Source organism: Stegostoma tigrinum, chromosome 20 (assembly GCF_030684315.1).
Source record: "Stegostoma tigrinum isolate sSteTig4 chromosome 20, sSteTig4.hap1, whole genome shotgun sequence".
Lineage (NCBI taxonomy): Eukaryota > Metazoa > Chordata > Chondrichthyes > Orectolobiformes > Stegostomatidae > Stegostoma > Stegostoma tigrinum.
Window position 1 is genome coordinate 44731763 of NC_081373.1, and position 288358 is coordinate 45020120.

At 43.2% G+C, this 288358-nt stretch overlaps 5 protein-coding genes, 1 long non-coding RNA gene and 1 pseudogene across 13 annotated transcripts; 2 read left to right on the forward strand and 5 right to left on the reverse strand.

The window, feature by feature from the left end:
- The first annotated feature begins 17160 nt into the window (after positions 1-17160).
- Positions 17161-79543, forward strand: LOC125461668 (pantothenate kinase 1). 4 transcript variants are annotated; one of them, XM_048550613.2, is made up of 7 exons: positions 17161-17415; positions 54268-54620; positions 56152-56405; positions 62334-62510; positions 68626-68749; positions 73277-73402; positions 76783-79543. In XM_048550613.2, the coding sequence occupies exons 1-7, from the start codon at positions 17259-17261 to the stop codon at positions 76840-76842; spliced, it is 1251 nt and encodes a 416-aa protein (XP_048406570.1). In that variant the 5' UTR covers positions 17161-17258; the 3' UTR covers positions 76843-79543. The 4 variants fall into 4 exon arrangements, with proteins under 4 accessions (XP_048406570.1, XP_048406571.1, XP_048406574.1 ...); XM_048550617.1 differs by lacking the exon at positions 17161-17415 and adding an exon at positions 18237-18435; XM_048550615.1 differs by lacking the exon at positions 17161-17415 and adding an exon at positions 18442-18682.
- Positions 45309-151044, reverse strand: LOC125461669 (uncharacterized). 2 transcript variants are annotated; one of them, XR_009446983.1, is made up of 3 exons: positions 150717-151044; positions 78589-78691; positions 45309-45888 (listed from the first exon to the last, which is right to left on the reverse strand). It is a non-coding gene; the product is annotated as an uncharacterized LOC125461669 (long non-coding RNA). The 2 variants fall into 2 exon arrangements; XR_007249529.1 differs by lacking the exon at positions 78589-78691 and adding an exon at positions 117673-117907.
- On the forward strand, positions 94694-154835 carry LOC125461667 (monocarboxylate transporter 12-like). The gene is made up of 7 exons (XM_048550611.1): positions 94694-94889; positions 122530-122787; positions 134184-134287; positions 140668-140811; positions 145524-146148; positions 148821-149080; positions 151843-154835. Exons 1-7 carry the CDS (start codon positions 94753-94755, stop codon positions 152037-152039), a joined length of 1725 nt encoding a protein of 574 aa, XP_048406568.1. The 5' UTR covers positions 94694-94752; the 3' UTR covers positions 152040-154835.
- Positions 154836-175315: 20480 nt separating this feature from the next.
- On the reverse strand, positions 175316-181161 carry LOC125462054 (interferon-induced protein with tetratricopeptide repeats 5-like; annotated as a pseudogene).
- Positions 181162-195851: 14690 nt separating this feature from the next.
- On the reverse strand, positions 195852-201513 carry LOC125461848 (interferon-induced protein with tetratricopeptide repeats 5-like). The gene is made up of 2 exons (XM_048551132.2): positions 201164-201513; positions 195852-197679 (listed from the first exon to the last, which is right to left on the reverse strand). The coding sequence occupies exons 1-2, from the start codon at positions 201166-201168 to the stop codon at positions 196212-196214; spliced, it is 1473 nt and encodes a 490-aa protein (XP_048407089.1). The 5' UTR covers positions 201169-201513; the 3' UTR covers positions 195852-196211.
- Positions 201514-223222: 21709 nt separating this feature from the next.
- On the reverse strand, positions 223223-228138 carry LOC125461917 (interferon-induced protein with tetratricopeptide repeats 5-like). Its single transcript, XM_048551288.2, has 2 exons — positions 227925-228138; positions 223223-226325 (listed from the first exon to the last, which is right to left on the reverse strand). The coding sequence occupies exons 1-2, from the start codon at positions 227927-227929 to the stop codon at positions 224915-224917; spliced, it is 1416 nt and encodes a 471-aa protein (XP_048407245.1). The 5' UTR covers positions 227930-228138; the 3' UTR covers positions 223223-224914.
- A 25439-nt stretch (positions 228139-253577) lies between these two features.
- On the reverse strand, positions 253578-286853 carry LOC125461906 (interferon-induced protein with tetratricopeptide repeats 5-like). 4 transcript variants are annotated; one of them, XM_059652926.1, is made up of 3 exons: positions 286733-286853; positions 270995-271085; positions 253578-255783 (listed from the first exon to the last, which is right to left on the reverse strand). In XM_059652926.1, the coding sequence occupies exons 2-3, from the start codon at positions 270997-270999 to the stop codon at positions 254301-254303; spliced, it is 1488 nt and encodes a 495-aa protein (XP_059508909.1). In that variant the 5' UTR covers positions 271000-271085; positions 286733-286853; the 3' UTR covers positions 253578-254300. The 4 variants fall into 4 exon arrangements, with proteins under 4 accessions (XP_059508909.1, XP_048407219.1, XP_059508908.1 ...); XM_048551262.2 differs by lacking the exon at positions 286733-286853 and adding an exon at positions 281344-281384; XM_059652925.1 differs by lacking the exon at positions 270995-271085.
- Between the last annotated feature and the right edge of the window lie 1505 nt (positions 286854-288358).

Below are 288358 nucleotides of genomic sequence, written 5' to 3' on the forward strand. Positions count from 1 at the left end.
GACTTGTGCTCCAGAGCTTGCCACTCCCCTAGCCAAGCTGTTCCAGTATAGTTACAACATTGGCAACTACCCAGGTAAAAATTGCGCAGGTATGTCCTTACGTAAAATGCAGGAAAAAGCCTACCCAACTTATTACCACCAAATTAGCCTACTCTCAATTATCAACAGTGCTATCAAGCAGCACCTGCTCAGCAATAACATGCTCAATGATGTCCAGGTTGGGTTCTGCCTGGGTTACTCAGCTCCTGACCTCATTGCAGCCTTGGTTCAAACATGGACAAAAGAGCTGAATTCCAGAGGTGGGGTTAGAGTGGCATCCCTGGATATCAAGGCTGCATTTGACCAAGTGTAGCATCAATGACTGCTGGCAAAGCTGGAATCAATATGTATCAGGGAGCAAACTCTCTGCTGGTTGGAGTCATACCTGGCAGATATGAAGATGGCTGTGGATTGTTAGACATCAGTCATCTCAGCTCCAGGGCATCTCTACAAGAGTTCCTCAAGTTAGTGTCCTACATCCAATTATCTTCAAATGTTTCACCATTGACCTTCCCTCCACCATAAGGTCAGAGGTGGGGATGTTTACTGATGGTTTCATAATATTCAGCATGATTTGTGACTCCTCAGATACTGAAGTAGTTCATGTCTCAATGCAATGAGATCTGGGCAATATCAGGCTTACATTGAAAAGAGGCAAGTAACATTTATGCCACAAAAATGCCAGGCAATGGTGATCTCTACAAGATGGAATCTAATTACAATGCCTTGGCATTACCATCACTGAATAACCCACTACCAATATCTATAAGAGCAGGTCAGAGGCTAAAAATCTTACAGTGAGTAACTCACTCTTAACTTCCCAAAGCATGTCTACATCAACAAGGCACGGTCAGGAGTTGATGGAATACTCCCCACTTGCCTGGATGAGCGCAGCTCTAACAGTTCTTAAGGAGCTTGACAACATCCACAACAATCTCCTTCGTGGTCCCCAGCATCACAGATGTCAGTTTTCATCCAATTCATTCACTCCACGCGACATCAAGAAACAGTTGGAAGCACTGGATACTGCAAAGACCATGCACCCTAGTAGTAATGAAGACTTGTGCTCCAGAGCTTGCCACTCCCCCAGCCAAGCTAGGGCAAAGCGGTCCACATCCACAAACATTCTGTCCCTACCAAAGCTCAGTAACAGCATGGTGTACCATCCACAAGATGCACTGCGGAAATTTGCCAGAGATCCTCAATCAACACTTTCCAAACCCATAACCACAGCCATCTAGAATGACAAGGGCAGCATGTATATGGAACCACCACCATCTGCACACTCACTCTAAGTTATTCACCACACTGACTTAAAAATATATTGCCGTTCCTTCATTGTCATTGGGCCTAAATCCTGGAATTCCTTCCCTAATGGCATTCCCAAAAGAAAAGAACCTGGAAAACTTGTGAATGACACCTACTGGTACGACTTATACAGTTTTAGATTTATACAGCAGGGAAACAGACCCTTCAGTTCAACTTGTCTGTGCTGACCAAGTTTTCCGAAAATAAATGGTCCCATTTGCTTGCATTTGGCCCATATCCCTCTAAACCTTTCATATTCATGTACACTGACCAAATTCTTTTAAGTTTTGTAACTGTTCCCACATCTACCACTTTCTCTGACAGTTCATTCCACACATAAACTACCCTCAGTGTGATAATGCTACCACTCATGTCCCTTCTAAATCTTTCTCCTTTAACCTTAAAAACATGTCTCCTAGTTTTGAGTTCCCCCATTCTAAGGAACACACCTTTACTACTCACCTAATCTTTACCCCCCACCATGATTTTATAAACCTCTATAAGGTCACCCCTCAATCTCTAATGCTCCAGTGTAAAAAGTCCCAGCTATCTAGCCTCTCCCTATAACTCAAAACCTCCAGTCCCGGCACATCCTCCTTTCTGAACCATCTTCAATTTAACAATATCCTTCCTATAGCAGGACAACCAGAACTGTACACAGTATTCCAGAAGCGGCTTCAACAATGTCCTATACAACCTCAACATGACGTCCTAACTCCTATATTCAATGGTTTGAACAATGGAGGCAAGAGTGCCAAACACCTTTTTAAACTTCCTGTCTACCTGTGCTGCAACTTTCAAAGACGTTCCACCCTCGAGAGCCAATCTGATTAGCTGGTAGCTCTGTACTACTGACAGGTTTGAGCAGGGCCCACACCTGGTAGTACCTGAATAAGAGGAGGCATTGGAAGTCGGACTTGACATACGTCTGTGTATTGGAGGGCTTTGGCTGACATCCTCAGTGAGCTGGGCAAGGGAGGTCAAGTGGGAGTGTTAGGGTGTGGGTCTATGGCAAACCCATTCAAAACCCTTTTGGTAATACCTAGAGGGTCTCATCAGTGGTGGCAAATAAATTGAGGGAAGCAAGTTCAAATGGTTGCTGCTGAACCATTTCTCTGCAAACAGTCTTCTGAAGTTAATAAATGTTCATTAGTTTGTTCTAGCATGGTCCCCAGTCCTCGTCTGTCAATGGGATACAGAGACAGGTTGTGATATTTATATAGCTAAGGTATGACCTTCGTGATGGGTGAGGGGCATGACTTAGATGGGTACAAAGGATACCCTTCCAGTCTACAGCAGTTCTCTTCCTTTTCACTCAATGCTGCCTCGCCCAGTAAAAGCTATTGTGGCAGGGGTGAGTTGAAGAATATGAATAGCTATTAGCTGGCCACTCTAGGGCCTCAGCAGGCCCAAGCATACCATCCTCTGAAAATTGGGAGACTGTCAACTTGGGGACAGGCAGGAAGATGGTAGATGAGTCACATTTCCCATTTTATGAGATCCCTGTCGTTCAAACATGCTGATTCATAATCACACCCTGATGGAGCTTAGGATCTCATGAAGTAGCCTCACTTATTGTGTCTTGTTTAAGTAAAATGGACTTGTAAGCAATGAAAACTCTTGGGATTTCCAAATCTTCTCATTAGAAATGCATTGTGTACTTATCTTATTAGTGTGAAATATATAGCAAAGATTAATGTTATTTTTGCATTTCAAGGTCACTTCTTAACTTTGTGCCTTTGAATGCTGTAATTTATGGAAAATATGGAAATATGGAAATTCCTCTGGATCTTCCTTTGGAATTTTATGTTGTGGTGGAGGAGGAAGAGAATAGGACAAATTTGAGGAAGGTTGCTCCAAGGGATCTGTGCCTTAATCATCAACATGGAAATCCAGACCATGCACAGTTATCTTGGGATGTTCATGAATAACTGTCTTCACAAGCTTCAGCTTGACAGACAGAGCAATCTTGAGTTATGCCATCTGCTGGAATGTGAGCTGCAGCCAACTCAACCGACAGAAATAACGCTTACAGTGGCAATAATACACAACACAGTACTGAACCTTCACATTTGTAACAATTTCCAAGCTAACTTGAGTGAATGAGTGTCCCCAGTCAATCCATCAAGTAGGTCAATCATGGATTAATTCAGGGAAACAGCTTCATTGCAATACCAGTCGCACTACATTTGTGTTTTGTGACATGAATAGACTGTCTAGAGTAGCAACTGACCACACTCAACGCCATCGGACAAGATGAGAAATATTTGGATTTTATACATCAGAAGTTGATTACACAAGAACAATCTGTATAGTCTATCAGTTCCAAACATGAAAGTGAGATCTGAGAAAATCATTACCTAAAATGATCAAACAGTAACTTTCAAAATTTTGAAAATTGTTTTGGATCCTTATTTTTGTCTTGCTGTGTAATATGTACTTTTAAGTATAACGAAGAGATTTAAAGTATGCATTATGACACAGGGATAGCAGGCTAAACCAAATCAGCTTACCCTCACTGGATTCACAACAGAGTGAAATTAAAACATTCAATGATCCTTCAAAGTGCCCATTCATTCCTAATCAAATTTTATGAATAATAGATCTTGGCATCAAGTTTCTAACTGATTCAAAAATTAATAATTTATGATTAATATCTAACATTATCAGAAAACAGATAAATAACAAGGTAACACAGTGTGGAGGTGGAGGAGCACAGCGGGCCAGGCAGCATCTGAGGAGCAGGAAAGTTGACGTTTTGGGTCGGAATCCTTCTTCAGAAATGAAGTAGGGCCCTGGCCCAGAAGGTCACGTTTCCTGCTCCTCTAATTCTGCCTGACCTGCTGTGCTCCTCCAGCTGCATGCTGTGTTATTTCTGACTCCAGATTCGGCAGTTCTTACTGTCTCTAAATAACAAGGTAATCTGATTAATAACTCTGATCTAAAGCCTAATCATTGATCACAACCCCACTCATGCAGAGAGACTGTCAGACAGATTCAGTTGAGTGATAAATTGAAAAAGCAAATAAAAGAATTGTAATTTGCCATTTCACTGAACAGTTTCCAACAACTTATAACAGGTCTTCATAAAATCCTTGGACATTAGGTTGTTCACAGGCAAATTGAACTTTGAATTCTAAAGTCATTGATTGATGCAAATGCTTCAACAGACTTCTAAAAATGTTTAATTATTTCTTACAGACATGGATTGATTTCTCAAAACATTCAACTATTCAATAACTGAAGAGAAATGAGAGAGAGAGACAGAGAGAGAGTGAGAGTGAGTGAGAGAGAGGGAGAGGGAGAGAGAGAAAGAAGAGGAGAGAGAAGAGCAGCACAGTCAGTGGAAACTTCCACAAATCATTCTGTGTCCTGGCAAAACACAATCAGAGCTGATTCTCCATTGATTGACCAATTGAACATCCTAACATAGCAACAGATCAGTGCAGATTCATTTACAATATCTTTAGATCGGTAATTAAGTTGTATTATTTTTCTGGGTGCCAGTTCCCATCAGAAAATAGCAGTGTTTGTTTTTTTTTAAACAAGTTGTTGCTCAAAGTTTAAATCTCAATCTAACTTCAGCTTACAATTCCAAACCAAAAAAAATGAAAGAAACAAAATAAAGCTGGTGACAGTCTCTGTTGTATGAAATATTAAGCATTTTTCTTTGACCTGTTTTTTGATTGGATAGAAATAAGAGCACAGTGGCAATAGATATTCAGAATACGTTATGAAATATAACTAAGAAGTAGTGAGTTTCCATTTGGAAGCTTTCTTTGCAGCTGAGGGAGTGGGGCTGTTGTGTGACGATGCCAGTGATCTGCTCCATTGTGTTTCTAGTCACAGTAGCTCTCACAGTAGGAGCACTGTCCATGCATGATGAGGTGGTAGAGAGTGTGTCATTCGCCACCTGAAGAGTAGTAGTCCCTGTTGTTCAGCTGTTGTGATTTGACTTGGTGTTTCGTGGATAGCTGGAACGGTGTTCTAGTGCAGGACAAATTCATCGTGACTGCTGTTAGGATAAGGAAATTCAGAAACAGGATGCTGTGTGCAAATGTGCATGCTCAGGATGCCTTTGCTTGCAGTTTATCTCCCTGTTAATGTGTGGGGCTTACAGAGCCACATGCAAACCTCTGATAGCCTCCTGCACCATTGAAAATTTTGTTGATCCAATAAGGCCATAGACCTATGTTTACTGCTTCTTTCTGCTTAACAAGAATGCACTGAAGTTCCCTTTCAGTGTGCAGAGATCCTTAGGGATCCTTGGGGACAATCTGATATATGGTGAACTTAGGACATTTGGCAGTGTTGCAAGTTCCAGCCTGGAAGGATTTCCTGGTGTAGAAATTGAAGACACTGTGATATTTACAAGCAATTACAATATTGACATTGTTCTGCTCTGTGAATGCAGATCTGGTTGGTACAGTCCCAAGATGGCAGCAACAGAGTAGGCACCGTCAGGGCTCATCTACTCTGTCTGTTTCTCTTTTTTTTCTTACCTGGTTCTTCTTTATATCTCTTTTAAAAGTTGTTTTTGTGTTTTTTTTGAAATGAAATTCACCTTGGAGTGGCAGTGACATTGCAGAGCAGCTGAGGGCCAGAGCTGTGTGGGCTGGAGACACAAGCAGAGCAGTGATTCTGCACTGTAGGGATCCTATGATCTATGACTATGAAATCATACTACCAATGTGGCCAATGTGCCCCAAGTGGAGTGGAACAGCAGTGGGCTGGAGGCTGAAATGGTGCAGGGATGGCCAGCGGGAGGTAGTGGACTGGGGACTTGCAAGCTCGGTCAGACCACATGTGGAAGCCCCCTGCATTGGCTTACTACTGGCCCTTTACAGAAAGACTGTAATATTTATCTTTTTTTAACTTTAGGTTCTTATTTTTCCTAATTTAAACTATGAATAACTGTAAGATAATGTAATTTATTTTGTCTCTCTATTTTGTATCCAAGATTTCATAGTCATAGATCATAGGATCCCTACTGTGCAGAATCAGGCCCTTTGGCCCAACAAGTCCACACCAGCCCATGGAACATCCCTCCCAGACCCATCCCCCTATAACCCACCTAATCTGCAGACCCCTGAACACTAGGGGCAATTTACCTTAGCCAATCCACCTACCTTGCTCATCTTTGGACTATGGGAGGAGCATAGAACAATACAGCGCAGAACAGGCCCTTTGGCCCTCGACGTTGTGCCGACCTGTGAACTAATCTAAGCCCCTCCCCCTACATTATCCCGTCATCATCCATATGCTTATCCAAGGACTATTTAAATGCCCTTAATGTGGCTGAGTTCACTACATTGGCAGGCAGGGCATTCCACGCCCTTATCATTCTCTAAGTTAAAGAACCTGCCTCTGACATCTGTCTTAAGCCTATCACCCCTCACTTTGTAGCTATGCCCCCTTGTACAAGCTGCATCATCAGCCTAGGAAAAAGACTCCCAGTGTCCACCTGATCTAATCCTCTGATCATCTTGTATCTCTCTATTAAATCCCCTCTTAGCCTCCTTCTCTCCAATGAGAACAGACCCAAGTCCCTCAGCCTGTCTTCATAGGGCCTGCGCTCCAGACCAGGCAACATCCTGGTAAATCTCCTCTGCACCTTTTCCAATGCTTCCGCATCCTTCCTGTAATGGGGCAACCAGAATTGCACGCAATATTCCAAATGAGGCCACACTGTACAGTTGCAGCATGACATTACGGCTCCGGAACTCAATCCCTCTACCAAAAAAACCTAATACACCGTAAGCCTTCTTAACAGCACTATCAACCTGGGTGGCACCTCTCAGGGATCTTTGTACATGGACACCAAGATCCTTCTGCACATCTACACCACCAAGAATCTTTCCATTGACCCATTATTCTGCCTTCCTATTATTCCTCCCAAAGTGAATCACTTCACATTTATCCACATTGAACTCCATTTGCCACCTTTCAGCCCAATTCTACAGATTATCCAAGTCTTCCTGCAACCTGCAACATTCTTCCACACTGTCCATCACTCCACCGACTTTAGTGTCATCTGCAATCTTACTAACCCATCCACCTATGCCTGCGTCCAAGTCATTTATTAAAATGACAAACAACAGTGGTCCCAAAACAGATGCTTGAGGCACACAACTAGTAACTGGACTCCAGGCTGAATATTTTCCATCAATCACCGCTTGTTGCCTTCTTACAGAAAGCCAGTTTCTAATCCAAACTGCTAAATCTCCCTCAATCCCATGCCTCTGTATTTTTTCCAATAGCTTACCATGTGGAACCTTATCAAAGGCTTTATTGAAGTCCATGTACACCACGTCAACTGCCCTACCCACATCCACATGCTTGGTCAACTTCTCAAAAAACTCAATGAGGCTTGTGAGATGTGACCTGCCCTTGACGAATCCATGCTGACTGTCTCCAATCAAACTGTTGCTTGCTAGATGATTATAAATCCTATCTCTTATAATCCTGTCTCTTATAATTCTTGGTAGTGTGGATGTGCAGGAAACCGGAGTACCCAGAGGAAACCCTCAGACAGGGGGAGGCTGTGCAAACTCCACACAGACAGTTGCCTGAAGGTGGAATTGAACTTGGGTCCCTGGTGCTGTGAGACTGCGGTGCTAACCACTCAGCCACCGTGTCACCCACATTTGTACCCAGCTACTTGGTACCTAAGATGGCACCATGTAGGGTGTCATTGTAAACTTTTCACCGGACTGCTGTACTTCTGCTCTTGAATGCATGTGAAAATAAAGCCATTCTAATCCTAATTCAAACAACTCCATGGTCCCTTCCTTGGTGAAGCACAGCCGTTAAAGACATTGCTCCTGGATCCTTGTTCAGGTAAATGTGCTCTCTGAAGGCCTTAAGTAGAAATAGCATTTCTCTTTCTCCTCTCTGCTTCTTCTGCTCTGACTCCATGTCACGGTACCAACCAAGATAAACCATAATTATAATGAGAGACAGTTTCCTGCTCAGCAACATTTCAAATCTGCCACTCCCTTGTAACAAAAGGAAATTGAGTTCACTTCCTCAAATGACACACTATACACCTGTTCAATAGGACTTATGCGAAAACATCCCACTGGTTGGAGTCTTACCTAGAACATAGGAAGATGGTTGTGATGGTTGGGGGTCAGCTATCTCAATCTCCAGGACATCTCTGCAGGAGCTCCTCAGGGTAGTGTCCTAAGCTCACCCATTTTCATATGTTTCATCAATGACCTTCCCTTCATCATAAGGTCAGGAACTGAGATGTTCACTGATGATCATTGAAAGTTCGCGTCATTTGCAAATTCTTGGATACTGAAGCAATCTGTGCCCATTTGCAGCAAATGGAAATTACCCATGTTTGACTGATCAATGGTAATTACCAGTTATATCACACATGAGCTGAGCAGTGACCATATCCAATGGAAGACAATCAGATAATCACCCTTTGATCTTGAAATAGTGGATAACGAATCAAACTCAAAGTTATCGTGGCATATCATGTGCTTATAATCCTTGGACAATGACTTGTCTATATCTCATAGAACTTCATATAGCTCTTCATTCTTTGATTGGGTATGAATATCAGTACCTTCAGACAAAGCCTCTGCATTTATGCTCATCTATAGGTTGCATATTTCTGGGGTCTGACGTGAGCTAGACCAGAAAGACAGATTTCATCTTATCTATAGATACTTCCAAAAGGTTTTCCTTTGACTCAAATGTTATAAATAAATATGTACAGCACAAGGGGAGTAGAGGGACTGGGTTTGGATCCAATACTACCATGCCCATTGAAGGTAAAAGTTGCGCTCAATAATTTTGTCGATTTGACGTAAAACCAGAACTCTGCTTTTGTCATAACAACAACTTCAGAATATCCAACAACTCCTGTGTCAGCTGGCATGAATGGTGGGGACAGCAATTTGCCAGCATTTAGCAAAACCTTATTAATTAATAGATCACATGGAAAAATCGTACATCATAATTACACCCACATAGAGCATTTAAACTGAGACATACAGCAACAGGAATTACTTAAAACATAAAAGAAGCTTAGCTCAGGGTTATAATTAACTGGATTTTTTCTAGATTTAGCTATGTACTTCACAAATACAATTGTACTTACTCAGACAGCTTTTTGATTTTTTTACCAATGTACCAGGATATTACACTTGCTGACATGAGTAACTAAATGACTCTTTACTAAAACAGCTATAAATCTACTGCTACATGAAACACATAACGATGCACAATTAATTTGTTTTCTAAATGAGCCACTTAGCCAAGTTATTATAGGATGCATTGTTCTTCCATTGGTATTAAACAACCCATACTATTTCCAGTAGAGAACTATCTTACAGACAGCGTGTACTTTAATGAGTTATGTGTCTATGCATGGAATAGTGTCAAATGCAATAGTATTCAACTTTGCTGTCCTCTCTTTCCCAGCCTTAGTTGAGTGGCAGTGTGCACTCTTATGCATGCAGAGCAACTGAAAGACGACATTGTTCCGAAATTTATGTATTTTTGGCTAAGTGCAAGTTATGTGGATTTTTCTGAAGGCTTTCTTGTTGCAAGGCATAGCTGGATTTTGCAATGCATCTTATCAAACTTGCCTCATTAACTACTGATCCCACCTCAATGGCATCTCGCACATCTGAATCCTTCTCTATTTTACCACATGCCATTCCTGGACCAACTAACCATAGCAATTATCTTCTAAAAGACCAGCATCCCTCGCACTCGCACCATTTTTGAATGATCTGTGCACCCTGAGAAACATTGGCTCATATGTGCATCCAATATTTGCACGTTAGTCACTGCTTATCTACCATTGCACATTCTATACCTGTCTTTAGATCTTTCCTGCCTAAACACCATCTCTAGGTCACTGCTTCTCTGTAACTTATCATTGTCTTGTAAGAGAACGTCACATACTGTCATCCGCAAACATGGGCAGCTTTGAAGAGGTATCATCAAACTCTCAAACCCATTATTAATGCAGTCTGTCAAAAATACACTCGTAATTGGGACACGATTAGATTTCCTGTCTGCTGACAGAGATTCACCAAATGAATCTATTGGGTTTTGTTCGCTTGAATTGGTTTATGTTCATGTGATTAGAGGTTCATTAAAATTGATTACTGAGCCAAAACCACAAATCTTCAAAGTTTCTAGAAAGACCTATAGGAATATGTAGGGTAGCACAAGAGCATTTGAAAGTTTCCCAGGTGAAAATTAAAGACTGGGTGATAAATTTTCAGCAACTACAGGGTTTCAAGTATGAGGTGATACAGTTGACTGTTATTGGCCTTTTCAAGGTGAACCTCTGAAAGTGAAGCTCAATGATCCAAACAAAGGAGGGACAATAAAGTGACCTATCTGATAAATACACCTAATTGTAGGAAGAAGAATTGGTTATGTTACAGAAACATGCTGAAAGGCTATCATCATGGGGAAGAGGAAAAGGATGTGCAACTGTTTCAAGTGGTAAGAGTCATGGAAGAGGACAGAAATTACAAGAGTAAGGTAGAAGGAGAAGGAGGCTCTCAAAGTGAACCTCATATAATTCAATAAGCAAATACAGAAATCATGGGACAGTTAGACATTGTGGTCTCATATTTAGAGAAAGGACAATGTTAGGATGTTTCAAACTTCTGAGAAAATATGAGATAATCCTGGCTGTACTACATTAGCTTGATATGATGTGGGCATATGGGAGTCAGGATGAAAAGAAATTCGTTGAGTCTGGAAAACAAGTTCAGGTGAACATAGAAACAGATTACATGCTGGAAAACTACTTGTATGAACCTAGTCAAAATAGCCAGAATTCAGTCATAGTATTGGCTCCAAAACTGATTGTGTCAACTAGACTTTGTATTGATTAGTGAGGTGAATGCCGTTACAAAGATAGATTCATTGACAATTCCATGGTTGAAAGACTGCATTGATAGGATTGCAGTGCCCCATTCGCTTCTAAGCTTGATCTATTAATGGGGTACTGGCAAATGCCTTTAACGTTGAGGCTGAACAAACATCTGCTTTTGTTACACCAAATGGATTATGCCAATGTTGAATCATGTCATATAGGTTACAGAACACGCAACTACATTTCAGAGGCTTTTGAATCAAATCGTAGTTTATCTAGACAATGTTGTAGTAGACAGTGACATATGTGAATGCATAAGAAGAAATTCACTCAATTCCTCAATTCACTCACAAATAAACTTCCAAATTGTGGCTGTCCATTCTTCGGTCATTGGTTTACCACAACATTTGTGGAACTCCTGGCTTACCGGATGCACCCTCACCTCCACTTTTGATACACCCTCCCCCAATAAATCTATTTCCCTGCTGGACACCTCACCACCATTCTCTTAAATCCATGAGATGTAATATGGAGAGAATCTGCCAAATAATTGGTTAAGCAATTCAGCACCGGAGCTGGACCATATAAAACACCAACAGGAGCCGCTGTCAGGTCCTAAAGCCGTCCATTGTTCTAGGATCAAACTGAATGTAAAGGTCGCCCTGATTTATTTTCTACAAATGATCTTCTTGAATGTTGCTCCCTTGTCTGTCACACCTTCTGCTCCAAAAATAAATGTGTAGTGTTCTTGCCACTGATACGAAAACCATTTGATCACATCTGCCTCTGCCATTCTTCTACTAACCCACTGCAACCCTGAACTGACACTGATTTCAGTTTCCTGTCATCCCTCAAACTCTCTCTGAACCTTCTGCTCCTTGACCCTGCTCCCATTTTACCACTGAACCCCCAATGCCGCCTCTTGGCCCATGTTAATCAATATTGTTAGTGGTCCTCTCTTTTCAACTATTGTCCCTCTCACCTTTAAATCTGAAATCTTCACACCCCTCCTCAAAGAAAATGCCCAACTCTTTTCCTCCTACTCTAGAATCTTCAAACACTCTTTCTTGAAGTTCGTGAACATGTTATGACCTTCCAAATCCATGTCCATCTTTGCTGAAACTCTAGATGAAATTTCAATTAATACAGTGGGAATATTAAGTTGGGTGGGGGTGTTGCACCAAAATGTCAAGCTCATGACGATGGATTAAAAATAAGAAATTAAGCTGGCAGTGGTGGGTTGGGCCTCACCATGTCCTGTGGCCATTTCCTCCTTGTATTATCTTCACATGTCATGAATATTCATTAGATTAAGTCTTTTAGAAATAAAGTCCTATATTCAAGGTTAAGCCAAGGGCACACAACAACTACATGGCATCAGGTTCACAGTTGTTTAAAGGTGGTGTGCATTAGTTGGCTTTGTCTAGTCATGTCTGAGGTGAGTAATTCTCTTTGTTGAAGCTGGCAGTACAAGAGAGAGGAGCAAGAGAATGGAAGCTTGGGAGAGGCAGTGGAAATCAGAGGTGAAGGCAGTGAGGGATTCAGGTGTGATCCGTATGTGAAGGAACAGAGGAAGGCTCTGAGGGAAGAGGGTGGAGTTCAACCATGCAAATTTGCAGTGGGGAGGCCCTGGCATCTCGGGTGTGGTGAGAGAGTTTAGGGCTTGCCAGTGAGGAGGAAGAAAACAAAGGGCTTAAAGCGTCAAGTTGGTACTGTCCACATGTGGGTCAAATTCAAGGTGATGGCTGGCAAAGGGAATGTTTACAGTCACTGACTGGACTGACTAGTTTTTAAAGGCCAGGGTTATCCTCTTCCAAACAAGAGTATAAGTCTGTAGTTCTCTGGTCCTCTGGCACCATCCCTGTTTATAAGGAAGATCAGAAAATTGTGGACAGCAGCTCTGAAATATCTACCTTTATTTGTTTCAGCAACCTAACCTACCTGGGTAAAGAGATCGACCTCTCCATGTAGCACCCATATTTCTGTTACCTTCTGTTTATTTTTATGCCATTCAGTATTGCAAAAGCCTCCTGTTCATAACAACTTTGGTAAAGTTCTCAGCTGGTACTGTTGGTAAGCAGCATTCCCTACCTTGGTAGTTGATCAATCCTGATGTACAGCCTCACTGCTATCATTTCAAACAAAAAAAGTATTGATGAAAGATTTGTGTCGTAGAAACTTCAAAGCAGTCTGTGCAAAACGGGGATAGTAGGCCCCAAAGTGAACAGCCTATCATATCAAGGCAGTCATCACTCCATTATTTTTGTCAGTATTACAGTGACAATAACAACTTGCATTCAAGTAGCACCTTTACTGTAACATTCCAAGGTTTTTCACAGCAGCTTAGTCAGAGTCAATTTGACATTAGGCCACAAAAGGAGATATGAGAATGGAGCACCAAAAACTTTGTCAAAGAGTTGGGTGAGAAAGAACACCTTAAAGGAGGAACAAGGGAAATAGAAGATGGGTAAGTTTCTGGAAGGAATTTTAGAGCTTGTCTTAGCTGAAAGCTTGGCTGCTTTTCGTAAGGGAAACTAAACCATGGATACACAAGGTGTAAAAAGTTGAGATCTTGCAGCGTTGTAAGGTTGAAAGAGATTACAGAGATTGGGAGGGTTGAGTAAAGGTGAGGAACATAAACACAAGGGCTGAATAACAAATTTGTTTCAGCTTAGTGATAATGACAGAATAGGATTTAATGTGTTAAGATAATAAGCAATGGGATTTTGAGTGAGCTCATATTTGATCATGTTTAGAAATGTTCAAAATGATGAGGGGAAGAAAGTAAATTTTCCCTGTTGATAGAGGGGTAAATAACTAGAGGCAGTAATTTAAGGTGATTCCCAAATAAAAAAAAAATGGCAACATCATGAGGAAAAGTCTTTTTGGGACAGCTGGTCATTAGGATGCAGGATGTTTTACTTGAGACTATGGTGGAGGTAGATAAAATTAATGCTTCTGGAAGAGAATTGGACACCAGAATCATTGGTGGTTTCAATCACATGGGCTACTTAACCTGGATGGTTTCAAGTTTCTTGACTGTTATTCAAGCTATACTCATGCAGGAAAGTGGGGAATATTCAAACATACTTCAGTCTTCTGCTTTGTAAATGTCTGATAGGCTCTGGGGAGTCACTGCTGCAGGATTCTGAGTCTGGGGTCTAGGCCTGAAACATCAGCTTTTGTGGTCCTAAGATGCTGCTTGGCCTGCTGTGTTCATCCAGCTCCACACTTCATTATCTCGGATTCTGAGTCTCTGACTGTTTTTGTAGCCACAGTATTTCTAAGGCTAGTCTAGTTCAGTTTCTGGTCAATGGTAACCTACGGGATGTTGTTAGTAGTTAGTTCCATAATGGTAGTCTCATTGAATGTCGAGGGATGATGGTAAGCCTCTCTCCTGTTGGAGATGGTATTTGTGTGGTAAAAATGTCACTTGGAACCCATTAGCCCAAAACTGGATGTTGTCCAGGCCTTTTCTCATTTGGATATGGACTGTTTCAGTATTTGAGAAGTTGTGAATGTTGCTGAACATTGTGTAATTATCAGCAAATATCCCAATTTCTGACCTCGTGATAGAGGGTGTCAATGAAAATCCACAGGATATTGAGAGTGGGATATTAAGTGATATTATTGCAATTGCATGTCAAGGGACAGTGGTTCGATTGTCTCTTATCGAAGACTATCATTGCCTGGCACTGATGTGACACAAATGTTATTTTAGTGTAATTCTCACTGGATTTGGATGAATTGGGGTATTTTAGGGGTAATTATAGTTAGGGTTGTGTGTACAGAGGTAATTTAGAGAAAGTTACCATCGTAGTTAGGTGTACATAGGTTTTTTAGGAGTACGTTCCCCTCCAAGACACTGACTATCCTGATTTGAAATTATATCTTTGCTTCTTCACTGTCGCTAGGTAAAGGTCCTGGAATACCCTCCCTAATGGCATTGTGGGTCAACCCATTGCAGGTGGACTGCAGCAGTTGAAGAAAGCAGCTCATCACCATCTGCTCAGTGGCAGCAAGTGGGCAATAAATGCTGACCAACCAACGACACTCATGTCCCACAAATGAATAAAAGAAAATCATTGGCGTTGGATGAACAGGGATATTTTGGGAGTCATTATCACTGTTGTCGGGTGAACAGGGATATTTAGGAAGTAAATATAGAAGTAATTGTGTGAGCAAGTATATGGGAGTATTTGTAGGGGCAACTGTGTGAACAGCAGTGTTTAGAGCTATTTGTGTGAATGGAGCGTTTTAGGGTTAATTATGGGGGTGATTGTGTAAACAAGAGTTGTGTAAACAGCATCGCTACATGCAGGGCAGTTCATTTCTTATTAACTTGATTGAATTTTTTGAGGAGGTGACAAAGGTGATCAATGACAGCAGAGCAGTGAATGTTGTCAAGGTGGATTTTATTAAGGCTTCTCACAAGGTCTCTCAGGGTAGGCCCATCCAGAAGATTAAGATGCCTGGGATCCATGGTGACTCGGCCACATGGATTCAGAATTGGATTGTCCACAGAAGGCAGAATGTAAAGTTGGAAGGCTGTTTGTCAGGCTGGTGCTCCATGACTAGTGGCGTTCCACAGGATCCATACTGGGAACTCTGCTGTTTGTGATTTATATAAATGACTTGGATGAAAATGCAGATGGGTGGATTAGTAAATTTGCAGATGATATAAATATCAGTGGAGTTGTGGATAGTGTAGAAGGTTGTCAGGGTTGTCAAAGGATACAGCAGTATATAGATCCGTCGCAGAGATGGGTGGACAAATGGCAGGTGGAGATTAATCCACGTAAATGTGAGATGCTGCACTTAGGGAGATCAAATGTCAAGGAAAAGTATAAGGTTAATGGCAGGACCCTGAACAGCATTAATGTACAGAGGGAGCTAGGAGTTCAAGTCCATAACTCCTTGAAAGTCGCCACGCAAGTAGATAGGGTGGTGAAGAAGGCGTATGGCATGCTTGCCTTTATTGCTCAGGCATTGAGTACAAGAGTCAGGGTGTCATGTTGCAGCTTTATAAGACTTTGGTTAGACCATGCTTAGAGTACAGCATTCAATTTTGCTCACCACATGACAGGAAGGATGTGGAGGCTTTGGAGAGGCTGCAGAAGTGGTTTACCAGGATGCTTCCTACATTAGAGGATATAAGCTGTAAGAAGAGGCTAGAAAAACTTGGGATGTTTTCTCTGGAGCAGTAGATGCTGGGGGGAGACTTGATAGAAGTCTATAACATCATGAGATTCATTGATAGGGTTGATAGTAGGAATCTTTTTCCCAGTGTTGCAATTTCTAAAACTAGGCAGCATGCATTTAAGGTGAGGGGGAAAGTTCAAAGATGTGAGGGCAAGTCTTTTATGCACAGAGAATGGTAGAAGTATGTAACACGCTGCCAGAGTGGTGGTGGAAGCAGATATGATTGCGGTGTTTAAGAGATTTTTAGGTAAGCACATGAATATGCAAGGAATGGAGGGAAATGGACCAAAGGCAGACAGAAAGGATTAGTTTAATTTGGCACATGTTCAGCACAACATTGTGGGCCGAAAGACCCGTTCCTGTGCCGTGCAGTTCCATGTTCCAAGGATGTTACAGAAATAATTGTGTGAACAGGGGCATTTGAGGAGAAATGATGTGAACAGAGGTATTTTTAAGGTAAATATATGAATGGGCATTTTAGGGGCAATTATGAGGATAACTATGCTGAAGGGTGTATTTTAGGGGTAATTGTGTGAACACAGGCTTTGGACAGGTAATTATGGGTGATTGTGTGACCAGAGGTTTATAGATGTAATTATGAAGTAATTGTGCGAGCAGGGGCATTTTAGAGGTAACTATGGGGTAATTACGTGAGCAGGGGCATTTCAGGGATAACTATGAGGGTAATTCTGTGAACGGCCCTGCAGGCTGGATTTTGAGATCGCAGTGCGCAGGCGCGTGACGTCATCCGGAGCCGGGATGACCGCCAGTGACCCTGGAGCGCGAGCTGTCGCTGCTGCCGAAGGCTCGAGCTGAGGCCGGATTCCGGGCACTGACCACAGGCCGGAGCATGGACACCCCGAGGCCGGCACATAGCATCGCCAACGGGTTGCAGAATGGCTTTCACCCGGGGCCCAGCCGCCGCAGCCCGGAACAAGAGAACGAATCCCCCGCCAAAAAATGCCGCATCCGCAGGAGGATAGACTCGGGGAGAAAAAACAGACCCCGTAAGTGGGAGTGGTAATGGGAGGGTACGGAGGGGTGGTAAACGTGAGGGGGGAGGGTTTGGGGTGGGGGTCGGGTTGGGTTGGGGGGGGTGGTAAACTTGAGGGGGTTTGGGGTGGGAGGGCGGGCCAGGAGAGTGGGGGTCGGGTTGGGTTTGGGGCGGGGTGTGTGTGGCGAAATGGAATGTGGATTGGGAGGGTTAATGTCATTGGGGTTGTGTGAACAGTGCTGTTATGGGGATAATTATCATTGGGATTAGTTAAATAAAAGTATTTGGTGGGTCCTCACAAAGGGCTTGGTGTACAGAGGGGGGGGGGGGGTTAGGGATTTTTGTTGTTGGATTGGATGGTCAGGAAAACTTGCGAGGAGGTGGAAGAATATAAATTGCAGAGGGAGGGACTGGAGGCTGCCGGATTAGCGGACAGTAATCCGATGGAGATATGGGACTGGGGAATGAGGTGCGAAGGAGATCGGTGGGTGTGGATGGACAGGAGTGGCTGGGGTCTGAGAATAGAAGATGGAGAGATGCAGTAGGGGTTGAGAGGGAAAGATAGAGACTGAGGAGAGGCAGGAGTACAGTGGGAGATGGGACAGTTGTGGGGGGCTTTTGCGGGTTGTTTTGTACCTCTGTGCAGAGAATGTGAGATGATACAGATTTATCACATCGAACATTTGGTTTGTTCACTTGAATATCACATTACCGAAGATGACTGGCGTAAATGAGTTCGAAAAATTCTGCGGGTATTTACTGATGGTCATCTGTAGTATCTATACACTGTAGTTTCTGTGTTGGCAGTGGTTAAGCATGGTGCTGTAGTCCGTCTCCGGTGAATGGTGTCGTTATGTTATTGCTGCGATCCTTGAACGTCGTGTCTTCCTGCAGCGCTGATTTGTCTGATTGGGTAGCGTCTCCTCAGGAGGTTCTGGTTCGTTATTAGTAATCACTTGTGACTTCGCAAGCCGACCGTCATGACCAATAAAACCACTACATGTAAAGTACTCCCACTGACACAAGGGAAAAGGTAACGTGAATCTTGCCAAAGTCCGGCAGAAAGTTTTCTAGTCGCTTTACATTTACAGATATTCTGCATGTATGAACAGCTTTTGTTTAGTCGTTCAGTTTGCACGTTTGAGCTGAGTTTACATTGCAGCATATTTGAGTTTTGAGGCTTTTAAAAAAAAGTTGCTAGAGAGCTTGCGATCTGCTAACAATTATAATTGCAATGAAGCTGAAAGAAGATATGAAACGGAAAGAAGCTAAAAAGCCGTGTAAGTAACTTACTCAACTTCAGAGACTAGTACTAAACCTTAACTTGCAAAAGGATAAATTCTTAAGGGAAGGGAATACAGGATTATGGAAAAAGGACAGGAAATGGGTTGGTTTGCTCTTCTAAAGAGTTGGTGTATGAATGATGGGCCAAATGTCATTCTTCTGTGCTGTATTGTTGAGTTTGTCTCTCACCTTGACAATTAAATTCCAGCAGGTGACTTATTATTATACAGAAGCCTGCATCCAGGAGACATTTGTTCAATATTGGGATACTCAACGGAAGGTCAATGTGTGCAGTAAACATCAGTACTCACAAATTGACCGTGGATGTTTTGTCCATTGCCTTTAAACATGACTATATAAAATTATGGATTATCAGCAATGAACCAAAGGGTTCTTTGCGCAATCACCAATTTGGATGATTTTTTTTAGAATGGATGTCAAAATCAAAGAATTGGAAAACAGAATTCGTCAAATCAGTCTGCTTCTATAAAACAGAAAGATAGAGACAATGGAGAAGCTGCAAACAGGGTTTACAAAGATGCTATCAGAACTGAGATTGCAACTATGTGGGTGAACTGGGATACCTTTCTCTAGATAATAGGAGGCTGAGGGACATTATGGTGGAAGACTTTTTAAAATTATGGAAAAGATTGACCAGCTAGACAAAGTGTAGATATTTTCACTTGTATGGAGACCCATGACAACAAGGAACAGTTGATGTGAGTAATGTTGTTTTAGGGAAAATTTAACAAAAAGAAAATAAAATGTTTGAGTGGAACAGATGGGCCGAGTGACCTGTTTTTGTTCTTCCAGTCTTGTCTAAATGGACACCGTTCCTTACACACCTCTGATTTCTTTGAGGCCACGACGTGCCAAGAAGTAAGCCATGTATTGTGTTAATGCTGTAGAAGGCATTTACAAAGTTCTACAGATTTTTATTAAACATTGAAAATGTGAATTCAGGGGAGGTGTTATTGATGGACAAAGGAAGGTGGTGCCCTCTAGTGGTATTATTGCCAGACTGTTGATCCAGAAACCCAGGTCTCCAGAATATTACCTGAATCCTGCAATGGCAGATGGTGGAATTTTCAATTCAACAAATATTTGGAACTAAAAATCTAATGATGATCATGAAACCATTGCTGATCTTTGGCTGAAAACTTATCTGTTTCAGGAACTGTTGTCCTTACCTGGTTTGATTTGCATGTAACTCCAGAACTACAGCAGTATGGTTGACTCTGAGTCATTGTCATACAGGATGGAAACAGACACTTTGATCCAACTAGTCCAGGCTGACCATGTTCCCAAATTAAATTAGTTTCATCTGCTTGTATTTGGCCCATATCCCTCCAGACCTTTCCTATTCATGTACTTATCCAAATGTCTTTTAAACATTGTAACTGTATCTACATCCACTACTTTCTTTGGGGGTTCATTCTACACACTAACCACTCTGTTTGGGGAGAGAGGAAAAAATTGACCCACATGTCTTTTGTTTAAATCTTTCTCCTGTCATCTTAAAAATATGCCCTCTAGTTTTGAGATCTCCCACCTTAGAGAAAAGACCTTAGCTAATAAGCTTATCAGTGCCTGCCATAATTTTATAAGCCTCTATAAGGTCACCCCTCAATATCCTATATTCCAGTGAAAAATGTCCCAGCCTATCCAGTCCATTTTAGAACTCAATCTCTATTGGCGACATCTTGGTAAAGTATTGTGGGCAGCGCGAGATGAGCATTAGATGCTGGCATATCCAGTGACATCCACATGTCATGAATGAATCTAAAGAAATACAGTTTACCTGAAGGATAGGAAGCAATTTGATATTTAATGACTTATGCTTGAGTGGGAGCTGGGGGGGAAGGGTGCTGAGTTCAATGTTTGTGTTGGTTTTTAGTAAGGGGAGGTCGTGCCTGACAAACCTGTTAGAATTCTTTGAAGAGGTAACAGGTATGTTAGACCGGGGAAACCGAGTAGATGTTATCTATCTAGACTTCCAAAAGGCCTTTGATACAGTGCCTCACGGGATACTGCTGAGCAAGGTGAGGGCCCATGGTGTTCGAGGTGAGCTACCGGTTTGGATTGAGGATTGGCTGTCTGACAGAAGGCAGAGAGTTGGGATAAAAGGCTGTTTTTCGGAATGGCAACTGGTGACGAGCGGTGTCCCGCAGCGTTCAGTGTTGGGGCACAGCTGTTCACCTTTATATATAAATGATCTGGATGAAGGGACTGGGGGCATTCTGGCGAAGCTTGCCGATGATAAGAAGATAGGTGGACAAGCAGGTAGTACTGAGGAGGTGGGGAAGCTGCAGGAAGATTTAGACAGTTTAGGAGAGTGGTCCAGGAAATGGCTGACGAAATTCAATGTGAGGTTTTGCACTTTGGAAAAAAGAATACAGGCACGGACTATTTTCTAAATGGTGAGAAAATTCGCAAATCAGAAGTGCAAAGGGATCTGGGAGTGTTGGTCCAGGATTCTCTAAAGGTTAACTTGCAGGTAGAGTCTGTAATTAAGAAAGTGAATGTAATGTCGTTTATCTCGAGGCCCCATTTAGAATAGTGTCCAATTTTGGGCCCCACACCTCAGGAAGGACATACTAGCCCTGGAGCGTGTCCAGCGGAGATTCACACGGATGATCCCTGGAATGGTAGGTTTAACGTATGATGAACGGCTAAGGATCCTGCGATTGTACTCATTAGAGTTTAGAAGGTTGAGGGGAGATCCAGTAGAAACTTACAAGATAATGTATGGCTTAGAAGGGGTGGACGCTAGGAAGTTGTTTCCGTTAGGTGGGGAGACTAGGACCTGTGGGCACAACCTTAAAATTAGAGGGGGTAAATTTAAAACTGAAATGAGACAACATTCTTCAGCCAGAGAGTGGTGGGCTTGTGGAATTCATTGACGCAGAGTGCAGTGGAGGCCGGGACATTGGATGCCTTCAAGGCAGAGATCAACAAATTCTTGATCTCAAAAGGAATCAAGGGCTACGGGGAGAGTGCAGGGAAGTGGTGTTGAAATGCTCATCAGCCATGATTTAAATGGCGGAGTAGACTTGATGGGCCGAATGGCCTTACTTCCACTCCTATGTCTTATGGTTTAAGGGGTTCATTAATTATTTCTAATTTGCATCAGTGTAAGTTGGTCTCATTAGTATATGATTTTAGGGAGTGGAATTAGACGTGGCAGCTCAGAAATTATAAGAATGCAATATAAGTGGGCATGAGTAATGGTAGATTAATTCCAACAAGCATAAAATGCTGCCTGTCAGAAATTTGCTTATACTTTTTAAATTGTACTTAAATAAAGATGAGATTAAAAGTGATCTTGGCATTTGACTCGGCTGTCTAGGCTTGTGACCCTCATTTCAGCCCCTTGCTCTGGCCATAGAGTCATATAGCACAGAAACAGACCCTTTGGTCCAAATGGCCCCTGCTGACCAGACATCCCAAAATGGTAGTCGTGGAAGCAGAGTCATTAGTGACATTTTAAGTGACTGCAGGACATGCACATGGACAGCAGTGAATTGAGGGGAATTTAGATTAGGTTATTTTATTTTTGGATTAGGATTAATCCATGGCACAAATCGCAGGCCGAAGGGCCTGTATTGTGCTGTACTTTTCTATTTTCTCTGTTCTAACAGAAAGGTCGTACATCTGAGCTACCACAAGGTGTACACCTGACTGGAATTTTAAGTCCCCATGAGAACGCCAGTCACTTGAATCACAGTTTGCAACGTTACTGGTATAGTCAAGTGACTGACGTTCTCATGGGGATTTAATAAAATTCCAGTCAGGTGTACATCTTGTGGTAGCTCAGATGTGCAACCTTTCTGTTAGAACATTAGAACATAGAAAAGTATAGCACAGTACAGGCCCTTCGGCCCACAACGTTGTGCCGTGGATTAATCCTAATCCAAACGTAAAATAACCTAACCTACATTCCCCTCAATTCACTGCTGTCCATGTGCATGTCCAGCCGTTACTTAAATGTCACTAATGACGCTGCTTCCGCGACAACCAATGGCAAAGTATTCCATGCGCTCACAACTCTCTGGGTAAAGAACCTCCCTCTGACATCTCCTCCATACCTTCCTCCTAACACCTTAAAACTATGACCCCTCGTGGCGTCAGTCCTGCCCTGGGGAAAAATCTCTGGCAATCGACTATCCATACCGCTCATTATCTTGTACACCTTAAACACTTATGGACTCTTCCTTTGCAAAATAAGTAAAGGCATTAACTTCGTCTACTTTTTAAAACAAGTGTATATTTTCGTTTGATGGGTGATTCAAAAACTTGCCAATTTTAAAATTTGTGTAAATGGTTCTGTGACTAATGGCTTATGAAAATAACACATAAAACTTGCATGTTATGTAGAGACTCTCCAAAACACTTCACTAGCAATTAAGCACTCAAACTCTCATCACTATTGTGTAAGAAATATGGCAACTAATTTTGTGCATAGCAAGGTCTCAAACGGTTAAGGGATAATGACTAGTATGCTGAAGCTGGAGCTAAGAAGCTCCTAAGCAAAGAAATCAAAACTCTATAGACCTGCCACATGCAGTGGTGAATGGTGTTAGACAATTAACAACTAACTGGAAGAGGTTCCACAAATACCCCCGTTGTCAGTGGTGGTGGAGCCTAGCATATCCTTGCTAAAAGTAAGACTGGTGAATTTGCTTTAATTTTCAGCCAGAATACATATTTGCTGCATCCTGAGATTTCCAACATCTCTGCCGGTAATTAATCAATTTGATTCACTCAAGATATTAAGGAGTGGTTGAAGACACTGAATGCTCCAAAGTCTGTGGGACCTTCCAATGTTTTGCAGTGATACTGAATACTCATTCTCTGGAACTAGCTACGCTGCTAGCCAGACTCTTCTAGTGCAGTTACAACACTTGCGCCTACTCATCACTACTGAAAATTTGCATGGGATTGTGCTATCCACAAATAGCATAAAGTCATTGATTCGATTTCAGATATCCTCAGTGCTTTGGCCAAAATGGAGATGAGGTAATTTTGAGAAGTGAGAGTGATTTATGAACATCAATGCGGCATCAAACAGCGTTAGCAAAATTTAAAGCCAGTGGGATTTTGTAGGGTGAGGGCAAAACTCCACTGGTTAGAATAGTTTTTGCACATGGGCCGACGTTGCAGATCATTCTTCTCAGCACCAGCATATTGCTGCAGGAGCTCCTCCTGATTAGGCCCTCAGCTCAGCCACCTTCAGTTACTTTCCCGTGAAGTCAGAAGCAGAGATGTTCATGAATGATTGAGTGTTCAGCACCACTCATGACTACTTAAATGCTAGCGGTGTCAGTGTCCATGTACAACAAGATCCAGACAACATTCGGGTTGGAATGATAAGTTTCATGTAACAACATTTGAGCCAAAATAAGCATCAGCCAATGACCATTTTACACGAGAGAAACTTAACCATCTTCCCTTGACTTTCAATAACATTACTATCACTGCATCTCCTAGTGTGAACATTCTGGAAGTTATCATTGACTGAAAACTTATCTGCAGCACCCATATAAAAACAGAACAGGCTGGGAATTCTATGGTGTGTACCTCTTCTTCGGATCTCAAAACTTGTCAGTGAGTATCTGCAAGACTCAGTGTGATGTAATAAGCACTGCTTGCCTGGATAAGTGCAGTTCCAACAACTTTCCAGCTCAGTCGGTTGGCATCCATCCAGTATCTTTAATATTAATTTCCTCCAACGTAGTGTCATGACAGCAGTGTATACCATCTTCAAGATGTTTTGCAGCAACTTGCCAAGATGTTTTGAAAGCGTTGTCTAAATCAGTGATTTCAACCACCTAGAAGTGCAAGAACCGCAGAGGAGCAAGATCACCATGACCTGCAAGTTCCCTTCAAGCCATTTGACTTGGAATGAATATCGATCTTTTAATGTTGCTTGTTGAAAGTCCTGGACCTTCTTTTGCATGTACTAATGCCATGTGAACTGCAGTCATTCAAGATGGTTTGCCATCACTTTGTCAAGAGAAATTGGCGATGGATGGCAAATGCTGGCGTTTGTGCATTTGTACTGGCTTTGCCATGAGGCTCACATTCCCTAAAACAAATTTAGTGAGGAAAGAATTGGTGGTAGAAGCAGGTCTCAACTTTCAAGGGGAATTTAATCTCTTCTCGAAAAATAACACATTTTATCATTGAGTAAGGATTGGGAATAATATGTAGCTTTATTGGGCAGCCGTGAGAAGCACAGCAGGCCAAATGACCCACTTCTGTGCTGTTTGATTTTACGATGAGCCTTTCTGAAATTTCCTTGACTCACTTTAAGCAGTTCATTGTTTCTTGCCTACTCAGTTATCCTAACAGATTCTAATATGTTCCTGTAATAAATGTTGAATTGAGGCCTGTTCCTGTATTCTCCTTCTCACCGCTAAAAAATAGACCATCATTTATAGTTTCTCAATTCATAGGTGTAGTTTGTAAATCTAGAGTTAAAAGTTGTGACGCATCCATTTTTGGTTTTTTTTTGTATCTTGGGTTAGAAATAGAATCCTGGAAAGCAAATTGTTCTTGAGCTTCATAGTCTGCAATTTATAGTTTTAAAAAGTCTTATTTAATGTACAATCATTCCTCCGTATCCACGAGGGTTCCATTTCTGAATTCACAAGTGCAGAGCTAAATGACATGGTAAAAATAGGGTTAGGTTCACAGACCTCAAGATTATGGCTTTTTGTCTTTGTATTTTTTTTAGGTTAACGTAATATTACTGACATTGACTGTACAGTATTCTGTTTAAATATTAACATTGAGGTTGAGCTCAGGACCTACAGCACAAGCTGACAAACATAGAACACATCATCATCCATATGCTTATCCAAGGTCTGTGTAAATACCCCTAATGTGCCACTTTGCAAATTATTCAACACATTTGCCGTTTCACTTGGCTTCATCACCGCCTTCTTGCACTTATGCACGCTAACACTGTCACTGCTTGGGAACCATCACAGTAGCACACAGGGCACAAGATGAGAGTGAGATGTGCACAACCAACTTCAAGACAAAGCAAGGAAAGGCAGATGCTGACAGTATCTGAGCACAGGTTAGAGGGAAGGGATGAATAAGCAGATACCCACATTTATATTCGCTTCAGAGCATCTCCTGTTGAGGTGGTACATGAGTCCACCGCTAGTTGATCAGAATGTTTTCAGGGTTGCTGCAAAAATGGTTGAAGATATGATTTTCTCTTTTGCCTATGGATGTTAATTATTTGGTTACTTTTTTTAGTGTCGATAGGCAAATGCTTCAACTGATTTCACAGATACAGAGGAATGACTGTAGTTCATTCTAGTCTTTGACGTTACTTAATTTCTTTTGTACGTTGTGTCCCCCTCCTCTTCTAGTGTGACACTGTGCAGTAATCATTTAACAAGTCTGTCTTTTTGGTTTAATTGCTCCACCTATATCTACTCTGGTTCCCTAGTCAGTTTATTTCTCAGTTTAAGTTTTGTCTTTATGTTTAAGCATCTATTTGGAACTTTTCCTGATCCTTGTGTGACTGAATTTCCAATTTGATAATTCTGATTTTTTTTTGCAACTAGTCCAATATGATATTGGAATTCTGATTTGATACTCGTCAATAAACGTAGAATTGCCTTTTCCTTTGCTTTTCTAACATTGTTCTAGAAAGGTCTCTTAAATTAAAAAAATTTGTTGCCTCTACACTTAAGTGGCTTTGCTTGATTTGGTTTATGTGAAAGTTAATGATCCGCGCTCGCTCTCGCTCTCCACTACCCCACCCCCCAATTTGTAACCTAGTTGTTTCCCAGATCTCTGTATTTATGAAGCTACTGGGAGGCCTGTAGGCAACTCCCACCAGAGTCACAGCACAGAAAAAGACCCTTTGGTCCAACTTGTCCAATCCGACCAAGCATTCTATGTTAATCATGTCCCATTTGCCAACATTTGATCCAATTCCCTGTTATCGCTTCCTATTCATAAACCCATCCAGATGCTTTTTAAATGTTGTAATTGTACCAGACTCCACCTCCACCTCAGGCATCCCATTCGATATGCACACCATGCTCTACATGACAACGTTGCCCTTTGGGTTCCTTTTAAATCTTTCTCCTCACCTTCAACCAATGCTGTCAAGTTTTGGACTCGCCTACCCTGGGGAAAAGACTTGGCAATTCACCCTATCCATGCCTGTCATGATTTCATAAACGTCTGTAAGGTCACCCCTTTAACCTTCAATGCTCCAAGGAAAATAGGTCTAGCGTATTTAGCCTCTCCCTATAGCTCAAACCCTCCAACCCTGGCAACATCCTTGTAAATCTTTTCTGAACCCTTTCAAGTTTCGTAATATCTTTACTATAGCAGTTGAGACCAGAATTGAACGCAGTATTCCCAAAGCACCGAACTAGTGTCCTGTGCAGCTGCAACATGACATCGCAGCTCCTATACGCAATGCATTGAACTTTGATTTTTTTTGTTGTTTAATTCTAATTTGTGATTCAGTTGTTTAATCACTCTCCACTGAAGTACATTCTTTCTGCCACTGTCAAACTAGATTATAAAACTTTCCCATCCCCGTTTGCCTGTTCTTTCTGAAGATCTTTTTATTAATTTAGCGTCCAGTTATTAGCTCTAGTTATATCTCTGCAGCTACTACGCAAGATCCTTAAGCTCAATTTCTGTTATTGGCTTTCTAAAAATTCTTAAGCTATGCACATTTTTGTACAGGTTTTATTATTTGGCTAATTGTCTCCAATTTGCCCATATATCCTACTTGTGTATTTTCACCCTTCAAGTTTACACAAGTTTTTGCTGGTACCCTAGACAGGTAATGTAGGATTTTAAAAAGTCTTTATTTTTAAAGCTACTTCTGTTTCTGCATTGGCGCTTATCCCTCTTTGTACTCTGATCTTTGCTATCGTCAATTTATACCCGTATCATGAAGTTACTGTTAATGCTGCCTGAACACACACTTCAGTCTTTACAGGTTAAAGTCCTTTCCAATGCTTTTGCACTGTTCTTTTTCCTGGGATTGTTGCCCCAGAGTGATGGGATCTTTCAGATCCCTACTGATAATTGGGCAGCCTGTTAGCACTACTGCCTCACAGCACCAGGGACCTGGGTTCGATTCCAACCTCGGACGACTGTCTGTATGGAGTTTGCACTTTCTCCGCATGTCTGGTTTCCTCCCACAATCCAAAAATGTGCAGATTAGGTGGATTGGCCAGACTAAATTGCCCATACTGTCCAGGGATGTGTATGTGAGGTACACTAGCCACAGGAAGTGCAGAGTTACAAGGATAGGATAGGGGGTGGGTTGCTCTTTGGAGGGTCAGTGTGTCCATGTTGGGCTGAATGGCCTGGTTCCGTACTGGGGATTCTATGAACTAGATATCAGGCTGACTAACCTTTTTTGGATGATTTCACAAGAACGTTAGAAATAGAAACAGGAGTAGGCTGCTTGGGCCTGGTCCGCTGTCAGTAACATGATGTGGCCTGAACTCCATTTTCCGGCTTGCCTTAAATAACTTCTGACTTCCCTGTGAACCAAAAATTTGTCTAAGTCAGCCTCGGATATGTTCAATGATCCATCCTCCACCATTTGCTGTGAATGAGAACTCCAAATGCACCTAATGCTCTGAGAAAAAGAATTCCTCGTCATCTGTCCTCAACGGAATAGTCTTCTTTTCAAAACACACCTTCCTGCCCATTTCTAGATTCTACACGAGGGAAATATCTTTTCAGCAGCTATTCCAAAATTTCCTTCAATGCAATACTTTGTCATTAAGATCGCTGTTCTAATCTCTCTTGAATGTAGGTCAACCTGCTTTTAAACTTTGCTTGCACGGCAGCCACTTCATCTCAGGAGTCAGCATAGTCAGTCTTTTTTTAATAGTTTTCAATGCAAGTATGTGTATCCTTTACTTGCCTGCCAACATAGCTGCAGCCATAGTAAGAGATTTCCTTATTCTCACTACCACCACACAACGTCTTCCTCCCCCACCCCTGCTTTGCCGGCAATATTCAGTTTGTCTTTCAATTTGCCGTGTAATTCAGAAATTTGTGATCAGTGCCATATGTTTTTAGTCATCTGTTTAAAAGACAGTACCTCTGAGAGTATTGTACTCCATTGTGGATTGTTATCTAGCATAGACCTTTTGTATAGGACTTAAACTTACAACCAACCAATGGCGTGCTTCCAGCGTGTTAAGATTAAAATATAGGTGGAACGGCATTCCTTGTTAAATGTAGCAGTAAGTCCAAGGTGAATGGTGGTATTTTGTGCCTGGGCAGAGCATTTTCGGATGTAAGTAGAATGGACCTTGAATTGAAGGGAACTAAAGGGATTGTTGTGAAAAGTGGAACTGTGGCTAGATGACAGCAGTTATAGTTCATGTTAGAGACAAAAATAGAGAATGAAAGGTATGACCTTAATAAGCCAAGATGACATCTGGATTTGTTTTGTGGGGTTTTGTGACAGTCTTGAAGGTCAGCAGTTCCAGCTTTTAAGAGTCACTTTGAATTATCTGTGAGAACTGGGGTAAGGTTTAGTTGCTAAACTAAACTAGATACGCTTTGATTGACCTGAAGGTGATTGTATTTGAGAAGATTCTATAGTGTATTCCAAGGTGCAACATCAATGAAATTCTAAAATGAATCAGAATGGAGATGGATGAGTTTTAGTGGGAGATGTGAAAACCATGAATTTGGTGCTGGAAATACACTTTTTCATCAGGGACAAGTAAATGGAGTGAAGTGGGGAAAGGTGATTCTTCATAAGACCAAGGCTTATCTTTTACCCTCTAGAATAATCCTGAATATTGGGGGAATTGGAACGCAAGGCAGTGAACAACCAAGCCAATTTGACCGTGGTGTGTGTGAGAGCTCTGCTTTGTAGATACGAGATGAGAATTGGATTGAAGGTTTAGGAGCTGTGAAAGTATTTGCAGGAAGTGGTACAAGACCAAGAGTTGTTGAGGTGGAGAAGAACTGATAGGAAGTTGGAAATTGAGAGATTGTTTAACAGACAGCTGTTCTATTTTGAGCAGAAGGAAGAAAAGTGACCTGGATGTTATCAATGAAGATAAAATCTTGTGAGACTGAATTTCCAACTTGAGCTGAGGTGTTTTGTGTGGTAGAGTATGATTCACTACGAATAGAGCGGAGAAGAAAATTTAGTTGAAGGCTCAAAATTTCGTGAATTAAGATTAACTGAAGTATAGAGTTTGTATTGGATTAGAGAAACTTCCAGATGGTGCATTTGCATGCACCTGGCTAGGGTGATGGAGGAGAGCTGCTTTTGGAAGCTGAATGTGTGACACAAAGTGCCAAGAAGAGTAAGGGAACAAGTCAAGATGGAGTCAGACAATTAGAACTACATCACTGCCATCATGGTTAGGGCCAAATAGGTATCTGGATGGGGTAGCTTCATCAAGGTGGAGGTATTGGCATCTTTGCTTCAAGTTGTGATAAGTTTCAGAATGGTGATAACTTAGAGTTAACAGATGGCTGATAATTTTCTTTATTGGCCTACATTCCTGAGGGAAACACATTTCATTTGCTTTTCCGGAAGAGTAAGTAGACAAACCCAGTTTTTATGTGTGGATTCCTTGATCTTGGCAAATTCTGAAGCCACTTGAGGAAGTTTTTCTTTTGTGTGAGCTTATTTTATTTTATTCCGTGCCTGAAATGTATTTTGTTACTGATGAGCCTGACATTTTGTTCTTAAGAATTCTGACAGAACTGGTTAAGGAGAATTTAAATTTACAGACGAATGTTGAGATTGCTGAAGGAAGACACAAGGTTTTCTACTTCCTTTTATATATTAGAGCAATGAAATATCATCCACCTCTACCTACTCATCTCTCCTGTTGATGCACTATTTGGTTCTAGTCTAAAATAGGTTAAGCATCAGAGTAAAGTTGACTCTAATATAATTTACTTTTAATCTCCATTTTAGTCTATTTCTTTAATCAGATGGTGGCACAAGTTCAAATGCACAGTGTTTGCTTTTATTTAGTATGCATCACCTATCAGCTGTGGCCATCTACAATTTTTTGTACATGCTCTTAAACAGATTCTCAGTTGCTATTTCAGACCAGTCGAAGTTCAGTGTTCTTGAAATAATAATCTGCATCACATCTCAAACATTTACATTTTAACTGATCAAGCACAATCTGTTTGTGCAAGATCTCTAGTCTAAACATCATATGAGCCCTATGCAGCAGTTGATGCAAACTGCGTACTGCCTTGTTTGGTTTACATATGTAGCAAGGTAAATTGACTACATGCCAAATTATCACTATTTACTTGTTCCGTCTCCCGTTTTGGTCAGGTTGTCTTCTATTAACTCCATTTTCAAATCAAAAGATCTAGGCCAAAATCAACAACCGTTAGTCCCAGCTCTGAGAAATGGCGAGAGTTGTTTTGTCGAGAGCAGTCAGGGGCTAGCAGGTCCCATGAAGCTGTGCCCCAGCAATGCTGCCTGCCAGTTCCACACTGTGCCTGACATCATGCTGTATGTTATGGCAAGTCCTTTGTGCTGCTGTTCCATAGTGCACTTCTGCTCATTCAGTCACTCGGGCTCTCTGGTGACATCCTGCTTTTTTTGTGTCTGTTCCAGTCGATTGAGGATGAACTGGCTGGTGTTGATAAAACGTTCCACACAGTTCACAAAGCAGGTTTCAGTTCTGCTGTCGAGCCGTGGGCCTGGTTTATCCATACATTTTTCCTGCCAAGGAAGAGGAAAATCAATCTTCAACAGGGCAGGAGTGATGTGGGACCTGATCAAATTTGTCATGTCAAAGGAATTGGAGGGAAGTGGGGAACATTTATGGCCACTGGTGATTACTTTCAAATAGAGACAGAATAAACATGCTCATTACAGTTTCATTAAATATTTATAAAGGAGGCATTGCAAAATCTTCAATTTTTACACAACCAAGTAATTGGAAGTGGTACAAAGCATCTGATTCCTTGAAAGTGCTTCCCATTTAAAGAGCAGAGCTGACCTTCTACCTCAACCCTTTAAGATGATCAGAGGATTAGATAGGGTGGACAGTGAGAGTCTTTTTCTGAGGATGCTGACATCAGCTTGTATGAGGGGGCATTGCTGCAAATTGAAGGTTGATAGATTTAAGACAGATGTCAGAGGCAGGTTCTTTAGTCAGAGGGGTAAGGGCGTGGAAACGCCTCCCTGCCAATGTAGTTAACTCAGCCACATTAGGGGCATTTAAACAGTCCTTAGATAAGCAGATGGATGATGATGAGATCGTGTAGGGGGATGGGCTTAGATTAGTTCACAGGTCGGTGCAACATTGAGCCGAACGGCCTGTTCTGAGCTGTATTGCTCTATGTTCTATAGTCTTGCCACTTTTAATAGAGCTTTGATCTGCTTGAGTGCTTTCAATGAACTGAAGAGTGCATTGTTTTGAATATGAGAGGTGCTAAATTACAGCAAATCACAAACTGACTAAATGTGGACATCTGGTTCAGCAGTAGTGAATATTTGTCTGTGGAAACATTGCAATTGATGTACCCTTAGCCTCCATAACAAAAGTCTGAGACTAATAGGCTAATGTGACTAACTGACTAATTCAAACTAAAATTATGGTTTTGTGCACCATAATCTAAGCTTACGTTGTTCAAATTAATCATTTGGCATGCAAATGCAATAAAGCCACAATATTTGCTATGGCTTTGCATGCACTGCAGCCCTCGTTTTTATTTCAGTGCTCCTTAAGTTAATGTCAATCATTTCCATGATCAGCTTGCCCTGCTGCAATTTAGAGTGGGCACAAGGCCCAATTTGAGATGAAACTTGACTCCTTGGATTCTGATGCACGCTACTTGTCTTTCTAATGTGCAGGTCCAATAGCAAGCCTAAAAGAATTTCACTCTGTCTCTGTCAACTTTTAACAATGCTCTCTATTTTGCACAGCAAGCAATGAAGTTTGTTTTATACTTAATCCTTGTCTGAAACCGAGATCAAGAAAATACAGACATTGTTTATAATCATGCTTTTGGATGCATTCACCTGTGCTGTTATAGTTTTGTTGTAAGTCACTGTAATAAGAAAAAAATTCACAAACCCACTTGTGTTCTCGCATGCATCAAAGAAGACTTGGGCGGTGGTGTTGATGCAAAGTTATAATCCAACTTTTTCAGTGCCACAAGAATCCCAGAAAATTAAGGGTGAGGCATAACTCATACTTTATAAAATTCATTCATAAGTTGTGGACGTGATTAGGCCAGCATTTTTATTGCTCATGCCTAAGTGTTCAGAAGGCATTTAAGAGTTAGGAATCAATAGTTTAAGCTCTCAGCTCTTGAGTCACAAGTAGGTCAGCCTGGGTAAGGACATTTTTGAACCAGATGAGTTTTTCTGACGATTGACACCAGGTTTGTGGGTGTTATTAGATCCTTAATTCCAGATTTTTATTGGATTCAAGTTCTGCATGGTAGATAATGGAATTTGAACCCAGCTCATCGGCATATTATCTGATCTCTAGATTAATAGTCTAATAATACCACTAGCCTCCATTATGGCATAATGTCCATGTTGCACTGGAAAATGTATCCAGTGTTGCAGAGATATAATTTTTCCAGGAAATTCCAGGCTGATTGCCTTCAAGATTAAGGGAGTGTGGTCATTATGATAGACTTTGCCTGAGTGAGGCAGGTGTCAAGTGAGTGCATCTGAAAATTTTGGTTCAAGGTGGGAATTTAGTTGTTAAATCTCAAATTCAGTTTTGGATTAAGAATCAGATTCTGGCCTAGAATTAACAGACTTTAAGTTAAGAATCTTAGTTAAGCAAGTATCTGCTGATAGTGGCAGTTATTGATCAGTCACTTGATACTCTTAGCCGTGGAAGCTAATCTATATCAGGGTTCTACAAGAAATGTTATTCAAATATGCACAGTCAGTGAGTAAGTACAGTGAATGCAAAGGAGCTTATGCCTGAATGAGAGAGTGGCTAAGTGAGTACCTGGAAATTTGGTACATGATGGGGAAAGAGCTGCTTTAAGGTTGACTGTAATTAGTAAAAGGCGCTGTGGGGGGAGTTTGAAGATGCTTTTTCTACTGTTTAGTCAGCCTTCGGCATTTGACTTCTACCTTTATTCAGAAGTACAAGTAAATCATGAAACGGTGGTATTAAGAGCTAAGTTTTATCAGTGTTATTTTGTCAGGTTAATGGCACTGCTAAACTGTTTTGAAAGTGTTCTGAAGAATTGTATAACTAAGGCTGCGGAAAATGCCTTAAACACTCTTCAGCAAGGAAGAAACTCTGGAGGAAGTGGGGAGCATAGGCTCGTGAAGCACAATGATATGGTGGATAGAAGGATTTTCTGATGAGAGGTTGAGTAGAATTTTTTTGTACTTGTTGGAGTTTAGTGGAGTGGGAGGAGATCTTGTAAAGCATACAAGATTTTTAGTGGGCTTGACAAGGTAGATGCAGAAAGGTTATTTTACCTTGGGGGAGAGTGCCCATTTAGGACAGAAATTCGGAGAATTCTTTTGAAGGTACTGAATATGTGGAATTTTTATTTTTAACCAGAGTTTTGTTGAGGCTAGGTCTTTAGGTCAAGGCCGAGATAGGCAGTTTTCTAATAGAGAATCAAGGATTGTGGGAATTAGACAGGAATGGTAGGACTTAAGCGTGGGAATAGGCTAGTTAAGGCATTTGGGACATGCTTTAATCAGTCATGGCAGAGAGTACAAGAACAAAGATGTTATCGTGGAGTTGTCCAGAGCATTGGTCAGGCCACAACTGGAGACTCTGAGCAGCCCTGTTCATACCAGTGCAGGAAGGATATGAGCACTATAGTGGGCACATAGGAGCCTTACCAGGATGTTTGCCTGGGATGAAGAAATTGAACTATAAGGAGAGACTAGATAAGCTTGAATTGTTCTCTTTAGAGCAGAGAAGACTGATGGGGAACATGATTGAGGGGTATGAATAGGGTGAATAGAGAACAGCTGTTCCCCATGGTTGAGGTGTTAATCATGAGAGGGCATACCTTTTAAGCTAAGGGACAGGAGATTGAGGGGAGTTTGGGGAAAAAAAATGTTTTCAATTCTGCGGGTGGTGAGAGTCTGGAATGCACTGCCTGGAAAGGTAATGGAGGCTGCAAACCTTACAACCTTTAAAAGGTATTTGGATGAGTACTTCAAATATTATGACAGGTCAAGGATATGGGACAAATGCAGGAAATTGGAGTTAGCGCACTTTTATTGGTAGTTATGTTGGTGCAGACTCAGTGGGCCAAAGGGTGTTTTCTGCTTGTATCAATCTAATAATTAGATCAGCTACTGAATTTTGGAGTGGACTTGATAGATCAAATGACCTATTCTGTGTTACAATTGATAATTGATTAGCAATTGTGAAGCATGCAGATTGAAGTTGGCAGCGCAGGCGATGTGCTATGATTGCAGAATGTGGAAGTTTCTGGATGCTGGTGCAATCCAGGCAAACACATTTGCAGGAACAAAAACAGAAGTTGCAGGAAAAGCTCGGCAGGTCTGTCAGCATCTGTGAAGAAAAAAGTTCAGTGTTAATGTTTCGGGTCCAGTGACCCTCCGAACACTTTTTTGCAGTTTGTGCTTGTGGCTGCAGAAGCTTTTGAACTGCAGTCATCATAGCATATCAGAGAGAGGTGAAGTTGCCTGGGCACTTATTCCAGGAGGTGGTGTCTCTCCTTAGTACATGGTTTGAAAAATAGCCAGGACCAGGGTGGTGTGTGACTGTAGATGATGCAAGTAAGGGGATCCAGAGGGCAGGAGTCTGTCTTTGCCTCTGTCCAGCAGGACTGAGGTTTTCTTAGCTTGTTTTGATGAGAGTAAGGGCTGTCAGGGTCTATGAGCTAACTGATCATGGTACAGGAAGCCATTCATAAGTGAGGAGTAAGAAGAGATATGGTGATAGGAGAACAGTATAGTAAGGGATATTGATATTGTTCTCTGCAGCCAAGAGTATAAATTCAGACAATGTTGTCTGCCCAGTGTCAGGATTTGTGATAGATAGTTTCCCTATTGAGGAGAATAACTTGCAGTGGAAAAGGGAGGATCCAGTTGGTGGATCACACTGCTGCCAATGACATACGTAGAATTAGGAGGGAGGTTCAGCTGAGAAGGTAGGTGCTAAATTGAAAGCCGACCTCCAAGGTGCTAATCTTTGGATTGTTGCCTGAGCCACGTGCAAATTGGCACTGGATGAATAAAATTAGTGAAATGACTATATGACTTAAAAGATTGGTTTAGGAGAAGTGGGTTCTGGTTTATGGGGCATTGATGCCAGTACTTGGAGAACTGAGATCTTCATTGATGGCATGATCTACACCTGAACCATGCTGAGACTGGTGGGCTTATGGGTGACCATAAGTAGGGAACTAGAGAAGGCTTTTAATTACATGGGGTTACAGTTACAAGTAATTGCAACCAATCAGCCTATAGACTCTAAGTGAGGGGAAAAAAAAATACTGGTGAAAAATACAGATGGAGAGAGTGGCAGGAACAGGCAGATTTGGTGGATTGTAGTGTAACCTAAAAGAGTACACCAGTAGTTAAGATGATGGCGCACATTGAAGTGAACACTTATCATCTGATAGTCAGTTCAGAGACTTAAAGGATGAAGAGGTTTGGTTTCTCTAGATTCTTCAGTATCTGACATTCAGAAAGGATAGGAAGCTACAGTAAAGCAGAGGGGTAGCACACTTTATCAAATGTGGTATTGGTGCAATTGTTAGAGATGACCTTGGGTCAGGAAGTTTGGAATATCGGGGGAAAGTAGTCACATATGAGAGTGATTCCATGCCTCTTATAATAACCACAATGTAAGGGAAATTATACAAGCAATAATATTGCTGTTTGTGATAAAGGGACTGCAATAGTCATGGGTGATTTTACTCATCAGTCTGAACTGGATAAATCTGTTTGGTGATTGTAGACTTAATGAGAACTTTGAATACCTTTTAAAGTTTCTTTGGAGTAGCATATTCTGGAACAGACTGAAGAGCAGGGTATATTAGACTTAGTATTGTGACGTAAATAAAAACATGGGGAAATCGGAGCGGGATTAGGCAATTCAGCCCTTTGAGCTTGCCCTGCTATTTAACATGATTATGGCTGATCTTATGTTAATAACCTAGGTGTAGAAGCACTTCCAGATAGTAGTGATCATAAAGTGATTGAACTTTACATCCAAATTTGAAAGGGAAAATGGGTCCAAGATTAGTATTTTAAACTTAAATCAAGGCAATTATATGGGCATAAAAGCTGAGCTAACTAAAGTAAACTGGGATATTTAGCTATGAGATCAGCAGAGACATAGTGGCAGACATTGGAAGGGATAGTTCTGAATATTAAAGTAAGCACATTCCTGTTAAGAATAAAAACTCCAAAGGGAGAACCCGCCCTTCGTGGTTAACTGAAGAAGCTAAGGATGGCATCAAACCTGAGGAAACAAATATATAATTTCACAAGTTCAGCTGACTGGTCAGAATGTAAAGAACGACTGAGAGTTTAATTGGGGCAAATAAGTTAGATCATGAGAAGAAGCTAACTAGAATTATAAAAAAAACAAATGGTAGGAGCTTCCGAAGCTATTCACGAAGGAAACAAGTAAGTAGAGTATTAGCCCTCTGAAGGGCGAGAATGGGGAATTAATTTTTAGTAAAAAGGAAACTGTATGAAATGACTAAATAGTTTGTTTCTGGATTCTGTATTAAGGATACAGAACATCACAGTAATATGAATTTTGAGGTTATGAGAAGACAGTGACTTAATGAAATTACCGCAAGGGAAGATGTTGGAATTGATCACAAAAGAGGTTACAACTGGGCACTTGGGAAAATCTCAAGCCTTTCACAAAGAGTCAGTATGGTGTTTTGCAAAGGAAATTCTTCAACCAATGGGGAGCCAGTTGATATAACGTATTGGGATTGCCTGAAGGCATTAGACGAGATTCTACGAAAGGGCAATTAGGAACTGCTGGTAAAGGGGTAACATGCTAGTATGAATAGAAGTTTGACTGGCTAGCAGAAAGCAGTATGCATGGATGGGTTTTTCAGATTGACAAGATGTAACCAGTGGAGTCCCACAAAAATCTCTGGGGCCTGAACCTCTTCCATCTTCTATCAGTGACTGAGATGTGGTTAAAGACAGAGTGACTCCATTTGTAGATTACTAAAAGGTAGGATTGCATGCAAATTCAGTGAGTGTGTGGAAATCTGGCAGTTAGAGTACGATGTTAGATACGAAGTTGGCCACTTTGGCAGGAAGAATCAAAGAGCAGGGTATTACTTAAACAGAGGATGACTGCAGCATTCATTAGTTGCAGAGGGATCTAGAAGTTTTAGCGCATGATACATTGTTATACTTGCACAGGCTTGCAATCAGAAAGGCTAATGTAATGCTAGCCTTTATTGCAAAAGGAATTCAATATTAAGTTAACAATAGTCTATTTCAGTTATGACATGGCGTTGTTGACACCACAGTGTTCAGTTTTTCTTTGGTTTCCTTATTTAAGTAAAGGTGTAAATGATTTGGAGGTGGATCAGAGGAGGTTGACTAGACTTCTACCTGATCTGAATGGTTTGTCGATTGAGTAAAGATTTGACAGGCTGGGCTTTTCACTGGAGTTCAGAAGAGCAAGTGGTAGTTCATTTGAAGTTTATAAGATAGTCAATGGTCTTGACAAGTATATCTAAAATTAGGGATCTCCTGTTTATGATGTAAGATGAAGAAATTTTTTGAGCATTAAGAGTTTGAGGAATGCTCCACTTGGGGGTGGATCATTGAATACTTTTTAAGGTGGAGATTGATTCACTTGCTTGTCAAGAATCTAAGATGATCGAGGTAGATGGGACAGTAAAATTTGGAGCAGAATAGATAACCAATGATATCATCAAATGCTGTAAGGCTTGAAGGGCCAAGTAGCCCACTTCTCCTAACTAGTGTGTTCATGAAAGCCTTCTTTAATGATTCGTTTCCTTGGCAGAATTTCCAGGAAACTGAGAATTTGGAGATATTTAAAGGTGGTGTGATTAATTTTAAAACTTCCTCTGTGCACCTCAGGTTTGATGTAGCTGATTTGAAACTCTCATTTCAACATTAGACTTGTTTATTTTCAGTTCATAATGGTAATGCTGGAAACAGTCGAATCACTCTGGCTTGTTGCTTGTACAGCTGACTACCAGTTCATTAGACGTGCCCTGTGCATCAGCAATAAGAGTGCTGCTCGAAAAATAGCAATATTTACAAAATTCAAAATTTGCAAATCTGGTGATTTATTCCTCTCTCTGTGACCAGTTAAATTATTTTAAAATGCAATATAATCAATTTCCTTATTCAGTGAATATGGAGGTTTAAAAATGGCTGATTTTAGAGCATTTTGTTTCTTTCTAGTGCTCACTATTGGGTCAGATGTATAAGGGCAGGTCATTGCAGAGATTTAATTTACTAAGAGTGCTGGTTTTGACCCAAAATGAATGGTGAAAAGACTAGATGTGCTATAGTTTTTAGCAATGTTACCAGTGAGCTACTGAACAAATGAACTGTATACAGTAATACTGATTACATAACTCCACTTGAAATGCTGCTTGTTATTTAACTACTGTTTTAGATGCAGTGTAATGTAGCTTTTGTTTGCTGGTGTTTGACAAGGCAGCACTATTCAACAGTATCGTCATTGAGTCTTCCATGGAAGAACGTGTTACCCATTCATATGCCAACGGTGTAGCCATCAAGTCTCGCATGCAAATTCAGTCTTATAAGTCAGGCAATTGTCCTTTTTGTGATGGGGAACTGGCACTAAAGTGATCTGAATAAGTGATGCATTAACTTAGTTTCAGATGGGTTCTTGTTGTTTGGAAGGTATGTAGCACTTTTTAGTGCTGGCTACTGCAAGCTAAACATTCAAGAAGCTTGACCATATTCAGGGAAAAGCTGCCCCTTGATTGACATCAAATCCACACATTCAATCCCTCCACATTCTGGCGCAGTATCAGCGGCGAGTACAGATTCACTGCAGAAATTCATCAAGCCTCCTTAAACAGCACCCTCCAAATCCGTGACCTCGATCATATAGAAAGACAACTTGTTGCCTGTCTCTGAGAGCCCTCAGTATATACATAGACAAAGGTTCAGCAGTAACACTTGGAGAGCTATAAACCTCAATTAACTTATTAAGTGCTTTAATAAATATCACATGCTTTTAGTAACTGGAGATAACTCAATTACTGTCCCGGATTCTATAAGTAACCCCAAACTTATTACCTGGGAGACGTGGCAGCTGGCCAGGTTGGAACTCTTTTCAACGAGTTTATCAGGCCACCTGACATTGGGTACAGTACCTCATGCAGAGTTATTCTTTGAAGTCCTGCTGAAAATCAAGGATTTTCTTGGCTTGCTGTATACACCGGTGTCTCTGACAAGTCTGTTCCTTATTTTGAATTATCCATGAAACATCAGTGTTTCGTCTCAATTTGGTAGAGACAGCAGTTACTGACTTCCTGCAATCTTAACTCTTAGCAGATCGAATAATTCTACTTCCATTCCCACATCAGTCTGTTGTCGAGCCTCTTAGCAGTTCATGCTATCTGTACCCTTGTCCAACAAACTGTAGCAGATATGTGGGATCACAAATATCCACAAGTTCCTCTCCAAATCACTTTTCATTCTATCTTAGAAATATATTACTGTTTATTCACTGTTACTGGATCAAAATCCTGGTTTTGACTATAATTTCTTGATATGACCATCTGAGAAAATGGTTAATTAAAGCATGGGAGCCACTTTGTCTCTCCTCACTTGGGAGTTTAATGTTTTGGGGTATCCTGTCTTGAACTGTAAAAGGAAAAAAAAATTGGGTAATCTTGACAGGGTCTGGACATAACCTATATATATTTAGAGCAAAATGGTTTGACATTGTAGACACATTATTTTGAACTATTCATCTGAGAATAATACATACAGTTCTAAATCTAGAAACAAACAGAATACTGAAGAAACTCAGCAGGTCTTGCAGTATTTATGGAGAGAGATAATCCGAGTTAATGTTTCAAGTCTAGTATGACTTCTTCATAACTTGGAGCTCTGAAGTCTGAGTCAGTTCTGCAGGAGGGTTATAAGGAATTGAAATGTTACTCTTTTTTTTTCTCCACAGATATTGATAAACCTGTTCAGTTTCTCCAGCATTCTGTTTGATTTCCAGCATGCGTAAAATTTGCCTACATCGAGAAACCTGGCTCCAAAAATCATCTCTGGAATTGAGAAAATCTATCCAAAGCTTGTTCACATTAGCTTTCCTAGAAGTATAATCGGTGCTACCAACTGAAGTGAAGCTTTGCATCTCTCTCTCTTCACTCCTCATTGGCTGAAGGTTGCAAACCATGACTTTTCACTATCTTGATCCTGAACAATCTTTTCTTATGATATAAGATTGCAATGTGGCAAGAACAACAGATTGTAAAAACAGATTGTTAAAGTACAGTACTGAGGAATATCTGCCCTGTTGGTTAGATACAAGAGATATTTTGACATTATTCTTGAAGAGGAGATGGCAGATACTGCTTGACAGCTTTCCATTATGTTGCTGAAAATATACCTGGCTGTGCTCCGGGAATGGCATTCTTTGAATCAAAATTGGTTCCCTGGCGTAATGGTGGTAATAGTAAAGCAGGGGGTTTTCTAGGCCGTCAGGCTGCAGGTCGTCTGAGTACAGTTTTGCTGCATCATGGATACCCAGCTTTGTGTTCTGTTCGAAGTCTCTCCCATTTTGCATGATGGTTGTGCTATCCAACATGGAGGGTATCCTCATCAAGAATCTGGGACTTCATCGCCATTAGGACTGTATGGTGGTTGCTCCTCTCATTATCAGCGATTGATACATCTGTAGCAGATAACCTTGTCCACCCCATTCTAAGTGGGTTGTTCCCTCTTGTTTCCCTTACTAGCCACAGACTCCATTTAGGAGCTGTATCCTTTTTCGGGCTCAGCCAGCTTAGTTAGCAGCGTTGCTACTGAGTCATTCTTGATGAACGCTGAAGTTGTTCATCCAATGTGCACTCCCTTGATTCCCTATGCTTCCTCTGAGTGGTATTCAACCAATCATTCTCTGAAGGAAGACTCTGCTTCTGCCATCTATTGGGAAAAGATTTCCAAAAAAAGACCCCTACTTCTAGATTCTCTCGTTAAAAAGAAGCACCCTGTCCGTTTCTACCTGATTAAGGTTCATCTGGATCTTCTACACTTAAATCCAAACACCTCTTGCTGTCATAAACTTCAGTCGATACAGGTCCAATCCTCCTTTCCTCCTGTCTCTCATTCCAGATAGTAATCTAGTAAGCTCTCTGAACTACTTCCTACTTACTTGCATTGCTCACTTAAAAGTGAGTAATATGGTATACGATACTTCGAATGCAGTCTCACCAATGCGCTCTGTATCTGAAGCATAACCTACTTTAACTCCATTACCCATACGGTGCGTGAATTGCATTCTATTAATTTCCTAATTATTTGCTGTACCTTTTTAATATTAACCTTTTTGTGGGTTATACATAAGGACACCCAGATCCCTCTGCTGTTCATCCTGATTTATGCAGAACCACTTCCTTCTGTTTGTCATTGATACTTCACTGACCACTGTGACTGGATCTTCCGCACCATGCTGCAGACTGCTGTCTAGCCCCGGGCAGATGTCTTGAACTCTGGCAGCAGGCAGATAAGACACTCTCTCTTTTCTGCAGACAACGGTGTCAGTTTCCTTTATTGTAAAGTCTCCTGCTATCGTTGCATTCCTCCTTCCTAACTCCCCTCCCCCTTGAATGACTTTTTGCACTACAGTGCCAAGATCAGTTTACCCTGCTGCCTTTGCTCTCATACAGACAAGTTTAAGAATCCTCAAACATTTTTCAAAAGACAACAGTGAGCCATATTGATTTTACAATAATTGACTATAGTTTCATGGTCATTTTTAGACCAGCTTTTAATTCCAGATTTATTCGTTGAATTCAGAGTTCATATCTGAAGTGGGATTTGCACCACAGTCCCTAGAGCATTAGACTGGCCCTCTGGGTTACTTGTTTAGTGGCATTACCACTAAGTCACCACACCACCAATGGTCTTCATATTTTAATTGACCTTGAGTCTTGCAATTAATTTCTGGCACATGCAATTGTTTGTATTAATCAGATCTGAATTCTAATTTTAAAAATAGCTGTGCCAGCTTAGTGTTTTGATAGGGTTGCAACCAGTATTGCATTGCTTGTTTGCTGGTTAAAATGTTTGAAGTCACCATAATGCTAAAGTCAAGTTAGCACTTCAGCTAGGTCTTCTGATTCGAAAAGCTGATGACGTTGGTTCCGAACCTTCTAGGAAAGCTTTTTTGATTAAGCCAACAGATCTTCCAAATTGTCAGAAGCAGCCGGTGAGGTCACGAGAAATAAAATTCTTAGTCTCCAGCTCTTCTCGTATTTTCCTAGCAGTGGGAAGTAAAATCATTTTAATCAGACACTATCCAGACAAAGAAGGCTGTGAGAGTTAACACATCAGAGTACAAACTGCTGGTGTAGGACAGTATGGTGATGGTAGCTCTGATAGGCATGCTGAGACATCACTAAATGTCTACATATAAACATTGGTGGTTTCCTAATGGTAACAACGGACGCAGGTGCGGACTGAGCAATTTGTATGAAAACTGAGGGCTTGAGGCTTTCATTTCAAACTTTCATTTTGTATCATGTTGATCGATGATACAGCTTTTATAATGCATACTGATTGGCAATAAAGCAGCATAGTAACATTTCGTTTATGTTGGTGTCTGGGGCTGCAGTTTTAGTTTTCCCACTACATTTCCGCATAGCTTGTGCTTTTTAGGTCAGTATTTCCCAATCTTCCATAGATTACTGCAACATTACACTTTATTTCCCTGTTTAAGTTGTTCAACAATATTACAAACTTCAGAATAACTGCAAACTCCCACACAACTGCAAAGGACCTATATTATTTGCACTGAGAGAACATTAACAAATTCAGGGATGCCCACCCGTAAGAAACACAGATTTGTGCACTGTCACAACAGCTAAGTTGTAAAATTAGGTTTTGTTCATTAACTCATTTTGCTGTTGAGCTATGCCACGCCCTGCCATTGATGGTCCCTGCCTCTAGCAAGAAAGCTTTTTCTAAGGTAATGAGTTGAGCAAGTATGAGAATCTTTGAGCCTAAAAACCATCATCCAAAGGTTAACCAGTTCCGAAAGCAGCAAACTAATTAAAATGTGCTTCCTCAAAAGGTCATAAATAGTTCATATGCCGAAATCTAAATGGCACAGAGCAAACCTGAAGTCTGTAAATGAGCGGTCCAATTATCTCTGTTATAGCAAGAGTGCAGGTGGTTTTCCTTATGGCTAGCCTCAAAATCAGCTGTACATCAAGCAAAGAGCTATAAGAGTATTTGAATGTTGCAGATTGGGGTATTGCAAAGTTTGGGACTAAGTACTGAAAGATGCGTTAAGCTTGGAGCAGATGCTGCACAGTTACAGTAGGGAAAGGTCCCCATCTAAGACCCTTAACACATTGTGGCATTAGAAACTGTGTGAACTTCTTGTTCTGCAAGTTTGACATTGTAACATTTACCCTAATTGCTTAGAAATGTAGTGAATAATAGTATTGAAAGAAATTGCTTTGGCTTGCGCTTTATATAATGTCAGCTTTGACTGTTCAGTGTGCTTTCCAAATAAATTTCTAAAAAGGTGTTAGTTAGCTGACTTAGTTGGATGCAGTGCGAGACCAATAATGTGGGGTCAGTTCCTGCACCGGTTGAGGTTATTGCAAAGGTCTTTCTCGACCTTTTTCCTTTTCCTGACACTTGGTAACCCTTGGGTTAAACCACTACTTCATTTCTGTCTCTACTGGGAGAGCAGCCCTACAGTCTGGTAAGACTGGTGAGCTTATTTTTTATAATTTTGGAAAAATATTCTATATCTCGTCATTAAATGGAGTTTAAAATCATCTTGTTTTTTAATCCATTTCTGGTTGAAGTTGGACTATGAAGTAGACGAGTATTGATTTCAAAGCCTTTTAAAGCACAGTGCCCAAGGTGTTTATCCCAAGTCGTGTGGTTGGTAATAGACTGTACTCTGAATCACAAGCATTACCAAAATAAATTGCATTGATGGGTTTTTCTTCAGAAAGATCATGAAACCACACCTCTGTCTGGATGTAAAAGATCTAGATATCATTCAAAGAAAAAATTGGACTTCTTCCAATATTTCTCTGACAACCAGTACCACCACAAGCAGGTTAACTAGTTTGTTTCATTGTTTCTGGTGTCTTACCTGCTGAATGAATGATTACGTTATTTGCCTCTGGAAGTTGGTGCAATGCAGAGCAATTCATTGCAGGGAAACACAACGGGAAGTCTGAGAATTGATGCAATCTTTTATTTGAAAAGAATTCAAGATACAAGCTAGGACATCTTCCAGACAATGCAGAATGGAAAATAACTAGTAGTGTTACAAATGATGAGAGTAAAAGAATATTCTACATGAAATCTGAATAAAATATGATAAATGGAAAGACATGGCTATGCATCAGGAAACACTTTGAATATTTAAAGACTACATGTAGAGGATGCAGAAAATAATTTTAACAAAATAACACTTCAGTATTTAGAAACATGATTATAGGGTTCCAATGAGTTATTTAAAATGTCCTGATCAGGACCTCCCACAGTCTTCCATGATATTGGTTGTTCAGTTTGGTTCACTGATTCCATCTCTCAATGTTTCCCTGCCCAGAATTGATGATGTTCAGTGTGGTCTACTGCTTCCTGTTGTTGACCAACTTTGAAAGGTTTGTTTCTAAATTGGTTAGCTGTTTGAGCAAATGAATGTGGTTCTCTTTACTTGAGTATTTTCTGAACATTCCATTGCACATTACTGCACAATCTTGCACTGTAATGTTATAGGTTCTGTGCTGTGTTGGATTGGTGTTCCATGTTCCAAATTTTCTGTCAGTTTGGACCAGCGTTGTTACATTCCTGCATTTCCACAATCACTGTTTGAAGGGACATAGGATACAAGTGGTGTTATGAGTCCCAAAATTCCTGTCAAGCACAATTCTCCACAGTAGTGTGGGTTGCATGGTAATATTGGTTGCCTGTCTGGTCACAGGGTCAGGATGTCACTGGCTGCAGGGCACTCTGTAGCGAGAGAGTGAATAGACAGTTTATGGTACATATTTGTAACAACATCATTGGTAGAAAAAGGGATAAGGTCCTGCAAGCAAAACTTAAGGAGGTTAGAAGTAAATTTAAAAAGTAGGACGGACAAGCTAGTAATTTCAGCATTACTTCCAGTGCTGCGTAACGTCATGGTGGCTCATTGGCACTGCTGTCTCACAATGCTAGGGACCGAGGTTCAATTCCACCACCAGGTGATTGTCTGTGTGGAGTTTGCTCATTCTCCCCATCGGGTGCTCTGGTTTCTTCCCACAGTCCAAAGTTGTGCAAGTTAGGTAGGTTAGGTAATTTAGCATAGCCATAGATCCCAGAGATGTTCAGGCTGGTGGATTAGTCACGGGAAATGCAAGATTTGGGGGGTGTGGGTGCATGGGTGTGGGGCAGATCTGGGTGCGATCCTCTTCTGGAGAGGGGGTGGGCGGTTAGTGTGTACTCGAGAGGCCTTGCAGCCTGCTTTCATGCTGTAGGGGATGTATGACTTTATGATGTGCTAGTGAATATGGAAATAGGAGAATAGGCCATACGAATGTGTGGCTGGAGTGCTGGTGGAGGAGGAGGAAGGCTTTGGATTTTCCAGACATTAGGACTGTTTTCGAGGGGCTGTGGATCTTGTACAAGGCAGATGGATGGCACCTGAATTGAAATGAGGCCATCATACTTGCGGGCATGTTTGCTACTCCTGTTGGGCAGTCTTTAACCAAATTGCAACGCGAGGGGTTGGGTCTTGAGAGGATACTTAGCAGAGGAAGATGAATGAGGCCAGAAGGCATTGAAATTCAAGGTTACTTGAGGCAGAAGGGAGTTTGGCAAGGTTGGATAATGTTTATTTGAATCCAAGGAGTCTGACAAACAGGCATGGTTGAAAGAGGGGCAGCTCTATATTCCAAGGTATAGGTTCTTAAATGAGAGAGGGAAGGAGGTAAAAGAGGAGGCAAAACTGATTAGGCAAGCAATAACAGGTAAGGAAGCTGACATCTTAGACTCCTTAAATGAAGCCATTTGGGTAGAATGTGAAACCTAAAAAGAAACAGTCTCATTACTAGGTGTGCACTATATTCCTCCTAACAGTTTGACAGCTATAGAAGTACAGATATGTAGGCAAATTTCAGAGAATTGTAAAGGGGATTTTAATTGACATTCTCAACTTCCTCATCATCAGCTGGGCTTGTCAAAGTGTGAAAGGCTTAGAGGAGCAGAATTTTTAAAATGTGTCCGAGAAGTGTTTAAACCAACACGTAAAAATAAAAAAAATTACGAGAGGTGGGTGCTCTTGGACTTAAGGTCATAAAGCTAGATAAGTGGTTGAAATTACAGTGGGATATCGTATTGCAGACAGTGATCATAACTCAGTTTCAAAATTGTTATGGAAAAGATCAGGATAGGCCTGAAATCGAAGTTCTAAATCGAAGGCTGATTTTGATTTTCTTTCAAATAATATCAAACGATTAAGCCAGAATGGACTGGGAGCAGGTATTTTTAGGTAAATCTGTTTCAGAACAATGGGATGCAGTCAAGAAGGAAATAGGGAGAGTACATGGTCAACATCTTCCAATGATGATAAAGCTTGGGACCAACATGCCCAGTAAACCCTGGATATCAAGGGATTTATATGATTGGATAGAGAGAAAAAAGTAGTCTCTTAGTAATACTGAGGGGTCAGAACAAAAGCCCTGGAAGAGTAGAGAATAGGCAAGAAGAAACTGAATGAAATTAGGATGGCAAACAGAGACTATGATAGAATAATGGCAAGTAAAATAAAGAAAAATTCTATGTTGGTTTATAAACTCATAAAGGGAAAAGGAATAACTATGGAAAGAGTAAGGTCAATTAAAGACAACCATGGTAATTGTGTGGAACCAGCAGATGTAAGTAAGTTTCTAAATGAATACTTTGTGTCGGTGTTTGCTAGTGAGTGGGATGATGTGTTTGTAGAAATTGGGGAGAACTGTGGTGTACTTAAGAAATTCAGCATATACAAAAGCGGGGTTTGTTTTAACAGTCTGGCATGCTTAAAAAGTAGGTAGGTCTTGGACGAGGCGCAGTGTATGTGAGGTGCGGGAGAAATGGGGGTGCTGAAAAAAATTTTCAATTCCTTTCTGCCCACCAGACAGGTGCTAGAGTTAGGCCAGTGTGGTACTGTTGTTCAAGAAGAGAGAAAAGGCTAAATCAGGAAACTACAGGCCAGTTAATCTAACTTCACTGGGGATTTAATTGGAAGCAATTTTGAGATACAGAATTAATTTGCATTTGGAAAGGCAGGGATTAATCAAGAACAGTCATAATGATTTTGTCTGACCAACTGATTTCAGTTTTTTCAGACGTGACCAGGTGCATATGTAAGGGCAATGCCTTCGATGTAATCTATTTGAACTTTAGCTAGGCTTTTTTTTTTTATCAGGCCCTGCATGGGAGAGTGGTAGGCAAGGTTAGAAACAACAGGATCCAAGGAAACTTAGCTAATTGAATCCAGGATTAGCAGGATGTCAGGAGGGAGCGGGTGATGGCCGGGGATTGTTTGTGTCTGGAAGCCTTTATTCAGTGGGCTTCCATGGGATCTGTGTGGGGGCCTTTGTGTGTGGCATGCATAAAGAAATTAGACTTGAACGTAGGAAGATTGAATAAGTTAATGGACAATATAAAAATTGATTGGGTTGGTAAGTAGTGGGGTGCCTTAGATTACTGGAGGATTTAGATAGACTGGTCAGATGGATAATTGGTAAGTGGAATTCAGTCTGGATAATTGAGGTGATAACACTTGGTCATGACAACTGGGGCAAGGGAATGCATGATGATTAGTAGGACCCTGGGAAACACAGAGGATCCTTTAGTGTTCGTATCTACCTGACCCTCCTGGTAATGGGACAGGTGAAATTGTCAAGATGACACATGGGATGTTTCCCTTTATTAGCCAAAGCATAGAGTTTGAGTGGGCGGGCAATGGTGGAACTGTATAAATTGTTTGTTAGGCCACAGCCGGAGTATTGTGTGCAGTTCTGAAGTCCACGTTCTAGGAGGAATGTGATTGCACTGGAGAGTGCACAGAGAACATTTACCATGATATTACCTGGTTATGAACAGGAATTGGGTAGACTGGAGTTGTTTTCCTTGGAGCAGGGGAGACTGAGGGAGACATGATTCAGATGTACAAAATTATATAGGGCACAGATAGGGTGCGAAAGAAGGAAATCTGTGCAGATTTGGGGGCCGTTTCGTAGAACATGTGCGATCTGTATGCGATAATCGACAACATCTCCAGTGCCACAGTGAAGCCATGCAAAGTGGAGAAACAACACTTCATTCCACCTTGGGAGCCTACAGCCCAATGATCTGAACATAGAATCCACCAGTTTTAAAATCTCCCCAGCCCGGAGCCCTATCCCACACCCAATCCCCCTCCTTATTCTCACTTCTTTGACATGACACAACTTGTCCGTCATCTTTCCTTGTATCCTCTCCACCCTTCCCACTGACCAATCACTACTTCCCCCACCTACATCCACCTATCATCACCATCCAACCTACTTTCCCCTTGCCCCACCCCTCCTCCCTGTATTTATTTCCCAGCTCTCTTCTTCTCTCCCCCCCCCCCCACAGTTCTGAAGAAGGGTCCTGACCTGAAATGTCAACTTTCCTACTCCTCTGATGCTGCCTGATCTGTGTTCCTCACATCAAGAGTCAATAATTCAAACAGGGGAGGCAATGGCCTAGCGGTATTGTCACTGGACCGTTAATCCAGAGACCCGGATAATGTTCTGGGGACCCAGGTTCGAATCCTGCCACAGCAGATGGAAATTGAAAAATTGAATTGAATAAAATATCTGGAATTAAGAATCTAATGATGACCATGAACCCATTGTCAATTGTCAGAAAAGCCCATCTGGTTCATTAATGTCGTTTAGGGAAGGAAACTGCCATGCTTACCTGGTCTGGCCTACTTGTGACTCTAGATCCACAGCAATGTGGTTGACTCTAAACTGCCCTCTGGACAATTAGGGATTGGCAGTAAATGCTGCCTCGTCAGCAATGCCCTCATCTCATGAATGAATTTAAGAAAATGGCATAACTTCCTTTCAGGATTGACTCCTAAGTTTAAAGGTGAATTAAAACATAAAATCCATTTACAGTCTTACTCCTAACCGCTGACAGTGTCTGTTGGAAGTTTGAGACTTTCCAAGGACGTTCACTTTGGTTGTTCTGCCTTTAAAAATTTAATGTGGTTGCATGTATCTTTAGATGTATGATTGAATCCCTTGACAGCAATATGTGGTGTTGTCCAAAAAACCTTTGTTCTTGATGTTCCAGATAAGAATGCATTGACCTTAGTGAGTTCATGGTCTGAATGTCCACCAGCCAACTGTGCTGTGATTCACAATATAAACAAATCACTCCCTGAAAGTGATAGCTTTTGTGCAAGTAAAAGTTATTGACATAGAACAACTCTCCACTCAAAGTACAGAGGTTCACTTAACTGAATTTGGTTCTTTACAGGCTGTTTATACTAAATTTATACCATTAGTGTAAATTAGATACACTTAAAGACATTAAGAAGTTGTCTTTTTAAGATCATCATATTTCTATTTGCTCCAGAACTAACTAGGACTCTGGATTTAGGCTGCAGCCAAAAGAAAATTGGCTCGCATTATTACAGGTCATCACATTCAAAGTGTGAAATCCCCAGGGCAACTGTATCCAGGAAGATTCAACAATAGCTGGTGTCACTTCAATGCACAGTCAAGTCGACATACTATTTAGACAGCAGACTTCAAGAGGTGGTCATCCTGCAAGCGTATACAGGCAGAGAGGGGATCAGTGACTACCAGACAGACGAGGACCAACAAGTAGGCAGTGTAGGATTTTTCTGAATGTGTCTAGTTTTCCGATTGGTATTTACCAATGTGTGTAGTTCGTGTGGGGATTGCAGCCAGACCCAGGTCCAGTGCATCTAAGGTAGCTCAGCTGTATAGGAGAGCTGTTGTTTTTATTCATTCATGGGATCTTGGTGTCACTAAGTGAGCCAGCATTTACTCTGCACCCCTAATTGCCCCTCAAAAGCAGGTAGTGACCTGCCTTCAGGAGCTGCTGCAATCCAATCTTGTAAGCACACCCGCAATGCTGCTAGGGCGGAGGGGTGGCATTCCAGGATTTTGGAGCAGCAGTGTATTTCCAAGTCAAGTTGGAGTTGCTTGGAGGGGAACTTGGACATATTGGTGATCCCATGTGGAAGCCCTTGACATTCTAGGTGGTAGTGGTTGTGGGTTTGGGAGGTGATGTCTAAGAAACCTTGATGAATTTCTGCAGAGTACACATCTGTTGCTGAGCATTGGTGGAGGGAGTGAATATTTGTGATTATGGCGCCTGCCAAATTGCCTGCTTAGACTTCATGATGTCAATCTTCTTGAGAATTAGAGCTGCACTCAATCAGGCAAATTGAGTATTCCAACATACTCCTGACCAATAGATTGTGGACAGACTTTGGGGAGTCAGGTAGTGAGTTATTTGCTGCAGAAGTCTGAGCTGCTGACCTGCTCTTGTATTAATATGGCTAGTTTCTGGTTAGTAGTAAACCCTGCAATGTTAGTGGGGATCCAGTAATGATAGGGTCATTGGACTATAAGATTCTGTCTTGTTGGAGGTGACACTCTGGCAAGAATGTCACTTGCCACACTTCAGCATAAACCTGGATATTGTCCAGATTTCCAACATTTGGTCATGGATTGTTTCAGTATTTGAGGAGTTGTGGATGTTCCTGAACATTGTGTAATTATTAACAAATACCCCTACTTGTGACCTTATGATGGAGGGTAGGTGTTTGGAGAAATGGAAGATAGTTGGTGTAGGATGCTACACCGTGAGGAACTCCTGCAGAGAGGCCTTAAAGCTGAAATGACTATCTTTATATAACCACAGCCATCTTTCTTTTTTGGTGCCAGCTGTGCACACAATTCCAAGCAACTGAGGAATTCTTCTCCCCACATCACCTCCCCCTCCAGTCACTCTGCCTGACCTCCCCTCTCCTCTGAAATTCAGCTGTTGTATCCCTGGTTGAACCCAGGCTGTCACGAGTTGTGTGGCACTGGCAGACCCCAAATTGAGTGTCAGTGAGCTGGTTCTGCTAAGCAAATGTTGCTTGTTACCTTGACACCTTTTTTTTCACTTTCTTGATGATCAAGAGCAGACTAGGACAGTAATTGGCCTGGTTGGATTTGTTCTGCTTTTTGTGTACAGACATTGTATAGGCAATTTGCCACCTTGTCACATAGATGCCAGTGCTGTAATTGTACTTGAACAGCTAAGCTATTGTGGCTAGTTTTGCAGTATACATTTTCATTACTATTTCCAGAATGTTGTCAGGGCCCATAGCATTTGCAGTATCTCATGCCTTCAACCATTTCTTGATATTACAAGAAGTGAATTGAATTAGCTGAGGATGGCACTTGTGTTACTGGGGACCATGGGAGGGGATCATATGAGATCATTCGCTCAGCCCTTCTGGCTGAAGAAGGATGCAAATGCATCAGGTTTGCCTTTTTGCACTGATTTGCTTAGCTCCCCCATTAATGAGGATGGACATGTTTGTAGAGCCCCCTCCAGTGTGTTGCCTTGTTTACAATCATTCATGACCTGGATATGGCAGGCCTGCAGAGCCCAACCTGATCTGTTAGTTGGTATTGATAACTCTGCCTGTCACTTGTTGCTTCTGGTGGTTGGTATGTAAGTCGTCCTTAATTTGTAGCTTTAATAGGTTAACAATTCACTTGGTTATGTCCAGTGCTGCAGCTTGCAGGCCCTCCTGCAGTTCCCTTTGGACCAGGGTTGATGTCCTTGCATGAGCATAATGGTAGACTGTGGGGTTTGCTAGACCATAAGGTTCTGGATTAGGTACAACCGTGATGATTGTCTGCAGTGCCTCATAGCTGCCTGGTCTTGATTTCCTCCTGTTGGAAAACTATCACATGTAACCTGCTATTTGTCCCACTCAGCACTATGTAGGATATTCTCAATGTGAAGGAATGATGCATCTCCAAAAGGACGGTACTATTGTCACCTTTGCTAGTACTGGTATGGTTGATGCATCTGTGGCAGGCAGATTGGTGAGAATGAGCTAATTGTTTTGTTCCCTCTTTTGGCTCCTTCACCTGACACAGACCTAGCCTTGCTTCTTTTAGGACTCGACCAGTTGGGCAGTATGGTGCTGCCAAACCATTCTTGGTAGGCATTGGAATCCCCATCCAGAGTACATTCTTTGTGCTCCTGCCATCCTCAGTGCATGCTCCATGTGGTACTCAATTAGGAGGAATACTGATTCATCAGTTGAGGTGAGTGTCAGTATGTGATGATCTGTGCACATGAGGCAACAGATCTTAATGGGGTCCAGGGTCAATGCTGTGTGCTCACATAGCAACTCACTCCTGACTATATGCCACTGTCCTTGCGCCTTTACTATGCCTGACCTGCTGGTGGACCAGGACGTAATGGGACAGGGTAATGATGGTGGTGTCCTCCTCCTCCTCCACCACCTCCAAATTAGTGAGGAATATTTGCATTGTCTCGGGCAGAGTTTGCTGTTTTCATTCCTGTTAAAATAGCTGATGGTACATAATCTGTCCAATTGAAATGCTTTAAGACTTTACAAGCAGTTGATGCAACTCTGGCTTGCTAGGCCATTTCAGAAGTCGATTAAGTGCCAACCACATTGCAAGTTTGGAATTGCATAGCACATAGATGGGATTTCCAGCATTTATACATTGCTTTCATGGTCATTGTTAGATTTAATTCCCAGGTTTCTCTTGAATGCACTGACATTATTTGCCAAAATGGGATTCAAATCTAGAGTCTTGGAACATTAACTGCACCTCTGTTGGTCTAATGACACATTTTACCAAGACCTTGGGAAAACTGTTGTGATTTGGTAGGGTTCAGGATACTGATGGTTTTCTGGCTGCAGTTGTGATTTCAAGATGATATGTTTCCTCTTTATTGTACCAACCTGGGTATAGAGCAATCAGAAAGCTTTCACTGGCTGCTGAGCCATTTGAATGGGGAAGGTTGAACATGCAGAGAACATGGTCCATTTCATACCAATTTAATATGAGTAGAAAGAAGGTTGAGGTAATCCAGGCAAATTTTAAGGAGCAGAGAAGGAGACAAAAATCTTTCTCTACTTGTGACCCTGAAGCTTCAAGCACTGGTTTCTGTTTAATGAAAACGCTACATTTGTTTGCATCAATCAGTTAAAATGTGAAAATTCAAATTCTAAATGTCTTCTGCTGGTCACAGTGTATTTAAACCAATAACATACAGCTACGCTTGTTAAAATAATTTATTTTGTTTTCATCCTAGCATTCCCTTGGTTTGGGATGGATATTGGTGGAACACTTGTCAAACTCGTGTATTTTGAGCCAAAGGATATCACTGCTGAAGAAGAACAGGAGGAAGTGGAGAATCTGAAAAGCATTAGAAAGTACCTTACCTCTAACATAGCTTATGGAAAAACAGGAATTCGGGATGTACACCTGGAGCTGAAGAACTTGACCATGTGTGGACGCAAGGGGATCTTGCATTTTATCCGCTTTCCAACACATTCCATGCCTAAATTCATTCAAATGGGTAGAGATAAAAATTTCTCTAGTTTGCATACTACTATGTGTGCAACAGGAGGTGGTGCCTACAAATTTGAAGATGATTTCAGAATGGTATGTCATAGTTGAGCAACCAAATTCTTCTGAGTAAATGCAACAAATGATTTGTTGAGCAGACTATTAAAGACTCTATTACTGTCACTGGGGTATTAGAAATTATTTGAATTTTTTGAACTCATTCTTGGGCAACTACATTCTAGTATACCTTTCCACAGTGCTAATATTTGTTTTGCATTTGGGCAATAGCGCAACCATAATGTAATCAACTTAAGGTAGAAATTTAACTTTGTTTCCTTAGTTAAATAATCTAGTGTTTTTTCTGTATATATCTGTCAGCATTCCGATACCTCCCTATTAATTGACTACATTAGAGGTTTGGCCCTGTTTTGACTCCCCTGCTGAAAGCATCAATCATGACTTTGCTATTTCTACACTGTTATTGCAGTGCACTCTGAGCTTGTTTCTCACATTCTTATCTCTACCTTAAAATGATCAAAAGCTCTGCAGCCTTTGTGTTAACTTGAAGTTGTGCTTGTTGACTTTATCCTGGTCAAGCAATGTCTTGATCCTAAAACACACTTCCTGCCCTTCAAGTCTTCCCATGGCTTTGACTCTCTCTTTTTGTAATTTCTTACAGCTATCCGCACTCCTCATGCGGGTCGGTTCATCCCAGATTTTAATCTTTGCTTTCTGGTGATTATGCCTCCAGCTGCCTTGGCCCCAAGCTCTAGAATCCCCTCTTTTAATTACTTTAACTCACTTTCCTTGCGAGCTTCAGCATTGTTTTTGTTTTTCTAATGCTTCTGTGAAGAATCTTGGAAGATTTACTTGCATGGAATGTGATTTGTAAATATACGTTGTCATTTAGAATATATTTTCTTTCACTGTTTTCATCCCAATTCCCATTTCTGTATGCTGATTTGCATTTTGGATCAGTGTGCCTGCTGCTAATTACCAGCTGGTTACTGTGCTTTGCATTTTTTTCTAATTTGCCATGTCTCTAATGAGGTATTATTAACAAGCTTGTACATTGTTATCATTAAGCCTTGGTATAAACCATTTATGTCCATGGTGGGGAAAAAAGGACCCAATTTGGATCCTGAGCTACGTTATCTATAAATACCCAACCCAAACTCCTCATTATGTGGTGCCATCACTGTGGTAGGGGTCTGAAATCTGATTGTCAAAGCTTCCTTCTGTATCTTGCAAAATCTTGTTATTGAGCAGTTTTTTTTAAACTGCCTCCAATCTAGAAGTTACAAATTTATTTTGATTTTAAATGTTTTGAAACTGGCTGTAACAGGGAAATAGATGTGTCAATCCAAATGTGAACTGTTACTCTCTTTGTATTACCAACGATAAGATGTGGTTATCCTTTGTAGATTACTTTTCAAGTTAATAAGGATAAAATATGTTGGCCTATCATGCGTTTTGTGTAGAATAATTCCTTTGTTTAAAAAAAATACAATCTAAGTCTAAGGTAATATTTATTACAGTATTGAGGTTTCTACTGTTCTTTGGGCCAAATGACATTCAGATGGGTATTTGTTAATCTGCTGTTTATTTAATTACTCCTGTTTTCCAGATGGCTGACCTACAGCTCCTCAAACTAGATGAGTTGGACTGTTTAATCCAAGGCCTTCTCTACATTGATTCTATTGGGTTCAATGGTCAGTCTGAGTGCTACTATTTTGAAAATCCCACTGACCCTGACCAGTGCCAGAAAAAACCATATTGCCTTGATAACCCTTACCCAATGTTGCTGGTCAACATAGGTTCAGGGGTGAGCATCTTGGCTGTTTATTCCAAAGATAATTACAAAAGAGTAACAGGAACCAGGTAAGCATAACCTTCCCATATTACTATTTGTGTATGTAAACTACACAGATTTATGATTTTATGCATGATAGTGTATTCCCATGGTGTATTTTATATACCGCTTTAAACTGGAATGATTTCTGCTTAATTTGCTGTAACAGTTTTATACTGACTTTCTGAATTGGCAAGAGGCTGGTGCTGAAGGGAATGGGAAAAGAGGAAGTGATCATCGAGATGCATGGTAGACAAAAACAGGGCTGTCTCTTCCTTTTTGATTCAGTTCGTTTAATTTGATTACTTTTCTCCCCACCTCCCTTTTTTTTCTGTTGACAGTGGGCGCAGATAGAGAGAAAAGAGATCTTAAGCGTGGTTGTGATATTCGATCATTCCCAATGTCCACATGCAAAGTTGATTATGCAAGAATCTTGATCATTAGCTTATTCTAGACCAAAACACTCAAGTCAGTCACAGAACCTTACTGTTAACTGGCAAATCACCATTCACCAGTGAACACCTGAGAAATTTTGGATCATAGCTTTATTTTCTGCAGAATGTCAGCAAGCTTGAGTTCAACTCTTACTATTGTGATTCAGGTCCGCAGAATAGCACTGTTTAGTGCTGGGTGCGTTTGCAGTAGGTCCAGAGCAGGGATTCTTTGTTGACATGGTGGCAGCTGCAGAGTTGGAGACTCCTGGTTGTGGGGAAAGTGTGGGTTCAGCATGAGATTTTGTCAGCGAAGTGGGCCCAGCGGCAAAGAGGTGCTGCCTAAAGAGTGACGACTCTTAATGTTGGTGGGTCTGGCGCAGGCAGCGGTGGGGTAGGGAGGGAGGTGGTGGTGTTGCTGGTGAGCTGATTCATCATGGATAATAAAGACACTCTCTTTCAGTTAAATCTTTTTACTCTCTATTCTTAAGATATTCAAAATAGCACCAGATTGTGATGACAGTTGAAGCTTTTCACTATTTTACTGTATTATTTGCTGTTAAATACAAGTGATAATAAATCATTCAATTCAGTGAAAATGAGGCCCTGGCAAATTTGCAAGAGGACACTTGCATTCAGCTCCCAAATGAAAAGACAAAAGTAACGAGACCTGGACAAAGTGTGAAGCTGGATGAACACAGGAGTACAAAAGCTGACATTTCGGGCCTAGACCCTTCATCAGAGAGGGGTATGGGGAGAGGGTTCTGAAATAAATAGGGAGAGAAGGGGAGGCAGACCGAAGATGGATAGAGAAGATAGGTTGGGAGGCCCTGAGGTTGGTCCGGAGGGAGGAGGGTAACTTCTTCAAGTTAGGCATCCCTGGAAGACCTGGACAATATCCAGCCTTAGGCTGATGAGTGGCAAGAACCATTGAACCACACAAGTGCCAGGCATTGGCCATCTCTACCAAGAGTGAATCTAACCAATCACCCTTTGATATTCACCCCATCAATGGATACCCCACTTATTTATCAATACTCTGGGGCATGTCATTGACCAGAGGTTGCTATTGGCTACAAGAACAGGTCTGTGACTAGGAATGTTGCAGTGAGTAACTCGGCACCTGACTTACCAAAGTTTGTCCATCTTCTACAAGATAGAAGTCAGGAGTGATATGGAATTCTGTCCACTCACTTGGATGAGTGCAGCTCCAACAACACTCAAAAAGCTTGACATTATCCAGGGCAAAGCAGCCTGCTTGATGTTTACGGTCACTTTTTGAGTTTGTTCCTTCCCTTTGCAACTTACAAAAGAAATGTATTTGTGGTACTTCATTCCAGATTCCTAACTATTAGAAAAACAGGGTTTTAGTTTACATTGTGCCAGCTTTCACTCACATTAACAATTTACTACGACTTGATGGGCCGAAGGGCCTGTTTCCAAACTGTAGGGATTCTATGATCTATATTCTTTGCTCCAGTGAAACAAAAGCCTAGTTTGTTTCGATTGTTTTCGTTTTTCCTCCTACTCGGCAGCATTTCAATAAATATGCCTCGCACCATCCTCTTGATTGAAGCCTTGTTCTTCGATACTAATGTGTAGTGCTCAATACTATATGTTGCTCTGCAACCAGGAGTGTCTTATTAATGTTGCATGTTGATTTGCCATTACCTGTAGGTTTTAATATGCTGTAGTGTTGATAAACCTAGAATGTACTGCCTTCAGTGTTCTGTGAACCTATTAATAAGTCCCAGTGCTCTTCAAAAACAACTAACCGTTAATATATATTTTAGCAAAAGTTATATCGCCTCAAGGAGCTGAGATTAGCCAACAAAGATATACATCCATATATGTGGTCAGTGGAATACTCACCAGTGCATTTACTGCTTGAATCACTGAGGTCAGGGAATTATGACTTGTGAAGTCTGATGCGCAGCTTGAGTTTGACTTGAACCATTTACCTCGATCATGGTGCAGATATGTGTTTTTGAATTGTGAAATGACGACATTTATCCTGTTGCTGCATGTTAATTAAATTGCTTCATGAATGGCATCAAGACAAGGAAAGTCTCCTGATACTTGCCTAGTCTTTAATGAGGGAATAAGGTCCTGAAATGTTGATATCCTCGGAAATAAATATTTACTAGTGAGTGCACTGCCATGCCATCTAGTGGACAGCATAGGCAGTGCCAAAGCTGTTCGCCTGGCTGGAGGGTTTGAAAAGGTTGTGTGCGCATCTAATTATGCCAAATGCATGCAGCAACGAGAGACCTCTTTCACAACTGGACTCTTAGTCCATAAAATACAGCTCAACCTTTTCAGTCAGTTGTAATTTTCAAGTTGACCATTTCTTCCTGTATTCTCAAAGATCAACGTTGATATGTTGACTTTAGGCATGGATAGTCACATGTTCAGTTGGGTCAGCCAAATATGTAGGGAGGTTATGTCACATTGTCTACTGTACATACCACCTTGTTTTGGATTTCTTTATTTTTGGGTTGTGGAACAAAATGGGAAAAGGATACTGCTTTTTAACCAAGGACTGTATAAGGAGATATTGCTGTCTTAAGACTGAAGTCATTGAACAGTAAAGACACTTGCCTTATTCAAACAGTCAGTGCACACTCTTTGGTCCAATGGTGCTTGTTTGGGACTGTTTCATCAGAGACACTAAAACGAAATAAGAAAAACTGCATATGCTAGAAATCTGAAATAGAAACTACTGGAGAAACTGAACAGTTCTAGCAGTGTCTGTAGAAAGAGAAAGAGTTAATGTTTTGAGTCCAGTGAATCTTCATCGGAACATCTGACATTGAAGCGTTAGCTCTGTTTCACAGTCTACAGATGCTGCCGGACCACCTGGGTTTCTCCAACACTTTGTTATTGCTGAGAGAATCGATTACAGCAGTAAGGAAGGATGACATTTAAAAGGCTTCCATAATGAAGCCATATGGTTAGAACTTGAAAATCAGAAAAGAGTAATCACATTGCAGGGCCTGTACTGTAGACCCTCTAACATCCTGAAAGAAATAGAAGAGCAGGTGTGTAGGCAAATTTCAGAAGTGCAAAGGTTGCGCGGATGGGAGCTTTCAACTTCCCAACATTCACAACTATGACTAGCCCAGTTAAAGGTTTAGAGCAAGCAGATTTCATAATGCGTTTTGGAAAGCTTTTTGAGAAAGTACGTAAAAGGCCTTACCAAAGAGGTGCTAACCCTGGACTTTAAGGTAATGAATAAAGTGGTTCAAGTATTGTTGAAGGCTCATAATGCAGACAGTGACCATAACTCCATTATATTCCACATTGTTATGGAAAAAGCCCAGGATGGACCTGAAATCAAAGGTCTAAGCTGAGAGAAGGCTGGTTTTAATAAGATACAATTTGGCCAGAATGGGCTGGGAGCAGGTATTTTTAGGTAAATCTGTTTCAGAACAAAGGAACACAGTCAAGAAGGAAATAGAGTACTGGCATCAACATTTTCCAAGAAAGGGTGGGGCTGACAGACCTAGTGAACCCTGACTATCCAGGGATAAACAGGATTGGATAAAAAGAAAAGGGGAGTCTTGTAGTAGATAACCAAGGACACAAAACAGCAGAAGTTGTAGAAGAGTCGGGAATGTGCAAGGGGAAACTTCTCCAAAAAAATAAATTGGGACAAAAGAGGGGGACATGAGGAAAATAAAGGCAGGTAAAATAAAGAAAATTCGAAGTCATTTTGCAAGTAAATTTAAGGGTTAAAGAGTAGGGCCTACATAAGAATCGCAGTGGTAATTTGTGTGTGGAGCCAGGAGAGACAGGCTGGATTCTGAATGAGTTTTTTTGTTCCTTTCACTAGTGACTACCAACAATGTTGGTGTGGAAATTCGGGAAAAGGAGTGTGTGATATACTTAGAAATTAGCATAGACAGAGAGAAAGTTCTGAGTGGTCTCATTGGATTAAAAGTAGGTTAAATCTCCGTGGCTGAGAGCAATGTATACTAGACTGTTGAGTGAGACAAAGGAGAAAATGTCAATGACTCTGGTGATAATTTTCAATTCCTTTCTGGCGACAGGAGCAGAACTAGAGGACTGGAGAACAGCCAGTGTGCTGTCATTCCTCAATTAGGAAGAAAAAGGGGAAAAAAAAACTAGAAACTACAAGCCAGTCAGCCTAACCTCTCTGGTAGGGAATCGGTTGGAAGCAATTCCGAGGGACAGAATTATTCTGCACTTGGAGAAGCAGGGATTAGTCGTAAGCATTAGTATGGTTTTGTTACGGGGAGGTCATGGTGAACCAATTTGATTTGAATATTTTGAGAGGTGCTTAAAAAGGTAGATAAGGGCAATGTATTTGACAGTTTACTTTGTCTTCTGAAATCCTTTTAACATGGTTCCTTATGGGACACTGATAGCAATGGGAAGAGCCCATGTGATCTGAGGAAATTTAGCAAATTAGATCCAGGATTGGCTTAGTGACAGGAAGCAGAGGGGTGTTTTGTGATGGGAATCTTGTGTTCAGTGGAGTTCTGTAGGGATTATTGTTGGGATCTTTGCTGTTTGTGGTGTACATCAGCAATTTAGACTTGAATGTAGGAGGGTTAATCAGTGGATGATAGAGTATTGGTGTGGTAGTAAATAGTGAGGAGGATTGCCTTATATTATGGGAGGATATAAACTGGGCTGATCAATCTCGCTCAGTGTGAGTTGATTCATTTGGGCAGGTCAAACAAGACCAGGAATACATGTTAAATGGTAGGACCCTGGTGTGCATGTTACTGGTCCCATAAAGTAACAGGGCAAGAAAATAGGGTCTAAGAAGGCATATGGGGTTCTTGCCTTTATTAGCCAAGGCATAGAGTTTATGAGCAAGGAGGTTGTCCTAGAACTGTTTACTCATTGTGGCCTAACCCTTTTTTTTTAGTGCAATTCTGGAATCCGCACCATAGGAGAGATGTGATTGTACTGGAGAGGGTGCAGAGGAAGTTTACCAGAATGTTGTCTAGGCTAGAGAGTTTTTTTTAAAGTTATGAAGAGAGATTGAATTGACTTGATTTCTTTGGAGCAGAGGAGACTGAGGGGGTACTTGATTGAGATGTATCATATTAAGTGGGAGATGGGCAGGGTAAATGGAAAAGAACAATTCCCTTTGGAAGGATCAATGACAAGGTGGCATCAATTTTAAGATAAGGAGTAGGGGTTTAGAGAAGGTAATAAATATTTTTCACTTGGATAGTCATGGGAATCTGGAACTCACTGCCTGTAAGGGTAGCATAGGCAGAAATCCTAGACTTCTAACAAGTAATTAGCTGTAAAATTGTAATGCCAAGGCATACAAACTTTTGTCCGAGTGCTGGAAAATGAGATTAGAATAGTTAGGTGATTTGTTTTTGACTGGCACAGACACGATGAGCCAAAGGATTTTTTTGTGCTGAAGACCTGTATGGATATTATAATGTGTTAAAGGTGCGAGATAAGCTGTTATTGTTGGTAAATGTAACCTGTACTGATTTAATTCAAATTTAACCTCTTCTTCCCCCTTCCCCTCAGTCTTGGTGGAGGCACTTTCCTTGGCCTGTGTTGTCTCCTAACTGGATGTGAAACCTTTGAAGAAGCTTTAGAAATGGCAGCAAAAGGAGACAGCACTAATGTAGATAAACTCGTTAAGGATATTTATGGAGGAGACTATGAACGGTTTGGCTTAAGTGGATGTGCAGTAGCTTCCAGGTAAGTCCCAAGTGAACAACCTATTTGTAGCCATGGAATAGGATAGTACTGATGGAATCTCATTCTCTGTACCGGAGCATGGGATAATATACTGTATATTACACAATTTGAAGGTGGGTGAATGCTGCTTTCCTGAGAATGTATTCATTTGTATTTATGAAATATTCAAGGAGCATTTATAAGATCTGCTTGTGCAAGCAATTGGAGATCATCATCCTCCTCATTAGAAACTGCTAGGAAGTCTTGCAGCAAGGAGAAAACATTGCAGCCAGTAAACTCTGCCTGCTTGCTCCTCTTCCTCTGTTTTAAAAAAAAATGCAGGTAATTTCTCTGGGCCTTGAAAGATTTCTGTCCGTAGTATTGTTGCGCCTTGACTGACACACTGAATGCTGGCTTAAAATTTGCTGGAGTCAGCCATGTTCGGAGAGTGCTCAGTTATCCTTTGCCAATTAGCTCAAATACATTGCTTTGAAAGTATGAGCTGATAAGAAACTGAGCAGCAATTGGGATGAATTAGACACGAGCACAAGGGAAAAATAGAAAAGAAAATCTTCAAATTTATAATCTCTAACAATTTACCAATACAAGAGTGATCCCATAGTTCAGTTTCATTTGTAAAATTATTGGCCTGACAAGATTGTGTTATACTACAAGTACATAAATCTGGTCACTAATTCCATACAAATGATATCAAGTCTTAGCACAGTATTTCTGTGGATAGCTTAATTGAGTTAATGTTCAATGTATCAACGTGAAGAATCTCATAGGGAGGTTGAGGGTGAGCTGCTGTATCTGCAAAGCGGATGACTGAGTGCAAATCATCTGTTGATTTTTGCCTTGATTTGCAATTCAGTACCTTGCTTCAAGTTGCTGGAGGATTCGCACATTATTAATGGGAAGTCACACTTGCTTTTTTTTTGCTTTTATGGCACGCCTAAGATGAACCTGTTACGAGTGATAAGGAGGCAGGCTGGTGCAAATCTAATTGCTTCAGTACCTAAGCTCCCAGAAACCTGGCGCATACAAAATTGCAAAGAGGCAAAAAAAATTAGAAGTGCATATATTTGATATTGTCCTGCTCAGCATTGCACAAAGTTCACAGCATTGTTTAAGCTATCTCATAGTTTGTTTTTATCATTCTGGACAACCAGATGTTTTCCTTGAGAAGTTTGTATTAACAATCCAACAACTTCCTAGTAGCACTTCCTGATTGATTAACCTGCCTTCACAAGATTTGAACTTGCATTCTCAGCTTTATCAATGGGCATACCAGTACAGTAATCTACCTGTAATACTGTTATACTAATAAAGTAAAACCATGAAAATCAGGTTTTGGTTTTAGCTAGAGTGAAATTCTATTCTCTGCATTATTGTTGAAGCTTCTGAAATTGTCAATTGCTCTCAACAAGCACTAGATATTTCTGCAGTGGTCACTTTCACACACTTTAAGTTGAGGAAGCAAGGCAGTTGGCACGATATTCTGCAGTTCACTGGAAGTCTTGATGCCAAATTATATTGTAGGACATCGGTACAGATTAGTAAAGGATGAGGACCAGTGGTATTTTAGGTATTTTCTAATCAACTGTTCAGATGTTATTGCACACCGCTAAAGCAGGTGGGTCTTGAACCGATGCTTCCTGGCTCAGAGGTAGGAATGCTACCACTGTGCCACAGAACCCGATCAGTGGTATTTTAGATGATGACAAAAGAATTTAAATAACAAAGTTCAGTCCTGTTATTGATGGTTTATTGTAGTCTGAACAGTGAAAAGGAAATGGATGACATTTGTTGATCCTTTAGCGAGACATGTATTCGTGTCAGTAATTATAGATTATGATTAGGTCGTAAATTAGAATGTGGAAAATGGTTACCCAGAAAAAGTTTTGTTTCTGCAGTGTTCAGAATAGTTTTCTTGGTGAATATGCCAGCAAAGAAAATAGCATTACTTCACTTGGTTTTGTTTAATGAAGTGGAGTTAATGTGTACTTAGAAGTGGAATGTATTTTGAGAAAAAGTGACTGCAGTATAACTAGACCCATTGAGACATAAGGTCTCTACAGCATGGAAACAGGCCCTTTGTCTCAACTTGCCCTTACCACCGAGCTTGCGCAATTAAACTAAACATTTGCCTGCATTTGGTCCATATCCCTCCATACCTATCCTATTGGTGTACCTGTCTAAATGTTTAAGTGACAAAATTGTCCTTTCTTCCACCAATATCTCTGGTAACCTATTCCAGATATTCATCACCCTCTGTGTGAAACAGTTGCCCCTCTGGACCCATTTGTATCTCTTTCCTCTCACTTTTAAACCTTTTTACATCTTCTAAATTTAGACTCTCCTATCATGGGGAAAAGCTATTGGCTGACATCTTATTTATGCCTCTGATTTTTATCGACCTCTACGGTCACCACTCTGTCTGCTCCGTTCCGGGGAAAATTCCCAGCCTATTCAAACTCTTCCTATAACTCAAACCTTCCAGCCCTGGTAGCATCCTAGTAAATCTTGCCAGCATTGTTTCTAGTTAAATAATACCCTTTCTCTCGTAGGGTGACCAGAACTGCATGCAGTTCTCCAAATGTGGCGAAACCAACAGCAGTGAGATGTCCTAGCTCCTGTACTCAATGCTGTTACTCATAAAAGCAGGGAGGGAGAGGGGTGAGAGACAGAGCGAGAGAGATAGAAAGCGAGAGAGAGAGTGACAGAGAGCGAGAAGAGGCATAGAGAGACAGAAGAAGAATAAGGTCATGAGGAGGGGGGACAGACAAGCCTGTCTATCTGTGACTCCACTTTCAAGGAGCTGTGAACCTGTACCCTGAGATTTAGTTGTTCTATAACACTTCCCAGAGCCCTGAAGTTGATTCTGACGCCTGGTCCTGATATTATACTCCAAAATGCAACACAATTTATATAAATTAAACTCCATTTGCCATTCCTCAGTGCACTGGCCCAGTTGATCAAGACCTCGCTGCATTCCCAGATAACCACCTTCGCTGTCCACTATACCACCAATCTTGGTGTCATCTGCAAACTTAATAACGATACCTTCTAAATTCTAATCCAAAGCCTTTATATAAATGGCAAATAACTGGGCCCAGCACTAATCCCTGTGGTACTCAGCAGGTCATAGGCCTCCAGTCTGAAAAACAACCCTTTACAACCATCCGAGATTTTGGGTCAAGTGTAGCACTTCCTGCGGTTGCAGGGGAAAGTGCCAGGTGTGGTGGGGTTGGATTTGGGGAGTGTGCCCCCACACCACCTCCCTCACCCTCATTCCAGGCCCCAAGATTACTTTCCACATCAAGCAGATGTTCACCTGCACATCTGCCACTGTGGTATACTGCATCCACTGTACTCGTTGTGGCTCACTCTACATTGGGGAAACCAAGCGGAGGCTTGGGGGCCGCTTTGCAGAACACCCACGCTCGGTTCGCAATAAACGACTGCACCTCCCAGTCGCGAACCATTTTAACTCTCCCTCCCGTTCCTTAGATGACATGTCTATCCTGGGCCTCCTGCAGTGTCATAATGGTGCCACCTGTAGGTTGCAGGAACAGCAACTCATATTCGGCTTGGGAACCCTGCAGCCCAGTGGCATCAATGTGGATTTTCACCAGCTTCAAAATTTCCCGTCCCCCCACTGCATCCCAAAACCAGCCCAGCTTGTCCCGCCTCCCTGACCTGTTCTTCCTCTCACCTATCCCCCCCTGCCCCCTTAACCTGTCCGTCCTCCCCGGACTGACCTATCCCCTCCCTACCTCCTCCTCTCTTCTCCTCTCTCTTCCCCCCCCCCCCCAATAGTCTCCTCTCCACCTATCTTCTCCTCTATCCATCTTCGGTCCGCCTCCCCGTCTTCCTATTTATTTCAGAATTCTCTCCCCATCCCCCTCTTTCTGATGAAGGGTCTAAGCCCAAAACGTCAGCTATTGTGCTCCTGAGATGCTGCTTGGCCTGCTGTGTTCATCCAACTCCACACTTTGTTATCTTCGATTCTCCAGCATCTGCAGTTCCCATTATCTCTGATCCCTTTACAACCACCCTCTGTCTTCTATCATCAAGCCAATTTTGTATCAAATTGGCTAGCTTTCCCTGGATCCAGTGAGACTTAATCTTACTCAACAACCTACCATGTGGTACCTTGTCAAAGGCCTTGCGAAAGTCCATGTGGACAATGTCTACTGAACTGCCCTCATTCACTTTCTTGGTCATCCCTTCAAAAAACTGAATTAAATTCGTGAGATACAATCTTCCATGCATAATACCATACTGCCAATCTCAAATGAGCCCTTGCCTTTTCTAATGCCCTTGGAGGCGATTCTGAGAGACAGGATCTAACAACTTATCCATCACAGATGTTAGGCCCACTGGTCTGTAGTTCCAAGGTATTCCCTCATAGTCTTTCTTAAATAGTAACACAAATTAGCCATCCTTATATCTTCAGACACTTCACCTGTGGCAGTTGATGATACAAATATCGGGGCCTGGAGGGGCCCTGCAATTTCGTCCCTTGCCTCCCACAAAATCCTGGGATAAACTTCATAGGTCCCCAGGATTTATTTACCTTTTAATACATGTTAAGATTTCCAGTACAACCTCATCTGTAATGTGGACTGTCTTCAAGATATCACTGTTTACTTCCCCAAGTTTCCTAGCATCCATGCCTTTCTCAACAGTAAATACTGATGAGAAATATTTATTGAGGATTCCAGTCGTGTCTTGTGGCTCAGCACATAGACGGCCTTGTTGACCTTTAGGTGGCCCAATTCTCTCCCTAGTTAATCTTGCCCTTCATCTACTTGTAGAACCTTCTTTGAATTCTCCTTTTACCTTGGCTTTACCTCTGCCAAAACCAAAAAGGGAGTTGGATTGGAATAATATGGCGAGCTGTATTCCACAGAATTCACTGTTGGAATTATTTACTGAAAATGTGAATTATCTAAACTTTGAAATAGATATTTTGAGATCTGTTGATACTTGCTTTTGAAAGAGGAATGGGGCTTGTGTGAAGAATTGGTGTAAGTTTTTTGCACAATTCCTCCCCAAAAAATACCATCCTCCTAGTCTGGAGTAAATTGTCCACGTGGACTTTCGCAAGGCCTTTGACAAGGTACCACATGGTAGGTTGTTGAGTAAGATTAGGTATAAAAATATTTGGAACTAAAAGATAGGACAAGGGAAGTATAACTTAAATTGTAAGAGAATGAGTGAAGAATTACACAGGTCATTTAAGATGACAGCCAAGTAAAGAAACCGTTAAATGATGCAACTGCGATATTCTGTCTTTTGTCTGGAAAGACATAGGATAAAAAAGTCGAAAGTTCAAGACTAATTGCGATAATGTCGTAGTTTTAAACACCTCATTATAGAAATTGTGGGAAAAGTGCAGTGAAGATTCACTTGGAGTTTCTTCAAGGCTAATGAGAGATTTTGAGAATTTGGTGCTTTTTCATGTAAAATTGAAGAGTTGGACGCCAATCAGCTGGATATCTACAGTATTACAAAAGCAAGAATAAAGGAGGAGTGACATTTCCTGTGGTTGAAATGAAGTGTACAAGTTTAAGAAGATTGTTTCTTAAAAGAAAATGGGAAATTGGAAAACAAATGCATTATAGTGGGATTGAAGGGGCTGATTGGCTTAGCTGCAGATCTTGAAATACCTTTGTTACTGTGGAGGAACATACAAGGTATCAAATCTGTGCTGGTAGCATTCTGTCATGATTTTGAGAATGAATAGTTATTGCATTAGAAAGCAAGTTTTATGACAAACTCCAGCTTGGTATAATTATACTGTTAGATTTGACTAGATCAAATGTAATTGCTTGGAAATTGACTATGTAACAATCAAAATTGAACTCTGCTTTTGCATGATCTGTAAACTCTCTTGTCTAATTATGTTGTTATGCTTGTGAGTAGTAGTTTGCTTTGTCTGTGGATCAACAGATCGATTAACAAATGCTTACGAAGGTTATTTTTAAGTCTTCAAAAGTCATTTTGACAACCTGTTTCATTTATTTTTCTCCCAGAGTTTGAAAAACTTTTCAGATTCTCAGCCGTTATGAATAATCTTAGAATTTCTACTGATGTCTTTAAGAATAGGTTTTTTTAATTTATGCAGCTTCGGTCACATGATGAGTAAGGAGAAGCGAGATTCCATTAGTAAGGAAGACTTGGCCAGAGCAACTCTGGTCACTATTACAAACAACATTGGATCCATCGCTCGAATGTGCGCATTGAATGAGGTAAGCATTTGCTAATGGATAATGCCTCATTGCTCGGTTATAGTATTTGTGTCAATTGCAGTAGATTGAGTTATGAGTATATCAGGGGGCAATGAATTTAAAAAGAAGAAAGTGGTGTCTGAATGCTAGCAGTCTAGAAAGGCCTATTTGTAATTGTTCATTTGTCTGCTATTTTAATATTTTGATAGTGGTGAAGTCTGCGTACTGTCATTCACACTGCTGAATTAAAATAGTTGTAAATTTCAAACTATTTTCATCACTGCTAACTGGATTAAAATTGACTGCTGTTACTTCTTACATCCTATTGAAATTCAGAAATATTGGAATATTTGTTACTTGACACAAGGGCTCTTATTTGTCTAAACATGTCTTTAGATCTGTCAGGAAATCTGAATGAGCCTATGAATTTGCAATTCCATGCCATTGCTTTCCGTTCGGGATATGGTTTTTCTGATTTCAGTCTCAATCCTTGCTTCAACTTCTAAGGGACATCCCACTGAGAGCAAACATGTATGAGTTAAACCATGTAGATGTATGCTGACTGTTTTGGTGGGAGTTAGTGATATGGGTACGAAGTATCAAAGAATTTCACTGCACATTTAAGCAGACCTTGCTAGATCATGAATCTAAATTGGAGATGTGCACGTCAGGGCAAAATCAACTTGTTAATTCTATAGTCGATAGAAAGTAAGAGCAAACAATATACGTTAATACACTTTATTATAGGGATGTTTATCGATCTCTTGGAGTTACCAAATAGTTCAGCATTTTCTCAACACAGAATACCAATGAATTATTGAAAGTAAATAATTCATATATGTAATGGGATAACACCAGAGATTTTGTTCTGAAGCTATAGTCATAGGCTGTTCACATAGGTTGCTAGTGCATTAGTATGTGACAATTTCACACTACACACATTGCAATTTTACTGGACTACAAGCGTAACGTGTGGGATAGATAGGCTCACGTAGTTTGGCTACAAGCTTCACACCTTTTAAAGGATGATGACAGTTGAAGAGTAGTCATGTTGGCCCCTAAATAGCTATAATTATTGAACCCCTTGCAATTTCAGAAGCAGTAAGTGATCACCAATTCCTTACTTAGCATTCTCCTATGGAATACAAATGGCTTGATCTAATCCATGCCAGTTTAAATCAAATGAGTGGTATACTAATGCAATGCTCTTAATACAGAGTTAACTTAACCATTATTTTAATTGCAATGTATACTACTCTACAGCTTGTTGCTTCCTTCAGTTCACCTTTGAGGAAAGTAACACCAACCAGCCTTTGCTAGAAGAGAGGATGAGTAGGGCCAGATCAGATGGGCTATTAGCCTCATTGCATGTTCATCTGAGAATACTCAATAATAAACATTAAAGGTTTAACTTCTACAAGAGAGCAGGGAATTCCTGAAAATCGTATTTGTGCAGAACCGAAGAAGTGTTTTTTTTATTCTGCCAAATAAATTCAGCTGAATTCTCTGGGTCTCTGATACGTTGTCAGACCCTGAATTGTCACTCATGCTTTGGTTTCTGTTTTAAACATCACCACCACTCCACCCACCCTATTCCTCTGTCAGAAAAAGGCCATTCAACCCCTCAAGCCCATTCAAACATTCAGTTAGATCATGGCTCACCTCTACCTCAGCTCCATGTACATGTCTTCCCTCTGAATCCTCTTTGGAGGTTCTGGTGTTGGACTTCGGTGGACATGGTCAAAAATTACATGGCACCACATTCTAGAGTTCAAGTTTATTTGAAGACACAAGCTTTCAGAGTCACTGAAGGAGTGAGACTCTGAAAGCTTGTCTTCAGACAAACCTGTTGTACTATAATTTGTTCTCACGTGATTTATCTCCCAATCATTTAACAGCCTACTTCACAACATTACAGTAAATTCTCCCAGCTTTTGATTTAGCTAAATCTTTTATGTCTGGAACCTGATCATGTTCTTCCGGAAGTCCATCCTGGCAACATCCAGTGATACTCTTGTATTGAGAATAGAAGTACTTTTTCAAATATTTCAATTCGATTAGTCAGGCATGATCTGTGTTTTGCAGATCCGTCTGAATCAGCTTAGAGTCACATAGCCATACAGCATGGAAATGGATCTTTTGGTCCAACTAATCCATACTGACTGTGTTCCCAAACACAACTCTTTCCACCTGCCTGCGTTTGACCCATATTCCCCACCCTCCGAACCTTCCTTTTTCATGTACTTGCACAAATGTCTTTTCAATGTTGCTATGGTATTTGCATCTGGCTCATGCTGTGGCATTCATTCCATTAAACACTAACCGCTCTGTAGAAAAAAAACATTTCCCCTCTTGTCCTTTTTTAAATCTTTCTCCTCGCACCTTAAAAAAATATGCCTCCGAGTTTTGACTTCCCCCTGCCTTAGGAAAAAGACCTTTTACTATTCACCTTAACAATGCCCCCTCAAGATTTTATAGACCACTATAAGATCACTCTTCAACCTCCTATGCTTTAGTGAAAAACGTTCAAGCTTAGTTTTATAACTCCAGCCCTCCATTTCCACCAACATCCTGGTAATCTTTTCTGAATCCTCTCCAATTAAATAATATCCTTCCTATAACAGCTTATTCTTGTAGTGCTGTGGGATTCTTTTGCGGGACTATATTTGTCAGAAATTGTACATTACACAGCAAAGCAAATGAATCTTCCCACTGCCTGATGTGGCACATGGCATATCTCTGACATTCTGCAATATTCATTACCTTGCAAGTTTTTTTAAGTTGCTCCTCTTTGTTTTTCCATAGCGATAACATTGATCCTCCAACATAGCTGACAGACTGGCCCCAATTTTAACTCAGCTGATAAATACTGGGTGGAAAATGAGCTAAATTAAAGGTGATGTCTTATCCAGTCATCCTGTCGTCTTTGTTACTGCTCAGAATATTGACCACCTATGTTGAGCAAGTGACGAGGATGTCTGCAGCAGTTTGGGGCATGATCGTATGCAATTTGTGTTGCTATTTCTCCATCATGACAGAACTGTCAGGAGAGAATATTTGGCTTGGAAGCTAAGTTATGAAGTAAGTTTAAGAGAGATTGATAGATTTCTTGTTGTTGATGACATTGGGAGATAAGGGAATATGAGTTAGAATGACAGAAAAGACTCAAGGGTCTGTTCTTGCATTCTTAATATTTTAATAAAAATTTGAATACCTGAGTTTTACTGCATGAGGAAAAGGTACCATAGAGTACAGTATTCTATAGTCAAGCCTGTGATTATGTTGATCGCTGCTTGCATGGTTGATCTTTTTTTAAAAAAATCCAATTCGAAGATGCTATGAATCAAGTTCAAATCAGTCCTGACATATTCTCAGCACTTTGAGCTTCTTTACAGTGTTGCCTTGTAGCATGGAGATCAAGCAGCATTGTACAGGGCTATCAAAGTGCAGGGACAGTCATCTTGGATGTAGTGATACAAGTCTTCTATTTGTGTTGGCCACAACCGTTTGTTTGTGGAAATGTATATGGACAACCACATCACAACTTGTGAATTATCATTTTAGCCAGGGCCTTTTTTAAAAGTTTAAGCACATTTTTAGAACACACATGCCTGCTTCTATTATAGAATAGGCTTGTTGAAAATGTGTTGCAGCAAACAATTTTTAATATTTGTAAGCTGGTAGTCTGTTGCTTTTAAAGCTTCTGGGATGTGATCTTTTGTCTCTTGGTCAGTATGCTTCCACTTTAAAGTCTTTGGCCTCAGAATTATGCAACATGAAGCGACCTTGTAGATGTTTAACGTGTTTGTTAATTCATTAGCCCAATGTTTTAATGAAGGTGTGAAGCCACTTTAAATCAAACTGTTTAGCATGTATAGTAAAATAACAGATCAAGAAACTTTACACAAATACATCAAATACTCAGGTACTACTCTCTGCACAGTGTACATTAGAGGAGGGGACAATGCACATGTTTTGCACTGTTTTCTGAGTAGATGACAAGAACATGACATTTGTTTTCAGGGAGGGACAGAAGGAAATTATGAGAGAGATAAAGGAAGCTGCCCTAAATTCAGTTTTCCTGTAAGTATTTTGGAAGTAATTCAATAAATTTTCTTAACCTTTTTAAAAACCAAGAGTTAACAAAACTGGAGATTACTTCATTTTTACTCTCTCAAGGATAGGTTTCATCCTTAAGTTACGGTGCAATGTACTGAAGATTGGCTGGTAAGATTCACTAACTTTAGATATGTCCAGGGGCAGGTAATTATCAGTCAGCCATAAGACTGATCCAAGCTATGCTCTTCCAACATTTAGATGTAATTTTCTAGCATGGGTCAGGAACAGAAACCTTGGTGGCTAATCATGACATTTGAGTCCAGCTGTTACACTTTTACCAATCCATCAGTTGAAAACAGACTCTGAGGTGGAGTAAAGGATCTTTCTCGTCTGTTCCGCTCAGTATCTGCAATATAATTTTCCAATAGAAATTGTTCAAAATTGATCCTATTTTTAGACCTAATTTTTTCTGTCTTTGCCTTATTGCAGAGCATCAACAGGGTAGTGTTCGTTGGAAACTTCCTGAGAATCAATATGGTCTCCATGAAATTACTGGCTTATGCAATGGATTATTGGTCCAATGGGCAATTGAAAGCCTTATTCTTGGAACATGAAGTGAGTGTTCTAGAAATAGCTCCAGTTTAGCCGAATTAATAAAAACCAGAGCAAGATTTCAATGTACACAATTTAACCATCTAACTGAATTCATTCAACCAAGTTGAAGTCACTTAACATGGATGATGGAGGGGTAGTATCCTACCTCTGGGCCAAAAAGTCCAGGTTCAAGTGCCATCTGCCAAGGTGGTGTATCATAATCCGTTCAAGCAATTTGTTTTTGACAAGGAATGGAGTCAATGGAATCTCGTACCAAGGAGGGCACCTGGTGTAAATCTATTAGATTAGGTTCGGATTACTCAATTGGGCTGTTATAACACAGTGATATTGGCTCAGACATAGAGACAGAAAGCTGGACTCAAGCCCCACCTGCTATGGAGATGTCTAATAATATCCGTGGACAAGTTGAACAGAAAACTTACTAGAGTGGAGTTGCATTTATCAAATATGCAAATGAACTGTGCATTCTCAAATCCAGTTTTTGTGGAACATGGTAAAATGCAACAAGGTCTTTATGACTTTCTTAAAAACAAAATGATTTCCCAGAATGTGTGCATTGCTGGTTAGACAGCCCCAGTACTATGTGAAAAGTAGTGGTGAGCTAATACCTTGAACCATTGTAGTCCATGTGTTTGGTGTGTGAACACCCACAAGCAGTGCTAGGAAGGAAGTTCCAGGGCTTTGTCTCAGCACCAGTGAAGGAGCAATGAGATTGTTCCAAGTTAAAAGTGTGACTTGAGGCGATCTTGCAGGTGGAGGTCATTGTAATTAGCCAGTTCTTTGTACTGTCAAAATGCCATGGTATTACACCAGTAGATGGTGCCCTAAGTTCACTGTTACGTTACAAATTGAGATCTGTGGAAAGCCACGTAAAAAATTACAAAACTGGATATCAACTATTTGCTACTTCTAGAAAACCAACATAGTGATTTTACACAACCGAGCAACCTAACTACTGTATTATATATGAATGAAAACAAAGGTACAAAAGCAAAAACCCATCTGTTGAAGTAACCTAGCAAATTTGGTGACAGGAGCACATCCTGTTGATAAAAACTTTTGGAAACTGAGAAAAAGCTAAAAATGGGTATATTGAATATGAGGAAGGAGGAAAAAGATGCATTTAGAAATTGCAAATATGAATTCCCTACATATAGGCATACGGAAGAGGAGCAGGAATTTTCCACTTAATCATTTGACCCGGCTCCATCATTCAACAAGATAACTACTAATATGATTACTCTACATTTCTGCCTTCTCCTGATAACCTTTCACCTCCTTGCTTATCAAGAATGTGTTCGTTCTTTTTAGTGTTGAAAGAGAGCTTCAAAGACTCCGTTCTGAGCAATGTCTTAAATGGGTAACCCCTTTCTAAAATCCTTAGTACTAGATTCATTCACAGGAGGAAACATCATTTCCCCGCATGAATCTTGTCTACATCCCTCGGGACCTTGCATGTTTTAATTGCTTCTTGATCTTCTAAACTGAGATTTTAAAGTGTAGTGTACTCAAACTATATTCATAGGTTAACCTGCTTATTCCACATGATAGTCTAATAGGTTTTCTCTCATGTCTCCCAATGCATTTATATCCTTCCCTCTATTTCTAGAGTCAACCTAGAGAACTTTGTCTGGACTACGTCCAATCTCAGTAGTTAACCGCACCTAGGGTACTATGGGCTCTTTTGATCCCCTTTTGTAAGTAAAATATCTCAAATGTGGGCAAGTACTGGGATTGGAGGCAGTCCAGAGAATGTTCGTTAGGTTGATCCTGAATGTGAGATTGAGTAGTTGAACCTGTACTCATTTGGAGTTTAGAAGAGAGATGGGGTAACGTTATTGAATCATAAAATATTCTTTTGGGGGATTGACAATATAGGTACGAAAAAGATATTTCTACTTGTGTGCATGTATAGCACCAGAGGCCATAATTTCAGAGTAAGGAATTGCCTATTTCAATGAATCCCCACAGTGTGGAAACAGGCCGTTTTGGCTCAACAACTGCCCAGACCCATGCCTGACCCTATCCCTGCATTTCCCATGGCTAAGGAACTTAACCCACATCCCTGGACACTGTGGACATTTTAGCATGGCCAGTCCACCTAATGTGCATATCTTTGAACGTTTCAGATAAATAAGGAACTTCTCAGAGGGTTGTGAAACTGCGAATTTTTTCCCACGGAGGAGTGTGGAAAAGGGTCACTAAGTATATTTGAGACTGAGAGAGACAGATTTTTAAACAGTAAGTGAATCAAGGGTTTCAAGGAAAAGGCACATAAGTGGAATTGTGGATTATCAGATTACCCATGGACTCATTGGAGCAGACAATTGGCCAAATGACTCCGTTCCATTGCTACTGCTTCCTCTGCCCTCAGGTCACACTTGCTGAACTATTTCCCTCCCATTTCTTCTTAAGTAAAACTTGTGATGTACCCTTTAACCGTGAACATGCAAGTCAGGGCTGAAATATAGTATAATGTTTCTAATGGATGAGGGAAATAATCTCGGGTAGAGAGCTAGCTGAACACACCAATGATAGCACCACCAGGTGTAGGATCTGAATAGGATGATATATTGGACTATCTGGATTCCTCAGGTGAAACTCCTCTTCCTATCTATCATATTGTCAGTAGTAAGCCCTACCAGATCAAAATGTAGCCCCAGCACCAGCAATCCTTCTGGCACTCACTTCACGTTGTCAAACAAAGAGCAAAGTAGCCTAACAAATGGTCACAACCCACAGGTGCAAGCTTGTTGAGAAATTCTCATTCTGTTTTCTTTGCCAATTTAACAGGTTTTGTCTCAGTGTTCTTTCATAAAAAAGCAGTAATACAACAAAAAAGATACACAGGTCAAGCATAGTAAACTCATGTATGTACCGTAGATATCTTTGTCTCCAGATCTATTTACATAGGTTTTAAATATGAATGCGATACTACGTAAATTTGTGTCTTACTTAATCAAAATAAACCCTGTTGAAGTATAAATCTCACCGTGAAGTGAAATATGGGATTATTGGAATTCTTCTCACCCAACAGATTATAAACATGTGACAACCTCTGGTTTTCACAGAACTGAAAGGGACAGAAGCCCACAAAGGCATTCAGTATGTAATTGCTTGTTGGTGGAATAGTAAATAGTGTTTCTGACGTGAGGAGAGTATCAAATTTCTTTTTTTAAAAAGGTAGGGAAGGAGGGGGGAGAAAGGGAGAAATCAAAAATTATTTCAAATACTTTTGATCTCACTGGCTGATTTATGTTACATCTGTGCTGTCTAAGGTTAATCCACTAATCGTTTTATTGAATAATTGTGCACTTGAAAATATAACTCGAGGAAAAACCACTGACAGTCCTTTCAAATCTGTTCCTTTTCATCTTTAGGGTTATTTTGGAGCTGTTGGTGCATTGCTGGAATTGCTGAAGATGACAGATGCATACTGAGGTGTGGAGTAGGACACAGGAGTTGACAGAGGACATGTATTTTTAAAAGCTACTATCCAGAATTTAGTGCCAGAATGGAACTTGTCTGATGAAACAGTTAACTATTTAGTTTTCATATCAGGTTAAGAATAAATCATTTGCTTTACAGCAGCTACTGTTGTACTGCACTGAGACTCATTTCGAAGGGAAGTTGAGTAATCTATTGTATGTACTGTATATATTTTAAACAATGTGCAAGATAGCCAAAACCAACTGGTTTTATGTATTAATATTTGGAGATAATTTCTGTATAAATGTGTACTGTTCTGAACTTTCTCTCCTGGGATGTACTGCCTTGTGAATGATCATACTGTAATGATTTAAGTATTATTTATAAATCACCTGGAAGTTGTTTTTGCCATTTTTCATTTAAAACTACAAAACTGGAGATGAACCTATTATTTGTGTAGTGTAGATTTTGTTGCCTTTGTCCTAGATATTTATTAAAAAATGACCTTTGAACATGCACAAGTAGTGACCATGGCAGATGTGCTGATTAGACATTCATCTTGAAAGCATATGCTAATATTTTTTAGATGAAAGTGCTTGACTGGTCACAGCAAGAAGCTTCTTTGTGTAAACACTGTCTTGGCAATGCAAGTGAAGGTACCTTTCCACTAATGTGGAAGTTTTGAATAATTTGTTCTTGTATTTTTAAGAAATGCCACTTCTTAAGAACTACTGTACGATGGACAATCCATCAATCTACAAAGCCTTGTACTGTGACAGTTCATTGTCTGGTTATTCAAAACTGTATTTTAAAAAATTGCTATCATTGTACCATGCATTTTGAGATAGATGCCTCTAGTTAATACTAAATATCTGAAGTATGCAGTATATCTTATCACTGAACAAGACCATAAAATAGGAAAATCTAATGTGGGTACATATGTGTTAAGAATTGGCTTTTTCATGGAATATATTTCACATTCCGTTGATATCATGATATTTCTGGCACATTGTAGGTTTGAGGACATTTCTTTAAAAAAAATTGATCACATGAAATGTCCTTCTTTGAGTTCCATGATGGCAGGTGGTTGATTGACTTGACTCTAATATTGTACTGAATTTTAATTGGAATTTTACTTAATATTCCACTGCATAACAGATTTTAACTAAACTCTTCACTTTACGACTTGTGTGTATTGATCTCTTTAGTTTAATCGAAGTCTTGCACTTTAAGTGCTGTTGTAACTAGTCATTCTATCTATATTTTGCTCTGTTTTACATGTATATCCTAAAAGAAGTTGACTAAGAGCACTACAAATCAGCATTGTCACATTTTTAAAAACAAATTGTCAAGATATACTGTGTATCTATATGGCTAGGAGCCACTGTTGTATGCAGTTCATTCTTTGAACGTGTTCCACCTGCTTTTGCCTCCCGGATATTTCACCAGTCCAATTTGCAAACTTTTCTTGACTAGAAGCTTGTAACAATCAACTCAGTCTGGTGCAAGGGGAGTGTGCACCCCATCCTAATTTGACCATTTATGGAAACTGGTTTCATACATTTTAGCAGTGAACTAATTCAGTACACCAGCATTTATCTAGTTGAATTTGAAAGAGTGAGCACTCTGAGAAAAGCTGAAACAGGTTAAGGTTAGTTGCTGATTTATATAATTTTTTGTATTTGTGAAAAAATCACAGTTAGTCATTAAGCTCTAAAGAATGTCATTCAATCTGTGCTTTAATTAATAGATCTTACCTATCCTTAGTTGGCCTATTGGAGATGGTGATGAGCTTCTGCTGCAGGCTCAGTGGTATAGAGATGCCCATGGTGCTGTTAGGTAGGAATTTTGATTCAGCAACTGAAAGGATGGCAAAATATTTCCAGTTAGATTAGAGTAGAATTGGAGGTGATGGCATTCGGTGCTTGTTCTCCTAGATGTAGATAATGTAGCTTGGAAGGCGCTGCAGCAGCGTTAGGTTGCTGCAATACAAACTGTAGATGGTACATGGGAGTGCCACACTGCAGCTCTGGTGGGAGTGACGTTTAAAGTATTGATGGGGTGCCAGTCAACCTGCTAGTGTAGTTTTAGAAGATTTTGAACTTGGGTGTTGGAGCTGCATTCTTCCAGGAAAATTGAAGGTATTCCATCACACTCCTCATTTATGCCTTCTGATGGTGCAGGTATTTTAGGAGTCAGGAGGTGAGTTGCTTATAGAACTCTTCTCTCAATTACAGTATTTGCTGGCTGGCCTGTTATACTTTCTGGTCAATGGTTAACCTCCCAGGGTATTGATGGGTGATGTGATGATGCCAGTTGTCAAATTGATATTGTATATCAAGGGGAACTGGAGATATTATTTGTTGGAGATAATCCTTGTCCAGTGCTTACATTAGTGACTATTATTTACCCACTGATCAGAACAACCTGAGTGTTGTTCAGCTGTCCAAATGATCCATGTGGACATGGACTGCTTCATTATCTGAGGAGTTGGAAATGGAACCAAAGACTGCAATCACCAGACATCATTTGAAATTAACACTAGTTGAAATAGTTTAACACAATGTGATAATGGTTCTTAGCCTGTTATTTGTTGTTCTTAGTCTATTTTATTCTGTATAAAATTGAGTTGTAAAGTGCTTTAATCCAATTGGGGAAGCCATCAAAATGTTTGAATTTTAAAATAAAGATTTGAGGTATGCTGATTTCAAATGGTATTTTATTTTGCCTGAAATATAGTTTATTGTAGACCTCACAAGTTATTCAGACACTGTAGAATAGATTTTAGGAGACTGCGGATTCATTATCAACATACTATGGTGTGTAGGCTGATAGTTTTTGTGTTGAAATGATAACAAAGGATGCAATGACCCACATAGTGCATGAAAGGGTTTTCTGACTAAAATATTGTAAGCATTATTATGGCAACCCTCTGCACCTAGCTACTTGATCAAAATTGGCATTGTTAGATTTTCTCAGGTTGGCAGAGTCCTCTCATCTTTGTGGAAGCAGGAGGTGGTCATTTAGCCCTCAAGCGTATTATGCACACAGATCAAAATTGTTCTGTAACAAAACTTCATAAAGCTGCACTTGCAATGGATCCCTTAATCTTTGGTTAACAAGCATCTGTGAATCTCAGATTTAAAAATAACTGATGCATTGTAGTCTGCTCCCATACAAGCAATTTCAGATTTTTCATTCACAATTGAATAGCCCTTCTCTTGATCCAGGATCCTATAGTAAAATATATTTGCTTGATTTTGTTTTTTTTGCTGTTTGGGAACATGTTATATTTGATAATTCTGCTCATATCAACAGATTATGAAGTGGCCAAACATGATCAGGGAAGAGTAATCAAGTTAATATGTGATCACGTCAGGGTTGGGTTGAGGTTGTTGAGTTTGGTTCATTTACGGTACCTAATGAGTTAGGGCAGATGTTAACCATTTTACGATTTCCTGGATAATGCATGTTTGTTCAGCTTGGTGACTATCTTCACATCACTGAGCTTAATTTGGGTCTCTAACACTAACTTGAGCAGGAGTGCCATGGTAATGCACCACATGACCTCCTTTCAGACAGGGACCGAGTTTTGGTGGTCATGCTGCAACTGAAGATCGCTTGCTCACTTTGTCCGTAGCACAGTCAACATGTATACTTGCATCTAAAATTTACCTTGAAACTGGTCACAACAACTTTCTCCATTGCTATTTCAGCCATTTTTATTTATTTATTTAGAGCTGCATTAAGACGGAGGCAATGTGAGACACCACCTATATGTCAATCAGTAGTAGCAGGTAAAGGGAGAAAACAATTAGTTATCAATATAAGACCAGCCATGTGAAACATGTTGGCTTTTACTTGTTACAATTAATAAAATAGATAGCCATTTCCACCTGGAATTATGTAGAAAAGCACACAATCTCTGAACTATTTACAGATCAATCATGGTTGATACTCTTCTCCAATGGTAGTGCTGGGCAGATAGTTGTAACTTGCAAAGTTTTCTATGTCTTAACGAAATTCCATTTTTAGTTAGCATCTGATTACAGCTGAAACAGAAATGGGCAGCAGATTCTACATATGGATTGAGTTTGGAGGAGGAGAGGATGCAGTAGCAGCCATATTTCAGTCATGTTTTGAAAGATCTGTGTGTATTGAATGAATAGAAGAAGAGTCAGTACAGGGGCTGAAGTTTAGTTGGATTGGAGCAGTCTGATTGTGTTGGCAGTCTGGCTGGGTGGGTAACTCGCTCAGGTGGGGAGCCAACTGGGTGTATGCATTCGTGTGCAGTGAAGGATGGGTTTGAAAATAGTTGTTTCAGTGTATGTTCAGGTCAAGTGGATGCATTAGTTACTTTGGGTGATCAGTGATAGTGCTCAGTTTATTTATGCTGACTAATGAGTTAGGCTAGGTATTAACCAGCAGAGGATTTCCAGGGTAAGCTCCATATATCCGGTCCCAGTCTCTGCACAGCTCAGTTTTGGAGAGGATCCCGGACAGTGAAAATCAGCCCATTGTAAGTTTAAACCTCGGCAGGTGTGCCTGAGCCTGAACTTGCAGAGTCCCAAAGTATGACACAGAAACCAGTCCAGATTTTGCTGCTTTGGACATTTAGGCCATGATTTTTTATTTTTACAACTACTTATTCAGCTTTTTGAAGCGACAGTGAGCATTCACTGGGCACATTGTGACTATCTCAATGTGGTGTTGTTTCTTAGCATGTCGGGGGGTTGAGTGCCTTAGCGTGTGTTATTTTGTTATGCCACCTCATGAAGGAAATTCAAATGAAAGTGGTTGAGCTTCCTTCATGATGCTAATACACAGTCCAAGTTTTGCACGTGTAGAGCAGTGACCGGAATATTGCTGCACACCGCTGGAAATTCTGTTAGGCAGGTTCCTCTTTGTTCCTAGACTGATGTAACATCAAGCTTAGTTTCATAATTGATTATTCAATCACAGAGATATTTGAATACTCTATTTAACTTGTATCTAATATTTTGCAGATAGTTAATTAAAAGTACAGTCAATGAAAGGCATAATACTACATGTAATTAGATCCAAGGTAGGAGATTGTAGTTTCTAGTTTAAATTGATTCTAGTTCATTAAACAGCCAATGCAGATGATGGTGTTATTGCTGAAGTAAGAAGGTACTTTTGACCATCTGCACAGCAGTGTTTGAACAGCTAGATGACATTTATACATGTGTATATTTTTGTTGTCTAGCTCGGAAGGAATTGGATTGTTCGGTGCAGCCATTCTGTGCAACCAGTGAAGATGTAACATGCATTAATTTGTTTTAACCAATTAATTGCTACAACCTAAATATTAATTGAACCAATGGCTGTTGCAGTGAGTCTCTGAGAAACAACTGAATGTTCATGCTGTCCCAAGTTCTCTATGCATTTAACTGCTTTTTGTGCACTGATTCTTCCAAAGTAAAATTAAAGATTAACAGTGTGGAGGCTTGCTGAGAACATAAAATAGGTTAGATGTTAAAATGGTTAAATTAAACTGTCTGCTTAACAGCTTCAGTGATCATCTTCTGGCTTTTGCAAGCTTATTCAAGCCTGGATTGTTTGTCCTGCTTTGCTCTGCAATGTTTTCAAAGAAGGCATTTTTGGACGTGACAGCTTCCAAGCGTTCATGAACTCAGCTATTATGCTACAGAAGGATTTTTCAACGGTGGAAGATTGTAGATATTGACTGTAGTTAAAGCCATCCTGCTGCCAAAACTTTGAAGGGAAGTTATACAAAAATATCATCTCCAGAGTAAAATTGTTTATATGGGCAGATTTAGACAAGACCTTTGCTGTTGCACTGAAGGCAAGCTCTCTTCTGGAGTTAATGGACACAGATTCTTTTAATGAAGCTCGATTATTGTACAAAATAGAACCCTGCACCTAAAGGAATTAAGTCCCAAAATAACTTACTGTAACAATGAGGACATTAACATGGAGTCTATGTGACATAGTAATTCATCCCTGTATGGAGTACCTTATTTATTTTAAATCAAAGATTCTGCCAAAGAAAATGCAGCAAAGACTAACTATTATGTATTTTGTCACAGATGATAATGGTTTATATTCAATAAATGTGGAGCTGGAGATTTTAAAATGTATATTTTAAATTACTGCACTAATGCTTAAAGCTGCTTGTTTCCATTTACGTCACTGTTCTCTCCATAACCACAAGCAGGCTTTCATGAAACCATACACAAGAGAAGTGAAATGTATGGGGATTGTGGTCACAAGAAGCACACACATCATTAACCTTTATTGAGGTTTATAAAATCATGAGGGGCATAGATAAGATCAATGAGATGGGTCTTTTCCGGGGTTTGGGGGGTGTTCAAGACTAGGGGGCATATTTTTAAGGTGCACTTTGTACCCCCACTCTGAGTGGTTTGTGTGTGGAATGAACTGCCAGAGAAAGTGATGGACGCAGGTACAGTTAAAACGTTAAAAAGACAATTGGACACCTACATGAATAGGAAAAGTTTGGAGGGATATTGGCCAACCGCAAGCAGGTGAGACTAGTTGAGTTTGAGATCATGGTCGGCATAGCCTCATTGGACCAAAGGGACTCGTTCTGTGCTAGATGACTCCATGACTAATACACTACCCACCTAATATCGCAGCTGAGTTGCATGGGCTCCTGCCTGAAGCTAAGTTTTTTTTTTCAATCCTTCTAGAGTTCTGTTCCATGGAAGTTAACAGAAGCTGTCATTGGATTTATTCAAGGCTGAGTTAGATTTTATGATAGGTAAATAGCAAAGTGGAGTTGAAACCAGATCAGCCATGGTCCTTATTTAATGGTGCAGAAGGATCGAAGAGTTGGAATGTGTCAGGATGATGGATGAGAACACCTGAAATACTGACTTATATTGAGCCTTAGTCTTTGTTTTACAAAAACACATTCAATGAGCCAAGTCAGACTGATAATTCCGAGAAGATAGGTTATCTGTGTGAACCCCGAGACATTACACAGTGCCGGCTAAGGGAGCTTCAAAGACAGAGACTTCACAGGATGCCTGCATCAGGCAATCTAATTATTTCTCATCAGGAAAACCTACCTCTGAGTTATATTCCATATGAAGAATGAATCAAAATTCATATTTGTGTTTTGTTTGTGAATCATGTAAACATCAAATAGTGGAGGTGATGGCCTCATGGTATTATCGCTGGACTGTTAACCCAGAGACCAAGATAATGTTCTGGGGACCTGGGTTTGAATCCCATCATGGCAGATGGTGGAATTAGAATTCAATAAATAGCTGCAATTAAGAATCTAATGATTGTGAATCTATTGTCAATTGTTGGAAAAACCCATTTGGTTCACTAATGTCCTTCAGGGAAGGAAACTGCCATCCTTACCTGGTCTGACAACATCTGACTCCAGACCCACAGCAATGTGGCTGACTCTTAACTGCCCTCTAAGCAACTAAGGACGGACAATAAAGTGACAGCCTCATCCCGTGAATGAATAGAGAATAAAAAAATTCTAAGTGAGCAAGGGGCATGTGTGTGCAAACATAAAGCTAATCACCTTCATAGGTGACAAGCAGTTGCCATTTCAAAGACTGACCTGGTTCAGTGTTTTCTTATTAGGAACCTGAGGCTACCACTACCTGCTTATGAAGCCTCTGCACCCTTACTGCCACCTCCAGCCTTCTACAGAAGGTTTGATTGTGAATTTAAAAAGGTTTCTTCCCTAGAGTTATAGCATCACATTGAATATGCAATTAGCCACAGTCTGCAGGCTAAGGATGGTGATGTGATGATGCAAGCAGTGCATGTGTAGACAATTCCTGACATCTGTTGTCGCCACCTGATGTTTTTTATATGTTTTTTTTCACAGGCGTGAACATCACTGGCAAGGTCAGCATTTCTTGCCCATGAGAGATAATAGGAACTGCAGCTGCTGGAGAATCCAAGATAACAAGGTATATAGAGCTGGAGGAACACAGCAGGCCAAGCAGCAACAGAGGAGCAGGAAAGCTGCCGTTTCGGGCCTAGACCCTTTCTTGTCCATCTCTAGTTGGCCTTGAATAGGGTGGCTTTCTCAGCCGTTTCTGAGGCAATGAAAACAATTTAAGGAAGTTAACCCATTGTCGTAAGTTCGGAGCCACATAAAGGCCAGACCAGGTAAATATGGCAGGTTTATTTCCTTAAGATAGGTATTTTCAAACAGTGAACAATGGTTTCATGGTCACCATTCCTGAGACTAACTTACTTTCCAGATTTATTAATTGAATTCAAATTCCACCAAATGCTGTAACGAGATTGGAACTTATGTCCCCTGAATGTTAGCTTAGATCTTTAGATTTCTAGCCAAGACTTAAATCACTGTCAACTTTCTGATCTTCACATAGCATCAGTCTTCACAGTGGAAAACAGTAATAGCGTTACAAAATTACTAAATAATCAAGGATCAAAAGGATGAGAGGAAATAAATACAATAATATCACCAAACAAAATGAGGCTAAAGACTGACAAACCCTTTGGACCTGATGGGATGCATCATAGGATGTTAGAAGTAGTAACTACAGAGATTGTAAATTCACTCGTAGCAATCTTCCAAGAATCCTGAGACTCTGGAGAAGTCCCAGAGGTTTGGAAAAACTAGCAGTGTAGCACTCTTATTCAAAAGGTGAAGGAGACAATAAACAGAACTGTAGGCCAGTTATCCTGAAGTATGTTATTGGGGAAGTATTAGGATCGGTTAAAGGATGTAACAATAGAGTTTTTAGAAATACATATAATCAGGCAGACTCAGCATTGTTTCAATTTATAGAATTCTTTGAGGAGGACAGTAAGCAGGACAGATAAAGTAGTAGATAATGTATTTGGAGTTTCAAGCATTTAATAAGATACAACACATTAGGCTACTTAGGATAGGAGTGTAAAGTGTTGAAGGTGGCATGTTTGCATGGATAGAGGATTGACTAACTAATATAAGGCAGTTGGCACAAGGGAAGGGTGCATTTTTAGGACTGTAAGTAGTGGAATGCCGTGGACTGGTGGCGCAGCCACAATTATTTTCAAAAATACATTAATGGCCTGAATGAGGGAAGTGAATATACTATAGCCAGGTTTGCAGATGACACACAAATAGGTGGGGATGGCCTTTGGAGTCTACAGAGGGTATAGTTAGGGCAAGCAGGAAACAATAAAGATTGCAGATGCTAGAAGCCAGAGCCTATAGGTGTGAGGCTGGTAAAGCATAGCAGGTCAGACAGCATCTGAAGGGCAGGTAAGTGAACATTTTGGGCTGAACCCCTTTGTTAGGATGGTGGAGAGGGAGGAGAGCCCATAAATAAATAGAGGGAGGAGGGTGGGGCTGGGGTAAAGGATCAGAAAGATGCTGATAGGTGAATGAAGATAGGGGGTAATTGTGATTAGTCTGTGGGAATGGTGGAGCAGATAGGTGAGTGGGAAGATGGATAGGTTAGGTCAGGTCACAAGGGCAAATACTGGACCTGGGATAAGTCTGGGGGTGGAGGGATTTTGAAGCTGGTGAAGTCAATGTTCAGGCCATTGGGCCATAAGATCTCAAGGCAAAATATCAGGTGTTGTTCCTCCAGTTTACTTATGGCCTCACTGTGACAGTGGAGGAGACCCTAAGGATGGACATGTTACAAGGGGATTGGGAGGGAGAATTAAAATGGATGGTAACCAGAAGATTGGGTTGGTTTGTTGTGTGTCGAGCACAGATGATCAGCGAACTGGTCCCCGAGTCAGCGTTTGGTCTCCCTGATATAGTGGAGACCACATCGGGAGTAATGGATGCAACAGATAAGGTTGGGTGAATTACGGATGAATTTCTGCCAGATTTGGAAGGATTGTTTTGGGGCCTTGGATGGAGGTGAGAGTGGAGGTGTGGGAGCAGGTGTTGCACCTCTTCCAGTTGCAGAGAAAGATATCAGGTGTGGGGGAGGATTTGGTGGGGAGTGTGGAGCTGACAAGAGAGTCACAGAATGAACAGTCCCTGCGGAAAGTGGATAGGGTTGAGGAGGAAAACATCTTTTTGGTGGTGCGGTCTGATTCTAAGTGGCAGAAATGACGGAGGATGATGTGTTGGATTCAAAGTTTGATGGGGTGAGACTTGAGGATTAAGGGGACTCTATCCTTATTACTGTTGAAGGGAGGAGGTTTGAGGGCAGAAGTGCAAGAAATGGAGGAGATGCAGTTGAGGGCATCCTAAATTACAGAAGAGGGGTAATTACTGTCTCTAAGGTAGGAGGATATCTGGGATGTCCTGGATTGGAATGCCTCCTCCTGGGAGCAAATGCGGCAGAGGCAAAGGAATTGGGAGCATGGGATAACATTTTGCAAGAGGGTGGGTGAGAGAAGATGTAGTCAAGGTAGTTGTGGGAGTCAGTGGGTTTGAAATAGATGTCAGTGGTGAGTCATTTTCTGGAATTGGAGACAGGGAGGTCCAGGAAGGGGAGAGAGGTATTAGAAACAGTCCACGTGAATTTGAGGGCAGGGTGGAAGATTTGACAAAGTTGATGAACTGCTCAGGCTTCTCACGGGAGCACGAAGCCGCACCAATGCAGTCATCAATAAAGTGGAGGAAGTGGTGAGGGATAGTGCCAGTGTAGTTGCAGAAGAGGGACTGTTCCACAAATCCTTCAAAGAGGCAGGCATAGCCTGGGCTCATGTAAATACACATGGCCACCTCTTTGGTTTGTAGGAAGTGGGAGGAATCGAAGGAAAAATTGTTGAGGGTAAGAACCAGTTAAGCCAAGTGATCAACAGTGTCAGTGGAGGGGGACTGGTTGGGTCTATGGGAGAGGAAGCCCTCTGTATGGGAGACACAAGTGTACAGGGACTGTGCATTCGCAGTGAAGGTAAGGTGTTGGATGCCAGGGAATTGAAAGTTTTGGAAAAGGTAGAGGGGGTGGGTTGTGTCATGGATTAAAGTAGAGAGTTCCTGGACTAAAGGGGAAAGAATGGATTTGAGGTAGGAGGAGATGAGCTTTGTGGGGCAGGAGCAGGCAGAGATAATGGATTGATCAGGGCAGTCGGGATTATGGATTTTGGGCAGGAGATAAAAATGGGCAGTGAACGGATGGGGATCTATCAGGTTGGAGGCTGTGGATGGGAGATCTCCCGAGGTGATGAGGTTGTTGATGGTCTGGGAGACGATGGCTTGGTGATTAGAGTTGGGGTCATGATCAAGGGAAGAGTAGGAGATATCAGAGGGTTGGCATCTGGCCTCAGCAATGTAGAGTGTGCCATCCTATCAACTTGCACCCTCCCCCCACTCACCCAGCCCCCCACCCCATTGTTGGCAGGTTTAATAGTGAGGTTGAGGTTGGAGTCAAGGGAGCAGAGGGCTGCGCGTTCCGATGGAGAGAGTTTGGACTGAGTAAGAAGGGTGGAGAGATCCAAGTGGTTAAGGTCATGGTGGCAGTTTGAGGTGAAGAGTTTGAAGGAGAATAGGAGGCTGGGAAGGGGTGTGCATGAGGATGGAGTTTGCTGGAGACCGGAGAAGGGGTCATTAGGAGGTGGGTTGGATTCCTGTTTAAATAGGTGCGGAGGCAGCAGAAAAAGAGCTCAACATCCTGGTGCGCGTGGAATTTGTTTATGTGTGGGTGCAGGGGAATGAAGCTGACTCCTTTTCTGAGGACTGACTGTTCAACCTCAGTAAGTGGGGGGTCCAGGGGATGCAGGCCTGCAGCGGACCTCTACTGTTATTTGCCCTCAGACGGGTCCACAACCTCAACAAATGTTTTTTCTCCACCCTAGTGACATCAAAGAGCATAAGTACGCCAAATACTGCCACACTCACCTCTTCAAGTATTCAGCATCCTAACTGGATCTCTGACCTTCAGTTAGGGAATTTGCAGTTATGGAGAAAGGGGAGGAAAGTGGAGTTGAGAATAATCAGATCAGCCATGATCTCATTGAATGATGGAGTGGGCTGAATGGCTTACTTCTGTTTCTAGGACTTATGGTCTTATTGTTGCTGGTGGCCCTTTTGACATTTGGAGCCATCACCCCATCATATTTAACCTTCCCAGGAATATACAAAAACAGCTTGTAAACGTTCAACCTGGTCCATGAGTTGTTCAGCTGATGTGCCAAAGGGGGCCAGCGTGCTGTGAAAGTCACAGCTGGAGAGCAGTCATTAAATATCCCTGCACCACAAGGAAGAATAAGAGACAATCATACTCTCACTCTGAGAGCTGGAAGCTGGTCATCAAGGGAGATAAAAGAAGGTAGAAGAATATCAACTAATCTACAAAGACAAGAATCTCAGCTGATTGCTCAACCACCAATGTCAACACTGCCAGTATGACACAATATTCCACTAGCCACTGATCAATGCAGGGACTGATCTATGTTTCTTTTTAAATGTTGTTTTTCCGTCTCAAAACTGAAGTGGGATCTGATTTAGGTATTCAAGGTTCTCAAAGTTTAACTAAGTTAAATTCTTGCCACGCAACTACAGGGATATATACAGAATAAGGCAGAGATGGTGACACTAAATTAAGCTCTGAAAGGCAAGATCAGTGCACAGCTGAGATGTACTAAGAATCGACTGCTGTAGGAGACGACCAGCAAATATATCAATTGGGTGTGGTTCAGTTTCAGTTCAACTAAAAGGATTTTTTCCATGTTCTTCTGACCTTCTTGTTTTGATATTCATCCCTACATTTTCATCAGCTGATACATTCACAGAGGCGGGAAATTCATTACCAAAGATGTTATTTTAGAGACTAAATTTTGAATGTTTGACCTTAACATTTGATTCCTTTTCCAATCTTGGCAGGCTCTGTGCAGTTGCTCTGTAATATTATCCAGAATCAGTATGTTAATCTCGTAAAAGTTAATAGTTTGTGAGCTTACACAATCAGATACTGCAGTGTGTTCCTCGGACACCCCCATGGTTACAGTGCTCGAAGGAGCATGTATTTCAAATTAGAATGACTGGAATTGAAAACTGAGAAATTAGCTGGTACATACCAAGCACAGGGTACTTGATATCAGCCAGACACTTCTTGAAGCTGTGACCATGATGAATCAATGCACTCTGTAGGCTCAGAACATAATTAACTGGCTGACACTCAACATACAAGAGAAGAAAATAAACTATACCTGACTGAAAAAGAGAGGGGTTAATGCAATCTTATGACCCTTCGAATTTAGTTTGTTTGTTTGATAACTTTACCCTGTACGGGGTCACAGTTAAAGTAAGTGGTGTGTCTTTGTTGTTGTGTATTTTATTTTAACCTGAATTGTGGAATTATTAATCCTGCAATTCCTTTAAAATCAATCTGCTAGAAAACAAAATAACTTATGAAGTGAATTAAAAACTGAGGTCAGCTTCGTCTCCCTGTTAGGACTTGTTATTTTACAAGCCGATCTTTCAGGAAAAGATGTATTTCTACTCGGAACGTTTTGCGAAGTGCCTCACATAGTCAAATTTAAATTACATTAGATGCAGTGTAGTTGTCACGACACTACAATTTTCAAAAATTAATTTATGGTATGTGAATATTGCTGCCTGGGACAGCATTTAAGACTCACACCTTGTTGTACAGTTTGTGTTTACAAAATGCATTTCACATGAATCATTCTGGTGCATACTTCCTGAGGATGTTTCCATGGTTTCCAGCCTTGTCGTGTAAGGCAACAGGACTGATCTTTTTAGTGATAATGGGAACTGCAGATGCTGTAGAATCCAAGATAACAAAGCGTGGAGCTGGATGAACACAGCAGGCCAAGCAGCATCTCAGGAGCACAAAAGCTGACGTTTCGGGCCTAGACCCTGGCTGGACTCGCTTTTCAACCATTCATTATATGCCAGAATGATAGACACATTAAAGCAGATTATAATTTTCCTAGCTCTGCCTTTTCAACAAAATGCACATTCTTTAGTTTAAAAATTGGAATTTTTTTTGTATTAATTTTGGGATATTTGTTGTATTTTAAAATGATATTTGTACTCAATGAATCAGCAACCTGCTGACCATTCACATTTTTAAGTTGCATTCTGTAGTGACCTTTGATCAAGTTAATGCTAAACAACATAATGGTGTTAATTGTGACCTCGCAAGTGGGACCCTTGTGTTGAGCCAAGTTAAAAGTTATCAAAACAATGTATGCTGTGTCTGTTTTCTCAAGATGCAGTAACACATTTTCACTGTTCTATAACTTGATGAGTTTCAGACCTTTGAGTTTAGTTAGTGAAGCATAAACGTGTAGTTTTCCTTTGGAAGCTCGTTGCTGGCCCCTGTTGTTACTCGAGATTGTTGCTGACTTTGCTGTTTTCATCACGATGGATTTAGACACCCGTCCCACTGTAATGTAAGCACACTGAGCTGGGAAATGTGAAAGGCTTGATGCTTAGGAAAGCACTTTCACATTGAGAAATGTTTCCTCTGGGCATGTAATCCCTGAGGTTTAATCCAAGTGATGGCTTTTTTTTTGTAAATGAAACAATATACTTTCCATTTGATTTTTGGGAGCCCTCAGTTTCCATATATTGAGGGCGAGAGAATTTTGTAGCACAGAAGGGTATTCTGATGTTGGAGCTAATACTTATGCTGCAAATATAACTTTCTTCTAAGTGAGTAACATAGCGGAGTTGTTCATCATATTTTTCTGTTGCAGAGAGATGTTTTGCTTAATTATGAGTATGGGACCTAACTAGCTTTGGTGTGCCAGGTGCTGCTTCATGCTGAGTCCAAGATGTTTCCCTCAAAACATTGTACTTACGCCGCACACGTTTACCACAACCCTGAGGGACATCAGTTCTGAGGAAGGGCCATCGGATCCAAAATGTTAACTCTGATTTTTTTCTTTGCAGATGGTACAAGAACTGCTGAGCTTTTCCAGCAATTTCTGCTTTTGATCCTGAGACATTATTTGCCTCCTTCCTGATCTCTGCAAATCATATGATACTGAAATCATTATGTCATTTTACATTCTGCTAATCTCTTTGCTCATACATTTTAAGGTATAAAATATTTCAAGCCATTAATTTAAAATTTAAAAGTTCTTTCTTCTCCAATAATGTATCACAGGTAGGTAGTAAACCTTGTAATTTAGGGGTTTACTCTCTAATAAAGGGTCTAGGCCCGAAACGTCAGCTTTTGTGCTCCTGAAATGCTGCTTGGCCTGCTGTGTTCATCCAGCTTCACACTTTATTATCTTGGATTCTCCAGCATCTGCAGTTCCCATTATCACTTGTAATTTAGTTTTTGTTTTTAATCCTTTTAATAAATTAATTTCAGCCACGAAAAGCCAAGCCTTAGAAGGAATATACTCAGTTAAACAATATTAAAGCACCCTCTCTTTCTGATTGGAAGTGACTGAGTTGTACATGTGTATGTGTCAAAATAAAATTATACGCAGTGAAGGAAATAACTGTAGTCATCCGATTACATTAAACTGTACCTTTTCATTACATAAAAAAGGCAAATGGCTTGACTGTAGTTTTCTTCTTGGAGTTCTCAAATCAAAGTCCACCATGGAGTATCTGAACAACTTTATTCCACAAAGTGCCTCTAATGTAACACAACATTCAAAGGTTTTTCACAGGTAGATTATAAAGCAAAATTTAACACTGAGCCACATGTGGCAAGAGAAATCACCAAGAGCTAGGTCAAAGAGGTTGGTTTCAGCCATTGTCTAAAAAGAGGTAAATGAGCTGGAGAAAAGCAGGGAGGGAATTCCAGATCTTGCAGTCTAAGTAGCTAAAAGCTTTGCCACCAACTGCAAAGCAGTTCACACTCATCCTGTTGGTGGGTTTGGTTGGTATCATCCAACTGTTTGCTATAAAATGCAGGTGTCCACAACGTGTCTCCAAACAGATAGGGTAGAGTAAAAAAAACTAGCTCCATATTTGTCGCTGTGTATTAATGAAAATTAGAAATGTGGAATTACATACAGTGGCATTACAATTAATCTTTAACATTTCAGGATTGAGAACTAAATTAGCATATGTGAAATTGATTGTTTGATTGATTTTTGTCATGTGTACCAAAATACAGTGAAAAGTTTTGTTTACAGGTGGTACAGGCAAATCACAGCAAACAAAGGACATACAGATCAAAAAGACTTAGAGGCATGCAGGTTACATTGCAAGTTACATTATTCTTCCTCAGGTGTCTCAGGAAATTTGGCATGTCCATAAGGTCCCTCACCAACTTCTACAGATGCACGATTGAAACCATACTAGCCGGGTGCATAATGGCCTGGTATAGCAACTGCTCTGCCCAGGACAGTAAGAAACTACAGAAGGCGGTGTGCACAGTTCAGATAATCACGGAAGCCAACCTTCCATCCATGGATAACAAAGTGTGGAGATGGATGAACACAGCAGGCCAAGCAGCATCTCAGGAGCACAAAAGCTGATGTTTCAGGCCTAGACCCCTCATCAGAAAAGGGGGATGGGGAGAGGGTTCTGAATTAAATAGGGACGGAGGGGCAGGTGGACTGAAGATGGATGGAGGAGAAGCTAGGTGGAGCGGAGAGTATAGGTGGGGAGGTAGGGAGGGGATAGGTCAGTTCAGGGATTTAGTTTACCGATTGTGTAGTAATATTTTGATTTGTTTATAAGTTAACCACCCTCCCATCTGAGCTGTGACTTGTCTTCTGTTCTGGACAAGTTGAATGAGTTGGTCACAGTCAAGTTTATTTAGAATCTTCAGTTATCCTTTCAATTAAGTTGTAGCCCCTTTCTAGATCTTTTTGTCCCAATTTCTTTGCATCGGATTTCAAATCCTTCCAGTGCTATTTCAGTTCACTTCCGATGTCAACTGTACTCATTTGCTTTGTATCATCCGAAAAATTGCCAAAGAGCTGGCCAATCCTCATGTTAGATCATTTGTGGAAATATTTACCGAAAAACCTCCCAAGATACACATCCCTCCAGGACCTATTTGTAATAGTCTGCCTGGTTAGTTGTAATCCCTGTTACAGCATGGTCTGGGCTTTAATTGCTCAACTATTCATTTCTTTAAAAAAAGACAGCTGCTTCCTTTATTTCCAATATCAACCATTGCAGAGGAATTGTGTTAAATAGTCATACTGCAATCCAAGTACACTGAAGAAGCCAGTTCTGACGAAGGGTCTCTTGATCCGATCCGTTAACTCTGATTTCTCTCCACAGGTGCTGCCAGACCTGCTGCGCTTTTCCAGTAATTTCTGTTCCTGGAAAATCTCCTCTGCACCCTTTCACGTGCGATCACATCCCTCCCATACTGAGGTGACCAGAGCTGCACACAGTACTCGAGCTATGGCCTAAGCAGAGTACCGTACACATGACCTCCCTGTTCTTGTAACCTCTGCCTGGACTGATATAGATAACACAGTGTGGAGTTGGAAGGAGACAGCAGGCCAAGCAGCATCGGAGGAAGTTGACATTTCGGGTCGGGACCCTGCTCCAGAAGGGTGTTCCTCCAGGTCCACACTATGTCATCTCGGACTCTTAACATCGGCAGTTCTAACTATCCCTGGACTGATGGCCACGTCTCCTGTACGCCTTCCTTATTTGCTCTGTCGCCTTCAGGGAAAGCATTCGTGAATTGGCTTGTGAAGCAATGACACTGCCCCTATCTCTGAGCCAGAAAATCAAGGTTTAAGAGCCACCTTCTGGAGTGCCCGATCACGTTGATTGAAATACCCGTAACAGATAAACCCTGAGTGATTTTGTTGGCTTTACAAGGCTTGTTCCTGGATGGTGCCACATAAAGGCGCGTCCTTTCGTTCCGGATCGCTTAGGGGGAACTGCTCGGTTTGAGGGAGCCCAGCGGTTCCACTTCATTGAGTGTTGAATAAAATGTGTTGTCAAAACAAAACGTGAGTTTGTTTCACATTCACATTTACTTGATAGGAGACACCTTTTAATGTAAAGGCTATTAATGAACTATCTCTCAGGATTACAGTTTTAGAAGGAGGGAATGGATCAGTCAGATGTTGGGGGTGGAGTAGATTCGCAGCTAAATCCTTTGCTGTTCAGAGCTATCGGGGCTGTCCTAAACTGGACGCTCTGCGGTAAGGAAGGAGCTGACAGATCCGCTGGACAGGCTCTTGTGGGGTAAGTCGATTTTGAGCTGCGTGTGCCCCGGATTGCAGTTCTTGATGCAAGCTCACCTTTTATATTTTTTTTACATGAAAACGAATGATTCATTACACGGCACATCTGGGTGAAAGTGGACTTTCTTGGCTGCTTGAACAAGCAAACATTAAAAAAAGAACAATAAGTCCGGGGTCCCTGTTTCTTTTCTTGCAGTGTTTCAAACTGCAATACGTTGCCATGAGTGTCCCCCCAACACGCCCCCCCCCCCACCCCCCACGGCAGGTAAAGGTGTTTTGCTTTCCATTTCTGCTGTCAACTAAGCGCAGGAGCTCTCAGTGAGAGAGTCATTCCAATTGAGGCTAGGGGATGAAATGGAAATAGCGAATTGTCGTTGGAAATAGCTCAGCGCTGCCCCCCAGCCCGGAGCTGGTGTTCTACAACTCCACTCCGACACCGAGTGAGGATAAATCCTTCATCGTTAAGCGTGGAGCCGGCGATGAAAAGATCGCGTAATGTAGCTGTAACGTTTGAGCGTGTCTGGATAACTCGCACCGCTCACTCACCAGCCTTTGTGTGTGTCTTCAGGATTGCATTAGCTCCACTTACATTTGGCTGGCAATGGTCTCGTTTCCTATCAGGTTGTCAAGAACGGGAATCAGCACAAGGCAGACACCAAGAAATCCAACAGGGAGTTCGGGGGCGGGGAATACATTCTAAAACTGACCACAAGAATGTGGGAATGAAGAATCCGACAGGACCGGAAGTATTGGACGGGATGCATGTGAGGGAAGCCTGATAACTGTGTGTGAGAGAGAGGGGAGAGAGTTCTGAGAGAAAAAAGTATGGGAGGAGTCGCAAGTGGAACAGAAAACAGTGGGGAGTAAGGGAGTCTGTTTCTGTGCTTGGATTCCAGATAATACGATGGGAGTGCCATGCGGAGGCACTACATATACTATATGCTCAGATTGATATCAGGGAAAGTATTCTCTGTCACAGTGTGACAACTGCATGGAATAGTCTTTCTGAAAGAGTAGTGAAGACTAAAACCCTGGAATCAGCACGCTGGCACTTTAGTGGAGGGACTACTTCTCTCTGAAGAGAACGGTGAATCCGACAAGTTGTCAAATTGAGATCCTGTCTCCCTGCGCTCCCTGCTTAATTGGAAATATCTGATGTTGCATTTTGTAGAATGGAGAAGTGTCCTCACCTTCGCCTACTTTGTTGTCTGCAGAACTTTTGATGCGCAATTTGATTGCTATTAGATCGCTACATCAGAATATGATTACAGTTCAAAGACACTTAAATTTTGGGTTCTTCTGAGGTTGTGCAAAACAAATGTAAGTCTAACCGGAAATTAGATAAAAAAAACCGAAAGAAGTGCAGATGCTACGAATCAGAAAGAAAAGCAAGAATTGCTGGAAAAGCTCAGCAGGTCTGGCAGCGTCTGTGGAGAGAAATCAGAGTTAATGTTTCAGGTGTAGTGACCCTTCCTCAGAACTGGAAATTGGATGTTGCACTAGGGACATATTGCAATCTCTGGTCGGTGGACTGTAATTATACTGTTTAAAAAGAGCAATTGAAGCTCATTAAACAAACAAGGTGTAAACTTTAATATAACTGTAGCAGCATCAGTGTGTATGGAATTGTTCACGACAGTGTTGCTGTGCATTCTGCCTGATGTACTGCAGAAAGAACCAAATTCTTTTTAAAGGCTTTAGTTATTCTTGTTATTGTAGCCTGAATGCCTGTCTTCTGTTCTTCTTTTAATCATAGAATCCCTACAGTGTGGAAGCAGGCTATTCAGCCCATTGAGTACACACGGACCCTCTGGAGAGTTTCCCATCTAGACCCAACCCCTCAACCTATCACTGTAACCCTGCATTTCCCATGGCTAAGCCACCTAGCCTGTACATCTTTTGACTGTGGGAGGAAACCCACACAGACAAAGGGTGAATGTGCAAACTCCACACAGACAGTCACCTAAGGGTAGAATCAAACCTTGTTCCATGATGCTGTAAGGTAGCACTGAACTACCATGCTCCCCAACAAATAAGGTTGGAAAACTGTAAGTCTGCCAAAGTTAACAAAGTGTGAAGCTGGATGAACACAGCAGGCCAAGCAGCATCTCAGGAGCACAAAAGCTGACGTTTCGGGCCTAGACCCTTCATCAGAGAGGGGGATGGGGAGAGGGTTCTGGAATAAATAGGGAGAGAGGGGGAGGCGGACCGAAGATGGATAGAGGAGAAGATAGGTGGCAAGGAGAGTATAGGTGAGGAGGTAGGGAGGGGATAGGTCAGTCCGGGGTGGACAGACAGGTCAATGGGGAGGGATGAGGTTAGTAGGTAGGAAATGGAGGTGTGGCTTGAGGTGGGAGGAGAGGATAGGTGAGAGGAAGAACAGGTTAGACAGGCAGGGATGAGCTGGGCTGGTTTTGGGATGCAGTGGTGGGGGGTGGTGGGGAGACTTTTAAGCTGGTGAAATCCACATTGATACCATTAGGCTGCAGGCCTCTGTGTTCATCCAGCCCCACACTTTGTTATCTTGGATTCTCCAACATCTGCAGTTCCCATTATCTCTGATCTTCCATCCATGGACTCCATTTACATGGCTCGCTGCTGCAGAATGCCAACATCATCAAAGACCTATTGCACCCTAGTGATAAGCTCCTATAATCTCTTCCATCAGGCAGGAGATACAGAAGCCTAAACGCACGCATGAGCAGGTTCAGGAACTTCTTCCTGGGTGTTTTCAGACTGATGAATGGTTCGCTACCCTCAAATAATGCTGACCTTGCTGACTTTGATCTCGCTTTGTGCACACCCTATACAATGTAACCTGTGTGCCTCTAAGTATTTTTGATCTGTACATCCTGTGCTTATTATGATCTACCTGTACTGGTCGTAAACAAACTTTTCACTGTATTTCAATACATGTGAAAATGAATCAATCAAAAACTTGGGATACATGACTCCTAAGTCATCAGTTCCTCCCAAAACTGGCTACCCTTACCACATCATGTTTTAAATTACTGCATCCCAAATCATTTCTTTCAGGCATTCTGTTTAAATGAGTCAACATTACCTGCTTCAAGAATCTTCAAATCTTTTCCATAAATTTACCGATAGTGTAGTAATATTTTGATTTGTTTATAAGTTAACCACCCTCCCATCTGGCTGTGACTTGTCTTCTGTTCTGGACAAGTTGATTGAGTTTGTCACAGTCAAGTTTATTTAGAATCTTCAATTATCCTATCACCCCTCAAGCGTTTCATGTGAAAACATGCTCAGTTTACGTAACTGTTTCTGAGAATCCAATTTCTTTATTGCTTCGATCGCATATATCCCTTCAATAGCTGCAATATCCTTTTCATAATGCAGTGACCACAATTGTGTTCTAAGTGCAGTCATAGTATTGAATTTGAGGTGGGTTTTCAATGGATTCCAATGTCTGATTATTTTACTTGTGCCTGAAAATTGTTTTGACAGCTTCAGTCTCTCAGTTTTCATGCATATTATTTCCTTTCAATTAAGTTGTAGCCCCTTTCTGGATTTTTTTTTGTCCCAATTTCTTTGCATCGGATTTCAAATCCTTCCAGTGCTATTTCAGTTCACTTCCAATGTCAACTATGTTCATTTGCTTTGTATCATCCGAAAAATTGCCAAAGAGCTGGTCAATCCTCATGTTAGATCATTTGTGGAAATATTTACTAAAATATCTCCCAAGATACACATCCCTCCAGGACCTATTTGTAATAGTCTGCCTGGTTAGTGAGGTGACCAGAGCTGCACACAGTACTCGAGCTATGGCCTAAGCAGAGTACCGTACACATGACCTCCCTGTTCTTGTAACCTCTGCCTGGACTGATAAAGATAACACAGTGTGGAGTTGGATGGACACAGCAGGCCAAGCAGCATCGGAGGAAGTTGACATTTCGGGTCGGGACCCTGCTCCAGAAGGGTGTTCTTCCAGGTCCACACTGTGTCATCTCGGACTCTAACATCGGCACTTCTTACTATCCCTGGACTGATGGCGACATCTCCTGTACGCCTTCCTTATTTGCTCTGTCGCCTTCAGGGAAAGCATTCGTGTATTGGCTTGTGAAGCGATGACACTGCCCCTGTCTCTGAGCCAGAGAGAGTGGGAGGCGGACCGAAGATGGATAGAGGTGAAGATACGTGGAGAGGAGCGTATAGGTGCGGAGGTGGGGAGGGGATAGGTCAGCCCGGGGAGGACGGACAGGTCAAGGGGCAGGATGAGGTTGGTAGGTGGGAAATGGAGGTACAGCTTGAGGTGGGAGGAGGGGATAGGCGAGAGGAAGAATAGGTTAGACAGGCGGGGACGAGCTGGGCTGGTTTGGTGATGCAGTGGGGGAAGGGAGATTTTGAAGCTTGTGAAGTCCACATTGATACCATTGGGCTGCAGGGTTCCCAAGCGGAATATGAGTTGCTGTTCCTGCAACCTTCGGGTGGCATCATTGTGGCACTGCAGGAGGCCCAGAATGGACATGTCATCTGAGGAATGGGAGGTGGAGTTAAAATAGTTCTCGACTGGGAGGTGCAGTTGTTTATTGCAAACCGAGCGTAGGTGTTCTGCAAAGCGGCCCCCAAGCTACCGCTTGGTTTCCCCAATGTAGAGGAAGCCACACCGGGTACAGTGGATACAGTATACTACATTGGCAGATGTGCGGGTGAACATCTGCTTAATGTGGAAAGTCATCTTGGGGCCTGGGATGGGGGTGAGGGAGGAGGTGTGGGTTCAAGTGTAGCACTTCCTGTGGTTGCAGGGGAAGGTGCCAGGTGTGGTGGGGTTGGAGGGGAGTGTGGAGCGGACAAGGGAGTCCCGGAGAGAGTGATCTCCCTGGAAGGCAGACAAAGGTAGGGATGGTTAAATGTCTTTGGTGGTGGGGTCGGATTGTAGATGGCGGAAGTGTCAGAGGATGATGCGTTGTATCCGGAGGTTGGTGGGGTGGTATGTGAGAACGAGGGGGTTTCTCTTTCTCTCTCTGTATCTCCATCAGTCTCTGCAATTCCTCCCCCTGACTCACGATACAGCAGAACAGTTTGAGATACTGCCAAGCGGATGAGGCCACGGAACGACACCACCTACATGCACACCATGAACAAGAAACTGGAGAACCTTGGCATTACCACCAGCAGTAGCCAAGTCTCCCTGGTACCACCTCAGGGAAAATCCATTGTCAGTTTATCCAACCACACCCTTCAACTGGATGAGATCAAAGTACTCAGCTGAGGACTCAATTTCTGCTCCACCACCAAAAAGGACCCCATTGATCTCATGGCAGACACAGAGGAATTTATCGGACAAATGGGACTCCAGGAATTCTTCCAAGATGCCAGCAGTGAGTCCAATGAGATAACCAATGAGCCAAAACAGTCAACAGAGAGATCCGGGGTGGAGCGACTGAAGAGGAAGGAGTCGAATTGGAACTCTCCTGAAGACTGCTGCCTGGGGCTTGACAGATATGCTCAGGCTGCCAGAAAATGCATGGTTGCCAAATTTATCAGCCACACTCACAAGGCAGTGCAAAACATCACTCAGGCACAATGCAACGCCATCCATGCTCTCAAGGCCAATCACAACATTGTCATCAAACCACTAGACAAAGAAGAAGCCATTGTCATATGGAAGAGAATGGTCTACTGCAAGGAACTGCACTGACAACTGAACACCCAGGAACATTACAGACAACTACCTACCGATCTAACAGACTGACGAAGACTTTTGATCCAGTCCTTCAGAGTACCCTCTGCACTCTCATCCCACGTACTTCCAGACTTTTAATGCCTTTCAAAGGTACACAAAGCCAACACACCTGGGTGTCCCATCATATCAGGCAATGAGACCCTGTGGGAGAACCTTTCTGGCTATGTTGAATGCATCATGAAACCCATTGCATAGGGAGCTCCCAGCTTCTGTCACAACGCTACAGACTTCTACCAGTCAAACCAGGAATATTTCTCGGCACAATGGATGTTTCAGCACTCTAGACCAATATCGATGGTGGCCTCGCCACAACAGCTTCAGTACTCAACACCAACAACTGGCAATTTCCAGACACCATCCTGCAGCTCATCCACTTCATCCTCAACCACAGTGTCTTCCCCCCTTCAATAACCAGTTCTTCATCTGGACACAGAGAACAGACATGGGGACCAGATTTGCTCCCCAATATGCCAACATTTCATGCACAAGTTCGAACAAGACCTCTTTGCTGGACAGGACCTCCGAGGGAGAGGAATCACTGAAACAACTACACAGCAACAGCAAACAAGTGTCATCTCAACATTAGACTTAGCATGGACTACTCTTCAGAAATCAGTGTCATTCTTGGACATACACATCTCAATCAAGGACGGGCACCTCAAAACCTCACTCTACCACAAGCCTACGGATAACCTCACAATGCTGCACTTCTCTAGCTTCCACTACAAACATATAAAAAATGCCATCCGCCATCCCTACATATACATCAGATCTGTTCAGGTGAGGAGGAACACTAACAGATTCCTGAAGGTGTTGAAGCATGCCCTCATAATAGCAGGATACGATGCTCAACTCACTAATCGCCAGTTCTGACGTGCCACAGTGAAAATCCATAATGACCTCCCCAGAAGACAGACACTGGATACGTCCGATAGGGTGCCCTTCGCCATCCAGTACTTCCTGGCATCAGAGAAACTACGCCAGGTACTTCACAGGCTTCAGCACATTATCGATGACAATGAGCATCTCGAAAAAAGCCTCCCCACATCTCCACTTCTCGCCTTCAAACAACCACCAAACGTTCAACAGACCACTGTTCACAGCAAATTACCCAGCCTTCAGGAAAACAGTGACCACAAAACGATACAACTCTGTCACGGTAACCTCAGCAAGACATGTCAGTTCATCAACGTGGACACTACCACCCACCATGTACTCAGCAGATATTCATGTGACTCGGCCTGCATTGTCTATCTCATACACTGCAGGCAAAGATGCCCCAAGGCATGGTATATTGGTGAAGCCATGCAGATGCTACAACAACAGATGAGTGGACACCGTGCAATAGTCACCAGACAGGAATGTTCTCTCCCAGTGGGGGAACACTTCAGCGATCAAGGACCTTCAGCCTGGGATCCTGGACTTCAGGATACACAACAACACAGAGTCACCGAGCAGAGGCTGATAGCCAAGTTCAGTCCCCATGAGGCTGGCCTCCATGGGGACCTTGGGCTCACGTCATGCTATGGGTGACCTGACCCCACTATACATTCTCACACACACACACACACACACACACACACACACACACACACACATACACAAATAGTCTCTAAAACAAACACACTCACAAGCACACACTCTCTCTCTCGCACACACACACACACACACACACACACACAGACTCTCTCTCCCTATCACATGCACACACACATTGATTCTCGCTCCCTATCATACATATGCAAACACACACAATCTCACTCCGTGTCTCTCCCACACACACTTGTCCACGTATGCATGCACACGCACGCACACAAACACACACACAGAAACTCTCTCTCCTTATTATATACACTCACACATAGATTCTCTCTCCCTATCATACACATGCACACACACACTCTCTCACTCCGTGTCTCTCCCACACACACTCGTACACGTATGCATCCACAAACACACACACACACACACACACACACAGAAACTCTCTCTCCTTATTATATACACTCACACATAGATTCTCTCTCCCTATCATACACATGCACACACACACTCTCTCACTCCGTGTCTCTCCCACACACACTCGTACACGTATGCATCCACAAACACACACACACACACACACACACACACAGACTCTCTCTTCCTAACTGTCTCTCTCTCTCTCACACACACAGACACACACACACAAACACACACACACAAACACACACACATACACACACACACACACACACACACACACACACACACACACACACACAAACACACACACAGACTCTTTATCCCTAATTGTCTCTCTCTGTCTCACACACACACACACACACGGGGTGAGTTTGAATTTATGATTTGTAATTGCAGATACATTCCATTTTGTTCAAAAAGCACACAACTTGTAGACAGTCAGTCAATGTAGCATTTTATACGTTCCTACTTTGGAAGCAAAACCAGTTCGACTCGAAGTTAAAACACAGACAGATTCTAAACAAGGCTTCACACCTAAAATGCATTGTCTGACGTGAGATGTCACCTCTGGTATATCGAGAAAACCTTTCATTATCTTGGGTCAGTGACTTGAAAGAAATTCTGGGATTTGCATATTGATCAGTTAAAACCTGCAACTCCTTTCTAAATGATTAAAGGTTTAGAAGCCATCTTCGGTTTGTTCAATATATTCGCATCAGTTCTATGAGCCTTTGATCTTTTACTTATAAATTCTGTACGTGATGCCACCTCTCTCACTAGGAACGGGGCTTCAAAGGCATATGTTTTCAAATAAACCTGTTGAACTATAACCTGGTGTTGTGTGGTTTTTGCACTAATTGTTTGGAAGACTTGTCCCTGACCCATCAATAGATTCTGATTTCCCATTGGGGTGAGTTTGTGACAGAAACAAACTTGACACATGAAAATCCAACCCATCTCTCTCAATCATAATTCAGTAATTAAACACTAAGTACGTTGTGTGATGAGCGCTAATCCACACCTTCATTGCCTGTTATCACAACCAAAACATTTAGAGTCATCTATCACCAATGTTTACAAGGAGCTACCTTTCCAGAAGTCCTTGCAATATTTAGGCAGAAACTTTTGGAAAGTCATAGGACTTGAACTTTATCCAAAATTACGGTACAAGATGTAGCTCAATGTCTTCAGGAACACTTTATTTCTCAGCATTTAAACAGTGACTGTTGTGTTTCTCAGCTCTAGAATGTGCATGAGTGAGTCAGATTTTATGTAAGCAATCCTCACTGGGCTGGAGGGAATTCTCCAATTTCCCTGGTTTTCAGATCAGCGTTGAGAGGAAGCAGACTCCAGGTTTCTGCACTTCATAAGAGTGATCCTTTATTACAAATAAATAAATTCTCACCACAGATTAACAATTTTGAACTGTTGAAAATAACTTTACTGCTCAAAGCTCTAACACTCTTATAAACATCCCCTACACACACACTATTTCACACACTCTCTCTCATACACACTTTCCCCTCATTTTTTTCTCCTCCACACTCTTCTTCTCTCTTTCACACACACATACTCTCACATTCTGTCTCTCACACTCTTTCTCTCTTCATCGCTCTGTCTCACACTTTCTCTATGTCTCACACACACTCTCACACACATTCTCTCTTTCTCACTGTCTCACACTCTCTCTCTCACACTCCAGTGGTAACTGTTCACAGGGTTTATTTTGATGACCAGAACATTGTTTGTTGGTTTTCCGTCTCCTGTAACTTTCACTTGTTGCAGGAGGCACAGGGTGACTGGTTTGCACTTATATAGGTCTTTGACTCATCCATAAAATGTTACTGCCTCTAGCAACTGGAAAGTGGAAATAAACTGGTGATTTTCTCGTTTGAGATCTTTTTTACTGCAGGGAAACAAACGGCTCCTTCTCCTCCTATAGGTCCAATAGTTTCTGCCCAAACATTCATACCCACAAACTGTTCAGCTACATGGGAGACAATCACATAATTGCTGGCATACAGACGGCCTGCATCATCTATAATTAGTCACTAGGTCCCGGAACGATCAGCTGCTTGTTGCCAGCCAAAGCTCCATTTGTGTACATCCTTGGCTCCAGTTTGTCCACAACCTAGATTTCTACCACTGCTTGAACAAGCAGCTATTTAAACAGCACTTGCAATGAATGGTGGGTTACTTGTGTTTTTTAAATAAAAGTTCAGTAATCCTTGATTTTAAAATAGTTCTTTTCCCACATTAGTCCACAATCAAAATAGAAAACAGATACATCTTAATGTATCCAGGCTGGATTGATATCAACAGAGGAGGAGAGCTGCAGTTTTCTTGACAAAAGCATTGTTGTTTGGTGTGCTTCAAGAGGAGATTAGCATCTATTTACATGATGGCTCATCACAATCTGTGATTGCGAATGGAATTCCCTCAAAGTAGAAATCCTATCAGACCCTAAACAACAGGATACTGATAGCTAAGCGGTCCTCTCTCATTGTGTATTTGATATTGACTGAAGCAAGAATGACTTTTGACAGATTAGCTTCCCAAAGCTGTGGCTAAATTGACACTTTCAGGTGTCCTAGGCATGATTCAGCAATAATTTGGTGCAAAATCTGGGTAACTAATAGCTTCTTAGTGAACTTTAATTTGACCGGAGTTCGGCTTGTGAAAGCAATGTCAAGGTCCTATTAAAGGAAGGATTAGAGAGAGATGGAGAATTGAGAAGAGAAAAAGAGAGAGAATATTGTCAAAGTCTCTTGCCAAATGTTAAGGGGCAAAGAGAGAGACCATCTTGGAGAGAGGGTGTTAAGATCAGATGTTGTACATATGGAAAATTACAGCGCAGAGCGTGACCCTTTCGCGAGCAGGACATAAGCAATGCGGTGAAAAGTGCTGCTCTGGGGATAGACAATAGGTTGACCATGTTGAGATGGGATGTGAGAAAGTGACAGCAGTTGTGAGAAGAAGTGTAAATTAGGTATTTTACAATATTTTAAGTGTGTTGTCAATGAGTGGATATGGGCACAGCAGGTTTGTCATAGGATCTGGACAAAACCAGTTAGCTTGATTTTTTTCTAAATTGCAGCTATTATCTCTTTAACAATCAATTCTAACACTCACTACAGAGTCAAGCTAAGTGGTTTGTCATTTCCTGTCTTAGCATCCCTGTCATCTTGAAAACAGGAAATATATTTGTTGCCTTTTAGTCTGACTGAACTTTTACCACATAAAGTGAATTTTGAAAAACTAACACCAAAGCATCTACAACCTCCGCGACTTCTCTTAAGTTACTAGGATGAATTCTACGTGGGCCTAGAGATTTTCCCAGACTCAGATAAAGGCTGAGAGAGTGAAACTGTGAATTTGGTTCAAAGTGGGAATTCAACTGGTGCATCTTTTCCCAGTTCAGTTTTGGAGGTAAGGCTAGTTTCAAACAATAGCGCCTAAGATAAAATAGCTTAATAGCTCAAAAATAAGATGGGCGCAATCAGTCTGAGAGCATTATACTTTAGACTCCACTCCCATAACCACCGAGACATTGAGGAGCAAATATGTAGGCAGAATTGAGTATAGGAGTTAGGAAGTCATGTTGCAGTTTTATAAGACTTTGGTTAGGCCACACTTGAGAGTATTACATTCAATTCTGGTCACCACATTACAGGAAGGATGGGGAGGCTTTGGAAAGGGTGCAGAAGAGTTTGCTGCCTGGATTGGAGGGTATGAGCTATAAGGAGGGGCTAGAAAAACCCAGGCTGTTTTCTCTAGAGCAGGGGAGTCTGAGAGGAGATTTGATAGATGCCTATTTAAAATTATGGATGCATAGATAGGGTTGACAGTCAGAATCTTTATTATACTGGAGTTGAAATGTCTGATACTAGGAGGCATACATTTAAGGTAAGGGGGGAGAGTTCAAAGGAGATGTGAGGGGCAAGTTTTTTGCAAGAGAGTGGTAGGTGATTGGAACATGCTGCCAGGGGTGGTGGTGGCGGCAGAGGTAGATACAATTGGGGTGTTTAAGGGACTTTTAGATAAGCGCATGAATAAACGAGGAATGGAGGGATATGGACCAAGGGCAGGCAGAAGGGATTAGTTTAATTTGGTGTCGTGTTCTGCACAATGTTATGGGCTGAAGGGCCTGTTTCTGTGCTGTGCAGTTCCATATTCTATGTTCTCATTAAAAGAGGCAGTTGAATGGTGGTGGCAGCTAGCATTCAGCCCCTGAATTCCTTAGTTTAAATAAGGTGCTAATTACCATACTGAGGAAGTGGCCCTGTGCAGAAACATTAAGAAAGGGATTTTTTGCACCTCACAGTTAGCAAGGAGCGCAGTTCATGTGACTGGAGACATTGTCAAAGAGACTCAAAACCTAAGTGAGCGAAACTGGGAATTTGGTTCAAATTGGGTATTCAATGCATAAGGGAACAGAAGTGCTTTAAGTAGAGTTTACTGCAAGAAGTAAAATCTTTGGAATAAGCAGTAAACTGGAGAAGATAAAAGGCATGGATTGAGAAGCTGACATATAGTGAGATCCATGGCAGAGTGAAGTCACAAACCACCAAGTGATGTGAGTGCAGAAAAAACACACGATTGGTTAGTAGGCTTGGAAAGTTTTTCCAATCTTTTAACGTTTGTATTTAGGTGTCTAATATTTTTCTTCCCACTTTCTTGAAAAACTGTTTAGAACATAGAACATGGAATTGGAATGGGCTTTTTGGCCAACAATGGTGTGCTGGACATGACACCAAATAAAACTCATCCCATGGTCCATATCCCTCCATTCCTTGTATATTCATGTGCTTACCTAAAAGTCTCTTAAAAACCCCTATCGTATCTGCCTCCACCACCAACCCTGGGAGCACGTTCCACATTCCTACCGTTGTCTGTGTGAAAAATCTGCTCCTCACTTCCCCTTTGAACATACCCCCACCTCACCTTAAATGCATGTCCCCTAGTTTTAAACATTGCAACCCTGGGAAAAAGATTCTGACCATCAGCCCGTAGTGTTCAGGGATGTGTAGATTAGGTGGGTTATAGTGGGATGGGTCTGGGTGGGATGCACCAAGGGTCAGTGTGGACTTGTTGGGCCGAAGGGCCTGTTTCCACACTGTAGGGAATCTATGATTCTGTGAACCCTATCTATGCATCTCATAATTTTATAGGCTTCTCCCCTCAGCCTCTGCTACTCCAGAGAAAATAGTCTGAGCTTTTCTATCCTCGCCTTGTAGCTCATACCCTCTAATCTGGGCAGCATCCTGGTAAACCTCTTCTGCACCCTCTCCAAAGCCTCCACATCTTTCCTGGTATGTGGCAACCAGAATTGAATGCAATATTCTAAGCGTGACCGAGCCAAAGCCTTATAAAGCTGCAACGTGACATCCTTATTTTTGTATGCAATTCCCCGACCAGTAAAGGCAAGCATGCCATACGCCTTCTTCACCACCCTGTCTACTTGCATGGCCATTTTCAGGGAGCTATCCACTTGAACTCCAAGATCCCTCTGTACATCAATGCTGTTCAGAGTCCTGCTATTTACTGTATACTTTTCCTTAACCTTTGATCTTCCAAGTGCAGCACTTCACACGTAAATGAATTAAACTCCATCTGCCATTTGTCTGCCCATATCTACAACTGATCTGTATCCTTTGACAACCTGCTACACCATTCACAACTCCACCGATGTTTGTGTCATCTACAAACTTTCTAACCCACCCATCTACATTTTCATCCAAGTCATTAATATATACATCACAAACAGCAGAGGCCCCAGTACAGTTCACCACAAGTCATTGACCTCCAGTTTCCACCACTACCCTCTGCCTTCTGTGGTCAAGTCAATTCTGAATCTACATGGCCAAGTCACCATGGATCCCATGCATATTAATCTTCTGGATGAGCCTGCCATGAGGGACCTTGTCGAAGGCCTTACTAAAATCCACATAAACAACACCCACTGCTCTATGGTCATCAATCACCTTCATCACGTCCTTGGAAAATTCAATCAAGTTAGTAAGACATGATCTGCCCTGCACAAAACATGATGTCTGTCCCTAATTAGGTCATGCGTCTCCAAACATGCGTAAATCCGATCCCTAAAAATTCTTACATATTAAATGTTAAAGTATAAGATTGATACCAGTGTTTCTTTAGTTAATATTAGGACAGTGATGTGCGAAGAGAAGAGAATCTAGAATGACTCTTTCAGAAATTAAGTTGATATGCAAGTGGGAGCAGGATGGATGATGTGTTGCTGCTGCAGCATGTGTAAGCAGCTGGAATCCAGGATAATCCAGCACAAACACATCTGTTGTAAGTGATGCAAATTGAAGAACTTTGGACCTGAGGTGAGATGACGGAATCCAAGGTGCATACTTCTCCACATCTTGCTCCACACTTTTGCATCAAGCATTGGTCATTTGCCTCAGTCAAGGGAACTAAAACAAGCCATTAATGCATTGGTTATTTTGTTTTAGTTTTACAAATCCACATAAACAACACCCTTGGAGTTCAAGTGGATAGCTCCCTGAAAATGGCCATGCAAGTAGAAAGGGTGGTGAAGAAGGCGTATGGCATGCTTGCCTTTACTGGTCGGGGAATTGCATGTTTGGGGACACATGACCTAATTAGGGACAGACATCATGTTTTGTGCAGGGCAGATCATGTCTTACTAACTTGATTGAATTTTCCAAGGACGTGATGAAGGTGATTGATGACCATAGAGCAGTGGGTGTTGTTTATGTGGATTTTAGTAAGGCTTTCGACAAGGTCCCTCGTGGCAGGCTCATCCAGAAGATTAATATGCATGGGATCCATGGTGACTTGGCCATGTAGATTCAGAATTGACTTGACCACAGAAGGCAGAGGGTAGTGGTGGAAACTGGAGGTCGATGACTTGTGGTGAACTGTACTGGGGCCTCTGCTGTTTGTGATGTATATATTAATGACTTGCATGAAAATGTAGATGGGTGGGTTAGTAAGTTTGTAAAACTAAAACAAAATAACCAATGCATTAATGGCTTTTTTATTTCAATGGGAGCCAAAAATTTAAAATTGTGAATTTACAGAATAGAACTACAAATTAGGTGAATACTCAAATACATTCTCCAATTGATATATATCACAGCGGATATGGCAGAACATATAGTTCACTACAAACTACATGCCTTGGCAAATAACAAGGTGTAGAGCTGGATGAACACAGCAGGCCAAGCAGCATCAGAGGAGCAGGAAGACTGGAGTTTCGGGCCTAGACCCTTCTTCAGAAATGGGGCAGGGGAAGGGGGTTCTGAAATAAATAGGGAGAGGGGTGAGGCAGATAGAAGATGGAAAGAGGAGAACATAGGTGGAGAGGAGACAGACAGGTCAAAGAGGCAGGGATGGAGCCAGTAAAGGTGATTGTAGTTGGGGAGGTAGGGAGGGGATAGGTCAGTCCAGGGGGATGGACAGGTCAAGGAGGTGGGATGAGGTTGGTGGAGAGAAGATGGGGGTGGGGCTTGGGGTGGGAGGAGGGGATAGGTGGGAGGAAGGACAGGTTAGGGAGGCAGGGACGAGTTGGGCTGGTTTTGGGATGCAGTAGAGGGAGGGGAGATTTTGAAGCTTGTGAAGTCCACATTGATACCATTGGGCTGCAGGGTTCCCAAGCGGAATATGAGTTACTGTTCCTGCAACCTTCGGGTGGCATCATTGTGGCACTGCAGGAGGCCCAGGATGGGCATGTCATCTGAGGAATGGGAGGTGGAGTTGAAATGGTTCGTGACTGGGAGGTGCAGTTGTTTGGTGTGAACCGAGCATAGGTGTTCTGCAAAGCGGTCCCCAATGCCACCACTTGGTGACTTGGTAAACAGGTTTGACAAGAATCATTCAGCTGGGCTTGTGAGTGAAGACTTGAAGTGACAGATTCTGTGTGTGTGAAGTGCACCCTTGCAGCTGTTAGCTATCATGATTGCTTTAAGCTGTCAAACTAAGTCAGTGGATTGCCAGTGGCAGATACTTAAACAGATATTTCAGAATGCTCAGAAAGCATTTATTCTGGTCAAAAATGGACATGTGGGAATGAGACATGTTTATCACAATCGGTGTTTAATGGCCTCAAGCAAACACAACAAATATGCCTCATTCTCACAAGTCCTTTTTTGACACGTAATACATTCAGCAATTTCAGGTATCTGACTAAATATCTGCCTATGCCATAGCTTAATTTTCCAGCGTCCTTTAGGCCAAGTTTTCTTCGTACCTCTGTAATTGCCCTTATTTAATTTGAGGACATTGGTTAGGGATTCTCACCCTCAAACTGAATTTGAAGGTCTGTCATGTTGTAGTTGCTACCCCTCTTGATGATTCTTACATATGGGATCTCTTCTTATTCCCCTTACTAATACAGATTAATGGCCAAGTGGTATTATCACTAGACTATCAAGAGACCCAAGCAATAATCCGTGTTCAAATCACGTCATGGCAGATGGTGGAATTTGGATTCAATAAATAATCTGGAATTGAAAGGCTAATGAAGATCATGAAAACATTGTCATTTGTTTGGAAATACCGAGGCAGTTAGGGATGGGCAACAAATGCTGAGCTAGCCAATGACACCTGTATCCCATCAATGAGTCATAGACCTGTATAGCATGGAAACAGACTCTTTGGCTCAACTCGTCCATGCTGACCAGATATCCCAAATAAATCTAGTCCCATTTGCCAGCATTTGGCCCATATTCCTCTAAACTCTTTCTATTCATACACCCATCCAGATGCCTTTTAAATGTTATAATTGTACCTGCGTCCACCACTTCCTCTGGCAGCTCATTCCATACATATGCCACACGGTGCATGGAAAAGTTGTCCCCTTAGCTCCTGTTTAAAGTTTTCCCCTCTCACCTTAAACCTATTCCCTCTCGTTTTGGACTCACCCAAATGTGCAAGGAATGGAGTGATATGGACCCTAGCTATTCACCCAATCCGTGCCCCTCATGAGTTTAGAGACCTCTATAAGTTCATCTCTCAGCCTCCAACACTCCAAGAAAAATCGTCCCAGTCTGTTTAGCAACTCCCTATAGCTCAAACCTTCCAACCCTGGCAAGATCCATGTCATTTTTTTCTGAACCCTTTCAAGTTTCACAACATCCATCCTACAGCAGGGTGATCAGAATTGCATGCAGTATTCTAAAAGTGATCCAACCAATGCCCTGTACAGCTGCAACAAGACCTCCAAACTCCTATACTCAATGCACTGACCAATACAGACAAGCACACCAAAGGCCTTCTTCACTATCCTGTCTACCTGCGAATTCACTTTCAAGAAGGTATGAACTTGCATTCCAAGGTCTCTTTGAATTTTTTTTAAAACCCTACCACGTTACCAATTTACTGGATCTGAAATAACATATTCTGGAGTTGTCGCCCTGTAACCACGTCTCTGTAATCATTATCAAGTCATGTTCATTTATTTCTATTTGATCCATCAATTAATCTATTTTGTTTGCAAAGTTGTACGCATTTGGACCAAGAGCCTTCAGTTTTAACTTTTTAACCTTTTTATTCTCTCTAATTCGAATTTCTGCTGCATTTTTTCCACATTATTTCTTACCCCTTTTTTCAAACTGATGATAATTTGCCTCTTCACTATGCTGCCGCTCTACTCACTTGTTTTGTTTTCATACTTCATCTTCCCTTCAACTAAAACACCCTTCCCCCACACTAATTAGTTTAAACCCAGCTATGACCCTAGTTATTTGGTTTTCCAGGATACTGGCCCCAGCATATTCAAATGAAACCCTTCCGAATGGAACAGCTCTCTCTTTCCCCAATGCCCCATGAATTGCAGCCCATTTCTCTTATACCAATCTTGACCCACGCATTTACTCCACTAATTTTATTTACCCTACTTCAGTTTGCACATGGCTTGGGTAGTAACCCAGAGATTATTGACTTTATGGTTCTTCTTTTTGCTTATTTAGTCCCCAGTTGCTGATAATTCCTCAAGGTGTACCTATTTCCTAGCCTTATCCAGGTAGTTGGTACCTACATGGATCATAAAGCATGCTTGTGTTTATATGAGGATCCATCCAGGTGATACCTAGGATTTTCCACACCCAGGATTTATTGGATTTATTGTTGTCACACCTCCAGAGATACGGTGAAAAGTGTTCTTTTGCATGCCATAAAGGCAAATTGTCCCATAGAAAATGCATCAGGCTAGCAGATCAGAGTGCAGAATATAGAATTACAGCCACAGAGAAGGTACAGAGAGAGAAGAGATCAGAATTAACATTTGAGAGATCTGTTCAAAAGTCTGATAAAAGCAAGGAAGAAGCTGTTCTTGAATCTGTTTGTACATGTATTCAAGCTTCTGTATCTTATGCCTGACAGAAAAGGGTGGAAGAGAGTATAACTGGGGAGGGAAGGGTCTTCAATTATGTTCGTTGCTTTCCTAAGGCAGTGGGAAGTATAGGTAGAGTCAATGGATGGAAAGCTGGTTTTCCTGATGGACTGGGCTGTATTCATGACTCTCTGCAGTTTCTCGTGGTCTTGGGCAGAGCAGTTGCTGTAATAGGATGATTTCTGTGATAGGCCTAGTAGACCATTCAGCCCCTTGAGCCTGTTCCACCATTCAATTTGATCGTGGCTGATCTGTGGCCTATCTCCACATACCTGCCTTTGGCCCATATCCCTTCATGCCTATATTTTTTAAGCAACGTCAAATTCACAATTGATCCTGCATCCATTTGCCATTTGTGATCAATTATTGATGACACTAACCTTCTGCCTGCCGGCAGCTTTATGATTGAGTCCCAGGTATCTGGAGCAGTCTGGGGATATGAATGAAAACTGAAAGAACTGCAGATGCTGGATGCAAGTTCTGAGGAAGGATCACTGGACCTGAAATGTTAACCCTGATTTCTCTCTGCAGATGTTGCCAGACCTACTGAGCTTTTCCAACAATTTCTGAGTTTGTTGTTGCTGGGAATATGAATATTTGGACAGAAATTGTTGAGCCTCAGGATAAGAAATGTTTCATTTTCTCTCCAGTAGAAAGCATCATAAGCCTGAAAATCACCAGTTTATTTCCCCTTTCCAGTTGCTGAAGGTGGTGACATTTTATGGATGAGTCAGAGACCTGTATAACTGTGAATCAGTCACCCTGTGCCTTCTGCAAACAGGTGAAAGTTTCGGGAGTCAGAAAACCAACAAGGAATGTTCTGGTCATCTGAGTATACCCTGTGAATGGCAAACACTGGACTACCTTCCCAAGTTTTCCCACTGCTTGATGATTTTTCCTATCTGTGCCTATGTGTGCAGAGTGGGTGTTTACTATGGGATCAGAATTTTGACCAGTAGAGTTATTTCCAAAAGTTCAAAATTGTTACTCTGTAGCGAGAATTTATTTAGTTGTCATTTAATTGTCATTCTTGTGAAGTGCAGAAACCTGGAGTCTGCTACCTCTCAGCCTGAATCTGATGGTCAGCGAAATTAGTTCATTCTTTTCGAAGTCTTTAATTTTGTGATGACTCCGTGAACGGTGGGGCTCTGTTTCCAGCACATTATGCCAATGAGGCATGGCTGTATATAAAACATTGAGCTGTATCTTGTACATTATTTTATTTGAGGTTCCAGTTCATTGGCTTCTGCCTAGATAATACAAGGGCTCCTAAAAATGCTGCTCCTTGAAAACGCTGGTAGTATGTGATGCTAAATATTTTGACTGCATTGTAGCAGGTAGGCAGATTCAGAAAACTACCAGAAGATCTTGATTTCAACACTCTTGTCTACAATTGCCACTTTGCACTCCTGTGTTACTGTACCCTACTTGGCTTGTATCAGTTAGACTGATCTATATTTTCTCTACATGGAATGAATGCCAAGGAGGAAGCAATGATTTTCTATGTGACAACACACTGAATGGTCTAGTGGCAAATCAGGTAGATGGGGAATATATGTCAGCTCCTTTGGCTAACAGAGATGTAAAAGCAATTCTTTGTGGGTCTGCATTTTGGGATATAAGATACTGCAGATCACCAAGTGCAGCCCTCCCCATCCCCAACCAGCCAACTCTGTCTTTCCAGAAAATTCAGATGTGGGAGTGGGGGTGTATGCAGTGTGAATGAGGCAAATTGAATTTCCTTCAGTGGTGCCACTGTGAAGATAAGTATTATGGTAACCATTGTTTAAGTCATTACTGTGAATAGTTAGTCTGCTCATAAATTTAATTTGTAAAAAACGTGGACTAATAATATTTGGCAATTGTGTAGTGTAAACTGGCTGAATCAGGATTTATCAACTGGTTAAAATTTCACGACGAATGGTCTTGGATGATTTCAATATTTGCATTTCCCCTTCTTACTCTTACACATTTTATTATTTTCCCAAAATAGAATTGAAGGAACGTGCTGATACTTATCGACAGCTTTGTGGGAATGTTCGATCCATTTTTGTTACCTTTCAGGTTGGTACATTTGGCCACTACTGAAAGCCAAATGGCCACCTTCCTGACCTCTGAGCCATCCCATCTCCTCTTCATCTTCAGTGACAATCATGCCACTGTTTCTAGCCCTAGTTCTGTCCCTAACTCTCATAGCTCCATCTCCTTTTTAAGGTATACTATCTCCTCCTTTGCCTTGGCATCTATTTTAATCTCCCTAATTGCCTTGAGACGCTCCTTCTGTACTGAAGGTGTTATATAAATGCAAGCTGTTGTGTCTCTCAAATAGCAGGAAGTAATCATTGCTCCTAATTGATGGAGAGATACTTTAAATTACCCATAAATGTGAACAGAAGGCTACACTCTGAGAATAGTTGCAGTGTTTATTTAGAAAAATAACAAGATGATTTTTTTGATCAGCCCTTCGAAACAAAAAAATCCACTCTCCGTTTTTTAATGATTAAGACTGCAATGAATGAAAATAGTATTCACAGGGTGTCTAATGTTGGATTTGACTTGGAATAAAATGCTTGTTTTTGCATTTGACTGCAGTTTCAGAATACTGCTGGGAAAATAACTGTTAGCTTTCTTCAGGAGAAAGGTCAATTGTTATCGCTTGTGTACACTTAGTCCCATTTTGAAGTGGTAGAATTATGAGGAACAGTGATAAACACAAACAAATAGTCTTTTAGGTCCTTCCATTCTCATTACACCATGTTTTAAACTCTTAGTATGTTTTTGAGATAAGATGCAGGGAATTCAGTTCTTTATCTCCTCCAGAAACATGGGTGGTGCTGCTCAATCTTTTAGGATAGTATTAGGAAGGACAGATTCTGTTTTCCCTTATGGGGCTGGCTGGATTTCAGAGACAAGGTTTGTTAGCTCTGGAAATACAAACCCATTTGAAGTTAGCAAGGTTGTTTTAATGGATGATCCTACTAAGTTGCCAACAACGTGTCTGGAAAACTATTTTGGAACAGATGAGCCACTTCAATCTACAACAGACGAGTCCAATGTAGCTTGTGTTTATTTAAGTAACCAATTCCAGAAATCTTCACTGCATTCAAACTCTTTTTCTTAGAAGCTTAATCTTTGCAATGATGTAAAGTGTGGCTCAGTTCATCTAGTTCAGAGGTCATGGATTCAAGTCCCACTCTAAACACCTGGCTTTATAGTCCAGATTTGAAACTTTGGTGCAATACTGACAAAATGCTGCATTGTGTCACCTTTTTGGAAGGGGCCTGCTTTACTTTGTTTGGGTAGACATGAAAATTCCATATTACAGCTTGAAGAAACCCATAGGAGTTTTCCCTGCTCCCCTGGTTGATGGCCTTCTGTCAATCAAGTTCATTTAAATACATTTATCTGGTCTGTTAACTCATTGCTGTTTGTCATACCTTGCTGTATGAAAATTAGAGGGCGCTTTCCTCACAATAAAACAGTGATTACAATTCAAACGTCATCCAGTATTTTTGCACACTGTAAAAGATTTCATAAAAGCTAAGATCTTTCTGCTTTACTGCTTCATCAAACTTGGAAGCACAGATGAAAATCTTATTAATGAGCTGGTCATTAACGAAATCTGGTCTCCAGAAGCCCATTTACTCTGTCTGGAAGCCTTCCTGTTGTTCTGTCATTTCATATCACTGCTGCATGTTACTTCTTACAGACCTGGGGCTACATTGAGTGGAATTGTAACAGACAGCGTATTATCCACCTTGCTTTAAAAGTGCCTCGGTCAAAAATCTGACCACAGCCTTTAGCCACTCTGTTAATGAACGGTTAGCTAGACAATCTGCATCAGCTTGAGAAATATGTTGTTCCGCTATCCACTGACTGAAGTAGGCTAAGTAGCACTTGGAATAGGATAGCCCTCTATCATAACTCCTGTGAGCAGATATTAGCAAGCAGGGCATATGCTGGGTCCATTGTAGGACTGGCCTCTGCCTGCCTTCACTCCTGTTTAATTACATTCTTGAAAAATGTCAAAAGCAATTACCATCTAGTAGAGCAACAATCCATTTGCTGATATTTACTGCATGTGAAGTGAAATCCTGCTTTGTGAAATGCATCATAAATTCAGACGTATGCTGTACGTAGGTTTGCCTAGCCTTTGTTGGACTTATCATTGGAAGTTCCATTACATAGCCTTCAGCCTCCAGCCAGCCCCTCCGAGTTAAAAAGCTGCTTTTTCTTTCTCCAATAGCTACATTTTAAAAGCCACTTTGCTTTAAAGTGCCCCATTTCATTTAACAATCCCATTGTTTTCCTCCTGGTTTAACTGCGTCGGTTCCTCCGAGATTGAAATTTCTGTGGGGTTCAGAACAATCCTGGAGGATTCGCGACATTAACTGACTATGATTTTCCTATTGCTAAACTGAATTCTGCCCCATTTTCCAATGTACCGTAACTGTGGGCAACACTGTCAGCAGGTTCCAACTGGATCACTCACACTATTTAAATACCTGGAGTACAGCCAAACCCATTCTACACAACTGTTCTTTCAAAGAAATTACAAATATTAAACGTGCATTTTTGACAGTTTTCCCCTTCAGTTGATATTTTTGCAAATTGTCCTAATGAGTGCAAGATGAAAAGCTTCAGCAACGTGTCATGTTTCCACAATATATTTTAAAATTTAACATTAAAAAAAGTTCCGAGCTGTAGCTCAGCAGATAGCATTCATACCATGAATTTGAAGATCACGGGCTCAAACCTCATTTGTGTGATGAATCCATAATCCAGGCCGACAGTCCAACAGAGGGTTGAAGGAGTGTTGCACTGTCCTGGATGCTGCAGGGTGGATGAGGCCGTAAACCAAGGCCCTGCTTACCACTACCAGGAGAGCATAATAAATATCGTATCTGAAGGATGGCAGGGGTGTTCTCCTTTGTGCTCTGGTCCATATTTATCCTTTGTTCTACTGCAGCAAAAACAGATGAAGTGACCATTACCTGCTTGCTATTCTGACATTTGCTGTGGGTAAAGGCTACTGCCTTTAAGAACACTTCATCATCTATGATAGATACCATATTACTTCATAGATGATGAAGTACTTAAGGTTGTCCAGAATTGTTTATTTTCTAAAGTGCTGTATAAATGCAAATTTTTGTTTAATTGCAAAACCCTTAGATTAAACTGAGATATGGCGATTTGCCCAAATGTACTTACAGCAACAAGTCATTTTAGATCTACACTAAAAACTAAGTGAAAAAAAATGCATTCAACAATTAAAATAATCACTACCAGAGTTCAAATGAGATTACAAAAAATCCCCTCCAATTTAACATTTTTTCTTATTAATTTTTCTTTAAAGTAACATTGAAAGATAAGGTGTTTTTGTTCCTATCATATCATATTCATGTTGTATTTGCCATAGTCGGAGGAAGTGATGTATTTGTGCGTACATTGTGCAAAGCCTAGTTAGTGTGGCCAATACAAAGTTTGAGACATGCAGGCCTACCAAATCTTGTTTCGGGGTCTGCAGGAATTAAAGACTAGTCTCTTCAAATGCTGCTGCAAGGCAGTCCAGAACATAAATTCTAAAAGGCATAGCGGGCATCAAAGGTAACAGAAAAATTGCTGTTTAACTGAACCCAAGGACAAGATTTGTAAGTTTTAGGGGTTGCTGCAAGAGGGGCTAATATATGTTGATGAACACAGCATAATACATGCAATGGACTTAAGTGAGACTCAGAATATAGGCAGTAAAGTTTTGGATGTGCCAAAATTTGCAGATAGATTGAGGAAAAAGGCAGATCATTTTAAAATTGGAGTGAGACTACTCTGTGGTAAAATAGGGTAGTGGAAGTTTGGAAACTTCTTTCCATGAAGACCATGGATGGTGTGTCATGAAAACTGAGATTGGTAATGTTTTGTCTGCTAATGGCAATAAGGGATAAAAAGCAGACAAGAGGACCTGAGATGCAAATCAGCCAGGATGTCATTGAATGGTGCAACATGTTGACAGGGATTCAATATCCATCTTAGTTTTCCCCCTCTAATCCTGTGTTATAACCTCATCAATGCAATATCCAGGAACAATCGCTCACTATCTAACCTGGAAAAAAGTGCCGAAATATTTGAGATTTTCATTAAGGTTCCAAAGAGAGGATTGAGGGAGAGCATTGTAAGAGATGTAAGATTGTTGGTGAATATGGTGGAATTGCCTCTCCTGGAGTCTGTGCTGCCTCACCAAACAGATTCTGCTGTATGTATTACCAAGAACCAGGAATTTGTAGATATTTGGGAGCAGGCGCCACACAGCCTAACCTGTTGTTGTCCTGGAGACCATGGGGCAATTTGGTTAAGAGCTCGGTTCCTTTCTAAAATATATTGCATTTCCTTAAGGTGATCAGTGAGGTGGTGGTGGCAGCTCCTGGCTGTGGTAGACCTGGAGTCGGAGGCTGATGGCTGCGGTGCAAATGTGGGCCCAGCACAGGACCTGATGGTGGCATCAGCAAGGTGGGCACAGCACCGGAGAGATGGCACCTGAAGAGTGGTGACTCTGATGTTGTTGGTTCTGACACAGGCGGCAGTGAGGCGATGGGGGTGGGTAGAGTTGGAGGAGTGGTTGAGGGGTTGGGTGGTTGGAGGGGGTGGGGGGAGTTTAGGGTTGGGGGCGTTGGAAGGGTTGGGGGTGGTGGGGGTGGTGGGGGAGTTGGGGGAATGGTGGTGGGTTGGAGGGTTGGTGCGGGTGGGTGGGGGCGTGGAGGATGGGTGTTGGGGGAGTGGTGGGGGTGGGGGTGGGTGTGGGGGTGGGGTTGGAGGTTGGGCGAGGGGGATTGGAGGAGTGGTGGAGGTGGGTGGGAGTGGGGTCGGTGGGGGATATTCGGGGAGGAGGTTTGGGGGGCGGTAGGCATGGCGCAGGGTTCAGGACTCATGGTGGAGGCGGTAGCACAAAGATGGACTGCCTTTCAGTGATACCATTTTGCTGTACTTGTTCTTAAACTGTTCAAAATGGCGCCGGATTGTGGCGAGAGTTGACGCTTTTCACTGTATTTTACTGTATTCCTCACTGTAAGATACAAGTGACAATAAACCATTCATTTAAAGGGACTGGCTTGTTTGCAGCCTGCCCAGGGATCATTCAGGAACTTGTGTATGAACAAGGGCCTGACAATGGATTAAATGCCCACTTTGGGACTCATGCGATCCTTCTCACAGATTTGGTGGTTAGTTCAGATTTATTTCGAGTTGCATGTGCGTCTATCATTGGATGTAAATGTAAGAGGTACAGGGAGGAGCACAGTTTTGCTGTGGGGAATTAGACAGTAATATGTGATGCAAGTGTGATAGGCTGCAAGAGGTTGTAGATCTATCTCTGCATTGCTCATTTGGTTAATCTAACAACATTCTTTATCAAGGTGAAGGGTTGGAGCACAACTTTTATGCTGCTGTAAAGTCAATGGTGGATATCTCTTTCAAACAATGATTTAGCTGCATCTGAACTGGGCTGGACTCGTTTTGAAGACAGAATCAAGTCAAATGACTTTCAGTCATCCTGCTGCTTGTTTAAAAAGGCATACAGTTATGCAACATCACCTAAATGTATCTAAATATGTTCAAACATCCTAAATACATGGACCTAGAGGTTCCCTAAGTGAAATTTGATAAGGTGGAGCTATGCACCACAAGATCATAAGTGAGTTGTAACAGGATTCATCCTGTGGTTCCAGTGATCATTTTGAGTCTACATACAGGCGCACACACCACACACACAGGAAACTGTTGTCACATTGTTGATGACATCTTCCCCCATCTCTCAGACCTGACCTGCTTTGAGTGGCGTGGTGGCTTGGTGGTTAGCACCGCTGCTTCACAGCGATGGGGAAGCGGTTCTGATTCCAACCTCAGATGACTGGCTGTGTGGAGTTTGCACATCAACAGACATTTCCATAGAATAAAAGTAGGTTTTTCAGCACATCCCTTTGATACGTTCTCCCCACGTTGGTGTGGGTTTCGTCTGGGTGCTCCAGTTTCATCCAAAACCAAAGTTGCCCAGGCTCGGTGGCTTTCCCATGCAAGGTCTACGGCTATGGGGATAAAGTGAAGTGGGCGCATTGGGTGGGATGCTTTTTGAAGGCTTTTTAGCAGAGTCAATGGCCTGAATGGCCTCTTTGCGCACTGTAGCAGTTTCAGTTTAGAATCTGGTTGATCCACCAGGGGCTATCTAACCTGGTTACTCTTCATTCAGAAGGTTGGAACGTGGCCCATTTCTCATCCTCATGTATTGGTGCCCACCAGTTGGTTGGCAACATTTACAATGCTGACTGCAGAGCTCAGATTGGTGCACTGCACCATTGCCCTGCTGAATTTGTTCTTATTTTGGGCACAAGTCAAGCTCCTCAATGTAAACAATGACCAAAGATCCAAGACAGGGGTGACCTATAAGCCAAAAGCTTCTGAGTGTTGTACCTTTGTGATGGGAGTGCAATTTTGAATTGAATTGTGTTGAATTAGCTTTATTGTCGCATACTGAAATGAGTACATGAAAAGTTGAGACAGTACTACCCTAGGTACAAAGATATCTAGGTACATTTTCTTCAGTTACAAGATTAATCACAATGAACAATATCACCAACACATGGTGCCATCTCAGGTATAGGGCACCTAGGTACAATCTTTAGTTAGGGAAATAGAGAAATGTCGAAAAATTGTTACATTACAACTATACACAGTCTAACTGTAGGTCAGACAAACAAGAAGTTAAAATGTCAAGTATCACAGTCTGTCTCTATGGGCACTCAGCAGCAGATTGGCACAGGGGGTCTCCATGTGGACTGACCACTGACTGCCATCACTGGGCTCCCGGTTGCTCATGCGCCGGCTTTGGAGGCCATGCATGGATGTCCAAGGCCGAGAAAAGAGAGAGAAAGAAAGAAAAAATACACACGGAACGGATGAGCTCCAGGTTGAGCATTCTACTTTGCCAGCATCTTACAGGAAGAAACTTTTTAAGAAGTTGTGTTATATGAGTTCTGCTGACCTAAGTAAGGCCAAGTATAGATTTGAACAAACTGGTTATGTCATTTACCTTTGATCACAAATAACCAATCTGGAGGATAAATCTGGAGGTAGTTAAGTAGAGGAAAGGAGTTGTGAATGAGGCGATGGCTGGAAAGCTACCCCCACTCATGTCTCGTTCATTACTGTACACAAATGCACAATTACCATGGGTGAAGAAAGTTCATTTCTTTGTAAACTCTACTGTTTGTATCTGACTGCCTGCTGGGTCCAGGGCCTGCTTCAGCTTGTTACAAACAATCGCGTTTGTCAAACATTGGGAGGGTGACATTAGCATTTGGAGATGTGAAATCCTGCTTGTGTTGGATTTGTATAAAAATTACAGGAGAAAATAGGAAAATTAAGCAGTTTCTCTCTTAAATTCCTATTTTCTTATGCTCTAACATCGGCCTTTTATCTGGCCTTCTGTAAAGTAACTTTTTAAATCTTTTGCAGCAAGAATTGCAATCAATTTGCCTCACGTTTAATCATGCAGCTACGACTTTTGACCTAACCCATACTGTGTTTAATTTTTTTCAGATGTTTCATGAAAACTGTGTACAAGAGTATATTCCAGACCTTCGTGCACAAAGGTTCTGAACCGATCTCTGCAGTACGGAAGAACAAACTTGACGATCTATTAGAACCAAGTGCAGAGAAAGGCTCAATAGGCAGTGGAACTGATACAATGCCTCGACCCTCAAACGTACCATTAATGGAAGCCCCAGATGGAGGATGGGGCTGGATGGTTGTGATTAGCTGCTTCTTAGTGACTGTCTGCACAAGGGCAGTGTCCAGGTTTGTCAGAAAACCTCTTGGGTTCGCTGTGCTTTTGGTTCAATTAAGACTGAGCTTTGCCCACAATTACAATCCTCTAGACTGATCTGTGACCTACATTTCTGTTCAGTATTGGAAGCGTGACATTAGTTTGAACCCTTTTTAGGTGTACGTTTTAACCATTCTTCCTCTTGTGTGCGTGCTGTTCCTGGCCATATAAGAGTACAGCAGGTGCTGTGCCCTGAGGAATTGATCACTGTTGCATCTGAATGATCAGTGTGAGTTGAATCAACGTCTGCTTCTCTTTCTCCCTCCCTGAAACAGACAGACCTGAATAGTCAGACTCATTGTGGGAAGGGGATAATGGGAACTGCAGATGCTGGAGAATCTGAGATAACAAAGTGTGGAGCTGGATGAACACAGCAGGCCAAGCAGCATCTTAGGAGCACAAAAGCTGACATTTCGAGCCTAGACCCTTCATCAGAAAAGATGAAGCCTTTGCTGATGAAGGGTATAGGCCCAAAATGTCAGCTTTTGTTCTCCTAAGATGCTGCTTGGCCTGCTGTGTTCATCCAGCTCCACACTTTGCTATCATTGTGGGTGGGGCTGTTTTTCGAATGCTTTAACCGAACAGTGTGTGGCAACATAATATTCCTTGAAAACATGCCAAGAAATTCTTGTGTTCTGGAGCTCTGACTTTAATTTGGAGCAGGGCTTCAGAACACTGGGAATAGTGCTAATTATATTTAATGGTATTGTTGTTGATTAGCTGGATTACTCATTTATGTTGAAATTATGTGTTCTTTTGAAACTGCAAACTGTTTGAGGTCAATTTTCTTGTAATGTCATACAGTATTAAAGCGCAGGTCATGCAGTTTAGCCTCAATTCTTGTTCCGAAGAGTCAGAAAAAGGAATAATTAAATTGAAGTTGTGATGTTAATAGGAAATTAGATTCTTGTTTTGCCATGCGATGTTCCATTTCCCCTCTACTTTTCAGAAGCTGGCGATTGTGGAGATGGATCATAGATCACGGGATATTCAGTAGTAACTTAGCCAAATAAAGTGGCCATTATGTTAGAGGCTTAAAGGTAGTTGTTCAGAGCATATTTTGCTAGAGATCTCCTCAATAAAACAGACTAACAGTTTACTAATTTAGGAGCTGAGCCTAATTTGTGTGGAAAGTGGCTCAGATTGATCCAAGGCATTCTTTCCAGATCCTTTAAAGGTACTTCTAATTTTTAGGCCTTTATTAGTCATTGAAACTCTACAGCATGGAAGCAGGCCAATCAGTCCATTAAGTCCCTATAAACCCTCTGAAGAGCATCCCATCCAGACCCAACCCCTCTCCCTATCCCTGGAACCCTGCATTTCCTATGGCTAACCCACCTAGCCCGCACATCCCTGGACACTATGGACAATTTAGCATGGCCAACCCACCTAATCTGCACATCTTTGGACTGTGGGAGGAAACCGGAGCACCTGGAGGAAACCCACGCAGACAGGAGGAGAATGTGCAAGCTCCACGCAGACAGTCGCCTGAGGCTGGAATCGAACCCGGGTCCGCGGTGCTGTGACGCAGCAGTGCTAACCACTGAGCCACTGTGCTGCCCCAGATTAGTTACCAGATTTAATGTTACAGAGTAATGCCAACAGCATCGGTTCAATACCTCCACTGGCTGAGGCCACCAAGCACAACTGTCTTCTCAACCTCTCCTCTCACGTGACCCCCAGGTTAAACCACACTCAGTCATCTCTTGCTAATGCGAGAGGAGCTCTGTGGTCTGGTGAGACAATGGTAACTGTGCCTTTAGTTATCAGACAATGACTAGTAAATTGCTCTCTGTGTGGCAAGTGTTCTAAGCTTCATCCTGTTTCCCCTGTATCTACTCTTGCCAAGAGATGTGCTTTCATGGGACATTGCACTTTTTGCCTCACACCATCCTTGTGCAACCTCTTTAGCTTGTTACAACCACTCAGTGATGTCCATCATCCAACTGGACCTAGACTGCCAACTCCGCCTGCTGTCTGCATCTTTCCGTTCAGAAAAGATCTGAACAACTGTTCAGCCCTAATCAAATGGTTGAAATGCTAACTTTTGTTTTCTGGATGTCATTTCTTTGAGCTCTTTTTGCTTTTACAAATTCAAGCACCTTGTATGTTTGTCTGAGGTAACAAGGTGTAGAGCTGGATGAACACAGCAGGCCAAGCAGCATCATTGGAAGGAAGGGTGATGTTTCGGGCCTAGGAAACATCAGCTTTTGTGGTCCTCTGATGCTGCTTGGCCCGCTGTGTTCATCCAGCTCTACACCTTGTTGTCTCGGATTTTCCAGCATCTGCAGTTCCTACTATCAACTGTATGTTTGTTGTCTGGTCTTTACGTGGAATGTGGAATTAGCCTGCAATTTAGAAGCCACATTGTAAAGCCCTTTGTTTCCTTCATACATCATTACATTCTCTGTCAGTTTCTGAGTCATATAGGGATGTGGATAGGATCTAATATCTCATGAGATTTTATTTTTGTTACCAGTTGTATATTCTTGTTCTTCAATATATCCTTCATCTTCAAAGCATTACTTCTGGTGAACGTTGTTCCTGTGACCTCCATTTCACATCTACCACCATCTGTCCCCATTCATCCTAAACAGACAAATTTATCTCCTTGACTAATGAGGCACCGTCCACTTCAATTCCTTATAATTGCCATTGTCTTTGTTATTTTTGATGTTCAATGTCAATCCACATCCTCAATTTTACTTGCTCTATGAGATTTGCAAGGTCTCTTGACATTTTGCCAGTAGCTGCCAAGTCAGTGAAGTGCAAGCTTATGTTTCTGAGTACAGTTTTTGCCCTTTTTTTTGGCAATGTTGTTTTGCGATAAAAATGATGTTTGCATAAAATATACGCGTTCTGGTCCACAACAAAATGCCATTTTGGTGAAGGTATTTGTGTGGGCAGTTAGCCTGAGAGCCAGACGTATAGAGGGTGGATAGATTTAGTCATATAATGCTGAATTGCTGTTTCCTGCCTTGCTGTTCCAGCCAACATGTTCTCTGAACTACTCTCAGCTGATCTTGCATTCAGCAGCAGGAAGGACCCCTGTCAGTACTATTTAAAGAACTAACCAATTTTTGACAGCTTAGTTGCTATTTGGCTTGTAATGAGTCTGCTAGAATTTGAAAAGTGCTTGGTCGTTGATGGACTTGGTTAAAGTTGGGCAAAGTTGATGGCGTGTGGCATAAAACATGGAGAAGAGTGTCTCTGAGGCGAAAGGTTGCGGTCAGGCCTTTTTGGCTGTAGAGTGACCAGGGAGATGGGATAGATCAGCCAAGAAGATGATAACTTCCTCAAAGCAAGAGAGGAGCCCCTCAGCTGGGCTTTATATTGATCTACCAGCACGTCCAGAACCTCAGCCAGGGACTGTATGTGTATTGTTTCTGTATTACAAAGGAGGTGCTTATAGAAAGCTGTCACCGCTTCTAACCAGGTCATAGACTGCACTGTAACTAGGTGTGAGAGTAACCATGATCCTGAATTTCTATGCATGGGATCGTTCCACGCAAAAGGAAGTAGCCTATGTAATAGGTCACTGATCCGGAGATGACAAATGCTATTTGTCACTTTGGAGAATTTCTTTACCTTGTCCTTGATCAGAGAGGTGCAGGCCCAGGGTACTTGCCTATCCTCACATTTTTCAAAATTTCAGCACATCCTCCTTCATAACATCAATCTGTTCAAGTATATCTGCCTGTTTCACGCTGTCCTCACAAACATCAAGGTCCCTCTTACTGGTGAATACTGAAGCAAAGTGTTCAGTAAGGATCTTCTCTATCTCCTCTAACTCCACGCATAAGTTCCCTCCACTATCCCTGATCGGTCCTACCCTCACTCTAGTCATCCTCTCTTCCCTCACACAGGTATTGAACACCTTGCGGTTTTCCTTAATCCGACCCATCAAGGTTTCTTCATACCCCTTCCAGCTCACTTAAGTCCATTCTTCAGTTTCTTCCTGGCTACCCTGTAGCCCTCTAGAGCCCTGTCCAATCCTTGCTTCCTCAACTTTAAGTCAGCTTCCTTCTTCCTCGTGACTAGATGTTCCACAAGTCTTGTCATCCAAGGTTCCTTCACCTTACCATCCCTTCCTCGTCTCAGTGGGACAAACCTATCCAGAACTCATAGCAAGAGCTCCCTAAACAACCTCTACATTTCTGTCGTGCATTTCCCTGAGAACATCTGTTCCCAATTTATGCTCCGCAGTTCCTGTCTAATAGCATTGTAATTCCCCCTCCCCCAATTAAATACTTTCCCATACCATCTGCCCCTCTCCCTGTCCATGACTATAGTAAAGGTCAGGGAGTTGTGATCACTGTCACCGAATGCTCTCCCACAGAGAGATCTGACACCTGACCTGGTTCGTTGCCAAGCACCAAATCCAATATGGCCTCCCCTCTAGTCGATCTATCTACATATTGAGTCAGAAATCCTTCCTGGACACACCTGACAAAATCTGCTCCATCTAAATTATTTGCAATTAGGAGGTTTAGATTAGATTAGATTCCCTACAGTGTGGAAGCAGGCCCTTTGGCCCAACAAGTCCACACCACCCCTTGAAGCATCCCACCCAGATTCGTTCCCATCCCCCTATAAGCCACATGCCCCTGAACACTACAGGCAATTTAGCATGGCCAATCTACCTAACCTGCACATCTTTGGGCTGTGGGAGGAAACTGGAGCATGTAGAGGAAACACACGCAGACAGGGGGAGAATGTGCAAAATCCACACAGACAGTTACCCGAGGCTGGAATCGAACCTTGGTCCCTGGCGCTGTGAGGCTGCAGTGCTAAGCACTGAGCCACCATGCCGCCCAAAACTTTCCTAATATTGACTGGTTCCAGTCAATAAAAGGAAAGTTGACATTACCCATGACAACAGCCCTATTACTTCTGCACCTTTCCAAATCTGCCTCCCAACCTGTTCCTCAGGTCTCTGTTGCTATTGGGAGGTCTATAAGAAACTCCCAATGAAGTGGCCGCTCCTTTCCTGTTTCTGACTTCCACTCATACTGACTCAGTAGACAAACCGTCCTCCACGACCTGCTTTTCTGCAGCTGTAATACCATCCCTGATTAGCAATACCACTCCCCCACCTCTTTTCCCACCCTCCCTATTTCTTTTGAAACATCTAAACCCTGAATATCCAACAACCATTCCTGCCCCTGAGTTATCCAAGACTCCATAATGGACACAACATCATAGCTCTAGGTACTGATCCATACTCTAAGTTCATCACCCTTATTCCCGACACTTCTTGTGTTAAAATAGACACACTTCAACCCATCACACTGACTGCATCTTTGCCCTATTAACTATCTGTCCATCCTCACAGACTCTTTACATGCTGTATCTGCCTATACACCAGCCAACCCATGCTCTGATTCATAGCTCCAGTTCCCATCTCCCCACCAAACTAATTTAAATCCTCCCGAAGAGCTCTAGGAAACCTCTCATCCAGGATATTGGTGCCTCTCCAGTTCAGATGCCACCCAGAGATAATGGGAACTGCAGATGCTGGAGAATTTCAAGATAATAAAATGTAAGGCTGGATGAACACAGCAGGCCAAGCAGCATCTCAGGAGCACAAAAGCTGACGTTTTGGGCCTAGACCCTTCATCAGAGAGGGGGATGGGGAGAGGGAACTGGAATAAATAGGGAGAGAGGGGGAGGCGGACCGAAGATGGAGAGTAAAGAAGATAGGTGGAGAGAGTATAGGTGGGGAGGTAGGGAGGGGATAGGTCAGTCCAGGGAAGACGGACAGGTCAAGGAGGTGGGATGAGGTTAGTAGGTAGATGGGGGTGCGGCTTGGGGTGGGAGGAAGGGATGGGTGAGAGGAAGAACTGGTTAGGGAGGCAGAGACAGGTTGGACTGGTTTTGGGATGCAGTGGGTGGGGGGGGGGGGTGAAGAGCTGGGCTGGTTGTGTGGTGCAGTGGGGGGAGGGGACGAACTGGGCTGGTTTAGGGATGCAGTAGGGGAAGGGGAGATTTTGAAACTGGTGAAGTCCACATTGATACCATTAGGCTGCAGGGTTCCCAGGCGGAATATGAGTTGCTGTTCCTGCAACCTTCGGGTGGCATCATTGTGGCAGTGCAGGAGGCCCATGATGGACATGTCATCTAGAGAACGGAAGGGGGAGTGGAAATGGTTTGCGACTGGGAGGTGCAGTTGTTTGTTGCGAACTGAGCGGAGGTGTTCTGCAAAGCGGTCTCCAAGCCGCCGCTTGATTTCCCCAATGTAGAGGAAGCCACACCGGGTACAATGGATGCAGTATACCACATTGGCAGATGTGCAGGTGAACCTCTGCTTAATGTGGAATGTCATCTTGGGGCCTGGGATAGGGGTGAGGGAGGAGGTGTAGGGGCAAGTGTAGCATTTCCTGCGGTTGCAGGGGAAGGTTCCGGGTGTGGTGGGGTTGGAGGGCAGTGTGGAGCGAACAAGGGAGTCACGGAGAGAGTGGTCTCTCCGGAAAGCAGACTGGGGTGGGGATGGAAAAATGTCTAGGGTGGTGGGGTTGGATTGTAAATGGCGAAAGTGTCGGAGGATGATGCGTTGTATCCGGAGGTTGGTAGGGTGGTGTGTGAGAACGAGGGGGATCCTCTTAGGGCGGTTGTGGCGGGGGCGGGGTGTGAGGGATGTGTTGCGGGAAATACGGGAGACGCGGTCAAGGGCGTTCTCGATCACTGTGGGGGGAGTTGCGGTCCTTAAAGAACTTGGACATCTGGGATGCGCGGGAGTGGAATGTCTTGTCGTGGGAGCAGATGCGGCGGAGGCGGAGGAATTGGGAATAGGGGATGGAATTTTTGCAGGAGGGTGGGTGGGAGGAGGTGTATTCTAGGTAGCTGTGGGAGTCGGTGGGCTTGAAATGGACATCAGTTACAAGCTGGTTGCCTGAGATGGAGACTGAGAGGTCCAGGAAGGTGAGGGATGTGCTGGAGATGGCCCAGGTGAACTGAAGGTTGGGGTGGAAGGTGTTGGTGGAGTGGATGAACTGTTCGAGCTCCTCTGGGGAGCAAGAGGTGGCGCCGATACAGTCATCAATGTACCGGAGGAAGAGGTGGGGTTTGGGGCCTGTGTAGGTGCGGAAGAGGGACTGTTCCACGTAACCTACAAAGAGGCAGGCATAGCTGGGGCCCATGCGGGTGCCCATGGCCACCCCCTTAGTCTGTAGGAAGTGGGAGGAGTCAAAAGAGAAGTTGTTGAGGGTGAGGACGAGTTCAGCTAGGCAGATGAGAGTGTCGGTGGAGGGGGACTGGTCGGGCCTGCAGGACAGGAAGAAGCGGAGGGCCTTGAGGTCAGCTGCATGTGGAATGCAGGTGTAAGGACTAAGGACTGAGGACGAACGGTCAGTCCTTAGTAAGGGGCTCACCTTTATCCCCCTACAACCACAAATCAACGAATACCAGTCACGGTTGGACATAGAGCAGTTTTTCCACTGTCTTCGCCTCCATGCCTGCTTCTTCAACTGGGAACCTAACTCTCCTTCCACTGACCCCTTCACCCGCTTCCAACACAAGTCCTCCTCCTGGACACCACCCCCAGGCCTCCTACCCTCCCTCGACCTCTTCATCTCCATCTGCCGTCGAGACATTAACCGCCTCAACCTCTCCACCCCTCTCACCCACTCCAACCTCTCCCCCGCAGAACGGGCAGCCCTCCGCTCCAACCCCAACCTCACCATCAAACCCGCAGACAAGGGTGGCACAGTGGTAGTATGGCGCACTGACCTCTACATCGCCGAGGCCAGACGCCAACTCTCCGACACCACCTCCTACCGCCCCCTCGATCATGACCCCACACCCGAGCACCAAACCATCATCTCCAACACCATTCACGACCTCATCACCTCAGGTGACCTCCCACCCACAGCCTCCAACCTCATTGTTCCCCAACCCCGCACGGCCCGTTTCTATCTCCTTCCCAAAATCCACAAACCTGCCTGCCCTATTCGACCCATCGTCTCAGCCTGCTCCTGCCCCACCGAACTCATCTCCACCTATCTGGACTCCATTTTCTCCCCTTTGGTCCAGGAACTCCCCACCTACGTCCGTGACACCACCCACGCCCTCCACCTCCTCCAGGACTTCCAATTCCCTGGCCCCCAACACCTCATATTCACCATGGACGTCCAGTCCCTATACACCTGCATTCCGCATGCAGATGGCCTCAAGGCCCTCCGCTTCTTCCTGTCCTGCAGGCCCGACCAGTCCCCCTCCACCGACACTCTCATCCGCATAGCTGAACTCGTCCTCACCCTCAACAACCTCTTTTGACTCCTCCCACTTCCTACAGACTAAGGGGGTGGCCATGGGCACCCGCATGGGCCCCAGCTATGCCTGCCTCTTTGTAGGTTACGTGGAACAGTCCCTCTTCCGCACCTACACAGGCCCCAAACCCCACCTCTTCCTCCGGTACATTGATGACTGTATCGGCGCCACCTCTTGCTCCCCAGAGGAGCTCGAACAGTTCATCCACTTCACCAACACCTTCCACCCCAACCTTCAGTTCACCTGGGCCATCTCCAGCACATCCCTCACCTTCCTGGACCTCTCAGTCTCCATCTCAGGCAACCAGCTTGTAACTGATGTCCATTTCAAGCCCACCGACTCCCACAGCTACCTAGAATACACCTCCTCCCACCTACCCTCCTGCAAAAATTCCATCCCCTATTCCCAATTCCTCTGCCTCCGCCGCATCTGCTCCCACGACAAGACATTCCACTCCCGCACATCCCAGATGTCCAAGTTCTTTAAGGACCGCAACTTTCCCCCCACAGTGATCGAGAACGCCCTTGACCGCGTCTCCCGTATTTCCCGCAACACATCCCTCACACCCCGCCCCTGCCACAACCGCCCTAAGAGGATCCCCCTCGTTCTCACACACCACCCTACCAACCTCCGGATACAACGCATCATCCTCCGACACTTTCGCCATTTACAATCCAACCCCACCACCCTAGACATTTTTCCATCTTCAACCCAGACTGCTTTCCGGAGAGACCACTCTCTCCGTGACTCCCTTGTTCGCTCCACACTGCCCTCCAACCCCACCACACCCGGCACCTTCCCCTGCAACCGCAGGAAATGCTACACTTGCCCCCACACCTCCTCCCTCACCCCTATCCCAGGCCCCAAGATGACATTCCACATTAAGCAGAGGTTCACCTGCACATCTGCCAATGTGGTATACTGCATCCATTGTACCCGGTGTGGCTTCCTCTACATTGGGGAAACCAAGCGGAGGCTTGGAGACCGCTTTGCAGAACACCTCTGCTCAGTTCGCAACAAACAACTGCACCTCCCAGTCGCAAACCATTTCCACTCCCCCTCCCATTCTCTAGATGACATGTCCATCATGGGCCTCCTGCACTGCCACAATGATGCCACCCGAAGGTTGCAGGAACAGCAACTCATATTCCGCCTGGGAACCCTGCAGCCTAATGGTATCAATGTGGACTTCACCAGTTTCAAAATCTCCCCTTCCCCTACTGCATCCCTAAACCAGCCCAGTTCGTCCCCTCCCCCCACTGCACCACACAACCAGCCCAGCTCTTCCCCCCCGCCCCACCCACTGCATCCCAAAACCAGTCCAACCTGTCTCTGCCTCCCTAACCGGTTCTTCCTCTCACCCATCCCTTCCTCCCACCCCAAGCCGCACCCCCATCTACCTACTAACCTCATCCCACCTCCTTGACCTGTCCGTCTTCCCTGGACTGACCTATCCCCTCCCTACCTCCCCACCTATACTCTCTCCACCTATCTTCTTTACTCTCCATCTTCGGTCCGCCTCCCCCTCTCTCCCTATTTATTCCAGTTCCCTCTCCCCATCCCCCTCTCTGATGAAGGGTCTAGGCCCGAAACGTCAGCTTTTGTGCTCCATAGATGCTGCTTGGCCTGCTGTGTTCATTCAGCCTCACATTTTATTATCTCAGATGCCACCCATCCTTCTTGTACAGGTCCCACCTTCCCCAGAAGGTATTCCCAATGATCCACATATCTGAAGCCCTCCCTCCTACACCAGCTCTGTAGCCACATGTTCAGCTGCACTCACTCTCTATTCTTAGCCTCACTAGCCTGTGGCACCAGTAGTAATCCTGAGATTATGGCTCTGTTCATCTGGCATTTTCGCTTTCAACCTAACTCCCTATATTCACTCTTCAGCTCTTCATCCCTTTTCCTATTTATGTCATTGGTACTGATGTGCATCACGACTTTTGGCTGCTCTCCCTCCCCGTTAAGAATTCTGTAGACTCAATCCGAGACATCCCTGGACCTGACACCCAGGAGGCAACATGCCATCCAGGAGTCTCACTCGGGACCACAGAATCTCCTATCTGTTCCCCTAACCATTGAATCTCCTATCGCTACCGCTCTCCTATTCTCCCCCATTCCCTTCTGAGCCACAGAGCCAGGCTCAGTGCCAGAGGTCTGGCCACGATGGTTTTCGTACCCCTTTAACCCTCCTTTCTCTTGAAAACTACATCCCCATATTATCGACCCTTCAGCATGACCAGGAAATAGCTGCCCTTTATTCACCCTGACCATACCCCTCATAATGATACACACTTCCATCAGGTACCCCGTCAATCTTCCCTGCTCCAAAGAAAACGACCCAAGCCTCTCTTCAAGGTTGAATTGCTCCATTCCAATGCTTCATCCTGGTGAATATCCTCTGACCCCCTTCAGTGCACGTGTGGAATTGCAAAAAGCACTGGATTAATGCATGTGTTTACTTAAAGTCTATTTTTATCGCCAGTCAGGACCACAAATATCTATTACTTTCACACACCCCACCCTGATTTCTTTTCAGAAATGCCTTCCAATTTGAATTCACTGATTTCCAACAATGCTGGTACTCGAAATGGATTCTCTTGACTTGATCGATCCTAACTGCTCACGCTTTTGAACGCTTTAATTCAATCTCCCCTCAACCTTCTCTGCTCAAAAGAGAATCACTTCCAGTCTCTCGACGTAGTTTATGGTCTTCCTGTCTTTAACCATTCCTGTAAATCTGTGCCCTCTCCAAGACCGTCACATCCTTAAGTGTTTGACTGGAGGAAGACATAGTGTTACAGTTCAGGCCTAATGAGTATTTTCTAAACATTTCACAGAACTTCTTTTCTTTTGTACTCAATGCCTCTGTTTCCAAAGCTAAAGAAGCTGTGCACTTCCTTAACAGTCTGATGCAGTAAAGTTGAGATGTAAGCACATTCAGTTCATGCAGATGTAGGAAAAAGAATGCCTGCCATTTTGACTGTAGCTGTGCTGTTAATGCTTCTTTCCTGTAGCTGATGGAACAATTGTACATTCTGAACACTTTTTCTATTTTGGTTCAATGTGGCAGCTGACATATGTTTTGGATTTCTAGATGCTTTTCCATATTTTTTGTGGAGTTCCAGAATTATTTTGCCCAAGATTATGCCATGACAGCATGGATACATTCCACTGTTGACTGCACTACAATGGTATTTGGTGAGTGTGTGATTATTTCAATTTATAAACTTCATTCTCCAAAATATAACTTGGGAAGCTTTCTTTTTGTGTGATCATACAGACCACAGAGGCTCACAACATGGACTGCAGCAGACTAATTGCAGTTATCCTGCGATATTGAGGTCATGGAAGTTGGTTGTACTCATTAGCCACATAATTATTAATAGAATGGTGTATAGGCCTTACAATTCTGTGATGAGAAAATAGTTTAAATGGATAAATGATTTCACTTATTTGTTCTCAAGTATCCCACTTCAGCTCATAACTTGCCAAGGTCAATGAATTACTTCTTAAGCCTCTGCTCCCTGACAACACTCTGCATGTAATGAAGATTCTTCCTGTATTTAAAGTAGCAATTCTATCTTTTTTAGAACACAGCTAACATTTAACTTGAGACATGCTGTGGGCAATCAAAACTTTGGGATAGGAAGAACAAAGAATGGCTTGCGGAAAGCAAGATAATTTTTAAAAAGGGCCATTTTTTTATTGGGAACAGGCTAATTAAGTTATTTTTGAGCTTTCAGCCCTCTATCCGTTTGCAAGGGTTGAACTTCCGCTGAAACTATTGAAAAACCTTTATTACAATGAGAGCTTTATAGTGCTGGCCAACTGTAAAGAATTCAGACTGTCGCAGAAGATGGGGTAAGGAATCAACGAGGCTGCAAGGCAAAGCTGCTCTAACTCTCACAATCCAAGGAAACAAACCTAATTACACTTGCTCTCTAAGTCAGTGGGTAGTCCCAGGTCCTATATTTGCTGCCGTGACAACAACACCATCCGCCCAAAGGTTTGTAATTAAGTAGCTGACTTGCTTGTGTTTGACCATTCACAAATGCAGCTCTAACATGCCAGTTTGCAATTTGAAGAAAGATTTGCAGATTTCCCTGGACTAAGTTCTCCTTTTCTAACTGCTCGAGGTTGATTCTGTCATGCAGAATTTTGTTTCACAGAGCTAATTTGGTTCCTGGAACTTTTAGCCAAATATTACACTGTAGTGATCTGAAGGCACAGTAAGTATGTTGTTAATTATTATTCACTAGAGTGACTCAGTAACAGGATCAGAATAAAGTGATTAGACTTTAAAGAGAAATTGGGTACAAATGAAACATTAATTTTGACCAATCTGGGCACACAGCCTTGGCAGCTTAATAATGTATTTTCCAGTGTCTAAGGAGCAATTTCAAAGTGTTGAGAAATTACTGTTTGGATTCTGAATCAATCAGATGTGCAAATCCTGTAGTAAATCCAGGAAAACTTCTATACTTAATGACTGTTGCCTGACTGACCATTTCATTGCCATAACCATCAAACATTTCCAGAATCTCCTAAGACAGGAAATTAGAAGTAAACGCCTGACAAGAACTGGATCGGTAGGATTAAATGCAAATAACGGAAATCTAAATAGACTGTCGAACCCCTGGGAATGATGGAATTGGATTCAGTTAAGGTGGTGGATGGGATATGGCACTGTGATTGGGTTAGCAGGGAGACTTTGTTGATCTGCTTGTCAACCTCTAGATGAATGTTACCAGGGAGCTGAGGGGGGCAGCTGCCCATTGTTAAACCTGGGCAGCTGTGCACACTCTTTCTAGAGAGGCAAGAGATAGTCCCTGACACCTGCACTCAATTGACAGGGATTGGCAGAGGAAGGAGGAAACTCAATACTTAAGGCAGGCACAGACACCAGGATAAAATAACAGATCAGGCCTCAGTTTTGCCATTGGAGCCCGATATAATAGTGTTGGAATGTGGGAGCATTTAATATTTGAAATTATAGTAAATTAGATTCAGGCTGAGAAGGGGCGAGCTTATTTTTTTCATAGTCACTCCTATCTGGTCTCAGCAGGTGCCCTGAATTTGGGGAGAATGGAGTTGAAGACTGAATGGGGTGAAAGGAGAATTAGAATCAAACTGAACATCTGAAAAACCACAAGACGGATATTCTTGGTAAAGATCTTAGGAAAAGTTCTGAGCAAATCAATTGAATGCTACATTACAGCTGGAGTAGGAGAAGCGGGAAAACCAATGCATTTTTGTCTTGTCATTTAAAGATTTTTCACAAACTTCTAAAAAAAAAGGAAAACCCAGATTTGTGATTGGACACTGTGAACGTTATCTTTCCAATTAGCAGTGAGGCTGTTATTTGGACATGGCAGTTCTTACCATGTATTATAACTAGAACAGTCAATAGCTGTGAACACATTCTTGCAGGATTTGACTTTTCCTGTGCATGGAAATTTGTTGGATTTTCCAAAGGACCAAGATGATTTTTAAGAGCAAGAATTTGGGATGTGGAAGAGAAGAGGGATGAGAGGTAAAAGAGCAAATAGTCAGGTGGGAAGGTAGGAGTTCAGTCTAGAAAGGCTTAAAGTGTCGAATTAACTGCATAGCACATCAAATGGGAATATCTGTCAGGATAGCCATCAATTCTGAGATCTTTTAGCTTCTCTTATGGTCTAACTTTTACTCCTTGAACTCCCAATCCATTGCAAAATTCATTCAGCGATTGGAAAGCAACTGGGAAATATGAAATTGCAAATAATAACCATTGGTGTAACTTTTTCAAGTTCTGCAGTATCAGTAAAAAGCTAAATGATGTAAACAGATAATGGCCAAATTTGGCGGAAGAAATGTTTTAGTTTGCAGGATGCAGCATGGAAATTAATACATCCCTGGCAGACTTTGCAACTTTGAAAGCCACAAGGAAAGTTAAAGAAAAGCATTCTGATATTGCAACTCATGACTGTTAAACATTAAAGGATATATGTGGATTGCAAGTAAAGACTGTTGCATCTGGCACACACCATTGAATAACAATAATGGAGCCAGCCTGATGTTCTGTTGCAGGATTCTGAATTTGTTTCCATGAATCTAGCAGCATTAACAACAGAAACTACTGAAGGTTCAGGACCATTGAGTAAAGGCAAAGCTAGGCCAATCATCTTTCACCAATCAAATATTAGATTCTTGAAACTTTTTCTAAAAGGATGCAAACATCTAGTTCATTGTCAGGCTCAGAGAAAGCATCTTCAGATGTCATTTCAAGACAACTGAACCATTAGCCTCCTGCGCTTCTCCAGCCACCACACCTGGTCTACAGTTGGTTGGGGAGAGTGTGAAGTGCAAGATGAATAAGAGGCTCACCTACTGACTATCTCAATCAAGCCCAGATGAAAGCTGACATTCATAGCATCACCTCATCATCTCAAGACAGCTGCAAGCCTTCAATCCACTGCTCATTGTTTCCACACTACCAATTATGAAAGGCAAAGCACTGAACTACACTGCATTACCCCCATATCCCTCTGTCTTGCAGGACAAGGTGGCCCACAATTGGAAACTGCAGCACCTCACCTGATTGTGGGTGTTAGACATGGATGTGTTCCCTCGCTCCCATTGAAGGAGATAATGAGCAGCATCATTAAAACTACAATGAATGAGGATATGCTAAAATCAAAGAACTCAACACAATACTTGTACCTCAGCCTTCTGAAATCCCTGTCTTGTCCCCTCAACCCACAATGTCCTCTGCTTTACACGTTGCGGATCATGTTAATGTGTACAACGGAACCTACAGCAGCAGGTAGCAATGGTGACAGAGGGCACTGAGTGAGCAGAGAAGTTCTTTGGGAACTCCAACAGAAGGCGGTGATGGTGAGGGAGGGCAGCTGGAACAATTAAATGGACTGTCACTGGAAAGAAAAGGCATCTTTAGTGAGGGCAGGGTTGATCGGAATGGAGAGTAGACAAACAAATATATTCCTCAGCCCAATGTAACCTCCCCCTCCCCCCACCCAGGTTGCTCCATGTAGATTGTGTAAATAGTTTCTCATTTATCTTTAATTTCCCGCCATGTTTGTAATGACCTCATGCCTGTGGAATAAAGAAGCCCTGCTTCATAATCTTTGGCTTGTCCATGTATTCGTATTTCATGTTCTTTGTGCAAATTCAAAATTCCTCTTCCGCTCAGTCCAACAAAAGTCTTGTACTTTTAAACTTTTAGATATACATGAAAACACTCACCTGGTCTACAGTTGGTTGGGGAGAGTGTGAAGTGCAAGAAGAATGAGAGGCTAGTGAAAAAGAATTATTGTTACTTGTTATAGCCACAACTGAAATGCTGACTCTGCTGGTCAGTTAGAGGGCAGCAGTGAAGCAGGATCTGTACGTGGCGAGTCACTGGGTAAGGAGAGGCTGCAGCCAAGACAGAGGGTTAGTGCTGGTGCTGACTCCCCTCACGACAAAGGTGCACTTGGGTTCTGATGCACGGTACTCAGACAAGGACATATATGGAGTAACGTGTACAAAACAACTGAGTGATTCAGATTTTAGGCCAAACACCACTGCCGGTATGATATACTCTCAGCGCTTCCTTACCTGTCAGGTCATGCAGCTCGTACCACAAAAACTGGATTCTCCTTGGGACAGTCTAACAAAACTAACTATCTACATTGCCATAATATCACAGATTTACACACTGTGTTCTGCATTTACTGACATTACTGTACATTACATACAGCTTGACTGTCCGAACACAGGCCGTTGATTCATGAAGCTGTGGAGTAATAGAGCACAGCCCATGCCGACCAGATTTCCTAAAATGAACTCGTCCCATTTTCCTGTGTTAGGCCCATATCCCTTTAAATCTTTCCTATCTTTGTACCTGTCCAGGCCAGGCAGCATCAGAGGAGCAAGAAAGTTGATGTTACGGGCCGGGACCCTAACCCATTTCTGAAGAAGGGTCCCCACCCAAAACATCAACTTTCCTGCTCCTCTGATGCTGCCTGACCTGCTGCGTTCCTCCAGCTCCACACTGTGTTGCCTTCGACTCCAGCATCAGCAGCTCTTACTACCTCTTTTTACCTGTAAAAATGCCTTTTAGATGTTGTAATTGTACCCACCTCAACACTTTCCCTGGCAGCTCATTCCATACAAGTACCACCCTCTGTGTTAAAAAGTTGCCCTGCAGGTCCCTTTTAGATCTTTCCCCACACAACCTATACCTATGCCCTCTAGTATTGGACCCCCTACCCTGGGAAAAGAACTTGGTTATTCACTTTGTCTATGCCGCTCATGATTTTATAAACCTCAATCAGGTCACCTCTACCTCTCCAATGCTCCAGTGAAAAAGGTTTTAGCCTCTCCTTATAACTCAAACCTTCCAGTCTCGGCAACATGCTTGTAAATCTTTTCTTTCTGTTTAATAAAATCCTTCCTATAGCGGGATGACTAGGACTGTACACAGTACTCCAAATATGGCCCTACCAATGTCTTGTGGAGCTGTAACATGGTGTCCCAACTCCTGCACTCACTGCTTTGACTGATGAAAGAAAGCACGCCAAATACATTTTTCACTATCCTGCTTTCCTGCGATTCCAATTTCAAGGAACTATGCCCCAGTACCCCTAGGTCTCTGTTTGATAACACACCACACGCCCTAACATTAGCTGTGATGACCCTAGAACCTGACTCTGGAATAACACTGGGGTGATGACCTTTAGGTGACATTGCACTGAGAGTCTTACAGTCATACAGCATGGAAACAGACCCTTTTGCCCAACTCATCAATGCCGACCAGATATCCTGAACTGATCTAGTCCCATGCACCAGCATTTGGCTCATATCCCTCTAAACCCTTCCTGTTCATACACCCATCTAACTGCCTTTTAAATGTTTCAATTGTACTAGCCTCCACCACTTCCTCTGCCATCTCATTCCATACACGCATCACGCTCTGTGTGAAGAAGTTGCCCCTTAGGTCCCTTTTTAAACCTTTCCTCTCTCACCTTAAACCTATGTCCTCCAGTTTGGACTCCCCTGCCCTGGGAAAAAGACCTTGTTTGTTCACCATATCCAAGCCCCTCTTGATTTTATAAACCTCTATAAGGTCACCCCTCAGCCTCCAACATTCCAGGGGAAAAAATCCCCAGCCTATTCAGTCTTTCCCTATCAAGCCCTCCAATCCAGACAAGAATAAAGTCCCCAAGATAACAAAGTGTGAAGCTGGATGAACACAGCAGGACAAGCAGCATCTCAAGAGCACAAAAGCTGACGTTTCGGGCCTAGACCCTTCATCAGAGAGCTCTCTGATGAAGGGGCTAGGCCCGAAATGTCAGCTTTTGTGCTCCTGAGATGCTGCTTGGCCTGCTGTGTTCATCCAGCTTCACACTTTGTTATCTTGGATTCTCCAGCATCTGCAGTTCCCATTATCTCTGAGAATAAAGTGCCCTGTCATTTATTCCATGAATTAGAGTTTTATCTTGAGTTTTGTCAGTTTTTTGCATTGTACAGAGGTCAAAATCACAAAGGGAGACAGCAATATATCACACCGATTATGTTTGTCCCTTTGTTCTCTTCAGCGCCTCTTGGGAGTATTATTAGCAATCGGTATTCCACTCGAGCAGCAGTGATTCTTGGAGGAGTGTTAGCTTCTGTTGGCCTCATTCTTAGCTCATTCGCTACCTGCCTGGAATATCTTTATCTGTCACTCGGAGTCATTACTGGTAAGAACTATAACTGCTGTGTAAATTTCATTGACTGGTGCTCTAAAGCTCCCAGGGACACACTTGGGTGGTAAAAGGTAAGGAAGCCAGAGAGCCACTGTGGACAGCACTCAGACAAATGGTCTGACAATCTAGAAACAGTGGAGCAGTAGAGCTGAATGTTTGCAGCGTACATGTTGTTACAATCTATGTACAGACTTCTTAAGAGCGATGAATTTTTCAGAGATCAATCATAATTAATGAAGAACATGATTCCATATTTTAAGACACTTACTGCAACAAACAAACTAAAACCAACATAGATTAAATGTTAATGAGACAACTAAAATATCCAATTAAAGAAAAGGTACTTTTATATTAGCTAACTAACTGTTGAGATTCTTACAAAACCCCTTTGCTGTCTACTATATTTCTGGCAGATATGTAGAATTCCAGGAGCACCCATAGAATATCCCAAAACTCTAGTGGCTGATTGTTATCTGCTATATTAGTTAGGTGTGGCCTGAACTTACTTTGCATCACATCCCTTAACACCTTTGGTTTCCCAAAATCTATCAGTCTTATTTTGAAAGTTAACAACTAATCTAGTGTTAGTTGCCAATTGCAATAGAGCTCTAAACTTGGACAACACTTTGCTTTATAGATAACGAAGTGTGGGGCTGGATGAACACAGCAGGCCAAGTAGCATCTCAGGAGCACAAAAGCTGATGTTTCGGGCCTCGACCCTTCATCAGAAAAGGGGGATGGGGAGAGGGAACTGGAATAAATGGGGAGAGAGGGGGAGGTGGACTGAAGATGGATAGAGCAGAAGATAGGTGGAGTGGAGAGTATTGGTGGGGAGGTAGGGAGGGGATAGGTCAGTTCGGGGAGGACAGACAGGTCAAGGGGGCGGGATGAGGTTAGTAGGTAGGAAATGGAGGTGCGGCTTGAGGTGGGAGGAGGGGATAGGTGAGAGGAAGAACAGGTTAGGGAGGCGGGGACGAGATGGGCTGGTTTTGGGATGCAGTGGGGGGAGGAGGGATTTTGAAGCTGGTGACATCCACATTGATACCATTGGGCTGCAGGGTTCCCAAGCAACACTTCGCATTGAAGTGTTGTCTAATTTCTCTCCTGAAAGGTCTGCTGTTAATTTTCTTCTACTATGCCCCAGATTGCTCGACCAGAGACACCAGGTTCTCCTTGTCTACCCTATCTGTTCTTCTATCTTGAATATTTAATCAAATAACCCCGTAACCCTTGCAATTCTAAGGAATGCACTGTGTGTTTACTCAACCCTTCACAATGTAACCTGTGGACTTCAGATATCATTCTAGTAAATTTACACATCTCACCCTCCAAGGTCAGTATGTGCTTCCTGAGATGAGGCATTCAAAACATTCACAGTTCTCGTGGAGAGGTTTAATTAGTGCTTGGTTTAGTTTTCACTTCATTGCTATCTCCTTGTATTTTATTCCTGAAAATATAAAGTCCAGGATTCCATGAGCACTTCTGATTAATGTCTGTACTTGGTCATAAAATTTTTAATATCTCAGATCTTGGAATGTTCAATTCTTTGAACATCCACAATTTCTAGCTCTTCAACACTCTGTTTTAGGAGCAAAGTGGAGGACCACGTACAGAAATCCATTGGACGTGAAATCATATTTGAAAGTCAATCCCAATTAGACACAGTCCCTTCCTTCTTTCCCCTTCACCTTGCTAATGTTTCCATTTCAGAATATACATTCAGAATAAAGAAGAATGTTGAAAGGAGCCTTTGTGCTACTCTGTGCTTATCATGATGAATGCTGATGTAAAACTGCCACACAAACAAAATGTCCTGTTCATATGTAAATGGTATCCTGCAGTAAGATTGTGCAAGCCCAGTCTTTGCATTTCTGAGAATTCTACTTGCCTCTCCATCAATGTAGAGAAAGCAACCAGCAGATTCCCTGAAATTTCTTGCGGCTCCCCATTTGAGAACATGTGACAAGTAGTGCCAATAGAAAGCCAAAGGTGAAAACAATTGAATAGAAATGTTCGTTGCAAAGTAATTCCATCTCCAACTGCGGTCAGGATATCAACCACCTGAACATCTCCACCCCTCTCACCCACTCCAAACTCTCCCCTGCAGAACATGCAGCCCTCTGCTCCCTCCGCTCCAATCCCAAACTCACTATCAAACCAGCAGACAAGGGAAGCGCAGTTGTAGTATGGGGCACTGACCTTTACATTGCTGAGGCCAGAAACCAACTCTCCAACACCTCCGCTCCCTGGATCATGATCCCACCCCCGAGCACCAAACCATCATCTCCCAAACCATTCACAACCTAATCACGTCAGGTGTCCTCCCACCCACAGCCTCCAACCTCATTGTTCCCCAACCCCGCACTGCCCGCTTCCATCTCCTTCCCAAAATCCACAAACCTGACTGCTCTGGTCGACCCATTGTCTCCACCTGCTCCTGCCCCACTGAATGCATCTCCAACTATTTGGAATCCATTTTCTCCCCTTTGGTCCAGGAACTCCCTACCTATGCCCGCGACAGCACCCACGCCCTCCACCTCTTCCAGAACTTCCAATTCCCTGGTCCCCAACACCTAATTTTCACTATGGACGTCCAGTCCCTATACACCTGCATTCCCCATGCAGATGGCCTAAAGGGCATCCGCTTCTTCCTGTCCCGCAGACCCGACCAGTCCCCCTCCACCCACACCCTCATCCGCCAGGCCAAACTCGTCCTCACCCTTAACAACTTCTCTTTCAATTTCTCCCACTTCCTACAGACAGAGGGTGGCCGTCGGTACCCACATAGGCCCAAGCTATGCCTGCCTCTTTGTAGGTTACGTGAAACAGTCCCTCTTTTGCACCTACACTGGCCCTATCCCCCACCTCTTCCTCCACTACATTAATGACAGTATCGGCGCCGCCTCAGGCTCCCAAGAGGAGCTTGAACAGTTCATCCATTTCACCAACACCTTCCACCCCAACCTTAAGTTCACCTGGGCCATCTCCAACACATCCGTCACTTTCCTGGACCTCTCAGTCTCCATCTCTGGCAACCACCTAGAAATCGATGTCCATTTCAAGCCCACCGACTCCCACAGCTACCTAGAACGCACCTCCTCCCACCCACCTTCCTGCAAAAGTTCCATCCCTTTTTCCCAATTCCTTTGCCTCTGCCGCATCTGCTCCCAGGATGACGCATTCCACTCCCATACATCCCAGATGTCCTCGTTCGTCAAGGACTGCAACAATCCCCCGAGAATGCCCTTGACTGGGTCTCCCGCATTTCCCGCAACTCATCCTTCACACCATGCCCCCACACTAACCGCCAAAAGTGAATCATCCCCGTACTCACATACCACCCCACCAACCTCCGCATACAACACATCATCCTCCAACATTTCTGCCATCTACAATCCAACCCCAACACTAAAGATATTTTTCCATCCCCAACCTTGTCTGCCTTCCGGAGAGACCACTCTTTCAGTGACTCCCTTGTCTGCTCCACAGTCCCCTCCAACCCCACCACACCCAGCACTTTCCCCTGCAATCGCCCCCACACCTCCTCCCTCACCCCCATCCCAGGCCCCAAGATAACTTTCCACGTCAAGCAGATATTTACCTGCACATCTGCCAATGTAGTATACTGCATCTGCTGTACACGGTGTGGCTTCCTCTACATTGGGGAAACCAAGTGCGGCTTGAGATGGGAGGAGGGGATAGGTGAGAGGCTTGGGGACCGCTTTGCAGAACACCTACGCTCGGTTTGCAATAAACAACTGCACCTCCCAGTCGCGAAACATTTCAACTCCCCCTCCCATTCCTTAGACGACATGCCTATTGTGGGCCTCCTGCAGTGCCATAATGATGCCACCCGTAGGTTGCAGGAACAGCAACTCATATTCCGCTTGGGAACCCTGCAGCCCAATGCTATCAATGTGGATTTCACCAGCTTCAAAATCTTCCCACTCCCCACTGCATCCCAAAACCAGCCCAGCTCGTCCCCGCCTCCCTAACCTGTTCTTCCTCTCACCCATCCCCTCCCCCCATCTCAAGCCGCACCTCCATTTCCTACCTACCACCTCATCCTGCCCCCTTGACCTGTCCATCCTCCCCGGACTGACCTAGCCCCTCCCTACCTCCCCACCTATACTCTCCTCTCCAACTATCTTTTCCTCTATCCATCTTCGGTCCGCCTACCCCTCTCTTCCTATTTATTTCAGAATGCTCTCCCCATCCCCCTTTTCTGATGAAGGGTCTAGGCCTGAAAGGTCAGCTTTTGTGCTCCTAAGATGCTGCTTGGCCTGCTGTGTTCATCCAGCTCCACACTTTGTTATCTCATAATTGCACTCAGGTAGTGAACATTAACTGGGGAGTCACTTGTGCTTCTTGAAAGGGTTTTTGTAGCACAATGGTAGTGACCCTATCTCTCAGCCAGGAGACCCAGTTTCAATACCCTCTTGTTCAAGTCTCACCTGTTTCAGAGGTGTGTATTAACATCGCAAAATTGGTTGATGCAGGAAATATATTTCAAAAAGAGATCTGTGCTCCTCTATATAGGAGCAAACTGAAACTGCAATTCTTGGATTATAAACTGCAGCTTTTAAATGTCTATCTTTGAAAAAGCGTATGAAGTATTTAAAGCTTAAGCTGTATCTTTATCTTACAACACCTAGCTTTTACAGTAAAAGCATGTCATAACTTTTAAAATCTGTTCTGTGTTGCAGGCTGTGGATATGCTTTAGCTTATTCTCCTGCCATATCAATTGTGGGCAAGTACTTCTGTAAGAAGAAAGCTATGGCATATGGGTTGGCCATGTCAGGGAGTGGAATTGGCACTTTTGTTTTAGCTCCAGTGGTTCAGCTGCTGATTGAACAATACTCTTGGCGTGGGGCATTACTCATCCTCGGAGGCCTCGTAGCTAATATTTGTGTTTGTGGTGCTCTGCTGAGGCCCCTCACCCTTGCAGAGGATCTGCCCAATTCCACCATGAGTGACATTGCCGGTGAAAAAGTCTCTGCGGAATCCAGGATTAAGGCACAATGTGATGACTGTCATCTGTCCAGTCTTTCTACAGAATCAAACTTCATTAGAAAAGAGAGTGTCAGAAGGCAGCCGTGCAGCTGTTGTCCATCATATAAAGAATATGCCTTTCTGCTGACTGCGGACTTCCTTGTATTTGCTGCATCGCTGCTATTCCTCGCCTATGGCTGCAGCACTCCTTTTGTTCATCTTGTGCCATATGCAGTGAGCACTGGAGTAAGCCAACAGCAAGCAGCCTTCTTAATGTCAATACTGGGCATCATAAATATTATTGGCACAGTTTCATTTGGCTGGATAATGGACAGAAGGTAAGTGCAAAAGTGAATGGCTTTGGTTGTATTTTGCACTAGAATTATATGTCTTTTAGGCAACTGGACAGATTGCATTATCGGTGGTTCTGAGATCATTCAGAAGTGTGAAGCATCTAGCACCCACTAACGATGGCCAGGATTATTACTGACTTTGTGATGTACTTCACTGGACTAGAACAAAAAATGTCTACGGCCAGCTCCTCACCACTTCCAAAATTTCCATTCGATTATGAACATGTACTTCAGCAGCCCCTGTGTTTGAATGGATTATAATTCTATACAAGGGCCAAAATCAGTCAATTGATGTATTTTTTGTATGCACTATCCTCAAAAATGTCTGTCTCCCTAGTTCATGTTAATTTGTTTTTAATGTGCATCTTGAACCTATTAACTTTAAACTGCTAATGTGGTAAAAACAATTTTAATAGAGCATTTTAAATGCTTAAATAATTCAGCTTATATCATTGGCACATAGCCCCATTTAGTCTCTTTATTTAAACAATTCTCTCAATTTTTATTTTGTATTTGGCTGATCTTTGTGATGGCATGTTTTACAAATGAGCACCTTTGACTAGTATGCTTTCTTCTTTGCAGTTTACCCTGTCTGTTCATAGGATATAAACTTTATACAGACTCGATATTAATAGCCTCAAATGTATCCCTCGAGGAATTCTCTTCTAGCCAATCAGAAACAGATGGATAGGGATTGGTGTCAATATATTAATAGATACTGATGTTGTCAACAGTATCAGGCTAAGAAAATATATGTGTGCAGCACTATAATAATCAATACATATTATTTTGCAAGAGTGGAGGATGTTTTATTGCTCATTTGGGAATGCTAAATTATTTTGTAGGATGCCAAGAAAAGAAGACTTTAATCCCTCAGTCAATCATAGAATCCCTACAGTGTGGAAACAGGCCCTTCAGCCCAACAAGTCCACACCGAATCTCAGGGCATCCCACCCAGACCCATCCCCTACCTAATCTACACACCTCTGAACACTACAGGCATTTTAGCATGGACAGTCCACCTAACCTGCACATCTTTGGACTGTGAGAGGAAACCCACACAGACACAGGGAGAACGTGTAAACTCCACACAGACAGTTGCCCCAGGCTGGGTCCCTGGTGCTGTGAGGCATCGGTGCAAACCACTGTGCCACCCTGGCATAAGATGATAAGATGTAGGAGCAGAAGTAGGCTATTTGGCTCATTTAAAATGCTCTGCCATCCTGTAAGATAGTGACTGATCTGATAATCTTCAACTCCACTTTCCTGCCTTTCGCCATAACCCTTGATTTCCTGCCCGGTGCAAAACCTCTCTCACTTTTGAATATTTTTTATGTCCCAGCCTCAACGATTCTCTCTGTAAAGAATTCCATGGATTCGCTATGCTAAGAGAGGAAGATCCCCGTCATTTTTGTCTCCATACCCAGTAATCGTCTCAGCACCGACATCTATTTCAAAACTCCTATAGCTACCTTGACAATATCTCCTCTCATCCACCCTCCTGCAAGAATGTGATTGCTTACTCCCAATTTCTCCACCTTAGTCACATCGGCTCCTAAGAGGAGCAACACTTCATATTCTGCCTCAGGAGCCTACAGCCCGATAGCCTTAACATAGAATTCAGCAGTTTTAAAATCTCCACACCCCCAGTCTCATCTCATGTCCAACCCTCCCTCTCATCCCTGCCTCCTTGACATGACACAACCTGTCCATCTTCTGCACCCCCAACTACCCCACCCTTCCCAATGACCAATGCCCACAACCCCTACCTCACCCACCTGTTGCACCTACCATCCCCCAGCTCCACCCCTCCTCCCTCTATTTATTTCTCAGCTCCCTTCTTCCTCCCCACTTCTGAAGAAGGTCCCGAACTGAAACATCAAATTCCCTGCTCCTCTGATGTTGCCTGACCTGCTGTGTTCCTCCAGCTCCACACTGTTGTTTCTGACTCTAGCATCTGCAGTATTTACTATCTGCCCACACCTGTTGTTTTCACTTTAAAGCAAGTGTTCAGCCTTGAAGTCTGCAGATTACAGTGAACACAGTTGAACCTGATGATTGTGCTGTCATGAAAGTGTTTTCCCTAAAGGTATTGTGTTTCATTTGATGGGAAATATTTGCTGCTGTTTAAGATTTATTCCATTGTACAGGTACACTTATCAACCTGACAGCCTTGTGATAGAAGCTGTGCCTAGAGTTTAGATTTTACCACATCTGTGGTGAGGGACATGTTTCATGCCAATCCAGATTGGGTGGGGTCAAGGGTTACTTGTGGCACAGAAACAGATCAATGTACTGGTGGCAAAGCAGGTCAAAGTCTGACATCATGCAGCACCAAACCAAATGGTCAAGGTAAGTTAGTTTTCATGGAGTTCAAATTATAAGATATGTACATGGCATACTCCAATAATGTCCAGTATTTGTTCAACTCTTATTTTTAGACAGACGTTTTTTGAAAGAGGGAGAATCTAGAGACAGATTCAACATTTGAATGGTCTTAATCACCTTAAAATAAGAAAGAATGGTCATTGATAGAGTTGCAACTGTTTATACTGGGTGCAATGAAATACAGGTCATTAGAACTTTACTTGCTTGCCACTTTATGTAAAGTGAATCTCCACATTTTTATTCTGGGACCTCTCTCTTTAAATCTGCAGGTTTTTGAAGAAGTACCGGAAATACTGTTACATTTTGACAGTTGGCTTGGATGGTGTCTGCTCTCTGTTCATTCCCATTCTGAGATCCTTTCCACTCCTCGTTCCCTATGCAGTTTTTTATGGATACTTTGATGGGGCTTATGTTGCCCTTATCCCAGTGATAACATCAGATATAGCAGGAAATGTTTTCCTGCCCTCTGCTCTGGGAATAGTTTACTTTATCCATGGGATACCCTATCTAATTGGACCCCCAATAGCAGGTCAGTAATATTTTATATAATCTATTCTTGTCGCTTTTGCATTCTTATTCACTGAACCACAGTAAAATGCTGTGAATATTGTTAAGGGAATGGTAGGATAAGGAAGCAATGTCCATGTCTACCTTGGATGGGACAGGGGTCAAGTACCGTATTGCTGTCAGTAATATATCCCACACACTAGCCATTTAGCCAACCGCCCCAGCCCCACCCAACTACACTACGTAATCTATTCAGAGGTTTTTGTAAGTGTCTGTTGAATTTTTTAAAGTCTATTTTAAATTACTTTAACATGTTTTGGCTAATGCTAGACAACTGTACTGTTGCAGTTGGCAGCAGTTGCATGTAAAACCCCCACAGCTCTCATTTGGAAATGCAGTTCGCAGTTTAATCAGAATTGTTATGATACAGAAAGAGGTCATTTGGTCCATCATGCCTGCAGCAGTTCTTTAAATGAGTGTTATTTTATGGATGCACCATAGGATGCTTTCTATCTGGATATATCACAGCGCAATATGGCAACTACTCTTCCCAAGGCTGCAAGAAACTACAAAGAGTTGTGAACACAGCCCAGTCCATCGTGCAAACCAGCCTCCCATCCGTTGACTCCATCTATACTTCCTGCTGCCTGGGGAAAGCCACCAGCATAATCGAAGACCCCTCCCACACTGGTTATAATCTCTTCCACCCTCTTCCATATGAGGAGAAGATATGAAAGTTTGAATACGCGTAGCAACAGATTTAAGACCAGCTTCTTCCCCGCTGTATTCAGACTTTTGAATGTACCCCTTTAATGTCAATACTGATCTCTCTCTCTGCACGAATTTGGCAGCTTTAACACTGTATCTTGCACTCTGACTGTTACCCTGTTACAGTTGTATAGTACGATCTGCCTGTAAGTCAACACTTTTCACTGTACCACGGTACACTTGATAGTAATAAGTCAAATCGAGTCATTACCGGGCACTAATCTCCTGCTTTTCCTCACACCATTTCCATTCAAATAATCATCCTATCCCCTTTTGAATGCCAAAGATGAGACTTGTATTAAACATTTGCTCCTTTCATGCTGTCAGTAGAACTGCTGCTGAGCTACTCTGCTCCTCACATATGGACAATGCGTGACATAGACATGGGAGAAAAAAATCTGTCCCTCTGAGCTACATATCACCAATGGTTTAGATGTCACTTTTCTTTGAAACAAAAATGTAATGGGTGGAAATTACCTCTTTTTAGAGGCAGCAGGAGAGATGGTGAAAAGGACAAATAACGGGGTGCCTTCCTCACATCTCAGTATTTCAGTTTTGAGTGGAAAGGTCAATTGGCAACTTTCCTGACCAGTTACCAATTAAAGACCTTGTGGCCAAATAACAGCCACCAAAGGGCCTCAACCTAGCACACTTAGTTACCTGCCTTCCCTATGGGCAAAAAAAAAGTGACTGCTTACTTGACACAGGAAACTGGGTTTGGTGGGGGTGGGGGGTGGGTTTCTATTTGCCCCAAACTGAAAGCGATTATGAGCATAGATGCAGCATGTTATAGGGTGGCAGCTGAAAGCCAACCCCCTGCCCTTGGCATCAATGCCCCTGCTCCCAACCTCCCCATCGCAATCCCGTACAAAAGAAAACTAAACACTCACCTGCTTTTCGTAGACTTTCCATCGACTGTGTCCAGATCCTAGCAGCTTTGGATGTCTGACTGATTATCAGCACCTTTAGGCAGATGGGACTTCAGTGGGGAGGCATCTGTTAGGCTGCAAAGCTCACTGGTCTGAACAGAAGTGCTTGATCGAGTGGACTTTTTTGCTGCTGGAACCAGGGACATTACACGCTTTTAAAGACACTCTCACCCATATACGGTGCAAAAATAAATCAAATGGCGTCTCATGTTACTTTTACTTATCATTTTTCGCCCAAATGCCTATCATGTTCCAGTCTTTCCCTGTGCTTCTAACAAGCAGCCTGTAACCCTGGAGAACCCAATTAATGTCTTTACCAAATGAACCCTGACTGAACCTGTCCGTTCATCATTTCCTAAAACAGTACTGAAGTCAGTCCTGTCGACAGCAATGTTGCTCTGAAAGCATTGAGAGAGATTGATTGCACTTTAGGTAGTATTTCATCCACGGCCTGTCACATGTCGTAGCTGACTGGGAATCTGACAGTGGACTCTCTTAAGAATGATCCTACTGATTGGTTTTAATACAACTCAGATAATGTTATACATTAATGGAATATTGCTATCAGGATCACTGTCCAGATTGATTTACATGTTGAAATTACACTCGTTCTCGCCTGCACACTTCATAGGATCTGCCAGGCCCACAAGATGTGACAGTACTTGTGGTCATGGAGATGGTGCATTTTTAACAAAAGATATTGCAATAGGGCGGCACGGTGGCTCAGGGGTTAGCACTGCTCCCTCACAGTGCCAGAGACTCAAGTTTGAACACAGCCTCGGGTGACTATCTGTGTGGAGTTTGCACATTCTCACCATGTCTGTGTGGGCTTCCTCTGGGCGCTCCGGCTTCCTCACCCAGCCCAAATATGTGCAGGTTGGGTGGATTGGCTAAATTGTCACATAGCATTCAGGTTAGGTGGATTAGCCATGGGAAATGCAGAGTGGGTCTGGGTGCTATAGTCTTCAAAGGGTCAGTGCAGATGCCACGGGTTGAATGGCCTCTATCTGCACTGTAGCGATTCTATGAATAGGGAAGTTGCAGCTAAGTGTTGATTTTATTGAAGAATTCGCTTTCGCTTTTGCAGGTTGGTTAGTGGACACTACAGGAAGTTACACAGCAGCTTTCCTTGTCAGTGGATTGTCCATGATAATCAGCTCTATGCTGGTGGTTACTGCCAATCGAATAAGCAAACGCAGGAATTCCGTTGACCTTCACACTGCGGTTATACAGTCAGATCCTAGCACTGCAACTTTTCAGACTGCGTCAAGCGATCCAATATGAAAAGCTGGATTCATCGGACAGTGCTGCATTAAGAAAATGCAGGCATAAAATTGCTGGCACATTTTTAAAAGGCTCTCAAAGTATCAAACAATGCGGGCAATCATGATACATGAGAAGCTATTGATTAGTACTTTTCTCAATGCCAAAGTATTTTCATATATATCCACATATATAATAGACTTTTAAAAATGCTTTACGTCTCTTTCATTTGGCAAGTTCCCCTTGACTTGCTAACTGCAGGGTTGCTGGTTTGTAACAATACTTTTCTCCAATACAAAGGGCTCAGGTGTGGACATATGACCCCGATAAATGTATCAGATTTACAAGCGATTGTATATATGGCCAGTGTCAGTTATAATTCTCCTACCTCATTGACACTAGCTCAACTGAAATTTTTAAGATTATGATCCATAGATTTTATTTAGTTATGTTTATCAAAGGAAATGGAATAAAGGCAGGGACATTGATTTAAGTACAGATCAGCCTGGATTTGATTGAATGTCAGCAAAGATTTGTCGGAGATGAACATTATATATTTAATCTAAAAAAGATATAATGTATGTAGGCTCTTGAAGCAAAAGTAGGAATCATGCAAACATGCGGTTTTCTTGTTCTTGTAATCTGTTCATCCATTACATAAGCCAACAACCCTATATGCTATTTGAACAGCTTCTCACCCTGACCTGCTACCTTTTTCGAAGATTTGCATATCCTTTTGAATTGTCACATTTTGTTCATATTACTTGTCCTCACTCTCTATCAAAATGTATCAAATGCAGTCCATTTCATCACTCTGTCTCCGTCCTTCTGGAGTTTGTTACAATTCTCAATTTTTTTTACCAGAATTCCACATTTTGTATGATCTACAGATCTTGAAATGATAGCTGTGATACCCAGTCCATATAATTGATGCATATCATATCCTAACACTGAACCCAGTGAAACACTACAGTAAACTTCCATCTAGTGTGAAGAACAGCTATCTATCACTACATTGGCAAGACCAAGCAGAGACTAATTGAACACATTGTGGACTGCAGTATTGACAAGGATGACTCTGCTCTTCTGGTTGCTTGCTATTTCAATCCTCCATCTTACTCTTCTTCTAACATTTCAGCCCGAGACTGTGGTACTGCAGTACAACCCAAGACACGCGGGAGGAACAGCACCTCATTTCCCACCTCAGCACTTTTACAGCTTTCAGAACTCAACATTGAGTTCAACAAATGAAGACCATGAATTTTGCTGCCACCCCATGTTAATTCCCCAATTATTCACATCAACACTTTCTGCTACCTCATCAAATCAAATCAGTGAAACAAACTATGTCTTTAAGTAATCCAGATCGACTTTCATTTATTAGTCCATTTCCAAATGCCTATTAATTCTTGTGCAAGGTTTTTTATGGATCAAACCAAACCCCTTCATAATATATTAAGAAGACAACCCCAGACCCCAACTTTTTCTTATTTTATAAATAAGTGCCAGTTGCTTTGTTCTAGATACTATTAGGTTGGTCAAACTAACAGCGTTAAAACAAAACATACTTTATTTCAAAACTACAGTTAAAAGACAACAAAAGAAAGAAGAAACTGGAATAACCTAACTCTCTAGGAAAGCTTAACAGGATAATAGATTGTTTAACTACTAAACAATAACTGTTCTTGTATGGAAACATCTCATAAACACATCCTTGGCAAAGGCAAATTCTGTAAAATAGATTGTCTCACATGTAATTCAAGCAGCAGGAAGATAACCCCAGCTTTTAGCCGTAACACAGAGAGGAATAATAGCTTCTAAATCCAGCTTCAAGACCCCAGCAACTGCAACTGAAGGCTAACAACAAAAAAAACTTAGTTTTGTGAGAGCTTGACCCCATCCATTGAGCTCCTTTTGTTGTTCCAACTTAAAAAATAAGGCCCCATAAGCTGGTTACTTATTGCCTCTGGAGCACACAGCTCCACACCTCTGTCACAACACTTCTTCATATGAAAAAGTACAAAATACACCTCTTAAAACCATAGTATTGTCACAGGATCAAAGACTGCTTGGTATAATTGGATCATTTTATGATTCACAATATGTGACAAGTGGAGTCCTGCAGGGGTCTCTGCTGGGTCCTCAGCCTTTTAGTTTACACCAATGACTAAGATGTGGGGAGTGAAGTGTGGTGGCTACTTTTTCAAACTTAGCTACATTATGATAGGGAGGAGAGTAATTTGTGAAGGAGACAAGGAAGCTGAGGTTGGATAAGGAAAGTTTGAATATGTGGGCAAAAATCTGGCCTGTACAGTATAAAATGGGAAATATGTCGTTATTTCCTTTGTCAGGAAAATACAAAGGCAGAATATTATTTCACCAGAGAGCTACTGGAGAAGTTTGAGGTGCAGAGAGATCTGGATGTTCCAGTTGCTAGAGTCATTAAAGGTTAGCTTGCAAGTATGGTAAGTAATTAAAGCCAATAGAATGTGGTCATTTATTATGAGAGGAATTTATCTTAAATGCACCATGTTATGCTTAAGTTATGTAGGGTTTTATTGAGACCACATCTGTAGTACTACGTACAGTTTAAACTCTGCGTTATGTCTAAATGCTATAATGCAGTATACTTTTAAGAGACTGTATCATAGCATGTAAGGTATAAAGGTCTCAGCCTTCATCTTAACTGGGATCACTTAAGCATGACATACTGATTTAAGTGTGCTACAGTTTGTCACTGAAAAGCTGCGTATTTAGCTCAGACACAGAAGTGTCTGCAACTGTAATATTTATGTATATTTCAGGAGCTGCAATAAACATCAGTCGAATCTTCCACACTGTTGCCCATGTCTAGTTCTTGTGTTATGGGAGTTAAGATAAATTTTGCCTCATTAAGTACAAATCCCCCTGCTGAAGGAAAAAGCCCGAACATGGTGGCAGATCACTCCTTATTTAAGGATGGATGTAAATGTCTTAGGAGGTGGTTCAAAGAAAATTCACCAAACTGATTCCTGGAATGAGTGGGTTGTTTTTAGAGGAAAGGATGGACAGACTGGACTTATTTCCACTGGCTTCTTGAAGAGTGAGGCATGACTTGATCAAAGAATGTGAGATCCTGTAATGTCTTGACGAGATGGTCATTGGGAGATTGTGGGAACTGGGTGACGCATGAGTAAAAATTATGGGTCACTCGCTTAGGATAACGTTAAGCAGAGTTTTGTTCCTGCAAAGAGCTGTGTGACTTTGGGACACCCAGCATCAAATGACGGTGAAAGCAGATAAATTTCTGCCAGACGAAGGAATCAAAGGTTATTCAGAATAAGTGAGGATGAACACATACAGATTAGTCATGGTCTTAATGAATGGTGGAGCTGCCTCCAATGACCCCTGAGCCTACTTCTGTTTCTAACTAGTTAGTTTGTTTAGATGTAAGTTAGCAAACCACTGGGATCAGCGGGGAACTAGAATTCAGTGCAGTGAATCAGTAAGTGGCTATTAACTTCTCGAACATGTTGGTCTTCTTTCTTGGTTTTGCAATTAATTGCTTTGAACAGATGTGATGCATACTTAAAGGGACATTGTGAAGATAAAATGTAATGGTGCAGAACACAAGTGGATTGCATATGCTGCCACTTTGATGTGCTTTTCTTCATTAGATTTTTAATTCCAGATTTTATTGAATTCAAATTCCACCCTCTGCTGTGGTGACTTAAACTCACATCCCTAGAATGTTAGCTGGGTCTCTGGATTAACAGCCCAGCAATAATACCACTAGGCCATCACCTTCCCTTCTGCAAGGGGCCTGCAAATCACTCAGTTGTATCAAAACTGCTTCAGAGTGTACAGCAGCGAATGCGGCAGTTCAATTCAGCAACTCACTGCTAATTAGGGATAGGCAATAAATGCTGATTTAGGCACTGAATCCCGCATCCCAAAAATAGAAATATCCATTTAACCACATATGTACAGTCCTCACTTACCAACAGTGTTCTTTCCCCATTGTGTCAGTCTATCCACCATTGATACAGCTCAGTTTCATCTTAATGTATGTCATGTCCCTCTTAGTCATCCTGAATAATTGCATTTTTAATCCATTTAGATTATTTCATTATGACACTGTTGGGTCATTTACGCCTTATAGAGGGAGGGAGCAGAGGACAGTAGGGAACTTGCGAGGCCCTCCAGCCATCTCGAAACTGACAACTACTGAACAGGATGTCCACAACAGTAGGGTGTCAGTGTTGCTGTTGGAAATGTGGAGTCGGGTGTATCCCAGCTACATGATGACAAAATCAAGTATCACACAGTCATGCGCCATGAGTAGATGTCTGCTATATTGATATTAGCAACCAGTGAAACATGATCACATGATTCATAATCATTCAAGACAGTCTTATACTGAGATTCTAAGGTCATGTCATGTATCTATTTTGACTTCCTGCAGGGGGTGAACCTGAAGGATCATGCTTAGAGAAAGGTTAGTGAAATTGATCTCACGAATGAGAGATGTGATGTGCTGTCCTCTGTAATTATGGTGCCGGGGGGGTCCCTGAAATGCTCACCTTTTTCCTCAACTGATGACTTCCCTCCAGAGTGTTTGCTGCGGCCCGTAGCTGTGTCTGACCCATTTCCTGCACTTCTGCCCTCACCCTTTTTCTTCCCACCCACAACACCGATATGGTCCTCCTGGTCCTCACTTATCACCCACAGGACCCACATCCAAAGGATCACAGGCTGCATTTCCACCACCTCCAGTAGGATACCACCACCAGGCGCATATTCTCCTCCCCTTGCCTGTCAGCCTTGTGCAGGGGCTGTTCCTTTCAGGATTTTTCCCTCTGGGACACTCTGGCCCACTCATCCTCCACTTGCAACATCTCTCCACAGCCCCATGGCATCTTCCCATGCACCCGCAGAAGGTGTAACACCTGCCCAGCTACTTTCTCCCTCCTCCCTATGCAACGGCCCAGGCACATCTTCCAGGTGAAACAGCTCATCATCTGCACTTCACTCAATTTCATCTACCTCTATTCACTGCTCACAATGTGGTCTCCTCTACATTGAGGAAATGAAACATAGACAGGGTGACCACTTCACAGAACGCCCATGTTACGTCTGCATAAATGACTCTGAGCATGCAGTTTCCTGTCACTTCAACACACCACTGTGCTCCCTGGCCAACATCTCTGTCTTGGGCTTGCTGCAATTCTCCAAAGAAACTCAACACAAGCTGGAAGAACAGAATTTCATTTTCTGCTTAAAGAACCTACAGCCTTCAGTGTTCAATATCAAGTTCAATAACCTTAGGGCCTGGACACATTCTCCCATATCCTCCCCCAAACCCCATGTGTTAGACCTTGTCATGGCATGGGCTGTTTGCATCACGTCCAACACATTTTTACCCACTATCGGTCCCCAATAGCAGCATTTTTGATTCCCCAGCTCACCATTATCCATCCCTTTTTCCACCCACTTGCTGTGCTTTCTCTTTCTGGGCTCCATTTCCACTTACCATTTATTCTACCCCCACCTGCCCCCTTATCGCACCCCGACCTTCACCAAAAATTGAGCATATAACCTTTTCCTGGCAACAATCATTTCTGAAGAAGGGTCACTGGTGCCAAAATGTTAACAATGCTTTCTCTCCACAGATGCTATCAGCCCTGCTGAGTTTCTCCAGCAATTTTTGGTTTTGTTTCAGGTGTCTGGCATCTTGCAGTTCTTTGGATTTTCTAGAATTATGTCTTCAGCCATGGAAGGTGTGGCTAACAGCATGAAGTGTCGAAGAAGTGCTACAAGTCCACCCCAATGGCCTGCACACCAGAGCTGTCATCTTGAGTAGAATTCATGAAACCATGGTTCTTCCACCTAATGGTATGCAGCAAAATGCTCTTTAGCTCAATGCTATCAGGGTCAAGGACTGGCCCATGACATAGTAATGCTGCAAGAGTATGTACAAGTAGGGACTATAGGGATTTTAATGAAGTTAGCCAGCAGGACCTCATAGAATATGAGTTCCCTGATTGGGGCTCTTAACCTGGTCTAGTCAGGGACCCCTGGTTGACAGATAAGAACAGGAGTGTCAGAGGATCTGTTCACTCTGTGAGCTGGCACTAAGGGAGCTGGATCAGTGACTCTCAATGACTGTCCAACTGTAAATAAAGGGTGATTTGGTGACAGGATATCGGCCACTGTGGAGCTATTTCAGGGATTTGACTTAAAATGCTTTGAATCCTCACTTGTTGCTCGCCAATATCTCTCCATTCCCTGCCCACTCACTGTCCCTCAAACTGTCTCATTGTGTCCTGCTCTTTGAGTCAGCCTATGTTCAAGTACAAATGGAATAGTTCTGGGTTGGGCTTTCACATACTCAAACATCCAATAGGTTTCGTAAAGATGATCTCAGTAGTTAGAGCAGAGACCTCTACTGCCTGAATCTAGCTCAGACAAAAACTTTAGGATTGCAAAATATCAAATGACTTGGAAGAGTAAAGATGCACATTTTTGTAAGGGATTGCCCATGAATTGTGATACAATGTTAGGCTGCTATGTTTTATCTAAAATTTTTATTCAAAAATTAAAGACTTGGCTGTTTATTTCCTCCTGCTCGGCAAGTAGTCTTCTCCCTTGTGCTGATTGTGAACTGACACTAACCAATGCTGGGGTGAGGCTGTGAAAGGCAAGTCTGCAGGATTGCTTTGTGAAGTGGGTTTCAAGGTACCTGTCAGATCAAGGACTGCTTAAAAGAAGCTTGCAGCAATAAACGCCACCTCAGAAACAAGGCGAGACACATTGTCCGTTTCAGCTTCATCACAGTTATCATTTTCCTCTGTTGGATTGTCTGAAGAGACTCTGTGTTCTGCACTTTGGGCAGTCTGCAGATCCAAGGGCTCACTGATGTGGAAAGCGCAGCGTGCCCGGGTCATTCTGAGCACCCCGGCTGCTGTCCCCAAAAAAGGCACCCAAGCCTGACCAGGCGTTTGAAGCCCTCATTAGAGCTTAAGGTGGCATATTGTCTTCTGAATCTTTAGGCTGTTAACTTTGAGCTCCTGAAAATGTCTCTGACAAAGCACTGGAAGGATTGTTGGACAAGGGAGGGTGCATTGCCTGCTGGCTTATAACTTTAAAAATGAGTATACAAATGAGCCAAAAGACCAGAATGACTCCAAAGCATGAGGACTTGTGTCAGACTGTACAAGATGTAGTAGCAGAGCCACTCATCATTTTGCCTAGAAAGTGAACCTGTCTGACATTTTCAAATATGTTGAGCCTTTACTACCTAATACTGATTTACTATCGTCACACTGGATGGATAAGAAATGCAATGCATTATTTTTTTCCATTCATTTTGTAGGATGTGGTCATTGCTGGTTGGCCAGCATTTCTTGCCCATCCCTAGTTGCCCTTGAGAAGGTGATAGTGAGCTGCCTTCTTGAACTGCTGCAATCCACCTGCTGTAGGTTAACCCAGAATGCCATAAGGGAGGGAATTCCAGGATTTTGACCCAGCAATTGTGAAGGAACGGCAGTATATTTCCAAGTAAGGATGGTGAGTGGCTTGGAGGGGAACTTGGAGATGGTGGTGTTCCCTTATATCTGCTGCCCTTGTCCTTCTAGATGGAAGTGGTCATAGGTTTGGATGGTGCTGTGCGAGGATCTTTGGTGAATTTCTGTAGATATTACACACTGCTGTAACTGAGTGTCAGTGGTGGAGGGAGTGAATGCCTGTAGGTGTAGTGCTAATCAAGCAGCTGCTTTGTCCTGGATGGTATCAAGGTTGGAGTGTTATTGGAGCTGCACTCATCCAGGCAAGTGGGGAGTATTCCATCACACTCCTGACTATGCCTTGTAGATGGTGGGCAGGCTTTGAGGAGACAGGAGGCAAGTTACTATTGGCAGTATTCCCAGCTTCTGGCATGCTCTTGCAGTCATGTGTTTATGTGGTGAGTCCACTTGAGTCTCTGGTCAATGACAACACCAAGGATGTTGGTAGTAGGGGATTTAATGATGGGAGAGCAGCGAATGTCAAGAGGTTGTCGTTAAATACTCTGTTATTGATGATGTTTACAGCCTGGCATTTGTGTGGTGCGAATGTCACATCACTTCTCAGTCAAAGAGTAATATTGTCCAGATCTGGTTGCATTGGAACATTGATTGCTTCAATATCTGAGAAGTCATGAATGGTGCTGAACATTGTGCAATCATCAGCGAACATCCCCACTTCTGACCTGATGATGGAGGGAAGGTCATTGATGAAGCAGCTGAAGCTGAAGATGGTTGGGTCTTGGACACTGCCCTGAGAAACTCCGGCAGCAATATCCTGGAGCTGAGATGACTGACCTCCAACAACCACGGCCATCTTCCTATGTGTCAAGTATGACTCCAACCCCCACTGGAGAGTTTGCCATGATATCCATTGATTCCAGTTTTGCCAGTGCTCCTTGATGCCACACTCAGTCAAATGCAGCTTTGATATCAAGGCTGTCACCTTACCTCTGGAATTCAGCTGTCTTGTCCATGTTTGAACTGAGGCTGTAATGAGGTCAGGAGCTGAGTGGCCTTGGTGGACCCCCACTGAGCAGATTGTTGCTGAGCAGGTGCTGCATAATAGCACTGTTGATGACATCTTCCATCACTTTACTGATGATTGAGAGTAGACTGAGGGTGGCAATTGGCCGGGTTGGATTTGTCCTGCTTTTTGTTTTTAGGACGTACTTGGGCAATTTTCCACATAGTCAGGTAGATACCAGTGTTGTACTGGACTGGAACAGCTCGGCTAGGGCAGCAGCAGATTTTGGAGCACAAGTCTTCAGTACTTTTGCTGGATTGTTCTCAGGGCCTGTAGCTTTGCAGTCTCCAGTGCCTCCAACCATTTTTTGACATTATGCTGAGTGAATCAAATTGGCTCAAGACTTGTATCTGAAGCGAATGCTTCAGCCTTATCTTTTGCAATGATGTGCTGGGCTCTTCCATCATTGAGGATGGGGATATTTGTGCAGCATCCTCTCCAATAAGTTGTTTAATTGTCTACCGCCGTTCACGACTGGATTTGGCAGGACTGCAGAGCTTAGATCTGATCCGTTGGTTGTGGGATTGCTTAGCTGGGTCTATCACTTGCTGCTTTTGCTGTTTGGTGTGCAAGTAGTCTTGTTTGGTGGCTTCACCAGGTTGTCACCTGATCTTCAGGTATGCCTGGTGCTGCTCATAGCATGCCCTCCTGTACACTCTATTGATCCCCTGGCTTGATGGTAATGGTTGAATGGGTGTTATGCCAGGACGTGAGGTTACAAATTGTGCTGGAGTACAATTCTGTTGCTTTTGATGGACAACAGCGCCTCATGGATGGCAAGTCTTGAGTTGCTAGATCTGTTTAAAGTCTGTCCCATTTCACATGGTGATAGTGCCACACAACACGATGGAGGTTGTTCTCAATGTGAAGGTGTGACTTCATTTTCACAAGGACTGTGCGATGTTTACTCTTACCGATACTGTCATGGACAGATGCAATGTTAGCTGGCAGATTAGTAAGGACGAGGTCAAGTATGTTTTTCCCTCTTGTTGGTATTCCTCACCACCTGCCACAGACTCAGTCCAGCAGCTATGCCCTTTAGGACCTGACCAGCTGCCGAGCCAGTCTTGGTGGTGGACATTGAAATCCCCCACCCAGAGTACATTTTGTGCCCTTGCCATTGTCAGTGCTTCCTCTCCATGTTATTCAACATAGAGGAATACTGATTCTTCAGCTGAGGGAGGACGGTATGTGGTAATCGGCAGGAGGTTTCTTGTCCATGTTTAACATGAAGCCATGAAACTTCATGAGATCCAGTGTCAATGTTGAGGACTTCCAGAGCAACACCCTCCCGACTGTATGTCACTGTGCCGCCCCCTCTGTTGGGTCTGTCCAGCCGGCGAGACAGGACATATCCAGGGATGGTGAGTGTAGTGTCTGGGACATTGCCTGTAAAGTATGATTCTGTGAGTATGACTATGTCAAGCTGTTGCTTGACTAGTCTGTGGGACAGCTCTCCCAATTTTGGCACCAACCCTCAGCTGTTAGTGAGGAGGACTTTGTAGAGTCAACAGTGCTATTTCTGCCATTATCTGTTCAGGTGCCTAGGTCAATATCAGCTGCTCTGTCTGGTTTTATTTCCTTTAGACTTTGTAGTGATTGGTTTAACTGAGTAGCCTGCTAGGCCATTTCAGAGGGCAGCTGAGAGCCAACCACCTTGCTGTGGGTCTGGAGTGACTTGTAGGCCAGACTGGGTGAGGGTGGCAGATTTCCTCCCTTGAAGGACATTAGTGAACCGGATGGGGTTTTCCCCTGATAGTCGGCACGGATTTCATGGTCATTAGTAGATTCTTAATTCCAGAATTTTGTCAATTATTGATTTCAAATTCCACCATCTGCCATGGTGGGATTCGAACCCGGGCCCCCAGAACATTAGCTGGGTTTCTGGTTTAATAGTCTAGCGATAATACCACCAGGTCATCACCTACCCATGTGTGAATATAGCAGCTGCTTTCAGAGACATTGATAACATGTGACCATCAGGTGGGACAGGTCTGGCAGAAGTTTGGCTGATACCCAAGTGCTTCTCAGACACTGGTGTTTGGTCATGTAGAGGAAACTGAATAACATTAGGATCTACTTCCTCTGTAAACCTCAGCTGAGCACTTACTGCCACCACACTAAGATTTCCACCAGAAATGAGAGGTTTGGACAATACCATTTTGGATACCTAACACCATCCCTGGGCACTATGAGGCTAAATGTGATACTGATATTGTAGAAATGATCCCTTAATCTAATTAATTTAATTGTGACTTTTCAGGCCAGCACTTTGAGTAAAAATGATTAATGGATGTGTATCCTGAATGCCATATCTCATCCTGTTAATGCTGGTTTGTCTAGTTCCTGAATTTCCCATTTTGATTTCAGGTTTATAAAGTTTCATTGATGTGCTTTGCTGACTTTGCCTGTTCGGAATTTTTTGCTCCAGCTTTTCTCCTGTTAGGCCTGTCCAGGATTATTTTTTCATGACAGTGACAGCTGGCATTGCCTTTCAAAGCAATAACCTGCTGATGCATGGAAGCACAGATGTTGGCAGAGTTACCAAGCACTTTCTCTTTTAGAATAACACTTTTCATTTCAGTATGACGCAATGGATCGATCTTTGCAAACCAATCCTCAAGCAGGGTCTTATCTACCGAATAATACCTGACAACCTAAATGTTACTCACATAGAATAATTTTGTACATTTACTTGGATTTTACCCTCTTCAGGATTCTGTTTGTTTTGGCGGAAATCGGTTAACAATAATTCAAGGAGAGAACTGCAGTCAAGTAGAGGCACATGCTACTAGTAACAAAGAAATGACAGCTCCATTTTAGAATTCTGTACCTCAGAGTCGTGAATGCTGTAATTTATTGCTAGGATAGATGGATATCTGCTCTCTACAACAACAAGGGACATAGAAGTGGGCAAAAAAGTGGAACTGAGGCTAAATATGAATAGCAGGTATGATCCTACTGAATGGTGGGACGGGTGTGAGGGGTTGTTTGGTCTACTCCTGCTTCTATTTCTTTTGCACTTATGTTCCTTACTATTGGCAACAAAAACACACTTTCTATTTGGCATTCTCATCCAATTCACCATCAGAAAGGGATAGTTAATGTTCAGGGTTACCAGAAAGCAAAAATAATGCTGGGTAAAACTTTTGAAGATAAAACCTGTGAGAACTCCTGACCTGCCAGCGTGGTTTTATATAGCCAGTGTGGATCTCAAAATTGCACGAAATGTATCCATGACTCAAACTGGCTAGCCGAGAGTGAGGCCACTTGTTGGTAGCAGGGTCAGGTTCTTGTCAACTAAAAAGATCTTAAAAATAGGATCCTGCTTGCAACTTGTTACAATAAAAACAGGCAAGTCTGCAAGTAAACTTATCAAAGTTTGGAGGAGAGGCTTTGAAGAAAATTGTATACAATGGTAAATGGTGCTTCAAAGTGTATCTTCACTGTTGCTTTCATTAATATTTGATACAATATTTCAAATAATTATATCCCGTAAAATGACTTCTGTTTCAGAACTGGTGCCGCATTGTTGAATTATTAATTTGATTTATTTCAATCTTTCACGCAAGACAACATTATACATTTGAGAATTTTACATTTTCTGTGTTGCTGGATGTTGTGACACTAAACTTGTCAAACAGCCTATTTCTCCTCAGTGTGTAAAGTTGAAGAAAACTGCATTCACTGTTGTTCTGAAATCTTTAATTGGTTTCTAACAAGAAACCTCTTTGTCCTGGCAGAGAGGAATATATTGTGCTTAGTGAGCAATATTAATAGTGTAATCAGCTGATGTTGGTTCATTAATCTCAATCTACACACGGATTTCAGCTGGAAGAAAGGTTTGGAATTCTGGCCTTAAATAAAATTGTGGAGTATTGGTAAATCCTGTCAAGATCAAAGAGCAAGGTTAAGTTAAAGCAAAATGTTGCTGATCTAGGAACCTGAAATAAAAACAGAAGATGCTAGAGAAACAGCATGTCTGACAGCATCTGTAGAACAAATGAGACAGAAGAAGACAGAGACATAAAGAGGCAGATTCAATGTTTCATATTGACAGACTGCATTGGAACTGATTAAGGAATATGTCCTTACTGGACATTTCTTTATATTGATCAGAATGTTTCCTTGAAGCTGCTTCTGCTGCTGGTGGATAGTTAGTAACTTCTATGTGGAATACCAGGATCTTTTAGTGCTGCACATTAATGAACCAATATTCTCGGACTGGGTTGTACTTCCTCAGCATGTCATCAGTTTTATGAATGAGGTGGCATTTTAAACTTATAATACCTCAAGTAAATATTTTCATGGTATAAATGCCTTAAATTATGTATCATTCACATTTGGTTCAGTTGCAAGCAAGTCCAAATAATAAGGAACTTAGCAATGTATACATGACTGCAATTTTGTGTTCTTAAATCTGCAATGCCGCGCAGTTAGAATTAAGCTCCTGCAAACATTAAATTGTGTGTGTTTTTCAAAGATAGAAGTCGGATAAAACAGTCTGAAAAATGTTCACTACTCTCATTCGTGTATCAAAAGATGTCCACTGCTGCTTTGGTGGTTCTGAGGCTGGCTAAGTGTGGAATAGTTCAATTGGAATTACTCTGCTGCTGGCAAAGATGTGGATGATGCAGTGGACACAATTTTCTTGCAGGCTTGTTTTTATAATGTAACCTCTGATCCCCATTGCTGCAGATAACCGAGAGATGGCTGGGTGTTGGGTTGATTGATCTCACGATGACTTCAAAAGAGCCAGAAATTCTTTCAATGGTGCGGCTATTAATACAACCTTCCTGGGAATCCATTTGCTTGTGGAGGCTTTTTTAACCTTGAGCTCCTCTTTTAGCAGCTGCATTCAGGATATCCCCAGGAGCTATTCTCATTGCTCTATAATACCTGTGCCTGTTTGGATGAGGTGATAGAGATAATGGGAACTGCAGATGCTGGAGAATTCCAAGATAATAAAATGTGAGGCTGGATGAACACAGCAGGCCAAGCAGCATCTCAGGAGCACAAAAGCTGACGTTTCGGGCCTAGTCTGATGAAGGGCCTAGGCCCGAAATGTCAGCTTTTGTGCTCCTGAGATGCTGCTTGGCCTGCTGTGTTCATCCAGCCTCACATTTTATTATCTTGGATGAGGTGATATGTACTTTTTGCTATATCCTTTTTTGACTTTGAGGTTGACAGCCTGACATCTTTGGAGATGGTAACGGCAGTGGATTCTGGATCAATTTTAATTTTGAGATTGATAATTTTTTCTAAAACAGAAATATTTAGGGATGTGGGCAAATGGTAGGCAAATGGAGTTAGGGCACAGATCAGCCATGATCTTGTTGAATGTTTGAATAGGCTTAAGGTGCTGAATGGCCAAGTCCTGCTCTTATGTTTCCATGTTCCTAACTGCATCCATAGACTGGGATTTCAGTCATTACGAACAATAATACACATGAAAGCAGATATCTGAGCAATACAGAAGCACTGAAGAAATACAAAGTGCTTTTTTTCTCATGGATTTCCCAGTATGTCAAATTTGAGCAAAGCAGTGTTTTTGAGGTTAGAACCTTCTGCAACTTGCTCCTGAAGCAAAATAGGAGAGTTGATGAGTGATATTTTAACTGATTTTTATAGAAACTCTGTCACTAGGGATCTGCTGAATATTGCCTTGGTATTGTCTCATTCTCTCTGAGAGATTGCCTGATTTGTTGGATAGCCATAAATGGCCTGATGCGAGAAGTGGATATGGTCTGTAGTGAGCATCTGATCATCCAGTGCTTGACTTACTCTGTAATAACTAGAGAAATCTTATTGTTTATGTTGATGTTCTATGTGGAGCTTGTGAGGCTCTTGTAGTTAAGAAAAAGGCTGAACTGATGATGTCCAGTAATTTCTTTCTTCTTCTGTACCATACTGTGATTAACCCAGGGTACTCAATCACTTCAGACTTACCTCCTAGAACTCCAGGCTGGATGCACTTGTTCTAACACGAGACTTCTTTTACATGGAATGACTGCTGGTAAATGGTAGGATTGTGGCCACCATTGGGATCTGTTAGAACTGCAGCTGTATAGAGACCCTCAAAGAACTTCTACAGCTTACAAATACAACAGAGGCTATCCACAAAATGTGCAATGGGAGGAAGAGCACAAAATTAAATTCTTGTGGCTCTATGCCCCAGGAAGGTATTACCATGATCCAGCATGGGCTATTGCCTCAGTGATTAAAAATGCGGAGAATTGTTCTGATTCTGGCTGGTTGCTTCTGTGCAATACTTTGCTCTGTAGGAACTAATGGTGTAACTTAAACAGCACATATTGGCTGGTTGGTCACTCATTGAGTAGATAGTATGCAACATGCTAATTTGTAGTGCAATTTCTTTCATGACTTTACAGTTTGAAATAGCAATAGCGCAATATTCTGCACTGCAATATGGGCATGTCTGCAGGAAACTTTGAGTGTACAGTTTTGTGAACGCTTACCATGTACCCCAATCAGGTGAGAGCAGCATGTCTGTGTTCTGCCTCGCTGATACAGTGTGAGTGTTGGCTTGTCTTACTTTGGTGTACATTCTGTAAATTTTTGTGATTTCATCTGTCCCATGCTCTTCTGCCACAGGTATTTCACCTGATAACTCCTTCCTGATAAAGTGTCTTGATGTTTCTGTTCTGTTAAAGGTCCCCAAAATGTCAATGAGGGGAATCCTCCTTTGGACCTGCTGTTTTCAGATCAATCCCTAAATAAAATGGTGAACTACACTTTGTGTACAGCTAACTTTCAGTTGATTTGTTGAAAGTGAAGAGCCTTTAAACAGAAAATGCAATCTTGTAAAATCTGCAGCTGCAATGGCTTCATGGTGAATATTTGCTCTGCCTTTTGTGAAATGGACTTAATCCTTTCAGTCTGAAACAATTTAAAATGTTTTCTTCTAAGAGGCAGGAGATTATGAGTTAATAATATGCATTATATGGTTTCATTTCAACTGATGGTCAGTCACACATGTTCTCACGTATAGTGTGGAAATATCACGCCAAACATGACAGCTTCATGTCAAATCTATACTAATTGCCGCCCTATGGAATTGCCCAACACAGAGACTCAACATTACTGAAAGAATGTTTAAAGATAATTTGTATGGTGAGTGCACACCACAAATAATTTTAAAATCTGTGAAATAATTTTAAGCAGAAAGTTTAAACATATCCATTCATTGCATGTTTCTAGGAAATATCTAAAAACGTGTCAAGTTCTTTTTACGTAAAGGATAATTGTTTTGACACTTTATGTTGACGTTTTTTTGTATGATTATCTGTGATACAGCTAACTTTTTATAAACCGGCATCTAGGACAGCGTTGCGCCGATTGTTGAAATTTTTCAGTTGATCAAGCCATCAATCTAATCAATGTAAATTAAACAGAGAAATGTAATTCAGGGGTATACGCATCACTGTTATATTTTATTTACGGCATGAATCATTTAAATAAGAATGCAACTTCGCGTTAACTCAAACTTATAACTGGAATCCTCAGCTGGCTACTCGGACATGGCGGAGATTTCGATAATGCAGTGAACTCCCAGTATCCCACGTAAACGTTATTTCCAGTTGATCGAGAGAAATGCCTCAGGTTGCCGGTTAAATGTTCGCTATATTATGAAGGAATAAGCTTTTTGTTAAAGATTAATTAAATATCCACACATTTGTGCTTGAATTACTGAGACTTGTGTTCTACATAATTTAATTTAAAACACATCTCCCCAATCATACATCATCCAGGTTAAACTAAGTGGGTTACATTTCTCATTACTGTGCATTGTCCAAGAATTAAAAGCAATCTGCACCTGCAGTCTAGTGAAACTGGAAGGTGGCCCTAGTCCTACCGGACAATAGGTTACTCCTACCATTAGAGCAGTTTAACTTGAGGGCCTCGACACCTCAGGAAAGGGTGAGAAAGAGAATCTTTCACTGTAGTCTAAGCTGGTGCTGGAATTGAACCTGTGCTGGGGACATCCCTCAGCATCACAAAACCATCTCTCCAGCCAATTGACCTAACCAAGGAAAGTGACAGTTACTGCTTTGTCCTTGTTCGTATTCCCATTATCAAGAACTGAAACAGGGTTTTGGAGAATGCCATTCTATGAGGATATATCCATCCTTGCTTTCCAGTGCTTTGCCAGAATAGTTGGGACTGTTCCACCAAAGCTTTGGAAGTTTACCGTAGCGGATGGTAAACCATAAAATCTGAATGAAGCAAACCCAAACTCTCAGCATTCAGATTATTACAAGCTTCCGGGTCACCATTTGCAGGCATGTTAGTTGCCCAGGCTAAATAGATGAGAAAAAGAACAGGGAAAACTAGAAGATCTTGTGTTACTTTCAATTACCAAAAACCTTTCAGTTTTTACTTTTTAGAGATGAGAATTTAGCATTAGTTTCACACTGGATTGAACACGCAGTATGTGTATTTCTCCATTAGAGGTCTCACTGGGCATGTAAATTATTTGGAGTTGAAGTTGGAAGAGGAAGATGAGGAGCAATAAGAAACTTATTATAATGCAAATTGACTCAGGGATTTAATAATGTAGCAATGTGAGCTCCAGTATTCCAAAGCAAATCAGCAAGTCTTTAAAATTTGGAACTCAGGTTCTGAAAATCTGAAATGAGAATACGAAAAGGGAGGTAAAAAAGACAGACGTCAAGCAGTAGCTGTGGAGAGAAACAGAGATCAGGTCGGTGATTGGGGTTTGGATCAGAAGTGTATCAACTGCTCTATGTGACAGGTCAGTAGGTTCACATTAGACTCTTATACACTGCTGTATCCAGAGTTTGTATTAGCTTGTGCTGCGTTCTGGTTCAGATCTTAGCCAGTCCTCTAGATCAGGGCAATTGTTTAACAGAGGAATGTTGCAGGAGCACATACTAAGAGACTTATACCCAACACCTAGCTAGTCGACAATAAGACAGGAGACTGACTGTGGTGCCAGTGCACTGCTACTTAGTTTGTATGACCGCGCTGAAGCTGTAAAAGGCTTTAGATACAAAAGAAATCTGCAGATTATTCAAGTATAGTCAAATATGGATATCATTACAGGCAAACCAAAACTGTCCCTGTTATCAAGAATTAGAGGATTGACAGAGGTGTTAAAAATTATGAAAGAAAGACAAAATAAATTGAAACTTGCTATTTGGTGATTGGGGATCTAGATCAGGCAGACAGAAATGAAATGTTTAAAAGATTTTGGACAGGAAGAAGACAACATTTTTGCTGATCCATTTGAAACTGTGGAATGCACTTCTTAAATAGGTTAGAGAGGCAATTGAAAGAAATGGGGATAAAGGGATGGGGTGGGAGTACAGGTTTAGGGTAACTACTTGTGGAGAAGGCATTAAGGAATCTCGGCTGCAGCATCGCAATTGACAATTAGTGGCAGTGGCAGCAGCAGCAAAAGATTACAGGCCAAAGCTTGGCCGGGGCGCCTGCATCAGAGGCTGGGTGTTTCATACATCTTCATTGAGATGGGGCTTTAAGAACTGGACAATTTTTCTTTCCTCTTGGCTCTGTTTCTTTTATTTCTGCTTTTTCTTAAAAAGATCTGGTTTTATAACCAAGATGGCGCCAGAGAATAAGGACTTTGCACACTTTTCTCTCTACTCCCGTATTTTTATACTTGAGTGCACGTGACAATAAAATCTAATTCTAATATAATTCTGAGTCTAAAATGCCAACTTGAGCTGAAGATGATGTTTCTGTTTTGTAACTTTCACATGGTTTGGCAAATCTCTGCTCTTGGGCTTAAAGTTACAACTGCATCGACATTGAAATTACATGATGGATAATTCTATGTAGAGCACAGAATGAGGCTACTGAGCCCAGATGATTCATGTGATTGTTTACGCAGGTAAGAAGTTTCTGCAGGCTGTTTGTTGGACTGGTTGATTAATGAGTGAGGGATATGTTATGCCTTACACTTCACTACTTACAATTCTCTGCACCATCTCCTGTTGACTGTTAAAAGTTGACCCCTTACTCAGTCTTCTGTCCCATTAGACCTTACTGCACCTTCCACACTCAGCAGCAATTGAACGCATGTAAAGGCAGCTTCCAAGATTCCCAGACAGAGGTTTGTTTAAATTGTTACTGAACCCTTCAATGCATTCTTTAGTTCTTCACTAGGTACAGAAGTTTGAGGCAGGGTGGATCTGCTCCCTTGAAATATTTTGTCATTTGTGCCAGTCAATTTTCCCTCTCCACCTATTTCATCTAGGGCACAATGAGTTTCTGATGAGAGACGCAATATCATCTCAGTTGGGGTAGCATCAGTTAAACTTTTTGACCACTGTTCTAATTTATAAATGTCCATTTGAGAATATTCTCCGGGGATCAGTCCAAAGCTATTCTCAGCGCTGAAGTTTTAATCCCTTTTACAACCACGTAACTCTCTGAACGTAGTGATGGTTAACTTTGAGTCTCTTCCCTTGAGGGAAAGCTGGGCAGCCCTTTTCAATCGTGAATTTTGTTTCCTTAATTCAAGCGTGAGCTCTCATTTGCATTCTACAACTGAGATTGACTGCCTTTATTTCTCTATTCTCCATTTCTCAGTGTCTTACAAACGGCCTATCTGTAAGGTGCAGGGGTATCCAAAGAGAAATTGTGTAACCTGATATTACGACGGTTTCCATTGATTCTTCCTCTCTGTCAGACCACCTGGTGACATAATTCAGAAAACATTGATTGAGTAATAAAAAGTAACACTTAAAAAAGTCAGTTGGTTAAATAGATGCCATGTCCCTGGTTTGCCTTTGGGTGCAGTCAGTATCTGGATTGGTTCCTGCCTCTTTGTCTTTGTTCCTTTCACAGCAATAATACACACTCCGGCCTCTGTGGATCTTTCAATCCTTCATCTTCCCACGGTTATGGACCTCACTGCAGAACGCTGATGCATGTTAACCCGGTCTGACACCCTGCGCATCCTCGTGATCAGCGGTGTTCGAGGACTCTGGCTGAGGAACTACATTGTCAGTTGTTGGTTGATCATGCACCACATACACCATTCTCTGATTGGTACCTTAAGGGTGATGGTCATCTGAACATCTTACAGCTTGTAATAACCTATCTGGTTCCCAAAGGGGTCAATTATCTGTAGTATTGATCAATTATTTCAGTAAGCTTTATGCCTTTTCAAATCAGATAATGGGCACATTAAGGTAGTTTTGTGTCCCCTTATATGAGCTAAAATGCAATGTGAAATCTTAAGGATTCACTCTCTGGGCTTATCATTCACTGTGCCTGTAATGTACAGGTATTGATATCATTACTTCCTGTAGAATTCTTAATCAGGCAAGCATAGTGTTATATCTCACAGTTAGTATGTCAGCATATCTTAAAAAGATTTGCTCAGGATATCATCAGCGCATGTGACTTAAGGGTATAAATGCCCCAGCTTCTCAAATGTGATCATTTGAAGTATGATACCCTGATGGAATTATGCTACGTTATGTTATCAAAAAGCTTAAAGTTACCCCTGAAGTACCTGTGATTTGTGTTTGTATGAATTAGGAAGCTCTAATAAGCATCTCTGAGATCTTTCCACATTACCCACCTCGTAGTTTCTGATTTTATAAGGGATAACATAAGCATTTTTGCATCAACAAAGAAACCTACTGGAGGTACACACATCAGAAGGCAACAATTAACGTGCTTTGATTAGGAGAACTGCTTTCTAGTGTTGACTTCTACAGAGACTGTTGATGCTTGGCTCAATTTAATTAGAAATATGTTTCATTACAATTCATTTCAGTACAATTCATTCTGATTAACTGGCAAATCAATGCTCGTTTTCTTCCTGAACAAAAACAAAGTTGCTGGAAAAGCTCAACAGGCCTGGCAGCATCTGTGAAGGAAAAAAACAGAGTTAATGTTTCGGGTCCAGTGATTCTTCCTCAGAACAGTTCTGAATTACAGCATCCGCAGTTCTTTTGGTTTTTATTTACTCTTTTTTTCCTGTAGCATGAATTATTGTGATTGTTTCACATTTGACCTGCTTGTGTTTGTCTTGATGATTGCAAGATAAAACATTGCCAGTAACATGTCCACTTTATTGTAATATCCAAATTTTTCATTGTACGTGCATCGCAGGCTAGACATTTATTAATCCCTAATTAACACAGGAAATGTGTTGATGAGATGTTTTTTTGAATGACTCAATGCTTTCCGTGTAGACATACCCATAATGTTGTGAGGAAGGGAGTACCAGGATTTTAACCCAGTATCAGAGAAGGAGCATTGGTGTTGTTCAAAATCATGATGGTGGGAGGGGGGCGGAGAGCATGGCTTTGGTATACTCCCACACATTTGCTACCTTTATCCTTTTAGCCATAGACGTTGCGGGTTTTGAAGATGTTACAGAAGAAGCCCTAGTGAATTACTACAGTGCATCTTGTAGATGGTATACACTGCTACCGCTGGCATTGGTGGTGAAGGGACTGAATGTTGAAGGTGGTGGTTGGGGTTCCATTCATGTGGGCTGCTTTCTTTTGGATGGCATCAAGCTTCTTGAGTGTTGTTGGAGCTGCACTCATCCAGATGAGTGGAGACTGTAACATCATACTCTTTAGTCTACCTTGTAGACGCGGGTGGAGTGGGGGGGGGGAACTGGAGGTGATTAGATGGACTCAGGTTAACAGAAAACACAGACCACACTTCTGTACTTAACAAGATCCACTATTTATTACAAATAAATGAATTGCAACAACAGGCAAACAAAAATATGAATTATCAATATAGAACTCTATTAGCTGAAGCTCTAATCTCATCATGCATACAAGCAGACAGGCTCAGACAAACAAACAAGCAAGCATGGATGTTATGAGTGAAGGGAAAAAAAAATTGGAAATACGGTTCAAGAGCACAAGTCCATAGAATTCACTGAGGTGTACCTTTTGCTTCTTCCAAGTCCTTCTGATATTTGATCTTCATATCCAAGTGCTTTCAGTTCCTTGCAGGAGAGGAGAAGGCGTGGCTGACACATTCATTGTTCAGTTGCTCAGTCAAGAGTTAGAAATAATTGCTGGGAGAGAATAGCTATCATTAACATTTCAGTTCTTCACTGTGATGGAGGAAAAGAGTAATGTTGTTTCTTTCAGTCTGCAGATCTTCTGCCCCTGGATTGTTCGCAGTCAAGTTGTTCGTTTGCCCAGGAGCAAATCAGAGAGTTGTTGCCAAGGTGATGTCTTGTGGCTTCCACAACTGGTCCTAATTAAAAAAACAATCAGCAGCCTGTCTCCAGGCAAAGTTTAGCGTTGCTAAGACTCAAATATCGTCCCCCACTGCTTGAACAAAACAGCTGTGGAAACACAACTTACATTGAGCTCCAGTAACTTGTTTTTAATCCAGCAGCCACTCTTTCACAGACCTGGTTTAAAGCCAGTTATTTTTCTGTGTTTGTAATCCAAAGTAAAGGAAGATTAAAAGATGTGGTTGTTACGTTGGTCCAGGTCAGATTCTGGACAATAGTAACATCATGGATGTTGGCAGTGGGGGATTCAGTGATGGTAATACCATTGACTGTTAAGAGGTGATGGCTAGATTCTCTTGTCTTGGTGCCCGGACCTTGGATGGCACTAATGTTAGTTGCCACGTATCATGGATATTTTTCAGGTATCGCAGCGTATGGATGTGGGCTGTTTCCAGCATTTGAGGAGTCAGGAATGGTGCTGCAAGTTGCGCAGCCAGCAACGAACATTCCAGATTCTGACATTGTGGTGGAGGAAAGGTCATTGATAAAGCAGCTAAAGAAGTTGGACCTCAGATAACCTACTTCAGCAATGTTATGGGGCTGAGATAATTTGGAATTCAGCTCTTTTGTCCATATTTGGACCAAGGTTGTAATGAGATCAGGAGCTAAGTAGCCCTGGCAGAACCCAGACTGAGCATCAGTCAGCAAGTTATTAGTAAACAAATAATGCTTGATAGCATTGTTGATCATACCTTCTGTCACTTTATTGATAATGAAGAGTAGACAAATGGAGTAGTAAATGACCAGTTTGGACTTGTCCTGTTTTTTTTTGTTTTCAGGATAGATCTGCATAATTTTCTGCATTGTCAGTTCGATGCTACTGGTGCGACTTGGCTGTTATATCTTCTCACTCTCTTGTTCTTAATCTCAAGATGTTCAGCTACTTGAGAACCAATCTTATTGTTGTTGGCAGGCAGAAGGTCTTTGCCATTGATAATTGGTCACTAGTCCACAAACCAATCAGTTACTTGCTGTCAGCCTCAACTCCATTTGTGTACACCTCCTTTGTCTCCAGCTCATCTGCAAACTACACTCCAACTGTTTCAGCTGCATAAACAGTGTTTACAATGTGTGTCAGGTTACTTTTCTTCAATTCATACTGCAATTCTTGATTTTGAAGGAGTTCTATTTATCATAACAGTCCACAATTCAATGTGCAGAAAAGTAAAAAGACACGGTCTTTGCCATTGAACACTATTTCCCTGTATCTGACATTATTTTGTTTCTATTCACACTCAGTAGAACCTTTAACTTTATGGAAATTACTGTGATTTGGATAGTTCCACAGTGTGATCAATATTCCTGAATAAAGTACATTTAGAATTATTGCAAAGAGGGCCTTAAGGAAAATTAACACACAGAAGTGAAATGCTTACTTTGAAGTTTCCCATGGAATGTAAAAGAAATGTACCCCCATTTATAGATCGCGGCCTCTATGTATTTCAACATATCATTTAGTTTTCATAGGGAGAGTTGTTTCTGCCCTCAATGGAAAGGCGTAGCTCACAAAGAGCACTTAAATATTCGTCATTGTCAGGATCAAACTCCAAAGCCTTTTTAAAGCATTCAATCGCTTCATACTTCTCCCCATCGAGCTGGTGCAGGAATCCCCGAACACCAAGGGCCTCACTCTCTCTTGGATTCCTGCAAAGTTGTCTTGCAGCTATCTTCTCCAGGTTTTGACAGCACTTTTTCCGTTCCACTGAGTTGTAATTAACTTTCACTCCCTCCAGAAAATGTCGGATGGCGTTTGATTCTGAATTCTTGCAATTCAATTGGAATAACCCTACCGCCAAACGTATCGCTTGCTTGTTCTCTGGGCGAATACCTTCCAGTGTCAGGAGATGGCTGTAGATTTCCTGTGCTTTGTCATATTCTTCATGTAATGAGCAAATTGCTGCAAAATCGAGGCTGGGCTTGATAGATGTCACTGACTCTTTCTTGAAAGACTTTTCAAAATGGTACTTGCATTTATTGATCAGCTCAGCTTTCTGTTGAAATGCCGGATTGCAAGGATCTTCAGTGAGTGGATTGTTGATCACTTGATCCAATTTGGTTCTGTAACATTGACCTATTTCATGATGTATGAAGGTAGAGTGTGGACTAATTTCTAATCCTCTGTCCAACAGCTCCAGAGCTTTATCCACGTTGTTGCAGAGTCGGTAAAACTGAGCTGCATATCAGAGCACATAAGGGAGATCAGGGGACTTCTGCAATGCTCGTTCACTTAGCATTTTTCCCGTTTCGTTGTAGTTTGAGAGCCAAAAGCACCATGGATACAGATTCATCGGGATCAAGCTCCAGCACACGTTTAAACCACTTCACTGATTCCATGGGCCCACGACTCTCTGGGGTCCCAGAAATCCATTCCAAACGAGACAGAACAGTGGCATTGCCAATGTTCCACTCAATATTGTCAGGATCTTTCTGCAGGGCCTTTTTAAAACATTCCTTTGCCTCTTCATAATATTGGCCAGCAGATTTCAACAGTGACCAACCCTTCTCCCCATAAACCTCGGGTATCATTGCTGTAAACTGAGATGCTTCAGGAAATAGTTTACAGGCCGTCTCCAGCTTGTCGAGGTAGTACTGAGCCTCTTCCAGTCGCTCCATGTGATAATAAACCCAGGCATTGTTTCCATAGGTGACAATAATTCTTTTTTCAAATTCATCTTGATGTTGCTCCTTCAGAATCTTTTCAGCTTCCTTTAAATTCTGAATTGCCTCTTCACAGTTTCCTTGCAGGCAGTTTACAAAAGCTAGTTGGTTGTAAGACCTGTCTTGATATTTCACATCAGGTTGTATTGAATCTTCTAATCTTTGTTTCATATCATCCAAGTCAACGGCTTCTTTCTGTGGGGCCCATGTGAAGTGACATTGAAGCTGATTGAGCTTCACTTCCAGCAAATCCTTCTGTGTGTCACTGCAAGAGAATAAAATGAATCACAATTCATCTCATTCCAACAGTTCTGTCTCTTCTGCATGTGGTTTGATTACAAAATGAATTGTCATCTCTACAAAAACATGATGTGAAGGTGACGGTATTGCACTGGGATGGACAAAGTGAGAAGTCACATGACACCAGGTTACAGTCTAACAGATTTATTTGGAATTGCAAGCTTTCAGAGAGTTGCTTCCTCGTCAGGTCTTTCACCCCAGGAAGGAGCAGTGGCCCAGAAGTTTGTGATTTGAAATAAATCTGTTGGTCTTTGGCGTGGTGTTATGTGATTTCTGACTTATTACAAATACATTGTTCAATTCATAGTGCCTTTAATTTTGGCTGATGTATTTGCGAGCGGAGAGGACTTCCCCTCAAAGTCAAAATTAGTTAACTGACAACTCGTTGAAAGAATGATGATGTATTGAATGTAAGTACAGGTGCATAGTACAACGTCTAGCTATTGACCAAAACAAAGTATTCTTTCCTTCGCACTACAAAGAAATCAATTACTTCTTCCTATATCTTCCTAAACCGTTCTTCTATTTAACCACAGAATGAACGGGATATTGATCGAATCATTTTGAAACACATTTTAAAATATTACATACATTTTTAAATAACCATATCAATACTTGGATACCAAAAACTTTGACTGCTTTCAAATGGTAAACTTCTGTGCGCTTGTAATGACATTTCTCAAGTAATCACTCTCTAAACATTGGTGGGAAAAATGATACAAACCAACAGGAGACAGCCTTAATCAAGCTCATGGTTGTGTGTGAAATACTCCTGGCAATTTCTCAGCAGAACGCTCTTTTGGATACCTACAAGTGCCTCTCTAAGGATGATTTTTTAACGATTCTGCCATCTCCATAGTGATGAGAGATTTTCCTCAACTCTAAAACGTAAACTGTAAGAGTCTTAAGTCTTAGTTTTTTCCTTGCTTGGATTGCAATTCTCAGTAGAATTTCATTCTTTCTCATGTTGTCATTACATATATTTCAGAACAGTTCCAAGGTTCTAGGCGTACATGGGCAACATTGGGTCGATACCTGCTCAAAAACATCTAGTCCCTTCATGATGAAGGAAACATTCACGTTCTTGTCTCCTATTTCATTGACTTCCAGCTAAATTTGTACCCTTCATTTATGAGTACACCATTTACCAGAGTTGAAATCCTTAGCTTTCCCCACATGAGTCTTCAGCTCCATCTTTTTCCCCAAAATGTACCGTGCTAACTCACTGTATCAGAATAAATGTAGATATAGGTAATCTTTCACATTGCTCAGACTTCTTGAAATCAACGTTAGGAGTTCCAAATTTGCGGCTCAATAGTATTCGGCACTTAATTCTTCAAACAAATGGAAAAGAAAATTCAATGCTATCCTTGCCAGCATCTTTCTAATGGCAATTGCACTGAATAAGATTAACATATGCTCAGTGCAGGCTATTATCAATGAGCTAACTATTCTTTTATCTCAGTGTGGAGCTGCAGGAGCATAAACTGGTGAAGTTTCAAAATCCCACGAAGAACTTGAACAGTTCATCAACTTTACTGATGCCTTTCATCCTAACCTCAAATTCACCTGGACCCTCTCTGATACATCTCTCTCCTTCATGGACCTTTCTGTTGCCATCTCAAAACCAACATCTATTTCAAGCCCACCGACTCCCACAGCTGCCAAGACTACACCTCCTCTCACCCACCTTCCTGCAAGAATGCAATCCCTATTCCCAATTTCTCCACCTCCATTGCATCTGCTCCCAAGATGGGGTGTTCCACTCATGAACATCCCAGATGTCCTCTTACTTCAATGACAGCAAATTCCCCCCTTCAGTGGTTGGAAACACACTCAACTGCATCTCTTGTATTTCCCGCACCTCTGCCCTCACATCCCCTCCCCCCGATAAAAACACAGACAGAATTCCCCTTGTCCTCACATATCGGCCGACTAACCTCCGTATTCAACACATCATTCTCTGCCACTTCCACCACCTATAATCCAACCCCACAACCAAAGATATATTTCCCTCCCCATCCCTATCTGCCTTTCATAGGGACCAGTCTCTCCATGACTCCATCGTCCCCCACACCCCGGTATCCCCACCTTCCTCGGCATCTTTCCCTGCAACCGCAGGAAGTGCTACACCTGCCCCTACACCTCTGCCCTCACCTCCATCCATGGCACCAAACAAACCTTCCACGTCAGACAAATGTTCACCTGCCCATCTGTCAATGTGGTCTACTGCATCCACTGCTCCTGATGTGGACTCCTCCACATTGGGGAGACCAAACAGAGGCTCAGAGACCACTTTGTAGAGCACCTGTGCACTGTTTGCGACAAATGACAACACCTTTTGGTTGCAAACCATTTTAACTTCGCCTCCTACTCTCTGGATGACATGTCCATCCCAGGCCTCCTTCAGTGCCACAATCCCGCCAAGCCGAAACTGCAGCACCCCACGTTCTGTCTCGGGAGCCTACAGCCCAATGACCTAAATGAGGATTTTACCGGTTTCAAAATCTCCCTGCCTCCCCTCATCCCATGGCCAACCCTCCCTCTCAACCCGCCTCTTTGATCTGACACAACCTGTCCATCTTCTCTCCCACCTATCCGGTCCTCCTACCTCACTGACCAAACCCCACCACTGCCTACCAGCACTCACCTATCAGCATCCCACCTACCGTCCCCAGCCCCCACCCCTCCTCGCTATTTATTCCGGAGATCCCCTCGCCCTCCTCCCCTGCCCACCACTTCGGAAGAAGGGTCCCAACCTGAAACCTTAACGCTCCTGCTTCTCTGACGCTGCCAGATCTGCTGTAGAGCAGAGCCCTGCAGCCCAATGGTATCAATGTGGACTTCACCAGCTTCAAAATCTCCCCTTCCCCCACCGCATCCCCCAACCAGCCCAGTTCTTCCCCTCCCCCCACTCCATCACAAAACCAGCCCAGCTCTTCCCCTCTACCCACTGCATCCCAAAACCAGCCCAGCCTGTCTCTGCCTCCCGAACCTGTTCTTCCTCTCACTCATCCCTTCCTCCCACCTCAAGCCGCACCTCCATCTCCTACCTACTAACCTCATCCCACCTCCTTGACCTGTCCGTCTTCCCTGGACTGACCTATCCCCTCCCTACCTCCCCACCTGCACTCTCCTCTCCACCTATCTTCTTTTCTCTTCATCTTCAGTCCGCCTCCCCCTCTCTCCCTATTTATTCCAGAACCCTCTCTCCATCCCCCTCTCTGATGAAGGGTCTAGGCCCGAAACATCAACTTTTGTGCTCCTGAGATGCTACTTGGCCTGCTGTGTTCATCCAGCTCCACACTTTGTTATCTATGCCAGATCAGCTGTGTTCCTCCGTCTCCACACCGTGTTCTCTCTGACTCCAGCATCGGCAGTTCTTCCTGTCTCTCTTTCTTCCAGGTGTTCAATTTAAACTGGATTGCCTGTAGATTCCATGTTATGTTCACTCCCACCCATCCCATTTCATGCTGTGAACTCGCTTTGATTTGTAAATAAATAAATCCCTTCTAGAAAATCATGGAGCATCAAACATTTCCTTCTTAAAACGATCTGAGTGCATTGACAGCATGCAAACATCAAATGTAAATTTAATTTAGTGCATTTAGTACAAATTAGAAGCTAATTTAATTCTAATTTGAAATATTACTCAATATGAAGAATGCTCTCTAACAATTACCAGTCTTTAGCATTACACCTTCCCCATGAACAAATAATCTCAGCGTTATGAATACCAACTCTTTCCTTATTTCCGAAAATAAACTTCTTTAATAGTCTAGATACATTGTAACACCAAAGAGATTCCAGCGGTTGTTATCTCATAGTACTGATCAGATGGAAATCCTGCTGAATTTGTTTCGCAGCTTCAAATCTGCTTCTAATGTGAGTTGATCGAGGTGAGTGTCTGGTGTGTTGCTGTTCAATCTAATGTCTGAGTCCCGTGACAACTGCTTGAAGTCAATTCTTCAACTTGTTCAGAAAGTGAAATGAGGAAACGAAACTAAAGAGCAACTTTTCAATGCGGGGCTGGTACCGAGAAAGTACCCATTGTGCGTTATCACAGAACTCCATGGAGTCTAATTGAACAGTTTTGGTCAGCAGGAAAATATCACTTAGATCAAATAATACAAGCTGTTTTTTTATTATGTCTCCTCCCTTATTCCGTTCCCGTTTTTGCTTAACACACTTTTGCTTAATGAAAATCACTCCGTTGTGGACAGCATCTCACTTATTTCCGAGACAGAATGCACCATTCTCTGGGCTCAATGTGTACAGGGAACCTGTCGGCGCATCAGCCTTTCCCTGACTAGCTTCTGCATCCATAGGGCCAAAGCTACTGGGCGATTTGAAGATATCCTCTTCCACACTGCCTACCCATTCCCCACGATGTAATAGTAATTGCACTGACTTTTACCTCACTCATCTCACATGGACCAGGTACAGGCGGAATGGTCTATTTCCACGCTGTAAATACTTTGTAGTATTTTTGAAACAAAAACAAAGTTGCTGGAAAAGCTCAGCAGGTCTGGCAGCATCTGTGGAGGAGAAACAGAGTTAACGTTTCGGGTCCGGTGACCCTTCCTCAGACCCTTCTGGTCACCGGACCCAAAACGTTAACTCTGTTTCTCCTCCACAGATGCTGCCAGACCTGCTGAGCTTTTCCGGCAACTTTGCTTATGTTCCTGATTTATAGCATCCTCAGTTCTTCTGGTTTTTTAGTAGTATTGTGCTTGTTTAACGGGAACCTGAGTTCGCCTTGAACAATCAAGGGGCATGAGGATGGGAGGGTGGAGTGAATGTGCGGGGAATTAAAGCTCGAGAGATCGAAGCGAGCGGATGATGAAGACATTCTGACAAGCGAACGCTCCATCTCCATTAGGTCTGTGCAGGTTGGAGTCTCTGGCACTATGGACAGTGAATAGAATAAACTGTAGCAAAAGCGGCACAGATAATGGTACATAAGAACATATGAATTGGATCAGAAGTTGCCCATTCATCTCCTTGAAGCTGCTCTGCTGTTAGTTAAGATCAGGGTTGATCGGATTTGGCTGCTACTTTCCATTTCACACTTAAACCCTTGCTAGTTAAGAATGTAGAGACAGCAAGAACTGCAGAAACTGGAGTCAGAGAGAGCACAGTGTGGAGTCAGCATTTAAGTTTGACCTTCCAAAATGCATCACTTCGCATTTATCCAGGTTGAACTCCATCTGCCGTTTCTCAGCCCACCTCTGCATTCTGTCAATGTCTCGCTGAAGCCTGCAATAGCCCTCGATACTATCAACGGCACCTCTAACCTTTGTGTCATCAGCAAACATACTAACCCACCCCTCAACCTCCTCATCCAAGTCATTTATAAAAACTACAAAGAGCAGAGGCCCAAGGACAGAGCCCTGCGGGACACCACTCAGCACTGACCTCCAGGCAGAATACTTACCATCTACAACCACTCTCTGCCTCCTGTCAGCCAACCAATTCTGAATCCAGATGGCCAAGTCACCCTGTATCCCATACCTCCTGACCTTATGAATGAGCCTGCCGTGGGGAACCTTATCAAATGCCTTGCTGAAGTCCATGTACACCACATCCACTGCTTGACCCTCGTCAACTTGTCTTGTGACTTCCTCAAAGAACTCAATAAGATTTTTAAGGCATGACCTGCCTCTCACAAAGCCATGCTGACTCTCATTAATCACGCTATGCTTTTCCAAATAGCCATAAATCATATCCCTCAGAATTCTTTCCAAAACCTTGCTGACCACAGACGTAAGACTGACTGGTCTGTAATTTCCAGGGATTTCCCTATTCCCTTTCTTGAAAAGAGGAACAACATTTGCCTCCCTCCAATCTTCCAGTAGACTCGCGTGGAGAGTGAGAAGCAAAGATCTACGCCAGCGACTTAGCAACCTCCTTTCTCGCTTCCTGGAGCAACCTAGGATAAATCTGGTGTGGCCCTGGGGACTGATCAATCTTAATGTTTGCTAAAATTTCCAGCACATCAACTTCCTCAATCTTGATCAGTTCAAGCCTGTTTTCCTGCTCCTTAAAGTCCTCATTCACAACAGGTCCCTTTCCTTAATGAAAACCGAAGCAAAAAACTCATTTAGGGCTTCCCCTATCTGCTCAGACTCCACGCACAAGTTCCCTACGTTATCCCTGATTGGCCCTACCTTCTCCCTGATCATTCTCTTATTCCTCACGTATGAGTAAAATGCCTTCGGGTTCTCCCTAATCCTTCCTGCCAAGCCTTTCTCATGCCCCTTCCTGGCCCTCCTCAGTCCACTTTTGAGCTCCTTCTGAGCAAGCCTGTAATCCTCTAAAGCCGTGCTAGACCCTTGCTTCTTCCACCTTACGTAAGCTGCCTTTTTCTTTTTGACAAGAAGCACCTCTGTACCCGTCATCCAAGGCTCCTTAATCTGACCCCTTCTTACCTGTCTCAGAGGAACAAATTTATACATCACTCGCAACAACTGCTCCTTAAACAGCCTCCACATGTCTGCTGTGCCCTCTCTGTGGAACAATTGCTCCCAATCTGTACTTCCCAACTCCTGTCTGATAGCATCATAGTTTTCTTTACCCCAGTTAAATATCTTCCCCTGGGACCTGCTCGTTTCCCTTTCCATGGCTATGGTAAATGTGAGGCTGTTGTGGTAACTGTCACCAAAGTGTTCTCCCACCATGAGATCTGACACCTGTCCTGGCTCATTGCCGAGCACCAAATCCAAAATGGCCTCTCCCCTCGTCGGCCTGTCCACATACTGAGTAAGGAAACCCTCCTGAACACACCTGACAAAAACAGCTCCATCCAAACCATATGCACTAAGGAGGTTGCAATCTATATTGGGAAAGTTGAAGTCACCCATAAGAACAACCCTGCTACATTTGCACTTTTCAACAATCTGCCGACCAATGAGTTCTTCGATCTCCCTACTGCAGAGGGGCAGGAAAGTTGACGTTTAGGGTAGGGACCCTACTCAGAAATGGGGTTGGCCAAGGGAGCTCAGAAATAGAGGAGTGGGGCTGGGGAAGATGGGTGGGATGGTGATAGGTGAATGTTGGTAAGCAGTGGTGAGGATTGGTCAGTGAGGTGGGTGGAGTGGATAGATGGGAGAGAAGATGGACAGTTTGTGTCAGGTCAAAGAGGCAGGAATGAGAGGGAGGTTTGGTCATGGGATGAGGCTGGGGATGAGGAGATTTTGAAACTAGTAAAGTCCACATTTAGGCCATTGGATTGTAGGCTCCTGGGGTGGAATATGAGGTGCTGCTCCTCCACTTTGCAGGTGGTGTCATTGTGACACTGGAGGAGCCCCAGGATGGACATGTCATCCAGAGAGTGGGATGGGGAGTTGAAATGGTTCACAATGAAAAGGTTTTGTTGTTTGCTGTGTACAGAGTGCAGATGCTCTACAAAATGGTCTCTGAGCCTCCACTTGGTCTCCCTGATGTAGAGGAGCAGCGGATGCAATAGACCATGTTGATGGATGTGCAGGTGAACGCCTGTCTAATGTGGAAGGTTTGCTTTTTCCCTTGAATGGAAGTGTGGGGGGAGGTATAGGGGCAGGTGTAGCACTCCCTGCGGTTGCAAGGAAAGATGCCGAGGGTGGTGCGGCTAGTGGGGAGTGTGGATCAGATGAGGGAGTCGTGGAGAGAGCAATTCCTATGTTAGACAGATGGGGTAGCTCTTCAATATCCATTCCATCAAAGTGGATTTTGCAGGCTTCGTCTGAAAGCATTGGATATGTTTTGTTTTGATATCATTCAAAAAGAGTCCGAGTCTCATGTGTGCAGAATTGACGAGATTGAGAGTGACTTGCAGAGCTGGAGCAGTGACACTGGAGTCATCTGCAAACTGCAGATCATGTAGGTCAGTTCAGTTTTGGTCACACAGGCAACTGAGGTTTAAGAGTTGTTTATCTGGCTTGTATTTGACACTCACAGCAAAGGACAAATGATCTTTAATGAGGAGAATAAGCAATGTCAGATGACTGGTTAACAGTATGGGGCTGACATTCAACCTTGCTCCTCACTGATATGGATTTGAAGGTGACTATTTGAGATCCCTTCACTCTGGACAGTAGTGGTCCGATCATTACGAAAGCTGTGACAAGATTGTGATGAAGTTACATGGACATTTAAATCTTTGGAGCAGAGTCCACAGAGCTTTATGATTTACAGAGCCAAATATTTTAGCCAGGTGGATGAAGGCAATGAGGAGTTTTCACTTTTACTCTCGACATTTTCTTAGATTTGTCTGGGAAAGAGGATGATGCCAGAGGCTCATCAAGAAGGGTTTTGGATCTTTGATGCTGTGCCAATTTCGGTTCAGAATCAGACTTAGTTATTGATGGTTACATGAGCTTGTCTCAATCTGGTCAGATAAAAATGCTTTTCTGTTTCCTTACAACTACTTTAGTCCAAGAAAGACGCCAGATCTTCAATTCAGATACTGCAAGATGAATATTGGGAGTCCATTTTTATTGATAATCCATGTGTCACTCACAATGTTATCAAGCTATTTGCCTGGATGGGTACAGCTCCAACAACATTCAAGAAGCTTCACACCATCCAGGACAAACCACTTGTTTGGCATCATATTCACAAACATTCACTCCCTCCACCATCAACATTCAGTATTAGCAGTGTGTACCATTTACAAGATGCACTGCTGAAATTTACCAAGGCACCTTAAACAGCACTTTCCAAACATAGAAACATAGAGGATAGGAGCAGGAGGAGGCCATTCGGCCCTTCAAGCCTGCTCCGACATTCTTCATGATCGTGACTATTCATCTAACTCAATAGTCTGCTTTCTACCCATAACCTTTGATCCCATTCACCCCAAGTACTATACAAATAGTTGCCTCTTGAATACATTCAAAGTTTTGGCATCAACTATTTGCTGTGGTAATGAATTCCACAGGCTCACCCACCACCATCTAGAAGGAAGAAGGCAGCAGATACATGGAAACACCACCACATCTAAGTTCCACTTCAAGCCAGTCACCATTCTGACTTGGAAATATATCACCATTTCTTCACTGTTTCTGGATCGAAATAATGATGTGGATTGACCCACAGCACATAGGCTGCAACATTTCAAGAAGGCAGCTCACCATCAGCTTCTCAAGGGCAAATAGAGATGGGCAATAAATGCTGGTCCAGCCAGGGACACCTATGTCCCATGGTTAATTTTTGAAGATTATGTAATTTTGATTTGAACATCGTGTGAGATATTGTATTATGATTCCCCTTACTAACTTACTCAAAAGTGCTCTGTGTTTGCAATGCAGCGTCTTCATTCACTCATTCATAATTCTTTACTAAGATGCTCAATAAAGAGGCTATTTTTGCCACTCACTGATCTTGGTTACTACTGAACATGACCCCATAATTTGACATATTCTCATTATCCCGTCTATCGGGTATTGGGTCTCATGTTTCTGGGGTTGGCATGTCAATTCCGCTCCTGTGCCCAAAAGGCACTCAATGTCCAAGTCGCCCACCCTCACGCTCACAAACTGTCCATTTCTCCTCTGCTGGCATAAAGCCAGTGGAGTGTAACGGGGCATGGGGTGGGCTCTCTCAGCTTTGTGTCATCTTCAGAAGCTCCTACTGCTGCTGGGTGGTTCGCTCCTTAATCTTCTCTAGGAGATTGGTCTTACTCCGAGGTTTTGGTGCCCCCTCATCCTTATTGCTTATTGCGTGACTTAGGCCTTTTCCCCTTTGCCTGCACCCACTGGCCCAGTGGCCCTCCTTCCCACAGACGAAACACTTCCCTGGGTTTTTGTCATGGATCTGTCCGGGTTTGCTGGGGGTCTGTCCCATTTGTCATGTCCGTAGGGCTAATGATTTGGCACTGATATCTCAACTGAGCAGTGGGCTTGGTCCACCAGCTCATAACTACTAGTCCCCCTCTGGTTCCAGTCTGCTTTGGTGAGCTTTAGCATCTTAGTAAGCTCAGGTTTAAGTCTGGCCACAAAAGCGGATTTCAGTGGGCCGTAACAACCTTCAAAATCCCTATTGCCCTGCATGTTTGGGACTCCTGTGCACTCTTTCCAGGTCATTCTAAATCTTTCTTTGTTTTCTGCAACTTCTGCAAAACTTGACTTCTGTCCAATCAACCTCAGGTACAGTTATGCCCCTGTAGCCAGTGTCTTCTTGCTGTCCAGCCCAGCTTGCAGCTCCTGCTCGTACTCTCCAAGGGCATCTCTGACTGCGTCATGGAGAAAACGCCCTTCTGCTTTAGTGACAATGACATGCCCATATATTCCCCTTAACCAATCTAGCTTTTCCCCTGTCTTTATTGGCCCCTTTTTGGGTGAGGCATTTCTTGAAACCACCTAACTATGTTTCCAGGGGTCACAGGTTCATTTACAGTGTGTTGTTTGATCTGTTTTACTGGAACACCCAACTCAGTGCCATCCTCTAACCTTTGCCTTACCACTTTCTCTACTTTTACCTTCTTGGTTTTAAGAGATTATAAAAGTGGTGCTGGGAATATACAGCCCTCATCACTCTCACTGCTAGAGGGTGCATCACTTTCATCCCTCTGCTTTCAAAGGTGATAGTTTGCTTTTGCTGAACCACTTCCTGGATGTCACGGGTAGCTGGATACAAATTCTGTATGGGCTTGGGAACTGGGGAAGAAACTGATAGGACTGTTATCTTGTCCTTCACATTCTTGTTTAATTCCTCAAACTCCCCATTTTTAAGTGTATCCTTTTCCCATTTTGGTCTCTCCTTTTGTAGCTGTGTATGCATTGCTTTTAATTGCTCTTTAAGATTGTTTTAATTCATGGGCTATTCGAGACCGGATTTCATTCCTTTGGCAAATGTGTCCCATTAACTCAAGGGACCATTTAGCTCTGTCTTTACCTTTCTGTTGGGTACATTTTCCCCAGACCTGTTACATGACATCTAGGGTCTACTGTCCTTTGGGAATATTGTATTTCTGCCCAATTTGGTTAGGGTTTTCTCTAATGAAAATTTTACTTCAATGTAGCTTTGTAACTGCCGCAGCATTTCTTCCTCAGTTAAGTCAGGAGGGGCCAGCCCACCTTTGGAGATCATAAGCAGCTTACTGGGGTTACTCATAGTCCTCTGAATACTTGCATTGTGGGCAATTTCTTGTTGTAGGCAATTGCAGCCGATTTGGATCGCTCGAGGTCTGGATGCAAGGGGGTTCGAAAAATGGCCTACTCACGTGAGGTTTGGGATCGTGTTCTGGGACTAGAAGTGTACGGAGCGGGAGCTGTCAGAATAGAAATTAAAAGGATCAAACCCGTGCACATTGCATTTGGCCCCTGTTAGGAGCCTTTGTATGGATAGGACCTGTAGCCCAGCTGCTCCTCGGAAAGTATATCCTTACCCAACTAAATTTTGTTTTTATATTTCACTGATGGACAGATAATGTGGTCCATCAGAACTCTACAAAGGGAAGAATTAAAGGACCACCCCATCTGAGCTAAAGGACACCTGTAGGTTACTGCAAATGGAAGCCGCGATTTTTAGTGACATCCCCATCTTGCACTAAACATCAGCCTAACACCCGTTGCAAGAATCCTCCCGATAATTCAGAGGTTACAGAAAAATGGGATTTTTGGTAAAGGCCCACAGCACCTCTAACAGCCCAATGTGGCCCTTGTGAAAGGCAAGTGGGGAATGGAGATCAACTAGAGATTACTGGAAAATCAACAATGCATCAATCAAAAGGTCCTACTAGTAGCTGACCCCTCTACAATATTCGGTGTCTTAATATCAGATCACAAGTGGTTCTCGGTCATAGATATGGCTAACAGCTTCTAGTCAGTACACCCAGTACCTGAAGTATATTTGTGGTTTGCCTTCACTATAGGGCCACAACAGTGCACATGGCCCAATAGAACAAGCATGCACAAATCTAAGATAATGAACCAAAAGAAGCAATAGCGACATGAGGAAAAACCTTTTCAAGTTGCAATTGGTATGCACTGTCTGAAGGTGTGGGGAATGCAGGTTACTGCAAGTTTCAAAAGGGCTTTGGTTTACTTACTGAAAGTAAAGTATATCTATGGCTCTGGGGAGGGGTTGATGAGGTGTAATAGATGAACTAATCTTTCGGAGAGACAGCACAGATATGATAGGTTCAATGACATCCTTCTATGTTGTTTAGATTAGGTTAGATTCCCTACAGTGTGAAAACAGGCCCTTCAGCCTAACATGTCCACAGTGTCCCTTGGAGCACCCTACCCAGACCCATCCCCCAATAACCCACACACCCTTGAACACTACGAGCAATTTAGCATGGCTGATCCACCTAGCCTGCACATCTTTGGACTGTGGGAGGAAAGTGGAGCACCCGGAGGAAACCCACACAGACACGGGGAGAATGTGCAAACTCCACACAGACAGTTGCCCGAGTTTGGAATCGAACCTGGGTCCCTGGCGCTGTGAGGCTGCAGTGCTAACCACTGAGCCACCGTGCTGCCCCAAACTTGTAACAGGGAGTAAAAGCAAAGGTTTGTTACTGTGTGTCGGATCGTGCTCAGTAATGATTGTGATTGGTGAGTGGCAAAAATAGCCCTTTATTGAGCATCCGTAGTGGCACAGTTTGAGGTGGCAATGCAATCCCAAGTACAGTTTCATATTAGCCTCTCTATACAGTTTTTGCATACATTAAAATTTTAGCACTATGGTGTCACATATTTGTATCTATTATATGCAAGTTTGCGTGGTATCTGTCCTGTGGAAGCAGTTGATGGGTTAAGCACTTGCTAAATGCTGGCTGTTACTCCTGATGGGATTAGAATGTCTGTCAGTTCTGAGCTTACGTTATTAAGAGGTGTTAGACCTTTGTCCTTAAAGTTAATAATGTTAGTAAAAAATTCTAGACCTGTATGATTTAAATAAGTGAGAAATGATATATGTAGTACAAGATGGTAGTCCTAAATAAAAGCTAAAAATAGGTAGCACAGTGTCATGGAAATAGGTAGTGTATAAGGACATTTCAAAGAGATAAAAAGCTGCAGACTGGTGCAAGGGACATGCTGGTGGAGGAAACTGATACTCTACGGCGCCTTCAGTTCCTGAGAGATGGTTACTAAGGGCTGATTAATAATATAATGTTTCCATAGTTTTGTGTAAGTTATGGAGATGCTGTGGTGGGGATGACATTGTTCTGAGTAGGTTACCGTATTAACACTTATTCAGGGGTACCCTTTCATACAGAAACAGGTCTAAACACTGCTTGCAGCCTAGGGCTGATAAGAATTGAAAGGTGTAAAGAAACGGTAATGTGTTGTCTGGGACATTTAATTTAGTTTATCTTGTAAGAGTAAAATGTACTGCAAAAACGTAGTTTTAGGGATGAGTGAATGGTAGTGCGGTATGAGAAACATAAAGCACCTGTAAGTGAGTCAGTAAAGAGAATCATAATACATCACAATCACACCCCTTTTTGATTCTACTGAGACCCTTCAAACAGAATCACTCGATTTCTATCATAATTCACAAGTACCACTTAGATGTTGGAGGGGCTGGTAGAAACAAGGCTCATGGTTGGGGATGATTCATACTCTTAATAGCTTATTGGAAACTGCACTTTATAAAATAGAAAACAACATACACTGCTAGCATAGCTATAATAAGCATCATGGTGGTCAGTCAGTCTTTGGTTCCACTGTATTGTGGGATGTTTGTTTAATGCGGGAGGTGTGAATCCTCTTTCCTTGGACCTTGAAAGCTGACTGGGTGATCAGCAGCACTGGATACGGTCCTTCCCATATCACATCTAAGGGTTCCTTATGGATATTTTTCACAAGAACCCACTCGCCTGGTACAATGTCATGATCTCCCTCCGGCAGATACTTCCAGGCAGAGGAGACAGAACTTACAGCATCTGTTAGTGCTTGGCAGTAAAACAAATGGGTGTCACTCATAAGCTGACACTTGCACCCCCTCCCACACCCCCATAGGTCTATTGGCTAGGGTAGGGACGTTGACCTGCCTGCCACTATTTCAAATGGACTCAGAGCTGTCGTTTTGTTGGGGGTAGACCTTACGCCGCACAGAACTATTGGGAAAGCCTGGGGTCAGGGCTTTCCACCTGGTGGTATTTAGCCAGTCGCTGTTTCAGAGTCCAATTCATTCTCTCCCCCCGTCCCGATGATTGTGGATGATAGGGACAGTGAAAGTTCCAGTCAATCCTCAACAACTGGCAAACATCTTGACACACTGTTTCTATGAAATGGGTTCCCTAGTCCAAGTCAATGCTGGTGTAATCCTTAGAAAGTACTTTATGTGTGTGATTCGCTGTAGCCTTCCTTGCGGGAACAGTTTCCACCCATCTAGAAATCCTGTCCACAATTACAAGCGTGTCTGAGTAACCTTGACAGTGTCAGAACAAGAAATAATTAACTTGCAAGTGTAGACTGTTAAAGCCAAAGAGGAGGCATATAAATTAGCCGGAAAAAGCAGCAAACCTGAGGACTGGGAGAAATTTAAAATTCAGTAGAGGAGGATAAAGAGTTTAACTCAGAAGAGAAAAGTAGAATCTGAGAGTAAGCTTGCTGTAAACATAAAAACTACCTGCAAAATCTCCTCTAACTATGTGAAGAGAGAAAGATAAGTGAAGACAAATGCAGGTCCCTTACAGTCAGAATCAGGTGAATTCACAATGAGCAACAAAGAGAAGTTAGACCAGTTGAACAAATACTTTGGTCTTCACTAAGGAGGACACAAATAATTGTTTGGAAATGCTAAGGGACACAGGGCTGAGCAAAGGAGGAACTGAAGGAAATCCTTATTAGTCAGGAAATGGTACTGGGGAAATTGATGGGACTAAAACTCAATAAATCATCAGAACCTGATGCTCTGCATCCCAGATTATTTAAGGAAGTTGACCTGGAAATAACAGAAGCATTGGCGATCATTTTCTAGCATTCTATAGACTCTGGAAAAGTTCCAATGGACTGGAGGGTGGCTATGTAACCCAACACTTTAAAAAAGGAGCAAGAGAGGAAACGGGGAATTGTGAGCTGGTTAGCCTGGCATTGGTGGGAGGAAAATGCTAGAGTCAATCATTGAGGAGCATTTGGAAAGCAGTGACAAGATCAGTCCTAGACAGCATGGATTCGCTAAAAGGAAATCATGCTTGACAAATCTTCGGGAATTTTTTGAGGGTGTGGCCAGTAGAGTGGGATAAGGATGAATCAGTGGATGTTGTGTATCTTGACTCTCAAAAGGCTTTGACAAGGTCCCACACAAGAGATTAGTAAGGAAAATGAAAGCTCATGGTATCGGAGGTAATGTATTGACATAGGTAAAGAATAGTTGGCAGACTGGAAGCAGAGAGTTGGAATAAATGGATCCTTTTTGGAATGGCAGGCAGCAATGAGAAAGGTACTGCAGGATGCTGGGACCCCAGCTGTTCACAATATGCATTAACCATTTGGACGAAGGAATGACTGAAATATCTCCATATATGCAGTGTGTGGGCAGCAGTGTGTGTTGTGAAGAGAATACTTAGAGGCTACAGGGTGACTTGGGTAAGTTGGATGAGTGGGCAAATGCAATAAAATTTGAATAAATGTGAGGTTATGCACTTTGGTCGCGAAAACAGGAAGGAAGATTGCTATCTGAATGGTGGCAGTTTTGGAAAAGGTGAGGTCTGATAGGACCTGGGTATCGATGGTGGAACAGTCACTGAAGGTTGGCATGCAGGTGCAGCAGGCAGTGAGGAAAGCTAATGGCGTTCTCTCCTTCATAGTGAGAGGATTTGAGTATTGGAATAAGGATGTCTCATTGCAGTAATACAGGGCCTGTGAAGTCGCACTTTGAGTATTGTGTGTAGCTTTGGTCTCCTTGTCTGAAGAAGGATGTTCATACTTTTGAGGGAGTCTAGCGAATGTTCACCAGACTGATTCCTGGAATGGCAGGACTGACATATGAAAAAAGATTGGATGGATTGGGCTTGTACACACTGGAATTCAGGAGAATGATAGGGAATCTCATAGAAACACATAAAATCATGATGGGATTGGACAATCTAGATGCAGGAAGAATGTTCCCGATGTTGGGAAGGTCCAGAACTAGGGTTCAGAGTCTAAGAATAAGGATTAAGCCAGTCAGGACTGAGATGAGGAAGAATTTATTCACTCAGAGAGTTGTGGTCCTGCAAAATTATCTGCCACAGGAAGCTGTTGTGGGCAATTCGCTCGACATATTCAAGAGGGAGCTGGACATGGCCCTTGTGGCTAAAGGGATCAAGGGGTATGGCAAGAATATTTTAAAAAGTGAAGCCATCTTTATATATTGATAGTTCAATTCTTTTAAGGTGGGATGCATGATGATACTCTGACTTTAGCACGTGCATTTTGTCCTAGTTATTTTTGAAGACAGAATGTATGACAGGCACCGAACTGACTCTTCAAATCCATTAAAATAAGAAGCTTGTGAGGCCCTGTGTTTCTTTTCCAAATTAGAACAATGTAGCAACATGAATGGGTGGAGTCAGGCTTCCATAGAACCAAGGTTTTCATTTAATTTTTAGCTGTTAGGGTTTTGAGGTTGGCGATGGAAGCTGCCTTACATCGCTCTCTCTGTTTCAGCTGGAGTTTTCTTGGTGTTCTTTTCTCCTTGACTGGAGAATCATCACATATGAAACAATCTATTTTACTGAAATTGCCTTTGTGTTTATGGTATGTTACTATATTGGAATAGTTGCTGTTTAGTAGTTTATGTTAAGTTTTCTGGTAGAGTTAGAGTTATACCAACTCTTCTTTCTTTTGTTTGTATTTTAATTGTAGTGTAAGAATAAAGTGTGTGTTGCTCAAAGTTGAGTGTTGTGACCAATTGAATTATACTTGGAACACAGCACCTTGCCATTGGCTTTAAGTGTGATAAAAATTAGGCTATAGTCTGTCTGCTTCATACATTTGAAGAGGTTTGGTCTGGTCCATAATGGTCCCACTTCATAGAATGATTCACACAGGTCCCACTTCACTCAGTGATTCACAAGTTGAGCATTACAGTCTAAACGTCCCCTCTCCCAAATCTTAATGTTCCTTTCTTCATTTCCCCTCCCATTACAGGAAGTTACTAAAATAATTTTAAACATCTGAACATCGTCTGAGGAGTTTATCATATCATGCTTTGAATAAAGGATTGGACACCTCATTGAACAATTGTAGCTTAAGATTGATATAGGACCAGACTATCTTCTCAATGAACATCCTGAAAAGCTGAACAAAGTCGTTGATTTGGTGATTAGCCAAACATATCAATGTCTTCTAGACATATGGTTGTCAGGGATTTGAATACATGCTTTTTGATCATGTGTAGCTATTTCCTGTATCTCTGTCTATCCATAATGGGTGTATTGTAAACAGATTATTCATAGATCATAGAATCCCTACAGTGTGGAAACAGGCCATTCGGCCCAACTAGTCCACACCGCCCTCCGAACAGCATCCCACCCCAACTCATTCCCTGACCCTTGAAATTCCCCATGTCTAACCCACTAACCTAAACATCCCTGAACACCACGGGCAATTTATCATGGTCAGACCACCTCCCCAGCACATCATTGGACTGTGGAGGAAACCGGAGCACCCAGAGGAAACCCATGCAGACACAGAGAAAATGTGCAAACTCCCACACAGACAGTTGCCTCAGAGTGGAATCGAACCCACTGTGAGGCAGCAGCGCTAACCACTGAGCCATTGTGCCAAATTATTGTTTAGCTTAAATGTAGAAGAGATATTGTATCAATTGCACTTTGAATGTTGTCTCACTACTTGTTCTAATCCTCAAATCTGACCTAAGAAGTAATCTGTCAATAGCTGAAGACAATGTTTCACGCAAACAATTTCCAGGCTTGTAAGGAACATGAAATAATGACTACAGAATTAACATTAAAATGGCTGTCAACTCACAAACTCAGCATTGAGTGAAAAACAAGGGTCTGGGTCTTACATTACTACTGCCGAATCACTAAAATTTGGCAAGGAAGCCTCCGCTTTACCTCTGCTTCTGAAGATGTTGACTCTTTACAGTACAGTTCCATTGGCACTGGCCATACTGAACTACCTTTCAAGCTATTTCTGATATTGAACGTCCAGACAAAATTACCCCAGAAAGGCAGGCCCCTCCCAGATACTGATTTTCTTAGATGGCAAAATAGCAATCGAGGCCTTTGCAACGTCTCCTAATGTTCGGTTCTTCCATTGTTTTAACCCTGTGGACCTTCTCGATCATTTCTCTCAATCTCTTCCTATTGTGGTTCTATGCCTGTAATCCATCAGGGTGAGTACAATAGTGTTACTGCCAGCATAAGGGTTGGTTTGAATGTTCCATATAAGAGCTCACTTCACTCCAATATTGACAAACAATATTGACCCTCAGCAATGCAAAGATCAATGACACAAATAGAATTGTAGCAAAGGTTTCTCTTTATTGGCTATTTTAATGGTCAGTCTCTATTTCACAGCAAATTAGCACTTGCAGTTGAAAAGATTCTATCCACACAAAAAAGAAAGCCTTGGGTATTACTGAACTATTTTTATATTCTTTAAGAGTAGTCTCCCAGTGAAATTGAAGCATTCAGAAGACACTGAAAAATCAGGGAGCCATAGCTAATTCGTTGTCAAGAGAATAATGCTTCAAATGTTATATTTTCCAGAGTATAGAGGAAAAACTGAATTGACATCAATGGACCATTGCTACATGCAAGAGAATAGGTTACATGAATATTTCTGCATATACAAAATGATGAGTTAGATTGATTTTATATTGAAATATATATATATATATATTAAAATTTGTTTTGTCAATACTTACCATATCTGTTCATAGATCAGATCCTTCCCTTGCAATGTAGATGCTGGAGAATCTGAGGTAACAAAGGTGTAGAGCTGGATGAACACAGCAGGCCAACCAGCATCAGAGGAGCAGGAAGGCTGACGTTGTTTCAGGCCTAGACCCTTCTTCATTTCTGAAGAAGGATCTAGGCCCAAAACGTTAGCCTTCCTGCTCCTCTGATGCTGCTTGGCCTGCTGTGTTTATCCAGCTCTACACCTTGTTATTTCATATAGGTTTCTCAGAAGTGAAGAATTGACACATTTAGTGAAGTCTTTAGTTTTCATGACGTATAGTTTTATCAGTACAGCAAAAGTTTGTAAAAGGCCGTCACTTTCCGATACAATGCTTATTCGTTACTCCAAACAGATAAAAAATGATTACACTCTATTACACTGACTGAAGATTTCATGTTTACAATTACACTAGTAAATTATAGCAGAGGCTTTTCCTGTAATCTTATCAGCAATACTTTAAAATAGCATTGTGCTGAAGTTCACATTTGGGCCTAAAGACAACACTATAATGCGACACATGTAACTTTAGCTTGGGGTATCATTTTTAGCCTGGAGAGAAAGCCGAAGTTCCAAAAGAGCACTTAGGTATTTTTCATTGTCATGATCAATCTGTAAGGCCTTTTCAAAGCATTCAATGGCGTTACGCTTCTCCCCAGCCAGCTGGTATACGTGTCCGAGGATACCAAAGGCCTTGCTGTCTCTTTGATTGCTATCAATTTGTCTTGTTGCAATCTTGATCAAGTATTTGCGACACGATTCCCATTCCTTTGAGGAACGTTTGAATTTAAGTCCTTCTAGAAAATGGGCGATGGCATTTGATTCTGATCTTTTGTGATGCAGTTCAAATAACCCAGCCTGAAAATGTACTGACTGTCTATCATCAGGATGCATCTGCTCTGACCTCAGTAGATTGCTGAAGATCTCTTCTACTTTGAGATATTCTTTATTCAATGAACAGACTACCGCATAATCCAACTTTGCAATGACAAATGTTAAAGGACGATTCTCGCTTGCCATTTCAAAATGATACTTGCATTGATTGATCAATTCAGTTATCTGTTGTGAGCTAAGACTGCGATGCTTTTTGAGGTGTGGGTTTTTGATCAGTGGCATTAGTTTGGTTTTGTAACACAGTCCTACTTGATGGTGTAAGAAGGCAGAATCTGGGGCAATTTTCAATCCTCTTTTCAAGAGCTCCAAAGACCTTTCCAAATTTCCTTCTTTCCTGTGAAATTTGGCTGCGTATCGAAGCACATATAGAAGATCAGGGGACTTCTGCAAAGCCCTTTCAACTAAAGTGAATGCTTCCGCCTTTTTGTTGAGCTCCTGAAGCTTTAAAGCCAACAGCACCATGGATACAGAGTCATCAGGATCAAGCTCCAGCACACGTCTGAACCACTTCACTGATTCCCCAGACCCTGTGGTTCCAGAAAACACTTCCAGGCGAGACAGAACAGTGGCATAGCCAACATTCCATTCAGTGTTATCAGGATCTTCCTCCAGAGCCTTTTCAAAACATTCCTTTGCTTCCTCATAATACTTCCTGGTTGACCTCAACAGTGACCAACCCTTCTCCCCATAAACCTCGGGTATCATTGCTGTAAATCGGGAGGCTTCAGGAAATAGTTTACAGACCGTCTCCAGCTTGTCGAGGTAGGACTGAGCCTCTTCCAGTCGCTCCATGTGATAATAAACCCAGGCATAGTTTCCATAGGTGACAATGATTCTTTTCTCAAACTCATCTTCGTGTTTCTCCTTCAGAATTTTTTCAGCTTCCTTTAAATTCTGTATTGCCTCTTCACAGTTTCCTTGCAGACAGTTTACAAAAGCTAGTTGATTATAAGGCATGGCTTGATATTTCACACCAGCCTGTATTAAATCTTCTAATCTGTGTTCCATATCATCCAAGTCGATGTTTTCTTTCTGTGGGGCCCATGTGAAGTGACATTGAAGCTGGCCGAGTTTTGGTTTCAAGGAATCCTTCAAAGTGTTGCTGTAAGAAAGCACAAAATGAAGCCTGGCTTATGTATATCTAAATTACATTCGTAACTTGCATGTAATTATTGTTGCACTCATGGCAAAGTCTGAATAGCTGACCAGGCTTATGGGTCAGTGCAAGTGGATTCAGATCAACCCCACTACAGCTGGATTTGGCCAGCACCCCTCAGTGTGCACACTGCAACTACAGCAATCCTATAAGGAACCAGAATGGGACAAGAAAATCAACAATGGATTCAGCTGGCAGAAATCTATGATCATCCCTTACAAAGGAACACATGAAAGAGTAATATACATTTAGATCATGGCTGATTCTTATCTCAACTCCTCCTATCTACTTTGGTTCCATAATGCTTCCTCTTCCTGTTGAAAAAAGGACTACTATTCTCAGTTTTGAAGTTTTCAATTGAATTCTTGCGGATTAGATTTCTAGATTTCCATTATCCTTTGTGTGAAGAAGAGATGGTTGAACAAGAATGTGTCAAATTACTGTCACATAATGTTCACCCTTTGCATTCATATCCCACTGTGATGAAGGCCAATATCCACTAACCTCAATAAATAATCCACTGGTCCATTAGATTTAGCTATTATGGGTATTGAACATTTTCAAGCCTGTTTCTTGAATTCTAGTCATAATGACCACACAGCTTTTGTCTCCTTCTCGCATTTTTTGTTTTGCTTTTTACTCCTTGACCTAAATTATTGATATATAAATAAAGTGGTATGGATGACTGGCAGTGTGGTATGGATGACTGGCAGTATGGTTAATCAGTTCCTGCCATGTGGAGAACACATCTGCTACACCGAGTCAATGCCTCCCACTTGTTCATGAATTTCTCAAATGCCAAAACTTCCCTCACGATATAACCAGATCCTTGAATCTAGTGTTCCTCTTTTCCAGAACTCACCTCATCTCTCCCAGCCTTCTGAGATCCTAGAAACTTACCTATTCCACTGAATGCTCATGTGACATTTGACTGAATTGATTATTAGAAATCGGTGCATATATCACTTCCCAAAAATGAAGCTTATCATTATAAGGCGGTATCATTCTAATGACTTCAAGAGCATTGAGTGTGTACGTTCTTATGTAAGACACAATATCTAGACATTAATTCTTCCAGATTTTCCGGACTCCCGACAACTGGAGATGGATTGGCCTCAACAGATGCAACAGTAGACACTTTAGAGGTCCTAATACACTGACTAAGTGCTAATTGCCCACAAAGTGTAAAGTTACAATGGGCAAATACCCATCGCCTGGAACTCTCCACAAATGCCCCTAGATCGAAGTTAGAATCATAGACCTCAGGGGGTTCTACTTGACTTAACCAAAAAGGTACCAAGGAGAGGTTAGAGGATTAAAGCCTGCCCTAACTTCTGTCTACTCTTTTCTTGGGGGAAGGATGGAGATAGTTGCTGTCCTCTGGGGTGGGGATGAAGAAGGTCAATGAGCAGGGGTGGAGGGCATGTTGTTGTGCCTTGCTTACAGAAGTGGGCTTGGTCCAGGAGCAAATTTGGGGCTGTCACTTCTGACCTGGCCTCTATCTGTCTCCATCATTCGCCCATTCTAGCAATCAACCCCATTGCCCTCTGCCAACCTAAAGCCCTCTTCCCCTCTGCCACCATCCCTCTTTTTCCCCCCGCTGCCCTACTATCCTTGCCATCCTATACACTCAATTCCCTAACATACTTAACTCCTCTCAGTAGCTTCTCAAAGAGACACTAGCTCCTTAAAACTGTGTTTACACCTTGAAATGCAGCAGCTATAAAAAGATGGACTGGCTTCTGGGATGCTTGACTCTGATCCTGCCTGCATTGTTCACTAGATTCTGTCTGTTGAGATGGGTCCTGCACCAGAGGTCCAAGGAAAAGTCAAAGGGAAGGGAGTAATTTTTGTTTGATTTGGGTGAGAATTAGTGATTCCGAGCTCAGTCAGACGATTTGGGACAATAAGTAGGCTTACTAGCCCTACACAGCACTGCAAACTACAGAAGATAGTGCAAGCAGCAGCCTGAGCTCTCTGTCAGGGAGGGAGGATAGGAGGATCAAGCAGAAAGTGAGAAATGGCTGAATTTGCAGGGAGAGGTGATGTGTGGATTGACTGAAAATCACACTCCTTCAGAGTGCCTTTATTTTCTGACATCTCTGGAATGTGACATAGTTTTTCACAGGATGGTAGGGCCAATCACCCAGAAATATCCATGCCTCCAATTAAATGATTATTAAGCTCATTTTTGAGCAGTGACTTGTAACTGTCACAGGGAACATTGCAAACATTACTGCGAGAAGTGGGTGAGAGAGGTAGGTGGCTATGCAGGTAAGGTGGGGGGGGGGGCAAGGTGCCTAACGCACAAGGGGGTAGAATAGCAGGCAGGCAGGTAAGTGGGTAAGAGATTAGGCGGACAATTGTCGCTAGCACATCAGGCTGCACACACACACACACACACACACACACACACACACAGCCAGAAGCCATGAGAGACTAGTGGATGTAATGGTCAAGTTGTTGAAGAAAAGGGGACAGATGCTCAGCTGCTCAGACTAACAAAGAGCTGGCATCGTCAGGGGGGCAACACTTGTATTTGTGAACAGCGAGTGGGAGGACAGTGTGCAGGACATAAGGGAGTTGGCACCATTCAGACAGCAAGGGTTGGCAGAGGGGGCCCAGGCAAATGAACAAGTTGATGGAGCTGAGTTAAGGGTGTGCTACTTTCACAATGGACAGAACAATAAAGGGGGAGGGGGGGCGAGGAATGTTTGACAAGATGCACCCTGTTCCCACCCCACACCTCCAGCCACTCCCCTTTCAAGACACGGACAGAGAAGCTCAGTGCAGGCTGCGAAGGGAAGCTGTTGACGCAAGCCATCATATGTCTGCCCAGGAGTCAAATAGCCTGGTGTCGTGCGACTCCACACCATGCCTAAGAATTAGCAGCTATCTGAGACAGTGCTGTGGAAAGGACACCTGTCCAGGTTGCTGGTCTCGGGTCATTGCTGCTCTGGTTCACAGAGTCCTGCAGCCCTGACACGGTTTGCTGCAATGACTGAACTGTGAACCCGGAAAATCGGAACAAGAACGGAAGTTGCCAGAAAAGCATCTGTGAAGGCGGAAAAAAAAATACAGAGTTAACGTTTCAGGTCCGCTGACCCTTCCTCAGAACCTGCTGAGCTTTTCCTGCAACTTCCGTCTTCCTTCCTGATTTACAGCATCCGCAGTTCTTTCGGTTTTTGTTCCGGAAAATCGGTGGATGTTGTGTCTGATCTGGGTCGCAAGTAAGGATTGGAAATATTTCAGGCAAACATTCGTGTCACAGCAGGCTGCATTGAAAAGCTCGGAAGTGAACTGCTGAGGGATCCCTGGCGGTGTACGGTGGTGTATGAATCAGGTTTCCTGTTACTCCCAGCCTCTCACCCTTCAGCAGGATGACAAAACATCTACCAAAACCCCATAATAAGGCGCAAGGTTCACTAACCTCATGGTGCTGCTTCGGAGGTCTCCTCTTGTTGATCAGCTTGTCTTCGCAGACGCTGGTTTATAGAGCCTGGAATCACATGATTTCAGGGAAATGTTACAAGTGAAACTGGAAAGCGAACCTCGACAGAAAACACTTCCCCGACTGCCTCATAAAGGGAACGCCCCGATTTCCCAGACTTCGGGAATTACCAGCGCTTAGGCTGGTCCGGCAGCGTTTTGTGCTGAAATCCGACTGGTGTCAGGGAGGCCAGGGAACATTGGAACTTGGAATGGTATTCCCGGCCTTTCCTGCAATGGCCTGGGAACGCCTAGGATTTTTGTTTCTAAACATTTATAGGATGTGGATTTCTGTGACTGGGTAGGCAACTACTGCCCATCCCAAATATAACCCATTCCCTCCGGAAACTATCATTCGTACCTGGTGAGACCTCCATGTGACTCCAGACTCACAGCCCAATGGTTGACCCTTTACTGCTCCCTGGGCAATTGGAGATGGGCAATGAATGGCTGAGCCAGTGACACCCTCATCGTGTAATTTTTTTAAAAGAAGGCCCAGTGAAGAGTTAACCATCAGCCACATTGCTATAGGTCTGGAGTCACATGGAGACCCGATGGCAGAACTCCTTCCCAAAATGACACGAATGAAGCAGAACCATGACCTTCTGCTTCCTACTGCCCAATTAGTATCTGAATTTCACTGAAGTGGGCACGAGCTTACATGAGACAGGGCGACACAGAACCAGAACTTGAAAGCCTCAGGTACTGATTCTGAGCTCGCTGGGGGAATCGGTTGGAAAGCTGGGGCTGAGTTGAGTTGCTGTCAATGCAGTCCTTGAAAAGTGCCCCAATCACTGCCTGAGCACTGCCTGTGTGCTTATTCGATGTGGTTCAGGTCTGTCTGCACTGGTCGCATGAGATTCAAGTACAAATCAGCTCAAATGCAGGTTTGCTGTTCAGAACTGCCACTTTCATGTAGACCCAGAATCCAATCTAGAGTCTCAGAAGAAAGAGAGAGTTTCGTTCTGTAAGGGGAGGGGAATCCAAAACTAGAGGGTTTAAGGTGAGAGGGGAAAGATTTAAAAGGAACCTAAGGGACAACTTTTACATGCATAAGGTGGTGCATATTTGGAATGAGCTGCCAGAAGACGTGATGGAGCATGGTACAATGACAACAATTAAAAGGCATCTGGGTGAGTATACACATGGAGGAATTTGAGCCAAATGCTGGAAAATGAGACTAGATTTATTTAGGATACGTGGTCAGCGTGGATGAATTGGACTGAAGGGTCTGTTTCCGTGCTGTACATCTCCATGACTCAGCAAAAGCGGTATGAAGTGGCAACACCAAAACAACCACAGTTAGTAAGTGAAGAGGGGCTCTGACCCTACGGGGTGAATACCACACAGTGGGAGAGACTCCTGGCTAGCATCATTGTTATCATCATTCGTTACCATAATTCCCTTTACCTCTGAACTACAAATACATGATTTCATTGTGCAAGAATGAGTGTGCTTGTATCTTGTCCATGGAAGTATTATCTGTTTAAGGGATAAATAATCTTTATGGCATTTTTGCAATCCTGAAAGAACTTTTTAAACACATTACAGAAATGTAAGGATATATCAACTTCCCTGAACAACAAATATGACCATGTCAACAATGTCCACATTCTATTCATGAATAAAAAGAAATGTTCTTAAAACAGCAGTGGACTAGCATTTCATTCGCAGGTGAGACAAAAGTTGTTGGGTTGGCAAATATTGAGGAGAAGAGCCTAAGACGGATATAGTTGCGCAGTCAGATGGGCTGTTGCATGACAAATGAAACTCAATCCGTTACGTATGAGGAATTAAGAATCTACTGATGACTGTGAAACCATTGTCAATTATCAGAAAACTCATCTGATAAGGTTCCCCACGGTAGGCTATTGCAGAAAATATGGAGGCATGGGATTGAGGGTGGTTTAGCGGTTTGGATCAGAAATTGCCTCGCTGTAAGAAGACAGCGGGTGGTGGTTGATGGGGAATGTTCATCCTGGAGTTCAGTTACTAGTGGTGTACCACAAGGATCTGTTTTGAGGCCACTGCTGTTTGTCATTTTTATAAATGACCTGGATGAGGGCGTAGAAGGATGGGTTAGTAAATTTGCAGATGACACGAAAGTCAGTGGTGTTGTGGATAGTGTGGAAGGATGTTGCAGGTTACAGAAGGACATAGATAAGCTGCAAAGCTGGGCTGACAGGTGGCAAATGGAGTTTAATGCAGGAAAATGTGAGGTGATTCACTTTGGAAGGAGTAACAGGAATACAAAGTACTGGGCTAATGGTAAGATTCCTGGTCGTGTGGATGTTGCCGCCCAGGTTGATAGGGTTAGAACATAGAACATAGAACAGTACAGCGCAGAACAGGCCCTTCGGCCCTCAATGTTGCGCCGACCTGTGAACTAATATAAGCCCCTCCCCCTACACTATCCCATCATTATCCATGTGCTTAACCAAGGACTGTTTAAATGCCCCTAACGTGGCTGAGTTAACAACATTGGCAGGCAGGGTGTTCCATGCCCTTACCACTCTCTGAGTAACGAAACTGCCTCTGACATCTGTCTTAAATCTATCATCCCTCAATTTGTAGCTATGCCCCTTCGTACGAGCTGACGTCATCATCCTCGGAAAAAGACTCTCAGTGTCCACCCTATCTAATCCTCTGATCATCTTGTATGTCTCTATTAAATCCCCTCTTAGCCTCCTTTTCTCCAATGAGAACAGACCCAAGCCCTTCAGCCTGTCTTCATAGGGCCTGTGCTCCATACCAGGCAACATCCTGGTAAATCTCCTCTGCACCTTTTTCAATGCTTCCACATCCTTCCTGTAATAGGGGACCAGAACTGCACGCAATATTCCAAATGAGGCCGCACTAGCATTTTGTACAGTTGCAGCATGACATCACGGCTCCGGAACTCAATCCCTCTAGCAATAAAACCTGACACACTATAAGCCTTCTTAACAGCACTATGAACCTGGGTGGCAACTTTCGGGGATCTATGTACATGGACACCAAGATCCCTCTGCACATCCACACCACCAAGAATCTCTCCATTGACCCGGTATTCTACCTTCCTATTATTCCCCCCAAAGTGCATCACCTCACATTTATCCGTATTAAACTCCATTTGCCACCTTTCAGTCCAATTCTGCAGTTTATCCAAGTCTCCCTGCAACCTGCAACATTCTTCCACACTGTCTACCACTCCACCGACTTTAGTGTCATCTGCAAACTTACTAACCCATCCACCTATGCCTGCGTCCAAGTCATTTATAAAAATGACAAACAGCAGTGGTCCCAAAACAGATCCTTGAGGCACCACGCTAGTGACCTGACTCCAGGCTGAATATTTTCCATCAACCACCACTCATTGCCTTCTTACAGAAAGCCAGTTTCTAATCCAAACTGCTCAATCTCCCTCAATCTCATGCCTCTGTATTTTCTCCAATAGCTTACCATGTGGAACCTTATCAAAGGCTTTATTGAAGTCCATGTACACCACGTCAACTGCCCTTCCCTCATCCACATGCTTAGTCACCTTCTCAAAAAACTCAATGAGGTTTGTGAGACACGACCTGCCCTTGACGAATCCATGCTGACTATCTCCAATCAAATAGTTGCTTGCTAGATGATTATAAATCCTATCTCTAATAATCCTTTCCAAAACTTTTCCTACAACAGACGTAAGGCTCACAGGTCTATAATTACCTCGGTCATCCCTACTGCCCTTCTTGAACAAGGGCACAACATTTGCAATCCTCCAGTCCTCTGGTACTAAACCTATAGACAATGAGGACTCAAAGATCAAGGCCAAAGGCTCCGCCATCTCCTCCCTAGCTTCCCAGAGAATCCTCGGAAAAATCCCATCTGGCCCAGTGGATTTATCTACCTTCACACCTTCTAGAATTGATAGCACCTCCTCCTTACTAACCCTAATCCTTTCAATTCTAGTAGCCCATAACTCAGTCATCTCCTCTACAATATCCTCCTGTTCCTCAGTGAAACCAGATGAGAAATAATCATTTAGCACCTCTCCAATCTTCACAGGGTCCACACACAATTTCCCACTTCTGTCTTTGACTGGCCTATTCCTACCCTAGTCATCCTCTTATTACTCACATACCTATAGAAAGCTTTAGGATTCTCCTTTATTCTACCTGCTAATGTCTGCTCATGTCCCCTCCTTGCTCTTAGCTCTCTCTTTAAATTCTTCCTAGCTAATCTGTAACTCTCCATCGCCTCATCTGAACCATCTCGTCTCATCGTCACATAAGCTTCGCTCTTCCGCTTAACAAGAGATACAATTTCTTTTGTAAACCATAGTTCCCTTACCTTACCACTTCCTCCCTGCCTGACAGGAACATACCTAGCGAGTTTTGAGAAGATTTGTAGCTCAGGTTGAGGTTCTGGATATGAGTTTGCTCGCTGAGCTGGAAGGTTAGTTTTCAGACGTTTCGTCACCATTCTAGGTAACATCATCAGTGAGCCTCCGACGAAGCGCTGGTGTTATGTCCCACTTTCTATTTATCTGTTTAGGTTTCCTTGGGTTGGTGATGTCATTTCCTGTTCTTTTTCTCGGAGGGTGATAGATTAGCTCCAAATCAATGATTGTTGATGGAGTTCCGGTTGGAATGCCATGCTTCTAGGAATTCTCGTGCGTGTCTCTGTTTGGCTTGTCATGGGATGGATGTGTTGTCCCAATCAAAGTGGTGTCCTTCCTCATCTGTATGCAAGGATACGAGTGATAGTGGGTCATGTCGTTTTGTGGCTAGTTGACGTTCATACCTATACTCATACCCAGGAACATACCTATCAAGTACATGCAATATCTGTTCCTTAAACCAGCTCCACATTTTGATTGTCCCCATCCCCTGCATTTTGCTACCCCATTCTATGCCTCCTAAGTCTTGCCTAATTGCATTATAATTGCCCTTCCCCCATCTATAACTCTTGTCCTGTGGCATGTTCCTATCCCTTGCCATTGCTAAAGTAAACATAACCAAATTATGGTCACTCTCTCCAAAGTGCTCACCTACCACTAAATCAAACACCTGGCCTGGTTCATTACCAAGTACCAGATCCAGTGTGGCCTTCCCTCTTGTCGGCCGATTGACATATTGAGTCAGGAAACCCTCCTGCACACATTGGACAAAAGCTGATCTCTATCCAATGTACTAGAGTTATAGCATTTCCAGTCAATGTTAGAGAAGCTAAAGTCTCCCATTATGACCACCCTGTTCCTTTCACTCCTGCCCAGAATAGTTTTGCCGACCCTCTCCTCCACATCCCTGGAACTTTGCGGAGGCCTATAAAAAACTCCCAGCAGTGTTACCTCTCCTCTCCTGTTTCTGACTTCAGCCCATACCACCTCAGTAGACGAGTCCTCATCAAAAGTTCTTTCAGCCACCGTTATACTGTCCTTGACTAACAAAGCCACACCTCCCCCTTTTACCACCTTCCCTGACCTTAATGAAAGATCTAAACCCTGGAACCTACCATATCCATTCCTGACCCTGCTTTATCCATGTCTCCGAAATGGCGACAACATCGAAGTCTCAGGTACCTATCCATGCTGCAAGCTCACCTACCTTATTCCGGATACTTCTAGCGTTAAGGTAGACACACTTCAATCCAGCTTGCTGTCTGCCAGCTCACTCCTGTGACAGTGAGGTCCTGTAAATGTTCTCCCTACGCTCATCCTCCTGTGTACTAGAACTACACCTCAGTTTCCCAGTTGTTAAGAAGGCGTACGGTGTGTTAGGTTTTATTGGTAGAGGGATTGCTTTTCAGAGTCATGAGGTCATGTTGCAGCTGTACAAAACTCTGGTGTGCCTGCACTTGGAGTATTGTGTACATTTCTGGTCGCCGCATTTTAGGGAGAATGTGGAAGCATTGGAAAGGGTGCAGAGGAGATTTACCAGGATGTTGCCTGGTATGGAGGGCAGGTCTTATGAGGAAAAGCTGAGGGACTTGAGGCTGTTTTTGTTAGAGTGAAGAAGATTAAGAGGTGACCTAATAGAGACATACAAGATGATCAGAAGATTAGATAGGGTGGAGATAGGGTGAAGATTAGACAGGGTGAGAGCCTTTTTCCTCAGATGGTGATGGCTAGCATGAGGGGGCATAGCTTTAAATTGAGTGGTGAAAGATATAGGACAGATGTTAGAGGTAGGTTCTTTACTCAGTGAGTAGTAAGGGTGTGGAATGCCCTGTCTGCAACAGTAGTAGACTCACCAACTTTGAAGGCATTTAAATGGTCATTGGATAAGCATATGGATGATAATGGAATAATATAGGTTAGATGGGCTTCAGTTTGGTTTCACAGGTCGGCGCAACATCGAGGGTTGAAGGCCTTGTACTGCGCTGTAAAGTTTCTATGTTCTATTTTCACCTGGTTCACTAATGCCCTTCAGGGAAGGAAATCTGCTATCTCCACCTGGTCTGGCCTACGTGTGACTCCTGACCCTTAATGTGGTTGACTCTCAATAGCCCCCTGAAATAGCCTAGCAAACCACTCTGTTGTATCGATTGTGACAAAGTCTCACCAAAGAAATGGGAGTGGATGGATCACCTGGCATTGACCTAGACACTGGAAAAGGCACTAGGTAAATCAATCCTGTCAACCCAGCAAAGTCCTTGCAACTAACATCTGGGGATTAGTGCCAAAAGTGGGAGAGCTGTCTCATTGATGAGTCAAGCAACAGCCTGACATAGTCATATCCGTAGAATCATACCTTACAGAAAATGTCCCAGAAACCTCCGTCACCATCCCTGGATATGTCCTATCCCACCAGCAGGATAGACCCTGTAGAGGTGGCTGCATAGTGGTATACAGTCAGGAGGTTGTCGCCATGAGCGTCCTCAATATTGACTTTGGACTCCATTAAATCTTGTGGCTTCAGGTTAAAGAAACCTCCTGCTGACCATGTACCATCCTCCCTCAGCTGATGAATAGGTATGGCTGTGTGTTGAACACTTGGAGGAAACAGTGAGGGTGGCAAGGGTGCAGGATTTCAATATCCACTTGCAAGAATGGCTCAGTGGCAATGCTATTGATCGAGCTGGCCAGGTCCTAAAGGATTGCTGGTCTGCTAGTCTGGTTCTGTGGCAGGTGTTAAGGGAGCCTACAAGAGGGGGAAAATGTGCTTGATCTTATTCTTACCAATTTCCCGGCTGCAGATGCATCTGTCCATGAGATTATTAGTAAGAGTGGCCATTGCACGGTCATGTCTTCATATTGAGAATAACCTCTCTCATGTTGTGTGGCACTATCACCATGCTAAATGGGACAGACTTCGAACAGATCCAACAACTCAAGGCTGGGCGTCCATGAGACACTATGGGCCATCAACAGCAGCAGAATTGTGCTCCAGCACAATCTGTAACCTCATGGCCCAGTATATTCCTCACTCAACCATTACCAGCAAGCCAGGGGATCAACCCTGGTTCAATGGAGATTGCAGGAGCGCATGCCAGGAGCAGCACCAGGCATACCAAAAAATCAGGTGTTAACCTGGTGAAACTACCAAACAGGAATACTTATAGGCCAAGCAGCATAAACAGCAAAGTGATTGACAGAACTACGCAACCTTACAACTAACAGGTCAAATTGAAGCTTCACATATTCCCGTCTTCAGCCAATTCAGTTCATTCTACATGATATCAAGAAATAGTTGGGGTAACAAAATACTGTGGGTCCAAACAATGCTGCAGCAATAATGCTGAAGACTTGCTCTCCAGGACTTACCGCTCCCCTGACCAAGTTGTTCCACAGCAATTACAACACTGGAATGTGCTCGACAATGTGGGAAATTGTCCAGGTATGTCCTATACACAAAAAGCAGGACAAATCTAACTCATCCAATTACCACTCCATCAGTCTACTCTCAATCCTCAGTAAAGCGATGGGAGGTGTCATCAACAGTGCTATCAAGCAACACCTGCTCAGCAATAACCTGTCCAGTGTTGTAGAAGCTGGAAATTTCAAAGAGATAAAGAGCAGCAGACTGTAGGGACATGTAACTGGAGGAAACTGATACCCTGCAATCTATTCAGGTCCTGGGAGACTGTTTCTAAGGGCATATTAATATTGTAATTTTTCCATAGTTTTGAGTGAGTTATGGAGACACAATGGTGGGGATGGCATTGTTCTGAGTACTTTACAGTATTAACTCTTATTCAGGGGTAGCCTTGATACAGAAATAGGTCTAAATGCTGAATAAAAATCAAAAGAAATGTGGATGCCGTATATCAGGAACAAAAACAGAAGTTGCTGGAAAAGCTCAGCAGGTCTGGCAGCATCTGTGAAGAAAAAAATCAGAGTTAATGTTTTGGGCCCTGTGACCCATCCTCATAACCCTTGTCACAGGACCCAAAACATTAACTCTGATTTTTTCCTTCACAGATGCTGCCAGACCTGCTGAGCTTTTCCAGCAACTTCTCTTTTTGCTCCTGATTTACAGCATCCACATTTCTTTTGATTTTTATGTAAACGTTGTTTGCAGAATGGGACCAGTAAGACTTGAAAGGTGTAAAGAAACAGTAATGAGTTGGCAGGGGCATTTAATTTAGTTTATTTCGTGAGAGTAAAATTTACTGGAAAAACACAGTTTTAAGAATGAGTGAATTGAAACACGTTATAGTAAACATAGAGCACTTATGAGTGAGTTAGTAAAGCGAATCATAACACAATATCTCACAATAACTCAAAACTTCCATTCCCGGCAACAGCTTGGTAAATGTTTTCTGAACACTCTCCAGCTTGATAACATCCTTCCGATAACAGGGTGACCAGAATTGTACTCTGGAAGAGGCCTCACCAATGTCCTGCTCAACCTCATCCCGATATCCCAACTCCTTTCTTCAAAGGTCTGAGCAATGAAGGCAAACTTGTTAAACCCCTTCTTAATCACCCTGCCTGTGATGCAAATTTCAAAGAATTATGCATCTGTACCTATTGGCCTCTCTGTTCTACAACACTACCCAGGGCCCTACATTTAATTGTTTAAGCCCTGCCCATGCTTATAGATAATACAAATATTTCTGCTGATGGCCCCACAATTTCTGCCGTAACTACCCATAATGCCTTGGGATACACTTGGTCAGGTTCTGAAATTTATCACCGTAATGTTTTCTAAGACCTCCAGCACTTCCTCTTCTGTAATGTGAACTGTTTTTAAAACATCAGTATTAACTTCCCTGAAGTTCTCTAGCCTCCATTTCTTTCTCCACAGTAAAAACTGATGTGAAATGCTCATTTAATATCTATCCTATCTCCTGTGATTCAATACAAAGCCAACCTCGTTGATCTTTAAGGGACCCCACTCTCCCTATTGTTGCCCTTTTGCTTTTAATGTACTTGTAGAACGACTTTGAATTATCCTTAAACTTATCTGCCCAAAGCTATCTCATATTCCCTCTTTGCTTTTCTGCTCTGCCTCTTGAGAATGCCCCTGCGTACTTTATAACTTTTGAGACATTCATTTGATTCTAGGTGTCTGTATCTAATATATGATTCCTTTTTATTCTTGAGCAGAACCTCAATATCTTTATTCATCCATTGTTCCCTAATATTACCAGCCTTACCCTCCATTCTAACAGGAACATAATGCCACTTTTGAAAGCCTCCCACTTGCCAGTCGTCCCTTTACCTACGAATGGTCTATTCCAATCAACTTTTGAAAGTTCTTGCCTCAAATCATTAAAATCTGCCTTACTCCAATTAAGAATTTTACATTTAATGGAAAGCTTATCCTTTTTCATAACTACTTTAAAACTAATAGAATTATGAGCACTAACCTCAAAGTGTCCCCCTGTTAACACTTCAGTCACTTGCCTTGCCTTATTTCCCAAGAGAAGATCAAGTTTTGCTCCTACTCTAGTAGGAACATTTACATCTTGATAAAGAAAAATCTATTGAGCCCACCGAACAAATTGTTCACCATCCAAACCTTTCACACTATGGCAATGCCGAGAAAAGTAAAATCCGCCCCCATTACAACTCCATTACTTTTAAATATATCTGAGATCTCTCTGCACATTTGCTCCTCAATTTCCCTCTGACTACTGGGGCGGCCTCTTGGACAATCCAATCAAAGTGATCATGCCTTTCTTATTTTTAATTTCAGCCCATAAATTTTCATTGAATGATCACTCAGAAGCATCCTTTCTAATTACGATAATAATGTTTTCCTTAATCAAAAATGCAATTCACCGCCCTTTCTTGCCTCCATTTCATCATTCCTATTGCATTTAAAACCTGGATTATTGAGTTGCCAGTCCTGTCCTTCCCTAAACCATGTTTCTGTAATAGCTATGTTGTTCCAGCTCCATTTACTGATAGATGCCTTGAGTTCATCAACATTACTTGTAAGTCCCCTTGCATTGGGATAAATGCAGTTTAATTCTTCAGAGATACCCCCATCCCAGGCCCCAAGATGACTTTCCATATCAAGCAGATGTTCACCTGCACATCTGCCAATGTGATATACTGTATCCATTGTACCCGGTGTGGCTTCCTCTACATTGGGGAAACCAAGCGGAGGCTTGGGGATCGCTTTGCAGAACGCCTCCACTCGGTTCGCCACAAACAACTGCACCTCCCAGTCCCGAACCATTTTAACTCCCCCTCCCATTCCTCAGACGACATATCCATCATGGGCCTCCTGTGGTGCCACAATGATGCCACCCGAAGGATGCAGGAACAGCAACTCATATTCTGTTGGGAACCCTGCAGCCCAATGGTATCAATGTGGACTTCACAAGCTTCAAAATCTCTCCTTCCCCCATTGCATCCTAAAACCAGCCCAGTTCGTCCCCTCCCCCCACTGCACCACACAACCAGCCCAGCTCTTCCCCTCCACCCACTGCATCCCAAAACCAGCCCAGCCTGTCTCCGCTTCCTTAACCTGTTCTTCCTCTCACCCATCCCTTCCTCCCACCCCAAGCCGCACCTCCATTTCCTACCTACCATCTCATCCCGCCTCCTTGACCTGTCTGTCTTTCCTGGACTGACCTATCCCCTCCCTACCTCCCCACCTATACTCTCCTCTCCACCTATCTTCTTTTCTCTCCATCTTCGGTCCACCTCCCCCCTCTCCCTATTTATTCCAGTTCCCTCACCCCATCCTCCTCTCTGATGAAGGGCCTAGGCCCGAAACGTCAGCTTTTGTGCTCCTGAGATGCTGCTGGGCCTGCTGTGTTCATCCAGCTCCACACTTTGTTATCTTTAATTCTTCAGAGTTACTTTGTTCCCTAACTTGCTCTTGTTTGTCTTTTCTAATTAACTTGCTCTTTTCTGATTCAGATCTATCCTAATTATCTTTCAATTTTCACTGTTACTTCCCTCCCCGTGCCCCAGCAGTTTACAGGCTCCCAAAATGAAACTAGCAAATCTTCCCGCCAGGATATTGGTCTCTTCCCAGTTCAGGTCTGTTGACCACATCTTTTCTACCCCAGAACAGATGCTAATGATCCAAGAATCAGAATCCTTGCATATTGCACCACATCTTCAGTCATTGATTTGTCTCCCATATCCTTTTATTCCTTCCTTCATTAGATCTTGGCACCAGAAGAAAACCAGAGAGTATTGCTTTTGATGTTCTCTCTTTTTAACCTTCTACCTAACTTCTTGAGTTCGGTCTGCAAATCTTTAACTCTTCCCCTTACTGTGGTTGTTCCTACCAATGTGTATAACAGCGTCAGGCATCTCACTCACAACTTTAATAATATGCTTCAAAAGTTTTGAGATGTCCTAAACACTGGCACCAGGAAAACAACATACTGTCTTAGATTCATGCTGGCTGCGGCAGAATCTCCTGCCTGCGCCCCTGGCGAGAGAGTCCCGATAACAATTATTCTACTAATTCTTGACAAGCCCTGCTTAACACAAGATTCATTCTTAGTGCCCAAGGTCACTTTTATTTTCATCTGAGAGACTAACTGCTTCAACAGTTTCCAAAGTGGAATGTCTGTTAGAGAGAGGAATAGCTGCAGGAGATATCTGAACTATCTTTTTACCTTGTCCATCTATCTGAATAATCCTGCTGTGTAATCACTTTTCTAAATCTAGAGATCATCATTCTCTATGTCTCTTGAATGCCTCAGTGACATCAAGTCTAAAAAGGAAAAGCTCTCAATATCGTATTATATATAAACATAAACTACATCTTCCTCAGTTACCTTGATGACTGTATCAACACCGCCTCATGCTCCCAAGAGGAGCTCGAACTGTTCATCCACCTCACCAACACTTTCCACTCCAACCTCAAGTTCACCTGGACCATCTCCAACACATCCCTTACCTTCCTGGACCTTTCTGTCTCCGTCTCAGGTAACCACCTACAAACCGATGTGCATTTCAAGCCCACCAACTCCCATAGCTACCTGGAATACACCTCCTCCCACCCACCGTCCTGCAAAAATTCCATCCCCTATTCCCAATTCATTCACCTCTGCCGCATCTGCTCCCAGGATGAGGCATTCCACGCCCGCGCATCCCAGATGTCCTCGTTCTTCAAGGGCAGGAACTTACCCCCTGCAGTGGTCGAGAATGCCCTCGACCGTGTTTCCCACATTTCCCGCACCTCATCCCTCACACCCCACCCTCGCCATAACCGCCAAAAGAGAATCCCCCTAATCCTCACATGCCACCCCACCAACCTCCGGATACAACGCATCACCCTCCAACACTTCCGCCATCTACAATCCAACCCCACCACCAAAGACATTTTTCCCACCCCACCCTTGTCTGCCATGTGGAGAGACCACTCTCTCCGCGACTCCCTTGTCTGCTCCACATTTCCCTCCGACCCCACCACACCTGGCACTTTCCCCTGCAACCGCAGGAAGTGCTACATCTGCCTCCACACCACCTCCCTCACCCCCACCCCAGGCCCAAAGAGGACTTTCCACATTAAGCAGATGTTCACCTGCACATCTGCCAATATGGTATACTGCATCCACTGTACACTGTGTGGCTACCTCTACATTGGGGAAACCAAGCGGAGGCTTGGGGACCGCTTTGCAGAACACCTCCGCTCGGTTCGCAATAAACAACTGCACCTCCCAGTCGCGAACCATTTCCACTCCCCCTCCCATTCTTTAGATGACATGTCCATTGTGGGCCTCCTGCAGTGCCATAATGATGCCACCCGAAGGTTGCAGGAACAGCAACTCATATTCCGCCTGGGAACCCTGCAGCCCAATGGTATCAATGTAGATTTCACCAGCTTCAAAATCTCCCCTCCCCCCTCTACATCCCAAAACCAGCCCAGATTGTCCCCGCCTCCCTAACTTATTCTTCCTCTCACCTATCCCCTCCTCCCACCTCAAGCCGCACCTCCATTTCCTACCTACCAACCTCATCCCGCCCCCTTTACCTGTCCGTCCTCCCGGATTGACCTATCACCTCCCCACCTATACTCTCTTCTCCACCTATCCATTTTCGGTCTGCCTCCCCCTCTCTCCCTATTTATTCCAGAACCCTCACCCCATCCCCCGCTCTGATGAAGGGTCTAGGCCCGAAACGTCAGCTTTTGTGCTCCTGAGATGCTCTTTGGCCTACTGTGTTCATCCAGCTCCACACTTTGTTATCTAGGAATTGGGCAGTCTGGCAATGGAAACAAAAGAAGGAAAAAATAAATAAATTAGGGAAATATGCATGTGCAAGCATGTGAAATTCCTCCTCAAGTCCTCCTCTGGATGTGAAAAAGAATCCTTCTCCAGAGCCGTCCATGTATAGCCCTCTCCGCCAGCTCCATATGTGAAACACTCTCTCCTTCCTTGCATATGTTTTATCATGTAAATTTAAAGGAGGATGCTTCAAGCATGAAAAGAATCCTTCTCCAGATTGACTTTCGACAAACACAGGGAGGCCTCTCCCACACAGTATGATTTGAAAATAAATTGCTCCTTCTTTGTGATTTTTTTTGGGGTTTTCAAAATGTTCAAAAAATGATTCAAAATTTTAAAAAACCAATGCTTCCAATATATAATAACCATAAAAATCTACAAGAAAGCCTGGAACCCAGGCAAGATCCACACACTTTCAGTCCTGAAGTTGTTTTCCTTGGACCAGAGGAGACTGAAGGGCGACATTACAAGGAGCACAGACTTGCTATATAGGAAGGAACATTTCTGCTTGTTGGAGAGACCAGGCATGAGTGAGGAACACAGATTTTCTAGTGCAATCATTCAGGGCATTGTTAAGGCCATATCTGGAATATTATGTACAGCTTAGATATCCTTAACTGAGGAAATTCGTTCTTGCTATGGAGAGAATGCAGCAAAGATTTACCAAATTGATTCCTGGGATGGCAGGACTGGTGTATGAGGAGAGATTGAGTCAGTTAGGATAGCATTCACTGGAGTTTAGAAGAATGATGGGGACATTTTATAGAAACTTAAAAAGTGCTAACAGGACTACACAGGTCAGATACAGGAAGGATGTTTCTGATGGTGGGGGAGTCCACAACCATGGAATATGATTCAGAGATAAAGCTAAGCCTTTTAGGACTGAGATGAGGAGAAATTTCTTCATCCAGAGAGTGGTGAGCCTTTGGGATTCACACCATGGAAAGTAGTTGTGGCCAAAACATTGTGTTTTCAAGAAGGAGACAGATCTTGTGACTAAAGGGTTCAAGTGACGTGGGGGGATTTTGAGATTAGGGTATTGAGCTCAACGATCAGACATGATCACGTTGAACAACACAGCAGGCTCTTGGAGTTGAATGGCCTACACCTGCTCCTATTTTCTATGTTTCTATTTAATTAGAAAAGAACTAGTTAATGTTAGTTGAGTCTGCAGCTTTCATAGGATCCCTACAGTGCGGGAGCAGACCATTCAGCCCATCACATCTGCACCGATCCTCCAAAGAGCATCCTTCCCAGACCCATACCCACCACCCTATCCCTGTAACTCTGCATTCCCCATGGCTATCCACACCCAGCCTGCTCATCCTTGGACACGATGAGAAATTTAGCATGACTAATCCACTTAACCTGCATGCTGAGCCACTGTGCCACCCCTATCTTTGCAATGAACTATACCTTGTTGTATGAGACAAGTGCCTTCTTGCTCAGAATAACTCATGGTTTATGGTCTAGTATTAACAATTAGATGGACTCTTAGACTCAGCAAAGACAAACCACAAGGATAACAGCTCTTATGCTGCACTGGTATGCTGCACTCCTTAATCCTGGGCAAGAAAGTGCCTGTGCAAATTTCACCTACCTTGGACATGGTGTTTCAACATGCCTGAACAGTTGATTATAAATATCTATGTTTAAGAAGAGTTTATGTACCACAGTGGTAGCATAACATTGCTCAGCTCCCACTTCCCTATTCCCATTGGCCTATCCTCACTCCCCTATCCCCACTTCCCTATCCTCATTCCCCTACCCTGCTCCCCCCACCCCACTCCCCTACACTGGACCCTGCTGAGCAGTCAAACATGGGCCTAGCTTGGATCACTCTATTATCAAGTAATTGAAGAAGAAGCAATGCATTTGCATATAGTGTCTGCCTACTGTTGGGCACAGTCAGGCCATGAACCCATAGTTCATAAGGCCATCAGAAATAGGAGCAAGAGTAGGCCACTTGGCGCTTCAAGCCCCATCCACCTTTCAGTAGGATCACGGCAGATCCAACGTTCCTCATGTTCACTTTCCTGCTCTTTCATCATAGCCCTTGATTCCCCTATAGATCAATAGTCTATCTGTCTCAACCTTAAATGTACTCAAAGAATCTACCCTCACAACTCTCTGTGGTATGGAGTTCTAAGGACACTCAACCCTTTAAGAGAAGAAATTCCTCCTCATCTCAGTCTTAAATTAGTGTCCCTTTATTCTGAGTGAAGCCTTCTGGTCCTAAACTCTCCCATACAATTTCACCATTTATCCCGTTAAGAATCCGATGTGTCTCAGTGAGATCAACTTTCATTCTTCTAAATCCAGTGAGTTGAATATCAACACGTTCATCCTTTGTAAGACAATCCCTCCATATCGGGATCATCCTAATTAACTTCTTCTGAGTTGCCTCCAATGAAACGACATGTTTCCTTAAATAAGAAAACCAAAACTGATCCTAACACTCCAGGTGGTCTCCCCAGCACCAAGCACAGTTGCAGTGCAATATTTCAAGTCTGTTTGTTTAAAAACTGACTTCCCAATCATCTCCACATTCCCTGCCCCCATCCTTCCCAGTGTCACCTTGAGGGTCACTGCTTGACAGTAGTTAGTACTCCACAATTTGTTCAGTTTCCTCTCATCACCCGATTGGTACTCCCAGTCTGTCAGATGATGAGGTTCAAGGTTCAACATCAGTTAAGTCTCCTGTTTGTACAGTATTACATGAACATACCAGATTGTCAAAGAGAAGAAAATAAGATCCAAGGTTAAAATTCAATTTATGGCTGACACTTTTCATAGAGGTTGAACTGCAGAATTTGGTAACCTCGGTGAACAGAAAGGCTGTAAAGATATTTCTATGAGATTGAAGACCCAGAGAGCGTGAAAAGTGAACAGCAAGATGGAAAACGTTTGTAAGGTTAGGAACCAACATAAGATCCAGAGGTGGCAGTGGGATGGATTACGGTCCAAGGGCATTTGGAGCTGGGTATCATGTACTTGCCAACTTAGGGAAGTACACACCCTATAAAAGCACAGGGAAATAGGGAGTAAGTTTCTGGCTTAGAAGTCAAATTGGGAAAACAGTTACGACAAGTAAGTTACGAGTAAATGGAAAATCCTGGGACAGTTCCGTTGAGTTTATAAAATGCTTTGGAGTAAGAAACACCATGTTACCAGTGTGGGACTTGACAAGAAAGTTTATTTTAAAATGTCACTTTAAATTAAGATGGAGCAATGTATTCAGTACAGGAGAATGGTGTGCTCTTTGTAAACTTCTATCCAGAAAAGACTCGTTTGATCTTGTTGCCATGGGCAAAGACACCAACATGTAATGGAAATCAAGTGACCATTTTCACACATTTACACAGAATAAGCAGTTGCTGGTATTTTGTAAACAAATACACAGAGGTATGAGGAAAGAGAGGCCCAAAAGCGGCTACTGCTGTGAAACCTACAAAACTATTTTTTGGAGATAGTAAGGACATGCAGATGTTGGAGTCAGAGATGACACAGCCTGGAGCTGGAGGAGCACAGCAGGCCAGGCAACATCAGAGGAGCAGGAAAGTTGATGTTTGGGGTCAGGAACCTTTTTTTGTGCACGTTGGGAGCGGCATACTGGTCAGAGTTTATTTTCTGTTCAAAGAGAAGAAGCAAAGATGGGAATTTTGAAGACATAAGGAATAAGAAGCTTCTAATCTTCGCCTTGTTGTGAAACTCAGTTCTGAAGTGTGTTAGTTGTTTATTAAATTTCTTACAGCCATAGAGACCAACAGCATGGAGACAGGCCCTTCAAACCAAATGGGTCCATGCAAACCAAATGTCCATCCACGCTAACTCCATTTCCGTGCACTTGACACGTATCCTTGAAAACCCTCCTATCCATGTATTCGTCTAAATGCCTTTAAATGTTGTTAATGTAGTCGCCTCAACCAATACAGCTGGCAACTCATTCCATATGCGTGTCACCCTCTGTGTAAAATAGTTGCCCCTCAGATGCCCATATAGGGGAAGCAATGGCCTAGTGGTATTATCACTGGACTGTTAATTCTAAGACCCTAATAACATTCTGGGGACCTGAGGTTGAATCCCACCATAGCAGATGGTGGGATTTGAATTGAATAAAATATCTGGGAGTAAGAATCTAATGATGACAATGAATTCATTGTTGAGCAACAGGATGAACCCATTTGGTTCACTAATGTCCAATTGGGAAGGAAACTGCTATCCTTATCTGGTCTGGCCTACATGTGACTCTAGACCCACAGCAATGTGGTTGACTCTGAACAATTAGGGATAGGCAATAAATGCTACCTAGCCAGTGATGTCCTCATCCTATTAATGAATTTTTAAAAAAAATCTTTACCCTTTTACCTTAAACTCTTGTCCTCGATTCCCAACCCTATGAAGAAGACTGAGTGTTTTTGCTCTATCCATGCCTCTCATGATCTATACACTTCTATAAGATCCTCCCTCAGTGTCCTATGCTTTAAAGAAAAAAGTTCTAACCTCTCCCAATAACTCAGCCCCTCGAGACCCAGCAACATCCTTGTACATTTCTTCTGCACTCCTTCCAGTTTAATAACATCCTTCCTATTGCAAGGTGACAAAAACTGAACACAATATTCCAAGTGTGACCTCACCAACATTCTGTACAACTGCGGCATAACTTCCCAACTTCTATATTCAGGGCCCTGGCTGATGAAGGCCAGTGTGCCAAAAGCTTTCTACACTACCTTGCCAATCTGTGACTGCACTTTCAGAGAACTGCGCACCTGAACTCCAAAGTCCCTCTACTGGACGTATATGGATTATTGAATTCCATATAGACTACATCTACCACCCTGCCCTCAGCAACCTTCCTAGTCATTTCATAAGAAAACTCTTAACAAATTTGTGAAGCATGATCTCCATACACAAAGCCATGCTGACTACTCCTAATCAATCCTCGTCTTTCTAAATGCATGTATATCTTATCGCTCAGAATCTCCTCCAGTAACTTACCTACCACAGATGTTAAGCTTACTGGTGTATAATTCCCAGATTTTTCTTCCCAACCTTCTTTGAAGAAGGGCACAACATTCACTACCGTCCAGCCTTCTGGGACCTCCCCTTGGCTAATGATGATGCAAATATATCAGCCAGGGCCCCGGCAATTTCTTCTCTGGCTCCTTGCAGGGTTCTTGGATATATCCGATAATCTATATAACTCCAGGAATCCCCTGATCTCAGCTGCCTGTTCCTGACCCATGCTTCCTTCCTTTTTCTGGCCAAAGCCTCAATATCTCTTGTCATCTAAGTTTCCCTACTCCTGCCAACCTTGCCCTTCACCCACACAGGAACATATAGACTTTGAACTCCAGCTATCACACTTATAAAGGCTTCCCACTTACCAGAGGTCCCTTTGCCTTTAAACTCCAATCAACCGATGCAAACTCCTGTCTAATTCCATCAAAATTCAACTTGCCCCAACTTAGAACTTGAACCTGTGGGCCAGTTTTGTCTTTCTCCATAAATATTTTAAAATTAATAGAACTATGGTCACTGGTCTCAAAGTGCTTGCCCATTGTCACTTCAGTCACCAGTCCTGCGCTATTTCCCAACAGTAGGTTCAATTTTGCCCCCATCTGAGTAGGATCCTCTATATAGTTCTTGAGGAAACTTTCCTGGACAGATTTAACAAAGTCTACCCCATCTAAGCCCTTACAAAATGGAGGTCACAGTCTATGTTTGGAAAATTAAAATCTCCCACTGTGACAACCCTATTTCTCCTGCAAGTCTCCACAATCTCCCTGTGCATTTGTTTATTTCTAATTCGCATTGGCTATTGGGAGGTCTATAGGACAACCCCAATCACACTACCATCCCATTCTTATTTCTTAGCTCTGTCCACAAAGCCTTGCTGGATGATCTCTCAGTTGTTTCATCTCTGACTACTGCTGTGATAATCCCTTTGATCAAAAATGCAACTTCCCCTCCTCTCTTTCCTGCCTAAAGCACTTGTACCCCGATACATCAAGCTGCCAGTCCTGCCCCTCTCTTAACCAAGTTTCTATACTGCCTAGAATATCCCAGCCCTATATATCTCTCCACACTCTGAGTTCATTGACCTTATCTGTCTGCCCTGTTGCATTGATATAGATGCAATTTAATCCAACAGGCATTCTTTGCTTCCTGTCCTCTTCCAACTGATTACTGTATCTCCTTCCAGCCTCACACTTGCCTCCTTGCTGTTGAGGGCCCCAACCCATCTACCATAAACCCTGCCTTGCAGTACTAGCAAATCTTCCCGCCAGGATATTGGTCCCCCTCCATTCAGGTGCAGCCTGTCCCTCTTGATCAGGCCACCTCTGCCCCAGGAAAGATCCCAATGATACTGGAATCTGAATCCCTGCCCCCTGCACCAATTCTTTAGCCTCACATTCATCTGCCACATCCTCCTGCTCTTACCCTCACTAGCACGTGGGAGGGTGATTTCAATCCATTGACCTCTGAGTTATGGGTCCAGCACAATCCCACTGTGACATTCCGCTGTCAAAATCCAGGAAGTTGAGCTTTCATTAAGCACATGAGCCTGACGTGATTTGAACATGCAACCCTCTGATCTGGAGTCAGACACACTACTGTCTAAATTTGCTAAAGGAAATGTTTTAAAATGTGAAACCTTGTCATTCAATTATATCTGATGGTTCGGCTTTTTTAAAAAGTGAGATTGTATATGAGGAACATACCAATAGACACCAACATGCATTCAGCACGAGGGAAGTAACTCTGGAAGCACTCTGGCACCGTTTCCTGTGCATAATATGGGAAATATTTATCAACTTCCTCACATTGTAAAGCATGTAACATAGGAACCTAAAGTGAATTTGTCAGCATGCTTGTTTGCCTGTTTTCACGTGTCCCTGACAGTTTCCAGAACAGGCATTAGGCCCAGTCCGCAAGTTAGTGAGGGGCCTATCAGCTGGTTCAGAACCTCTTCTGGTAATTTATTGACATGGAACAGGCCAAGCACTGGTGCTATTGGAATACCCCATGTAATCTGTATACTACACATAACACCTGGAAGCAGAATTTCCAAGTGATTGCAACAATTTAAAACTGAACTAGAACAAGAAGGCGAAGGAATAGGCTGTGTGGTTCTTGAAGCCTGCTCCATCATCCCAAAAGGAGATGGCTGAACTGATCATGGCTGCCACTTCATTTTTCTCCCTCCCTCGTAGACCCAATTAATATATTCATTGATCCAGCTCTGCATCACTCTTTGAAGGAGAGAGTTGTAAAGACAGTGATCAGCCCGAAGAAGAAACTCCTCTTCATTTTCATTTAAATTGGAGACTGTTTGTTCTGATATGGTTCTCCTGCTTCTAGATTTCCGCTTGAGATGAGCCATCTTTCAACATCTACTCTATCACAGTCCCTCAGAATCATAAATTATTTAATAAGATTGCCTCTTAATTTTCAAAACTCCAATGAGTACAGGCCCAATCTGTTCAACCTATACTCACGTGATAACCCCGCTCTCCCAGGAACTGTCAAGTGAAACTTCTCCAATACCAGACAGCTCCTCCTTACAAGAGGAGACTCAAAGAGCAAGCAGCTCTCTTGATGACATCTCACCAACATCTTTTACATCTGGAGTAAACCCTCACTACTTTTACACATCCCCCCACCAACCCCATCACCACCGACCCTAACTTGCACTGAAGACCCAGAATATAGAATGATTCCAAGGGTCGAAAGATTTAATCACAAGGACAGGTTGAATGATTTTGTTTGACGTGTACCTGAGTTTAGTAAGCTGAGGGTAAATCTAATTTAAAAGTTAAAATGTAAACAGAATTCAATAGAATTGAACCCGATGAGCTGGATGCTGGGCTAAGTGATGCAGAACAGAGGCGATGAATCTTAAAATGAGGACCTGTCTCGGTGGAAGTGAAATCAGAAGCACTTTTCACACAAACGATAATAAAGAGAAAGATCTGGTGAGAGGAAGAATGGACAGAAAGCAGTGGAAGAAATAGAACAAAGAAAAGGGGCTGAGGACGACCAAGAAAAGAAAGTGAAGCTGTCTATAAAAGTGCTGTGAACTCCAAACTCCTTGTTGCTACTTATTGCTGCATTTTGTTTAGTTTGGAATTTACATTGTGATTGGATTTTCTTTTTATATTTTGAATAAGAAGGAAAGACCACCTGTTCAATCTTATGGCAAATTCTTTATTTCCATTTCAGAATTGATGATTATTTTACATTTTAAAATTTCTGGCCCTCAACAGCAGCGGGGAGTCTATTACTGATAGATATCAAAAGTTTCAAATAATTTTACGTTGTCTCTTAAAAAAATGCCAAAAGTGCAAACAGAGATAGAACCCATCTCCATCAGCGGGATCATTGCACTCTAAGTTGCAGAAGACAAGTATTAATGACAAGTGGGGCTTGCGTCGATAGAATCAGTGTGTGTAATGATGAGGTTTTACTGATTCTGAACCCTTTATGTCACCACAGCATTTGTCACTTTACAACGTTGTCTTTGGCCAAGATGATAAACAATTCCATTCACAGCTTTTAGACAAGTTGGTCTGGGTTGGCCAGAAGAAACTGTGATAGTTTCCCAAATGGCGACAGATAACAGGTAACCTGACAGATTGCTAGAAAATATATTTTCTAAATTAATCCCAGTTATGGGTTAATGCAGTTAATGGGTTATTGCATCACATTAACCGTTTTCATTCAGTCAGATTGACAACACAAATGGAATGTTAGCTATGATTTTATTGGTTATTTTGAGCATACAATTCCTGATAATACAATTACAATTGAAATCAATTTAGAAAATCAATATCTGCAGCCATTGTGTTTTATGAACCCATTTTTCTATCTTCTATCCTCCCCTGCCCCCGCTGTTCCTGCTTTACCCTTCACCCAGACAGCAACAGTCTGAAGAAAGTGTCCCATATCCCCGGGGAAAGCCCAAGCCGCACTGTGTTGGTCAATGAGGACTAATCAGGTGGTTTTGTTGAAGGGTTGATGAAGCTGACAACTTCCAGGACTGGGAGGCTCCCAGTGACAGAGACTGAGATCTGAGTGAACTCTCTAGAGTGGAGTCCCATCACCCATCAGCAAATCCTCAGAGACACAGAATCGAGCTGTTGGTTTACTTGAAGGATCTTCAGTGACTGTTGGCCTCATCTTGCCTGTCACATTGGGGAACACCAATGGGGAATCGTTTCTGTGAAGAAGCAACAGTGAAAGGTTGGGAGGCAGAGGGGTTTTATTACAGTCTCTAGGGAGGGGATTGGATATTGTTATTACCACATCATTACCATCGAAAGAGGATCAGTCACGTGCTCAGATTGTAATTAGGCCAGTGGTGTTTTCAGTTGTATTGAGGTGAACTGTTTGACGAATGACAATTTCACACAGATTGCCACTTGGGCCCTTCCTTTCTTTTAACGAAAGAGAGCCCCAGCTTTCAGAGAGGAGTTTCCTCTCAGGGCACCCTCAGAAACGTGCAGGCACTCTTCCATGCCAATAGTTCTTTTGTAGCATAGAACTGTCAGAGGAAAGCAAAACACACCCCCTTTTCAAACCTGTGAGCTGCCACATTCAGTAATGTAAGGGTCCTGACAGTCACTTTAACAGTGTCTGTCAAGCAACAAGCACGTAATGTTGTGTATGCCTAGAATTTTAGGAAGGTACCTGATCAACCCACTTACCAGAAAATGTCCATCCAAGATGGTGCTGTCACAGGGTGATTCTTTGCGAGCTCTCTACATGCAGATCTTATTCTCACATTTCTCAATAATTCTGCAATGTTAAACCTCAATTCTAAATGTGCAAAAATTACTAACAATGTTCTCATCTTATTTGTTGTTCACATTCTTTACAGCCACAACTTTGTGTGTCCCACTCTGTTCAATCACCTTTTGATCTTTGTACGTTATGATCTGCATATACTGCATACAAAACAAAACTTTTGACCGTACTTAAATCAAATCAAATCAATCATTTTTCAAAAATATTTGTTCGGCAAGTCATTGTTGATCCCAGGAGAAAGCTGTAATTCAAGGAGAGCAGATCGCTATTCTCCATTGAAAAGTTCTTGGAGATTGATCCCCGCAAAGTATTGACTAATTCCAGACTCCTCCCCATCCAGCAGATACATGACCCCAAGAATGTACAAAGCCTTAATGTCACCTGGGTTATTCTGAAGTCGCGTTTTCGCTATCTTCTCCAAGTTGGTGCGAAAATTCTTTTGTAGCTTTAAGTTACGTTTGATTGAAAATCCTTCTAGAAAATGTATGATAGCATTTGATTCTTCTTGAGTATGCAGTTCGAATTGCCCAACCTTGTAATATACTTCTTGTTTATCTTCTGGACAAATTGGTTGAAACTTAAGTAGATTACTATAGATTTCTTTGGCTTTACAATATTCCTTATTTATTGAGCACATAGTCGCAAAAGCCAACTTTGCAGATATAAAAGATGGCTTCAGTTCAAATGACTTCCCAAAATACTGCTTGCATTTTTTAATCAATGCTTCTTTCTCTTGAAAAACAGAACTTTCAGGAATTTTGCTTCCTGGATCTTTTAGCAGTGCAAATAATTTATTTTGGTGGCACTGACCTATTTGATGGTACAAAAAAGATGAGCTTGGTGTAATTTCCAATGCTCTTTCTAACAACTTGACGGCTTTTTCTACATCTCCTCTTTTTCTGTAAAACTTTGCCACATAACGAAGCACATATGGGTGATCAGGGGACTTCTGCAATGCTCGCTCCACCAATGTGAATGCTTCCTCCTCTTGACTGAGCTCCTGTAGGTTTAAAGCTAACAGCACCATGGCTTCAGCATGATCAGGGTCAAGCTCCAGCACACGTCTGAACCACATCACTGATTCCATGGGCCCAGAAATCTCTGGGGTAGCAGAAAACCATTTCAGACGAGACAGAACAGTGGCATAGCCAACATTCCACTCAATGTTGTCAGGATCTTTCTGCAGGGCCTTTTTAAAACATTCCTTTGCTTCTTCATAATATTGAGCAGCAGAAATCAACAGTGACCAACCCTTCTCCCCATAAACCTCGGGTATCATTGCTGTAAACTGAGAGGCTTCAGGAAATAGTTTACAGACCGTCTCCAGCTTGTCGAGGTAGGACTGAGCGTCTTCCAGTCGGTCCATGTGATAATAAACCCAGGCATAGTTTCCATAGGTGACAATGATTCTTTTCTCAAATTCATTTTCATGTTTCTCCCTCAGAATCTTTTCAGCTTCCTTTAAATTCTGAATTGCCTCTTCACAGTTTCCTTGCAGGCAGTTTACAAAAGCTAGTTGGTTATAAGACCTGTCTTGGTATTTCACATCAAGTTGTACTGAATCTTCTAATCTTTGTTTCAGATCATCCAAGTTGATGTTTTCTTTCTGTGGAGTCCATGTGAAGTGACATTGAAGCTGGTTGAGCTTCACTTTCAGCAAATCCTTCTGTGTGTCACTGCAAGAGATAAAATCTTTCACAAATCTATCATATCTGCAACTCAACTTGTCCATTTTAATTTGATCTTTGGAATTACTTTCTAAACTGGACCTTTGGGAATACTAGAGAAGAGAGTAATGATATTGAACAAGGCAGTATATTGTATCAATAAATAGATTTTGCTAGTGGCTGTCAATCCTAAATTACAAGTGAATTTTTGCTAATATCCCATGTGTAATACCTGTCATTTGTACACTTTTCCATTAGACAAGGTTTGAATTCAATCAAATTCAGCTATATCACTGGTTGTCAGACACGTATGGTTGTGTCTTCCAATTCAGATCTACTAGCTTATGACATAACCAGATCGGCAGCTCTTTTCTAATTAACTTTCTCTTGATTGTCAATACAAATGGATGTTCAAATTTCTCCTTAAAGAGTTGCAGGGTCTGAGGAGATTATAACAATATTGAACAGGGGAATGTTTACAGACAGTTGAACAGATTTCTAAGAAGTATGTGATAAGGATCCATAAAAAGATAATTAGCAAAACAAGAGTGCTATGAAATGGAGATAACCTTGTTATAGGAGTTGGCCATTTGTTGGGACTAGGAGTCAGAAGGTAATGCAATGACCTATGATTCGTGGGATGTGGCTAATGACGTACACCACAGATCTGGACAGAGGCCTCAAATGTTTCTTGATTTGCATGAGGCTGGACTGAAGGATTTCAGAGCTGTTCACCCACATTCAAATATTACAACAGGTTAAGAGGCTCCCCCTTATTTCCCCAACCATCCCTAGATACCACATGATCACCTGACTCTCTCTTGACTCACTGATGTTTTATTTTGACGGCCTTTGCCATTCCCCAACCTGACCTAACCAGACACAATATCTGTCTACTGCCTTAACCAGCAGCTACCCTCTTAGCCTGTCACAAGGCACAGTTATCCAATTACCTCTGCCACCCTGGTCTCTTACACTCAAGCACATTCACTCATTTGTTCACCTGTGCACTCATTCCCGAAAGTGCTGATGACCAAGAACTATGAGGTACGCTATGTATTCCTGAAGTCACCAGGCTTGATATGCCCAACCAGAGATGTGCAGGTAGGAAAGGTAGGAGTTGCAATCCCATTGTGACTGCTGTTTCTCAGAGAATTTGGGCCATGAGAGCAAATGGACTGGATCCATAATAAGGAATTGATGGTTCAGTTGCACAGTGCTTTGCTCAGATCCCATTGAACTGATATATTAAAGTTTTATCATCAATCCTCACGACTGATTTACTGCTCTTGCAGATATAGTGTCATCAGGAACACCAGCATTTAAAAGATTAAATTAAGAGGCCATGTTGCATGAACTTAGCTTATATTACTTAACTTTGGGAGGGAAAAGAATGATTAACTGTGCTCCTTGAAATGATTAATGGCAAAACAGGGAACTTGCAATGTAAGTGTTTCCAAATCCCCCACATTGAAATATCGTGATCAGGATTGGCCATTTTCCCTTTGCTCACCCAGATTCCTTCTCATTTCTCCTGATTTGAACCCACACCACAATGTTTCAGAGAGAGGAGGGATAGCACTGTGCTCCCATAAAGATCTCACTTACCCCATGATGAACCAAACAAATACGCTGGCTGCTTGTTTACTTTTCCTTCTGCTGTCTGAACGGCTGGATGATCAATATCATGTTATTCATGACAAACAAGCATATTTATATACATACACACACCAAGCACACCCTTCATAACCTTTCATGTCAAGTGATCTTTTCCAACGTGTACTCGGGATAGGGAATTGAAACTGAAAAAGTGAGTCATCACTTGTTAAAGAGCCTTTCCGTGACTGATGGTTATGATGGTTGATGATTTACAGAGTACAAAGTTTGGCTCTATCACACTGCTGGGCCTTATTGGAAGTGTTTGACCCAGTAATTTGGAAATGCTGCTTTTCCAGCCACAGTAGATATTAGGTGGCAGTGACAATGGCCTCTGGGTTTGCAAGGCACAGATCATGTTACGAAGTTGGGTAGAGTGATTGTGAGGTGGAAGGCAGGACACTGAAATGTGTGGTTCCTTTCAGAGGTCGGTGCTTTGTCTGTAAATGTATGTCTTCTGCGAGCAGCAGTTGAAGTCGCCAGTACAGAATGCCTCAAAAAAGTGAAACAAGTGCATCAAAAGAAACCTTATAGGTGGCAGGCAAAACGGCAGTCTTGTTTTGATGCTGTGACAATGAGTTTGAATTGGGACAATTAATTCAAAACCAAACTCAGCGACTCAAAGCCAATTGAATTTAAACCTGATGGTGCTGGCAACCTGAAACCAATTGTATCATAAGGATTTCATTCTGTCATTACGGGTATATAAGATGAGGGCATTTGGAAAACTCAGAGAGAGCCAACTGCGCCAAATTAAGCACCATTCAGCTCTCAGAGAAGGTCATCATGGAAGAAATTGTAGAAATAGAACAATCCTGACAGCAGAATTAGCGAAAGAAAGGTATTTGTGAAGAGATCGGAGACGGCAGAGGATTTCAGAAAACAATCCATGCAAATTTGGAGAGATTAGGTTATAATTTATTGCTTCTTATTAATTGGATTTATAATAGTGGGACTTGTCTTTATTTAAACAGCATTCCTGGAGAATTTAGACCAGTTAGGGAATAGTTAGCAGTCTAAGGAGGAATAGGTGGTTTGTTAGTAATTTTGTTAATGTGTTCATTGTTGGGTTAAATAAATAAGTTGTTTGTTACTTGTAAAGTGGAAATTAGGGATTTTCTTTCTTTTAACTGCTCTTTTAATAGATTATGAGGGGAAAGATGAGCTTCTCTGGATGTTTGGGGGGTAATTATTAGAGGGGAACGCTACTCCTGTCATAACAGATTGGGGCTTGTGTTTCAGTTTAATTACAAGAGGGGTTTGGCTATTCCCACTTGTAACAATCAGTTCAGTGGAAAGATACGAACCCCACAGAAACCCCTCTGTCAATTTGGAGATGAACTCCTCCATGCTCCTTGATAATGACATGGGACAGGAAAATGTATTCAGCATCTCCATGAGTATTTTAATCAGTGGTCACTCATACAATTACCACATTAATGTCCACAGCCAAGCCCCTGTTTGTGACCCTCACTACCACACGAATGGTCCATCTCATGTGGCTACAGCTCAGTCATGCCTGCGCCTTCAACACTTGCTGATCCTGTCATTAGACACTGCCTGCAATTAACACTTAGTGCCATGATCTAAGCCGGGGCCTATGACTGTCACATTAAGTTCATTACCGCTGTGCTGTTTGCTCTGCTCCCAGGGCTGGTGCAGCAGTACAAAAGAGGTTTCTGTCATCAGAGAATCAGAAGGGACAGCTCAGGGTGAGGTATGGGAGCATCTGGGACTGTTAATGGGTTTAGTCATTGGAATGTAGTGCATCGAACAGAATGAGAGGTGGGTGTGATGGACAGGCCACATCATGTCCTGATGGATTTGAGCAATGTATTTCATTCTTGACCATGCATGTGAGGTCATAGAGTCATAGAGATGTACAGCATGGAAATAAACTCTTTGGTCCAACTCGCCATGCTGAACAGATATCCGAAATAAACCTAGTCCCATTTGCCAGCATTTGGCCCATTTTCCTCTAAACACTTCCCACTCATATACCCATTCAGATGCCTTTTACATGTTGTCATTGTACCCGACTCTAACACTTCCTCTTGCAGCTCATTTCAAACATGAACCATCCTCTGCATGGAAAAGTTGCCCCTTAGGTCCTTTTTAAATCTTTCCCCTCTCACCTTTAACTTATGCCCTCTAGTTTTGGACTCACCCACCCTGGGGAAAAGAACTTGCCTATTTACCTGTCTATATCCCTCATGATTTTAGAAACCTCTTTAATGTCACCCCTCAGTTGCCAATGCCCCAGGGAAAATAGCCCAGCTTATTCAGCCTCTTCCCATTGCTTAAACCCTTCAACTTTGAAAACATGGTTGTAAATCTTTTCTGAGCTCTTTCAAGTTTCACAACATCCTTCCTGTAGCAGGGAGACCAGAACTGCACACGGCATTCCAAAAGTGGCCAAACCAATGTCCTGTATAGCCACAACATGACCTCCAACTCTTACACTCAACACACTGACCAATAAAGGCAAGCACACCAAATGCTTTCTTCACTCTCATGTCTATCTGCGACTCCACTCTCAAGGAACTGCGAAGCTGCACTCCAAGCCCTGTTTGTTTAGCAATACTTACAATACTCTGCAGAATCTTACTATTGAGAGTAATAGTCCTAGCCTGTTTTGCCTGTCCAAAACGTAGCACCTCAGATATAGCTAAACAAAACTCCATCGGCCATTCCTCAGCCCATTGGCCCATCTGATCAAGATCCCCATTGGATTTCTCGTGATTTGGGGAGCCCTCTTTGTGCCTGATGTTTCATTCCCCTTGTTCAGAACTGCAGCAATAGCATCACATGGCTGTGATTCTGAGTAGCTCCTGTTTAAGAGGACTTTAAGAGGAGTGGGTTGTCGGAGTGCTGTGCTGTCTCAAAATGGTGCTAAAATTCCATTCCCTGTGGAAAATTCATACATCCAGCAGCACAGGCAGTGCTGGGATCATTGGCTACCATCAAGACAATGACGAGGCTGCACCAAATTTACATGCTGCCTATTCCCATAGCAACGGGCAAAGTAAATAACCACAAAGATATTTCCATGAAAACAAAAAGCCAGGAAGGTGTGGACCATTGACCACGGAGTGGAGGCTGAGGGCTGGAGTAGTGGCTGCACTGTGGGCTGGAGGAGAAGGAGTCTCCAAGAATTTTTGGACCTTAAGAGGGATAAGTTACTGAAGGTACTGTTGAAAAAAGAGCAGCAAGTTTGCCAGAGAGTGAGTCAACCTCTATAATCACTGAGCTGGAATCTTCCAGCATTCCTTGTGTTTCTTTTCCTCGTATTACAGTGTAATAGAAACTTAACACAGCAAGTGAAACTAAGCAGCACTAGTTTCGTTTCTGCTTTCTGTTTAGTGAAGAGTTGTAAAATCAGGGAGTGGCTGAAATAGTGGACTTTGTGGAACTGCCCCAAGGAATGAAAACGTTGTCAGTGAGTTTGCTGAGGAATGATTAAGAAACGGGGAAGGATCATTATGTTCTGCAGGACTGCAGGGATACAGGAACAGAAAGAGCAGCCTGTGCCTTGGTAGTCTGCACCGAGGAATCCACTCCTTGATGTGACTCTTCTCTCGCTGGTACAAGGACCATTTAGCACCAACATCTAGGAGTGTGACGTGGGGGGAGTGGTGATGGCATCATTGCTACTTTCACGCTAGCATTGGTCCAGTGCAAGATTTGCAAATGCACTTTAACATTTGCAGAGGCGAGGATATCAGAAAGACAATTGAAAGGAAACATCAGCATTTTATTAGACACATAAATCAAACAAACAAATGACACAGTCCTTGTGGAATGTAGCATACAGCAAGCAGTAGGTTGACAGGTAACTGTTCAAATGATAAATTGACAGGAACGAAGAAAGTCTCAGTCCACTCCAGTCATTACTGAAAAGGGTGAATCTAACGATGTCTCGGTCCACTCTAGGCTGTGGACCATTGCCCTATCTTTCTCTCTTTGGCAATCTTCCCGGACCATCTCAGGATACTCACCCTTTTTCTTCTCCTCGAAGGCTTCCTCTCACTCCTGAAGCCCTTCCTCAACCAACACATTCAGAAGTCCCAGCAGCACAGAGACCAATCTTCAGCCAATGGGATTGGCTCCATTTGATAACAAGAAATGTTTGGAGGCATTGGGCCCTCCAAAAGCTATGGACCTGATAGCTTTCCAACAACAGGATTGAAGAATCATGCTCCAGAACTTATCACACCTTTAGCCAGTACAGCTACAACATGGGAATTTATTCAACAGTGTGAAAAATTGCTCAAGTTTGTTGGGCCAATTACTGCCCGATCAGGCTGATCAATCATCATTAAAAGGATGGAAGGTGTCATCGACTGTGCTACCAAAAAACATTTGTTTATTAATAACCTTCTCACTGATGTTCAGGTCGATTCCAAAGGGCCACTCAGCCCCTGCCCTCATTACAGTCTTATTAAAAATGTGGACTGTAGTAATTGTAATGAGGTCAGCCAGGTGGATGTCATAGAATAGGAGTTCCCTGATTGGGACTGTTAACCTGGTCCAATCAGGGAGCCCTGGCTGTTTGATATAAACACGTGGGGAAGAGGATCTGTTTGCTCTGAGAGCTGGTTCTGAGGGAGCTTGACCAATGTCAGGTACTTTGGAGATATCAGCCTCTGTGGAGTTATTTCAGTGTTGATGAGAGTCAGATTAATGACGTAAATGTGCAAAAGCGCCCACCAGCTGAAACCCAACTGGACTTCAAATGGGCACAACAACTGGCTTTGTCATTAGAAAGTGCAGCCAGTGGAGCACATGAATTGCAGGGCATTCTGATGAAAGTGGATACCCTCGCCAATCTTATTGAACTGGGAGAACACTACTTGAGTGAAGGAAATTGCATAGCCCCATCAGCACATCTGCTGAACAGACAGACTCTAGGTCAGCCCATAGCAAAACCCACAGCAAAGCCAAGCCTCGGCCAAATGGTTAAAATTTTCTAGAGAATCTGAGCCAGCAGGCCGTTGTAATTTTTACCAATATGCTGACTCAAGACAGCGAAAGAATACAACTAGATCTAAACTGCCTAAGAGAATTCATAGGCTGGTATCCAGGGAGAGCACACTGTGGAAAGTCCATTCACATCTGTGTTGGAACAAATAAATTCCTAAGCAACATCCAAATTGGAATCAATCAAAATAAACATCTGGCTCAGTTACCACTGATTGTAGTAAAAGGCTCAGGCCCAAGCTTGCTGGGGTGAAATTGGTTGAGAAAGGCTCACCTGGAATGGATCAGCCTTGTTCGATTAGAAAATGGCTGCCTGAGTAAAGGCCTAATTAAGCACCTGGAAGATTTTCAGGAAGGTCTAGGAATTATCGCAAGACTCAAGGCCACTTTGCATGTTGACCAGGAAACAATTCCCTAATTCTGCAAGGCCCACCCAGTGCCGTTTGCCTTTCGGGTAAAAGTAGAGGCAGAAATCAGGAGGCTGGAAAGTGAAGGAATCATCAAAACAGTGCAGTTTGCAGAATGGGGAGCACCAATCATACCCATTGTGAAGCCCGAAAGGTGTTTTAGCCTTTGTGGAGATTGTAAATAAATGCTAAACTGCTTTTTGCAGCTGGATAAATATCCAATGCCTCACATAGAGGGTTTATACGTAAACCTGGTAAGGGTTGTCTTTCATGAAACTGGACGTGAGCCATGCGTACTCGCAATTGCAGTTGATGAGGATAGCGCTACAATTAATACTCATAAAGTATTTCGACGCCAACGGCCATTTTGAGTGCGAGCAGCAGCGGAGGCAAGACGGACCCGGAAGACTGCAGCTAAGAGAAGGAGCGGGAGCACCAGAGGAAGTGACGAGGACCAGAGGGGCAGCCGGGAAGGAAAGCAGTGAGTATAAATACTCACCCTTCGACGCCAACGGCCATTTTGAGTGCGAGCAGTAGCGGAGGCAAGACGGACCCGGAAGACTGCAGCTAAGGTAAAGCAGTTTATTTTTAAAATTACTTACCGATAGCGGGCAGCGGTGTTTTTTTCCTCTTTCAGAGAAGGAGCGGGAGCACCAGAGGAAGTCACGAGGACCAGAGGGGCAGCCGGGAAGGAAAGCAGTGAGTATAAATACTCACCCTTCGACGCCAACTGCCATTTTGAGTGCGAGCAGCAGTGGAGGCAAGACGGACCCGGAAGACTGCAGCTAAGGTAAAGCAGTTTATTTTTAAAATTACTTACCGATAGCGGGCAGCGGTGTTTTTTCCCTCTTTCAGAGAAGGAGCGGGAGCACCAGAGAAAGTGACGAGGACCAGAGGGGCAGCCGGGAAGGAAAGCAGTGACCATATATATCAGCAAGGCGGCTAAACCCGAGACTCTACAACTGTAGAGTCTCCCACCCGCCCTCCTCCTCTAACCTAGTTAATAAGGTAAGGTTCATTCTAAACTTTTTCTATTGAACATAAGTTTCTTATTAATTTGTTATTATTACTTGAAGTAAGCTTTCTGCTTTAGTATTGAGTGGGTGTTCAGATAAGTGGGGTATGGATGCTAGGGCAGTTGCTTGCTCCTCCTGCAGAATGTGGCAGTTGGGAGATGTGGCACACGTCTCCACTGGCTACATCTGCGGGAAGTGCACCCAGCTACAGCTCCTTGAAAACCGTGTTAGGGAAATGGAGCTGGAGCTGGATGAACTACGGATCATTCGGGAGGCAGAGGGGGTAATTGAGAGGAGTTATCGGGAGTTGGTCACTCCTAAGGCTCAGGACGAGGATAGATGGGTTACAGTTAGGGGGAGGAAAGGAGACAGACAGACAGTGCAGCGATCCCCTGTGGGCATTCCCCTCAGCAATAAGTATACCGTTTTGGATACTGCTGGGGGGGATGACCTACCAGAGGAAAGCCATTGTAGTCAGTTCTCTGGCACTGAGCCTGACACTGTGGCAAAGAAGGGAAGGGGGCAGAATAGAAAAGTACTCGTGGTAGGGGACTCGATAGTTAGGGGAATCGACAGGAGATTTTGTGGGCAAGATCGGGATTCCCGGAAGGTATGTTGCCTCCCTGGTGCCAGGGTCCGGGACGTCTCCGATCGGGTGTATAAAGTTCTAAAAGGGGAGGGCGAACAGCCAGAAATCGTGTTACATATTGGCACAAATGATATAGCCAGAAATAGGTTTGAGGATATAAAAAGTGATTTCAGGGAGTTAGGATGGAAGCTGCAGAGCAGGACGAACAGAGTAGTGTTCTCTGGTTTACTACCGGTGCCACGAGTTAGCGAGGTGAGGAACAGGGAGCGGGCGCAGCTGAACACGTGGCTACGCAGCTGGTGTAGGAGGGAGGGCTTCAGATATGTTGATAATTGGGATGCCTTCTGGGGAAGGTGGGACCTGTACAAGAAGGACGGGTTGCATCTGAACTGGAAGGGGACCAATGTCCTGGGTGGAAGGTTTGCTCGAGTAGTTCGAGAGGGTTTAAACTAGTATGGCAGGGGGGTGGGAACCTGAGCTGTATACCAGAGGTGAGCGTTGATGCAGGTGAGGCAGTAGCAAGAGGTAGGCCAGCTAGTGGGAAGGATTTTCCTGGGAAGGAACCAAGGGATCGGTTAAAGTGTGTTTGCTTTAATGCAAGGAGTATCAGGAATAAAAGTGATGAACTTAGAGCATGGATCAGTACCTGGTGCTATGATGTTGTGGCCATAACAGAGACATGGGTTTCTCATGGGCAGGAATGGTTGCTGGATGTTCCAGGGTTTAGAACATTTAAAAAGAATAGGGAGGGGGGAAAAAGAGGAGGGGGTGTAGCACTACTAATCAGAGAGGGTATCACAGCTACAGAAGCTTCCTTTGTCGAGGAAGATCTGCCTACTGAGTCAGTATGGGTGGAAATTAGGAACAGCAAGGGAGTAGTCACCTCGTTAGGGGTTTACTACAGGCCCCCCAATAGCAGCAGGGAGATTGAAGAAAGCATAGGTCGACAGATTTTGGAAAAGTGTGCACGCAGTAGGGTTGTTGTAATGGGTGACTTTAACTTTCCTTATATTGATTGGAACCTCCTTCGAGCAGAAGATTTGAATGGAGCTGTTTTTGTAAGGTGTGTTCAGGAGGGTTTCTTAACGCAGTACGTTGACAGGCCGACGAGGGGAGAGGCCATTCTAGACTTGGTGCTCGGAAACGAGCCGGGGCAGGTATCAGATCTTGTGGTGGGAGAGCATTTTGGTGATAGTGACCATAAATGCCTCACATTCTACATAGCTATGGAGAAGGAGAGGATTAGGCAGAATGGGAGGATATTTAATTGGGGAAGAGGAAACTATGATGCGATTAGACATGAGTTAGGAAGCATGGACTGGGAGCAGTTGTTCCATGGTAAGGGAACTATAGACATGTGGAGACGGTTTAAGGAACAGTTGTTGGGAGTGATGAGTAAATATGTCCCTCTGAGACAGGCAAGAAGGGGTAAGATTAAGGAACCTTGGATGACGAGAGCGGTGGAGCTTCTAGTGAAGAGGAAGAAGGTAGCTTACATAAGGTGGAGGAAGCTAGGGTCAAGTTCAGCTAGAGAGGATTACATGCAGGCAAGGAAGGAGCTCAAAAATGGTCTGAGGAGAGCCAGGAGGGGGCACGAGAAAGGCTTGGCAGAAGGAATCCGGGAAAACACAAAGGCATTTTACACTTACATGAGGAATAAGAGAATGGTCAAAGAAAGAGTAGGGCCGATCAGGGATAGCATAGGGAACTTGTGTGTGGAGCCTGACGAGGTAGGGGAAGCCCTAAATGAGTTTTTTGCTTCTGTCTTTACGAAAGAAACCAACTTTGTAGTGAATGAAACCTTTGAAGAGCAGGTGTGCATGCTGGAATGGATAGAGATAGACGAAGCTGATGTGCTGAAAATTTTGTCAAACATTAAGATTGACAAGTCGCCAGGCCCGGATCAGATTTGTCCTCGGCTGCTTTGGGAAGCGAGAAATGCAATTGCTTCGCCACTTGCGAAGATCTTTGCATCCTCGCTCTCCACTGGAGTCGTACCTGAGGACTGGAGAGAGGCAAATGTAATTCCTCTCTTCAAGAAAGGAAACAGGGAAATCCCCGGCAATTATAGACCGGTAAGTCTCACGTCTGTCGTCTGCAAGGTGTTAGAAAGGATTCTGAGGAATAAGATTTATGACCATCTGGAAGAGCATGGCTTGATCAAATACAGTCAACACGGCTTTGTGAGGGGTAGGTCATGCCTTACAAACCTTATCGAGTTTTTTGAGGATGTGACTAGAAAGGTTGATGAGGGTCGAGCTGTGGATGTGGTGTATATGGACTTCAGTAAGGCATTTGATAAGGTTCCCCATGGTAGGCTCATTCAGAAGGTCAGGAGGAATGGGATACAGGGGAACTTAGCTGCTTGGATACAGAATTGGCTGGCCAACAGAAGACAGCGAGTGGTAGTAGAAGGAAAATATTCTGCCTGGAAGTCAGTGGTGAGTAGAGTTCCACAGGGCTCTGTCCTTGGGCCTCTACAGTTTGTAATTTTTATTAATGACTTGGACGAGGGAATTGAAGGATGGGTCAGCAAGTTTGCAGACGACACAAAGGTCGGAGGTGTCGTTGACAGTGTAGAGGGCTGTTGTAGGCTGCAGCGGGACATTGACAGGATGCAGAGATGGGCTGAGAGGTGGCAGATGGAGTTCGACCTGGATAAATGCGAGGTGATGCATTTTGGAAGGTCGAATTTGAAAGCTGAGTACAGGATTAAGGATAGGATTCTTGGCAGCGTGGAGGAACAGAGGGATCTTGGTGTGCAGATACATAGATCCCTTAAAATGGCCACCCAAGTGGACAGGGTTGTTAAGAAAGCATATGGTGTTTTGGCTTTCATTAACAGGGGGATTGAGTTTAAGAGTCGTGAGATCTTGTTGCAGCTCTATAAAACTTTGGTTAGACCGCACTTGGAATACTGCGTCCAGTTCTGGGCGCCCTATTATAGGAAAGATGTGGATGCTTTGGAGAGGGTTCAAAGGAGGTTTACCAGGATGCTGCCTGGACTGGAGGGCTTATCTTATGAAGAGAGGTTGACTGAGCTCGGTCTCTTTTCATTGGAGAAAAGGAGGAGGAGAGGGGACCTAATTGAGGTATACAAGATAATGAGAGGCATAGATAGAGTTGATAGCCAGAGACTATTTCCCAGGGCAGAAATGGCTAGCACGAGGGGTCATAGTTTTAAGCTGGTTGGTGGAAAGTATCGAGGGGATGTCAGAGGCAGGTTCTTTACGCAGAGAGTTGTGAGAGCATGGAATGCGTTGCCAGCAGCAGTTGTGGAAGCAAGGTCATTGGGGTCATTTAAGAGACTGCTGGACATGTATATGGTCACAGAAATTTGAGGGTGCATACATGAGGATCAATGGTCGGCACAACATTGTGGGCTGAAGGGCCTGTTCTGTGCTGTACTGTTCTATGTTCTATGTTCTATGTTCTAAAGGTCTGTACCAGTATAGGAGACCACCATTTTGGGATAATGTTAGCCTGTGCCATTTCTCAGCAGATGATGGAGAACATTTTTCAAGGTCTATCCCAAGTCGCCATCTATCTAGGTAACATGCTAATAACAGGGAAGACCAATAGGGGGCACTTAGAGAACTTGGGCAGAATCCTTAGACATTTGCCTTTGAAGGGAAAAACTGCATGTGTCAGGTACCCCAAGTGACCTACTTGTGCGACAGAGTCAACAAGACTGAGTTACACCCGTTGGTAGATAAAGTGAGGGTGACCAAAGGTGGCTCAGCCCCCATGTCTGTACTGGAGCTTAGGTCTTTCGCTGGATTGGTGAACTATTACAGAAAGTTCATACATAACCTGGCCTCCATCCTGGCATCTTTGCGTCGAGTCTTTAAAAATGGTCAGCTTTGGAAATGGTTGCATAGCAAAGCCACAGTCTTCAGGGAAGTTAAGATACAGCTATCATTCTCCAAGATGTTGGCACATTATGTTTGATCTTGTATTAACATGCAGTGCCTCCCCATGTCGCATCAGGGTAGTATTAGCTCATAGGTGGCCCGATGGAAGAAATGCCCAATAGTGTGTGCATCCAGAAGCTTGGCTAATGCAGAGTGTAAATATGCGCTGAGAGAGAAGGAAGACTTGACAGTCATATTTGGAATTGGAAGTTCCACCAATACTTTTACAGATGTAAATTTGTAACATTATTGGGCCACAAGCTCTTACTAGGCCAACTTAAAGAGGACAAGGCAATGTCACCCACAACTTCAGGCCAAATTCAGTGGTGGGCTCTAATATTAAGTGCACACAATTCTGGTCCAAGATGGCAGTGGATTATAGTGCTTCAGTCAGAGTTTGTTTACTCGATCAGTTCTTTTTCTTCTTGTTCCCTTTCTTTCTTTTTGTGTTTTTTTTCCTTCTTCTCTCCTGGCCTCCGAGGATTCCCAGCCTCAGTACAGATACAATGAGGGATCCTCCCAGCCTGGTGTGCTAGACTCCCGGCCCTGTGCGCTAGCCTCCTGGCCTAGTGTGCTAGACTCCCGGCCCTGTGTGCTAGCCTCCTGGCCTGGTGTGGCAGCCTCCCGGCCTGGTGTGCTAGCCTCCCAGCCTGGTGTGGCAGCCTGCCGGCCTGGTGTGCTAGCCTCCTGGCCTGGTGTGGCAGCCTGCCGCCCTGGTGTGCTAGCCTCCCAGCCTGGTGTGGCAGCGTGCTGGCCTGGTGTGCTAGCCTCCTGGCCTGGTGTGGCAGCCTGCCGGCCTGGTGTGCTAGCCTCCTGGCCTGGTGTGGCAGCCTGCCGGTCTGGTGTGCAAGCCTCCTGGCCTGGTGTGGCAGTCTGCCAGCCTGGTGTGGCAGCCTCCTGGCCTGGTGTGCTAGGCTCCCGGCCTGATGTCACAGCCTTCAGGCCTGTCATTGCAGCCTCCCAGCCTGGCGTAGTGGCCTCCTGGCCTGGGGTGGCAGCCTGCCGGCCTGGTGTGCTAGCCTCCTAACCTGGTGTGGCAGCCAGCTGGCTTGGTGTGCTAGCCTACTGGCCTGGTGTGGCAGTTTGCTGGCCTGGTGTGCTAGCCTCCTGGCCTGGTGTGGCGGCCTGCCGGCCTGGTGAGCAAGCCTCCTGGCCTGGTGTGGCAGCCTGCCGACCTGGTGTGCTAGCCGCCTGGCCTGGTGTGGCAGCCTGTCAGCCTGGTGTGGCAGCCTCCTGGCCTGGTGTGCTAGGCTCCCGGCCTGATGTCACAGCCTTCAGGCCTGTCATTGTAGCCTCCCAGCCTGGCGTAGTGGCCTCCTGGCCTGGTGTGGCAGCCTGCCGGCCTGGTGTGCTAGCTTCCTGGCCTGGTGTGGCAGCCTGCCGGCCTGGTGTGCTAGCCTCCTGGCCTGGTGTGGCAGCCTGCTGGGCTGGTGTGCTAGCCTCCTGGCCTGGTGTGGCAGCGTGCTAGCCTGGTGTGCTAGCATCCTGACCTGGTGTGGCACCCTGCTGGGCTGGTGTGCTAGCTCCCTGGCCTGGTGTGGCAGCCTGCCGGCCTGGTGTGTTAGCCTCCTGGCCTGGTGAGGCAGCCTGCCGGCCTGGTGTGCTAGCCTCCTGGCCTCGTGTGGCAGCCTGCCAGCCTGGTGTGGCAGCCACCTGGCCCGGTGTGCTAGGCTCCCGGCCTGATGTCGCAGCCTTCTGGCCTGTCATTGTAGCCTCCCACCCTGGCATAGTGGCCTCTCAACGTGGCATCTACTCGCATCAGCATGGCAGTCGTCCAGCAGTACATGACGGTCTGTCAGCCTGGCATGGACTCCGAGGTGATTCTGGCTCCATGATACTTGAGGTGAAACTTGGCAGGGTCTGGAGCCAAGGCCCAGTGTGGACTGGAGGCTGTGTGACAGTGGGGACTGGAGGCTGTGTGACAGTGTGGACTGGAGGCTGTGTGAGAGTGTGGATTGGAGGCTGTGTGACAGAAGGGACTGGACGCTGTGTGAGAGTGTGGACTGGACGTTGTGTGACAGTGTGGACTGGAGGATGTGTGAGAGTGTGGACTGGAGGCTGTGTGACAGTGTGGACTGGAGGCTGTGTGAGAGTGTGGACTGGACGCTGTGTGACAGTGTGGACTGGAGGATGTGTGACAGTGTGGACTGGAGGCTGTGTGACAGTGTGGACTGGAGGCTGTGTGAGAGTGTGGACAGGAGGCTATGTGACAGTGTGGACTGGAGGCTGTGTGACAGTGTGGACTGGAGGATGTGTGAGAGTGTGGACTGGAGGCTGTGTGAGAGTGTGGATTAGAGGCTGTGTGACAGTGGCGACTGGAGGCTGTGTGAGAGTGTGGACTGGAGGCTGTGTGACAGTGTGGACTGGAGGCTGTGTGACAGTGTGGACTGGAGGCTGTGTGACAGTGTGGACTGGTGGCTGTGTGACAGTGTGGACTGGAGGATGTGTGAGAGTGTGGACTGGAGGCTGTGTGAGAGTGTGGATTAGAGGCTGTGTGACAGTGGCGACTGGAGGCTGTGTGACAGTGTGGACTGGAGGCTGTTTGACAGTGTGGGCTGGAGGCTGTGTGAGAGTGTGGACTGGTGGCTGTGTGAGAGTGTGGACTGGAGGCTGTGTGACAGTGTGGACTGGAGGCTGTGTGACAGTGTGGACTGGTGGCTGTGTGACAGTGTGGACTGGAGGATGTGTGACAGTGGGGACTGGAGGCTGTGTGAGAGTGTGGACTGGAGGCTGTGTGACAGTGTGGACTGGTGGCTGTGTGACAGTGTGGACTGGAGGCTGTGTGACAGTGGGGACTGGAGGCTCTGTGAGAGTGTGGATTCGACGCTGTGTGACAGTGTGGAAGGGAGGATGTGTGAGAGGGTGGACTGGAGGCTGTGTGACAGTGGGGACTGGCGGCTGTGTGACAGTGGGGACTGGCGGCTGTGTGAGAGTGTGGACTGGACGCTGTGTGACAGTGTGGACTGGAGGCTGTGTGAGAGTGGCATTGGAGGCTGTTTGACAGTGTGGACTGGAGGCTGTGTGACAGTGGGGACTGGAGGCTGTGTGAGAGTGTGGTTTGGAGGCTGTGTGAAAGTGGGGACTGGAGGCTGTGTGAGAGTGTGGATTGGAGGCTGTGTGACAGTGTGGACTGGAGGCTGTGTGACAGTGTGGATTGGTGGCTATGTGACAGTGGGGACTGGAGGCTGTGTGAGAGTGTGGACTGGAGGCTGTGTGAGAGTGTGGACTGGAGGCTGTGTGACAGTGTGGACTGGAGGCTGTGTGACAGTGGGGACTGGATGCTGTGTGACAGTGGGGACTGGAGGCCGTGTGAGAGTGTGGACTGGAGGCTGTGTGACAGTGTGGTCTGGAGGCTGTGTGACAGTGGGGACTGGAGTCTGTGTGACAGTGGGGACTGGAGTCTGTGTGACAGTGTGGACTGGAGGCTGAGTGATATTGTGGGCTGGAGGCTGTGTGAGAGTGTGGACTGGAGGCTGTGTGACAGTGTGGACTGGAGGCTGTGTGACAGTGAGGACTGGAGGCTGTGTGATATTGTGGGCTGGAGGCTGTGTGAGAGTGTGGATTGGAGGCTGTGTGACAGTGTGGACTGGAGGCTGTGTGACAGTGGGGACTGGAGTCTGTGTGACAGTGGGGACTGGAGTCTGTGTGACAGTGTGGACTGGAGGCTGAGTGATATTGTGGGCTGGAGGCTGTGTCAGAGTGTGGACTGGAGGCTGTGTGACAGTGTGGACTGGAGGCTGTGTGACAGTGAGGACTGGAGGCTGTGTGATATTGTGGGCTGGAGGCTGTGTGAGAGTGTGGATTGGAGGCTGTGTGACAGTGTGGACTGGAGGCTGTGTGACAGTGGGGACTGGAGGCTGTGTGAGAGTGTGGACTGGACGCTGTGTGACAGTGTGGACTGGAGGCTGTGTGACAGTGTGGACTGGAGGCTGTGTGACAGTGTGGACTGGCGGCTGTGTGACAGTGGGGACTGGAGGCTGTGTCAGAGTGTGGACTGGAGGCTGTGTGACAGTGTGGACTGGAGGCTGTGTGACAGTGTGGACTGGAGGATGTGTGAGAGTGTGGACTGGAGGCTGTGTGACAGTGTGGACTGGAGGCTGTGTGACAGTGGGGAATGGAGGCTGTGTGACAGTGTGGACTGGAGGCTGTGTGACAGTATGGACTGGATGCTGTGTGACAGTGTGGGCGGGAGGATGTGTGAGAGTGTGGACTGGAGGCTGTGTGACAGTGTGGACTGGAGGCTGTGTGAGAGTGTGGACTGGAGTCTGTGTGACAGTGGGGACTGTCGGCTGTGTGAGAGTGTGGACTGGAGGCTGTGTGACAGTGTGGACTGGAGGCTGTGTGACAGTGTGGACTGGTGGCTGTGTGACAGTGGGGACTGGAGGCTGTGTGAGAGTGTGGACTGGAGGCTGTGTGACAGTGTAGATTGGAGGCTGTGTGACACTGGGAACTGGAGGCTGTGTGAGAGTGTGGACTGGAGGCTGTGTGACAGTGTGGACTGGAGGCTGTGTGACAGTGGGGACTGGAGGCTGTGTGACAGTGGGGACTGGCGGCTGTGTGACATTGGGGACTGGAGGCTGTGTGACAGTGTGGACTGGAGGCTGTGTGACAGTGGGGACTGGAGGCTGTGTGACAGTGGGGACTGGCGGCTGTGTGACAGTGTGGACTGGAGGCTGTGTGATATTGTGGGCTGGAGGCTGTGTGAGAGTGTGGACTGGTGGCTGTGTGAGAGTGTGGACTGGATGCTGTGTGACAGTGGGGACTGGCGGCTGTGTGACAGTGTGGACTGGAGGCTGTGTGATATTGTGGGCTGGAGGCTGTGTGAGAGTGTGGACTGGAGGCTGTGAGACAGTGTGGACTGGATGCTGTGTGACAGTGTGCTCTGGAGGCTGTGTGACAGTGGGGACTGGAGGCTGTGTGACAGTGGGGACTGGCGGCTGTGTGACAGTGGGGACTGGAGGCTCTGTGAGAGTGTGGATTCGACGCTGTTTGACAGTGTGGACGGGAGGATGTGTGAGAGGGTGGACTGGAGGCTGTGTGACTGTGTGGTTTTTAGGCTGTGTGACAGTGGGGACTGGAGGCTGTGTGAGAGTGTGGATTGGAGGCTGTGTGACAGTGTGGACTGGAGGCTGTGTGACAATGGGGACTGGCGGCTGTGTGACAGTGTGGACTGGAGGCTGTGTGATATTGTGGGCTGGAGGCTGTGTGAGAGTGTGGACTGGAGGCTGTGTGACAGTGTGGACTGGAGGCTGTGTGACAGTGGGGACTGGCGGCTGTGTGACAGTGGGGACTGGAGGCTGTGTGAGAGTGTGGACTGGAGGCTGTGTGACAGTGTGGACTGGAGGCTTTGTGACAGTGTGGACTGACGGCTGTGTGAGAGTGTGGACTGGACGCTGTGTGACAGTGTGGACTGGAGACTGTGTGAGAGTGGCATTGGAGGCTTTTTGACAGTGTGGACTGGAGGCTGTGTGCCAGTGGGGACTCGAGGCTGTGTGAGAGTGTGGACTGGACGCTGTGTGACGGTGTGGACTGGAGGATGTGTGAGAGTGTGGACTGGAGGCTGTGTGACAGAGTTGACTGGAAGCTGTGCGACAGTGTGGACTGGATGCTTTGTGACAGTGTGGACTGGAGGATGTGTGAGAATGTGGACTTGAGGATGTGTGAAAGTGTGGACTGCAGGCTGTGTGACAGTGTGGACTGGAGGCTTTGTGACAGTGGGGACTGGAGGCTGCGTGAGAGTGTGGACTGGAGGCTGTGTGACAGTGTGGACTGGAGGCTGTGTGACAGTGTGGACTGGAGGATGTGTGAGAGTGTGGACTGTAGGCTGTGTGACAGTGGGGACTGGCGGCTGTGTGACAGTGTGGGCTGGAGGCTGTGTGATGTTGTGGGCTGGAGGCTGTGTGAGAGTGTGGATTTTTTGGCTGTGTGACAGTGTGGACTGGAGGCTGTGTGACAGTGGGGACTGGAGGCAGTGTGAGAGTGTGGACTGGCCGCTGTGTGACAGTGTGGACGGGAGGATGTGTGTGAGTGTGGACTGGAGGCTGTGTGACAGTGTGGACTGGAGGCTGTGTGACAGTGGGGACTGGTGGCTGTGTTGGAGTGTGGACTGGAGGCTGTGTGACAGTGTGGACTGGAGGCTGTGTGACAGTGTGGACTGGAGGCTGTGTGACAGTGGGGACTGGAGGCTGTGTGACAGTGGAGACTGGCGGCTGTGTGACAGTGTGGACTGGAGGCTGTGTGAGAGCGTGGACTGGAGAATGTGTGAGAGTGTGGACAGGAGGCTGTGTGACAGTTTGGACCTGAGGCTGTGTGACAGTGTGAACTGAAGGCTGTGTGACAGTGTGGACTGGAGGATGTGTGAGAGTGTGGACTGGAGGATGCGTGAGAGTGTGGACTGGAGGCTGTGTGACAGTGTGGACTGGAGGATGTGTGACAGTGGGGACTGGAGGCTGTTTGAGAGTGTGGATTGGAGGCTGTGTGACAGTGTGGACTGGAGGCTGTGTGAGAGTGTGGACTGGAGGCTGTGTGAGAGTGTGGACTGGAGGATGTGTGAGAGTGTGGATTGGAGGCTGTGTGACAGTGTGGACTGGAGGATGTGTGAGAGTGTGGACAGGAGGCTGTGTGACAGTGTGGACTGGAGGCTGTGTGACAGTGTGGACTGGAGGCTGTGTGACAGTGTGGACTGGAGGATGTGTGACAGTGTGGACTGGGTTGGGAGACCGCTGTTCTGAACTTTTCATTTCTGCAACACAAGATTTTTTTAATGCACTATTTTCTAAGATTGTGCGACTGAAGAAGCTGTACCTAGATTCCTTTATACCTAAGATGGTGCTGTAAGTGGTGATGTATAAACTTTTCATTGTGCTCATTTGACCATGTGACAATAAAACTAATTCAAATTTCAAAAAATTCAATTTACTTTCTAGTTAGAACACTGTCCAGGATGCCAAGTAGCAAATGCCAGATGCATTGAGCTGCTCCCATTGGCAGGTGGACCACTCATAGTACTGCCAAAGGAAGTGTCTGTAAGGGTTTAAAATTTCTGGCCACATTCCCAGTCACAGCTGACAATATCAGACTTTGGACGCAGAAAAATCTGGTCCTGGTAAAACTAAAACAGCCAGTGGTGATACTGTAAACCAAAAGGCCATCACAACCAGAATTGAAAGCTTTTTGGATCCAGAGAGACCAGGTCACAGTAGAGGATGGCACATTGTGATGCAGTGCCAGAGTGAGTGTCATGTGTAAAGGTCTCTGCCAGGGTCAACCTGGGGTTTCCAAAATGAAGATGTTGGCAAGAAGTTACGTCTGGTGGCCAGGACTGGATGCAGATAAAGCTGTGATGGTAGAGCAGTGCCCAGAGTACCAACAAGAACAAATATTACTGCCAGCAGCTCCCCCACATTTGTGGAAAAACTCTGGATGCAGTTACACATCGGCTACTTAGGTCCTTCAATGGGATCAATATTCTTAGTCATTATGGATGCTCACTCAAAAGGGCTGGGCCTGTATATAGTCCATTCTTCCAACACAGGGACAGTGATGGAAAATCTGTGTGCATCTTTTGCAACTCGTGGTCTGCCAAAGTGTTGGCCACAGATAAGAGCCATCACTTACCAGCAGGGAATTTGAGTATTTTCTGAAGGTGAATAGTATTCAACATATAAGGACAGCTCCATACCATCATTATCCAATCATCTGGCAGAAAGTGCAGTCCAGACTTTGAAGGTAGACATAAAGAAACAGTCTACAGCTTCACTAGGTACCAAACTGTCCAGGTTACTATGTGATTATACGATCAGCATTCATGTTTCTACAGGGATAGGTCCAGTGGTGTTGCTAATGGGGAGAAAACTCCACAACAGGTTAAACCTAAACTTCCCAGACCTGGTGAGGGAATTGTGAAATGGCATCAGGAACACCAATGCTCGACACAAGACTCTGCTAAGCGAGAGAGATAGTTTACTTCTGGGGAGAAAGTTTGGTGTAGGAATCAGGGGAATGGCCCGCATTGGTAAGAAGTATGGTCAACACTGGACGAAGCTTTTAATGTCCCATCTAAATAAAATAACAACTCAATATTGGCCAACTAAACAGCATGCTAGGAATTGGATCAGGCCAGAAAGAAGGTAAGCAAACTAGCTACCTTGATCGTTTATAATGAATAGGTGTTAATGAGGTAGTGGAACAGAGCTTGTAAACCAGGAAGTTTGCAGCAGTCACTGTCAAATTGAATCAAGCCAGACAGATATGCAAGCCACTCAGAGATAGATCCAGGGTAAATTGATCTTAGTAGGATAATAGATCGGCACAACATCGTGCGCCAAAGGGCCTGTACTGTGCTGTACTGTTCTATGTTCTGAAGAGTAGAACGGATGGTGGAAGTTGAAAAGAAAAGGTATGTGGAACTCTGGAGTCAAGCCACAAGAAGAACCAAGACCTATCTCATGATAGTGTCAGAGGGATCAAATGTGCTTTGTCTGTCATGCCTCCAAATTAGAGGGGCTGGAATGAAAATTTAGTGAAAGCCGGAGCCCAAATACAATCAACTTCCATATCCTTGATAAACTAGAAAGGGTGGCAAGGAGCCAGAGATTGGGTCGGAGGCCCAGAGTGAAAGACATGTGGTGCAGAGTCAGGGAGCTATAGCTCGGCAATGAGCCAGAGCTTGAGTCAGGGACCTAGAGCAGCAGAAGAACAAACTGTATTCCATTGTCAGATTCACAGAGTAAAAGCACAGGGTAAAACGGCCCTTTGGGTATTAAACTGGTTGAAGTATCTGTACTAAAATAATTGCAGCTAAAAAACATGAGACATTGTTTACATTGATTCACAAGCTCGCTGTGAAACAGTGGGGTCTCTGGAGGATCAGTCCTATACTTTCCCTAAAAATTGAATCAAACCAGGCAGAGGCACAAGCCGTTCAGAGATCATGAGAACTGCTGATGCTGGAGTCAGAGATAACACAGTGTGGAGCTGGAGGAACACAGCAGGTCAGGCATCATCAGAAGAGAAGGAAAGTTGATGTTTTGGGCTAGGACCCTTAAAAAAAAGCCATTCACCCTGATTGGCTATTGAATTGGTTGTTATTGCGACAATGCTGCAATATTTTCCATGGAGGAATAGATCAGAGTTTCAGTTGGTAACAAGGTGTAGAGCTGGATGATTTCTGACGAAGTCTAGGCCCGAAACATCAGCTTTCCTGCTCCTACGATGCTGCTTGGCCTGCTGTGTTCATCCAGATCTACACCTTGTTATCTCAGATCCTCCAGCATCTGGAGTTCCTGCTCTCTCTGAAAGAGTTTCAGTCGAACTGTTTTTGAGACAGTTAGCCTCCTAGGGTCAGCTCAATCAATAGGGGAAACTATAATATCTAATACTGTCTTTTTGTAAAGGTTCTCAGGGCTGGGGATAAGTTGTGGGGAGAACACATTATGGGTAAAGTAAAGGATAGCGTGAGAAAGGGGATAGCAATAGCAAGTGCTATAACTCACACTGAGAGCTTGATCAGATTGCCCAAATCCTGCAGAGGGAGGACGCTGCAGCTGATAGTAACATTGAAGAATTGACCAAAGAGATAGGCGAGAAACAGGTACAAGTATTGAAGACACGCTACCTGACTGGAAGATCAGCAATTTATGGTTGATAGCTTGGGTCGTCAGAAAAAAATTGTAAGATCATTAAGACACAGGATAGCAACAAATCACTCAATTGTGAGACCAGTGTGAAGATCTACAAAGGTGGATATGGGCAGTATACCAGATGTCTAAAATGATGCAGCAAGGAAGATCGGTGGGCCGTACAAAATGCTTAAGGGAGGTGGAACATTTAAAAGTGCACTGAAAGCAAGTAGGGCATAGTTTGTGCTTTTTCAGACAAATGTAGCAAGAATGAACCTGATGGGGGGGCTCTAAGTGAGGTAGCCTGGCAGCATGAGTGAGCCACGGGTCACCGAGATGGCTCAGAGCCACTGAATGCAGACCCATCACCAGTGTTTGGATCCAACGTCCCATCCACATCCCCTGAAAGGTGCATTGTCCCTGATGACCTGCCAATGAACCCCATAGTTACCATTAGATCCAGCACACAGGGGAGTGCTGCAAATTCCTGCAGATCCCAACTATGCAATATGCCTTTTGGTGTAAACCAGTTTGGGGACAGGTCATCTAGTGAAAGAATTCTTCCACCAAATGCACCAGATCTGCCTAGAACAGGGGTTGGATGATGAGGAGGAAAAGAAATTTGTATTATGAACCCCTGAGAGTAAAGTCAGATCAACTGTCCCAGAGACTCAATACCCAGTATAGGGACTTCAGAGGAGCTGAAAGCAGCCATTAACGCTGCAGTGGAGTGCAATCAAGGTGATCGTGCAGAAGATCTTCACAAAACCCGACAGACAAAGGGAGAACACCCTTCAGCCCTTGTTGCTCATTTATTTGCTGTTTCCAGTGCTCTCATTGGGCCAGGTCTCCAATAGGAGACCCAAGGCTCAGAACCCCGATCTCCCATATCACACTACAGGCTCAAACAGCATAGGACCACCTCAATCCTGATGAGAATACTCGCGCAGAACCGTGGCTCCTATGTTGAATGGCTAGGAGATGGGAAAGGGAAAGCATCAAAAATAAAAGCAGTCCCACAGATTGCCTCTGTGGCTTGGAGGAATGAGTGGTAGGACATAGGAAGGGCTCTGTCCCAAGCAGCTTTGGGCTTTGCAGAACAAGGGTCGGGTCAAGGTGATAACTCCTGCTATGTATGTGGCCAGGAAGGACACTTTGCCTAGGAGTGCCCTCAACAGGGCTCCCATCGCCAGAAGAAGGTATTGAGCCCCTGTACCCCTAGTTGGACCAGAGAGATGAGTGCCCACGAACATAGTTCAAAAAGAATGTGGGGACCTGGGCTTTGAGTCCACCCTCCAGCCTCATGAATGGTCTATTTTGGTACCAAGAACCCTAATATAGGGCCAATGGTATACAGGGTTTGGTGTTCATATGCAAGACATAATGTAGGGGTGTGGTGTGATAGTGGTGGGGATTGTGAGAGAGTGGGCAGTCAAGCCATCCTCAAATATGAGAGCACAAGGAGCGGGATTGGCAATTGTAGACTTTGTGGTAGAACAACCGGAGGTTTTCAGAAAAAAAAAGGCAATAATCTGTTCAGAGAGTATATTCAAAACAACTATAGGCGCCAAACATGTTCGAAAGAAAGTTGAAACCCACTGTAAGATCACTCTACTCAGAAATAAAAGAGCAGATGTACTGGGCAGGGAAGGAGCACATACTGGCATGGCATGGCACAACGAGGCACGGCAGGGGTTGAACCAGCAAAGCTCATGGAAGACTTAAGGCCCAGTATTGTAGCAGCACATAGATTGAGGAAGGCATGACAATCTCAGAAACTTCTGTGGGACAAACACGTGAACCCCATGGACTATAAAGCAGGGGATGACACAGTGATGTTTAGAGCCAGAACCTTACTGTCCCCACATGTACTGCACCCTGCCTAATCATTGAAAAATTGAAACTGAAAGAACTGCGGATGCTGTAAATCAGGAACAGAAACAAAGTTGCTAGAAAAGCTCAGCAGGTCTGGCATGATCTGTGGAGGAAAGAAACAGAGTCAAATGGGTTCTGAGGAAGGGTCACCGGACCCATAACTTTAACCCTGATTTTTTTTCTTCACAGATGGTCGGCCGGAGGAAGGGAGCTCTGAAATAAATAGAGAATGAAGGGGTGGGGCTGGGGAAGGTAGGTGGGATGGTGATAGGTCAGAGCAGGTAGGCAATGGTGGGGATTGATCAGTGAGATGGGAGGAGTGGATAGGTGGGATGGGAGATGGACAGCTTGTGTCAGGTCAAGGAGGTGGAAATGATAGGGAGGGTTGGTCATGGGATGAGGCCGGTTGAAATTGGTAAAAATCCACATTAGGCCATTGGGCTGTGGGCTCTGTAAGTTCTGTTTCCAGTTTGCAGGTGGTGGGTGTGTGACAGCCACTTCATTGACAGCTCACTTCCTACCCAGGTGAGGTGATGGCACTGATACAAATTTTAAAATGAGATAGGTAACAGTTTCAGATTTTGAAATTTGGTGGGATTTCACTTTCAAATTTTCTGTACTTAAGGTATGGAGACTCAGAGATTAAACTGTGGTATTCACAGAAACTGCACTTGTTTCTTTTTGTCACATGTCCTCGTTAAAGGAAATTTACAAGTGACTGTTCCTGCTCCTCTGATGCTGCCTGACCTGCTGTGGTCCTCCAGCTCCACACTATTATCACCAGTTGCAATAATTAGCATTTCTAGGAGGTCCTTCATCATATCCATGTATATGGTTTATTTATTTAACTCCAGTCCCAGAAATCCTCCCACCAGATGGTGATTGTAATTTCATTAACCTCACCCTTGGGATAGTTGAGGGAAAGACTGGTTTTGTAGGGTTGTGTACATATCTATCTTGTGTTTCAATGATAATAAACAACGTCGCATGGTAAGCCATGTCTCAATATTAGGGTAAAACGAATCCCACTAAGTGAGCAAGTAGATCAGACCAGACAAAAACGAAGCTTGCAACATAAGGTCAGGTCCGGTGATGTGTAAGGGTGGGTATGTGCAATGGTCTGAACAAACATGTGGACCATATGAAAGCTACAAACTTGCAAACTGTGTGGGAGTAAAACGTGCCTGACACCTCAACTGCCTCTCTGACTATTCTGGAACCCATGGGTTCTCCCTGCCAATCAAGCATTGAAGATACCTTGGAATCCGAAATGGGCACAGCAGATGTCACCACCTCATCCCCTTTGGTGCCTGAAGAGGGGAATGAATTTCTTCTGAGATGCTCTGGGTGCAAGAGGTGTGTGTCTGTGTGTTATGCACGTGCTTTACATTGGTGGAACCTTTGGTTTTCTCAGGAGCATGACTTGGGGGGATTTCAGGGATTTGCATGTACATGTTGATCTTCTGGCTGGTTGGAGACTGGCAGCATCTTCGGTTTGTTTATTATGTCCATGTCAATGGTGTGAACCTTTGATCTTTAACTCATAAAATTTGCGCCTAATACTGCCTCTCTCATGAACACCTAAAGAAGGCCTGAGGCTCTGAAAGCTTGTGTTTGTAAATAAAGCTGTTGGACTGTAACTTGGCGTCATGTGACTTCTGATATTGTCCACCCGAGTCCAACACTGGCACCTCCACATTATTTCAGACTGTTACACATAAGAGCTGACGTCTGTGACCAGCTGATCATACCACTCTGTCAATCATGTCTGCTGGGAACATAAGAACAGATGTCTACCTTCTCCCCTCTGGGGCAGTACAACATATCCATTTATTCATTTTATATATTTAGCTTAAAATTTATAGTCTTAGTGGTTTACCAGAAAGCAAATGATGACCGGTAGATGCCAAGTATGGGACTCAGATGACAGCAGCTGAGACATTTTGTGTATATTCATGAAGATGTCATTTGTTCAGTTTTGCAAAGCATTCATCTTGAAGGAATTAAAGCTTGCATGTGTGTGTATCTATGATGTAAAATTCAAAGCAAAATCTCTTGTATATTCAAAGAAATTGTAATTTACAGCATTACTCCCTACCCTTGAGGATTAGAATTGGAACAGGCTTTGCACTTGAACTTGAATAGAATTTTTACTGCAATATCTGGGCTTGTTCTAGCACTAAAGGGTATCAATAAGTTATCCAGGTTAAGCAGTTTGAAATTCCCTCAAATGGTTGGCAAAAAGGTTAAGCCAATCCATCTCCAGAGGAGGAGATTAAGAAAGAACTTGACGCTCCTCATTTTCCAGTGTGAAATCTTTCACGTTTTGATACTGGTTTATCCTTAAGAGGAGCTAGTGTTGCATTCAATTTCTGGATGGTGATCAGAGATAGGGAGATCACTTTTCTCTCACTGTGCATCAAAAGGAATGGAGTAGGGATCTATGATATCAAAAAGAATTGGATAAAGCACTGAAGGTTGCAACCAAACCAGTCATTCATCTGCCTCATCCATCATGTTATTCTGTAGATAACCATGATTTGCATGTGGAATGAACTTCCGGATGAAGTTGTGGATGTGGATACAATTATAACATTTAAAAGGCATTTGAATGGGTATATGAATAGGAAAGGTCTGGAGGGATATGGGCCAGGAGCAGGCAGGTGGGACTAGTTTAGTTTGGGATTATGTTTGGCATGGACTGGTTGGACCAAAGGGTCTGGTTTCATGCTGTATGACTCTATACATCAGAGTGTATCAGAGGCAGAGATGGGGGAACCTGACCTGGTGCTAAAAGCCCCAAGAGAAGAAACAAAACAAAAACTGGCTATATCCTCAGCCTCAGAGGGGGAGGGATGTAATGATTGTAACGAGGTCGGGCAGGTTGACCTCATAGAATATGAGTTCCCCGATTGTACCGGCTTATCAGCCCCAATCAAGGAGCACTGGCTGACAGATATAAACAGGAGTGTCAGGGTTCTGTTCACTCTGAGAGCTGGTTCTGAAGGAGCTGGATCATGTCAAGCACTCTCCATGTGTAACTAAAGCGGAACTTGGTGATGAGATAGTGGCTTCTGTAGAGTTACGTTACTTATCATGGATTAACACAGTGTGCACCACATTAATGGATTTCATTCACCCTGATTGACAACACAAATTGAATGTTACCCACATTGTAATTTTATTTGGACATTCACTGTTTGAGTCGACAATTACAATCACAATTTGGAGTTTCACTTTCAATTTTAACTGTTTTCTTCTTTTTAATGCATTCTTTTATCCTTTATCCCCGACATTCTCTGAACCTGAATGTGATATTTAACTGAGTCATGAACCCAAGGCAGGAACTAGAGAAATTATTTAGATCTGAAATGCCCTCACCAAACCCATCTGGAGCTAAAATCAGGCCGATGTTAATTTATTATTGTTTTAAACAAGTTCATATAATTCCAAAAAGAATTACTATGAATCTGAACTTTGATCCCTTATGTCCAACGTTACATTTTTACCAATTCAAGCTAATCAAAATCTCTAACTACGGAAATGATTATGATTTTGTTAGTTTGACAGTGTGGGCAATATTCCTGAATTAAATACACGTAGGATGATTGCATTCAGACCATTGAGAAAATCAAACATATAGGAGCAAAATGCTCACTTAAAGAAAGCCAAAAAGTCGATTAATGAAAGTGTAAAATAAAGAAGTGCAGATATTGGAGATCTGAAACAAACAAAAACAGAAACTGCTGGAGGAACTTAGCAGGTCTGGCAACACCCATGAAGATAAAAGGATCACTGGACTCGAAATATGAACTCTATTTTCTCTTCACCGATGTTGCCAGACCCGCTAAATTTCTCTATTAATGAACATGAGCCTCTCTAAATCTGTTTATAACTCAGTGCAGTCGATGTATTTCAACATATCATTTAGTTTTCATAGGGAGAGTTGTTTCTGCCCTCAATGGAAAGGCGTAGCTCACAAAGAGCACTTAAATATTCGTCATTGTCAGGATCAAACTCCAAAGCCTTTTTAAAGCATTCAATCGCTTCATACTTCTCCCCATCGAGCTGGTGCAGGAATCCCCGAACACCAAGGGCCTCACTCTCTCTTGGATTCCTGCAAAGCTGTCTTGCGGCTAACTTCTCCAGGTTTTCACGGCACTTTTTCCGTTCCACTGAGTTGTAATTAACTTTCACTCCCTCCAGAAAATGTCGGATGGCTTTTGATTCTGAATTCTTGCGATTCAATTGGAATAACCCTACCGCTAAACGTATCGCTTGCTTGTTCTCTGGGCGAATACATTCCAGTGTCAGGAGATGGCTGTAGATTTCCTGTGCTTTGTCATATTCTTCATTTAATGAGCAAATTGCTGCAAAATCGAGGCTGGGCTTGACAGATGTCACTGACTCTTTCTTGAAAGACTTTTCAAAATGGTACTTGCATTTATTGATCAGCTCAGCTTTCTGTTGAAATGCCGGATTGCAAGGATCTTTAGTGAGTGGATTATTGAGCATTCGATCCAATTTGGTTCTGTAACATTGACCTATTTTATGATGTATGAAGGTAGAGTGTGGGCTAATTTCTAATCCTCTCTCCAACAGCTCCAGAGCCTTATCCACGTTGTTGCAGAGTCGGTAAAACTGAGCTGCATATCGGAGCACATAAGGGAGATCAGGGGACTTCTGCAATGCTCGTTCAACTAAAGTGAGTGCTTCAACATTTTTTCCGTTTCGTTGTAGTTTGAGAGCCAACAGCACCATGGATACAGAGTCATTGGGATCAAGCTCCAGCACACGTTCAAACCACTTCACTGATTCCATGGGCCCACGATGCTCTGGGGTCCCAGAAAACCATTCCAAACGAGACAGAACAGTGGCATAGCCAATGTTCCACTCAATGTTGTTAGGATCTTTCTCCAGGGCCTTTTTAAAACATTCCTTTGCTTCTTCATAATATTGAGCAGCAGAGCTCAACAGCGACCAACCCTTCTCCCCATAAACCTCGGGTATCATTGCTGTAAACTGAGATGCTTCAGGGAATAGTTTACAGACCATCTCCAGCTTGTCGAGGTAGGACTGAGCGTCTTCCAGTTGCTCCATGTGATAATAAACCCAGGCATTGTTTCCATAGGTGACAATGATTCTTTTCTCAAACTCATCTTGATGTTGCTCCTTCAGAATCTTTTCAGCTTCCTTTAAATTCTGAATTGCCTCTTCACAGTTTCCTTGCAGACAGTTTACAAAAGCTAGTTGGTTGTAAGACCTGTCTTGATATTTCACATCAAGTTGTATTGAATCTTCTAATCTTTGTTTCATATCGTACAAGTCAATGGTTTCTTTCTGTGGGGCCCACGTAAAGTGACATTGAAGCTGATCAAGCTTCACTCTCAACAAATCCTTCTGTGTGTCACTGCAAGAGAATAAAATGAATCAAAAGTTATCACATACAAACTGAAGCCATGCCTCTCTTCTATCCATTCATTTAAAAACTGCCTCAGCTGGCTCTAGTATCTTTAATTCTGGCTGATGTATTTGCTGTATGTCAGTAGTTTACTCATGTACTGTGCAGGAACACAAGGACTCCCACTCTCAGTAATATAAGGAGGAACACTGGGTCAAGTACTCAGTCAGAGGGGAAGTGACGGCCTAGCGGCTGTATCCCCAGACTATTAATCCAGAAACTCAGCTAATCTTCTTGAAACCCAGGTTCGAATCCTGCTATGGTAGATGATGAAAACTGAATTCACCTCAAAAAAGTCTGCAATTACTGATGACCATGAAACTTTTGCCAGTTGTCGGGAAATCCCACCTGGTTCACTAATGTCCTTCAGGGAAAGAAATCTACCATCCACACCTGGTCTGGCCTACATGTGACACCAGACCCAAAGCAATGTGGTTGACTCTCAAATGCCCTCTGAAATGGCCTAACAAGTCATTCAGTCGTACCAATCATTACAAAGTCTCAAGGAAATGAAACTGGACGGATCACCTGGCATCGATATAGGCACCAGAAAAACCAACAGCAGAGCCAGCCCTGTGGATCCTGCTAAGTCTTCCTTACTGACATCTCAGGGCTAGTTCCAAAACTGGAAGAGGTGTCTCACAGCCTGATACAATCATGTAATCATACCTTACAAGCAATTTCCCAGACAGCATCATACCACCTGTGGATATATCCTGTCCCACGGGAAAGATAGTCCCAGCAGAAAGTGCCGCACAGTGGTGTACAGTTGAGAGGGAATTGCCCTGGGAGTCCTCAACATTGACTCCACACCCCACGAAGTCTCATGGCTTCAGGTTAAACATGGGCAAGGGAACCTCCTGCTGGTTATCACATACTGTCTTCCCTCAGCTGATGAATTGGTACTCCTCCACATTGAACAACACTTGGAGGAAGCACTGAGGGGAAAGGCCATAAAACATGCTCTGGATGAGGGATTTCAATGTACACCATAAAGAATGGCTCGGCTGCAGTAATACCGATCAAGCTGGTCGGTTCCTAAAAGACGTAGCTGCTAGACTGGGTCTGCAGCAGGTGGTGAGGGAGCCAACAAGAGGGAAAAATATGCTTGACCTCATCCTTACCAATCTGTCCATGATAACATTGGCAAAGTGACTGCTGCACAGTCCTTGTAGGGATGAAGTCAACTCTTCACATTGATAATAACCTCCGTCATGTTCTGTGTCACTAGTGTTGCGCTAAATGGGACATACTTCGAAAAAATTTAACGACTCAACACTGGGATTCCTTAAGACACTGTGGGCCATCAACAGCAGCAGAATTGTAACCCAGCACAATCTGTAACCTCATGGCCTGGCATATCCTCCACTCAACTATTACCACATTATAACCTGCTCAGTGATGCCCAGTTTGAGTTCTGCAGGGCCACTCAGCTCCAGATCTCATTACAGCCTTGGCTCAAACATGGATAAAAGAGCTGAATTCCAGAGCTGAGGTGAGAGTGACAGCCCTTGACATCGAGGCAGTATTCATCCTAGTGCGACATCAAGGAGCTCCAGCAAAATTGGAATCAATGGGTATCGGGGGCAAAATCTCCAGTGGTTGGAGTCGTAACTGACACTTAGAGGGATGGTCGTGGTTGTTGGAGGTCAGTCATCTCAGGTCCAGGTCATCTCTGCAGGAGTTCCTCAGGGTAGTGTCCTCGGCCCAACCATCTTCAGCTGCTTCATCAATGACCTTCCCTCCACCATAAGTTCAGAGTTGTGGATGTTCACTGCCGATTGTACAATGTTCAGCACCATTCACAACTCTGTAGATACTGAAGCAGTCCATGTTCAAATGCAACAAGTTCTGGATAATATTTAGGCTTGGGCTGGCAGGTGGCAAGTAATATTTGTGCTACACAGATGCCAGGCTATGGCCATCGTGAACAAAAGACAATCTAATCACTGCCTCTTGGTATTCAACAGAGTTACTATCATTGAATTCCCCACTATCAACATCCTGGGGGTTATGATTGACCAGAAACTCAACTGGACTCACCACATAACCACACGGCTACAAAAGCAGGCCAGAAGCTAAGAATACTGTGGTGAGTAACTCACATCCTGACTCCTCAAAACCTGTCCATCATCTACAAGGCACAAGGATGGAGTGTGATGGAACACAGGAGGCAGGAGGAGCGGGAGTGTTAACCAGGTAGCTTCCGGGAAAGGGAGTCACTGTTTTAAAAACTTACCGCGAGCGTCGGGGCCCTCCATTTTTTGTTTCAGCAGCAGGAGGAGCGGGTGCGTTGACCAGGTAGCTGTCGGGAAGGTGAGTCACTGTTTTAAAAACTTACCTCGTGAATAGGCGGAGGGACGCTGAGCAGGAGCCGACACGGGACTGGTGAGTGATTGAGGTAATATATTTGTGTGGTTGCGTTACCCGAAACACTACCCGGGTAGTGTCTCCCACCCATCCTCCTCTTCTAACCAAAAAAAAAGGTTCTGTGTGCCAGATTGGTAAGGTAACTAGTTTTTTTTATTCTTTATTTTTCAGCAATCTCTTTGGGAACTTAGAATAATGGGAATGGAGGTCAGGGCAGTTGAATGTTCCTCCTGCAGAATGTGGGAGGTAAGCGTCACCACTAGTGTCCCTGCTGACTACATCTGCGGGAAGTGCACCCAACTCCAGCTCCTTGAAAACCGCGTTAGGGATCTGGAGCTGGAGCTGGATGAACTTAGAATCATTTGGGAGGCAGAGGGGGTTATTGAGAGGAGTTACAGGGAGGTAGTCACTCCTCAGGTACAAGAAAAGGGCAGATGGGTTACGGTCAGGGGACGGAACGGGAACCGGCAGGCAGTGCAGGGATCCCCTGTGGCCATTCCCCTCAACAATAAGTATACTGTTTTGGATACTGTTGGGGGGGGGGGGACTTACCAGGAGAAAGCAGTGGGGCACAGGTCTCTGGCACAGAGTCTGTCCCTACTGCTCAGCAGGGAAGGGGGAAGAGGAGCAGGGCAGTAGCCATTGGGGACTCCATAGTTAGGGGGACAGATAGGAGGTTCTGTGGGGACGAGAGAGACTTATGGTTGGTGTGTTGCCTCCCAGGTGCCAGGGTTCGTGATGTCTCTGATTGTGTTTTTGAGATTCTTAAGGGGGAGGGGGAGCAGCCCCATGTCGTGGTCCACATAGGCACCAATGACATAGGTAGGAGGAGAGATGGGGATTTAAGGCAGAAATTCAGGGAGCTAGGATGGAAGCTGAGAGCTAGGATGAACAGAGTTGTTGTCTCTGGCTTGTTGCCTGTGCCACGTGCTAGTGAGGCGAGGAATAGGGAGAGAGAGGAGTTGAACACGTGGCTACAGGGGTGGTGCAGGAGGGAGGGTTTTGGATTCTTGGATAATTGGGGCTCTTTCTGGGGTAGGTGGGACCTCCACAAGCAAGATGGTCTTCACCTGAACCAGAGGGGTACCAATATCCTGGGGGGGAGATTCGCTAAGGGTATTCGGGCGGGTTTAAACTCATTCAGCAGAAGGATGGGAACCAAAATTGTAGTTCGAGTATAGAAAAGTTTGAGAGTAGTGATGTCCGAAATAAAATTTCAGAGAAGCAAGATGGCACTGGCAAGCAAGAAGTTGGAATGAAGTGTGTCTACTTCAACGCCAGGAGCGTCCGGAATAAGGTGGGTGAACTTGCAGCATGGGTTGGTACCTGGGACTTCGATGTTGTGGCCATTTCGGAGACATGGATAGAGCAGGGACAGGAATGGTTGTTGCAGGTTCCGGGATTTAGATGTTTCAGTAAGAACAGAAAAGATGGTAAAAGGGGCGGAGGTGTGGCATTGTTGGTCAAGGACAGTATTACAGTTGCAGAAAGGATGTTTGGGGATTCGTCAACTGAGGTAGTATGGGCTGAGGTTAGAAACAGGAAAGGAGAGGTCACCGTGTTGAGAGTTTTCTATAGGCCTCCGAATAGTTCCAGATATGTAGAGGAAAGGACAGCAAAGATGCTTCTCGATAGGAGTGAGAGAGACAGGGGACTTCAACTTTCCAAATATTGACTGGGAACATAGAACATAGAACATAGAACATTACAGCACAGTACAGGCCCTTCATCCCTCGATGTTGTGCCGACCTGTCATACCGATCTGAAGCCTATCTAACCTACACTATTCCATGTACGTCCATATGCTTGTCCAATGATGACTTAAATGTACTTAAAGTTAGCGAATCTACTACCATTGCAGGCAAAGCGTTCCATTCCCTTACTACTCTCTGAGTAAAGAAACTACCTCTGACATCTGTCCTATATCTTTCACCCCTCAATTTAAGGCTATGTCCCCTTGTGCTCACCATCACCATCCTAGGAAAAAGGCTCTCCCTATCTACCCTATCTAACCCTCTGATTATTTTATATGTTTCACTTAACACTATAGTTCAAGTACTATTGATGGGTCCGTTTTTGTCCAGTGTGTGCAGGAGGGCTTCCTGACACAGTATGTAGACAGGCCAACAAGGGGCAAAGCCACATTAGATTTGGTACTGGGTAATGAGGCTGGCCAGGTGTTAGATTTTGAAGTAGGTGAGCACTTTGGTGATAGCGATCACAATTCTGTTATGTTTACTTTAGTGATGGAAAGGGATAGGTGTATACCACTGGGCAAGAGTTATAGCTGGGGGAAAGGCAATTACGATGAGATTAGGCAAAATTTAGGGAGCATAGGATGGGGAAGGAAACTGCAGGGCGTGGGCACATTAGAAACGTGGAGTTTATTCAAGGAAAAGCTCCTGTGTGTCCTAGATAAGTATATACACCTGTCAGGCAGGGAGGAAACTGTAGAGCACGGGAGCTGTGGCTTACGAAGGAAGTGGAATCTCTGGTCAAGAGGAAGAAGAAGGGTCATGTTAGGATGAGATGTGAAGGCTCAGTCAGGGCGCTTGAGGGTTACAAGGTAGCCAGGAAAGACCTAAAGAGAGAGCTCAGAAGAGCCAGGAAGAGACATGAGAAGTTGTTGGTGGATAGGATCAGGGTAAACCCTAAGGCTTTCTATAGGTATTTAAGGAATAAAGGAATGACGAGAGTAGGATTAGGGCCAATCAAAGGATAGTAGTAGAAAGTTGTGTGTGGAGCCAGAGGAGATAGGGGAAGCACTAAATGAATATTTTTTCAACAGTATTCACTCTAGAAAACAACAATGTTGTTGAGGAGAATACTGAGATAGAGGCTACTCGACTAGGTGGGATTGAGGTTCACAAGGAAGAGCTATTAGAAATCCTACAGAGTGTGAAAATAGATAAGTCACCTGGGCTGGATGGAATTTATCCTAGGATCCTCTGGGAAGCCAGGGAGGAGATTGCCGAGCCTTTGGCATTGATCTTTATTGATCGTCATTGTCTACAGGAATAGTGCCAGAAGACTGGAGGATAGCAAATGTGGTTCCCTTGTTCAAGAAGGGGAGTAGAGACAACCCTGGTAATTATAGACCAGTGAGCCTTACTTCAGTTGTTGGTAAAGTGTTGGAAAGGTTATAAGGGATAGGATTTATAATCATCTAGAAAAGAATAACTTGATTAGGGATACTCAGCACGGTTTTTTGAAGGAAAGGTCGTGCCTCACAAACCTTATTGAGTTCTTTGAGAAGGTGACCAAACAGATAGATGAGAGTAAACTGGTTGATGTGGTGTATATGGATTTCAGCAAGGCATTCGATAAGGTTCCCCACAGTAGGCTATTATACAAAATGCGGAGGAATGGGATTGTGGGAGATATTGCAGTTTGGATCAGAAATTGGCTTGCTGAAAGAAGACAGAGGGTGGTAGTTGATGGGAAATGTTCATCCTGGAGACCAGTTACTAGTGGTGTACCGCCAGGGTCGGTGTTGGGTCCGGCTGCTGTTTGTCATTTTTATAAATGACCTGTATGAGGGCGTAGAAGGATGGGTTAGTAAATTTGCAGACAACAATAAGGTCGGTGGAGTTGTGGATAGTGACGAAGGATATTGTAGGGTACAGAGAGACATAGTTAAGCTGCAGAGCTGGGATGAGAGGTGGAAAATGGAGTTTAATGTGGACAAGTGTGAGGTGATTCACTTTGGTAGGAGCAACCGGGATGCAAGTTACTGGGCTAATGGTAAGATTCTTGGTAGTGTAGATGCACAAAGAGATCTCGGTGTCCATGTACACAGATCCTTGAAAGTTGCCACCCAGGCTGACAGGGCTGTTAAGAAGGCATACAGTGTTTTAGCTTTTATTAGTGGAGGAATCAAGTTCCGGAACCATGAGCTTATGGTGAAACTGTACAAGACTCTGCTGCGGCCGCTCTTGGAATATAGCGTACAGTCTGGTCACCGCGTTATAAGGATGTGGAAGCTTTGGAAAGAGTGCAGAGGAGATTTACTAGGATGTTGCCTGGCATGGAGGGAAGGTCTTACGAGGAAAGGCTGAGGGATTTGAGGCTATTCTCGTTAGAGAGAAGAAGGTTGAGAGGTGACTTAATTGAGTCATATAAAATAATCAGAGGGTTAGATAGGGTGGATAGGGAGAGCCTTCCAAATCTAACACCTGGCCGGCCTCATTATCCAGTACCAAATCTAATGTGGCTTCCCCCTTTGTTGGCCTGTCTACTTACTGTGTCAGGAAGCCCTCCTGCACACACTGGACAAAAATGGGCCCATTTATAGTACTTGAACTATAGTGTTAATTGAAACATATAAAATAATCAGAGGGTTAGATAGGGTGGATAGGGAGAGCCTTTTTCCTAGGATGGTGATGGTGAGCACAAGGGGGCACAGCTTTAAATTGAGGGGTGAAAGATATAGGACAGATGTCAGAGGTAGTTTCTTTACTCAGAGAGTAGTAAGGGAATGGAACGCTTTGCCTGCAATGGTAGTAGATTCTCCAACTTTAAGTACATTTAAGTCATCATTGGGCAACCATATGGACGTACTTGGAATAGTGTAGGTTAGTTGGGCTTCAGATTGGTATGACAGGTTGGCACAACATCGAGGGCCGAAGGGCCTGTACTGTGCTGTAATGTTCTATGTTCTATGTAATACTGCCCACTTGCCTGGATGAGTGCAGCTCCAACAATGCACAAGCAGCTTGACACCATCCAGGACAAAGCAGCCCCTGCTTGATTGGCATTACACCCATAAGAATCCATTCCCTCCACCACAGGCGCTCAGCAGCAGCAGTGTGTACTATCTACAAAGACGCACTGCAGAAATTCACCAAAGATCCTCATACACCACCTTCCAAACCCACTTCCACGTAGAAGGACAAGGGCAGCGGATAAATGGAACACCACCACCTCCAACTTCTCCTCCAAGCGACTCACCATACTGACTTGGAAATATATCACTGTTCCTTCACTGTCGCTGGGTCCAAGTCCTGGAACTCCTTCCCCAGTGGCATTGTGGGTCAACCCATAGCAGATGGACTGCAGCAGTTCAAGAAGGCAGTTCATCACCAACTTCTCAAGGGCAACTAGGGATGGGCAATAAATGCTGGGTCAGCAAGCGATGACTCACATCCCACAAAATGAATTAAAGAAAAGAACAGCAAGACAGGGGATCAGTCCTGGCTCAATGGAAGTGCAGGAGGGCGTGCCAGGAGCAGCACCAGGCGTACCTTTAAATGAAGTGTCAAACTGGTGAAGCCATCAAACTGGACTACTTGCACACCAAACTGCATAAGCAGCAAGGAGCTAAGTGATCCCACAACCAACAGGTCAGATCTAAGCTCGCAGTCCTGCAACATTCAGTTGTGAATGGTGGTGGGCAATTAAACATCTCACTAGAGGAGCGCGGTAAATCATTGCAAAAGAAAAGGCTGAAGCATTCGCAGCAATCTTCAGCCAGAAGTGCCAAGTGGATGATCCATCTTGGCCTCCTCCAGTGGTCCCCAGCATTACAGATACCAGTCTTCAGCCAATTCCATTCACTCCATGTGATATCAAGGAACGATTGGAAGCATTAAATACTGTATGTCCTGTGCATAAAAAAAACAGGACAAATCCAACTCAGCTAATTACCACCCATCAGTATATTCTCAATCATAAGGAAAGTGATGGAAGGTGTCAGTAACAGTGCTATCAAGCAGAACCTGCTCAGCAATAACCTGCTCAGTGACATTCAATTTGGGTTCAGTCAGGGTAACTCATTTCATGACCTCATCACAGCCTTGGTTCAAACATGAATAAAAGAGCTGAATTCCAGAGGTGAGGTTGAGATGTTAATGTGATAACATCGCATTGATTTCTATGCTTCTATAAATTAAAGTCTTTTATCTGCATTTGATTCCTATCCAGAGACTTTAATTTATAGAAGTAAACTCTTATCTACCTACATATAGGTATGCAGGCACTGCCCTGAAGCTTCCTGCCCAGCTAGGAATTCAGTGTAAAGCTTTTGTAACTCCTTATCTTCTCACACATCATTATGCAGACACTGTCCTAAGCTTCCTGACTGAATTAAAATTAGAATCAAACTGTTTCAAATAGGGTTAGGTGGGGAAAATTTGTAAAGGTGTGAAACCTCTAAAGCATGTAACTTCTGTCGCTGGCAAAGGGGCCAGGGCACTGACTTTGTTCCAGCCAGACACGCTGGCAACTTGAAATCAGAATCTGTCTGGGGCAACGACTCGAAATCGCCTCCTGCCATTAGCAGCTACTTCACTAGCAAGCGATACTATATCCTGGTCTTTTATGCTCTTGATGCAATACTTGTTTGGTATCCTGTCTTTGTCTGTTGTAGTAATTGTTTCATGAATCATGTCTTTTGTAAATTGTGAAATTGTTTTCTGTATCATGTCTTCTGTAAAGTATAAAAAGCGGGGACTGTCCGCTGCTCGGAGAGAATTACTTGCGAGACTCTGCACTCTGTGCCGGGTTGAGTACAGTGATTCTCCACAGCTTGGACTTGCTTGGTAATAAAAGGATTTGTGTTTTTCTAAACAGGTCAGTGTCTTGTTATTGCAGCAAGTCCGTGAGGGTCTCTGAAAACGAACCTGACAAGGTGAGCCCTTATCATCAATGCCACTAAACTGGAATCAATGGTCATCAGAGGGCAAACTCTTCATTGGTTGGAATCATACCTGGCAGGTAGGAAAATGGTTGTGGTTACATAGAATGTAGAACATTACAGCACAGTACAGGCCCTACGGCCTCGATGTTGTGCCGACCTGTCATATTGATCTCAAGCCCATCTAACCCACACTATTCCATGTACGTCCATATGCTTATACAATGATGACTTAAATGTACCTAAAGTTGGCGAATCGACTACCGTTGCAGGCAAAGCGTTCCATTCCCTTACTACTCTCTGAGTAAAGAAACTACCTCTGACATCTGTCCTATATCTTTCACCCCTCAATTTAAAGCTATGCTCCCTCGTGCTCGCCGTCACCATCCTAGGAAAAAGGCTCTCCCTATCCACCCTATCTAACCCTCTGATTATTTTATATGTTTCAATTAAGTCACCTCTCAACCTTCTTCTCTCTAATGAAAACAGCCTCAAGTCCCTCAGCCTTTCCTCATAAGACCTTCCCTCCATACCAGGCAACATCCTGGTAAATCTGCTCTGCACCCTTTCCAAAGCTTCCACATCCTTCTTATAATGCGGTGACCAGAACTGTACACAATACTCCAAGTGCGGCCGCACCAGAGTTTTGTACAGCTTCACCATAACCTCTTGGTTTTGGAACTCGATCCCTCTATTAATAAAAGCTAAAACACTGTATGCCTTTTTAACAGCCCTGTCAACCTGGGTGGCAACTTTCAAGGATTTGTGTACATGGACACCGAGATCTCTCTGCTCATCTACACTTCTAAGAATCTTACCATTAGCCCTGTACTTTGCCTTCCGGTTACTCCTACCAAAGTGCATCACCTCACACTTGTCTGCATTAAACTCCATTTGCCACCTCTCAGCCCAGCTCTGCAGCTTATCTATGTCTCTCTGCAACCTACAGCATCCTTCGTCACTATTTACAACTCCACCAACCTTAGTGTTGTCTGCAAATTTACTAACCCATCCTTCTACGCCCTCATACAGGTCATTTATAAAAATGACAAACAGCAGCCGGACCCAACACCGACCCTTGCGGTACACCACTAGTAACTGATCTCCCGGATGAACATTTCCATTAACCACCACCCTCTGTCATCTTTCAGCAAACCAATTTCCGATGCAAACTGCTATATCTCCCACAATTCCATTCCTTTGTGGGGAACCTTATCAAACGCCTTGCTGAAATCCATATACACCACATCAACCGGTTTACTTTCATCTACCTGTTTGGTCACCTTCTCAAAGAACTCAATAAGGTTTGTGAGGCACGGCCTGTCCTTCAAAAAACAGTGCTGAGTATCCCTAATCAAATTATTCTTTTCTAGAAGGTTATAAATCCTATCCCTTATAACCTTTTCCAACACTTTACCAACAACTGAAGTAAGGCTCACTGGTCTATAATTACCAGGGTTGTCTCTACTCCCCTTCTTGAACAAGGGGACCACATTTGCTATTCTCCAGTCTTCTGGCACTATTCCTGTAGACAATGACGAATTAAAGATCAATGCCAAAGGCTCGGCAATCTCCTCCCTGGCTTCCCAGAGGATCCTAGGATAAATCCCATCCGGCCCAGGGGACTTATCTATCTTCACCCTCTGAAGGATTTCTAATAGCTCTTCCTTGTGAGCCGCAATCCCACCTAGTCTAGTAGCCTGTATCTCAGTATTCTCCTCGATAACATTGTCGTTTTCTAGAGTGAATACTGTTGAAAAATATTCATTTAGTGCTTACCCTATCTCATCTGACTCCACACACAACTTACCACTACTATCCTTGATTGGGCCTAATCTTACTTTCGTCATTCTTTTATTCCTTAAATACCTATAGAAAGCCTTAGGGTTTACCCTGATCCTATCCACCAACAACTTCTCATGTCTCCTCCTGACTCTTCTGAGCTATCTCTTTAGGTCTTTCCTGGCTACCTCATAGCCCTCAAGTGCCCTAACTGAGCCTTCACATCTCATCCTAACATAAGCCTTCTTCTTCCTCTTGACCAGAGATTCCACCTCCTTCGTAAACCACGGCTCCCGCACTCTACAGCTTCCTCCCTGCCTGACAGGTACATACTTATCTACGTCACACAGGAGCTTTTCCTTGAATAAGCTCCACATTTCTAATGTGCCCATTCCCTGCAGTTTCCTTCGCCATCCTATGCTCCCTAAATCTTGCCTAATCTCTTCGTAATTGCCTTTCCCCCAGCTATAACTCTTGCCCAGTGGTATACACCTATCCCTTTCCATCACTAAAGTAAACATAACAGAATTGTGATCGCTATCACCAAAGTGCTCACCTATTTCCAAATCTAACACCTGGCCAGGCTCATTACCCAGTACCAAATCTAATGTGGCTTTGCCCCTTGTTAGCCTGTCTACATACTGTGCCAGGAAGCTCTCCTGCACTCTCTGGACAAAAACTGACCCATCTATAGTACTCGAACTATAGTGATTCCAGTCAATATTTGGAAAGTTGAAGTCCCCCATGACAGCTACCCTATCTCTCTCACTCCTATCGAGAATCAGCTTTGCCATCCTTTCCTGTACATCTCTGGAACTATTCGGAGGCCTATAGAAAGCTCCCAACAGGGTGACCTCTCCTTTCCTGTTTCTAACCTCAGCTCATACTACCTCAGTTGACGAGTCCCCAAACATCCTTTCTGCAGTGGTTGTTGCAGGTCAGTCATTTCATCTCCAGGGCATCTCTGCAGGAATTCATCACGGTGGTGTCCTAGTCCCAAACATCTTTTTTTATTTATTCATTCATGGAATGAGGGTGTCACTGCCCAGGCAGCATATATTGTCCTTCCCTAATTACCAGAGAGCAGTTAAGGGTGACCTACAATATTGTGTGTCTGGAGTCACAAGCAAGCTAGACCACGTAAGGACGGCAGTTTCCCTCCCTAAAGGGCATTAGTGACCCTGATCGTATTTTCCTGACAATTCACAATGGTTTCATGGTTATCATCAGACTAAAATTAATTTATTGAATTCAAATTCCAACATCTGCCTTGGTGAGACTCAAGCCCAGGTCTGCTGAACGTGACTTGGGTCTCTAGATTAACAGCCCAGTGACAATACTACTAAGGCAATCGGGTCCCCTCAGCTACTTCATCATTGACCTTCCCTCCATCATAAGGTCAGAAGTGGGGATGTTGACCAATGATTGCACAATGTTCAGCACCATTTGCAACTCCTCAGATCGAAAATAGGACCTAGAACAGTACAGCACAGCAAAGGCCCTTTGGCCCATGTGTTTGTGCTGACCTATTATCCTACTCGAAGATCAAACTACCTGCATACCCTACATTTTACTATCATCCATGTGCCTATCCAGGAGTTGTTTAAATAACCCTATTTTATCTGACTCCACTACCACCACCAACAGTGCATTCCATGCACCCTCTACTCTCTGTGTAAAGAACCTACCTCTGACATCTCCCCTAAACCTTCCTCTGGTAACCTTAAAATTATGCCCCCTCATAATAGTCATTTCCAGCCTGGGAAAATTCTCTGGCTATCCACTCTATCTATTCGTCTCATCATCTTGTACACCTCTATCAAGTCACCTCTTCGTTCCAATGAGAAAGCCCTAGCTCCCTCAACCTTTTCTCATAAAGACCTGCCCTCCCTTCCAGGAACCATCCTGGTAAATCTCCTCTGCACCCTCTTTAAACCTTCTACAACCTTCCTATAATGAGGCAACCAGAACAGAACACAATATTCCAAGAGTCGTCTAACCAGGGTATTGTAGAGCTGCAGCATATCCTCTCAGCTCTTAAATTCAATCCCCCTGCCAATAAAAGCCAGCACATCATACACCTTCTAAATAACCCTAACAGCTTGGGTGACAACATTGAGGGATCTATGGAAGTAGATCCCAAGATCTCTCTGTTCCTCCACACTGCCAAGAATCCTGCCATTAACCCTTTATTCTGCATTCAAATTCAAACTTCCAAAATGAATCACTTCACACTTTTCTGGTTTGAATTCCACCTGCCACTTCTTTGCCCAGCTCTGCATCCTGTCAATGTCCCATTGCAACTGACAACAGCCTTCCACACTATCCACAACTCCACCAACATTCGTGTCATCGGCAAATTTACTAACCCACCCTTCCACTTACTCAACCAAGCCATTTAGATTCGATTAAATTCCCTACAGTGTTGAAACAGGCCCTTCGGCCCAACAAGCCCACACCACCCCATGTAGAATCCCACCCAGACTCATCCCCCATAACCCACACACCCCTGAACACTATGGGCAATTTAGCATGGCCAATCCACCTAGCCTGTGCATCTTTGACTGTTGGAGGAAACCGGAGCACCCAGAGGAAACCCACGCAGACACGGGGAGAATGTGCAAACTCCACACAGACAGTTACCCGAGGCGAGAATTGAACCCCAGTCCCTGGCGCTGTGAGGCTGCAGTGCTAAGAGCAGAGGTCCCAGCACAGATCCCTGTAAAACATCAAGCAGATTATTTTCCATCCAATACCACCCTCTGTCTTTTGTTGGACAGCCATTGCTGTATCCACACAGCCAAATTTCCCTGCATCCCATGCCACCTTACTTTCTGAATCAGCTTACCATGGGGAACTTTATCAAACACCTTACTTAAATCCATCTATACCACATCCACTTCTCTATCTTCGTCAATATGTTTTGTTACATCCTCAAAGAATTCAATAATCCTTGCTTCCTCAACTTTAAGTCAGCTTCCTTCTTCCTCGTGACTAGATGTTCCACAAGTCTTGTCATCCAAGGTTCCTTCACCTTACCATCCCTTCCTCGTCTCAGTGAGACAAACCTATCCAGAACTCATAGCAAGAGCTCCCTAAACAACCTCTACATTTCTGTCATGCATTTCCCTGAGAACATCTGTTCCCAATTTATGCTCCGCAGTTCCTGTCTAATAGCATTGTAATTCCCCCTCCCCCAATTAAATACTTTCCCATACCATCTGCCCCTCTCCCTGTCCATGACTATAGTAAAGGTCAGGGAGTTGTGATCACTGTCACCGAATGCTCTCCCACAGAGAGATCTGACACCTGACCTGGTTCGTTGCCAAGCACCAAATCCAATATGGCCTCCCCTCTAGTCGATCTATCTACAGATTGAGTCAGAAATCCTTCCTGGACACACCTGACAAATCTGCTCTGTCCAAACTATTTGCACTTAGGAGGTGCCAGTGAACATTAGGGAAGTTGAAGTCACCCATGACAACAACCCTATTAGATTAGATTAGATTAGATTCCCTACAGTATGGAAACAGGCCCTTTGGCTCAACAAGTCCACACCGCCCCTTGGACCATCCCACCCAGACCCATCCCCCTATAACCCACACACCCCTGAACACTACAGGCAATTTAGCATGGCCAATCTACCTAGCCTACACCTCTTTGGACTGTGGGAGGAAACCGGAGCACCCAGAGGAAACTCACCCAGACACAGGGAGAATCTACACCTTCCAAAATCTGCCTCCCAATCTGTTTCTCAGTGTCTCTGTTGCTGTTGGGAGATCTGTAAGAAACTCCCAGTAAAGTGACCGCTCCTTTCCTGTTTCTGACTTCCACCCACCACTCAGTGGATAAACGCTCCTCCACGGCCTCCATTTCTAAAGCTGCAATACCATCCCTGATTAGCAATGACACTCCCTCACCTCTTTTACCTCCCTCCCTATTTCTTTTGAAACATCTAAACCTGGAATATCCAACAACCATTCCTGCTCCTGTGACACCTGAGTCTCTGCAATGGCCACAACATCATAGCTCTAAATTCACACACTTCAACCCGTCACATTGACTGCAACTTTGCCCTATCAACTATCCATCCTTCCTCAAAGACTCTCTACATGCTGTATCTGCCTGTACACCAGCTATCCCTTTCTCTGATCTGTTGCTCCGGTTACCATCTCCCGGTCAAACTAGCCTAAACCCTCCCAAAGAGCTCTCGCAAACCTCCCGCCCAGGATATTGGTGCTCCTCCAGTTAAGGTGCAACCTGTCCTTCTTGTACAGATCCCACCTTCCCACCTTCATTCAGTGCTAATCAGATAGCACAGAGCTCCAGCTGAGTGTACTGTACATGGAATGCACACATCAGGATCTCACTTACCCCATGGTGATCTGAGTGAATACGCCGGCTGCTTGTTTATTTTCCTTCTGCTGTCGAAGGAGCTGAGTGATCAGAATGAACGGTGCATAGCCTCCAAAGATAAACCAAGTCATTTAAACAGATTAACCACGTCATTCACATTACATCATGATCAGGTGATCTTTACTGAATTGCACTCACAGCAAGGAATTGAAACTAAAGGTTAACTCTTCAGTTTCAGAATTTCAGAGTCACTAAGACACAAGTTTCTTCCCTTGGTTACTGTTTATTATGAATAAGGATTGACAAAGCACAGGGCTTGGCTCCATGGCACTGGGGTTCTTTCGGGAGTCAGTGATGCTGTAATTGGGATGTGCTACTTCTCCGCTCACTTCCAGCATGGCCTGTATGATAGCCCATCCTGCAACAACGCCATCTCGGGCAGTACCAGAAACTTCTGCTTTGCATCCTGGCGTGGCAGAATGCAGTGCTGCCAGCTGATTGACTGCTTTCTTTGTGAACGGGAACCAGGCAGGATCATTCCACGTGTTCATTTGTCCCTCACCAAAGATAATTTTTTCCAGGGCCCCACTCTAGTGATGTTGAAATGACCACAGACTCAACTCAGAGGTCAGAGGATCGAGAATAACTTGAGCTGGTGTCCGTGTAAATACCATAAGACCACAAGATATATAAGTAGGCCACTCAGCCCATTGAACCTACTCTGCTACTCAATGAGATTGGGGCTGATCTGATAATCCCCAACTCCACATTCTTGATTTTCCCCTATATCCATTAAGTCTCTTTCTGATCAGAGGCATATGTCTGTCTCAGCCTTGAATATATTTGATAACCCAGACTCAGCAGCCCTCTGCAGTTTGGAATTTCACAATTTTGTACTCTCTAATAAAAGAAATTCTCTCTCTTGACGGTGGAATCTTTCTGGAGATGTTGTAACGATTTTCCCTATTAGCAGCCGGTCTACATACAGCACCTGGATTGCAGCGGCTCAAGAAGGCAGCTCGCAATCACTTTCTCAAGGGCAATTAGGGACAGGTAATAAATGCTGCCATAGCCAACAACACCCATAAATGAATAAATGAAACATTGTCTCAGTCAGAGTGCAGAATTGAATATCCAATTCTATTGTTGTAAATGCACCGGATTGTTTTCCTGCACATAGAACTGCAGAATTTGGTAAAATCAGCGAGCAGCAAGTTAATTCATCAACAATGCAGGAGCAACTGGAATAGATCAAACAGATTCTCAGGTCATTATCCCAGGTATTAAGAGGGATCTCAAAGGAGACAAAGTAGAGATTTCATTACTGATAACTTCACTGTGAGGTTGTAAACCCAGAAAGGAGTTGATAACTAAATTGGAGGGATTAAGCCTCAGACCAGGAGCAGAGGCTGTCTCATGGGCAGGAAGGCATAAAGCCTCTGAGAATGGTTGAGTTTTGAGTGGGCTAATGAGGCTGTCCAGGATTGGCTAAATGCTGGACAGACTCGGCTAGAGGTTATGGTAGTTGCTTTTGAAAGGCACAGAGATCAGTGGCAGAGTGAACCAGCCTCCATGATATATCCAGATGCCAGCTACTAGCTCACACAACAGCATTCAGTCCCATTAGCAGACTCCAGTAAAATCAAAAACAAAAACAGGAGTTGCTGGGGAAGCTCCGGTTGCAGGGAGGAAGAAAACACATGGATACAAGTGTTACAAATAAAAGCCCAGCCTTGACACACACTACACTGAGGCAGGCAGTAGCAGAAGGGGTTAAATTCAAGCATTAAGAAAGAGAATGGCTCAGGAAGGGGGAATTCAACATGATCTGGCTGCTGTCATGGTGAAATATAAATCAATGAAGCTCTGAAATTAAAAGTTAGTCTAATGGAAAACATATAACCATTGTTGTAAAACCCATCTGATTCACTAATGCTGTTAAGAGAAGAAAATCTGTAATGATCCTTACCTGGTTTGGCCTACATGTGACACTGGACTCAGAGCAATATAGTTGACTCTTAAATGCCCTCTGGTATGATCCTAAAAAGTTAGTTTGTTCAAGTGGCAGCTTGGAATAGGCAATACATGCAGGTTCAGCCAGCTACACCTATGCGCCAGGATTGAATAAATTGATTCCCCAGTACAATATTGTTGAGCCTACTTTTTCTTGTGATGAGTTGCCATTGAGAAGGGAAATGGCAAATTTGGCTTTTACCATCCTGGGGTGAGGTGCTATCGCTGTGTCATCTCCGAGCTGCATCTCCGCTTCAGTGGCAAAAACAGGAAGGCAGCTAATTACCTGAATGCCCATATATTGGGAAAAGGGGAGGTGCAATGAATTCTGAGTGTTCTTGAACATCAGTCACTGAAAGAAAGCATGCAGGTGCAGCAGATAGTGAAGTAGGTAAATGGTTTGTTGGCTATTGCAGAGAACGTGTTTGACCAATGGAGCGGGGGTGTCTTGCCCCAGTTGCATATGGCCTTGCAGATACCATACCTGGAGTATTGTGTGCAGTTTTGGTCTCTATATCTGAGGAAAGATGTTCTCATTAGAGAGGGAATGCAACAAAGGTCTACCAGACTTATACCTGGGATGAAAGGACTGATATACAAAGAAACACTGGATTGAATAGGACTATAGAGGAATGAGAAGGGATCTCATAGAACCTTACTAAGTCCTAATAGGCCTAGATAAGCTAAACACCAGGAAGGATATTCCCAATGAGTGGGGAGTCCAGAACCTGGAGGCACAAGTTAAGGGTACAGAGTTTAGAACTGGGATGAAGAGACATTTCTTCACTCAGAGAAGGGTGAGCCCGTGGAATGTAGCACGACTGAAAGTGGGTTAATGCCGAAATATTGAATGTTTTTAATAAGGAATTAGGAATGGTTCTTAGGGTTAATGGGAGCAAAAGATAGAAAGCAGGAACAAGGTATTGAGTTGGATGATCATTATTGAATGGCAGATCAGACTTGGAAAGTCAAATGGCCCTGCTCCTGCTGCTATTTTCTATGTTTTTTTGTACGTTCGATGTTTCAAACAGCAGGATGGGTGTTTAGAATCATTCTTAACTGATGATGTTGCATGGACTGATTGCTCCATGGAACAGAATTACCTTGTTTCTGGAATGTGTGCAATATACAAAGGAGGATCATCTCTTTGACAAACTCAACAGAATGACCAAAGGAAAAATGAAAAAGTTTGATGTGATTGCCAGATGTTTGATATGAAAAATGAAAATATACTACAGATGATTTTGGGTCTGGATTAAATGGATTAGATTAGATTCCCTACAGTGTGGAAACAGGCCCTTTGGCTCAACAAGTCCACACCGCCCCTTGGACCATCCCACCCAGACCCATCCCCCTATAACCCACACACCCCTGAATACTACAGGCAATTTAGCATGGCCGATCCACCTAGCCTGCACATCTTTGGACTGTGGGAGGAAACCGGAGCACCCGGAGGAAATCCATACAGATATGGGGAGAATATGCAAACTCCACACAGACAGTTACCTGAGGCTGGAATCAAACCTTGGTCCCTGGTGCTGTGAGGCTGCAGTGCTAATCAGTGAGCCACCATGCCGCCCTGTACCATGGTGTGCAGAATGATAGGACTTTTTTTGGTTTTGGTAATTATTTTTCTGATATGTCATGGTGACTTTGTGTGAGAGGTAATTTTAAAATGAAGGAAGATTTCTATCAGTTGAACCAACTGAAGTGTGTAACAAAAAGAGAAGTTACTGGAAAAGCTCAGCAGGTCTGGCTACATCTGTGAAGAGAAATCAGAGTTAACGTTTCGGGTCCAGTGACCTTTGTTTAGATAAGCTCAGAGAATTTATATCAGATGCTAAAACGTTGCCCTATTGTTAAACAAAAGCCTCAGTGCAGGTTTTGCTTGTGTGTTTGAATCTTGTGTTTGATGTTTGTGGTTCTGTGCTGCAGAGTGAATATTGTGGGTTCTGGTTTAGGTTTTGAGTGAGTATGGGAAGTATTGAAACCCATTTGTGTTTTGCCCCTGTGCCAAGTCAGTGAGTGAGACAGTGAGACCTGTCTTTTTTGATGCAGATGTTACTCTGGATTTTGCAAAGTAGAGTCTGGGTCCCACCAGTTATTTAATTCCTTGTATGTGATTTTGAAACAGTTGGTCATCTAATGAGCTTCAATAACTGCATCTTTATAAAATAAGTTGCTGTGTGATTTAAAGATGACAGGATAAAAATCACCTGACCTAATGGATAAAGCATATGATTTTGACAATAATCAGAGTACTATCAGTGTAGAGTCCTACTGCAATTGTTTGGTAACTCTGATGAAGAATCTCTGCTTTCTCCCCACAGATGTTGCCAGACCTGCTGAGTTCCATCAGCAATTTCAGTCTTTGTTACTGATGTGTATGAGTTCAGTTGGTAAAATCCTAACCCTAAATGATTAAGTTTTAATTAATTTCCACATCAACTTTATCAATATTTTCCTAATCAACCTGTTAGAGATATTGTTATATACCTTTGGGGCAGATGGGACTCTAACCCAGACCTCCTAGTTCAGAAGTAGGGGTATTACCACTGAGCACAAGAATCCTGTCTATGTCATCTTTCACTGTGATAGCTTTCCTCTATCTGTTGTGTCATCATTTAGCTGAATGATCCCTCAAGCCTGCTCTACCATTCAGCAAGAGCATGGTTGATCTGACACAGGAGGCCACTCCTCTTTTTGGCCAAACTTCTCATAGCTCTCAACTTCCTGATTGTTTCAAAAGCCTATCTATGGGTTCGTGAAATATTTTCAGTGATCCAGCTCCACAGCTAGCTGGTGTAGAGAATTCCAGACTTCTACTCTCCAAGGGAGAAGAAATTCCTTCACACCTCAGTCTGAAACGAGTGCCCCCTCATTCTTAAGCTTGTATCTAGTTTGAGAATTCCCCATGATTAGGAATATTTTTTCGACATCCAACTTTTCAAGCCCCCTCAGGATCATGCATGTGTCAATAAGATCACCCCTCATTCTAGTGAATTCTCAGGAATCAGTCCAGCGAATTTCTTGTGAACTGCCTCCATTGTCAACACATTGGTTCTTAAATACAGGGACCAAAACTATGGATGGTACTCCATGTACAGTCTGAGTGACACCCTGTACAGCTGTGATGTCCCTGTTTTTTAAGCTCCAGCAGTAAAGGCCAAAATTCCATTTTGCTTCTTAATTATTTCCTGATCCTGCATGTTAACTTTCTGTAGTTCACATTTTGGAGTCTCACTCCATTTAAATAATAGTCTGCTTTTTGATTCTTCCTACCAAAGTGTATGACTTCACACTCTCTTACTTTGAACTCCATCTGCCTCATTTTTGCCCATTCATTCAAACTATTACTATCCTCTTTCGGATCCGTTATGTCCGATCACAATATCCTTTCCAGCCTATTTTAACATAGTCAGCAAATGTGGATCTGTTACACACTATTCTTCCTCTAAGCCATGCATATAATTAGTAAATAATTGAGGCCCTGGAACTGATACTTATGGAACTCCACTAGTTACATCTTTCCAACCTGAAAAAGAGCAATTCAATCTGGCTCTCTGTCTTGTGTATGTGAACAAGTCCTTAATCCATACTAAAACGTTACCCCTAATACTGTAAGCTCCTACGTTGCGTAGTAACCTTTTATCTTCTGGAAATCCAAAAGCACTGCCATTTCCCCTTTGTCAAATTTGTTTCGTATAACCTCGTCGAATTCATGCAAATTTGTCAAACATGATTTCCGTTGCAAAAATCCACATTGATTCTGATTGTCTTATGTTTTCCTAACTGGCTCACTTTTCTTTCTTAATAATGGACTCCAGCATTTTTCCAATGACAGACCTTGTGCTAACTGGCCTGTAGTTTCCTGCTATCTGTCTCCCTCCCTTCTAGAACAGGGATGGCACATTAATAATGTTGTAGTCCACTAGACTCTTTTGGAATCCAGTGCATTCTGTTGAGTGTGGACCATCAGGTCCTGGTGACTTGTTCACCTTCTGTCCTATTTGTTTGTCAAATACCCAATCCTCATGATAGAGATTGTTACAAGACCTTTACTCTCAATAAAACCCAGCTGTATGTTATCTTCAGAATGTTTACAGTGTCCTTCACCATAAAGATGATTGCAGAATATTATCTAAAATATTTAACAATATCTGCCATTCTCCTGGTCACCATTATTGACTTCTTGGTTATATCTTTCAAGGGACCCACACTTCTTTTAGTTACTCTCCTTTTATACATTCACAGAAGGTTTTGTGATTTGTTTTCATATTTCTTGCAAACTTACATTCACAACCAATTTTCTTCCTCTTAAGTGAGTTTTTAAGTCACTTGCTGTTTGTTTGCTCCTAAAGAAAATTCCCAGTCCCCTGGTCTCCCAATATTTCTCACTGCTTTGCATACTTTAATTTTTGTTTGGATGCTCTCCTTGACCATTTTTGTTATCTACAGGTTGTTCATGCTTCTTGTTGAGCCCTTTTGACTGGAAAAATGTTTGCTGAGAACTCGGAAATATCTGTTTAGATGTCTGCCACTGACCATCTACTGTCTTCTATGTTATTCTTGCCCATTTGATTTGTCCAGTCAGTAGATAGATTAAATCACCAATGACTATTGTAATGGTCTTCCTGTGTGCCTCCACTATTTGTTGATTGATACTAACGTCCTATAATAAGGTAACTGTTCAGGACCTGTAGAATAATTCCACCTGTAACTTCATTTCCTTACAATTCCTTATTTCTACCTAAACCGATACTATATCACGATCCATAGCTATTTTGGAATCTATATTTGTGATTATCTGAAGAACCTTAACTAAAACCTACTCTTAATATTATAACGTATTGATTAAATAATTTGAGAACCAACTAATTAGTGTGAAATGTTCTAATCTACACAAGCAATTGCAGCTGCACATTCTAGCTCATTTAAGCAGCCTTGATTATACAGACCTACTATTGTTCTACTTGTGGGGATTATATTAAGCAAATATTTACCCATATGCTCTAGATACTGTGGCCATGGGCCGCAGTTAGCCACCTTGTGCTATCCAATCATGGGCATTGTATGGCAATACTATGGTTTTAAGAGGTTATTTTGTTCTGTTTTCTTTTAAGAAAGGCTGAACAAGAAGTACTGAGCAATCCGTACAAAAACAAATAGCTTGTGAGGCCATGGGTGTTGATTTTTAAAAGGTAGAACAATAGAAGCAGCCTGAATGGGTGTGGTTAAGCTCCGGCGGGACCAGGGATTTTAGGTTTAGCCTTCAGCAGTTTTTGTTGGGGTGTTGAAGGAGTGGAAGCTAATTTTTCCCTCTCTTAGTCATGGCAAAAGCTGGGGATTCTCTGTCTGCTATGGAGATTGCCTATGAGATTTCACCTTTCCCAAGGATATGTTTAAGTGATGTTACTATATTGCAGCAGTTAATTAGTAATAGTTACTGTATCTATTGGTCTGTTAAGTTTTCCAAAAGCGTTAAGTTATTGAATTCCTTCTTCCTTTTGTTGTATTTTAACTACAGTGGATGAATAAATTGTGTTTTGCTTTAAATCCAGTCATTTGACCTATCGAATACCATCTGGAATGCATCACCTTACATTTACCTATCAAAAAAGAAATAGGATCTAGGCTATCTTCCTAATATTTTGAGGGGCATTGGTCTGATCCATAACAATTGTGTAAGAATATAGTGTATTTTGCTTCAGCCTGATAGTTTTACCAAACAAGTTGCATCTGGAACGCAGCACCTTACAATTGCCTTTAAAAATAAAATATTGGGGTCTAGGTGATCTTCATATATTTTGAGGGGGCTTGGTTTGGTCAATAACACTATCAAGCCATATTCACTTATTTATATTTGAACTATCAACTGACTCATCTCATTAAAAATGCATTTAGATAGTAATTGTTAAACTTAGGCTTTTTAACCATCATTTCTTAAGCTGCTCTTAATTTCTTCTGCACACATCTGCATTCATTTTCCATCACTTCCTAAAACACTGTTACTATCATTCAACTCTTCACTACCCTGAAGCTCTACTCTCTCATTTCTTTATAATTGTTAAAACTACATCTCAATTGAATCTTACCCCACAGCAAATTATTTAGAGCTCTGTTTGTAGTCTTCCTAAAATAGTCGTTGCAAACTTGAATTAAGTTATTGTGTAGACTAAGATAAAATGGCCAAAATGTTGTTCATTAACTCATGACAAGTAGGTATAAATATTGCAGAATGTCACAAATGCTCTTACAATTTTATGTGTACCATATTGCATACTACATAAACTGTCCGCATTCACACAGATAATTTTAGCCAGAGTTTCATTTTATTTCTGATTACACAATTTGTATTAAAATCTGTTTGGAGATTAGCCCCTGCAGCCATTGTGTGTTCTCTAAGATAATAAAATGTGAGGCTGGATGAACACAGCAGGTCCAGCAGCATCTCAGGAGAACAAAAGCTGATGTTTCGGGCCTGGACCCTTCATCAGAGAGGGGGATGGGGTGAGGGTTCTGGAATAAATAGGGAGAGAGGGGGAGGCGGACCGAAGATGGAGAGAAAAGAAGATAGGTGGAGAGGAGAGTATAGGTGGGGAGGTAGGGAGGGAATAGGTCAGTTCAGGGAAGACGGACAGGTCAACGAGGTGGGATGAGGTTAGTAGGTAGGAGATGGAGGTGCGGCTTGGGGTGGGAGGAAGGGATGGGTGAGAGGAAGAACAGGCTAGGGAGGCAGAGACAGGTTGGACTGGTTTTGGGGATGCAGTGGGTGGAGGGGAAAGGCTGGGCTGGTTGTGTGGTGCAGTGGGGGGAGGGGACGAACTGGGCTGGTATTGGGATTCGGTGGGGGAAGGGGAGATTTTGAAGCTGGTGAAGTCCACATTGATACCATTTGGCAGCAGGGTTCCCAAGCGGAATATGAGTTGCTGTTCCTGCAACCTTCGGGTGGCATCATTGTGGCAGTGCAGGAGGCCATGGTGGACATGTCATCTAAAGAATGGGAGGGGGAGTGGAAATGCTTTGCGACTGGGAGGTGCAGTTGTTTATTGCGAACTGAGCGGAGGTGTTCTGCAAAGCGGTCCCCAAGCCTCCGCTTGGTTTCGCCAATGTAGAGGAAGCCACACCAGGTACAATGGATACAGTATACCACATTGGCAGATGTGCAGGTGAACCTCTGCTTAATATGGAAAGTCATCTTGGAGCCTGGGATAGGGGTGAGGGAGGAGGTGTGGGGGCAAGTGTAGCATTTCCTGCGGTTGCAGGGGAAGGTGCTGGGTGTGGTGGGGTTGGAGGGCAGTGTGGAGCGAACAAGGGAGTCACAGAGAGAGTGGTCTCTCCGGAAAGCAGACAAGGGTGGGATGGAAAAATATCTTGGGTGGTGGGGCCGGATTGTCGATGGCGGAAGTGTCAGAGGGTGATGCATTGTATCCGGAGGTTGGTGGGGTGGTGTGTGAGAACGAGGGGGATCCTCTATGGGCGGTTGTGGCGGGTGCGGGGTGTGAGGGATGTGTTGCGGGAAATGCGGGAGACGCGGTCAAGGGCGTTCTCGACCACTGTGGGGGGAAAGTTGCGGTCTTTGAAGTAGTTGGACATCTGGGATGTGCGGGAGTGGAATGCCTCATCGTGGGAGCAGATGCAGCGGAGGCAAAGGAATTGCGAATAGGAGAATTTTGCATCCCTCCCTTTTTATTCCAGAACCCTCACCCCATACCCCTCTCTGATGAAGGGCCTAGGCCCGAAACTTCAGCTTTTGTGCTCCTGAGATGCTGCTGGGCCTGCTGTGTTCATCCAGCCTCACATTTTATTATCTTGGATTCTTCAGCATCTGCAGTTCCCATTATCACAAACAGTGGTCCAACTGCTTCTGGGTCTATTACATTCTCCATTCCAACATGTAAATTAAATACGTATCCTTAAAACAGAAAGTCAAATCCATCACAAATACGTCCTCAGCATTTTAAAATGCCACAAGTCTGTGAGAAGGTGTGTTTGAAGGTGGAAGCTCATAAAACATTCACCAAACTCTAGTTTTGTATCAGTACTGCATTTCATGCCAGCACTGACCTCAGCCCAGAGAGTCAAAACATTCCAGAATTCCCCCCTTAAAGACTGCCTCTCCTTAAAATCCTCTCTTTTACTAAACTTCCTTGTCATCTTCCAAATATTTTCTTTTGTGTCAAGTTTTGTTGATCACATTCCAATGGCATTTTATTACATTTGAGGTGCTATATAATTATCATTTGATATAAAAGTTTATGTCCAAAAGTTTTATTTACGAAGAAACAAGCTTCTTGCCCAATAGTCCAAACGTAAATTTCAATACTAAAGTATTTCAAGTAAACTTTACTAACCTCATCATGTAAAATATGTTGATTTTCCTTCTCAGCTGTATTTTCCTCCAGTGAGTCACTGCGCTGCTCGTCCTACCACTTTACGTTTATTGCCAATCTACCCAGCTGGCACCCCTACCTAGCTGCCATTCTGTAACCCTGCTGCTTTCCCACACTATCACCTGACCCAGCTCCATTGTTGATGCCTTCCTGTCACTCTGCCTGGTTGTAATTTCCTAGAATGGCAATTAACCAATGGGCATTCTCCCCTCCCCCTATCCATTTACCACACTAGTCCTAACCGCTTACAATGTCAAAGCATTTATCCAAACATTTGGGACATTTAGCAGAACATGTTTGCTCGCGCTGTTAAAAAGCGTTGTGCCTTCCATTCTTCCTCTCTACCTTCTGAGGACTCCAGAACTGACTGAGATTTGAAGAATTTGTCTTCTGAAACTTGGCAAGAACATTTTGGGGCTTGCGAATAGGTTTGTTTTTGTTAATTTAACATTGGCCAGAGAATTTGGGCCAGACCTCTCCAGTTTCATCACAGAAGAAAATCACTTGGCCAAGAAGTCATGGCCATTTTTTAAGTGACCTTGATCATAGCTCCTCCGTAAGTCTCATGACACTGTTTTTGAACATATTTACACCATTCGGATTGCTCAACTCTGTAAAGAAAATGGTATTATATTCGCTACAGTGTGGAAACAGGCCCTTTGGCCCTATAAGTCCACACCGCCCCTTGAAGCATCCTATCCAGACCCACCCCCATAATACCCACAGACCCCTGAATGCCACGGGCAATTTAGCATGGCCAATCCACCTAGCCTGCACATCTTTGGACTGTGGGAGGAAACCGGACCACCTGGAGAAAACCCACGCAGACACGGGGAGAATGTGCAAACTCCACACAGACAGTTGCCCGAGGCTGGAATATTCTTGTGATTATTTGCAGGCGCAGTCTAAGAGCTTACCTCAGGCTGGTAAACTTACAGCAAATGACTCTCCATTGTATATGCACAAAGCTGGAGGTTTTCAACCACACAGCGACTACGTTCCAAGCTGCAGCAAACCCCAGAGAGCATTCACAAAAGACTTCCTCAGAAACATTGGAATGAGTGCTCTGCAGGTGGAAGGGGGTGGTTCGGGGACGGTGAGTGCTCTCTTGCTGGCATCCGATGCAGACACAAGAAGCCAGTTTGTAGCCAGAACATAGCAGAAGAGAAAAACGAATACCAGAAAGCCAGAGAAATCCTGGGCGGAGTGAGGGTGGCGAAGGGCTGGACAGTCTGCTGAGGTGGAAAAGGCGACACCCTTTTGAGAGCCATCAGTCGGAATGAAGTGGGGTGTGACATCTTGTGGGTGTGGTCCTGATGTACCTCCTTGACTAATGTGACCCCTTTCCTTCTGGCCACTTAAACAGTCTGTAATAAAGTAAGAGACTGCCTACTTCTGCCTGCCTCCTCATGCCAACCATTTTTGTGGTGCAAGCAGTGTATTATTGGAGTCAATTGGCTTGGTAACAAGGTGAATTGATCCTTGATTATTTATTTACAAATAGGGGGCATCCTGCCCATTTTGGCACATACCCACCTATAGTCTCATGGGGAACTGCTCAGGGGCTGAAGAAGGTGGGGGTGTTGCCCCTCACCTCCCACATCCTATTTTACATGCCCAACCCTGGCCGAATTAAAAGCCCACAATGAGAGAACACAAAATCTAGCCCATCAAGTCAAACTTTAAGAGAGCCAACTCTTCCTTATAAAATCAATTCTAAGGCCACAGGTAATTCAAACATGATGCTTAAACGGCCCACCAAATTAATAAAGCAGTTAGAGATTGATTTAGAAGGTTACAGTGTAGAAAGAAGCCATTTGGCCCATTAACCGTCCCACCCAGAACCAAAAACTGGGAATTAGTCCGAACTTGGCACCAGCACAAAGGAAAGGGAGGAGGGACAGAGAGTTGGAGCATTAACAACAGAGTTGCCAACAAATTGAAATCAAGGATAAAACAGGGCTGTGCTTACCCACACAAACGACAACTGAGAATATCCTTGGAAATGCTCACCCGATAGGATCCTTAATCCCAAAGAGAAAGCATGAAAACCACCAGGATACTAATGCTGAACCCGATGTAGCCAACTTGCCTCATTCATCCCACCTGAAATGTCAATTCTAAATATGAGCTCTACCACAAGATGTATAGCAATTTGCACATATATTACTATTCTCATTGAGTGTTAGATGCAGCTGAGATATTTCTCATTTGCACACCATTGATTGCAGCAAAAACATTTTGGATTCTCTCCTGAGTAAAGTGTTCCACTGAGCTTCCTTGGTCTTAGGGCAGAATCTCAGCAGGCTCTCTCTAAGAATTGCCACAAGCTGATATGAGAGTTCCTCATGGTGAGTACGGGTAAGGGGACTCCAAAGACAAAGTTTTGGCCTGACTAACCTTGGGATAGGTCAGTGTGTGCAAGAGACAAACAGCATGCCAACAGGTTGAGAAGTTGCCAGAGACTTGTTTTTCTGGAAAGGTGTGCGATAACCCATTGAGATAGGCAGATGAATTATTAAACTATGCCAAAGAATAGCTGCCTGCAGAGTTAATCAGGCATCATGGCTATAAGTACCTGTTCCTGGGTTTCCCAATCTGTGGAAGAATCCTAGGGTCAATAAAGCAAGAATATAGTGAAGATTGACAGGAACCAATTGTGTTATAAAGACCCCAAATACTGATTCAAGACAATTGCCTCTTTGCTGAAGATGTACACTTGCCTGTGCAACACATTATGTACAACAGGACTTGTGCTGGGAGTTTGCTTTCACGAATCATCAGGTGATGTCCAACAGTTTGTTGACAATTCTTCCGCTGTTGGGTATTTCTCTCTTTGATCTGCACTGTCGTGCTATCTCCCTTCACTGAAGAAGGCAAACAGTTTAAGCAGGTTTATACTGGTCCTCTGATGACCAACAAGGAGAATAGTAATAGCAGTGTCAGAAATGACAGGAGCGGGAGATGCCTTCTCCTCAGCTACATGTCACTAAACAGGACAGAGAAGTCAAAGACAGACGTTTAGATAACAAAGTGTTGGGCCGGATGAACACAGCAGGCCAAGCAACATCTTAGGAACACAAAAGCTGACATTTCAGGCTCAGGCCCTTCATCAGAAAAAAGGTTTTTTGAAACGTCAGTTTTTGTGCTCCGAAGATGCTGCTGGGCCTGCTGTGTTCATCCAGCCCCACACTTTGTTATCTTGGAATCTCTAGCATCTGCGGTTCCCATTATCTCGAAAGACAGACGTTTAGCTGGTTTGAAGAGGTAGCCCCTAGACATGTTGATGGATCAGCTTTCTGGACATGGCACTGAGCAGCAGTTTCCTGAGGAGACAGAAAAATTCTCAGCTAGTCATTGCTGATCTCTGCAGCTTCTTAATAGTGAATCAGGTTGGCACATGGTGCCAGAGGCAGTCACCATCTGGATATTGTTACTTCCAATTTCCTCCAGAAAACTGTCGGCAAGATCTGCAGACTTTCACAAACTGAGGGTTGGTGCAGTGTCTCAGTGGTCAGTACTGATGCCTCATTGCACCAGAGACATGGGTTCCATTCCATTCTCGGGCGACTCTCTGCGTGGAGTTTCCACATTCTCCCCATGTCTGCGTGGGTTTACGCTAGGTGCTCCCATTTCCTCCCACAGTCCGAAGATGTGCAGATTAGGTGGGTTGGTCATGCTAAATTGCCCATAGCGTCCAGGGATATGCAGGCTCGGTAGGTTAGCCATGGTAAAAGTAGGGTTACGGGGATAAGGTAGTGTGCTGGATCTGGGTGGGATGTTCTGCTGATAGTCTGTGTGTCCTTGATGGACTGAATGCCCTGCTTCCACATTGTAGGGTTTCACCTCAAATGTAATAAAATGCCATTGGAATGTGATCAACAAAACTTGACACAAAAGAAAATATTTGGAAGATGACAAGGAAGTTTAGTAAAAGAGAGGATTTTAAGGAGAGGCAGTCTTTAAGGGGGGAATTCTGGAATGTTTTGACTCTCTGGGCTGAGGTCAGTGCTGGCATGAAATGCAGTACTGATACAAAACTAGAGTTTGGTGAATGTTTTATGAGCTTCCACCTTCAAACACACCTTCTCACAGACTTGTGGCATTTTAAAATGCTGAGGACGTATTTGTGATGGATTTGACTTTCTGTTTTAAGGATATGTATTTAATTTACATGTTGGAATGGAGAATGTAATAGACCCAGAAGCAGTTGGACCACTGTTTGTGATAATGGGAACTGCAGATGCTGGAGAATCCAAGATAATAAAATGTGAGGCTTCCTCAATTTCCGCTCAGACTTTGCAGGTAATACACAGTTAGGCTTCAACTTTAAACTATCATAACGTTGAATCAAATGTTCTATAATTGTTATCAAGCAGATATGATCAATCAATCCCAATACCAAATCCCTGACCCTCATTGTTTTAGTTTTATCCCCAAATCTGCCACTTTGTTCAGTTCCAAGATGGTGAACCATACAATGAAATAGCATAGTGTACCTGCTATTAATTTCTACAGAACTACAACTCCTCAGTGCAGGTTCTCCAGGAATTTTTCTGCCTTCTCCTCACCCTGTATGCCTCTCTGTAAATATTGGGCGTTTGAGGAGTCTGAAAAGGTGCATGGTTTAACAAGATATTTCAGGGCACTGGGATTATTGAAAGTCCTTGCGTTGCAATGAAAGGGTTCGACATAATGAGACTGAGGATTAAGGCAGCTGCGGAAGGGAGATGCAGGAAGGACGTTGCAAGAAGAGATTGAGGAAAGAAATGATGATATCGGATCATCCAGCCTCACATTTTATTATCTTGGATTCTCCAGCATCTGCAGTTCCCATTATCACAAACAGTGGTCCAACTGCTTCTGGGTCTATTACATTCTCCATTCCAACATGTAAATTAAATACATATCCTTAAAACAGAAAGTCAAATCCATCACAAATACGTCCTCAGCATTTTAAAATGCCACAAGTCTGTGAGAAGGTGTGTTTGAAGGTGGAAGCTCATAAAACATTCACCAAACTCTAGTTTTGTATCAGTACTGCATTTCATGCCAGCACTGACCTCAGCCCAGAGAGTCAAAACATTCCAGAATTCCCCCCTTAAAGACTGCCTCTCCTTAAAATCCTCTCTTTTACTAAACTTCCTTGTCATCTTCCAAATATTTTCTTTTGTGTCAAGTTTTGTTGATCACATTCCAATGGCATTTTATTACATTTGAGGTGCTATATAATTATCATTTGATATAAAAGTTTCTGTCTGAAAGTTTTATTTATGAAGAAACAAGCTTCTTGCCCAATAGTCCAAACGTAAATTTCAATACTAAAGTATTTCAAGTAAACTTTACTCACCTCATCATGTAAAATATGTTGATTTTCCTTCTCAGCTGTATTTTCCTCCAGTGAGTCAATTGAGAAATGTAACTAATGTGTTAGTTTTCAACAAAATGCATGCTTTCCTTTCATGGTTCACTTGAAGTCACTTACTGAATGTGAAACGAAACTGAAACTGGAAAATGAAATGAACAACTAAATTATCTGTCTGTCCAGAGATAATGGGAACTGCAGATGCTGGAGAATTCCAAGATAACAAAATGTGAGGCTGGATGAACACAGCAGGCCAAGCAGCATCTTAGGAGAGTGTTCCTGAGATGCTGCTTAGCCTGCTGTGTTCATCCAGCCTCACATTTTATTATCTCTGAAGAACTAAATTATCTGTCTGTCCAGTACAGAGTGCACTCACAGGGTCATAGCCCAGGGCACTCCAGGAATCTCTCAGATACTGCAATGTGCAATCCTACTGAAAACAATTACCGGCACATTAAAAATTGAGTATTATTTTGCTAGTTCCTTGAAACTGGATAGAAAAATTTGTGGAAAAGCAATAAAAAGATTGCTTGGTTGAAAGGCATGAGTCACCCAATTGGCAGGAAGCATTCATCATGAGAATGATTCAATGCAGCAGTAGGGCGTGGGGTAAATCATGTGTTGAATCCTGCAGGCATACTTTTAATCATTTTTGACAATACTAGTTGTCAGATCAATAACATTGACCAGACCTTCTGGACTCTGGATTGCCAAATACACCCACTTTGAAGATACACACTCAGATCCCATGGGAAGACCTGAAACACTGACTACTAGGCATTAGCTGGGATGCCTCGACTTCAGATCGATAATCACCTATCATCTGGAACCCTCAAATAAAGTCCCATCTGCTGCATTACAGTTAGTGATCCCGAGAATTTTAACCTAGTCTGTTCTGACCCCTGGAGAATCACACAACTGAACCACAAAACTCTCCCAGACCCTCCAACATCCTCTGGTTAGCACCTTCCGGCATCCCCCAAATGGATCTCACTGCCCTGCTCGTCCTACCACTTTATGTTTATTGCCAATATACCCAGCTGGCACTCCTACCCCGCTGCCATTCTGTAACCCTGCTGCTTTCCCACACTATCACCTGACCCAGCTCCATAGCTGATGCCTTCCTGTCACTTTGCCTGGTTGTAATTTCCTAGAATGGCAATTAACCGATGGGCATTCTCCCCTCCCCCCATCCATTTACCACACTAGTCCTAACCGCTTACAATGTCAAAACATTTATCCAATCATTTGGGAAGTTTAGCAGAACATGTTTGCTCGCGCTGTTAAAAAGCGTTGTGCCTTCCATTCTTCCTCTCTACCTTCTGAGGACTCCAGAACTGACTGAGATTTGAAGAATTCGTCTTCAGAAACTTGGCAAGAACATTTTGGGGATGGCAAATAGGTTTGTTTTTGTTGATTTAACATTGGCCAGAGAATTTGGGCCAGACCTCTCCAGTTTCATCACAGAAGAAAATCATTTGGCCAAGAAGTCGTGGCCATTTTTTAAGTGACATTGATCATAGCTCCTCCGTAAGTCTCATGACATTGTTTTTGAACATATTTCACCATTCCGATTGCTCCACTCTGTAAAGAAAATGGTATTATATTCGC

Bases quoted from the DNA above. Each gene is read 5' to 3' on its own strand.
- LOC125461668 (XM_048550613.2), top strand. From the start codon at position 17,259: ATGGACACCCCGAGGCCGGCACATAGCATCGCCAACGGGTTGCAGAAT. The intron at 17,416-54,267 runs GTAAGTGGGAGT...TTTTCATCCTAG, and splicing joins GGGGAGAAAAAACAGACCCC to CATTCCCTTGGTTTGGGATG. The intron at 54,621-56,151 runs GTATGTCATAGT...CCTGTTTTCCAG, and splicing joins TTGAAGATGATTTCAGAATG to ATGGCTGACCTACAGCTCCT.
- LOC125461667 (XM_048550611.1), top strand. From the start codon at position 94,753: ATGGATCAGTCAGATGTTGGGGGTGGAGTAGATTCGCAGCTAAATCCT. The intron at 140,812-145,523 runs GTAAGAACTATA...TCTGTGTTGCAG, and splicing joins GTCACTCGGAGTCATTACTG to GCTGTGGATATGCTTTAGCT. The intron at 149,081-151,842 runs GTCAGTAATATT...TCGCTTTTGCAG, and splicing joins AATTGGACCCCCAATAGCAG to GTTGGTTAGTGGACACTACA.